The following is a 288,358-nucleotide window of genomic DNA, read 5'->3' on the forward strand; positions in this document are numbered from 1 at the left end:
TTGAAACAGTTCTCTTTTAGTGTGAGGTGGTCTGTACTTGTTAGGGTGGGAAAAATGAGTCTCAGGGACTTTAAACATTTTTTTTCTGTTATCTGTTATACATTTTATGTGCAGGAAGAATGGTACCTTCATATGGAAACTTCTTGTCATTCGGCTTCATCATTTCAAAATGTGAGGAAATCTAAAACATGGAGCTTCCGCGGTGGCAAGGATTGGGGGTGTCTGTCTGAGTTCCCGGGTTCCTGACCATTCCTCCAGCTGTATCTCCGGCCACCTGTCACAGTCTGTTACTGGCACAGACAAGGCCTGCTTGTTCCAAGGACATGACTACTGGGCCACTTCCGTCTGAGAAGGCCTAGTGGGGCGTCCAAATGCAGAAACCTGATTGCTTTCCGGGGACAGCAATAAACCAGGTGCAGACAACCCTGCAAATGTAAAGCCCCACTGTGTACAAAGCAGAAACTCACGTGCCACGGCGGCCACGAAAAGGCCCTGACCTTCGACCCGGCCTCCATCCAGGTTCTCCTACTCCCTCCTGGGTGCCCTGCCCCGCTCCTCGGCGCGGGGTCTGAGCCTGCGCGGGCTCGCGGAGGCGGGCGGCCTTCTCCGCATGCGCAGTCTCTGCCGGCCTGTTCCTTCAGCGGGGGCTCTGCCGAGTGCGCGCTCACGCACACGCAACGTCTCGTCTGCGCGCTCACGGGGCCTCTCGCGGCACGCGCCTCCGCCCCGCCCGGCCCCGCCCCGCCTCCTCCCCCCTCCCGCGCGCCGGCTCGCCGCACGCCGCCGCCGCCGCCGACGCCGCCGCCGCTGCCGCCGCCGCCGGTGCTCTGTAGTATGGCATCGAGGAGAATGGAGACCAAACCTGTGATAACCTGTCTCAAAACCCTCCTCATCATCTACTCCTTCGTCTTCTGGGTGAGTGGCCACGCCTGACCGGCGGCTGGGCCGCCGTCCATCGGTCAGTGTAGTGATGCTCCGGGAAGGGAAGGGGGAGGAAAAAACCCAAAGCAAAAATCAAATCTCGGTCCCCTCCTTCAGGAGACAGGCGCAGGGCTGGGGCTGCAGGATGGCGGGGTGCAGGCTTGGGGCTGCTCAGACCCTGGACCCCGCCCGGTGCAGGGTGTAAGGGGCTGCGTGGTGGCGGTGACTGCAGGTTGCCGACCTTTCCAAAATATTTTAATGCATTGACTTATTTTTTTAACTCTCGGGTTAGGGTCAGCCTCTGGGGAAAGTTGCGGGTTTATTCGTCTGTTTTCCACTCTGGACACCCCTCCCCACCCTCCCTTAGCAGCCCATTCGCGGTGTCTCTTGGAACTAACCTGTGGCCGGCTGGGAGGAGGCGCGAGAGCGCAGGGTTTAATCCCAGATTCCCAGTTATTCCCGACCCCGCGGGGCTGCGAGAGGCAGGCGCTGGGAGCCCTGAGCTGCCTGGCTGGGCAAGGGCGACCAAAGGCCTCCAAACGCAGTGATGGGGGGCGGGCGCCGTTGCCGCGCGGAGACGCACAGAGGGGAGAGGGTCTTACGTAACCCAGGGGCATCTTTGCGCTTTCTCGGCGACCCAGGAGATGGGTCTTAGGACCCTTTTCCCACGCCCTTGCACCCTTACACTTATCTTTCTGTCATTGCGTAAACCCAATCCGCAGAGCCCTGGGGAAGGACCCCAGCCACTTGGTGACAGCAATAGCGCCTCAACTCTGCTCCCCATCTAACTGGTGCTGCTACCGGTCCTTGAAGCTCAATGCAGAAGGATGACGTCAGCCCCTCAGCCGAAGCCTTGGGGGGCTGCGTGGTGCACTTCGCCCAGCTATGCGCGCTTTTGCGCGCGGGAGGAGGAGGAGCGGGGCGGGCGGTGGGGTGCGGGGGGTGCTCCAGGCTTGTGCCTTACCTCATCCTGTTTGGCAATTCGTGGAATCAGTGCAGGGCTGACACTGCAGTGATTCATTTGAAGTAGGTGGTACCTAAAGATCATTCCCCATTATTTCTCTTTCCATGTCGACGACTCCCTTCTCCCCAAGTTCTCCTTTCCTACACCAAGCCACAGCCACACTGAAGGAGAATGAATGTCTGTCACCCCCCCCACACACACACAAATAATCTGGGTCATTTCAGCTTTCAAGGCAGTCATTTTGAAACCTGAGGCTCTGCAGAAAAAGCCAATCCGGCCTTTGGTTGTTTTTCTTTGCCAATTAGCCCTAATTGGCCCTAATTTTGGTTTGAAACTGGGGCACAGTGCTTTATGAGGTACCCAGACTCGGCTTGATGGTGAAACAGGCTGTTTGTAATGACCAGGGCAGGAACTGAGATTTATTTAGGATTAAAAAAAAAAAATCCCTAATGCGCCCCCCGCCCCCGCGGACATTCCTTGTCACTGGCATTGGTGATTCTTCAGGTCGGGAAATTGTGGACTCTGGAGACCAGGCATACCAAGAACTCTGCAGTGAGATAAGATAGAATAACAGGTATATCACACAAGGCAACCACAGAAATGGACTTTATTTGGACTGAAAACAGCACAGGTTGAAAAATTTCAGCAGTGGAATTGTGAGCTCTGCACAGATCCTATATTATGTTCTTCTTGGAAAAAGCAATAACGCATGCTGGTTGCTGAAACTTCCCAGTAGCCATTCCTCGGAACTGGCTTAGCTATTTTTGTTTGTTTCATTAAATCTCTTTGTGTTTGGCCCTTTAGTATTTACTTGACTTCCTATTTGTTACTGGAGTAAATCATATGGGTGATTATTTTTAGCTTCCTGAAAAATCTTTCAGCATCACTGCAGGCTGGTAAAGAAGGGAGTCTTCTAGACGAAGCCTTTTCATATGAGCTCTTTAACTCTTCTTGGCTTACCTTCCCCCCACCTCATGAATCTAATTACTTAATGCACCCTGATACATCTTAAGCACAGAATTTTATGTCCTCTGAAGTTCCTTGATGCCTGCATTTTAATTTTTTCCTACTTCCAAGATTTCCATAGTCTTAAAGTGTTTACCTAAAGCATTTTCAGTAGTTTAAATAGCCTTCAATAATCATTTCATACTTCACAACCAAAGAATGAGATCTCTCCAGATGCAAGGGTATTTTAAGCAAGACATTTTCATTAATAAACCATGATCCAAATGCTGTGTTCTCCATTGTACCTTAAATGCTGTTTTTCTTTTTAAACAGCTTTATTGAGAAGTAATTCACGTAACGTATAATTCACCCTTTTTAAAGTGTACAATTCAGTGGGTTTAGTATATTCACAGATTTGTGCAACCATCACCCCAAATTTAGAACATTTTTATTACCTGAAAAAGAAACCCCATACCCTTTAGCTGTCATTCCCCTTGTCCTCCCAATATGCCCCACCACTCCAAGCAATCACTAATCTTTCTTCTTTTAAAAAAATTTATTTATTTATTTATTTATTTTTGGCTGAGTTGGGTCTTTGTTGCTGCATGTGGGCTTTCTCCAGTTGCGGCGAGCGGGGGCTACTCTTCGTTGTGGTGTGCGGGCTTCTCATTGTGGTGGCTTCTCTTGTTGCGGAGCACCGGCTCTAGGCGTGCGGGCTTAAGTAGTTGTGGCTCGCGGGCTCTAGAGCGCAGGCTCAGTAGTTGTGGCGCACGGGCTTGGTTGCTCCGTGGCATATGGGATCTTCCCGGACCAGGGCTCGAACCTGTGTCCCATACATTGGCAGGCGGATTCTTAACCACTGCGCCACCAGGGAAGCCCTAATCTACTTTCTGTATCTATAGATTTCCCTTTTTTGGACATTTCATGTAAATGAAATCATATAGTATGTGGTCTTTTGTGAATGGCTACTTTTGCTTAGCATAATGTTCTCAAAATTCATCCATGTTTATTCCTTTTTATGGCCAAATAATACTCCACTGTATGCCTGTATTACATTTTGTTCATTCATTTGTCCAGTGCTAGACATTTGGGTTGTTTCTGTCTTTTGGCTATTATGAGTAACAGTGCTACAAACATTTATGTACAAGTTTTTGTGTGAACATGTCTTCATTCCTCTTGAGTATACACCTAGGCGTGGAATTGCTGGGTCATATGGTAACTCTGTGATGAATCATTTGAAGAACTGCCAGACTGTTTTCCAAAGTGACTGTACCATTTTACATTCCTGCCAGCAGTGTATGAGTATGTTGATTTCTCCACATCCTTGCCAACGTTTGTTATTATCTGACTTTTAAAATTCTAGCCATCCTAATGGGTATCTCATTGTGGTTTGGATTTGAATTTCCTTGATGAGTAATGATGTCGAGCATCTTTGTATGTGCTTATTGGTCATTTGTATATCTTCCCTGAAGAAATGTCTCTTCATATCCTTTGCCCAATTTTTATTTTGGTTTTTTTTTTAAATTATTGAGTTGTATATGTCCTTTATGTATTCTTGACTCAAGTCTCTTATCAGGTATATCATTTGCAAATATTTTCTCCTATTCTGTGTGTTGTTTATTCACTTTCTTGGTGGTGTCCTTTGAAATACAAACGTTTTTTATTTTGATAAAGTCCAATCTACCTATTTTTCTTTTGTTGCTTGTGCTTTTGGTGTCATATTTAAGAATCCTTCGTCAAATGCAAAACTATGAAGAAAACACTGTCTATAAGAGTGACAACAATTCAGTAAATGCAGCTGATAAATTTATCTTTCTCTGGCACCTCGAACTGTCTGGCCCATAGTAGGTACTCAAATATTTGTCAGAACTTCTGGAGTTATGTTAGGTAATTAACAAAGAGGATGATCTTGGTGTTCTTTTAAGTGGAAGATGGAGGAAAGATTAGGCAGAATTTTTTTCCTTCCTGTTCTCGGTGAATCATTTTAATGGGACTGCTTCTCTTCCCTTACCTCAGTTTAGATTTAGGGCTAGAAGACATTTGAGCTTAAAATGGTGGTAGACCAGTAGCATCAAGAGATTGATGTACCTGCAGTTATGAAAGAGAGATCTTTGTTTTATCTGGCCTCCTCTTCTATCTATAATCACTCTCCCTCTCTGAGATGTTACTCTAAAGCAGTGGTTCTCAACAGGGGACAGTTTTGCCTCCCCCACCAATAGTTGGCAATGTCTGGAGACATTTTTTAGTTACTGCTGGGAGTGGGGTGCTATTGGCATCTAGCTGGTAGAGGCCACAGGTGCGGCTAAGCATACTACAAGGTACGGGACAGCCCCTCACAAGAAAGTTTTATGGCTCAAAATGTCAACAGTGCCTACAACCTCTGCACTAGTGAACTTTACATAGTATACTAGTAAGTCCTACGTAGAAAAAGAGAGTCTTATGCAAAACTCCCAATATATACTGTTGTTTGGAACCACCATACCCAAGCATTCTCAACACAATCGCAAGTAAGAAGAAAAACATTCTCCATGGTGTACCATAATTCTTTACTTGAAGACAAAGGTAGGTAGTTCTTTATATAATAGTGTTGAAATGGATGGGACGATCTGTCCTCAGGTTAGATAGCGTCACCTGAATGTTAGGTAAATGGCTCCTTTATTCTCTTTGATTTGTATGTTTCATTTTCAGGTTTATAGAAGAGGAGGAAAAAAACACACCTAGGAGTAAGTTATCCTGTGCTTTAAGACTAGCAAACAGTGCCTGGCACATAACAGGTTTACTCCGGAAGTATTTACTTAATGAATGAATGAATAAATGAAATTTTATTGACTACTCTTGGGCTCATGTATTTATTTCAACTCATCTCAATTGGGAGGCTTTTTAAAATGATATTTCCGGTATACCTGTGGTAGTTTCAATGTGTTTCTGACAGTGATGTGTGGAAAGGTGGAGTAGAGGACTGTATAAGACTTACTTATCCTAATGATAGTTCAATTATTATATTTTTATGATCAGCTAGTTTGCCGGACATTTTAGTTACCTAAAATTTTAATTGGAATTGAATTTGCTATGTTTGAATTAAAAGGATATCTATCTTACCCTAATACAAAAATATCTCTCCATGACAAATACAGTTTTTTCAACAACAAACAGGAAAACTATCAATATGATGCTTACAAGGTAAATTCCATTTTTTAAAAAAAATTTGTTGGAGTATAGTTGATTTACAATGTTGTGTTAGTTTCAGGTGTACAGCAAAGTGAATCAGTTATACGTATACATATATTCACTCTTTTTTAGATTTTATTCCCATATAGGCCATTATAGAGTATTGAGTAGAGTTCCCTGTGCTATACAGTAGATAAGGTAAATTCTGTTTTGATTTAGAAATTTTTTAATGTATTTTAAACACTCATCTGTGTTCTGAGCTTAGATTTAAATCCACTACAGCTACATCCACTAAATAATACTGTGAAGAGAAATATCCTTGCTTCATTCCAGTGTATATTGGATTTGGTTTCTTTGATTATCCAGGGAGGCAGTTAGCTTTATCAATAGTGCTATCAAATTCTCTTATAGTGAAATATTAGTGATTTTTTTAAAATTTGGGAAGCATCACTAATCTTTTTTGGGGGAAGATTGAAAGAAATAATAGTCAAAATGTTTCTTCTCTTTTGTCATCCAGAAAGTTTAGGTACTTGGGTTAAATACAGGGGAAAAAGTCTTAAAGAACAACCCCTAATGTTTTACACTGTTTGAATTTGGGCACATACTAAAGTTTATACTTATTCCTTTGCATATCAGTGAAATTCAACAAACATTCATTGAATGTCTTATATGCCAGGTATTTCAGTAGAATGTTTACCAACTTTTACTAGCTGCTGCTTTTAGCATGTTACCTTCATTTCTAAGTAATGTAGTTAATCTACTACTACTGGACTTTTCAGTATTAGATGTTATATATTGTCTTCCTACTATGGAAGATCAAGATCTAGCTCTCCTACCACCTTCTCCCTCACTCCCATCTTTCCTAAATTGGGTAGACCCTAATATATCTTTTATCAGTTTATCATTATCATATATCATCTTGGTTAGAGCAGTAGTCAGTGATCACATTAATGCAATTAGGTAAGCCTATTCACAGCTGAACCATGTAGTGTGTCTATTATGATTGCTTGCACATCTTTTTTCCCTTCAGTTAAAAATTGCCTTGTTTTATCCTTCGCTTGTTAATTTTCTTCATTCATCACTAAATTATCCCCGTATTCTCCCCAAGAACTGCATATCTTCACTTAGTGTATTGAAACACTTTGTGTATCCTATCAGTTTCCTATTCTTAGAGACATTTGTCCCAGAGCATTCTGACCTTCAATCTGGGCTAGTGTTCTCCGGGCCTTTGAAACAGCTGGCATCATTATAATCTCCCTTTACCATCATCCTGGGGAATCCTGTCTCCTTTTATGTTGTATCCTTGGTTTTCTAGATGTCCAGTCTTCCTCTTTCTTGGTGGAGCAAATCTTCTAGTAACTTTCTGGAGAAGAGTGCATGGGAGGTTAATTTTTTGAGACCTTGCAGGTGTGCAGATCTTACTGTGCTCTTGCATTTAATTTGATAGTTTGGCTGAGTATAGAATTCTAGTTTGTAAATCATTTACCCTCAGAACTTTGCTGCCACTTCCTCTTTTCCCCAGGTCTCTTGCTCTTGTTACTGTTGAGAAATCAAATGTTATTTTGATTCTTCTTAAATTCTGCTGTTCTTTGAAAGCTTCTGGAATCTCTGTCTTGTTCCTAGTGCTCTGAAATTTCACAATACTACCCCTTGGCGTATGTTTATTTTTATCTCTTTCCTCTGCACCCTTTCAATCTGCAAACTCATGTCCTTCCGTTTGGGGAAATTTTCTTGAATTGTTTTTTTGTTTTGTTTTATTTTAAATTTCCCTTCATTTTCTCTGTTCTCTGTTTCGATGCTGGACCTCTTAGATCCTCTGTCTCCCCTTCTGTTTTCTAATTCTCTTTGTCTTTTTGTTCTACTTTCTGGGAGATCTCTCCCAGCTTACCTTGCCTGTTATTGCATTTTTCATTTGTTTTATATGTTGATATCTAGGAGCTCTCTGTTGAGGCCTAAGCATTTCTTTTTCTAGCATCCTGCTGTGTCATAAATGTAATATTTAAAAATCCTTCTGACAATATTAATGATTTTTTTTAAAAGTTTGCTTCTTTTTGCTGTTTCCTCCAAGCTTCTCTGTTATCTGGCATACTACAGACTTACCTCAAATTTCTGGTACCCATTTGCTCTTTGTTGTTTAAGAGTGGAGCACTAAAAATGCTGATTGGAAGCTCTTACTGGGAGTTGTTGATTATAAGTTGGGTGATTTGGCTGGGCAGTTGAGTTTTGGAACCAAGGTCAATCTCTTTAGGTCTTTTCCTTTGGTCTAATCAGATTTCCTATAGAAGAATCTTCCAATCTTCTCTCTGGATGAAGAAGGTTAGGGATATGGATGTCCCCACATGCAGTATAAATGCACCTTTGTTTAAGCTCCTGTTTCAAGTGTAGAATCCAATGTTCACCATGCTTTGGTTCCCCAGTTCACTTCACTCTCCCTGGAAAATAAATCTCTGAACCCATGCTGGAATGGGGGAGAAGGCAGAGACTGGAAGTTGGAGGAGATCTAAGTGCTCTTCAAAAAGCTTTTCCCAGATTCTCCTTATTTTAGCCCCCTTTCATCCCTACTTCCAAGAGTGCATGGAGCTGCCTTCTGGGGGTGCTTGTGTGCAAATATTTTATTCTTGACTTTTCTCACAGCTGCCATAGGATTTGGCTTTTTCTGAGCTCCCAAAATGTCATTGCAGTTGTCTCCTCGTCCATTCTCATTGTTATTGTGGGTTAAAAAAATCCTTTTAGTGTCATTTCAGTGGAGTTTTGGGAGATAGCCAAGGTAAATGGATGTGTTCAATCCATCATCTCTAACTGGAAGTCCTTTATATCTGTATCTCTACATTGCATGGTACTAATTAAATACGTAGTTGATTGTGAGTGATTGAATAGAGTGTCTGAGATGGCAACAGTTGGGCTATTCTAATAGATATTGGTGTCTACTTTTCAGTTTTTAAAAAGCTTTTGGATGTCAAGGGGAATGTTCTAGGTTGGAACAGGCTTATGAAAGCACATCCTCTTTAAGGTCATCTGGTCACCAGGGACTGGAGTTGGACAAATGGGAATGAAGCTCTGAAGGTTGCTGCTATTTTCTCTGCTCATCGAATTTCTTCCCACCAGGTGGAGGCCCATGTGTCTTCTGACCTAATTCAGATCTTGGTGGATTAATTTAATGTGGAAGCAGCAGAGTTCAAAGTGTGGTGGGGAGTGGGGTGCTTGATGTTAGACGAGTCATCGCTCTGCTATTTTTCTGTTACTACAATGATAACCCTTTGTGTTTATTACAAGACTTGTACATTGTAATTTGAAAAGTTTTTTTTCCCTTATTTAAGCAACTTCATCCATGCAACATGCAGTTAGGATATGGGTACTACCTTTTACAGCATTTGCAGAACATTAAGTCTTTTCCACTTAGTAGTTGCTTAGAAACTAGCTGACTTTTTATCCAGATAGATTGAAATACTTTTCTCAATTTGAATTATAGCTAAAGTTCTTGATTTGACCCTACCGTGAAAAGTATTGAAATACTTTTCTAAATTTTAATTATAGCTGAAGTTCTTGATTTGACCCTATCGTGAACTACATTACTTATGATTCGTTGACTGTTCAGCATTATGTCCGGTTTTAAGTAAGCACTTCAGAAGGTGCTTTGAATTGAAAGTCATCTGTGACTGTGTTTCTCTGTTTAAACATGTTAAACCTTTGACATAGGTGACTAATGCACCACTAAACCAGTTTGAAGTGCACTTTAGAAATATATTCTTATGTCTTTTTCTCCTTTGGACCCATTACAGCAGCTTCCAGTTTGGGTTATCTCTTCATGACAGGCAGATCGTTGGATTACTGCTCTTAAATTTCCTTTTTTGGCTGTTATCCCACTTGCCTTGACTGAATGCTTTTCATTCTTGGCTGAACATTTTTGTCCCCTTTTATATAGAGCCCCAATATTCGTCAAGAAGAGGACATAGAGGGGGAAAGATAGGAGAGGGCTTTTCTTGTTTTCCCTTTGGTTATTTGATCACTTGAACATGTAAGCATGTGAAATAGTTCGGTGATAGAATTAAGGGTCACAGTTCTACTGTGGAAGATTTTCTTTGTGCTTTCTGTAAGGTATGACAGGCTTTTTCATCATCATCTGTTTTAGGAGAAATTGCAGTTGCCTTGTACTGAAAGATGGGCTGGGTCAGGTGCAGGTACTAGGTGAGCAATCTAGATCTGTGGTTCTCAACCCTGTTTACTCATCAGGATTGCCTAAGGAGCCCTAAAATACTGTAAGCTTAGACCTCACCCTAAGAGATTCTGATTCAATTGGCCTGGAGGAGGATGCCAGCTTTCATAATTTTAAAATGATCTTCCAGGTGATTCAGCTGTGCAAGTAGGATTGGGAACCATTGATTCAGAGAGAACTCTGTATAATAGCAGGCCTGGTTCATCTTGAGTCTCTTGGATCTGGAGATAGCTAGGGCATATCTAGCTATTGAATATCTAGCATGGGCCTGATTTGGTCTGCTTTGCCCAGAAGTCTTAGGCTAGGTCTCCAGTCTCTCTTAGTAAACCAAAATGGCCTTGTCACTCTTAGGAGACCTTGCTAGTCATTCCTAACTAGAGGAGTGCTCATCAGAATCACTAAGGGGCTTTTAAAATCACAGCTGTTTGGTCCTATCTGATGAAGTTTCCATTTTAATTGATTTGGAGAGGGGCCTAGGTATGTATTTTTTAAAAAACCATTCCCAAGGTGATTCTGATTCCTGGGATGTTACTCTGGTCTGTGATGCAGTTTGTCATAAATGAATTTGTACCGTATGAATGCTTTCCTGTGATGATCTGTAGTACCATAAAGCTAGTTTGAGGAGAAGCAAGATGTAGCCAATCTAGTATTTTTCTCACCCACTGAACTGGTCTCTGGCAAGTGTCTGCAACTGAACTCTTGGAGTTTGGAGTAGTTTCCGTTCCTTAGGGGGAATGTATTTGTTTACAGTTGCACTGAGAAGTTAGGAAGAGACTTGGTTTTCCCTCTTTCAAAATATTAGACTGTCATCCAATATGTAAAACAAAAACCTGAATTCATTTCTTACTAAAGTAAGAGAGAGCAGTACTAGTCAAGCACAGTTTATGAGTGAAACAGCTTGCTGGTCTTTTTGGGAAGTGTGGTGGTGTTTGATGGTTGCTTTGGGTACAGAAGCAGAGTGGTTGACCTTGGCCTTAGGACCATGGCTATTTGGGTGAGACTGTTGTTGATGGCCTCTAAGAAGCATAGTCACTGCAATGCATCTGCTGCTGATTGGTTGCTCTTGAACTGTGTGAGGCTGTCACTGTAATTAGCTTCTAGAAGTATGTTCCCTGAAAGAGGTTGAGTTTTTATTGATAATTAGACTAAGGTGAATTGCCACTGATCAAATAGGTTTAGCAGTGGGTGCTGGTAGTTACTAGTTACCATGCCTACTGAATAATCAATCTTCTTCCCCCCAGGAGTATAGAGACTTTTATTCTTGCCTCAAATTACCAATTCTCATTTCTCAGTGAAATGAGTTTGTCTCTGCACCTCAATTCCCATTCTCCAAACATCATCATGGAGATGTATAGAATTCTTGGGTGAGTTCATTGATCTAATCATTCCACAAACAATCATTAGGAGTTTATGATTTCTAGGGAGTATACTAGGACTTCTCTAGGGTAGACCCCTTTGGGTTGAAAAGGAACCCAAATCTTGATAATGAAGCTGGGTGGTAAATGTTCCTAAACATCCCTTCCACATCCACATCTCTATTTGTGTTCAATTTCTATTTCTGATGAAGCTTTTCAGGATTTTTCACCTCTTCCAATTTCTGTTTCATACTAAACTGTATCACTCTCTTGCTATTCTTTTAGCTATTGCCTTCTATTGCAGGGGATTTGAGGTTAGTCCTATGTGAAGTCTTGGCTTAGACACTTGCTGTGTGACCTTAGGCAATTCACATGCTCTCTCTGAGCCTCGGTTTCCTCTTCAGAATTGAAGATATCTGCCTCAGTCAAGTGGTGAAGGTTAAATGACATTCAAGTGCTTTGTAAAGTGTAACAGGTATGTTTTTGGCAACATTATTTCTTATGGTGTAGAGTATTTCTTTTTTCTTAATTTCTTGCACATGGGAGGTACTATGTCAATATTTGTTAAATGAATAAATTGATCAGAACACCCCCTACCCTGGAAATTAGGGATGATTAACTTTTCAGGCTTTATAGTTTGCTACCAAAGAGAGCTGGTATTCCAGGAGGGTTTGAATGGAAACCAAAAACATAATGAGTTTAGGTCACTGAGTTTAGCCCTGTCATTGGGATAAGGGTATTCCTATTTAGGGTAAATAAATATAAACCTGCCATTTAAAATGTATACAATAAATAAGCTACAAGGATATATTGTACAACACAGGGAATATAGCCAATATTTTATAATAACTATAAACGGAGTATGACCTTTAAAAATTGTGAATCACTATGCTGTACAGCTGTAACATATAACATTAACTCTAACTAAATAAAAAATCAAATGAGAAATTGATGGCTTATTCTTTTTTAAAATAAACTTTTAATTTTAGAACAGAAAAATTGTGGAGATAGTACATAGAGTTCCCATATACCACACAACCAGTTTTTCCTGTTACTAACATCCTACTTTAGTATGGTACATTAGTATGTTACAGTTAATGAACCAAGATTGATACATTATTAACTCAAGTCCATACTTAATTCAGAATTTTTGAGTTTTTACCTAATATCTCATTAAGGCTACCACATTACATTTAGTAGTCATGTCTCCTTAGACTTCATTGGACTGTGACAGTTTCTCAGACTTTCCTTTTTTTGATGACTTTGACAGTTTTGAAGAGTACAGGTCACGTACTTTGTACAATGTCCCTCAATTGGGATTTGCCTGATGTTTTTCTCATGATTACACTAGAGTTATGTGTTTTGGGGAGGAAGATCTAAGAGGTTAAGTGCCATTTTCATCACATCATATGAAGAGTACATACTGTCAATATGACTAATCACTGTTGATACTGACCTGGATTACCTGGCTGAGATACTTTGTCAGATTTCTCACTATAAAGTTACTCTTTTTCCCCCTTTCCATACTCTACCATTTGGAAGAAAGTCACTGTGCCTAGCTCACACTTAAGGAGTGGGGAGTTTTGCTCTACCTCATTGAGGGTGGAGTATCTACCATTATTTCTTTTGTTAGCAGAGATGATTTCCATTCAACACTTGTTAAAACCAACTGTAGGGGTTTACCTGGTGGCGCAGTGGTTAAGAATCCACCTGCCAATGCAGGGGACACGGGTTCGAGCCCTGGTCCGGGAAGATCCCACGTGCTATGGAGCAACTAAGCCCGTGCGCCACAACTACTGAGACTGTGCTCTAGAGCCCGCGAGTCACAACTACTGAAGCCCATGCACCTAGAGCCTGTGCTCTGCAACAAGAGAAACCACCGCAATGAGAAGCCTGCGCACTGCAACAAAGAGTAGCCCCCGCTCACCACAACTAGAGAAAGCCCCTGCGCAGCAACGAAGACCCAACGCAGCCAAAAATAAATAAATAAATAAATAAATAAATTTATTTTTAAAAACCTGTAAATATTTGTTCAAATAGTAAAATACTAAAAATATTTGATTCAGTTGGGAACTAGACAGAGATTCTTGGTTACCAATATTATTTATGATTTTGGCTTATCTACAAATATAAAAAGACAAAGAATAACTCAATGTTGGAAAAAGTAGAGATAAAATTATCTCTTCACAGATGCAATTGTTGTATCCTGAGAAACCTAATAGAGTCTAGTTTAAAGATAAACTAATATGAGAATTTGGTAAAGTGGTTAGATACAAGATAAAAATACAAAAATTAATTGCTTTTCATTATTTTAGCATAAGCCTTAGAAAAGGAGAGGGAGGAAAAAATTTCAGTCTCAGTAGCAACAGAAATCATAACCATTTCAGAATAGTTAACAAGAACATGAAGGAAACAAATCTTATTGAGGGTCATAAGATCTGAAGAGATTAAAGGACATTGTGTTCTTGAGTGGGGAGATTTAATATAATAAAAGTCAATTTAAAAAATGTGCTTCAGAAATGAAGACCCTACACAGCCAAAAATAAATAAATAAATAAATTTTTTAAAAAATTTAAAAAAATGTGCTTAATGTAATTCCAAATAAACTCCCAACGGGATTTTTTGAGGGGGGTGGCACTTGATAAAATAATAATGTTTATATAGAAGAATAAATGCCTGAGAAGGCAAGAGATATATGAGAAATATGGGGCAGGGGGAAAGAAGTATGTGCCTTACCAGTGTTATCAGAATATACTATTGTATATAAGATGGCCACCATGATCCCCATTTCTGGTATCATGTTCTTGTGTAATCTCCCTCACTCGGGTTCAGGCAGGACCTGTGACTTGTTTCTAACTAATAGAATACAACAAAGATGCTTCGATGTGTGTGAATACATGTACATGATTATATTAGGTAAGATTGTAATGTCTGTCTTCCTGAGAGACTCTGTCCCTGGCTGGCTTTGAAGAAGCCAGCTTCTATGTTGTGATCTACCCTATTGAGAGGACCACATGGCAAGGAACTGAGGGCAGTCTCCCACTGACAGTCAGAAACTGAGGCCCTCAGTTTGGCAGCCTGCAAGCAACAAAATGATGCCAACAATCAAGTGATCTTGGAAGCAGATCCTTCCCCATTTAGGCCTCAGATGAGACTGCAACCACCTGACACCTTGATTGAAGCTTTAGGAGATCCTGAAACAGAAGACAGAGTTAAGTTGTACCCAGACTCCTGACCCCACAGAAACTGTGAGATAATAATTGTGTGCTGTTTTAAGTCTCAGCATTTATGGTAATATTGTTATGTAGCAATGTATAACTACTACAATGATAAAGTCACTAATTGATTCAATATGATGTTGACTTATAAAGAGATAAATAGGTCAGTGGAATAATAGAGAATCCAGAAATAAATTCTAGTATATATGATCTAATATATGAAAAGGGACATTCATTTTAGAGAAAGCTAGGTTTAAATGATTCTGGTACTACTGCATGTATGGAAAAAATAAAATTGGAGCCCTTACTTGAATTTTATTAAAACTTCTAGTTGGTTTAAATGCTTAGATGTAAACACAAAACAAAATTCTATAAAAGTATAGTGATCATATGAACAATACAGGAATGAGAGAAACTTCTTTATCCAAGCTGGAGACTCAGAAGCAATTAAATTAAAAAATCAATATATTTGCCTATAAAATTTTTAAAAATTATATGGCATAACTACAATAAAGTCAATTAAACAGTTATGGTGAGATTCAGAGCCAGTACCAGATTGTTAACTAATATACTGCTTTCTTCATTAAGAAAATCTTGTTACAAAAAAAAATCTATTTACATTCTGATGGAAGCTCCTTCTCATTTTAGACTGATAATGGTTTGCTGACCAGCACTGGCCTACTGACCACGCTTAGTGTATTACTGCTGTGGGTAAGGAGTCAGCAAACTGTTTTTGCAAAGGGCCAGATAGTGAATATTTTAGGCTTGTGGGCCATATGGTCTCTGTTGCATCTACTCAACTCTGCCATTGTCCTGTGAAAGCAACATAGACAAATGTAAATGAATAAGCAAGGCTATATTAAAATAAAACTTTATTTACAAAAAAGAGGTGGCCAGCCAGATTTGACCCTTGGGCTGTAGTTTTTGCTCTAGGGGATACCAATATAAGGAAGGTATAATACTTAGCCTCAAAAACTAAAGTTTAGAAGACATCTAGATGGCCAACAGGCACATGAAAAGGTGCTCAACATCTCTAATTATTAGAGGAATGCAAATCAAAACTACGTTGAGGTATCACCTCGCACCAGTCAGAATGGTCATCATCAAAAAATCTACAAGTAATAAATACTGGAGAAGGTGTGGTGAAAAGGGGACCCTCCTGCACTGTTGGTGGGAATGTAAATTGGTGCAGCCACTGTGGAGAACAGCATGGAAGTTCCTTAACTAAAATAGAGCTACCATATGATCCAGCAATCCCACTCCTGGGCATATATCCAGAAAAGATGAAAACTTCAATTCGAAAAGATACATGCACCCCAACGTTCGTAACAGCACTATTTACAATAGCCAAGACATGGAAGCAACCCTAAGTTTCCATCTACAGATGAATGGATAAAGAAGATGTGGTGTGTGTGTTTATATATATATATATACATACACGCACAATGGAATATTACTCAGCCATAAAAAAGAATGAAATAATGCCATTTGCAGCAACATGGATGACCTAGAGATTATCATACTAAATGAAGTAAGTTAGACAGAGAAAGACAAATAGCATGATATCACTTATGTGTGGAATCTAAAAAAAGTGATACAAATGAACTTATTTACAAAACAGAAACACACTCATAGACCTAGAAAACAAACATATGGTTACCAAAGGGGAAAGAGGAGGAGGGATAAATTAGAAGCTTGGGATTAAAAAAAAATTAAAATTTAAAGTTTTACATGGGCTTATGGGAGACGGAATGAAGGAAGCCTTACCATTTTTAGCTTGAAAGAGTTGGTCATGCACTATCCAATAAGGCAGCCACTTGAGCACTTCAAATATGGATTATACAAATTGAGATGTGTTCTAAGTGTAAAATGCATATCAGATTTTGAAGATTTAATATGCAAAAATGTAAAGTATCTCAATTTTTATGCTGATTACATTACTACATGAAATAGTAGATTTTTGACATGAAGAGTTCAATAAAACATTATTAAAATGAATTTCACCTGTTTCTTTCCAATTTGAATATGGCTACTAGGAAATTTAGATATGTAGCTTGTCAATATATCTCTATTGGACAGCACTGAACTAGAAGTGCTAGATGTTTAAATTAAGTGCTATGGGACCAAGGGAGAGAACTCATCTAGCTGGGGAGTTTGGAAAGGTCATGCAGACAGAATTGACCTTGGAGAATGACAGGAATTTGGCAGGTGGTGCCCTGGGAGGATAATGAAGTCTATCAGATGGAGGAAGTGGCATAAACAGGTTTGGAGACAACAGAATGGTTTCTGTGTTGGGACAGGAGTGAGTTTAGCTGTAATAAGGGACAAAGCACGTGATGAGTCTAGGTAAGTAGGTATAGGCCTTATTGTGGGTTGTGTGCATGGGTTAGGGTTTGGACCTATTTTGGCTGGAAGTGGGGGAGGGGGGAATAACTAGGCCATAGCTTTGAGCAGGGAGTGGTAACCTTGAAAGCTGTTTATAGGTCTAATCTAGGAAGAATAAGTTGATTGGGTTGGAATAAGAAAGGCAATAAACGGTGAAACCAGGTTAACTAGGAAAGACCAAAGGTCTAATATAAGGTGACAATGGGAATGGAGAATAGAAGACAGTGGAAAGCCACTTTATATTGTGGCAAGGGTATTTGTGAATGAGTGAGAACCCCAGTGTCGTGTGCTTGACGAACCTGGATAATGGTGGAAATGCAGACCTTAGAAGTTGGTTTGAGACTAATATGATGTGTTTAGTTTGAGACACCAGTATATTTAAAAGACAGGCCAGCTCTCAGAAGCTTGCTCACTTTAGTCTTTTGCTGGCAAAAGTGGCCCTGGGCAGTTCTTTACTTTTGGTTGTCTCTGTACTTCCTGACCCTTCCCGCCAGCCACCATGGTCACAGTTAATTGATCAGGGGAAAGGATCTGACCCTTGGATATTTGCTTGTTGGCTGGTCAGTGGCACTTGATGATCAGGCTTGTAAGATCTGAATGGAGCAGTTCTTTTTTAGGCATTTGAACTTGAGATACAAGAGAGAGAGCTGGCGTAGGGACAGGAGAAAGAATACAGGGAGAAATCTCAGGGAAAGGGGAAAGCTAAGTCAAGGGGAGTGGTGGAGAAGTGAGTGGGACCAGTGAACTCCTGGCCACTAGACTATGTAGGTTCCTGGACAGATCTACAGTGGCCCATGCTTTCCCCTTCTGGCCTGGAAGAGTGGCTTTTCTTGGTTCTGGTGAGGCATGGTCAAGTGGCCATGATTCCTTTCCTCCTTATTCCGTCCTTTTTCCTAACAGTAAAGCTCCATGGCTAACCAAGAAGGGTGATTAGGTGGATGTTCGAAGTGGTAAGAAAGGTAGGTTTGGAATTAAAAGAGGAGGTTGGTGTGGAGATGCAAAGTTGAGAAAAGCCCAATTTGTTCATGCAAGAGGCATGAGATTGTAAACAGTATTCTTTCCAGCTGCCCAGGAAGCCCAGCGTTCTAAATGCAGTTGATGCTAAATTGCTTGCTGATAATAGGTGTGATAGGTGTAGCAAAGCATTCAGCCAGCAGCACTAATGGAAGCCTGAGTTTCCAGTAAGACTTGTTTATAGGATGACGGTTCTGCTATAGGGTAGGAGCAAGTTATTCAAGCAAGTTACTTATTAATCTCCTTAACAGCAGCTGCTCTGTTTGTGAAGTAAGATTGGCAGTTGTTTTAGTTTATATCCTTCAGGGTTGTTTTAAGGACAAACAAGTAACAGCTTTGTATGTTGTAGTTTTCATTAGATAGTCCTGGTCTACAGAGGTGGTAGCTAGCCTGACAAGTTTTATAAACAGCTTAGAACAGGCAGCTCTGAGTGGTGACCCAGTGAGGGCTTTGGGGGAGCTTCGATTTGGTCTCAGTGCCACTTTGTTGGCAACTCGGATCAAAGTCTTTTAAGCTAAGATGTCAGGAGTGAACTCTGTGTATATAGCATGCAGATTATTTTGAGATAAAAATACAGGAAAAGAGAGGTGCATAAATGAGTATTCAAATAAAAAGGCTGTTCAAATAAGCTGTCTACAAAACAATATGTATATGTGGTATACCATTTTTGTAAGTTAAAAAATGCACGTAACAAATCCTAGAGAGTGACCCACATCAGAATGTTAATAGTTATGGTTGGGTGATAGGATAATTCATGGGTTACATTTTTATTTTTGTTTGTCTTTATTTTCCAAGGTTTTTCTTCTCTCCTTACACATAGCCATGAATTACTTTGTAATTAAGAAAACAGCGAATGCTGTTTTAAAAACAATTTTTTTCTAGGCATTTTATAATACTTAGTTTTCTTTTGTTTCTCAAAGATGGAGTGCCTGTTTTTACCACCTCGTCTCATTTATAATATAGCAGTTCTTTAGCCCAGTCTGTTTTAGCTATTAGATTAAATTAATGCAGAGCAAAAACATATTTAACTTGATTTTTAAGCCTTGTCTCCTCAAAATAAAGGGAAATGCATGTTTCTATTGAATACTCAAAAAGAAATTTTTGAGATGTGTTTCAAATATAATACTAAGACAGGGAGTAATGTGATAATTATCTGTGTATCTACCACCCAGCTTTATTAGATCTTGGCATTATGCCTTATTTGCTTTGGATTTGGATATTTGGATTTTAAAGAAATGTAAAAAAATTACAGTTGATTCTCCTACATCTTCTGTCTGTCATGAATTCAGAGTTTATCACTTGAGCCTATTTTTATACATTTACTAATATGTACATATCCACAATTATTATAAAGTATTGCCTTCAGATTTTTAAACTTTGTGTTAATGAATCATGCCATGCATATTGTTTTGAAACTTGCATTTTTGGCTCAACATTGCTTGACATGTTTCCATGTTGGTGGATATGGATCGAGTTCAGGGGTTAACAAACTATGGCCTGTGGGCCAAATCTAGCCAGCCACCTCTTTTTGTAAATAAACTTTATGTATTTTCTTTTTTTTTTTTTTTTTTTTTTTTAAATTTTATAGCTACTTTATTTATTTATTTATTTATTTTTGGCTGTGTTGGGTCTTCGGTTCGTGCGAGGGCTTTCTCTAGTTGCGGCAAGTGGGGGCCACTCTTCATCGCGGTGCGGGGACCGCTCTTCATCGCGGTGCGCGGGCCTTTCACTATCGCGGCCCCTCCCGTTGCGGGGCACAGGCTCCAGACGCGCAGGCTCAGTAGTTGTGGCTCACGGGCCCAGGTGCTCCGTGGCATGTGGGATCTTCCCAGACCAGGGCTCGAACCCGTGTCCCCTGCATTAGCAGGCAGATTCTCAACCACTGCGCCACCAGGGAAGCCCTATGTATTTTCGATGGCCACTTTCACACCAAACAGCAGAGTTGAGTAGCTGTGACAGAGACTGTATGGCCTGGAAAGCCTAAAATATTTACCATCTGGCTCTTTATAGAAAAAGTTTGCTGACCTCTGATCTAGTCCGTTCTTTGTATGGATATATCATTATTTATCCATTTTCCTGCCCGTGGACACTTATTTCCTGATTACTTGTAAGAAATGATATTTTGGTGAACATTGGTATATATATCTCCTTACCAGAATTGAGAGGGTTTCTAGTGCAGCATATGGATCATGAAACAACTAAGCATTTAATACATTTTGGTGTGTTTTTCATACTTAGCAAAAAAAAAAAAAAAAATCTAAGGCAGACTTGGGCCCCGTTAGCTGATAGGTGTGTTATTTAGTAGTTTGAGATAGAGAAGATATTTTTATTCTTGATTTAAATAGTTTTTCTCAAAGTGAATTTTTATTGCTGGAAGAGAGAAAAGCGCTGAGTGGTCCACATGGAGCAAAGCAAGAGTTACCTATGGTCCTTCCAGCCATCACAGTAGAGTTGACCCGCTCCCATTTCACCCTCCCACCACCTCTCTTCCCCTCTGGTTTTCACTCATATGTGGAGTGTAAAAAAATAAAACAAAATAAACAAACCAAACCAAACAAAATAAACTGTTTTTAAAAGTGGTTGTAAGTTGGTGAGAAGAGGCAGCTGAGATCCAGAGTTTAGCCCAAGGTCATGTTTAAGTGAGGCTTCAGTTTGGACCTCCCCACCTGCACTGGCCTGATGTTCAATGTCCAGGAGCACAGTTCTAGGTGGTAGACCTTGGTAGATGGCTTAGAGAGTACTTTCTGAGACTCCGCAGTGCCGTGAAGCAGAGTCCTCATTGGTTCCAGCCTTGGCTCCTATAAGCTGGTCAAGGCTTCATACACAAAGGTTTTCCAGAAAGGTCAAAGTTTACAACTTCAGTGGGAGTAATTACCCCACATGGCACTTTTGTAGAAAACAGAAACCAGGGCCATCTTTTCACATTTTTTCCTGTCCTCCCACCTTAGAACTCCAGTTTCCCAAGGAAGAGTTATACTGCTTCACAGACAGTGGATGCTCAAGACTGTCTAGGGGATCCTAATGTCAGGCTCAGGGTTGGTCCTGAACGCCTGGGCAGCTGCCAATTCACTTCCAAAGGTTTGAATCTGTAAATGTCTTTTCTCCTTTTCAGTTTGTGGCTCGTGTGGGCAAGACATAAGAAATCCTGAGAGTCTTTCCACTCTCATTTAAAAAAATCATATGCCTGAAAGTCTCCAAATTACTGGCTCAAACTGCATGCGTATTATTTCTCCTGAAGCTGTTAAATATGGTAAGGACATGAACTTGTCTCTTACGGCTATAAGCTCCCAACCACTTTGAACAAGATAGAAGCCAAGGCACTAAAAACTGTTGGAGACAAATGGGACCTAATGAATCTTAAAAGCTTTTGCACAGCAAAGGATACCATAAACAAGACGAAAAGACAACCCTCAGAATGGGAGAAAATATTTGCAAGTGAAGCAACTGACAAAGGATTCATCTCCAAAATATACAAGCAGCTCATGCAGCTCAATATCAAAAAAACAAACAACCCAATCCAAAAATGGGCAGAAGACCTAAATAGACATTTCTCCAAAGAAGATATACAGATTGCCAACAAATACATGAAAAGATGCTCAACATCACTAATCATTAGAGAAATGTAAATCAAAACTACAATGAGGTATCACCTCACACCAGTCAGAATGGCCATCATGAAAAAATCTACAAACAATAAATGCTGGAGAGGGTGTGGAGAAAATGGAACCCTCCTGCACTGTTGGTGGGAATGTAAATGGATACAGCCACTATGGAGAACAGTATGGACATTCCTTAAAAAACTAAAAATAGAACTACCATACAATCCAGAAATCCCACTACTGGGCATATACTCTGAGAAAACCATAATTCAAAAAGAGTCATGTACCAAAATGTTCATTGCAGCTCTATTTACAATAGCCAGGACATGGAAGCAATCTAAGTGTCCATCGACAGATGAATGGATAAAGAAGATGTGGCACATATATACAATGGAATATTACTCAGCCATAAAAAAGAAACGAAATTGAGTTACTTGTAGTGAGGTGGATGGACCTAGAATCTGTCATACAGAGTGAAGTAAGTCAGAAAGAGAAAAACAAATACCGTATGCTAACACATATATATGGAATCTAAAAAATAAATGGTTCTGATGAACCTAAGGGCAGGACAGGAATAAAGACACAGACATAGAGGATGGGCTTGAGGACACGGGGAGGGGGAAGGGTAAGCTGGAACGAAGTAAGAGAGTAGCATTGACATATATACATAACCAGATGTAAAATAGCTAGCTAGTGGGCAGCAGCCGCATGGCACAGGGAGATCAGCTTGGTGCTTTGCGACCACCTAGAGGGGTGGGATAAGGAGGGTGGGAGGGAGACGCAAGAGGGAGGGGATATGGGGATATACGTATGCTTATAGCTGATTCACTTTGTTATACAGCAGAAACTAACACAACACTGTAAAGCAATTATACTCCAATAAAGATGTTAAAAAAAAAACTGTTGGAGATGCAGTTTTTTCTTTGCTTTAAAGAAACAAAGCTGAAAGCAGCAGGAATCATCAAGCATTTTCCTATGGAGCTGACACTAGCTTAAATACAGTTATCTAATCCACAAGTGGACACACAGATAAAGCTCACTGGCACAATTGCCAAGTAAAAGTTTGTCAGCTAGAGTGATCTTGCTTCCTCCCTGAACTTGCTTTCAGACAATAATCTGACCAGTCATTTATATTCCCTATGGATGGCAAAAGGAATTCTTGTCTATATCAGGGTAATTAGCTGTCTTAGCACTGATGAAAAGAATATTTTTTATAGATTTTTTTTTCATTTTTATTTTTATTTATTTATTTATTTATTTATTTTTGGCTGCGTTGGGTCTTCTTTGCTGCACGCGGGCTTTCTCTAGTTGCGGTGCGCAGGCTTCTCATTGCGGTGGCTTCTCTTGTTGCAGAGCGTGGGCTCTAGGCACGCGGGCTTCAGTAATTGTGGCACGTGGGCTCAGTAGTTGTGGCTCGCGGTTCTAGAGCTCAGGCTCAGTAGTTGTGGCGCATGGGCCTAGTAGCTCTGCGGCATGTGGGATCTTTCCGGACCAGGTATCGAATCCGTGTCCCCTGCATTGGTAGGTGGATTTTTAACCACTGCACCACCAGGGAAGTCCCTGATGAAAAGAATTTAAGACATTGGAGTGCATTGGAAAAGGTCTAGTTTTAAAACTGAAGTCCCTTCCAGGCTGCTAAAATCACATCCAATAGATGGGCCTCCTTTTCTTCTTGTACGATCAACCATACACAAACAATAATGATAATAATCCATCATACATTACAAATACAAAAATCATTAACATAAATTATTCCTTAAACTATATTAGTTAATGCCCATGTGTCCTACTTCTACCATCATCCAAACTGGGATACTGTTCTCTTGTCCCAGATCAATCAGGTGGCAGAAGGAAGTGATTTGAACCTTGGGGCCTGTTGACTTGGGGCATAGCTTCAAGGGACCTGTCTTAAATCTAGTGTTCCTGTGTATCCATGGCAACATTTTGTAACCCTGCTCTGGGGCCTCTGACTTCCCTCCACATCAGGTCCCTATAATTGTAAAGTTTAGTAAAGATTTTAGAGAATTTTTTTTTAATCTATTTGTAGATGAGGCCATTGGTCAGAGAGACAGAAAAAGCTCCATTCAGGTTGAGTCCAAGTTGAGCAGAATGTGCAAAGTTATGTTGTCTTTTGTATGTGAGCCCCCAGCACCCCCACCCCAGCAATTAATTAATGGAGTTAGTCTTTTTTTCCCCTTTCATTCCTGCTGCCCCCCACATCTCCTTTCCTCATATATGGATTTGTTATATCCAGTTTCCTAAGTTATAAATGCTGGATTTTTGCTTGGCCTCACCTTCACTCTTATCCCATCAATCACCACGCTCTGTTGATTCTAATTCTCAGATAGCTTACATGTCACTTTCCTTTTCTCCATCTCACTGCCACTGTCTTTTCTCTCACCTCTCTCACCATTACAGCATTTTCCTAACTTTTTCCTACCTCCTCATTTCATCTCATCTATTCCGTTGAAGCAATTGTTCTGAAACAAAGCAATCTGATAAAAACTGGTAGTTCTTTCATGTTACCTACAAAGCTGAGTTAGATTTGTGTGTCTGTGTGCTGATAGTACTCGTATGGTAATCATTTACCTGCTTACCTGTTAGCCTGCCCTACTTATTCGTTGCATTTGCTCAAGGAATTTTCTAGGAATACGAGTGCCTGTTCTATGTCAGTTTCTGGGATTCAACAGTGAAGAGAATGAACAAGATGCTCTGTTAGGAAGGGGGGAAAGTAAACAGTAAAAAAGAAAACAAATATGACACTTTCAGTGATAAGTTCTCTGAAGGACAGAGTTCCTGGGACAGTGGCATAGGGGCTTACCTGGTACAGTGATCGCAGAAAGCCTCCCTGAGCAGGTGACATTTGAGCTGAGACCCGAAGAAAAAGGAGAACCCAGAATTTTGAATTTGAATGGTGCAGAATTCAGTGTGCTATTTGCTGTTTGCTGACTATTGTTAATCTGATCATTCCAGTTATCTGTGCTGAAGTAGGTAACTTAGAAGCCAATGGAGAGCAGCACCAGATTTGCCTTCCTAATTATTCTTTTAGCATGAAAAGACACAAACCTGATTTTTTGTTTTGATTTATTTTTTAAGGGAGGTATATAAACTGTGGAGTAGAAATGGAAAAGGACTGTCTTGGTTAATTTACATAGGGGTGATTAAGAGATGGCCATGATATAAAGCACTCTGGTGTTAAATATAATTGTGATTGGAATGAGCAAATGAAATTAGGGTGGGCCATTCCGCCATTTCCTGAAACTTGCCTGATCCTTTCTTTCTCTCTCATTTTCCTCACATCTAACCTTGAAAATTTCTCCACTCATTTCCTTTAACCAAACTGATGTGGCTTCATGGCTTATTCACACATATAATCACTCTCTTTACTTTTATGATTATATCACCACTGATTAAAAAAATACAGTACCCTGCTTTGTAATGACAATAAAAAAATTTTTTGCCATGAAATATAATTGTCAACCAAAAAATTTCCGTGGCTGATAAATATCAGTTGTAGAATCAGCCAACATCTAGACTTGGGTACACAATCCACCTTGTATGTTTGCCTTCTGAAAATGCCTATGAAACATCAATTCAGAGACTTGTGGTTATTCTAAACCCATTGTCAACTGGACCTCTTTTTGCACATTGATTTTTTTTGACACCACCAGCTCTAGATTTAATCTGTTGTGTGACATCAATCAAATAGGTTTGAAATTATGAACCCAAGCACTCCTACCAGAAAAGCCCCAATGAGCATGACTTTATCTCATCACTTCCAACTAGCCTGTGGTCTTTGTTGTTGTATCTTTATATCTATGCCAGCGGTCCCCAACCTTTTTGGCACCGGGGACCAGTTTCATGGAAGACAATTTTTCCACGGACGGTGGCAGGGTGTGGGGGGGGATAGTTCAGGCGTTAATGTGAGCGATAGGGGGGATGGTTCAGGAGGTAATGTGAGCGATAGGGGGGATGGTTCAGGCGGTAATGTGAGCGATGGGGCGCAGCAGATGAAGCTTCGCTTGCTCACCCACCACTCACCTCCTGCTGTGCGGCCCGGGGTTGGGGGGGCTGGGGGGTGGGGGGGACCCCTGATCTATGCAATTGTAATCATCTTAAACACACTGAGTTCCACTTTTTCCAGTTAATGTTATTCAGATGTGGACTTGCATATGTCAAAATTGTTGTGTGTATTGCTTTGTGTTTGAAAAATAAAGCCTTTACATTGTGAGAGAAACATAAAGGACTATGAAAGTACTTATGTACAGTTTAGAGTCATTAAAAAGCAGATACTTATTGTAGTTAACCGCCCAGGTTAAGAAATAGAACATTGTCAGTATCCCCAGAAGCCTCTTCAGAGGGCTTCCTCTGTCCCCCTCACCTCTGTAGGGAAACTCTATACAGGCGTATTTACCACCACCTTGCTTTTCTTTCTTTCTTCCTTCCTCCCTCCCTCCCTTCCTTCTTCTCTCTCTCTCTCTCTCTCTGTGCCAGGTCTTAGTTGCGGCATGCAGGATCTTAGTTGCTGCGTGCGGGCTCTTAGTTGTGGCATGAGGGATCTAGTTCACTGAGCAGGGATTGAACCCAGGCCCCCTGCATTGGGAGTGCAGAGTCTTAACCACTGGACCACCAGGGAAATCCCCCCTTGCTTTTCTTAATAGCTTTACCATCTGTCTTCTCTTTCTTTTGTTTTTGCCTGTCTTTAAACATTATGTAAATTGAATAATACTCTATGTATTCTGTGACTTCTTTCACTTAATGTTGTATGAGATCCACCCATGTTGCTGCTTTGGGGTTACGTTTGTTCTTTTTCATTGCTGTATAGTATTTCACTGTGTGACTATACCATATATACCACTGTATGACATTTGGGTGGTCCCCACTTTGCTTTTATGAATAATGCTGCTATGAATACTCTGTTTCCTGTTGAACATTTGTGAAGATGTAGGTGCATCTTTAGCTTAAAAGATACCGCTAACTTTAAAAAAAAATTGAAGTAATGTTGGTTTATAATATTTTATATGTTTTATGTGTATAAATTTGTATTTCAACTTTGGTATATACTACAGTGTACTCACCACTAAAAGCTTAGCTTCCAGCCATCACAGTAGAGTTGACCCACTCCCATTTCACCCTCCCACCACCCCTCTTCCTCTCTGGTTTTCACTTACATGTGGAGTGTAAAAAAATAAAATAAACCAAACCAAACCAAACAAAATAAACTGTTTTTAAAAGTGGTTGTAAGTTGGTGAGAATTCTAAATATTTCGCATCTTCTCTAGCACTTGATCTTATTAAACTTCTCAATATTTTTCCAATCTGCTGGATATTTAATAATATCATGGTGCTTTTATTTGTGTTCCCTTGGTTAATAATGAGGAAGTGTATAGTTTAATATGTTTGTTGCACATTCTTATATCAATTCTGGGGCCGTATTTCATTTCCCCATAAAAAGGCATCTTATTTTTTTCCGTAACTCCTGTGATCTGAAAGATTTTTTGACTAACAAATTATACTTTTAAGAATGTTTTTATAAATGTAATTGCTCGCATTTATATACAATATATTTGTATATAGTATTTGCATACAAATAATAATTTGTATACAATACAAAAATATGTCGTGGTTAACCAGGTCATTTATTCATCTGACTGTGCTTGTTTCTTTGTTTTTCTGAACCTTGCAGCTTAGCAGCATTACCTGGAGCCTTGACCTAGGCACTTTTTTTAAAAAGTTCTGAAAATGCCCAGTGAGCCCTCTTTACTACCTTCAGGTCCCCTCAGTGCTTTGGAGAACAGGCATTGGACTAGAAACTCAGGTTTCTTTCAACCATCATCTGTGTGTCTGATAAAGCATTATGTCTATTTCTTTGCCTTAGTTTGCAGCATTGGGAGTTGTGCAATAACTGATATCAGCAATGCTTTGTATATTTGTGATCTAACTTCTTTTGGGGGTTATTTCCTTGGAATATATTTCCAAATGTGGAATTATTAAACAGTTTATTTCTTTTAAGCTGTTATCTCATGTGTTAGGAGGTGAACAGATCAAACTAGCTATTTACTCACAGTCTGTCTCACATATGGCCATTTAATATGCATATTGTTAGTTTAATTTGTAGGCAGAGGAGGTATCAGTTTTTCTTTTAATGTGACTAAGTGTTGAATTTAAGGACTTGAGTTTTAAAACGTCAACTTATTAAAAGTCTGGGGCTTATTTGCATTCTGTCCTCAAAGTGTATAATCAGTTCTTTTAATTCCTTCATGTTCCACTAGAACAAATGACCAATTTATGAAGTTATTGAGAGAGTTGGTCTATGGTGATGATTTATGGCTATGAAACCTAACACGTAAGTTTAACGACAACTCCTGGAAAAATGTACTTGAGATGTTTCTAGATTTACTTGAGTTCATTAGCTGTGGAGGAAGACATTGATTGTATTGATTTCCTGTATTTGAAAGTGTCCTGTATAACTCCTAAATCATCAACATTCTCCATTTTTTTTCTTTCTCTGGGATTGTTACTTTTCACCACTGGCTTTAGCTGAATTTACATAATAGATCTTGTTATAAGGACCTAATGCAGAGGTTCTCAACCAGGGGGTGGTTTTGCTCCCAGGGGACATTTGGCAATGTCTGGAAATGTTTTCGGTTGTCACAATCAAAGGGGGAAGATGCAACTGGCATGCAGTGGGTGGAGGCCAGTAATGCTGTTAAACATCCTACAAAATGCCCAGGATTACTCCCCCATAACAAAGAAGCATCTAGCCCAAAATGTCAGTAGTGGTGAGGCTGAGAAATCCTGCTGTAGTATAAATAAGTTTTTTTCTTTCCCTCTGTTTCTTCCCCAGTCACTGTCATTTCCATGTTTTAGGAGTGAATTATCAGTTCACATTCATGTTCCATGGAGCTCTAATATGATTGATATTGTGATATTGTTGGAAAGATTATATATATATATATATATATATATATATATATATATATATATATATGCAATAAAATTCGCCAATTTTAAGTGTAAGACTTGGTGAATTTTGACTAATGTGTACAGTTGTACAGTTGTGACTAATGTGTATAGTTGCAACCACCACTATAATCATGTTTAATATGTTTAAATTTTAATTCTGTAGCTTCAAATATACACTTATCAAATGATATTATGCTCCAGGGCAGAAGGAGACAAAGTAATTCAAGTACTAATGGGTAGCTTGTGACTGATAGGTAGAATGTATATGGTAATTCATGAAGGATAATGCCTGTGGGCTGAGTTCTGAATTTCACTCTATTTAAGATGAATCTAGTGGACGCTTTATTTTTACTGGTGGCAGGGTGGGGGTGGGGGCGGGTCACTTTTAGACCTCTGAAAGACTGGCTTAGAGGATAGTTGCTGCATCGTAAAACAGAAAACCTGTGTTAGCCTCTATCATAAAGTACCGAGTTTTATTGTCTACATATTTCTGGATTCCCTTTGCACTTTCTAGGGCATTTCTTTTGGGTTATGCAGGTTAAAATAAAACTGGGTATTTGAAAGCAGACACAGAAAATCTACTTCTCTCCTAGAGGATAATTTCCAGGATGTTGGTTACTTTGGTGGTTGAATTCAACCTCGGTAAGTAGTAGCAGTTTTCTGGGGTCAAGTGAATGGAAAACCCTTGCTTATTTTGCTGAACCACATCCTTAGAGGGGGAGCTTTGCCTTGACCACTAATTGCTGTAATTGGAATTTGGGAAATGATTTGAGATGCGACTTGGAGTGATAAGTGAGTGTGAGAGCTTGGCTGGTGTTTTCTCTTTCCCCCTTTAGTTCCCTTTCTAGTAAAGGTGCTATTCATATTCCAGGTTTCATGGGGAGTTTATCAATGTGTCTCAAAAGAGAAACACGGAAAAGTGAGGTGGAAAGGCGGTATGAGCAGTTACTCTTGATTTATGTTCATATTTTTGTGCTATAATGAGAATGTAACAATTCTTGTATAATAACAAAAAATGAGGTAAGGATTGGAGCATTGCAACATTTAACTATATTTAACTATATTTTAATACTATAGGCTATGGCTCAGAATAACCATAGGAATCTTGCTGGTTTTATGTGTGGGTTTGTTTTAGGCAAACTATCAACAGTACTGAAATGATACTCTGTGAAAAGGAAAAAAAAAATGTACCCACAAATTTAAAATGCTGTGTTTGCTGGTTTTCCTTTCTTGGTCTTATGCGCCAATCAAGAATTGCTGGAGAAAGAAGTCATGTTGAATGATTCTGCCAATTCCACCATGTAATCTTGGGATCATTTGTGTCATCTCTTATGGTAACCTTAGTATTTCAGAACACTCAGGATGAAAACAGTCTTCCAACTTGAGAAAATCAGGACTCTTTGGGAACAACATTTCAAATGCTAAGAAAAGAAGATTTTTCTGTGGGGACGTTTGTCCTCAGTCCCTTCTTCCTTGGCCTCTTAGCCCAAGGTGCCATTTTACCCACTGGCAATTGAGTTCCAAGAGTGAGTGTCTTGTCCAAAAGAAGTGATATTTTGGAATGACCTTATCTTTGTTTGAAAGAAGGCATTAATAGAATGGTCCCAGATTATTCTTTTTTTTTTCCTTTTTAAAATAAATTTATTTATTTATTTGTTTTATTTTTGGCTGCGTTGAGTCTTCGTTGCTGCGCGCGGGCTTTCTTTTAGTTGCGGCGAGCGGGGGCTACTCTTCATTGTGGTGCATGGGCTTCTCATTGCGGTGGCTTCTGTTGCTGCGGAGCACGGGCTCTAGGCGCGCAGGCTTCAGTAGTTGTGGCTCGTGGGCTTAGTTATTCTGCGGCATTTGGGATCTTCCCGGACCAGGGATCAAACCTGTGTCCCCTGCATTGGCAGGCGGATTCTTAATCACTGCGCCACCAGGGAAGTCCCCCAGATTATTCTTGATAATGGACTAGAGTATGGACAAAAATCTCGAGCATTTGAATTCCCCATTTGCCCCCTACTTTTCTTCACTGCTTTTTTACTCTTCTCTACCCGCCAACTTTTATTGTCCCTCTTGACAGGGAGAGTGTTTTGTCAATGGATTTGTGGTTATTTAACCCCCAGGCTGATGCCAGCTTAGCATTAGAAGGATGGATTGGATTTTCTGAGTTCAGAAGTTTCGTTTGGTGATGCTCAGGCCTTTAGTGGGTTAGCCATATGATTGGCAATGAGCCACTAAGAGATCACAATTTGGTGAAAGTACTTAAAGAGCAGTGCAAAACTTTCAAAATCTGGAGGCGTGAGACAGATTTGGAGTCATGCTGTTCCAAACAGATTTGTGTCCTGATATTTTTCGTTCAATCAGAATTTTCCCATGTTTTAAAAAATCCTTTAAAAATAGCATTAAATGGCCATGAATTTTTCCTGAGGTTAAAAATAGCATTAAATGGCCATGAATGAATCCTGAGGTTCATTTATTCAGCAGTTCCCTGCTGTTGCATTTATAGGTTGTTTCTAATTTTTCACTAATAGAAGATTGTGATTAGTAGCTTTGCATTTACATCCTTTGCTTTACATTTCATTACTTGCTTAAGCTAATTTACTTATGGTAGAATTAAGTATGAATGTTTTTAAATATTGAAAACTTTTGCTAGAAGAGCTTTCAGAAAGGATGTTTGCCAAGATCCCCCTGCTAATTGTATAAGAAAATGTCAATTACAGCACACTCCTGCCATTGACAGAGATTTTTTAAAATTTGGAATTCATAGATTTAAAAAATGGTAAATTATATATAGATTTAATTGTAAGGTGACACTTTAAAGATCTATTTGTATTTCACGAATTGTCTGTTCTTTTATCTGGCCTTTTTTCTGTTAGTGGTGTTTTATTGTTTTATAAGAGTGTTCATAGACTAAAGCTATCCATCCATTTTGTTATTGTTGCAGATTACCTAATTTGTCATTCCTTTCTAATTTATGAGGTAGGAGCCATATAAATTATGAATTTGATAAAATAAAAAGTAAATTCATCTATAGCTATAATGCTATAGAGTATGTTGGCATAAATGCCCATTTACTTCTCTGTTCCCCGACTGGTCGTAGTCCTAAGGCATTATGGCTGAGAACTTCTGGTCTGGTCTGGATTCTCCTTTTCTCCAGCACTTTCATGACCCCCTCGCCCATTTTTTCCTAATTGTCTCACACCTCCTGAGCTGGGTTAAAATGTTACTTTATTGTATTAAGGTCATCACTGTTAATTGCATAAAGTTGTTAGTCTTTGCTACTTGAGTCATTGATCAAAGTTTCCTAATAAATACTGTCTTTTAATTTCAAAGGAAATTTCTCCTTAGTTTTACAATGTCATGGGCATTGGGAATGGTTCATGTCTGTTAGCCTGGCCATGAATGTCTGACATACTCATTGCTCTTAAAGGAGTTTATATACCAGTGGTGGGTGGCATGAAATAAACATGGAAATAAAAAGTAGGATTTTGTTTGCTTGATTGTTTTTAACAGTTTTATTGAGATATAATTGACATATAGTAAACTGAACATATTTAAAGAGTACAATTTAAATTTTGGCATATGCATAAAAAGGAACGAAATTGGGTCATTTGTAGTGACGTGGATGGACCTAGAGACTGTCATACAGAGTGAAGTAAGACAGAAAAAGGAAAACAAATATCCTATATTAACACGTATACGCGGAATCTAGAAAAATGGTACAGATGAACCTGTTTGCAAAGCAGAAGTAGAGACACAGACGTAGAGAACAGACGTATGAACACCAAGGGGGGATGGGGGGTGGGATGAATTGGGAGATGGGGATTGACATATATACACCAATATGTATAAAATAGGTAACTAATGAGAACCTGCTATATAGCACCGGGAACTCTACTCAGTGCTCTGTGGTGACCTAAATGGGAAGGAAATCCAAAAGAGAGGGGATATATGTATACATATAGCTGATTCACTTGGCTGTACACTAGAAACTAACAGCATTGTGAAACAACTATACCCCAATTAAAAAAATATAAAAATAAATAAATTTTGGCATATGTATATACCTGGGAAACTATAACTGCAATGAAGAAAGTGAGCATATTTATCATGCCACTTCCCATTCCCCATTCCCAGGCAACTACTGATCTGTTTTCCATTACTATAATTTGCATTTTCCAGAATTTTATATTCTTGGAACATACAGTATGTACTTTTTTGTCTGGCTTTTTTCACTCAGCACAATTATTTTGAGATTTATCTATATTGTAATGTGCATTTATTTCCTTTCATTTTTAATTTCATTTCATTTCATATTTCATTTCAAATTTATTCATTTTTATTCCTGAGTAGTTTTTCGTTAAAAGGTTGTATCTCAGTTTGTTTACTCATTTGTTTGTTGATGGACAGATATTTGTGTTTTTTCCAATTTTTGGCAGTTAGCAGTAAAGCTGTTATGTATATTTATGTACAAGTGTTTCTGTGGACATATGCTTTCATTTCTCTTGGGTAAATACCTAGGAGTGGAATGGCTGTATCATATGGTAGGTATCTGTTTAACTTTTCTAGAAACTGCCAAACTGGTCTCCAAATTGGTTGTAGTGTTTTACATTCACACCTATAGTTCCAGTTTCTCCATATCCTCACCAACACTTGGCACGGTAAGTTTTAAAATTTGTGTATATTTTAATAGATGTGTAGTGGTATCTCATTGCAGTTTTAATTTGTATTTCCCTAGTGATTAATAATGTTGAGCATTTTTTCATGTGCTTATTTGCATCTACATATATTCTTTGGTGAAGTGTCTATTCAAATATTTTTCCCATTATTTTTTGAAGGGTTATTTTCTTAAAATTGAATATTACGAGCTCTTTATATTTTTTGGATACAAGTCCTTTATTAGACAATGTGAATTACAAATATTTTCTCCCAGTCTGTGGCTCATTTTTCATTCTCTTAACAGTGTCTTTGAAAGAGCTTAAGTTTTTGATCTTGATGAAGTCCTATTTATCAGTTTATTCCTCTAAGGATCATGTGTTTGGTTTCATATCTAAGAAATCTTTGCCTAACCCAAGGTCACAAAAGTTTTCTCCTGTGTTTTCTTCCAGATGATTTATACTTTCATGTTCTATATTCAGGTCTATAATCAATTTTGATTTGATTTTTTTGTATAATACAAAGTGTGGATCCAAGTTCATTTATATATATTTTTGCATATGGATATCCAACTGTTCCAACATCATTTATTGAAAAGACTCTTTTTTCTACTAAACTGACTTTGCACCCTTGTTGAAAATCAGTTCTCTATATATGTATGGGTCTATGTCTATACTCTCTATTGTGATCCATCTGTTGGTCTATACTTACTCCAGCTGAAGCTTTATAATAATTCTTGAAATCAAGCAGTATTAGTCCTCCTAGTTGTTCTTCCTTTTATTCCATTTTCTGTAAGTGATTGTACAGAATTGGTATTAATTCCTCCTTAAATATTTGATAGATTTCACCAGTGAGGCCATCTGGGCCTGGAGTTTTCTTTATGGGAAGGTTTTAAACTATAAATTCAATTTCTTTAAAAGATATAAATCTATTCAGGTTATGTAATTTTTCTTGAGTGAGCTGTGATGGTTTGAATCTTTCAAGGAATTAGTCCATTTCATCTCGGTTATCAGATTTATTAGCATAAAGCTTTTAATAATATTCCCTGATTATGCTTTCAATATTTGTAGAATATGTAGTGATGTTTCCTTTTCCAGTCTTTATGTTGTAATTTGTATCTACTCTCTCTTTTTCCAGATCAGTCTGCTAGAGGTTTATCAACTTTATTGATCTTCTCAAAGGGCAAGATTTTTGTTTTATAGATTTTTCTCTGTTGCTTTTTAAATTTGTCTTATTTTATTGATTTTGGCTCTGATCTTATTTCTTGTCTTCTACTGGCTTTGGGTTCAATTTTTTCCCAGTTTCTTAAGGTAGAAGATGAAGTCATGGATTTGAGATCTTTCTTCCTTTCTAATATGGGCATTGAATGCTATAACTTTTCCCCTAAATACTGTTTTAGCTGCATTCCCAAATTTTTAATATGTTGTCTTTTCATCTTCATTCAGTTCAAAATTCTTTCTAACTTCTCTTTTGATTTTTTTCTTTAACCCATGGGTGATTTAGAAGTGTGTTATTTTGTTTCCAAATAGTTGGAATTTTTCCAGAGATCTTTCTCTTATTGATTTCTAAATTAATTTCTTTGTGGGAAGAACATACTTGATATGACTTGAATCCATTTTAAATTTATTGAGAGTTGTTTAATAGCCCAGAATGTGGTCTTGGCAAATGTTCCATGTGTGCTAGAAAATATGTATTTTTCTCTTGTGTGGAATGTTCTATGTATGTCAACATTGATAATGGTCAAATTTATCCTTAACTAGTTTTCTCAGTACTTGTTCTATCAATTGAAATATTCTTTTTGAAATCTCAATTCTGGATTTGTCTAATTCTTCTTGAAGGTCTATCAGTTTTGCTTCATGTATTTTGACGCTCTGTTCTTAAGTGTCCTCGTGATAAATTGAGCCCTTTTTCATTATGAGATGGACATTTTCTATCCCTAGTAATAGTCTTTGCTCTGAAATGTACTTTGTCTGATATTAATATAGCTACTCCAGTTCTCTCTTGACTAGTGTTTGTATGATATATATATTTCTATTCTTTTACTATTAACCTATTTGTGCCTTTATATGTAAAGTGTGTATCTTGTATTCAGCATATAGTTGGGTCTTGCTTTTTTATCCAAATGGACAATCTCTCCCTTTTTATTGGGGTGTTTAGACTACTTACATTTAGTATGATTATTCATATGATTAGGCTTAAATCTATTATATTGCAGGGTTTCCTATTTGTCCCACCTCTTCTTTATTCCCCCATTTTGCCTTACTTTTGATTATTTCTTATGATTCTGTCTTATCTCATCTGTTGGCTTATTAGCTATAATTCTTTGTTTTGTGATTTTATTGGCTGCTTTAGGGCTCATAGTATACATCTTTAACTTATCATGGTATACCTTCAAGTGATAGTTTACCACCTCACTTATATTATAAGAACTTTGCAATAGTATACAGTACTTCCATTTCTCCATTTCTAGCCTTTCTTCTATTATTTTATACATTTTATTTTATGTATGTTTTAAACACCACACTACATTATTTTTGTTTAAACAATTATGTTTTAAAGAAATTTAAATAAGAAGAGAAATCTTATATTTACCCAAGTGTTTATTTCTGTTACGTTTCATTCCTTAATGTAGGTAGATCCATATTTCCCTCTGGTATAATTTTCTTTCTTCCTGAAGTACTTATTCCAACATTTTTCATGGTACAGATTTGCTGGTGATGAATTCTTTCAGCTTTTGTATGTCTGAAAAATTACTTATTTAACCTTTGTTTTTGAAAGGTATCTTCACTGGTATAGAATTCTATGTTGATAGCTTTAAAATTTCTGTATTTTAAAGATGTTGCTCATCTGTTGTCCTGCTTGTATTATTTCTAATAAGAAATATGTCATTCTTATCTTTGTTCCTTTATATGTAATATTTCTGGTTTCTCTGGCAGTTTTTAAGATTTTTTTCTTTATTGTTAGTTTTGAGCAATTTGATTTGGTGTACTTTTCTTCATGTTTTGCTTGGGGTTTGTTGAGCTTCTTGAATATGCAGGCTGATTGTTTGCACAACACTTGGGAAAATTCTGGCCAATATTTCTGTAAATCTTTTTTCTGTCCCCACCCTTTCTTGTTTCCTTTTATTGCAGAATGGTATTTAGAAGTTAGGGCCTGGGCCCTAGGTGTACTCCTATGGTACTGGAATGTTATTGCTTCTCGGCCCTGCCAGGGGTTAGGACATATATGTAAATATACTAACCATGCAAACACATGTGTCTGTGTCTGTCTCCTTTCGTTCTTTTGTCTGTCTGTTCTATCTATCTATCTGTCTATTATCAAATCATGAGCTCATACTCATACCTCTGATTCTAATCCATGGTTCATTCTAGCCTTCTTTCTCTGATGATGAGAAACCTGGCTCTCATTATGTATAATATATGTAAATATATTTACTGACTTCCTTAATCCTAGTATACACAAAAGTAGTTTGAGAATTTCTAACCCAAATGCTTATGGGAAACACATTTACTAGCTAGAGTATAATTCTAGGTACCGTTCTTTTTTGTCTTAATTTACAGTTTCAAGTGAAGATACTCTTTTCCAGTTACTAAGGCTAATTATTTTTTTCCTCATCCTCTTCAGTGTGGTTACATTATTCACTTGTGATACAATTGGGTTCTATTGTTAGTGTTTGTATTCCATTTTGCTCTCTTCCCCTAAAACACACACATCCTTGTTGATTTTAATTATCTATTTATATTTTTGGTATGTTAAACATTACCATGGTTCTCAGAATCGGGGCTACACAAAAGGGTGAACTCACAAGTGTTAGTCCATCCTCATCCCTACCATCCCCTCCCATTGCCCCCTTTTCCATCCCTTCCCATCCACCCCATTAGATAACCAACTTCTTTAATTTCTGGTTTACCTTACTGCATTTCTTTTGCACAAATGAGAAGCTACATGAGTGTTTTCTTATATCCCTTTTTCTTACATGAAGGGTAGCATATCATAGATACATTTTTTTTGCATTTTGCCTTTTCGCTTAATAGTTTATCCTGCAAACCATTCCATATCAGTTCATAGAGATCTCCCTGGTTCTTTTCTGTGGTAGCATAGTACTCTGCTGCATGGCTGTATCATAGTTTATTTAACTACTCACCTGTATATTGATATTTAGGTTGTTTCCAATATGTTGTAATTGCAGCAATTTTGCAATGAGTAATCCTGTGCATAATTATCTTTGTATTGGAGATGTCTCCGTAGTGTAGATTCCTAGAAGTGGGATTCATGGGACAAATAGACCTTTTTGTCCCTCTGTTTGCTTGAAGAATTTCTGGTTAATATCAGAAAATAGTAGCCTTTCTTTGCATTTCCTTCCTACCATGGTTTTTTTTTTAATGTATTTTTTTTTTGTTTTTTTGTTTTTGTTTTTTAAACAGAAACCCCCAGGTATTTCGGAGGGAATTTATTTATTTATATTTTTTGGCTGTGTTGGGTCTTCGTTTCTGTGCGAGGGCTTTCTCTAGTTGCGGCAAACGGGGGCCACTCTTCATCGCGGTGCGCGGGCCTCTCGCTATCGCGGCCTCTCTTGTTGCGGAGCACAGGCTCCAGACGCGCAGGCTCAGTAGTTGTGGCTCACGGGCCCAGTTGCTCCGCGGCATGTGGGATCTTCCCAGACCAGGGCTCGAACCCGTGTCGCCTGCATTGGCAGGCAGATTCTCAACCACTGCACCACCAGGGAAGCCCCCTACCATGGTTTTGAGTGAAGCAGACATAAATTTGTATGGGAATATATATGAGGACTTTTTCTAATGTGTCTGGTATTTCAAATACACTCCTCGTAATATCTAATCTTCATCCCTTGCGCATTAGATTCCTATAGTCATTCCCCCCTTTCTTTAAGTATCAACTTTCATAGAACTCTCTTATGTATGTTCTGAGCTGAGAGCTTGAGCTGAGATTTGCTCATTGAAGTATAATTATCTGCATTTTGTCTTTGTCTTGTCAAGTTTAAAAATACAGCAAAACCGGTGTCACATTAGTGATACATAGTCAATTGAAGACAGTAATTTTTTCTTCTTAGCTGCAACTGTTGCCACGTGTGCCGAAAGAAACTTGTTTAAAGAAAAAAGACGACTGGATAGTTTTCAAGTGGCATGGAAAATCAGACTTGCTTAATGGTGGAGAATCCTATGCTTGGTCTCAAATGGAACTTTAAAATTTTAACTTGTTAAACACAAACTATCAAGCTGGAATCAGTAGCCTGGAAGGATCAGTCTTGAGCCTCCCAAAGGCATTTCTTACTCTCTGCCTTCCACAAATGTCTGCCCCTCTGAAGCACCAGTGAACGCACTCTTCTTTTTATCTGCTTTGTTGTTATTTTTGCAGCTCTGCAAACCTTTGTGGGAGACGAATGTTCCTCTGAATTCTATCTTGGAAGCCAAATTTCCACTGGGGCTTTTGCATCAAACTGCTCTGCTCACAGGCTCTTTGGTGCCAGATTTCCTTCCACGATGACAGGTCACCGGATATGCACTTCTACTGCCCTTTATTTCACAAAGTCATCTTTGATTGATAGTGTGTATCTGGGGGTAAGAGCTCAAAGGCAAGGAGAAGCAAGTGCCTTTATCTGCAGATAACAGCTTCCTAATAATCCTAGCCCTTATCTGCATGTTAAAATGGTCAAGTGGTGCTTTGCCCACTTATGTCAGCTGCCAGCAGATGAAGCATTCTGTACCTTTCAGATGATTGTTCCTTTACTTTCTTAATGCTGCTGATGGTCCATTGGAAGAAGAGAAAAATACTCTCAAATCTGAGGTCTTATTTGGAAAGCAATATTGAGATCGTAACATAACTCTGTTTTAATTTCTCTACAACACTGATAGACTTAGGTAGGAAATTGAATGGCATTGTTTAGACCATTTTACATGTGGAACTGCTGATATTCTGAAAGCTTAGTTACTTTTTAGTATCTAATACATAATCTTAAACTGAAGTGCTTGTTTCTTTTTTTTAATCTAAGTAATAGTCGCCTATTGGAGGTAGGTCCATGTTGGGGCTGATGAATTTGAATAGAAAGGAATTTTGCTGCTCAAAGTATGTGCAGCCTTGGCATAGTCTGGGAGTTGTTAGAAATGAAGAATTCAGACCTCCTGAATCAAAATTTACATTATCCACAAGAGTCCCAGGGGATTCATAAGCACAGTAAAGTTCAAGAAGCACTAACGTAGAAGACGAACAATTTGTTGAGGAATCAGGACATCTAGAACTTATTCCTGGTTCTTCTCATTTTTCTTTTTCTGAAACAAGAACATCTTTCTTAATTCTCCAAAGCTTTGATTTTTCTCACATTTGAAAACTGCTTTATAACTGGGGTTTTCCAGGCTCACAGGAGATGAACAAAGGGGTCCTTTTGATATGACGTCTAAAGAGACACTTTTGAACTCACTGGGGGAAAGCACATAACTAAAGATTTGGCATTGTTACTGACTCCTTCTGCCTGCCTACTAAAGTACCTGTTGATGCCTTAAGGCAGAGAATGATCTCTTGGAGATACAGTCAACCCTCATTTTTCATGGATTCTGTATTTTCGAATCTTTGCTAAAATCCATTTGTAACCCCAAACTCAATACTCGCAGTGCTTTTACAGTCATTCACAGACATGCAGAGTTGCAAAAAGTTTGAGTCACCTGACACACATATTCCCATTGGAGGCTGAAGGAACCAAAGCTCTGCCTTGTTTCAGCTAGTATAGTATAAACAAATGTCCTGTCCGCAGTCTACTGAGTGCCACTTTGTTCTCATTTTTGTGCTTTTTGTTGGTGACTTTACTGTTTAAAAATGGCCCCCAAGTGTAGTGCTGAAGTGCTGACTAGAGTTGCCAAAGTGTAAGAAGGCTGTGATGTGCCTTACAGAGAAAATATGTGTGTTAGATAAACTTCCTTCAGGCATGAGCTGTAGTGATTTTGGCCATGAGTTAATGTTAGTGTACCAACAGTATATATTAAATAAGTGTCTTTGAACAGAAACACACATAAAACGAGGTTATGTGTTGATTGGTTATTAAAATTGTTGTGACCCAAAGTTCTCAGGAACCGAACTCTGTATTTCCACTAGGAGCAGTAGGTCAGTATTTGTTAAATTCAGTGTTTGTGGAGACTTAACAGAACATAACTGCTGAAAATAACGAGCATCAACTGTATGTTGAAAAATCAGGCTAGGCTTCCAACTGGGCATCATTTTCTCTTTTATGGATGGTGGCAAGACTTACGTGTTATAAGAAATTTTCAGTTGTGTTCTGTGAGCATAACTTCAAATAAAGATACCTGGTAATTTACAAAAACCCACTTCACCGATATTTGGAGGCTTTCTTGGGACTGAAGCAATATGATAAGGAGGTTTTTGTCTTCCTGTGAGTGTGGTTGCATTCTTTTAGGCATGGCATGTGAAACAGTTGTACTACAGTTGCTTTTGGACCACCAGTTTGTATGTTAAGCTCATTTTCTTTTGTGTCTGTGTTTTTGTTTTTCTTTTCAAAATCTGTGTCTTCCCTTCCTGCATCCATGATCTATGTGGCTGCCTCAGTCCAGATCCACATCATTTATTGCCTGGATCCTAGACTAATTTCCAAATACGTTTACCTACAGCCCAGTCTCCAATGCAGCCTACTTTCTGCTGTAGTAAGTCTGATCCTATCCCTCCTCTGTGTGAAATGTGTCAGTGGCTCCCAGTTACCTTGGGATAAGGCTCAAGATTCTCTGAGATTTGACCTCTGACTTCCTTGCCACTGTGCTTAAAGGTCCCTGATCACGTGATACTCTCCCACCTCTGTGCCTTTGCGTGATCTGTCCCTCTACTTCCCTTTCCTCTTCATCTACCAGGAAGTCGCTTCTGGGTCTAAGATGCTGAAAAGTACTTCTTGTATTGGGATTGTAGAATTAAAAGAAAATTTCCTCCCTCTGTTAGAGCCTTGATGGAAAGGAATGTTCAGCTTGGTGTCACTCTTCCTTTTATAGGAGTATCTGGCCATGAGGTCCCTCGAAGTATTGAATAAATGAGAATTTAGGAGTGAGTCTGATCTGATTGGTATCATAATAGACTAGTTTTGTATCAACAGCCCTGATCTGAACCAGTTCTCATATCACTAATCTTCAAGGAAACCCAGTGTAGAATAAATACACCATGAGCATTCAATCCTGGAAAATACAAAAAAAAAAAAAAAGAAAAAGAAAAAGAAATGAGGGTGAAGAGATTAGCTATGAAGCACAATTAAAACAGTAGCAACTTGTTTTATATGGTCAGTTGTTTTAAAACATCTGAGGTTTAGTGTAGCATTTGTTCAAGGAGTAAAGAACATAGAGTAAATTAATGCAACAGAGCATTGATACTCTAGATTTTAATTCCTCCTTTCCCTGATTCACACAATGAGTAACATACAGCAGTCAAAATGAATGAACTACTGCAATATAGAACACTATGGATGAATCTTATAAATATAATAAATGAAAGTAAGTCCCTGAAGATTACATGATCGAAATATATCAATGTTCATCATGAGATTGCAGATAGTGGTTACCTTGGGAGGAGGGAGGCGCGGGGAGGGGACAGGGATGGCCACATAGAAAGATATGTTATTGTCCATGTTCTAGTTTCCGTGTTAAGTAGTGGGTTTGTGTGCGTGTGTGTGTGCGCATGTGCGTGTGTGTGTGCGCGCGTGCATGTTAATAAACACAAATAAACAAGAAGGCCATGATGAGTGGTCAGGAAGCGAGGATTTTGATTAATGACTTATCCAATTCTCTTTACCTGAGCTCTACGCTGAAAAAAAATCCCTGTTTGGAAATGTTAGGGGAGCCTCCACCTTTTTACCCTCTCTTGAAGGTGAATCAAGCACATATATAAGAATTTTAAGTATTCCATATGGGGAAGAAGGTGAATAAAATGACCAAATATAAAATGGAATATTAATCGTGAATTCAAAGACAATAAGCATTATGAAAATGAGTAAGTAATGGGAACAAGGCACAAATAGCCTGTCTCATTTGAGTCAATCAAGTACTGGAGATGTGGAGATGAATTGCAATCAGCTTTAATGGTGTCCCTCATTTTGTGGTGCTCGTTATTAGCTTGTCCTACATTTTCTTGGAAGCAGGAAGCAAGCAAAGGGCACTGTTCAAAGAAAAGCAACTGCGTGAGGCTTGTATGAAAAACATGCATCGTATCTTTTCCATGTTGCATACCACAGAAAAAGAGCTTTGTCTTCCAATTTTCTGAGAAATGCCCTTCATTTGAAAATGATTTGGTTTTACATTTCTGCCATCAGCACTCGCTCTCATGCTCCATTTCTCATCAATCCTACATTCCCTTTTCTGCTAGAATCCTTGAACTCTCTTTCTAGTAGCAGTTGGTGCAAGACAATGTGCATTTATTTTGGTGGCAGCCTTCTCTAGTTTTCATGCCAGAATGTCTGCCTTCACAACGAGCGCGTTTTAAGGCACTTTAGATTTCAGCTGATTCCCAGTATCAGATGCGAACAGGCAAATTTCTCTCTGAATTCTTTCTCTCTTTAGGCAAGAGCTTTCATTACCCTCTTGGCAGGGTCCAGAGAGAGGAACTGAGCATTGCTTGGATTCCAAAATCATTTTAAAAACTATATCATGAATGTCTTCCTGTCTCCTTGGTGACATGTGACCATTTTCCTCCTGGAAGAGCTATTCCATGTATTTTTAGTAACAGCAGGAGAGGATAGATATTTGGGTGAGCTGTGTACCCAGCTGGGAAGCCTAAGCGGACAAAGGGTCTTAAGTTTCCCTTGATCTTGTTTTTCTCCCCAACCCCCTACCTTCTCTTTTTGTAAAGCACAGAAATGGAAGGCCCACTTGTGAAAAGCACCTCACTTAAGGCTTACTGGCTGCCCTTCTCTTCTTTGGCCCTTTGTTCTGTTTCTTCCCTCTTGTAAGGGAAGCTCTTAAGGTCTGCCAGCTGTTTGTCACTTCCAGAGATATTATGCTCTTTCTGTCATGTCTGTCCAGCCCGGCTAAGAGTGGAATCTTACTTTTTGCCGACCTATAAATAGGAAGCTCAAGAAAGTATAATTTAGCGATGTTTTTGTGTTTTCCAAGCCGCATTTCTCTTGTCTTTGCAGCCAGCAAGTGTCATAGACTTATTGCCTGATTGAATTTGGCTAATTTCTAACTAAAAAGGATGTTCTTTTTTTCTAATTAGCCGGAAAGCTGCTCTGTGTTCTTTCTAATAACAATAGGTATTATCTCCATATTCTCTCCCATCCTCCAGGAGGCCAGCCCTCCAGGAAACTTTTTCATATCTTAGCCGTAGAGTTCCCAGTAATAACGCACCTGCACTCTTTACACCTCGATCTACATAACATTTGCCAGAGTCGCACTAACCACTGCAAATCACATCGCCAAGCCCAGAGGCATTGTGGGAGGAGGGGACCCTACACAAGGGAGGTGTGACTTGTTGGGGGTATGAATGTAATCGTCCCCCACAGTAGAGTTTTGAAAGCATTTTGAGCCGAATGCTTTCAGTGAAATGAAAGCAGATCTTCTGGTTGTTGGGATGAAGGATGAGAGCTGAGGAGAGAGGAAAACCAAGTTTCTTGAGTGGGTGGTGTGATGAACATGCTTTCTGAATGAGAAATGATAGGAGGGTCTGGCAAAGGGATTTATATGAAAAGTAGCTGAAATATAAAACCTAATCACTTTTGCTTATTCTTGAGAAATAAGGCACCAAAAGCAATGAATAAATGTAAAGACTAGTAGACTGTCTACATAAAAATGAAGAACTCTTATATGGCAAACGCTGTGAATAAATAAGGAAAATACAGCTGGGAAAATTATAGACAGTAGACAAAGGGGTAATATTCCTAAAAATGAACAAGAAAGACAGATCTGTCCATAGAAAAATCACCAAAGTCATGAAGAGGATGTTTACAAAAGAAGAAATATAAATATACATATGGCTGGCAATAAATGTTTAAGAAAACATTCGTGTTAACCAGTAATCAAAGAAAGGCAAACAAATACAAGGTTCTGACAAACAAATATCAATTCCTGATATATTTTCATAGCACTTATATAAAGGAGGGGTAAGGGAATAGAGAGGTGGATGGGGGAGTGGCAGGCAATTTTGGGAAGGCCTCTCTGAGGTGGTCCCATTGGAGCAGAGGACTGAATGAAGTGAGGGCCCAGGCCATGTGTTCTAGAAGCATTTCAGGCTGAGGTAAGAGCATGGTAAGGTCCTGAGTTGGGACCAAGCAATGGGAAAGCCGGCTGCACTACCTGAGCTGGGGAGTAGTTGAGAATACAATGATATATGTATCTAATGATGCAATCAGACACAGTGTGATAAGTAAAAAAGCAGGTTGTCATAGCCCACAGAATGGGAGAAATTTTTGCAAATCATATATCTGAAAAGGGACTTGTATCAAGTATATATGAATAATTCTTACAAGTTAATAACAAAAAAGGCAAATAATACAATTTAAAAATGGGCAAGGCTCCAAAGCAGATATCCAAAAGGCCAATAAGTACATGAAAAGGGCTTGAGATCACTAATCATTAGGAAAATGCAAATCAAAATTACACTAAGATACCACTTCACACCCACTAGAATGTCTATAATAAAAAACCAGAAATACGAAGTGTTGGCAAGTATGTAGAAAAATTGGAACCCTCATACATTGCTGGTGGGAATGTAAAATGGTGCAGTCGCTTTGGGAAACAGTCTGGCAGTTCCTTAAACACTAAACATAGAGTTACCATGTGATCAGGCAATTGCACTCATATACATATATCCAGGAGAAAGGAAAACGTACTTCCACACAAAAACTTGTACACAGGAGTTCATAGCAGCATTATTCATAATAGCCAAATAGTGGAAACAACCTGAATGTCCATCAACTGATGAACGGATAAATAAAATATTACACACACACACACACACACACACACACACACACACACACACGGGAATATTATTTGGCAGTTAAAAGGAATCCAGTACCGATTCAAGCTACAACATGGACAAACCTTGAAAACATTATTCTAAGTGAAAAAAAAGCCAGTAATCAAAGACCATGCATTGTATTATTCTATAAAATGTCCAGAATAGGCAAATCTATAAAGACAGAAAGTAGATTCGTATTTGCTTAGAGTTGAGGGGGAACTTGGGGACTTGGGAGCAACAGCTAACGGGTATGGGGTTTTGAAAATGTTACTTAAAAATATCAGTATCTTATTATGTGTTTAAACTTTTTAAAAAGGAAATATAGGAATGTTTTAGAAAAATCAGTAATAAATGGAGAATGTAATTACAAAGAAGCAGCACCTAGCCCAACTGGGGAGGAGAAGGGGTAGCAGGAAAATGGGCAAGATAAAGCATCACTTGACTTTGCTCTTGGTACCTACAAGAGCCAGAGCTACAACCTTCTTCAAGGTATTAATTCAAAGTTTTCAAGTGTAGTAACTGATGTGTTAAAGTGAGGTCTTTGGGCCCTGGGATTCTGAATCAGAAGTTCATAATATTGGCAGTCTGCGACCTGGAAGTGATGAATGCAACAAAAGATACCTGCCCCCAACCTTTGTGCCACACCAGAAGCTACTCTGTGACTCCACACTCAGGGGAGCCACTGTCACTAGAGAAGCTCCCTTTGTGAAGATGCACCTAAATTGGAGCTTGAAACTTTTTTTTTTGCTTCGTGGAAGCATTTTTAAATGATTAGGTTTTTTATAGTATCAGTTTTATTGTAAATCTATTGTACTTAGACATCTAAGACCATTTATAACATTGTTTGTATGAGGAAATGTGTCCAGGTTTCAAATGACTTAGAAATGATCTTTCGGGAACCCAGCTTTTTTCTTGAGATAGAACCGCCTACCGTTCAGAACTCCTCTCTGAGTCTTGGTGTGGATACGGAGTAGGACAGCCTGAGAAAATAAGATAAGGTGCTGCAGTTCTTCTCATAGACTTATGCATAGTCAAATTCCTATTCTACTGTTTGCTGCTCCGATGTTCTGGGAGCTAATGTAGAAGTCGGCTCTTTAGCTTGTTAAATGTGATTTGCATGCAGTCGACATCCCCGAACTCCTGTGTATGATGAATTTCATTAATGCAGTGATTTGTAAAAAGGGTTTGAATTAAACGCTTCTTCATGCTCCAGAGACTGCATTGGGCTGCTCTGTCTTGGTTGCCGCAGTTTCTCCAAGTATAGTGATGGAAAAAGGAAAAGATCGCTAGGAGTGAAAGATAATCCAGAGACCTGTGGGTACAATATTTGTAGATCTTGAAACGGGAAAATAATGTAGCTTTATTTGGATGTCTCACTTAGAAGAACTGGCTTTTTTTCCCCCTCTAGTTTTGCGAAGAGAAACAATTATACCCTCACTGTGCTTCGGTTTCTTACTCTGTAATAATAGTTTTCCCCTAGGTTAGCCTTAAGCACATGGAGAGCTTGTAAACGTGCAGATACCCGGACTCCCACCCCAAAGCTTCTGGTTCAGAAGGTCGAAGGTCCATAGTGGGGCCCGAGAATTTGTACCCAAGCAATGCTGCTGAGCTATCACGCTTTCAGTAACATTTACCTGTAAAATTGAGAAGGCCACATTCAACTCTACAATTCTGTAAGTTCATGTTCCGACAGATGAGGCATGAACACTGATCATTGAACTGCTCAACAATCTTTAGGGTTCGCTTGCTGAACCTGCAGAAACCAAACCATGACCATGCTTAGTGTCTACAGACAGACTGGTTTCCGGTCTAATTTTAGCCTTGAGAGAAAAAGAGAAAGAGGAGAAGGCAAATCTGACTTGGAATTAAGATTACCATGTGAGTCTTGAATGGCTTCAAAGCTCTATCTTTTTGCTTCCCAGGCATCCCCAAATTCTGGCATTACCTGAATCTTCCCTGACTTAGCCTCCTGGTCCCTGGTGAGGAAGGATCCCAGCCTGTAGGAAAATGTGGGAGAATTGGAGAAATAAAGCAAAGGGGAAGAAGATGAAGAGGGCAGAGAGTTGTAAGAAATAAGTCAAAGTGGGGGGGGGGAACAAATTGGGAGACTGGGATTGACATATACACACTACTATGTATATAAAATAGGTAACTAATAAGAACCTACTGTATAGCACAGGGAACTCTACTCAATACTCTGTAATGGCCTATATGGGAAAAGAATCTAAAAAAGAGTGGATACGTGTGTATCCACTGAATCACTGAATTTGTACAGCAAACTGAATCACTTTGCTGTACACCTGAAACTAACACAACACTGTAAATCAACTAGACTCCAATAAAAATGAAAAAAAAAAAGAAATATGTCAAAGTAAGTTGAGGACACTAAGCTTTTAGTTCCTTTAAACATATGTTTCTTATAGGCAATTCACACCCCCAGGAGAGTTCTTGAGATGCCATTTAAAGAGAACAAAGTGAGGGTAACTGAATTGTTAGCATTTATCACAGTTAGGGTCTTGAGAGCCTAACGTTCCAGAAAAACTTGACTGCTGAGCACCCCAACAGCAGAATCCAGTGTGAGGGCCCAGGCCATGTGTTCTAGAAGCATTTCAGGCTGAGGTAAGAGCATGGTAAGGTCCTGAGTTGAGACCAAGCAATGGGAAAGCCGGCTGCACTACTTGAGCCAGGGAGTAGTAGAGAATACAATGATATATATATATCTAATGATGCAATCAGACACAGTGTGATAAGTAAAAAAGCAGGTTGTCATAGCCCACAGAATGGGAGAAATTTTTGCAAATCATATATCTGAAAAGGGACTTGTATCAAGTATATAACGTTAGAAGATAGTATTTGGTTTGAAATGTTCAGTCCAGCTGCCTTTCTTTTCTGGCCATTTCGTTGTGGATAAGAGCCATGTGATATTTTCCTTTCCTAGGTATTTTTCCTCAGGTTTGTCATATAGAGCTCTTGTGAAATGGGGAAAAAGTTAAAAAGTGGTCTGCTCTCTTCTCTATTATATGTATTTTATTCAATATCTCTTTATTACATTTTATTTTTATTTTTTCATAATCTATTCATTTATTTAATTGTAAAGCCATACATAATGAAATAATTAGAAATTACTCCCCCAAAGAAAAATTCCCACAATCCCATTAATCAGAGATAACTTCCTTCAACATTTTGGTGTGCAGCCTTTCATACTTTTGTTTTGAATTTGCAGAGAATTTCTTTTTTTTTTTTAATTTTACTGAAGTATAGTTGATTTACAATGTTGTATTAATTTCTGCTGTACAACAAAGGGACTCAGTTTTTATACATATATATATGCTTTTTCATATTCTTTTCCATTATGGTTTATCCCAGGATACTGAATATAGCTCCCTGTGCTATACACTAGGACCTTGTTGTTTATCCATCCTGTATATGCTAGTTTGCACCTGCTAATCCCAAACTCCCAATCCTTCCCTCCCCCACCCACCTTACCCCTTGGCAACCACAAGTCTGTTCTCTATGTCTGTGAGTCTCTTTCTGTTTCATAGATAAGTTCATTTGTGTCATATTTTAGATTCCACATATAAGTGATGTCAGATGATATTTGTCTTTCTCTTTCTGACTTACTTTGCTTAGTATGATAATCTCTAGGTACATCCATGTTTTTTTCCTATGATTTGTTTCTTTATTTTCTACAAAAATGGAGTCCTGCTACTCAAATAATTTAACCACCTCCTTTTGCTAACTTTATTGCAGATATTTTTCCGTTTAGCTCAATACATTTCTGTGCCCCAAGACCCCATTGTATGAGTAAACCATTCTGTAGATAACCAGTGCTCTATGATACTTTTGCACGCTTTTTTGCTACTGAGCAATGTGATAACCTTCCTTGCAAGTGCATTTTTACATGTGTGTCCAGTTAATTCCCAAGGATAAATCCTTAGAAGCTGAATCCTGGGTCAGAGGATATACAGTCTGTCAATGCTTTTGATTTCCAGTGCCAAATTGCCCTGTAGAAATGTTGGCCCTGTTTACACACACTCTCAGCAGTGTCTGGTTAATAATCTGCATGTTTCAAAATGAGTTTTTATTATTTTTAAGAAGCTACTTCATGGCATTAGAGAATTTAAGTATTGGTTCTTGAATGAAAGCATTAGCGAATGTGTTTGAAGTGTTGCTGGTGAATATTATTTGGAGCTTTCTCTTCACACAACCTTTCTGCAGCATTTTTGCGCTGCCTTGATGAACCAGTTTTATTATTAGTGGAAGACAGTGGGCGAGACTCAAATGTTTACCATCGGGCTTCCTCTGTATTTAGGAGCTGCATGTATGAAAATATCTTTCCTCAAATACTATTTTGTATTTATTTGTGTAGTTGAAAAGCTCGTGCAGCCCAGTATCTGTTCACACATACATTTCAAGACTGTATTCAGTCTTGATCTCCTGTTTTAAATATCTTTTAGAAGTAATGGATTTCTGTGCATGGTGCTTGGCATACAGCTTTTAAAAAAATTAAAGTTAGCGGAATTCAGGGACCTCTGTTTCCTACAACAGTGCAGAGGACCCTTTGAAAAAATACTCCGTTATCTTCTGAGTGAGGCAGGGACGTATTCCTTTTGAAAAAAAAAACTTGGAATTCTAAAGCCTTTCTTGCCAATTCCTGCAAACACAGCGCTCAGATTTCACACCAGTTTATTAACAAAGACATGGATGTCTGAAATGATGAAGAGAAGGGTGGACACAGCAAGAAAGAATGTTGCCATGTTATGTTAAAGTTCCCTCTTGGACCTCAAAAATGCCCCTTTTGCCAGAGCTGGATAAAGTTCCATTATAAAAGTAAGAGGTAGTGCAGAAAACTTGAGGAATTTTTGTCCCCTAAATGTGCAATTGGCATCCCGAGGAAAGTTTTATCTGATTCCAAATTATTTCAGTTAACAGACAGTTTCTTTTTTAGTTTCTCTTGGGGCCTTTTTTTTTTTAATTTTAAAATTTTATTTTATTTATTTTTTTATACAGCAGGTTCTTATTAGTTATCCATTTTATACATATTAGTGTATATATGTCAATCCCAATCTCCCAATTCATCATACCACCACCCCTACCCCGCCACTTTCCCCCCTTGGTGTCCATACGTTTGTTCTCTAAATCTGTGTCTCTGTTTCTGTCCTGCAAACCGGTTCATCTGTACCATTTTTCTAGGTTCCACATATGTGCATTAATATACGACATTTGTTTTTCTCTTTCTGACTTACTTCACTCTCTTGGGGCCTTGACAGAAACTGGCTGGGTGTTTTATTTAACCAACATTTCTAAGGCATGTTCTGTGTCACAACTAGCATTGTAAGCATTCTGTAAACATCAACTAATTTAATACCCACCATCATGTGAGGTCCGGGTACTAATATCAGCCCATTTCACAAATGAGGAAACTGAGGCACAGGGCAGTTATATAAATTGCCCAAGAATACTCAGCCAGTAAGTGACACAGCCAGTAGTCAAACCCAGGTAGCCTGACGCCTGGTCCCTTAGCTGTGCTGCCTGGCAGGTAAAAGCATCCACAGTTTGTTACAGCAGTGATGGGTCTTAGGAAATGTTAGCTTCTATTTTTGACAGGAAGAAATTGGTCACCATTATATTCTCTAATAGACCCGTAGTTCTCACCCTTGGCTGCACATTACAATCACCTGCGGAGCTTTTCAAACTCAAGGAGCCCAGGCCACACCCCTGACCCGGTAAATCAGTGGGACCCAGGCCCAGTAGTTTTAAAGCTCCAGGTGATTCCAATGTGCAGCCAAGGTTGGGAAGCTCGGGTCTAGGAGAAGATACATTACTGATGGCCATGACTTTATCTGAAACAGCTGATGAAAAGGAGCACTGCGGCCACATCTCGATTCACTCTGGAGGTGAGCTTATTCACAAAGGAGCAATCTTGTTTCAAGCGGAGGCAGTTTGAGCGTGGGAAAGAATGATTCCTTCTGAAGATTCTGGTTCTGACAATCTTTGAGACAAGTCGGAGGTGTGAATCCATTTGTGGTCGTATAATTTAGCCAGCTGTTTCACTTTATTACCTGGGCGAGTGGAATCGATGCCCTCACTTGAATCAGAGCCTGGTTGGTTTTGATCTTCTCCATCTGTACCTCCAGGTGATTCTCACAAGAAGGAACAAAATCAGTGGCAGTCGGGAAGGAAGGCCGTGTCTCAGACAGATGGCTGAACAGCGAGAGGCTTGGGCTGCGGCCTCTTTTGTCCTCTGTGAAAGCTGGAGTACTCTGTTTCTTTCTTTGACTGGACAGAGAAGGGAAGGTGAGAATTTGGAAAGAGTTTTTCTGCTGGAGTAGCATTGTGAAATTGAATAGCCAAATGCCTTTCTAGGATAATGACGTCTAGTCATGGCGGGGTGAGCAGGGCATCTGTAGCATTTAAGGAAATCTACGAAACCTGGGTCAGTAGTTAATGGTAAACCTCCCTGCCGTTTCATCTGAATCATGCTGGGAAAGTGAACCTGTTGGTTGGGGCATTTATTTTGGAATTGGCAGCCTGTTCAAACAAGACTGAAACATGTCGGGGAAACGGGGAGCACAGTCGCTTCTGTTAGACACTTGAGTTTGTCTCAGAAGCCCGTCGGGCGTGCGGGGATCCCACTGGTAGAGGAGCACTAGGGCATTTCTCATTATGGCTGTACATGAAAGCTAATTACAGAGGGTCCTGTTTCTGTTTGTTTCTGTTGGCAGAGTGTCTTCTAGAATTGCATTTCTGTGACTGCTGTCTCGGGGCACATGAAAGGGATGGTGATGACTGGGATAGACTCTGTCTACCGCTGTTTAGGGGGACAGCAGAGACAAATGGTACAGATTCAGTGGGATTTGTAATATAATCTATGACCCAAATCATTTTTTAAATGGCAAGATGTATCCTAAATACAGAAGAAGGTTTAGTAGCTGGAATAGAGCATAGAGAATAATAACCACCCACATGCCCACCCCCCAGTTTAAGAAATGGGACAATAGCAGCTCCGTAGAGATCTCTCCCCTCCGCCCTCCCCCAGCTGCCTGGTACTCCTTCCCTCTAGAGACGACCACCGCCCTGCCTTGTGTCGCTCGTTTTCCTACTTTTTGTTTGGTTTTGAAAACCAAGCAGCAAGCACAAAGCGGGCTGACGGCAGCCCTGCTCTGCCACCTACATCAGCAGAGGACTCATTTCACTCCCCGGCAGCATTCTGCTTTGACCTATTCCTGCGCACTGGGGACAGGCCCCCGTGAGCTAAAAAGAAGGAAATGCAGAGGTGCCTGTGCCCCACCACCACCTCCAACTTTCCTGCTGGGCACCTACTACGTGGCTGTACACCACAGCACCATCAGAGATCCTGAGGGGGAGGACCCCCATTTCTCCTTGGATCCACTCATGGCCTTGCCCATCAGCTTCCCCAGAATAACTTCATGGAACCTAAAGCCAGACTTCTGGAGATGTGGCTCAACTTACCTTCCCTTGGGACCTTCATTGACTAGAAGTGCTGTCTTCCTTTTCGTTACACAGCTAGGTTTGTGCTTGCTGCTTGGTTTTCAAAACCAAACAATACAGTGTATAGGGACACATACATACATGAGGATACTAAAAAGTAGGAAAACAAGCAATACAAGGCAGGGTGGTGGTTATCTCTAGAGGGAAGGAGTACCAGGCAGCTGGGGGAGGGCGGAGGGGAGAGGTCTCTACAGAGCCGTCAGCCCGTGGTCAGGAAGAGGAACACAGGAAGGACCTGGGCCCTGCTGACCCGGTCACTCTGTCCTCAGGTTTAATGGCAGCAAATGTCTAGTGATGACAGCCCTCAGTGTGCCCCTCTCCGGAGTCACCTTGCTCCCGTCTGGACTGGTTGCCCTCTTCTTTCGGTGCCCAGCTATCATCCTGGGCTCATCCTTCACTCTCATCCCCAGTTCCCTTGACCTCTCCTGGGTTAGAGCTGCTTTTCCTTCCCTCTTGTCTTCCTCTTATTTTGGTGATGCACATCCTCCAGTAACTTTGTGAGGAAAGGTACGTGGGAAGTAAATGTTTTGGAAGTCTGGCTTGCCTAAAAATGTCTATTCCACCATCACACTTGATTGGCAGTTTGGGAATAGCATTCCAAGTTAGAAATCCAAGTTCTGAAGGGAAATTAACACATTGTTCCTTTGTCTTCTCTTTCTACTGTTGCTGTTACGAAGTGGGAAGCCATTCTGATTCCTGATAGGCTACTCGTGACCTGATTTTTTTCCTCTGGAAGCTTATAATGTCCTTTTGTCCCCAAGGATCTGAAATGTCACACTAATGGGCCAAGGCATGGGTTTCTTTTCATCCGCTGTGCTAGATGGTCTGCGACATACTATGTGCCATTTCATTCCGACACCTCAGTTCCTTCAGTTTTGGAAATTTTTCTTGAATTTTTTTTTTTAATCGAAGTATAGTTGATTTACAAGGCTGTGTTGAATATTCTTTTTGTTCTCCATTTTTCTCTTCTCATCCTGCAGGTAGCATCCAGGAGCTGGACTCTCTGTAGCTGTTATTTGATTTTTCATTTTCTCCTATTTTCAATTCTTTTATGTTCGAATTTTTGGAAGATATCGTCTAACACTTCTATTTTTAAATTTCTCATAATATTTTTAAATTCTGAGAAGGTTTTGACTTCTTAATTATCTGCGTTTTGTTGTTTATCATCTTTTTATTTCATGGACACACGATCTTATCTCTCCAAGGATATCATTGATATACATTTGCTGATGTTTGCTGCAAGCTCAGTAGTCTCTGTTGCCTCCAGCTTGCTCTGTTCTGTTTGCTTGTTTTGATCTCTGTCATCTTTGTAGAGGCTTTTCACAGGTGTCTGGTAATCCTTGGTTGCTTGGTACCAGAAAGCTGTTGTGGAGTTCTGATCATGTGGGTGGACCTTGTCAAATTTGTTTCCCCATAGGGTGATCCAGGGGTAATTGATGGAAAACCCCAATGTTGGTATCTTTAGGTCTTTCCCCTTGGGTTACATAGATGTCCTAGAGAAGCTTTCCAGTCTCCCACTGGGAGGGGTCGATCTGGAGTTCAGCCTGGCAGCTCCTGGGGGAAGAGACCTGGGGTGGGGGCTGTCTCTGTATTCAGGGTTCAGTGTGCCATCTGTCTGGTCACTTAACGCCCCTGTTTTCACCAGAGTACCCATGGCCCAGTGATGCCTCCCAGGCCAGATGCCCTGTATTTTATCCTCTTCAGGAAATAAACATCTCTGGATGTTTGCCTGGGTGGCGAAGGGGCAGTCATTCAGTGGAATGGAACAAGAAGCTAGAAGTAACAGCTTCTAAAACAGCTTTTTTTCCAGCCTTTTGCACTTTTGCTATCCTCTGTATCCCCAGTTCCAAAGGAGCCTGGCGCCCATTTTCAGCTTTTCTCCCTGATGGCTTGAGATCATTTTCTCCCCTCGCCTCCTGAATTGGTTACCCCTCATCTCTGCTTTTCAGATTCCAAAACTTTGTTGCTGTTTACCCCCTCTTTTCTCCTAGGCTTGTATTTTAAAAAACCAGTTCCTTTATTTGGTCTTAATGGGGTTACAAGAGAGTGAAATTAGATGCGTGTGTTTACCAACTTAACCTAGAGGCTGGAACTTCTTGTCTTTTTTTTACATCACTGGATCTAGTACACATCTTACTATTTGAAGCCAAATGCCAAATCCATTAACAAGGTTTCTGAGCATTCATCCAACACCTTTGTGCCAGGTGCTGTCCAGCCCTTGGCATGTGTAGACATGCAAGTAGGAATGGATGTCATCCTTAGTTTACAAAAGACAAAATTGACGCTCAGCTTCAGCTGTGCACCCAAGATCACTGCTAAAAAGTGGCAGTGTTGGGATCTGAATCCAGTCCAAGATCTGCGTTTTGAAACCCTGTGAAAGTTTTTAACAAGCCCAGTGCTTTCCTTATCCCAGGAGCTGATTTGAACGGATGCCTGTGAATTCTATGAGGATCTCTGAGTTAATTGGACTTTGAAGGAGCGAAAGAGTATGACATGTATGGGGTTGAGTAAGCTTGCCTGGGCTTTTGAAAAGTGAATGGGGTACCCACAAAGCGTGAGAAGCACCTGCCTTCCACAGCTGCAGCGCCCCGCGCCTCCCGGCTAGCTTGGTGTGTGACTGAAGGTCATTCGTCGGCACTGTTGTGCCGTCTGTCTGTAGAACAAAGCACGCATGGTTTTCTGGCCCACCCAGTAGAATGTGTGTCCTACTGGTGAGACTGTGCTGTGATGAAGGGCTTATTTGCTGTCTGGCCACAAAGCTGGGTAACTCATTGCCCATTCACTGTCCTGAGCACCAGCGTCTCATTTCCCTATTGACAGTTTTGCTTCTGCTCTGCAACAGTTTGAAGGCATTGATTTGCAAAAGAAATGCAGCCAGAAATGGGAGCTTTAGAGTCTTTACAGATTTAATCATTTATTACGGTTTTTTGCAAACCTTTTTGCAACCAAAATTTTCAGACCAAATTATGTGTCCCCAAAAAGTGTACTTCAGAGCTAAAATGTTGCCTTAGCTTTAAGGAGAGACTAGATAGGTTTGAATATTAAGAGTATTAGAAATATTGGTAAACACTGAGACCTTTTTTTCCAAATGTTGAGAATGTTATCATTCTTATAACAGGTTTCAGCTTCCGTGAGCTTTCTAAACATGGCTGCTTGCTTGTTAAGAATAAGATTCTGTTTGTATTCTTTCCCATGACTATAGCTAGTCCTTTGCCTAGAAGAATGTAATATAAAACACTTACAAATAGTTGGAAATAGGTTTTCGAAAAAATACAAAGTACTATTAACCTGCCTCTGCCTATGAACCCTTGAAATTAGCTGGGGTTCCATTTGAATACAGCGTTTCAAGCCAAATTATTTTTAGTCTCTGTGGAGAGAACCCTTTTCATTTAAAGGGATTAAAAGAGTGCTGGACCAATTTCAGCTGCTTTAAAATGCACATTTGGGGCCTTTTTATGTTCCCGAAAGTTCTAAAGAAAAGAACATTTAGGGCACTCTGTAAACTGCTTCACAGTATTGGCTTTCAAATTTAAGTAGATCTTTACCTAGGAGAGAAATGATAGATAACATAGGCCTTGAGTATTTTCTTTGGGAGTAATAAAGTGTTTTACCTTTATATTTTAATTTATTTTTAAACATTTTTCATCATGAGGATATCATCTCCTCTGTTCTTATTACCCAAAGGAAAATATCTGGGTGTCTCATATGAGAAAAATCTGCTATACCAAAGCCAAATTTTGAATCAGAAGAGAAATTTAGAAGACCTTGTCAACACAGACCTACAATCCTGAGGTCACTATCCCTTTAGACCTTGCATGAGGGGACTTATACTGGAGAAAGCCTGGACTTTGGAATTGGATGTAGGTTTCAGTTCTGCCCACACCTTGCATTCTGGGAAATGTCATCTGACCTCTCTGGGCTTGTTTCTGCAACAATAAAATAATTCGCAACTTGCATGGTTATTGTATGGTTTAGAGAGAATGCACGTGGGGGGTCTACTTATAGCAGCTGGTGTGTAATTCTGGGCTCTAATTATAATAGCAGTAATTGACAGCGTTTACTGCCTATTAGCCTCTGTTCTAAGGGCTTTATGTGTAACTCATTGAAGCCTCATGAGACCCTTTTACGGTAGGTACTATATTAATATCCCCATTTTACAGATGAGAAAACCAAGGCACAGAGAGTTTAGTGTGCTCTGGGTTATACAGCTAGTAAGTGGTAGAGCCAGACTTTAAACCCAGTCAGTCTGACTCCAGAGATTTCATCTTAACCCCTATGTCTTAACTGCTCCACAGTAGTGGCTGATGATGCTGTGTTGGGTTGTGGTCATCCGTAGGGCAGAGTTCCTGCTTTTCGCCTGCACGGCACATAGTGCATGCTGTTCCCAGTAGCAGGTACTCCATAAGTGCTTGCTGAATGAGTATGTGAAGGAATTTCCATAACTTACCAAGATGGGAAGTTTTTGTGGAGGCCCACTCTTCCTCCACAAAATGTGTTTTTCTTCAGAGCCCCCCTAACTCAATTTCCCTGAGCCCCTATGCGCCTCCTTTCACCTTAGAGGGCTGGTGCCAGACCCTGCGTCAGTATTTCTACTGAGCTTTCTGTAGCATGGCTGATCCCCGTAGCTGACCTGGCTCTAATTGCATCAAAGGGACTCTGAAAAGATTCGCTTGGTAAATACAGATCTTTGAAAGCTATTCCCCTAGAGTGGGAGTTGGCACAGCATTTCTATAAAGGGCCAGACAGTAAAGATTTTAGACTTTGCAGACGATAGGGTCTCTGTCACAACTTCCCTATTGTAGCTTGAAAGCAGCCATAGACAATAAATAGATGGATGGGTGCGGCCGTGTTCCAAGAAGACTTTATTTACAGAAAGACGCTGGCTGGCCACGTTTGGCGGGAGAGCTGTCTTTTGTCAGCCCTGCCACACAGCGCTGCTTTTCCCACTTTGCAGTGCTGAAGAATCACCTAGGGCATGCCTTCTTACATAGAGATGCCTGGGTGCTACCCCTGTTAAAGGCTGATGTTCAGAAAAAGTAAAATTATTTCTTTCACGCAGATATAAAAATGAGCACGGGTTAACGATTCTATTTTACTCGGATTAGGGAACCTAGCAGATGCTATAAGCAGTTCAAAGGGAAAAAGTCAAAAAGCATACATTTATATTGAGTGAAGGGGTTGAATTGCATATGGCGGCACAACTAATTTTTTGCCTGCAGAGGGGGAGGGAAGTCAATCAAAACTGGACAAGGCCCACTGTAGTGTCTACCAGTCACCTATAATTTAAAGAGTTGCAGAAGCGCTCAAGGGCAGTGAAAGCTTGGAACCTGATGACCTGGAGGGATGTGCCATGTGTAGACAATGCAGAGCTTTCCTTTGAAACACATATTTCATACACCCCCGAGGGACTGGTCCTGTAGGTCCGATGTTATGCTCAGAAATCTGCATTTGGAACAGATCTCCAAAGCTTTGGTCCAGCGGGAAGGCTTCATACCACACTTTGAGGAACATCATATGGAGGTTAATTGTTTGCCTGCCCGTCTTTTTCCTCCTTTCTGCTCTGCGCTCCTCTCCCCTGATTTAGGGAAATCAACCCCATCTTGTGAGGTTCACCCGTACGTTGGACCAGACAGGTCACAGATAGCTTCTTTGTTGTCGGGTGCAGTGGGGACAGGGGAAGTTTGGATATTGGGCAACACTCGTCCTCATCTTCTCTCTTTACTGTTTGTTTGCTCATGTCAGGGAGAAGGACCAAAAGGATGGAGGGGAGACTTAACCCAAATTAATGATAAAAATAGTTTAGAGGGGGCTTCCCTGGTGGCGCAGTGGTTGAGAATCTGCCTGCCAATGCAGGGGACACGGGTTCGAGCCCTGGTCTGGGAGGATCCCACATGCCGCGGAGCGACTGGGCCCGTGAGCCACAATTACTGAGCCTGCGCGTCTGGAGCCTGTGCTCCGCAACAAGAGAGGCCGCGATAGTGAGAGGCCCGTGCACCGCGATGAAGAGTGGCCCCCACTTGCCACAACTAGAGAAAGCCCTTGCACAGAAACGAAGACCCAACACAGCCAAAAAAATAATAATAATAAATTAAATAAATAAATAAATTTAAAAAAAAATCAGACCAGCTAAGAAAAAAAAAAAAAAGTTTAGAGGAACTAAGGAAACGATGCTTGCAACAGAGGATGCGTGAACCTTGAAAGCTCTTGGTGCAGTTGTAGGAAGGTGGATGGAGACTGGGAGAATTAGGCCAGTGCTGGGAGGGGCTGTAGGGTGGGCACAGACCGGGAAAGCAGGAAGCATGAATTTTGAACAATCAGGAGTACAAAGACTTCAATAAACACAATAGGGAACTCAGAACTCATTAAGTTGGCAATCCATTATACATTTACCTTCCTGCACATCTTTACCCGCTTGCCCCGTCCTGGTCCATCAGATGCTATTCCTCTTTGGACAGAACAGCAAACCTGTCTTGTGCGTTTCCAGAGGACGGGGAAGTTCAGAAAATCCCCAGACTGTCAGCAAGCTGACTTCCTTTTTGCTAAGTTTTCTCTCTGTCTGAAAAAGCAAAGGGATGGATGGGTGGGTGTCCTTGATACAGAGTATCCGGAAATTATCTTCAAGTCAGGGTGGTTGAGATGGAATTTCCCTCTGATTTGCTTTCCAGTGGGAGCAGTCCTTTGTATCTGAGACTGAGGGTGGGAGAGTGAAGAGAGTTCATTCCTCCATAAGTCTTTCATCCAAATAGTTCCAGCTTCTCAGACTGGACCCCTACTCGCAGAGCTACCTTGAAAATGGTACCATTTCATGCTAGCGGGAGAGCCTTCATGTGAATTCCCTAGCTCAGTGAGTTCACCATTTAAAGGGCAGACATGTTTCCATCACCTAATTCTCTGAAAGATGCTATGCAGGGGCTTTCAGGGAAAATGGATGCAGGGACACCAGGGGACACAAGGGAAAATGGCTGTGTGGAAATGGGAGTGGGTGATGGTAGGTGGGAGGTATGCCTGATGGCAGAGACTGTGGACAAGGAATTGGTGATACTGAAAGCTGGATGGCTTTGCTTCCTGGCATCAAAATGCTGGCTTTGAGCACCTTGTGCTCCTTAGACACCTGCATCTTACTGAAGATTCCATCCGTATCTTGTCTTTTCCTTGAGAGTATATCTCAGAACCTGCCTGTTTTGCTGGCAATGTCAAGTTACTCATTCTGAAGTCTTAGGCAGAAATGCTAGTGTCAAGAGCCTAAGTGATAAGAATGCCCCGGCAGTAGGCACTGCTGCCCCTGGGCTATCCCAGGCCTCCTGCTTGAGCAGGAGGCAGAGGTGGCAGCAGCCATGGCAGCTGTTTGGGCCCCACTTTCACTAGAAATGTAGCGCCAGTGCCTGCCCTGCTGGGATCGGGGATGCCCACGTGTGCACCTCAGGCTGCGGCCCAGCCCCTGCTGTGTTCACTCTGCTCAGAGTATTTGGTGCCTCCTGAAAGAACCCAGCAAGTGTGCTGTTCTCTTTTTGCAGGAGGTATTCTTCCTGCCCTCACCTTGTTTATACTCCAGAGGGCACCTGGGATGGGGACGGTGATCAGTGTTAATCAGCTAAGTAAGGCGTGCCCTCAGCCTTGAGTCCCTCTGGGGAAGCTACCCAAAAGGTCTTTGGGTTGTTTCTGAAATGATCCTTTGCTGCTTAATTTTAGAGTTAACCACAGAAGCCTTGAGGGAGCTGATAGCTGTGTGAAAGGCAGGAGCCTGTTTCCAGGCAGGACAGGTTGTCCTTTGAGACTCATAACCCTTAGTTCCTAGTTTGGACTGGAAATCCGAGCAGCTCTGTGACTTCTGCTGTGTTGACATTATCTGTTTTGTATTCATGGATTGCCAGCTCAGCATGCTGAGACTCAACTGCATAGTGTATACAGTTGAAGAATGGAGTTTTAGGATTGTTTGGGGTTCTCCTGCATTATATACGTCATCTTTTTATTGCGGGGTTGTAGATATCAATAGATACAGAGGCTTAAAAAAACCTACAGTGGGGCTTCCCTGGTGGCGCAGTGGTTGAGAATCTGCCTGCCAATGCAGGGGACACGGGTTCGAGCCCTGGTCTGGGAAGATCCCACATGCCGCGGAGCGACTGGGCCCGTGAGCCACAATTACTGAGCCTGCGCGTCTGGAGCCTGTGCTCGGAAACGGGAGAGGCCGCGATAATGAGAGGCCCTCGCAACGCGATGAAGAGTGGCCCCCGCTTGCCGCAACTAGAGAAAGCCCTCGCACAGAGACGAAGATCCAACACAGCCATAAATAAATAAATAAGAGATACAGGTGCCCTGGAGAAGACTCCAATGTATACAGTAAACCAAAGATATAATAACTTATCATAATAAAAAAAAAACCTACAGTGGGAGATGTAACGAAAAAGAAAAATAACTAGAGCAGTGAGCTACCCAAACCCAAAATGAAGCTAGTCAGATTCTCCTAATTTAAAGATAGTATATCTTCCCATCCTTTTCTCTAAGACAGTGGTATCTTCTGTGTGAGGGAAATGAGTGTGATGTATTTATTGTTATGCAGACCCATTTGGAGGTTTCTGAGGGACGTGGTAAGGGTAGGCGAACTTGTCTGCCTGCGTGCAAGGCAGAGGCTGTGTTTTAGGACAGAAATGATGAGACGTGGAGGAGAAGCAAGTAGGGGAGCCGTGAGAGGGGTAGGCTCACTTCTGCAAGAACACAATTCTGACATTCTCCTTGCCTTTCAGTTGCAGCTGTAACCCATCAGTGATGACAGGCCCCCTGGAAAATCCCCTTTCTGGGTTTCATTACCCTGACCACCACCAAGTAAAGAATTCCCCTCCTTATGGAAGCAGATGGGACGGCAGACCTAACTCCTGTCTCGTTGTCAAGCAAGGCCCTGCCTTGGTCTTTGCCTCCTTTCCTGGGTGACAGGCCCTGAATCTGAGACACAGGAGAACCCTTGGCATTTGAAAGCCCCTCTCTTAGAGTCCTTGGTTTGGAAATCGCTTGCCTTTTCTGTTTGCGATCGACAGCCAGATTTTTAAAAACTCTGTGTCCCAGTTGAAGCAAGGACATTGTCACCATGGACCTACAGTGTCTGTCTAGAGGAAAGTTATGAAAGCAGTCAGAAGCCTCCCTGCCCAGCTCTGGCAGCGGCCTGGCCTGTGGGGACTTGGCCGTGAGGTGCAGACAGCTCCTCTTGCTCTTCACTGTCACCCTTCCAGGGGACAACCCCAGCTCGGAAATCCACAATCTCTCAGGGCAGTGAAGAGACCTACCATCAGGCAGAGCACTGGACATAGGGCAGGTGTGGGCTGAGTATGTCTTGGCATGCCATTCGGTAAGGAATAAAGAGTGTGGGAAAACTTGTGACTGGCCTCTGCCCCTTGGTGTCCTGAAATTGCTGACTCATGGAGGGGGACAAGACCTAGGTTTTTATTGCTCTATTCCTGACATTTAGCAGGATGCCTGGCACCCAGAAGCCCAGTCGATGTGTACTTAGAGCCTGCCATTATGAGGGATGCTTTCCCTTCTGGATAGATTGGGACAGCCTGTTGGATCCGGGAGGCATGATATGGACAACTAAGGGTGTTGGACTCTGTGGCAGTTAAGTACCAAAAAGTTACTGTCTATATTCCAAGAAACAGACAGGTCTGACGTGAGAAGGGTTAAGATAGGAGGACTGGATATCAGCAAGGATAGCGTCAGTTGAGAAAGATATTTAGACATTTTAATTTACCCTTAGGACAGACTACTTTGCTGGTTTTAAAGCAAGTTCAGCCCATCATATAGAATTTTATTTTTTTATTTCCAAGACAGTAATATTTTTAACCTTCATTTGACACAGTAGGTTTAAAAGTCCTGGACTGATGTACCTGGTTATTCTGTCATTAGTAGTCTTTTTAACTTTTAGGAAATAATCCTGGTAAACCACACCAGAGCCTCTGAATAAGATATTGTCTGCCATTGTAGCTATAGGAGAAGAGTTGGTGGAACCTAGCTTTTCACGGTGGTTTTTTTTTTTGCTTGTTTGTTTGTTTTAATTAATTAATTAATTTATTTATGGCTGTGTTGGGTCTTCGTTTCTGTGCAAGGGCTTTCTCTAGTTGTGGCAAGCGGGGGTCACTCTTCATCGCTGTGCGCGGGCCTCTCACTATCGTGGCCTCTCTTGTTGCGGAGCACAGGCTCCAGACGCACAGGCTCAGTAGTTGTGGCTCACGGGCCTAGTTGCTCTGTGGCATGTGGGATCTTCCCAGACCAGGGCTCGAACCCGTGTCCCCTGCATTGGCAGGCAGATTCTCAACCACTGCGCCACCAGGGAAGCCCCCACGGTGTTTTTTTGAATGACATTTCTTAAATGAGCAACACAACAAAACCCCAGCCAGCCAAAGGACAAAGGGTAAAGTAATAAGGTCTAAACTATAAGAAGAGTGGGAGATCAGAGGAATTTTCATCAAGATATTTTAAACAGTCCCCTGAACACACAACTGGTGGCTGGCTTCAGGAAAGGGAACTGGGAGGTTAGGGTTTCTGGGTGGAAGGCAGATTCTCTTCACCATCTAATTCCTTTGTGTCTTTTAAATTTTGTATTACATTCATTTATGGCCTTTCAGAAATTAATTAGTTAAAAACGAAACCACAGCTTCCTGATGAGACAGAGGGAATAATTGTTTTGTCACTCATCTCTCAGGCACGTAGCATCCAAACTCTGATGGTGATTGTTTTGACCCATCCTGCTTGGTTTTGCTGATGTAATTACTTTTCCAACGAGGCTTATTTCACAAACAAATGCAGATGCAGAATATTACTGCAGGGTATGCTGTATAGATAAGTAACTTCTGCATTTACAATCAACCACTTGGCTTTTTATAGCCAATAGTCCATAAACATCTCATTTATAAAGCCAAAAAGAACCGATTTAATGTAGTACTCTGCTTCTGGATCCCTGAAGCAAGTCCAAAAATTTTCAGGCTGCCAGGCCTTGGCCAGACCACAGTATATTGATTATCGGTCTTGAAATTAGTTCTTTAAAAGAATTTGAAATTTTTCATGCTTAGTTCTAGGATCTAAGCTTTCTTTGATTTGCCTGGGATTGAAAGGCTCCAAGTAACTGAATTTCCTTGGCACTAAATAAAAAGCTGTAACTTCGGTTAAGACTCTGACTGGTACGTGATATCTTGCATTAGATCAGGATTAAGTTCTACTTGGAAATACAGAGGAATTGATTAATCATGTTGGCAATTCACCTTCAGTAGAGTGTAATGGAAGATGGTGGTGAGGCAAAGAAAAATATGCCCGTTTCTTACGCCTGTGTTTAATTTTGGTTTCAATAACTCATTTAGTTCAGACTTGGTTCTTTTCTTTCTTTCCCTTGTGATGAGCATCCACAAACCAGTATGTAGGTATTAGTTGTGCACTTATTTCTCTGTGTTTGGGAGAGCCTTGCCAACTGAGGATTAGAAGAAGCTGGTTTTTTCCTCATTTACATAACAAGCAATATGGTGTCAGAGACAGAATCAAAGATCTGAGGTCAGAAGAGCCAAATTCTCATCTAGCTTTTCTACAACCTTAGATGGCTGGCTTTGAACAGGTCTCAGTTGAGCTGAAATTTGTTTGTTCGTTTTAATTTCAATCTGCACATTTGGGGACAACCCCTCCTCATGTCACAGGGAGGTTGTAGAGTTCTATGGAGAGCCCGTGTGAGGCAATGCTTTTGTAAACACTGAAGTGTGATCGTGGTCAGTTTTGTTTTGTTTTTTTGATTTTATTCTTTTTAATTAATTTTCAATTGCAGTATGGTACAATACAAGTTTCAGGTGTCCAACACAGTGTTTCACAATTTCTAAAGGTTATATTCCATTTATCATCATTATAAAATATTGGCTAAATTCCCTGTGTTGTACAAGATCGTGGTCAGTTTTATTTATTCCCCTTCGTAAGCGTGACTCGCAGACCCTATGATTTCTGAGAAGCTTGGCTTTCGTTGGAATGACGAGATAAGCTACTGAAGCTAAGGCCCTGTGGTAAGATCAAAGGGCTTCCTGGAGCTCAGCTTCCCTTCCTCCAATTAAGCAAGAAGAGGATTGAACTTGAATCGCTGAGAATTTTAAAGCTCACCATACATTCTAAGAATTTCTCTTGACTTGGCTTCCAAAGCACCCCATTCCCTTGGTTTTCCTGATAACTCACTGGTTTGCTCTGCTTCCTTTACTAGGTCTTCTCCTCAATCTCTTAATATAGGCAGGCCCCAGGTCTCAGTCTGTGCCTCTTTCCTCCAAAGTAGCTCCCTCGGTGACCTCATTCCATCTCACGACTTTTTAAATACCAACTAAATCCTGAAAGCTCCCAGACTTTCTCCTGAAATCCAAACTCATATCCCACTGCCTTCTCTACTTTGATATCTCCAACTCAACGTGTCCCCAATCTGAATTGATCCTCTCCTTTCAAATAAAAAAAATCCCACCAAGAACCAGTTCTACCTGAAGCTGTACCCTTCCTTAAGCTCCCACTTCTTTCTCTCCCAAATTATGTTCTAGGTATTTCTCCAGGCTCTTCCCCCTCCTCAGCAAGTGCCCGTGGTAGGGTCCCATGAAGGAGAAATAAGTATCCCAGTGTTAGAACTGAAACACATTGTCATCGACTTATTTGAAGGGTGAGGCCACAGGTCCACGGTCTCCCAGCCAGGTGTCATGGATTCTTGTTTTCTTGGCAAACAGCTGTGTGAACTTTTGGGTGGTACTTTTCAGAGCCATCCCGGTGGAATCATTTATAAAGTCGGAATAGCCCAGGCTGGCTCCAGGCAAGAGGTGCAACCAAATAATATATTAGCCATACTTTTCCATTCAGCATTTCCATTTTCTACCCAGTCAGCCACAATCCTCTGCCCTCAAGAGTGCTGTTATTTAAAACTGTGAATCATAAAGCTGTATCAAGCCTACCAGCTAGAGGAAATGTTGCTGCCGGATTGTTTCTGACCACGCACATCTCTTGAGACCCTTAAAACCAGATTCATGATGAAAGGTGCTTTGGAAAGGCAAATTACTGTATTTATTTTCAGGCTATTAAATTATTTATGTATGCTAGCAGTGGAGGAACTTCTCTGCTTTTCGACTAATAAATATTGACTGCTCTTCGTAGGGTCTTAATAGGGCTGAGTCAGCTCACAGGCCCTTAGAAATAGGTTTCAGTATTAATGGCCTCTAAACTAAGAAACATCACCTAGAAATATTTTCTAGAACCTAAAAGATTAAGGCGGGAAGAAACAAATGATCAAGGCAGAATCTGGCCTGATTATAAGTAGTATATTTAATCTTTCTGTAGCTTGCTCACTGGAATTAAAAAGCAAAAAATATATAATATTGAGCATCCGGTCATCGAAGGTGGTGGTTCTCAACCTTGGCTGCACACTGGCGTCACCTGGGTGCTTAAGGAACCCTGCTGCCTAGGTTCCACCCCACAGAGAGTCTAATTTACTTGGTTTTGGGTGGGGCCCAGGCGTCAGGAATTTTGAAAGCTCCCCCATGTGATTCTAATGTGCAACCAAGGGTTGAGAATTCTCATAACAGGGACTTGAAAATACTTCGCGGGCTTCTGTCCTAATTTTTTGTTTTCTGGAAGAGACCAGAACCTCCTTGGAATTTTCCATATCTTTTGCTTATTTGTGGGAGATATGAAAATGAAAACCAGTTCCCCTTCGCCTTTAAACATTATACTGTTGTAGAATCTGGAGCACTAGGTTACATGTACATAGCCAGTTCCCAGGGAATGGAGCAGATACATTTCACGCCCTCTTCAGTGTAGGAGATTCTTATTAGCGTCTCCCTTAAAGTGTGTAAGCCCCGAGACCAGCTCAACATTGCCTAGCCAGTAAGTTGCAGGACTGACATTTGAACCCGGATCTCAGATCATCTCCCATTCTTTTCCCATCTGCTGGCTACAAGGGAGGACCGTCTTTGGATGGCTACCTGGCAAATACCCACAGTATAATTCTCCATGAACAAGAAAAATAATGTTAAAGGGAGATTTGGGGGAGTGGGTTAACTGAGCAGCTAGGCCTACATGAAGATAACTGCTGTGCGTTAATGACTCAGTGGAGGGTGAAAGGCTGAAGATGAAGTGGAGAGGGGGAAAGAATGGAGTAGAGATCCTGGGACGTGGGATCCAGAGCACAGGTGGAAGTGTTAGTCTTGAACAGGTGGAAGGACACATCTTTGATTGGGAGGGAGGAAGGAGCAGTGTGGATACAGGTACCTTTGGAGGTCTGGCAGGAAGTTAAGGTGAGCTTTTTTTCCGATGGCTTCCATTTTCTTTGTGATGTATTAAGAAATAAGTCATCTGTGGGAACTTCATGAGGCAGGGTAGGTGGTTTGCGGGGATAATGTTTGAAAAAGCCCTTGTGGAGAGTGGGAAAGAGATGCCAGGGAGATAATAGCACTCAGTGTCAAGAATTCATGAAGGATGGGAATCATGTGAATTTGTCACTGCAAAGACTATGTTTCTTCTTCGTTGCGATTTTTTTTTTCAGTGCTCAGCATTGTGCCTGAGACATGGCAGGTTTTGAATAAATGGTTGACTTATCGCAGAATAAATATAGTAACATTAAGGAAGTGAGAGCTGGAAAAATGGAAAGGTATGGGCACAGAGTGGGATTTTTTTCTTTTTGACCGAGCCATGCGGTTTGCGGGATCATAGTTCCCCCAACCAGGGATTGAACCTGGGCCCTGGCAGTGAAGGCGCCGAGTCCTAACCACTGGACCGCCAGGGAATTCCGCACAGAGTGGGATTTTAATTTACTATTCTGGAGGTAGAGTGTTAGGTGCTGACAGATTTTGGGTTGTGGCCCCGGGAGTAGATGGCAGCAGTGGAATGGAGAATAAAACTGTCAACCACCTGTCAGTCTTTAAAAACATAAATGGATTGGTACTTTAGTAGGAAGAAGTAGAGTGTGGTATATGCTATAGCCAGATGGTCTGAGCATCAGGGGAGAAGGGATAGCTGTTTATGAGTGGAAGGACAATGACCCGGAAGTGGCATTGGGTCATAAGAAAAATTCTAGCATGCTTCGTGGCCATGAGTGTGTTGGGCATAGGAGAAAAGGCCACAGAAGACATGGTATCCTCAGAGGAGAGCTGGGTTCTGCAGAGGGCCAGGAGTTGAAAGGGACATTCCAAGGAGAGGAGCTTATTCCTCAACAAAGGAACTGAGTTTCAATGGGAAGACTTTGGAGGGAGTTTGCAGTGTGTTTGAGTTATCTCTGCCATACTAATGCTGCTTAACAATCAACCACAAAACCTCAGGGGGCATACAACAGTAAGTATTTATTGCACATGTTTCTAGACTCAGATGGGTATCACCTCGGTGGCTCTAATGATCTTGGTTGGGTTTATGTCTGGGGGTTAGCTAGCTGTCAGCTGATCTGGGCTGGGGTAACTTGGCTCTGTTCCGTGTATCTCTCATCTTCCTGGGACCAGTAGATTAGCCTGGGCATAGCCTTATTATAGTGATAACAGTGGCTAAGAACGCAGGCAAGCACAGTTGCTCAGGTGCTTTCCAAGTCTCTGCTTGGGTCATATTTGCTAACATCCTATTGGTCCAAGCAAGTCACATAGCTAAGCTCAGAATAAGTCATAAAAGTGTATGGCAAGGGGTATGGATGTAAGGAGGGATTAAAAACTGGAGCCATTTTTGTAATCTGCCACACTTTGGGAAAATGGATAAGGAGAGGGATTGAAGAGGCTATGACTGGAAGGGTGTACATCTAGGGGTGAGCAAGGATGACTTGTAGGTAAAGCAGGTATGGTGTATGGCTGGTAGAAGCATTAGTTCCAGTAGACCTCTGATGGATTGGGGGTGGGCAATGTGAGCCCTCTCAGGAAAAGTATGATCCACTTAACCCTCTTGGCCTTAGTTTCCCCATCTATAAATGTGGATGTTAACATTTTTCAGATTGTTAAAATCACAATGAGGTAATACAGTTGAAGACATCTTGTGAATGATGAACTTATGACATGGGGATAGGGACACGTAGATCAGCTGACAGCCAGATAACCCCCTGCATGTGAGTAAACCCAGCCAAGATCATCAGAGCCGTATGGAGGAATGTCAGGGCCATATTATCATGTAAAGTCTGTACAGACATAGCAAACCCCTACCAGTGCTTCAGTAACTCCAACTGCAGGTCTCCTGGGGAAAAAAAAGTATTCTTCCTTTGTCATTAGGAGACTATCAAACTGAGTCGCTTTTGCCCCTGGTGGATGGCATGGATGACAGACCCTGAATCAGGAATAATGCATGGCTCCTGTAGAGGGCAGTGTCCTCTACCCGGGCCCTGCTAAGTCCTCTGGTGGCCGCACTAGGACTTCATAGCTCTTGGAGAGAACCTGCTCAGAGCCCTCCGGACTGGAATCTGGGAAACAAACTTGCTTGACTCCAAGAGTGGCTTCCTCTGACCTCCCCTTGGCTAAAGGTTAACTTCCCTACTGATTAGGGGAGGCTTCTCAGATGCAGGGGTCTAGACCCTGTTGCCTCCTGGGCTGTGTCCAGAAAGAGGGGTCCATTGGCATTAATCCCAAGTACTCTTCCCATGCCCTGCCTCAATGCCCACCATGGGGCAAGGGGGCCTGTATTGGTAAATGGACTCTCAAGAGTGACCTGCGGGTCCCAAGCCAGGTATGCAAATGACTCCTGGAGTGATCCTGATGACATCTATGAGGACCCATTTGTGACTATGAGCATGTCTTCAGAGGGATCGCACCAAACATGGCCTTTTCATCCTGGGGGCACTTGCAGCGGAAATTCTGTTTTGTTTGTTTGTTTCTAATTTGCAGTCCTCTTTTACTGAACAAGGGAACAGCCCTTATCTGTATGTGGTGTGGCCAGGTGCATAATGCCTGTCTGTGGAGGCTTCCAGATGGATGTCACGAATCTTAAGTTGCACAGTAAAAATCTCTGCATGCAAGGTTTCATAATCGGTCTTATTCCTCTTTGCTTCATCTGAAGTCAGTATTAGAGCTGAATGTCAAAGCTTCTTGTTTTATATTCCGCTGTCAGCTAACTGTTCTCATTGTTTTTAACACCTCTGCTCTCTTGACCACTCCTTGGTGAATTTGGAAAGCTGGGCTCTTCTAAGCACTTACATTTATCCATTTATTGACTTGATTCTCATTTCACATGTAATGAATATTTGTTTTTTGTTTTGTTTCTGTATTTGATGGCATCATCATCAAAAGTAACTCCTTCACTGGGGTATATTTAGGTTCGTTTTCTAAAACTGGCACATGGGATATGTCTAAAAACTGAGATCGGTATTGAGAAATTACTGCTCATTTATTTTAGGAATCATTGATGGAGCCTTGGATTGGCCCAGCGTTGACAACGTGGATTCCTACCATGAGGTTTTAAATCTTGACCGGAGGCCAACTTGTTTACAAATTTACTCGAACACAGATATATTACAGAAACTTGGCACACAGTTGCAGAAGCTCAAAAATTATAACCAGCTTGTTCTCTGCCCACTTAAGGAAAATGCCTCTGCCGCCGAGCACTGGTGCCTGGTGCAGGATTTATCAGAATCCGGGCGAGGACTGTCATTTTAGTGCTGTGAAGGGTTGCGAACAATGATCACAGCTCTGGTGAGACACTGAAGCCTTGTCCCTGGCTCCTCTGGTTGGGGCTTTTATAGCTCAAAATAGGGAGTCAGTCCTCTTGTCTCCTGCCACCATCCTCTGCTGAGATTGATAACTCTGACCTAGCTTGACTTGGACCCAGGGTGGTTTCTTCTTCCTAAATTCTGTACCCCATTGCTTGCCCCTGCCTGCTTTTCTAGACCACCTGCCTAAGTGGCTTTCTTGGGAGGCAGGGCTTGCAGCAGGGAGAGGGGAGTTATAATAGTCATAAAGAGAGAGATCCAGAGCACCTGATGCATGTTGCCTAATAAAAATGAGAACCTCTGACCTAAGGAAATTAGTGGAATGCAGGATGTTTTGCATTTTTATGGCTATTTTTAATGGCCATTACGTTTTAGGAATTAGATAATCTTTGGCTTGGGCTAAGTAGCATAAATATAGACAAGAACTATCCCATGTATTTCAAATGCTTTTTCTCCTTTAATATTCTTGTCTTATTAAAGTTTACAACAGTTTTGTTCAATAGAAATATAATGTGAAAATAGATAACCATCAAGGGCCTACTGTAGAGCCCAGGGAACTATACTCAATATTTTCTAATAACCTATAAGGGAAAAGGATCTGGAAAAGATATAGATAGATAGATAGATATAGATATATCTGAATCACTGTGCTGTATACCTGAAACTAACACAACATTGTAAATCAACTATACTTCAATTTTGAAGAAGTCAAAAAAAAAAAAAAGAAATATAATGTGAGCCTCATATGTAATTTAAAATTTTCTGGTGCCCACATTGAAAAGTAAAAAGAAAGAGGTAAAATGCATGAAATAGTTTTCATTCTTATTTTGCAGGCTAAGTCTTTGAAACCCAGTGTGTAGCTTACACTTACGGCACATCTCAGTTTGCACTAGCTACGTTTCAAGTGCCCAGTGGCCACTGTGGCTGGTGGCTCCTATAATGGATAGCACAGACCTGACAGCATTACGAGGGTGGTGTGATGTGGTGTGGAGAACTTTTCGCCACAGTTCTCACATTTTGTTGTTGTTGTTAGCTGCATCATTTTGATTACATTTGGGGCGATACATTTGCAGTGTCTAAATTGCATCCATAATCATCACACTGTTCACTTGATTATCCTTCAGCACCTTGTTGCTTTTTGAATAGGCCTGGGGGAGACCTTGTGGAGAACCACTGCTGTTTCTGAAAGAGCCTGGGGATTGGCAAAGCTAAGCAGAAATAATTCAGCCTGACTGTGATGCAAGACCGAGTTCATGTGGTCGCATATACATGATTAAAGACTCAAGGCTACAGTCACTCCTCTTAGGAAACTGGATGGGAGGTGTGATACTCAGCGTGAAAATATCTAAGAGCATTAGAGCTTGTTGCAGCTTAATGCCGCTCTGACCTGAGGGCCTGCAATGCCCTGAAGCTAGCACTACATGTGCAGGTGGGACTTTCAGAAATCTGGCCCTTCTCATGGTCATTTTTTCCCCAGACTTGTTTCATCCTTTGGTCTCTGCTCAATTTAGTATTTGTTGTTCTACAATGATAGAGTGCCTTTATAGCTGGAAACCAGGCCATTCTCATCTAAATGGCATTGGCGGGGGGAGGAATAAATTAGGAGTTTGGGATTAACATATACACACTACTACGTATAAAATAAACAATAAAGACCTGCTGGATAGCACAGGGAACTATAAACAAAAAATAAATGGCATGGGCTGTTTTTTTTGCACAGGAAGTGGGGGACAGAGGGACTCAAGAATTGGCCGAATCATATAGTTATGGCCAAATGAGTCTGGCTTCCAGCTTTTACAATATTGTACTGTGGTAGGTTTAGGATTCTTGTGGTGGTGCTTGAGGAGAATGAGGCATTTTCAAAATTTGGAATGTTACAAAGGAGAAAAGAACAAAACATGATCATTTTAATTTAGTTATTTTATGCTTAGTTACAATCCAAAGTGTCCAAGTCAATTTAGAAAATGGTTGTCCTTCATGTAGTTTAAGAAGTGTTGCCATGCGTTGTTACATTTATGATCTTGACTTATTGCCAAGCGTGTACTTGTTTCTATGAGAAAATAGTTAACGGATATACCTCTGTGGTCTATAGCTGTCTTTATATTAATGATTTTTGAAAATCAATAAGCCTTGGGTTTAAAGGGTGGTAAATGCACAGGCCTCCCCTAACAAATATTATTATAAATGGGTTTAGATCTTTTTATTTTTTTAGTTTATGTTTCCATTTCCCACAGTAGGACTGAATTTGCTCCCATTTAGACTCAGAGTTGGGCCCAATGATGACGATTATGCCACAGTGGTATGCCCAGGTAAAGACTGTTTCTGGATATAGCAATATCCTTAATATAACATGATTTAAAATCCAAACATGTCTACAAATGGTGGCCCAATATATGTAGGGCAGTTTTTGTGCATAGCTCAACTATTCTGATTTAATGATTATCTTATGTTTATCATATACCTTTAGACCATTTAGGGGGCCAACATTTCTTCCTTTATTGATTCATTCATCCCCTTTATTTTTTCTTCTACTTTTACAGCTTTCTTTCTGGTGTGGTCTAGGATAGATTCAGATGATCTCTTTTTATTCCCGAGTCATCTGGAGAAGACCCCTACAGTACAGCACCACAGTGGTGCAGAAATGCCCCATCTGTGACAAGTGAGCACTGCTCCTTCCACATATGCACAGTCCAAGAGCAGGAGAACCAAGAACTGGATACATCTTTTTTTTTTAAATTAATTTATTTATTTATGGCTGTGTTGGGTCTTCGTTTCTGTGCGAGGGCTTTCTCTAGTTGCGGCAAGCAGGGGCCACTCTTCATCGCGGTGCGCGGGCCTCTCACTATCGCGGCCTCTCTTGTTGCAGAGCACAGGCTCCAGACGCGCAGGCTCAGTAGTTGTGGCTCACGGGCCCAGTTGCTCCGCGGCATGTGGAATCCTCCCAGACCAGGGCTCGAACCCGTGTCCCCTGCATTGGCAGGGAGATTCTCAACCACTGCGCCACCAGGGAAGCCCTGGATACATCTTTAATACTAGCCTTTTAGCCTGTGCTGCTGCCCATTTACACATTTCTTTGGGGCAAAGTAAGACGGGTAGATTTCCCCCCACCCTTTTTTTTTTTTTGCTTCTGAATTTTAAGATTTTTTTCCATTTAAATCAGACAATAAGTGATCAGTTTGCTAGAATTCTTCATTATTCATAAGTGTAAGAACTTTTTGAACATGAACTGCTTTAAATTTTCTTATTTTGTTTAGTCTACCGACCTTGAAAGTAAATATCTTCCATCTGAATCTTTAAACATTATTTATGAGTTTATTTTTTATTCTGGTCTCCTAATGGTGGTGGTGTCAGTGCATTTTATGGCAGGAAGTTTGGGGACAACTTAAAGGAGAACTGGTGAGGATCGGCAGGGATGTGTCTTTAAATTGCCTCAGTCATTTTGGGAATTTCAGTTCCCCACCTATTTGCATAGAGACCGTTTGAATAAGCATTGTCTCACTCTTTGTATTGAAGTTTCTCCAGAATCCCAAGTTTGAAATGGAGAAATTGCTATGGTTTCAAGACATCTCCTCTATTGCTCCCCTAACTTGGGAGATGTGGATTGAAGAAAGAACAGTTACTTCTTGGCTGTATGATCTACTATACCTTAGTGTAAAGTTGAATGTACTTACCTAAACTCTCAGCTTTCAATGGTGTTGTGACATTACTTCTCCAGGACAACGCTTTCAACAAGTGTTAAGCTTCCATAGGCTTTTTCAGCTCTGGTAAATCTTTGCTATACCTTAAGCAATGATATCTGTAGGTCTTATGACTGTAGAGAAGACACATCATTTAGAGAAGATTCTCTAGTGAATTGGTTCTAAAATTACACCTGCCTTAATTGGAGTAAACTGCTTGCCTTCTAACTGTGCTAATGCTGTTAAGGTTTCAACAGTCTGGCATTGTGAAGTCACCCCAGACAACTGATCTTCATTTTGCACCTGTAGCAATGATGATGCTAATTGGTAAAATTCCACTGCACAGAGTTGTAGGATTCCAGGTTAGTATTTCTTTGGTCGGTTTGTGTAAAACTCTCCTTTTGCACCCAACTGCTCCCAAATCAGTGGCTATTAACCCTTTTTAGACCATTTTATTTCTGAGCAACCCTGTTATAAGATAATCTAAAGAGTAGAATCATTAAAATATTAAGTTTGAGATGGGGGCAAAGAAAATTGTGTTAACAAGCAGAGCCAAAGTTAATTTCAGCTACTAATTCTGTTGAGCTACTGTAGTTTCAAGAGTTCACTTCCATTTGCCCGCTGGCAGCCAGAAGGAAGGTTTGAAATGGTTGGCTTTCTGGCATTTAACTAATCTTGGAAAAGGTTGAAGTCTAGTTTGATTTCATGACTTAATGCCATAATATTCATTGACTGTCATTTGTCAGCATTACAGTGTCAGGAAGGTATCTCCTCCAAGTGTGACACGTGAATATCTACAAAATGGTTCTTATCAGAGAGGGAACACTTTAAAGACTTGAATATTGAGTGATGATTTCATTATTGTTATCACTAGTAATAAGAAAAAAATTTGCTCTACTATTCAAGAATATAAACCAGATCATTAACTGATAAAGAGGAAGAAAGATAATCTGTAGGAGGGCAAACCTTAGGGGGATATGCAGCCGCATAGGGAAAGAAGACTAGAGGTCATTGGGTCTAGATTTTCTTTTAACTGCAGAAGTCTCTTCCGCTGTTTCCTGGATCAAAGAACATCCAACTTCCAGAGATGGGGCACATACAACCCCACCAAACAGCCTAAGGCAATGTGGTATAGGTTTATAGATTTTTTTTTTAAGGAATTCCTTTATTTTTATTATTTATTTATTTTTCGCTGTGTTGGGTCTTCGTTTCTGTGCGAGGGCTCTCCCTAGTTGCGGCAAGCGGGGGCCGCTCTTCATCGCGGTGCGCGGGCCTCTCTCTATCGCGGCCCCTGTTGTTGCGGAGCACAGGCTCCAGACGCGCAGAGCTCAGTAGTTGTGGCTCACGGATCCAGTTGCTCCGCGGCACGTGGGATCCTCCCAGAGCAGGGCTCGAACCCACGTCCCCTGCATTGGCAAGCTGACGCTCAACCACTGCGCCACCAGGGAAGCCTGGTATAGGTTTATGTACAAAGACATTTTCTTTTTTTTTTAAATTTTATTGAAGTATACAGTTGATTTACAGTGTTGTGTTAATTTCTGCTGTGTGGCAAAGTGATTCAGTTATACACATATATATTCTTTTTTAAATTTTTTAACGTTTTTAAAATTAATTTTATTTATTTATTTATTTATTGGGCTGCGTTGGGTTTTCATTGTGCGCGGGCTTTCTCTAGTTGCGGTGGTGAGCGGGGGCTACTCTTTGTTGCGGTGTGCAGGCTTCTCATTGCGGTGGCTTCTCTTGTTGCAGAGCACAGGCTCCAGGCATGCGGGCTTCCAGTAGTTATGGCATGTGGGCTCAGTAGTTGTGGCACACGGGCTCAGTAGTTGTGGCTCACAGGCTCTAGAGCGCAGGCTCAGTAGTTGTGGCACACGGGCTTAGTTGCTCCACGGCATGTGGGATCTTCCCGGACCAGGGCTCGAACCCATGTCCCCTGCATTGGCAGGCGGATTCTTAACCACTGTGCCACCAGGGAAGTCCTATATATTCTTTTTCATATTCTTTTCCATTATGGATTATCATAGGATATTGAATATAGTTCCCTGTGCTATACAGTAGGACCTTGTTGTTTATCCATCCTATATATAATAGCTTGCATCTGCTAATCCCAAACTCCCAATCCTTCCTCCTCCGTCTCCTTGGCAACCACAAGTCTGTTCTCTGTATCTGTGAGTCTGTTTCTGTTTCATAGATATGTTCATTTGTGTCGTATTTTAGATTCTACATATAAGTGATATCATATGGTATTTGTCTTTCTCTTTCTGACTTCTCTTAGTATAATAATCTCTAGGTCCATCCATGTTGTTGCAAATGGCATCATTTCATTCTTTTTTATGGCTGAGTAATATTCCATTGTATATATGTACCACATCTTCTATATCCATTCCTCTGTCGATGGACATTTAGGTTGTTTCCATGTCTTGGCTATTGTAAATAGCTCTGCTATGAACATAGGGGTGCATGTATCTTTTCGAATTAGAGTTTTGCAAAGACTTTTTTTAAATATGCCTTCTTGAAACATTTATTGTTTTGGTCTTGGTTTTGCTTTAGGGAGCAAAGCAGAGTAAGTCCACTTGTACTGGCAGGTGATAAACCTTAAATTTAAAAAATAGATCCTTAATGCTTTCCTGATGCTAAAGCCAACTCAGTTTAAACTGTTTGTCAGGGAGAAGATTTACTTTAGTTTTTCTAAGAAGCCAGTCATCCTCATTTATTCAACCATCAGATCGTTATTGAGTATATACTTTGTAGGCCTTACTACAAAGTTAGGTAATGCCTGAATTTGGCCTTAAGGGCAGTATGCAATAATAGAAGCTATGTATGCAAATGATAGTTACAAAGTGGACCAGCACTACTTATAGATGGTAATAAATAAATTTAAATTTTAAAGGTACTTCTAATTTTTTTCAGCAAAATAATTGTTACATCAGAAAACTTTTTTTGTTAACTGGTTAGTATAGAATTTACAGTGTTGGCTGCGGTAGAGATATAGCTACTTCTCCAGGTAAATCTAGCTGGTCAATTTCATCATGAGAAATTTCTTCAACATATGCATTCACGAAGAAAGTACTTTCTCTGACTTTTAAAAAAAATTTTCTCTTTTTATCCATTTGTTATGGAATTTGAAATTTTAATATTTTGTTCATGTCAATGTGAACTAATTATTGGGTCATATAGGTAATTGAGCATTTCTTATTTATGGGTTAGTGCCATTTGGTTTCTTAGTTTTTATTTTCCTTTTACATTTCCAGATCCTTTCTCAATTTGGATAAAGTAGACCATAGAAAGCCTAATATTTGTAATACCTATAGATTGTATTGCTGTTTTGTTTTTAAAATGCTTATCATTTTAATGATCTTTTATACTGGGTTTTTAGATGATATCCACCACTTTGCTAATTTACTTTTCTTTAAAATTTTGTTACCTAACTCCTGCCCTCAAATTTTATTTTATTTGAGATGACTTCTAGATGCCTATGTCAGAACTAGTTCATTCATATTAGGAAAAGATTGATGTCAGAGAGCACTATTATCCTAGTTCATGGTGGTTAATACTTGAAAGTATGCAAATCAAAATGTTTAGAAGCAGTCATTCTCACTTTTAAATAAAATTGATTTGCATATTAAATATGTATGCAGATGTTCTTAATGCAAAGAAGTAACTGGCAGAAAGGTCCTTGAATTGAGTAGCTGATAGCAAAGGCTACTGGGGTATCCAAAGATTTGGGAGAGAGGAAAAGGCAAATTGGCACACACTCTTAGCAGCTAAAAGCTCAGCGAGACCTGTGTAAGCCTTTAGAAAATAAACGCCATCAAGCACTCCTCTGTCATTCCACCACTCATGTCCATATGTGAATAATTGTAGGATTTGGTAAAAGGTTTGTCCATATCATTTTAAAGATGATTTAAAACAGAACCAGTGTTTCTGGGACTTAGTGTTTGCCTTGTTCCGATGTTTGGGCTGTGACTCTTCTAGTCTGTGTTTTACCTGGCAAGTTTCCATGCAGTGAATCTGATCTAGCCCCTGGCTCTATCCCATCTCTCTCTCAGATTGGCTGTGTTATAGAAGTGGGCAGGGGAGAGTCGCCATGGTAGCGGCATTCCTGATTCCTCCGTCTACTTAGGGACTTTATTCTCAGCATCCAGACTTTTTTCCTTCTTGCCCCCTTTCCTTCATGAGAGGACTCACATATATTGACACAGCTCTTTGCAGCATCCAGAGGGTCCTCGTAAAACTTCTTTCCAGGCTCTTGGTGCCTTGTGAGATAGGCCAGGGACATGACAAAATGGAGACTCAGAGATGTAAGAACTAGCACTTGAACCTCAGCTGCCTGATACTGCTAAACTTCGGCTGCCTGTTTGCACAGGCTGATAAGAAGCCATGGTCAGGAGGGGTCTGGGAAGTTAGCCCTTCCGCCATGAACAAATGTGAGGACACTTATCTAGGACAAAGGCCACAAGAGAAGCAGGATGTGGCCCAACAGGCAGGGCTATAGCCCTGGTTCTGACTCCACCGTGAACTTCCAGGCAGTGAACCCTGCCTGGTCCTGGAACTTTGGTATCTGCTGACTAGATTCCATGCAGACTCTATTACTGCCCTCTCAGATTCTCCTTGTTTGATAGCAGCCTTCCACAGACGTCTATTTGGGGTACTTCTATGATTTATGACTTCCCACCGTAAAAATAAATGACAGAATCTTTACCCTGAACTCTGAAGCCTGGAATAGAAAAGAGCTAATTAATCGAGTCAATGAAATCACTTTTAAGTTAATTTTAAAGGAAACGTGCCCCAAGACCTAGTTTGAATTTTGTACTTTACCTTGGGTGGGGTTTTCTAGCAGAGGCTGAGATGCCTTTGAAGGAAGAAAACTGTTATGGAATGTCTCTTCTGTTACATTTTGGCAAAACTTTTGGGGGCAGAGGCAATGTCATAAAAGGATCTTGCTTCTGAACTATTTCCATTTCCTGAGGAAGATGGTGTAGGTCTCTGGTTAAATCACTTATGAAATAGACACTATTTCCCATCCTTTGTTGACGAGGATTCATGATATTTCACTTTTAGAAATGTCCTTGCCAGAAAGAGAAGAAAAATAAAGCAAGCTTTGGAAAAATCGAAAAAAGTGATGCTGATACTTAATGTTTGTTGAACACTTACTATATGCTCCACCCTGTGTTACCTCATTTAGTCCTTAGTAAAACCTTGCGTTGTACTGCCTTTTTAGGTAGTAATATTGTCTTCAGTGAACAGATAAGGAAACTGAGGGAGAGAGTAAGTAACTTGCCCAAAGTCCCACAGCAGTAAATTGCAGAGTGAGACTCTAACCCATTTTCCAAAACACTGTTAACACAACCTGTGTGATCCCTTCCAGGTGAGTGGGGCTGTGGGTCTGTGTGGCTACCCCACTACAAACTCCAGACGGGGGCCATGTAGGCCTTAGATGGTGACTAGTACCCCACAAAGTGCACTGCAAGCTTCCTATTTCTGGCAAAGGATTCAGTTACTCATTTCCAGACAAAACTTTTAAAATTCCTTACTGGCAGCCCCACTAATTTATTTATATCTACTTGCTAACTAGGGAGGTTCTTTTGCAAAACTTACATGGGTTGTACTCCAGCCTCAGACCACATTTGAGCCAAATAGTGCAAAAACCCCTCTTGCTGTTGATGCTTAGAATAGCTAAGAATATCTGCCCTCTCCACTCTTGAATAAGTCAAACCACTTAGCCGTAAGACAGAAGCTCTTTTATTATTTTCTTTTCCCCTTGCTCAAATCGTTTCATAACCATTACTCTGACTTGGAGTGAATAACTATTATTCACCCTTTCCTCGTAGAGAAACGTTGAAAATTGCAGATTACGCTCTGTTCCAAAGAGTTGTCGCTGTTCACAATCAAATGTCTTAACACTCAGGATCAGTGAGGCCACGAAGCAAATCTCCAAGGTAATTTTTGGATGAGAATTAACACAAAGAGTAGAACATCATGGAAAAGTTGGAACTCTAGCCCCAAGGCCATTGTGTCGAGCAGAAGTGAAAGATGACACCAGCAGTAGGCTGTGCTCCTTGTGACTAACAGCATGAGGGCCAGGCAGGGATTTTTTCCCCCGTGCCTTCTCTCGTAAGACTACTGTCTTATTGAAGAAACATCACAGGGCAAATTGCCAAGCTGTCACAAAGCATGTGGCTGTAAGAAATTACCCCTTCAGAATTCAGGTTCATTGTTGCATCCTGACTTTCCAAGAGGTTTTTCCTTAGCTGGCCACACTGGAAGTTCCTGTGTCCTGGTTAGGATCTCAGCTTGCTGCTGCTTTTGGTATCTGGCAAATTGGCCTTTGGGTATTCTAACGGGCAGAATTCCTTCCTGTCAAATTCCAAAAGTGCTTATAAGTCTATTATACTTCAACTAAAAAAAAAAAAATCCAAAAGTGCAGTTTTTAATTCCTATGACCTATGAGTTCCCATGAAAACTGTTCTTCTGATGTTGCTTTAACCTTGTACACTATGGCACATATTTGCTTCCTCTAAGACTTCCCCAGTTGGCTTCCGTTTTACATGCTCAAGGCCATGTCTGTATCTAAGAGATATGTAACCTTGCGTCTTTGGTCCTAGACTTAGAAATGTCATGGCAGTCGTTGCTTTGGTTCCCTACCGGCTCCTTAGGGTGGCCCAGTTCAGTAGAGCTTGTTTTCCTTCCCGCACTGCTTAGTTATGGTTGGGGAGGCTGAACTCAGTTTTTCCTTCCCGGTTGACTCTTGAAACACAGCCATCTTTCCCCGCAGGAGAGCAAGCCCCTGCTGATAGGAAATCTCTCTGTGTGCACACGGCAGTTTGCCAGCATGGATGGCTGCCAATGGTTTGCTCTAGTTGCAAGGAGTTGATTTTCCATGGACGGCGGTGCTGGGCTGCACAGGTGGCCCGCGGCACGGTAGGCTCTTCGCTGATAGAAGCGTCTTTGTGGAGAAGTGCCTCTGGTGTGCTTGGGATTCCCACAGACATTTGTGACAGTTGAATGATAAAAAAAAAAAAGTTTTCACGTTGCTGTGATTTGGGGCTTATTAAGAGGCAGAGGACGTGTCAAGATTAGGGTCTGCTGCAGGCCCCTCAAGAGGTAATGGGTTGCCCCAGCCCCAGGTGGGCCAGCTGGCTGTTACATCAGACCTGGAGCCCCTCAGGAAACCCCCTCGCTCTCTATTGGCCTGTTGAAGGAAAGTATTAAGGATTCCCCCTATGTGACCCGACTTGGTAGGACATGGCGTGGGGCCCTGGCTAATAACTGTGAGCGTGAAGAAAGGCCAGCTGCCTGGAACTGCACCTTCGGGAGATGGACCTCCCTCCCCCCTAACTCCCCAATTCTGGCAAAATGCTGCAGTCTCTGATCTTCTGTTTTTTTAATTGAAATCGTATTGACTTATCTCCTTAACTCTATGTGGCACTTTCTCCAAAAACACAGGGCAGGAGGCCCTCTAGGGTACAATCTGAGTGCTACCTATAAAAAGGTTTTTCAGTAGGGTAGAAAACACTAGAATGCATGCTCGGAGTGAGGGTAAGTACTGTTTCAAGAAACCCTCATTTAAATTGTGTATACGAGGCTTCAGTATAAATCTTATTTCTTACGTAGATTGATGGTGGTCAAGTCTGAAACCCTTGACTTTGAGGCTAGTCTCAAATTGTGTCCCACTCCCATCAACATGCTTTTCCAATTGGCCCAGCTTCTGCCCTGCAAAGCCTCAGTGGTGCGAAACCATCCTTAATTATATGGACCTGGGGCACTGCTAGGTCTTAAATCATCAAAGACATTAAATTATGGCCACACTGCACTCTCTGAGGCAAAGGATATACTCATGGACTTAAGATATTTGTTTTTTATGAGTTAAAACAAATCGCTTTTCTATTAATTCTCAGTTAATAAGAAAACTCACTGAGCCCCAGCACGACGCTGTAAGCACTTTGGTTAACTGGCGCTTCTCCCTTGAATCCAGGAGGAAGGTAAAGCGGACAGCAGGCAGGGACCTTTTCTGGGCAAAGAGTAGGCTTTGGTGCCTTTGGTTTTCATGCTGTAATAGGTGGGCCTGACTAGTGGATGTGGAGAATGCATTTAGCTATCTGTACAATACCCTTGGCCTCTGACCCACAGCATGGGTAAGGAATTGTTCTAGCAAGCTCCTCCGAGCCACGCCTAGAAAGTATCCTCTAAGATGTATTTATTTAGTCCTTAGAAGGAGAATGAAATGAGAACAGTGGCAGCCTCAGTTGATTGGGCGTTGATTGTTAGGCATGGGCCTAAGTTATTTAGTTTACATCATCTTATCTGATCCGCTTAACAATCCTCCCAGGTGGCTATCATCATCGCCATATGAGGAAAAAGAAAACTGGGTCTTATGGAAATTAAGTAACTTATCCAAGCTTGCACGTCTGAGTGGCAGAGAAGGGATACCTGTGAGACCAGCACTCACATGCCATGAGGGCAGGGGGGTGGCCTCTTTACACTGATTGTATAGTCCCTCCTGCCTGGAATGTTCTCTCCTGCCCATCCCCAGCCATCAGAATGTATTACATTTGGCAGGGCCCTAGTCTGAATGTTAAGTGTCGTGAAATGATTTCCTGTTCTCTGTACCCACATGGCACGTGGTTGTCCCTCTTGTGGCATGTCACATTCTGCTGTGTATTGGCTTATAGTTGTCAGATACGAGTATTACCCGCTCTTAGGGTGCAGTTCTCAGTGGATGGTTCTATTGCTTCTTCTTTGGTTTCAGTAAGGAAGTACCCACTGTCTTCATCAGTGGGGTCTGCTTTGGCAGTTTCAAGTTCAGGCTCAACCTTTCCTTCTTCTGTGCACAATGATTCTTGTTCTTGAGGGATGAGAATATTTCCCTTCACAGGAATCACTATGAAGTAATTTTACATGACAGTCATTGATTTTCTGATTGTGACTGTATTTGTCAGAGCGATTCTTTTCGGAACTTCAGCCGTAATGGGATAGGCTTTTTGAAAATATATACACAAGCAAAAATGGACAGCTTTTATTCTACAACAGATCTGTTCCATTTTTTGCTGTTACACACCTTCATGAGTTTTGAAAGGGGATGGGGAGGAAGCCAGGAAAAATAGAAGTAGGTTTAAAATATGCCAGTATCTTCAAAAGCTGGAGAAAATCAAAATTTCCATTAACAGATGAATGGATGAACAAATTGTGGTATATCCATACAATGGAATTCTATTCAGCAATAAATAATAACAAACTAAAATAAAATATGGTAGTATCAAAATTGGATTTTCTTTGCATTTTGAAAGTCTGGAGGTAATTGAAACTCGGTTTACGAGGATTGGATGTCTAGAGAGCTTTCCTTGTAGGGGAAGGAAAACTATCATTTCTTGAGCCCCTGCTCTGTGCTGGGCTCCACATTCAACGTGTTTCTGCTCCCCCTGGCTTCCTCCCAGCCCCCTTTGAAAACTCATAAGTAACATAACAGCAGAATATGGGAACAAATGGGCAATTCCCAAGATTGCATCTTATCACTGTCTTTTTTTTTTAGAGATGGAAGCAGGCCCAGTGGGGTGGTGCTCAAGGATACAACAGTCCTGGTCTGATAAAGCCGGAATTGACCCCAGGCCCAGCTTACCCCAAAGCTTTTTGTCCACAGCATTTACTGTTCAAGGAGAAGCCCTGGAATTTTCGCTGTGCCATGAGAGACTCTTTCAGTGAGTGTCTCCTGAACAAGTTCTCCCCACCCCCTTGCCAAGGCCGACTTGATCAAATCACTTACACTTTGAGATGAATTGCTATTTTATTGCCTGTTAAGGGTATTTTTTTTTCTCTCTTAATGCCAAAATTTAACTATGAAATATGCGTTTTAAAGTGACATTTCAGGGACTCTGACATTTATATGGGAAGGAAAGATTAGAGCAAGATCCCACCTCATGCTTCTCAAATAGGAGACATTTGCCCAGGAGTCGAGGCTGACTCTGCTTTGGAGGTTAAGTCACAACAGCGAGCAATACATTTCTTGAGCGCTTTCTAGGTTTTAGGCAGGGTCCTAAGCACGTGAGCTGTATTTCACATAATCCTGACTGTCCCTCCATGAGGGAAGTCTGTGATCCCCATTTGACACATGAGAGAAGGGGGGCTTTGCCCAAGGCCACACATTAGGGAATCACGGGAGCTGGGCTTTATGTCTGGTCAGATGCAAGGCAAAGCCCGTGCTCAGTCTTCATGTTCCAGGATTTGTGTGTCAATTCTCGGCCTTGGAGACTAGTGCACAAGCTCCCAGGGAGAGGGCCCAGATTTGTTGGCAGCACAATTGCTGCTCAGAGTGCAGCCCCCCTCTGTGAGCACTTTCTCTGCCTGCAGTTCTGAAGACAGGCTTCGAACTTTCTCAGGTGAAGGTTTGTTCCTTCCAGACGTTTGTTTGGAGTTGAAGAACAAAGAAAATTGGAAGAACCTAGTGAGGCAAGTGCCCTTGTGAAGGCCTGTACTTCATTCTTAACTTGCTTTATCCAGGTTCTGGCTTATTTTTACCTTCAGGGTGACATTGACAGAGTTAACTATGAGGAAAGGAGTCCAGAAACCCTCTCTGAAGGAGGCAGCAGCCCTCTGGCCAGCTCATCCCAACAGCAGAGCTCTCTCTGTGATGCCATCTCCTTGGTGAACTTTTCCATTTTGTTTCAGAGCGTTTCCCCATGGGGCAGATATTATCTCCATTTTATAGACCCAAAATGGCAGAGATAGGATGTGAAAGGAGAGGTTAAAAAGGGAAGGGAAAAGAAAAGAAGAAATGCCTTTCCCCTGGATCATCTCCTGTAGACTTTGGGAAAGTCCTCTTACCATTTTATCTTGGGATTTGTGAGGTCCATCTCCATGAGCTGCCACCTCATGCTGCTACTGCCCCTTAATTTTCATTACAAAGTATAAGATACTGATTTCCACTGGGTATGAAGAGTCCTCCTCCTATTACGGTAGAGATTTGTCCTATTTTGTTTCCTGAAAGCCATTAGCAGTTTCTTTTGTTCTCTCTCTGGCATGCTCTGGTGTGTGCATTTGTTTTGCAAGAGTGAATTTGTAACTTGTCTTCAACCGTGTCTGCAGTGATGCCTGGGGATTAAAGGGGACACATCTCAAGGTTATATAGGGCCATTAAATTGGGCAGCTGTGGCAAGGACAGCTCAAGCCTAGACTTAGGATTCATGGCAACTGATTAAAGAAGTCGGCAGAATGATGTTGAGTAAGAGCAAGTGGACAATCCCATCATGGGGGGAAAAGCCACCCAATCTCTCTGTGAATATTTATAGGACAATTAAGCTTTGCTCATCACTGTGCTGAGTACTGTGGTGGACTCAGAAAAAGCTGGGAGGTTGTCTGTATTTTCTAGCTATCATCTATTTGGAGAGCTAAGACCTAAAACACAAAACAGATGAAGAAAGAAGGATCATCTCACTGTAAGTGCAACCAGAGTGGTCTTTGTGATCTAGGGTGTTGGCTTCAGTGCATCAAACATTGAGAGTATAAAAGGTTCAATAAGATACCACCTCTAAGCTAAGGAAGCCTTCCTCTACTGAGAAGGTGTACATGTAAATGATTAAATTGTAGTGTAATCATGTAATAGAAACAGATACAAGAGTAGGCAGCTGGAGGGAAGCCATGAAAGCTTAGACTGGAACGATGCTGCTTGGGCTCAAGTCTTGACTCTGCCACTTACTGATCAGGTGATCTTGGGAAGCGTATTTAACCTCGCTGTACCTCCATTTCCTCATCTGTAACATGAGTAGTAGTAATAGTATCTACCTCATGGGAGGTGGGATTGTTATCAGGATTAACCAGGCTGATACACACACACGCGCGCGCATGCACACACACACAAATAAGAGTTCCTGGTACGTGGCAATGCTATGTGAGTGATGCTGAAGAGCAGTACAGAAGGGGAAGAGAACCTCTTCTAGAAAAGGGTAGAGTGCAGGTCGGGGAAAGTTGTACGATGGGGTCCTTACCACAGGGTCTTTAGAATGTCCAGGGGATGTCTAGACAGAAAATGAGCAAAGACGCAAAATGGCATGATGGATTGTAGGGAGCTGCAGTTGGTTGGGTATTTTTTGAAAGGTCAGATTTAAATGTAGGGGATTTAAATCCTAGGAGAAAACATGACCCAAGTTGGGCTTCAAAGGATGGGTAGAATATTGGTAGGTGGGAAGGAGTGCTTTTCAGGTTGGAGAGAATGTACGAGCAAAGGTATAGAGTTGAGGCTGTTTGCTCAAACAGTTACAAAAGAACATGCAAAAAAGATCACGAGGGGGGGGCATTTTCAGCAATGTGGTTGATTGCTACGACTCAGGAGAAAGGACTTCAAACTAAAATGTGGGGTTGAGATTTAGCCCATACTAAACTAGAGTTGCCCCGGTTTTACTAAGGAAAGCAAAATTGTCAGGATGGAAGCCGTGTGTGAGAGGGAAGAACTTGGTGACAAGGGGACAAAGCGTAGGTTAAGGAGGGAAAATTGGGAATTTAAACCAGCTTTGCTTTTGTGGTAATGAATGAAAGATTAGAAGTAAGGGCAGAAAGGCTGGTATCTTTGCTGTAAGAGACCAATGAGGTAACTCGCCAGAGTTCATAGCACCCCAGGAATGCTCTGTGCTTCTCTCACTCCAGTGGTATGAGTTTTGCTCTCAGTGTAGGATGTATGGCTCCTGTGAGTGTGATAAAATTAGTGGAGCCCCAGCCCACCCCCTTCTTCCGAAACTGTGCTGACCTCAGTAAACTATGCGCAGGAGAGAGATTTTGATTCAGTAGGGTGATGTATAGGTTAAAATTATTCTGAGTCACCTGTTTGGGGGATCATTTTGCTGAGAAGTGCTAACGCTTCTGACCTTGAGTTTAAGAAACAGCGGCACTGTTATTCTGGTGGTGTTCGTGATGTATAATCTCTTTTTGCAACCTTCTGTGACTGCTCGACAGTGATTGGGAATGGGGAAAAGTCACACTAACATCAAAAGAAATCTTCATACAGTATGCCGTAGCTTGGTTTTTCAGTAATTTGACAAGTGGTCTTTTTACTTATGTCTTTTGCAATTTCTTAATGATTTTTGAGTTTCAGAGTAAATTAATTATTATCACTAGAAACAGTCCTGATAAATCTACCCAGTTTTCTCCAGAAACTCTTTTACACCTCCCCAGCCCCCGTAAAAGAAATTGTTTAGAGGCCATTAAAGGGGTCACTTTGAAGGTGTCTGTATGGATGAATGAATGACTTGGATTCTAGTCCTGGCTCTGTCTTTAACTAGCTGTGTGATCTTGGGCAAATATTTTGCTTCTCTGGGCCTCATTCTTCTCGTCTGTAAAATTGTGGGAGTTGCAGTAGGTGATGATGTTGATGAAGATAATGGCTAACATCGATTGAATACTTCTGATGCACCAGGTAGTATGCCAAGTACTTTACACATCTTAACTCACTTAATCCTCCCATCAGCCCTGCCAAGGAGGTACTATCATCCCTGACCCCACAGGTAACTTGCCACTCACTTGGGTAACTTGCAAAAGATCTCTCAGATGGTAAGTGGTGTAGACACGATTATTCTAACCCAGGAAGACTGCCCCTGAGCCTGTTCTCGTGGCCACTGCTTCCTCCTGCCTCTCACTCTTTCCCTGCTGACAGTAGGTGACTTCTTTTTTTAAAAAATATTTATTTATTTATTTATTTATTTGGCCGCTTCGTGTCTTAGCTGCGGTACGCGGGATCTTCGTTGTGGCATGCGGGATCTTTAGTTGCGGCATGTGAGATCTTTAGTTGTGGCACGTGGGATCTTTAGTTGCGGCATGTGGGATCTGGTTCCCCGACCAGGGCTCGAAACTGGGCCCCCTGCATTGGGGAGCGTGGAGTCTTACCCACTGGGCCACCAGGGAAGACCCAGTAGGTGACTTCTAATGTGGTACCCAGTGGGGGTTTAGGAAACGTCACGACCTCAGTGCTGTGTAGTGAAATCACCCCACTCATCTGCACTCATCCTCTGACAATCCCAGGTTGAACCCACTCAGGCAGCTCATTGCTCCTGTGATGTGTGGAATCTCCTGAGGTGGCTGGGGGTGAGGAGGCGACAACCTTGGAGCCCTTGCTGGTTCCCAGGAGCTTTTAGTCCTGCTGCCCTAGAAGCCCGCTGCCGCCTGGCTGGGCCTCACCCCCTTGACCAGGGTCCCCACAGAGGAATCCCAAGGCAGAGCTGCAGGTGAAGGAGCTGCCAGGCTTCATGCCTCTTCCAAGAGTGCAGGTTAGAACAACTTGTTAGCACAGATTTGAAAATGAATGAAAACAGGCCTTTTGCACAGAAATGGCTATGCAAAAAGTAAGGAGATGGGTATTCTCCAGCTGCAAAACCATATGGTTTATTTTTCCTAAAAGCCAGAGCAGACTTCTGGATTCATAACTGTCTAGATGCTTAACAGAATGAAAGAATCTTCCAAGAGGCAATTCAGAACGTAAAAGGATTCTAGGCAGTACAGGTTCTCGGTAGCATTCATGGCTGTGGAAATATTTGGAAGAGCTTAATAATATCAATATTAATAATAGAATAACAATGGGATAACCATGATTTTTGTCTAACATTTCCTGCTTATCAGGCCTGAATGGCTGCTGAGTACATTAGACATATTATCTATTTCAACCACTCATCAACCTTACAAAATAGTAGAGTAGAGCCATTGTACATGTGAAGAACTTGGAAGCATAGGGTTGTATTTTTTGGTGTCTGCCCAGTTTTTGTTCAAGTTAGAGTACTATGTGTCAATCACCTGGCAGAGAGTTACTGGCCTGACAAATTCCAGACTTTTATTGGTCAAACAGACTTGAAACTATGGTCTTTTTAAAAAACTTTGTTTATTTTATTTTATTTTAACTTTTTATTTTATACTGTAGTATAGTTGACTAACAATGTTGTATTAGTCTCAGGTGTACAGTAAAATGATTCAGTTATACATATACATGTATCCTTTTTCAAATTCTTTTCTCATTTAGGTTGTTACATAACATTGAGCAGAGTTCCCTGTGCTGTGGAGTAGGTCCTTGCTGGTTATCTATTTTAAATATAGCAGTGTGTACATGTCAATCCCAAACTCCCTAACTATCCCTTCCCCCCATCCTTCCCCCACCCTGTAGCCATAAGTTCATTTTCTAAGTCTGTGAGTCTGTTTCTGTTTTGTAAATAAGTTCATTTGATCATTTATTTTAGATTCCACATATAAGCGATATCATACGATATTTCTCTTTGTCTGTGTGACTTCACTCAGTATGACAATCTCTAGGTCCATCCATGCTGATGCACATGGCAGTATTTCCTTCTTTTTTATGGCTGAGTAATATTCCAGTGTGTACATGTACCACATGTTGGCAGAACACTCTCTGACATAAATCGCAGCAATATCTTTTACGATCGCCTCCCAGAGCAATGGAAATAAAACCAAAAATAAACAAATGGGACATAATTAAACTCAAAAGCTTTTGCACAGCAAAGGATACCATAAACAAAACAAAAAGACAACCCACAGAATGGGAAAAAGTATTTGCAAATGATGTGACCGACAAGGGATTAGTCTCCAAAATTTACAAACAGCTCATGCGGCTTAAAACTATGATCTTTAATCTAGCCATAGATGGTGCATTTCGAATGAGGCCTGTAAGGGTATTAAAACTTTGGGAAAAGTCTTCTGGCAAAAAATATAGGTACAGAACCGCAGAGCTTTTGCTATAATATCATTTGTATTGCATGTTCACTAAACAAAGGAAAAGCTGCAGGACTTGCGGCCAGTGGGATGTGGCTCTGGATTTCACTAGTAAATTGTTTGGCCGTTCGGCTCATACAAATGAACACATAGAGCTGTGGGATTTTGTGAAGATGGCATTTGTTTTTACTCTTTCCCCGAGGTGGCAGCGGATTAGAGTGGAAGGTTTGGGAGGGATAGGTGTGTGTAAAATGGGAGTCCTCAATGGGAGATGTCCAAAACCGGATGAGAGAGACGGGTGGAGCTGGGGAAAAGGAGTTCACACTTACCATTGCTTGGAAGAGTTTTTGAAATTCCAGATCGTCTTAAAGGAGGGCATGAGCTTTTCTGTGCCTGCCAAAAGGAGTACAAGTTTAAAAGGTAAGAAGCTCCAGTGGCTTCACAGTTCGAGCACATAATGATGTGATTTATATGCTGTAATTATATACATTTCTGTGGAGTGAAATGTCCCTAAATTTAAAAAATTGCATGAAAGTGATTTGGGGTGTTACTTGATTTTTAAAATTCCACCTTTCAGAGAGAGAGCAGGCACGCACACTCATTGCTTTCATGTTTACATCTGGGATATCTGTATCTTCTGGTTGCTAGAGATGGGTACCCACGGGAGAGCAGGTTGTCGCAGCTCAGAGTCCGTCACTGAGGTCACTGACATTCCCCTGCGCTCCAGTTAGAAAGAACAGCACTGATGTGTATCTTAAAAATAACTCAGCCTGAGAGCCATCTGACCTTCGGAGAGAATTAAGCGTGCTCCAGGGGAGAAGATAGGCATCGAAGTTTGGAAAGGGCTGTCCTGACTAGAGATTTTCTTCTAATGACACTCGGTTGGAAATGCAAACATTTGAAAAATTATCCTCACTGCTGTTCTAACATAAGAGTTTCAACAGGTTGGTTTTGCTAGCTAGGGTCCTTTGATTATGCTGTGTAAATTATTCCCCCACTTGGATGAAAGGGATAGAACACATGCAGTTAATACACAAACCATCATAGTAAATTTGTCCTGAGTTTTACTGAAGTACATTTCTGTGATACAGAATTTTGTGTCACAGGATTCTGTTTTTAACACTATTAAATCCCAGAAGGTACCAAATCTGAGAAAACAAGCATTCCTTCAATGGCTGCTGTAAGTAGGGCACCATACTGGGGGCTAGTGGAAATGTAAAACACAGTGGCTCAGTTCCTGACCTCCACTGCTTTCATGCTATTAAGATGACAAGACGTTGGGATTGACATATACACACTACTATATATAAAATAGATAACCAACAGGGACCTACTGTGTAGCACAGGGAACTCTACTCGATATTTTGTAATGACCTACAAGGGAAAAGAATCTGAAAAGAAATATATATATATATATATATATATATATATATATATATATTTATACACACATACACACACATACATACATATAACTGAATCACTGTACTGTACACCTGAAACTAACATGATATTGTAAATCAACTATACTTCAATATGAAAAAAGGAAAAAAAAGAAAAAAATTATGAGGAATGACAAAAGAAAAATGACAAGGTAGACACATAAAGTTTCAAGGCAGATCGAAACCAGAGTCTGTGAAGTGACATAACTGTAGCAGTGTTCATTGAATAGGTTTTCTTTTAACCCTTTGATTTGGGGTCTTTATTCTCAGGGTTTGATTACTGAAGAGCCCTAGACACTGGATGTCAGGCTCAGATGGAGTCCTGAGGTTTGTGGCGGATTGTCAACCCTGATTCCTGTACATTTGGATGATGTTGTTAATAAACTCACTTTTCAGGGGCACTTAAAGTTTGGAGAAGCAGGTCGGGCACAGGTCGGATACACAAAATAAAATGAATTAAACTAAGTATCAGGCAAGCTAGTTTATCAAAGTTCCTAATGTGGTATAATCCAAAGGGCTCGGCCTGTGAGCCAGGGCATTGGCTTTTAGTTCTGTCTTGGTCACTTACAGGACATGGGCCTTCGGTTAACACTTAATATTCTCTGAACCTGCTTCTTCATCTTGCAAACGGGCATGTGGATTGTGTGGACTTCATGGGGTTATTGTGAGTATTAAATGGAATTTTCTGAATGAAAATACTTTATAAACTATAAAGCACATTACAGATGTGAGATGATATTTTAATGTTACTTGTTACATAAAATCCAAGAGCCATTTTCTTCCTCCTGCTGTCTCTAATGATTATATAATAACATTTCTTCACTCATTCTTCTTTTGCTTGTGTTTTCCGGTTCTCTCTCAAAACACACTTCAATCCAGATAAAGATCATCTCCATCACCCCCTTGTGCCCCCTCCTGTCAGCCTGTCTTCCATTATCCCCTCCATGGATAATCACTCTTATGATTACTATCACTGTAGGTTATTTTAGGCTCCTGCAATTTAAATGACTGAAGAATCAACAGATGCCAATATTATGTTATCCCCATGGTGTAACGAGGGCCCCTGGTGCAATCCCAGACCTGTTTGCCTTTTTTTTTTTTAAACTATATCATCCCCTCCTTCTTAGCCCCCTGGAGCAGTGGAAACCAACCCTTCCAGAACAGCCTGCATCACGGGCAGAACCCAGGGGCTCCCTGAGTCCTTGCCCTGACCCTCCCAGGACACTCAGGCAGCAGCTACAGAGGGCACGAGACCCCTGTCCCTGTGGGCTCTTGTGGCCTGCACCCCCCTCACCCCCCAAATGGCCACAAGGGCCGGAATAAACAAGTGCCAAACTACCAAAAAAAAAAAAAAGAGAGAGACTATATCATTAAATTTTTTTACTGTATCATTAAATTTTTTAAAATTAATACCCTCTAGCATTTTGGAAGGTGTTTGTTTCATATGTACGTGGTCCTCAGGCTCTTGCCCCTCCCCAAATGGTTAACAGATTGTGACACAGTGGGACACCTCTTCCTATACTGTATTGTCCATAATTTACCCATTTCTCTCCCAAGCCCTCATCCTCGTGTCGGTGGCATGCCTCCTGCAGTAGTAGAAGCCACTGTCCGCTGAGCTGGCAAGTCAGAAGAGGGCTGGTGTTTAACCCGATGTGGCCAAAGGCACAGTGTGGAGCGTGTACATTTATTTGAGGTCGCTTGGCACAGGGCCTCAGATGTGTTCAAGGGCCTGAGCCGCATTTTGGGGGAGGAGCTGAGGGAAGGATCTGACCTCCTGGGAGTTGCCAGTGCCTCACCCTGCCCCCCAGGCACCCCAGTTAGGGGGCCAGGAATTCCGCTCCTGTAAGCTGGGTCTGGCTGCCCGCCTGGGGTTTCCCCAGGGCCTCTTCTGGACAAAGGCTTGTGCTGGTGATGGCGCTCTCTCAAGAGGCAGTGACTTGGTCTTCCCCCAGAATGTTCTGGTGCTACACAGACTGTAGAGCGTTTAAGGTGAGGCTGAGCAGGTAGCCCGCTTCACAGCCCCTCTCCTTTGTTCCAGGAGGAAAGGGAGGGCCAAGCCGATCAGCGCGTTGCCCTGCTTACAGCTTTTTCTGAGCTGTTCTCCTAGATCTTGCAGATAAGATGAGGCATAGGGACATGGTGCTTCCCCCATCACAGCCGATTGTATCAGAGAGGTCACCTGACCTGACATGGGCCCCTCAGATCCTCTCCTCCGTGAACTTGAAATCAGCATCCAAGGCTGTCCGTCCGTCTCTGTTGGGTGTTTGAATTGGCAGGTGCTCTCATGGGGGGCGCTTTTGTCACTGTGTAGAGAGATCCAGACTGCGGCAAGTGTGCAAGGGAGGCACATCCCAGAGCCCTTGCTTCCAGGGGAGGGAAAGGGTGCCCCCCCGGCACCTGTCCCTGGAGCTGCCAGCTGCTTGTGCTGCCCCCTGCAAGGTGCCCATGACCCTCAGGAAACCCCCCTTTTGCTCCAGGTGGCTGATATGGCTTTTCCCTGCAGCCACGCAGTCCAGGGTCGCAATACTTTCTGGTTGAACAACCCAAGACCAAATGAGTTGGAAGAGGAGTTTAGCAAAAATAACGATAGCCGTTGATTTCAGAGATCAGAATGTACCCGTGGTGCCTGCTGGGTCCACCCTGGCAGCAAGTCAGTCACTCACAGTGTGTGCCAGGACTTCGATGGCTCTTGCCGTTGAGTGCAAGCATATGAGAAGGTCTGGTGGCTTCCCCTGTGCCCAGGAAAGCATGTTCTTGGTCATTAGCTTGTGGAGTACAGGGGGGCTCAGCTCTTCTGGCCCCTTCACGCTCCTTGCAGTCACTTTCTGCCAATGCTGTCGTCAGTGGGGAAGAATTTCTGCTTTTCGCTGGGAAGACTATTTTTAAACATAAGTAGATGGCGACTGTCAGGGAAGGAGGGGACTTACATTAGTGGCCCCTGAGTTGGAGGTGCCTGGTGACCAAGTTGTACTTTTCTGAACTTCTAATTTGCCAGAGCCCACAGCAGTCGTATTTGTTTCTAAGCACACCATGGAAGCAGTGCAACAGCCTTTAATGCAGGTGCCACACCTGATTGCTGGTGTGTCTCCAGTCTGTCAAGCTCCCCCACCCATGTCGCCCATCCCAGGCCCTCTCAGCAACCTCAGGGGCCAAGGTCGGGTGCCTGTTGATGTGTCCTCCATGAGGCACATGCTATCAAAGCACTCTCTCTGATCGTGTTTAGTCATCAGAAGCAAGCGCTAGATGCCACGGGATTCATATAGCTAATAACAGAGTCCCACAAGGGACTCATCTGTGGTGGACTAGAAACGGGGCTCCCTCAAGAGCCAGTGACTTGGTCTGCCAGCAGAGTATTCCGGTGCTGCACTGTCCACAGTGTTTACAGTGAGGCTGACCAGCTCGCCTGCTCACAGCCCCTCCCCTTCAGCGGGAGGGGGTCCCCGGGGATGCAGTAAGGCGTTCACAAGGCTTAGGGCGCAAGGCAAAATGCCATTCATAGGACATAGGTGGCAAATCCTAAGCACGTTAAGGAAATGATTACTGTCTTGGAGCGTCAGGGAAGGCCTCTTGGTGGAAAGGGCAATTTAGTTGTGTTTGAAGGGCACGTAGGACCTGGCTGGACAGCAATGGGGCAGGAGGGCCGAGCAGATAGAAGCAGCGTGCACCATGCAGGGGCGAGCTCAGCTGTGACAGCTGTGTCACCCCGGGGGTAAAAAGTGGAGCTGTATTTGTCCCCATAGCTAAGTCCTAATCGCACAGCTCTTCTGAGGAGCTATGTACTTGTTTCAGAACAGATTTCCGGTGCAATATACCGTTACTAATAGCGCCTTATTAGACACTTTCTTTTTTTAGTTTCAGTGTATGTCAGGTTTTCGAAAGAATCTTTGTCTCTATGTGAAGAATATGAAGGTTGCCTCTGTAGCTTTTGTACATTTATCTTTTTTAGAGTTTTTTTCTTAAGATTCATTTTTTTAAAGCATTTTTAAAAATTTTTATTTATTTATTTATTTTGGCTGCATTGGGTCTTTGTTGTTGCACGCGGGCTTTCTCTAGTTGCGGCGAGCGGGGGCTACTCTTCGTTGCGGTGCGTGGGCTTCTCATTGCAGTGGCTTCTCTTATTGCAGAGCATCGGCTCTAGGCGCGTGGGCTTCAGTAGTTGTGGCATGCGGGCTCAGTAGTTGTGGCTCGCGGGCTCTAGAGCGCAGGCTCAGTAGTTGTGGTGCACGGGCTTAGTTGCTCTGCAGCATGTGGGATCTTCCCGGACCAGGGCTCCAACCCATGTCACCTGCATTGGCAGGTGGATTCTTAACCACTGCACCACCAGGGAAGCCCTGTACATTTATCTTTAACCAGGTTCACTGATGCTGAAAGCCAGCCAGCCTTTCTGAGTCTAGCTGAGAAATGGTGGAGAGTGTACGCATTTGCCTGGGGAAAATGGAGGGATTAGAATAACAGAGCAAACGTTCCTTCAAGTGCCATTTCCTCCTTTTAAAGAACACAGCTCATTTTAGTTGTGACGTCATTTCACTGAGCAAGTATTTCTCTTGCTCTTCGTGTGACAAAATTATGTGACCTAGCATTTCCTTTTGGAGATCAAAGGAAATGTTGCTTGGAGTCTGGGAAAATGGTTGCCCTGGTTCCTGCATTGCTGAAGGTCCCATTCATTCATGTATGAAAATCCAGGGAGATAACTGGCCAGGAAAAGCACGAGGCTTCCAGGGTATTAGTCAGGCTCAGAATGACTTTTCAGGCAATTCTGCCTTTCCTGCTGGCTTCCCATCCGTAGGACTTCTGTCTCATGCTTGCCTCTAGAGACCCTGTGGGAATGCCCAGAAAGCTGTTTACCTTCTGTTGTCACACGTTCATTTTGGGCAATGCCTACTATTAGAAAGTTCTTCCTTGTATTGAGACAACAATCTGTTTCCCTATAACTTTCCCCATCACTGGCTTAAATATAGACCTTTGGGGACTGGCCTAGAAACACAGGCACCATGCCTAACACTGTTTCCAAAAGAAAATGCATTCTGAGTTCCACACCAGTGGTGTATCAGTAATCTTCTGGAGTGCAACCCCATTCATCCACTGGAGCGTGCCCAGTAGGGGACACGGGGGATGGGGGGAGGGCCAGGGACTGGGTAGTATTGGACAAAGAGGACCCCAGCTCCGAGAGCTGCCCCACTTTGCTCACACTGCCACAGGAAGCAGAGATCATGATGGTGGGGAAACGGCCTTGGGGTAGGACAGAGATGAATTTATCTCTGGGCTGTACCATTTATTAGCTTTGTGGCTTTGAGCACGTTGCTGAACCTTTCAAAGCCTCAGTTTTCAAAGCCTGTTTTTCATCTGCAAAACAGATGAAGAATAAATGTGACAAAGCATATAGAGAGCCCAGTACTGCTCAGCAAATGCCGTTTATCACAGGCCCGTACACACACAGTTAACTGTGTTTCCGGACTGTGCCATTAGTTTGCGAAGGACTGATTACATCCCCCTTCTGGGCTCTGGGGCGGGCAGATACGATGCCACTGCCTCAGCTGGTGACTCAGCCCATTGCTTTGGGTCAGACCTACTTTGAAAGTCAGGTGACTCCACAGCTTCCGAGTGGGTTCTCCTCATATATATCAGCCATGGCCTCTCATTCCTCTTCTCAGGGCCAAACCCAGAGTTCCTTAGCTGCCTAAACTTTCCCCATAACATGCTACAGTTTTCTGTTTGCATGTCAGGCTTTACTGATTCTTCAGATTGGTCCTCTTGTAGACTTGTGTCGGACGTTTGTGATAGTTAACACTTCTGGCCCATCCCAATATATACATCAGAATATTTATTCTCATTCCTGGTTCTTAAAGTATCAAGCTGTTGCTTGGAGCAGAACATGTGTCCATTTCTATAGATGTTCATGCTGGAAACGGGAGAAATAATGGGTAGCATTTTTAGATAAATAAATTAGAGACCATGCCTGCAGATTTTAGTTTTTAATTGTGGCAGCCAGCTTCTCAGGGTTGAGAATCCAGCTGGCATCCATGCCAGAAACCAAGGCGGTGGTTGAGGGCTAGGGCTTTGAGTACCTATTCTGCCGCTTAGTGGTGATGACCTCAGGCAAGTTTCATAGGCTGATTAGGAGGATTGAGCTAGACAAAACATTAAAGCACTTAGCATCGTGCCTAGCACATAGTAAGCGCCCCCTGCCCCCGCCCCCTGCCGTAGTACATTTTTTAAAAGAGAGAAAAATCTTGCTGGTATAAGCACTGCTCATTCTCTCAACTCCTAACCATCAATTATAGACCTCATGGAGTTACAGGATGTTAGAGCTTCGACTTACGTTTCCATTAGTGGTGATGGATTAGATGGAACTATTCCATCCTTTCGCATTTAGTCCCCCTTGTGGTCAAAAGCAGACACTTTATGAAGCAATGTGCTGGATAAGAAGCGAATTGGCCAAAGACTAGGTTTTTATCTCAACGCAACTGCCTGGGCCTTGTAAGAGTCAAGTCCACCATTTGGCTTCCTTAGTGCAGCGCTGGTGCTGATGGAGCTCATGGCCTCTGAAGCTCACCCTTGCTCACCTGCCTGTCATCTGGTACTCAATCACTTAACAGCTATTTACTGAGCACCTACTATGTGTGGGCATTTGTCTTGGCTCTGGGGCTACATCAGTAAAACAGGCCAAATTCTCCACCTCACAGAGCTTACATTCATTTTTGGGAGACTGACTAAGAGAGTAAATTAAGGGACTTCCCTGGAGGTCCAACAGTTAAGACTCCATGCTTCCACTGCAGGGGGACATGGGTTTGATCCCTGGTCAGGGAACTAAGATCCCGCATGCCACGTGTTGCAGCCAAAAAAAAAAAAAAAAAAGAAAGTAAATTAAATAGTGTTCGAAGGTGATAAGTGCAGTGGAGAAAAATAAAGCAGGGAAGGGAGGGAGTAAGGAATGCTGGAGGGGCAGGGCTCAAGTTTTAAAGAGGGTCGTCAGGGAAGGGCCCATGGAGGAGCAGAGACTTGAAGAAATGAGAGATCTTTGAAGTCCGGGCAGAGGAAAGAGCAAGTGCAAAGTCCCTGAGGCAGAAACCAGGCCAAGAGTGGTTGGGGGGCTGCAAAGAGGCCTGTGAAGCTGGAGCCTGGTAAGCACGAGGGGAGCCAGTGGAGGGCCCATCGGAAGAACTAGCAAGGGATGCAGGTCAAGTAGGGCCTTGCAGGCCAGCGCAAGAACATTGGCTTTGGTCTGAAAGAGGGAATGTGTGGAAGAGTTTTGAGCAAAGGAGTACTATTATTGGACATATGTTTGACCAGATCGTCCTGACTGCTGGGTTGAGAAGAGAGCGTGAGGTCAAAGGTGGAGGCAGAGAGAGATGACAGAGATGGCAGCTTAGCCTGAGTAATAGTGGTAGACATGGCAAAGTGTCTTCTTTGTGCTTTTCTGAAATGACTATTTTGTTTTTGTTTATTTGGCCAAGAACATGTGTTACCTAAAGTTAATTTTTTTTCCCCACAATACCCTGCCAATATTAGACTTCTGAAGTTTCCCTGTGTGTCTTATTTGGTGGCAGTATCACATATGTGTGCAGTGTAGATATTTGAATGTTGAAAGTTAATTAAATCACTAATAGAAGTGGGGTTTTCCCCCCCATGAATCGTCTCAGGAGAAAGTTAGGACCACTGAAAGGACAACACCATCTCACTGTTCATGTAAGAATCTTGTTATTGAATACCGCATGCATGTTTCTTCCACAGATTATTTTTTTACTCATTTAATAATAGGTCCTCTGGCATGATGTCTTATCAGCTCCAATTTCACCTGCAAAGAGGCATGAGTTCCTCCAAACACCCCACCCCCTCACCCCCCATCAACACGTAGCCAGACAGAGCACCGGCTTTCAGGGATTTCTTCACCGTCTGAGTTCCAGCTTCTGTTTCCTTTACACATGTATGTATAAGGTATATGTATATATGTAGGTGTTTTGAAGATGATGATCTCATATAGAAATTATGGAAAGAACATTTTCCCTTTTGAAAATAATGGAACTCCCAGAAAGCTAAATCTGTTCAACAACATAATCCTGAGAGAGACATGTGCTGCTCTGTCAGATTGGCATTCCAGGTCATGTTTATGGAGTCATTGTTAGGACTAGTTTATCCAGGTTCATTCCCATCCAGTAACTCCCAAGGCCACGGCCACTGTAAGGGAGCTGACTTTAAAGAAGCAATCACCACTCAGGTCCACTGTGCGTCTACTGAGCTCCCACTGTGCGCTCACCCTAGGCACAATGACTGGCTTTCACATTAAAAATTGGGGCTCATAGTCAGACAAGCGCTGATTCTACTTAAACGGGTGTCAGGACAGAATGTCTGAATGACATGTTGCCTGGGAAAATCAGGCACAGGATGTGGGTGAGGCTTTGGTGGAGACAAAGGAAGTAAAGGACCTTATTTCCTCCCACAAGACCCTTCAAATCTTGATGGACACACAATTAACAATACAGGGCAAGATTAACGCGTGGTCAGCACAAACTGTCTGTCAACATGCATCAGTAATAGAGTTGTAGCTGTTGTTTATAAGCTTACCCTGACTTGAACTTCTCTTAAAATATCTTTTCTTATTAGCGTGGAATTTGATCCATCTTTTCAGAGCGCTGATCCGGTCTTAGGTCATCTGAGGAATGGAAGTAAGGGAAGTGGCTTCTGCCCACAGCTCTTCCTTCAGTTGGTCGGCCCCTGTTAAGGAGGCTAAGGCTTGGGGCTTCTGCCACTCATCCGCCTTTGTGTGTATGAACTGGTCCAGTGGATTTTAAATATGAGTGAGATCAACTTGGGGGTTCCACGGAGGAGGGAATCCCCCAAACACTGAGCTTCTCTCACTTTAGCCACTACAGCCGATCCTCATTTCTAAGTACATAAATCTCCTTGTAAGTGGCTTTGCTGGCCCCAGTTCCTAATAGGCGTTCACCTTTATGCCGTCTATTTAAATATCTGGGTCATCAGTGAAACCAGAGGTGTGAACTACATCCAGACAGTCTTAACCTCTGGTTTGCTCACTTCTTCCTTTTACACGCTCCTGGAGACCGGAAGTCAGAGTAAGACGCTTTCTACCAGTGTAAGTCAAAACCTAAGTCCTGTTTCAAACATTTTCAAGGAGAACTCAACAATACTTACAAATGAAAAGCAATGCCAAGAGGCTCAGGAAAAGCTGCCCTTAAAATTTCTCCCTGTTATAATAGAATGTTTCTCAATGTGCTAATAAACATGGAGGGATTTTATTTTTTTTAAATTCTGGGGCCTTTCTTTAGGGATTTGTTTAAGAGGGAGGAGACCTAAAGTCCAGAATCTTTTAGAATAATATCCAGGAAATGTGAAACTCATTCAGGGCTGCCCATTCTTTCTCATTTCCTAGTGGGATAGTCAGGGGCCCTAATAACATGTTTGGAAATTTCCTGTGATCCTTTGTTGAATAATGGAATTAAGTATAAGGTGGAACTGCTTAGGCTGCATTTGAAGGGGTTGAGTTTTTCAAGTAGTAAAAGGCTATATTTTGATAAAGTGGTCTTTATTATGATTTTAGTACCTGCACAGCCCTGATTTTCTGTGATAGGCCTATTTCAGATGTCTCTACCGTGTTCAGACCCAGTTTTTAATTCAGAAAGTACTGTCACCATATTGATCCATTTCCATCACTTCCTGGGCCTCTAGGACATTAGAGATGATTTGGTCTCCAGCCAGCCACCTGCACGAGCCACTCCCCAGCTCGACTCCCCCAGGCTGAGCACAAAGCCCAGCCAGCACTGGCCCCTGGTAAAAGCTATTGACCAGTGTGGTCTGCACCCTAGCTAACAGTTGGGCTTGATCTTGGCCCCTCTGAGGACCTCTGGGCAACTCAAAGAAACATGTAAAACTTTAGCTGGGAAGGACTCCTGTAGACATCACTGGGGTCAGTCCAGTCATTGCACAGATGAAGAACTAAGGCAACATGACTGGTTCAAGATGGTGGAGGCATATTTAAGACATCTGGGAGAAGGAAGCATTGTTTGCTGGACTGACAACATTCCTGCAGCCATTTCGTGTGAAATGATCAGCTGCTTCACTACGCAAGTGAAGAAGAACCTTTGATGAGTCCACAGCCAGAGCTGGAATTCCTGACTTTTGATGTTGCTGTTCCAATCCCTTTTCATATTTCACAAGCATCTCTGATCTGTAAGACAATCTGCACTTCAGACCCTGGCCATATGGTCACTGATAAAATCCAAATAGAACCTAGCATTTGTGACACATCACTCCAGGCTCATCACCTAGCTCCTGGAACTTGAATTCTGTGAATTGGCTATAGGATGAAATGATATTTAAACACAAAATCTCAGCAGGCTTTACTGGGTACATAAATAAAGAGTGCCATGTCTGCTCATGGGCGCACCTGGGGTCAGGGAACTGTGCTGGTGTTTTGTTTCCCTTTGTTTTCTCTTTAGAGGAGAAAAAAGTATCTTTCTTCCATGTCTTCTACTTCTTCTATTGGCTGCTACCTTCACAGCTGTGTCCACTCTGTTCTGTGTCTCCTCACTGTTCCCGTTTTCCAGCATCGTCCTCCCGCATTGTAATGACCACCTGCCTCAAGCTCTAGCCCTCATCCTTCCCACTGTTCTCTGCTTCCGCTTCCTGAGACATGGTCCACCCTTGCTGTCACTTCTGGCCTCAGCCCTCGCCTGCAGCTCAGACTTGCTCCCGAACTCCAGTCCCACATCCACAACTGCCTTCTGAACCTGTTACCTCTGTGGCTTTTTCTCGCCTCAAACACAACAGAAAACAGAACCTGGACCAGATGGTCTTTGGGTTTCCTGTTGGTTCTCAAACTCAGTTTTAAGAAGTCAGCATTTAAGAGCATCTCAATACTCTCTTCCTCTTCTCAACTTCCCTAAATCTTTTTAACGATACCACTAACCTCCCCGCCATGGAATGTGTGTCCTCTTCTGCACATATACACATGCACCCACGCACGTATAGACATAAAAATGACAGAGCAAAAGGGTTGAATTGGCTAACATACTTGCCTAGAAAGAAACAGCGCAAAGCATATGTCTTACTGCTCTTAAGATGACAGTGTCATCTTCATATAAAAAGTAAAGCTTGTTGATATGCCAGTGAGCTTATGTATTTTTAGATGTCTGGGTACAAGTACAATGCATGACCCCCTTTCTCTTTCCCGGCAACCACTTGTCACCTTGGAAAGTTGGCAGAACAGTGGTCTCGAGTCCAGAAATGAGCTGACTTTCCTATTCCCACTGCTGACACCACTTCCTGGTGCTTATTTGCCCAGTGGCACATCTATAAATATATTTCAGAGGGAATAAGCCTGTCAAGTTTGAAATTCAGATTTGTTCTATCAGAATGTCGTTGCTGGAGGAAGCACTGGAAATCAGGTTTTTCCACCTCCTGATCTTACTGAAGGGGGAACTGAAGCCCAGAAAGGTTAGGTGATCTGCCCAAAGTCACACAGCTTATTAATAACAAAACTACAACTGAAACGCTGGTATTCTAGCCCCCAGCCCAGCGCTCTTCCATTCACCTGCCTTTTAAATATGCTGAATCCCTTTCTGCTACTCATCTGGAGTGAGTTCTCAAGCCCACTGAAAAACCCCAATAAATCCTGGTTCTTAGTCTATTTTAAAACATTAAGCATTTACACAAACAATTCATAATAAAATCTTAAGTTGTAAATATGACAGATTCACACTGTTACTTCTTCAAGTTTAAAGAGAAGACCATGAGATTATGGAAGCTGCTGATTTCTCTGCCTTCTGGTTGCTTTATCCATCTCTCTAAAATCAGGTCAGAACACTGCAAAGACTGGCTCTCCCCTGCCGTCGCCTCAGCACAGACACTCATGTAAGAATGAGCTGAAAGCATAGTCTGTCGGCTGCTTTTCCTCTTAAAATCTAACTTCCAAGGGCCTGTATTTTAATTATTGATGATGTGTATAGAGTTTCTGTGTCGGGCATTTTTTCCTGAGTTATAGAATCATCTGGAATGGGGGAAGAACATTTCTCAATATCTCAGTGTAGTTGCTGAGAGTGAATTAACCTGTAAACCTCTAGGATAATTGAATTGTAGCTTTCACCTAAAATGGCTGTCTAGCTGAGATTTCTGCCTACAGTTTTTTCTGCATGTTCCTTTCAGCTGGTTTTAGATCCTGTGTTTTCTATCCCATATAGCTTCTTAGGGAAGAGTGCATCTTCTAGATAGCTTGTGCTTCTATAATTCAATTTTCTGTTATCTTTTTTTCCCTTAGTTTCATAATACATGGCTCATGAGCCCCACTTTCTACATGAACGTCTGCACATTATCCTAATGATGCCACAGATTTCTATTTAGTATATTATGTAGTTAAAGAAAAAAAATATATGTGGGCTTTACTCTGTCAGACCCAAACCTGGCACAACCTTTCATGGGCACAAGAGGAGCGGCTACAGTTTAATCAGAAGGTCTGTGGTCTGAGTGCAGAAAGGGGAGTGGGCTCAAGAAAATGCCTCTGGGGAATGGATAAAGAAGATGTGGTACATATATACAATGGAATATTACTGAGCTATAAAAAGGAATGAAATAATGCCACTTGCAGCAACATGGATGGACCTAGAGATTGTCATACTGAGTGAAGTCAGAGAGAGAAAGACAAATATCATATGATATCACTTATGTGTGGAATCTTAAAAAAGGCTACAGAGTCAGTGGTTTATCCTACAATCAGATAAGCTGCTGTTTATTAACAAATTTTCAAGTCTTTAGACTAAGAGATTGGTTCAAGATGGAGTAGAAGGACGTGGTCTCACTCCCTCTTGCGAGAGCACCGGAATCACAACTAACTGCTGAACAGTCATTGAAAGGAAGACACTGGAACTCACCAAAAAAGATACCCCATATCCAAAGACAAAGGAGAAGCCACAATGAGATGGTAGGAGGGGCGCAATCACAATAAAATCAAATCCCATAACCGCTGGGTGGGTGACTCACAAACTGGAGAACAGTAATACCACAGAAGTCCACCCACTGGAGTGAAGGTTCTGAGCCCCCCATCAGGCTTCCCAATCTGGGGGTCTGGCAATGGGAGGAGGAATTCCCAGAGAATCAGACTTTGAAGGCTAGCGGGATTTGATGCAGGACTTCGACAGGACTGGGGGAAACAGAGACTCCACTCTTGGAGGGCACACACAAATTAGTGTGCACATCAGGACCCAGGGGGAGGGAGCAGTGACCCCATAGGAGACTGAACCAGACCTACCTGCTAGTGGTGGAGGGTTTCCTGCAGGGGGGGGGGGGTGGATGTGGCTCACTGTGGGGACAAGGACACTGGCAGCAGAAGTTCTGGGAAGTACTCCTTGGTGTGAGCCCTCCCAGAGTCTGCCATTAGCCCCACCAAAGGGCCTGTAGGCTCCAGTGCTGGGTCTCCTCAGGCCAAACAACCAACAGGGAGGGAACTCAGTGCCACCCATCAGCAGACAAGCAGATTAAAGTTTTACTGAGCTCTGCCCACCAGAGCAAAAGTCAGCTCTACCCACCACCAGTCCCTTCCATCAGGGAGCTTGCACAAGCCTCTTAGATAGCCTCATCTACCAGAGGGCAGACAGCAGAAGCAAGAAGAACTACAAGCCTGCAGCCTGTGGAATGAAAACCACATTCACAGAAAGACAGACAAAATGAAAAGGCAGAGGACTATGTACCAGATGAAGGAACAAGATAAAACCCCAGAAAAACAACTAAATGAAACGGAGATAGGCAACCTTCCAGAAAAAGAATTCAGAATAATGATAGTGAAGATGATCCAGGACCTTGGAAAAAGAATGGAGACAAAGATCGAGAAGATGCAAGAAATGTTTAACAAAGACCTAGAAGAATTAAAGAACAAACAAACAGAGATGAACAATACAATAACTGAAATGAAAAATACACTAGAAGGAATCAATAGCAGAATAACTGAGGCAGAAGAATGGGTAAGTGACCTGGAAGACAGAATGGTGGCATTCACTGCCATGGAACAGAATAAAGAAAAAAGAATGAAAAGAAATGAAGACAGCCTAAGGGACCTCTGGGACAACATTAAACGCACCAGCATTCACATTATAGGGGTCCCAGAAGGAGAAGAGAGAGAGAAAGGACCCGAGAAAATATTTGAAGAGATTATAGTCAAAAACTTCCCTAACATGGGAAAGGAAATAGCCACCCAAGTCCAGGAAGTGCAGACAGTCCCAGTCAGGATAAACCCAAGGAGAATCATGCCGAGACACATAGTAATCAAATTGACAAAAATTAAAGATAAATTATTAAAAGCAACAAGGGAAAAATGACAAATAACATTCAAGGGAACTCCCATAAGGTTAACAGCTGATCTTTCAGCAGAAACTCTACAAGCCAGAAGAGAGTAGCACGATATATTTAAAGTGATGAAAGGGAAGAACCTACAACCAAGATTACTCTACCCGGCAAAGATCTCATTTAGATTCAACAGAGAAATCAAGCAAGCAAAACAGGCAAGCAAAAGCTAAGAGAACTCAGCACCACCAAACCAGCTCTACAACAAATGCTAAAGGAACTTCTCTAAGTGGGAAACACAAGAGAAGAAAAGGACCTACAAAAAAAACCCCAAAACAATTAAGAAAATGGTAATAGGAACATACATATCAATAATTACCTTAAAGGTGAATGGATTAAATGCTCCAACCAAAACACAGGCTCTCTGAATGGATACAAAAGCAAGACCCATATATATGCTGTCTACAAGAGACCCACTTCAGACCTAGGGACACATACAGACTGAAAGTGAGGGGATGGAAAAAGATATTCCATGCAAATGGAAATCAAAAGAAAGCTGGAGGAGCAATACTCATATCAGATAAAATAGACTTTGAAATAAAGAAAGTTACAAGAGACAAGGAAGGACACTACATAATGATCAAGGGATCAATCCAAGAAGAAGATATAACAACTGTAAATATTTATGCACCCAACATAGGAGCACCTCAGTACATAAGGCAGATGCTAACAGCTATAAAAGAGGAAATCAACAGTAACACAATAATAGTGGGGGACTTTAACACCTCACTTACACCAATGGACAGATCATCCAGACAGAAAATTAATAAGGAAACATAAGCTTTAAATGACACAATAGACCAGATAGATTTAATTGATATTTATAGGACATTGCATCTGAAAACAGCAGATTACACTTCCGTCTCAAGTGCACACAGAACATTCTCCAGGATAGATCACATTTTGGGTCACAAATCAAGCCTCAGTAAATTTAAGAAAATTGAAATCATATCAAGCATCTTTTCTGACCACCACGCTATGAGATTAGAAGTAAATTACAGGGAAAAAACCCCGTAAAAAGCACAAACACATGGAGGCCAAACAATACGTTACTAAATAACCAAGAGATCATTGAATAAATCAAAGAGGAAATCAAAAAATACCTAGAGACAAGTGACAATGAAAACATGACGATCCAAAACCTATGGGATGCAGCAAAAGCAGTTTTAAGAGGGAAGTTTATAGCAATAAAATCCTACCACAAGAAATAAGAAAAATCTCAAATAAACAATCTAACCTTACACGTAAAGAAACTAGAGAAAGAAGAACAAACAAAACCCAAAGTTAGTAGAAGGAAAGAAATAGTAAAGATCAGAGCAGAAATAAATGAAATAGAAACAAAGAAAACAGTAGCAAAGATCAATAAAACTAAAATCTGGTTCTTTGAGTAGATAAACAAAATGGATAAACCTTTATCTAGACTTATCAAGAAAAAGAAGAAGAGGACTCAAATCAAAAAATTAGAAATGAAAAAGGAGAAGTTACAATGGACACCACAGAAATACAAAGCATCCTTAAGAGACTACTACAAGCAACTCTATGCCAATAAAGTGGACAACCTGGAAGAAACGGACAAATTCTTAGAAAGGTATAACCTTCCAAGACTGACCCAGGAAGAAGTAGAAAATATGAACAGACCAATCACAAGTAATGAAATTGAAACTGTGATTAAAAATCTTCCAACAAACAAAAGTCCAGGACCAGAGGGCTTCACAGGTGAATTCTATCAAGCATTTAGAGAAGAGCTAACACCCATCCTTCTCAAACTCTTCCAAAAAATTGCAGAGGAAGGAACACTCCCAAACTCATTCTATGAGGCCACCATCACCCTGGTACCAAAACCAGACAAAGATACTACAAAAAAAGAAAATTACCAGTATCACTGATGAATATAGATGCAAAAATCCTCAACAAAATACTAGCAAGCAGAATCCAACAACTCATTAAAAGGTCATACACCATGATCAAGTGGGATTTATCCCAGGGATGCAAGGATTCTTCAATATACGCAAATCAATCAATGTGATACACCATATTAACAAATTGAAGAATAAAAACCATATGATCATCTCCGTAGATGCAGAAAAAGCTTTTGACAAAATTCAACACCTATGTATGATAAAAACTCTACAGAAAGTGAGCATAGAGGGAACCTACCTCAACATAATAAAGGCCATATACGACAAACCCACAGCAAACATCATTCTCAGTGGTGCAAAACTGAAAGCATTTCCTCTAAGATCAGGCACAAGACAAGGATGTCCACTCTCACCACTATTATTCAACATAGTTTTGAAAGTCCTAGCCATGGCAATCAGAGAAGAAAAAGAAATAAATGGAATACAAATTGGAACAGAAGAAGTGAAACTATCACTGCTTGCAGGTGACATACTATATATAGATAATCCTAAAGATGCCACCAGAAAACTACTAGAGCTAATCAATGAATTTGGTAAAGTTGCAGGATACAAAATTAATACACAGAAATCTCTTGTATTCTTATACACTAACAACGAAAGATCAGAAAGAGAAATTAAGGAAACCATCCCATTCACCATTGCAACAAAAAGAATAAAATACCTAGTAATAAACCTACCTAAGGAGGTAAAAACCTGTACTCAGAAAACTATAAGACACTGATGAAAGAAATCAAAGATGACACAAACAGATGGAGAGATACACCATGTTCTTGGATTGGAAGAATCAATACTATGAAAATGACTATACTCCCCAAAGCAATCTACAGATTCAATGCAATCCCTATCAAATTACCAATGGCATTGTTTACAGAACTAGAGCAAAAAATCTTAAAATTTGTATGGAGACACAAAAGACCCCGAATAGACAAAGCCATCTTGAGGGAGAAAAACGGAGCTGGAGGAATCAGGCTCCCTAACTTCAAACTATATTACAAAGCTACAGTAATCACAAAAACAGAAATATAGATCAATGGACCAGGACAGAAAGCCCAGAAATAAACCCACGCACCTATGGTCAACTAATCTATGACAAAGGAGGCAAGGATACACAATGGAGAAAAGACAGTCTCTTCGATAAGTGGTGCTGGGAAAACTGGACAGCTACATGTAAAAGAATGAAATTAGAACACTCCCTAACACCATACACAAAAATAAACTCAAAATGGATTAAAGACCTAAATGTAACACTGGACACTATAAAACTCTTAGAGGAAAACATAGGAAGAACACTCTATGACATAAATCACAGCAAGATCCTTTTTGACCCAGCTCCTAGAGAAATGGATATAAAAACAAAAATAAACAAATGGGACCTAATGAAACTTAAAAACTTTTGCACAGCAAAGGAAACCAGAAACAAGATGAAAAGACAACCCTCAGAATGGGAGAAAATATTTGCAAATGAAGCAACTGACAAAGGATTAATCTCCAAAATTTACAAGCAGCTCATGCAGCTCAATATCAAAAAATCAAACAACCCAATCCAAAAATGGGCAGAAGACCTAAATAGACATTTCTCCAAAGAAGATATACAGATTGCCAACAAACACATGAAAGGATGCTCAACATCACTAATCATTAGAGAAATGCAAATCAAAACTACAATGAGGTATCACCTCACACTGGTCAGAATGGTCATCATCAAAAAATCTACAAACAGTAAATGCTGGAGAGGGTGTGGAGAAAAGGGAACCCTCTTGCACTGTTGGTGGGAATTTAAAGTGATACAGCCACTATGGAGAACAGTATGGAGGTTCCTTAAAAAACTAAAAATAGAATGACCATACGACCCAGCAATCCCACTACTGGGCATATGCCCTGAGAAAACCATAATTCAAAAAGAGTCATGGACCACAATGTTCATTGCAGCACTATTTACAATAGCCAGGACATGGGAGCAACCTACCTGTCCATCGACAGACGAATGGATAAAGGAGATATGGCACATATATACAATGGAATATTACTCAGCCATTAAAAAGGAACAAAATTGGGTCATTTGTTGAGTCTGTCATACAGAGTGAAGTAAGTCAGAATGAGAAAAACAAATATCGTATATTAACGCATATATGTGGAATCTAGAAAAATGGTACAGATGAACCGGTTTGCAGGGCAGAAATAGAGACACAGGTGTAGAGAACAAATGTATGGACACCAAGGGGGGAAAGCGGTGGGGGGGGGGTGGTGGTGGTGGGATGAATTGGGTGATTGGGATTGACATGTATACACTGATGTGTATAAAACTGATGACTAATAAGAACCTGCTGTATAAAAAATAATAAAATTAGATTTTAGGAAAAGGCTACAAATGAACTTATCTATAAAAGAAATAGAGTTACAGGTGTAGCAAACAAACTTATGGTTATGGGGGCAGGGTAAGGGGTAGGGGAGTTATATAAATTGGGCGATGGGGATTGACACATACACACTAGTATATAGAAAATAGATATCTAATAAGGTCCTACTGTATGGCACAGGGAACTCATACTCTGTAATGGCCTATATGGGAACAGAATCTTAAAAAAGAGTGGCTATATGTATATGTATAAGTGATTCACTTTGCTGTACACCTGAAACTAACACAACATTGTAAATCAACTATACCTCAATAAAAATTTTATAAATAAATAAACAAACAAAGGAACAAGAAAACGCCTCTGGGCGTGTGAGAAGGACGAAAGTGTTATATCCCTCGCTCCTCTCCGAGGATCAGGAAGCTGTAAGGACAGGAGGGAGACTTCCCAGCATTTGTGGTGCTGACCTGGCAGGGGCAAGGGGACTTATTTCTCTTTGCTACCTGCTCCTCCTGTATCTACTTCAGGATGAACATCAACCTCAGTAAGTCTCTTCCAGAGCGTTTCAGACACATCTTGGTACAATGGCAACCCCACCTATAGTTTTCTTTCAGTGTAATTTTCAAGTAATGTGAACAATCACACCAAACCTTTTCTAGCTCTGATTCTAGTTTTTTCAGCCTCCTCACCAAGCCTAAATTAGTAGTAGCCAGAGGTACTCTGCTTTCCATATATTTCGAGCTGTGTTGCAAGAAAATGTCAAGCCACCATGAGATGCTGGGAGTTAAAAGAGACCAAGAGACTTAGCCTGGCTGCTGCTGGTGGGCGCCAGGCCTGCCCTCCTGGCTTGTGGTTGAGGCGGGAGCCTGTAAGGTGGCAGGGCCTTCACCAGGCCACTTGCGTGGTTTATCTACGGGCTCTGATCTGTCCCCTCCTTGGCCACACTGTTGGCTGCTTGCTAATTGGTTCTTCTGAGAAGGAAGCAAAACTTCCATGAGAAAGCCAAAATCGGTGACACACTGCTTGATTTCGGAATTTGAGGTCTCTGAAGATCTGAGACGCAAAATTGCTTTGGCGAGCTCTGAACCCACTCATTCATCGCACCCCAGAGCAGGAGAGGTCAAGAGAATCTGTCCTTTACTTTGCACTCCGTGGGTGCTCATCAAGGCACATGTAGGGGTGAGTGTTGCTGTGTGTGTTAACAGGAACCAAGAAAAAAAATCCTGCAGACCACAATGACTTTTGTCTTTGGCTTGTCTTTGTATGTTTCTTATCCTTGGTAAGAAGCATTATTATAGTAGGAAAAATGTGAATAAGTACTTGTTTATTGTGTTTTGTGGCTCTTTAGCCCTTTGCTTGTAGTTTTTTTCCTCCAACTGCCTGGCAATTTCTTCCAAGACTCACCCCAAGTCCACCACCAGTACCACCACGAAATATGGCTTTCCTCACTTCAGGGTGCACTGTGGCCCAACCTTTTCCTCCCTTGTCTGTTTATTTTCTTCTTCTTTCTCCTTAGCACTGTTATTTTCCCCAGATTATGATGCCGGCTCAGATGGGCATTCTACCATTTCCTCAGAGATGTCCAGAGGGTATAGCAGGTGGATGGCTAACATGAAACTTCTCCCCCTTTAACTCTATAATCAGGTGCTGGTTCATTCATGCAGCAGACATGTACTGGGCATTGACTGTACACAAAGCCCAGAGCTCCTGCTTTTGAGGGGCTCGCGGTCCTGGACGTGCATGGGAGGGGGATGGGGCGCAGCATGATGATGGCATATTTCCAAGTAAGTTCTGTTTAAGGAGGCTGGGAGGAGGGCGTCCAGGGTACCCTAAGAGTTTAGGATGTAGACAGGTAGTGATAGGAAGGGTAAGGGTTCTAGGTCAGAGGATCACCACGAGCAAAGGTTGAGAAGCAGTAAAGTACAGGAAGCACACAGAGGACGACTCCGTTTTCCTGGAAGTACATAGAGTTGACAAAGACTAGTGAGGAAGATGAGGCTAAGGAGGTGGGTCTGGGCTGTGCAGAAGGACTTGCCTCTGTGGAGTTCAGGCTTCCAAACACAGAGCTGGCCCATCGGGAATGTTTGAGTAGAAGAAGAGCAACATTGGAGAAGGACTTTCCTCTCTGGCTGGTTTTTAGATTCCTGGCACACAGGTGCTGGAAGGGGCTGGTCTATCCCAGTCTCTACCTCATTCAGAGGAGGAGTTCCTTAGAGGATGTCTGAGTTGCTCAAGGTCAAAACATTGGGTGGCTTTTTTCCCAAGCAATATGGTGCCCACAGTGTTGTGTTTGTTTGCACCCACTGGCAATCTTTAAGAGGCACCCTTGGAGGTCTGCAAAAATAGTCTTTTTGCAAAAAAAAAAAAAAAAAAAGAATATTTGTGTAATTTACATTATATGAACATTCTAACAAGTTGACATCATAGGCTTTGTACTTTCCATGAGGAGAGGTTTTATACACAAAGCGATGACTGCATTTGCAGAAATTATTTTTTGAAAGAAAAGGAATAAAAATGTTAATATTGTTTGCCTTAAAAGCAGGATTTGTGTTAACTTTGACATACTGCATATAATCTTTGTTAGGGTAGTAAGTGAACTCCATGAAATTACTGGTGACAGAAATATAATATCGGACTCTTATACTTGGTGAGTAATAGACACTTTCATTAAAGCCATTGTGTTCCAATAATGACTGACAATAGTAGAGTATAGAATGCAGCTACTCAGTGTATGTCTGAAAGGTTACTGAATCTTTGGGGGCAATCATATGAAATTGCAGGTGTCTGGATGAGACATATTCAGCCTAAACAATGAGTAGTTTAACTAAATTTTTTGGTTTTGTTCAGTACACTTACATTGTAATATTTACAGCTTTAGGCAGTTAATGCCAGAGAGGGAAGTAGGGGAGAAAGATTCTCTTTGGTTTCATGTTAAGTTACCTCTCAGTATTTACCTGATGGAGAAGTTTTGTAAGTATTTGGCATGTGAAAGACCCTGTTTTATAAAATAGAGGTCTAAGACCCAGAGGAATGAAATGTATTTGTCAATGAATATTAAGCATTTACTCTGTGCCTGGCACTGTGCTAAGCGTTGAGTAATAAAAGATAGCTCAAGCGCTGTCCTTTCTACCTAATGTTCACTGCATTCTTACCCCTAATGAGTAGAGAGTTGACTCTTAAATTTTGATTTTAGTGGAGGAAAAGCATTTTGTTTCCATTTGGAGGAGTATGGCAGAGGTGTTCAAGGAAGGTACTTTCTTTAGCAACCACCAGGTGTCAGTACAGGACTTGGAGCTCTTGGCAACAAATGCATTCTTGGTTTTCCTAACTCACTAAGGCCATGCCCATTTTGACTTTTCAAAGGCGGTAGACCTCCACTGGGCCACTTTCTCCCAAGTATTAGTGTCAAACACTTTCTCCTCAAGACTGCATCACATTCCTTCACCTTTGCCTTGTAAAAGTAGCACAAGTTCCTCGACCTTTTTCTACTTTAAAGCTTTTAATTCTGTCTTTCACGGTGATGGTTCTACAAAGTAGGGAGGCTATCGGGATGGGGGTAGGGGAGTCTCACGAAGCTCTTGTTGCTTCCACTGATCCCATCCCCCAAACCGATGGAGCCCACTCTCGGCTGATATGGGGAAAGGTGGAGGGTCTGTTCTTTTTCCTGCACAGAGAAACAATCTGATGGTGGAGCTTGATGGCTCCAAACTGCAGAAGGAAGTGTACAGAGAGAAGCTCCTAGGCATCTCCATTGGCCCAGCCATTTGCTTCCTCGTGTAGTGGTATGTGTTCATGTACGGACATTAAGGAAGTGCGTTTGTTGACTGACAGAGGAAACCTTGGAGAGGCGGGTATTGATTTGTGTCATACAGGTTTTCACCAGTTTCTCATCTTGCCTCCTTACTTTTTTTTTACATATATATAAATAAATAAATCATTTTCTTACATTCTCTTCCATTATTGGTTATTACAAGATAATTGAATATAGTTCCCTGTGTTATACAGTAGGTCCTTGTTGTTTATCTTGTATATAGTGGTGTGTATCTGTTAATCCCAAACTCCTAATTTATCCCCCATTTTCCCCTTTGGTATCATAAGTTTGCTTTCTATATCTGTCAGTCTGTTTCTGTTTTGTAAATAAGTTCATTTGTATCATTTTTAGATTCCACATGTAAGTGATATCATATGATATTTGTTTTTCTCTGTCTGACGTACTTCACTCAGTATGATCATCTCTAGGTCCATCCATGTTGCTGCAAATGGCATTACTTCGTTCTTTTTTATTTGCCTCCTCACTCGAATGGGCAGGCTGCACAGGGAGCTGAGGCATTTGGTATGGGGCATCGGGGGATAGGGTGGGAGAAACTGGGGAAGGGCTTCCTTGGACATCCAAGCCTTTTTCGAGCCTCATAAGATGTCAGAAGTGGTGGCAGCTGGAGGGATGTCAGTTCGAATGAGCTGCTCAGCTATTGGTAAACTTAGGGAGAGACGGGCTGGGGAGCTAGAGACACAAAGTCAGCCACTGGCTTCAGCAGCTGAGGCTCCTGGGGTGTGTGGCCTGCGGGGGATGGAAAGTCAGGCATGGCGTGCAGCCCCAAGTCTGTGCCCTGAAGTAAGGGCCCGAGTGATGCAAGGCTCTGTGGTTCAGACACACTGTGGGGATTTCCTTTGGGCCGATCAGCGCGACTTGACAAATTGTAGTACAGCTAATTCCGGGCACTATTCAGATTCTTCTGTTATTTTATAGGGAATAAAATATTGTAAATAAGGCAGCACATCAATAGGGATTCAAAAATAGTTTCAATATTTTGCTTTTGTAGAGATTTTCGTCATGATAGTCAAAGAAGATCACCTTGTTCTTGAAAACATCATGTAGGATATCCTTAAAATATTCCATATACACACATGCCATTGAAGAGGGTGGCTGACGTTCTTACAGGAGTCATGCCCAGCTCTGCGTTGAGCAGCAGCTCCCAGACCAGATCCGGGAAGGCTCTCAGACCTGTATTAGGATGTACTTACTTACTTACTTACTTACTTACTTATTTATTTATGGCTGTGTTGGGTCTTCATTGCGGTGCACGGGCTTCTCATTGCGGTGGCTTCTCTTGTTGCGGAGCACGGGCTCTAGGTGCGTGGGCTCTAGTTGTGGCACACGGGCTCAGTAGTTATGGCTCGCGGGCTCTAGAGCACAGGCTCAGTAGTTGTGACGCACGGGCTTAGTTGCCCCGCGGCATGTGGGATCTTCCCGGACCAGGGATCAAACCCGTGTCCCCTGCATTGGTAGGAGGATTCTTAACCACTGCGCCACCAGGCAAGTCCCTAGGATGTACTTTTTAAGCAGCTTTTTTTTTTTAAAGTTATTTAGTGTTGGCTTGACTTACAGTTGATATGGTACCTGCATATGGGATTGTGTAAGGGACAGATCTAGTTGTCCAAAATCAAAGTGTCTTTACTGTGTGGTGGCTTTAGTTCATGGACTCTGGCCTCTCCCACTGCTTCAGGGAATCCTACAGCAAGTGCCTGCTTGCTCCCGGAAACTGGAGTCTTCAGATTCCGGCCACATTGCTCTGTGTTGATTCTCACCTCTCTCAGCAGCAGTCTCACACTTCTCACTCCTGCTTCTTTTCAGATCACTGGGGTGATCCTGCTGGCCGTTGGAGTCTGGGGCAAACTCACTCTGGGCACCTATATTTCCCTTATTGCCGAGAACTCCACAAATGCTCCCTATGTGCTCATCGGAACTGGCACCACTATTGTCGTGTTTGGCCTGTTTGGATGCTTTGCCACATGCCGTGGTAGCCCATGGATGCTGAAACTGGTGAGTAGGTCACAATATAATACTGCTTTCTGATTCTGTTTTGTAAAAATAGAAATCACATGAAAGCAAAGTGGCCCTTCTTGAAGCCACAGACGAGTCCTTAATAGTCATTGACTCTAATTTTAGTCCAGGCTTTTACCTAACCCACCCTTTAATCCCCTAGAGGGAGAAACAACCCCAGATACAGCCTGACACAAAAAGAATCCCGTCCTGGTCCCTCAAGGTAGATGATGACAAAGCAGTGGCCAGCGGTTCTAATAAGCCATTTATAGCCTCGTGGCAAGATGCCCTGTTCCAGTTTTGAATTCTGTCTTAGAAATCTCTTCAAGCATGTGATGTGCAGCCTTGGTGGGTGAGGCAGCACCCCGAACATAAGCAGCCTTTCACGTCCAAGTTCCCAGTGGAGAAATACTTTTCTGCGTCCTTGAGCTGGGCTGTGCTGGGATGCACGGGCACGCTCTCCTCTACGCCTGCACAGCCTGGCTCCGTGCAGTGGGAGTTGAGCTAAGCCAGAGCTTCCCCGCTCAACAGAGGGTTGCTGTGGGGCCAAGGACCAGTGCTGGGTACCTTTACTCTAATAGGACAGACACAGCAGTGATGTTTCCCAAAGGGTTAGGATAGGCTGTTGAAAGGCTGCTGCTGCAAGTCTTAACTTTCTGGTAGACCAGTTGCCTAATTCTCTAGTCTCTTGCCCATGCTTTTCATTAATAAGAGTTTATGTGGAAGGCTTTCACAGATAAAAGGCAGCAAGGGCCTCTCCTCAAAAGAAAATTTTGTTTAAAAGGATTTCTTTCAGACGTCTTGTTCTCTGAAAGGGGAGAGTGGAGATTCCCTCGGTGCTGGGTGGCCCATCCTTTCTTGTTTAGCCCTAGATTGTAGTAACCCATAATACTATCTAGTGACAGATATGGGTGTGAGGGTGATTCACTCCAAAGGAAGCACCTTCCAAATGGGCGCTGGTCAGTCTCTTTGTTGGCAACCTGATGGAGGTCGTGCTTGATTTGGCCATTTTCTGTCCTGAAGACCATACGGGAAGCTGATACCCTGGCCACAGCTAATCCTTCCAGGTTGGTGGAAAAGCCGTAGTGAGACCATATGGAGGCACTTCTGCTGCTGTCACCTCCACTAGCACTGTGAGTCTACCTTCTAGTACTTCTTATAGGTGCTAGTGTTTCCTTGGTTCTAGTGTTGTAGTTTTCAACTTTGATCTGTGCCTGAGTCACCTGGGCAGCTTTTTAAAAACACCTCTGCCAGAGGCCAACCCCCAGCCAATGGAACCAGAAGCAATGGCGGTCAGGATCTGGCTTCACATTTTCTGAAAGCTCTCCAGGGGTGCTATTGCACAGCCAGTGCTGAGACCCTCTTCTTCAGTACAGTGAGTAACAAGGGAAGAATTAACTCCAGAGGCATGGAAAACAAAGACTACTAAAAACCCATCTGTCCAAACAAGAAGGGAGGAGTCCTGGAGACCTGATTGACCCTGATGCTCACTGGCTTAAGTCTTGAGGGGCAAGGATGTAACCTCTTTGGGCCTTTGTCCCCATTTATGAAAGAACAGTATTGGACTAACCCACCAAGGTTTCTTCCAGCCCAAAGACTATGACTGAAGCAGGCAGAAGTGGGCATGCAACAATGGAACAGTCATCTCTGGCTTCTTCTGAAGGTTTCATACCATGCTGCCATTTTCTCCTGACACTTGTGAGCTTACTAGCAAGTGACCCTTTTGTCGAGTAGAGAAGTTTGGGGGGCTTGGTGTTGGTTTTGGTCTTCTAAAAGCTATCATTTAGTTCCTTTTACCCGCTCGATGTTGTCCTGTGTGCATACTCCATTTTATTTATTCCTCACCACCGCCATGAAATTCAGGTTGTGTTTTCATGTTATGTGATAAAGACTTGGAGGTGAAATACCTTGTCCAAGTTCACACAACTAATGTGCAGAGAGCTGGGATGGGAAACCAGATAGGTTTCTTTCTAAAGCCAGGGCTATTTCTACTACAGTATTTTCATTTGGAGAAAACTCGAACCCTGCCACCTGGATTTAATACAGGCTCTCCCCAGCAGGCCTTCTGGAGGAGCAGCAGCTCTCCTCTGGAAGCTTCCAGAAGCAGAGAGCCTCCCAGGGACGTGAAACTGCTGATCTAGCTGAACAGAGCAGAAGTCACTTGATTAGCTGCCCATCTAAAATCTTACAGTCCTCATTTAACCTCATTAATTGCAAAACAATTGAAAATAACTCTTTTCACTTTATGGAGGCCCAGAACCGTGGCCTCTTTCCTAAGAGCTACACCACAGAGTCAAAAGTTCTTTCTCCCACCTGCCTGCTGATGGTTACTTTCTCACAGGACTTTCTGGTGGAGTCTAGGCCTGGGGTGAGAGTCTCCCTGGAGTAAATTGTGCTTCTAATTGCATTTTGTACCAAGTTGAGAGAAAGAAGTCGTGTACATGGAGCCTTCTATTCATAACTGTGTGTTTGATACTTTAGTGTCTGTGCTTTCAGTGTGCGGAGAGACTTTTATTAATATTTTGAACGAAACCAGCATTTTAAGGCAGTATTTCCTCCTTTGAATATATGTGCCCCTGGCTGAGAAAAATAATTTATGATCCAATGCACACATATATACTTTACAAGACATATGTGCACTTTACAAGTAAGCAGTACGGCCACGTGCAGTGTACTCAAATTCCAGGGCATCACCAAGGGCCATTCCCGACATTCGGGAGCGTTGTATTTCATTTTGAGATGAGAAGAAGCAGATTCTAAGACATATGCCTCGTAGGAGAGGAATCAATTCTCTTTCCTTTTATCTGCTTTTCAGTCACAAAAATGGAAACGCTTAATGTCTCAGAAGTACCATATAATATCCCTGAACTTAGGTACTTGCATGCACGTGCACACACGCACACACACACACACACACACAATCGACTTGGAAAGTACAGGAAGCATGAAATATGTAAGAAGCACTGGGGGTTTTAGATGCTTGCGAACATTGTTCGTCAGCAGTGGAGCTGATTTGCTTTTCAAAAGGCTATCAACTCCACAGAACAAGAGAGGTAAGCGACCCACTGCTGCGGGTGCCGCATTCAGGCCCTAGTGAGGAAGGGTGTCACGTCAGCCTGTGCACATCTGGGCCGCTCTGTCAGAATGCAAGGGATACAACTCCAAAGGAAGGGGATTTGAAGCCACTTCATAGGAGATGTGCTTAAGGAAACAGGAGGGGTTGCCCGAACTGAGAGAAGCAGCCGGGTCCCTCCATGGCTGTATTCACACAGACGAAGGGCCGTGGCATGGAAGAGAGGTCAGTCTGGTTCTGGCGTCTCCTGAAAGCAGATCCAACACCAGTAAGTGGAATTTACAAGTAGGCAGACTGTGGCCAAGCGGAAGAAGCCTTTCTAGCAATCGGAACAGTTTAAAACCCGAATGAGCTGCAAGGGATGGGCGGGTGGAGGGGGTGGTCTCAGCTGGCAGATGCCAGGTGACCCTGGTGAGGAAAGTGGTCTAAAGGACTCACAGACAGGGTGGAACTGTGTCCTGTGCCCTCCAGAGTACTTTCTACCTCGAGGAGCCTAACATTAAGAATAGTGGATACTTAGCTGTAAAAAGCCCTTCCAGATTTCTCCTGGTTGAGCTGAGCTGACAGGCATGATGCCGGTCCCTGGATGCGCTGTCCTCAGCCCGTGTGCCCCCAGATGCTTACGCATGTTAAACAGACACATGCTTCTATGGAGGCTCGTATAGGAACATCTGGAGAAGAGGATTTTTCCACTTTTCCTTCTAGGGAATATGACGACTTGTCTAATCCCCCTGACAAGAAGGGACCTAGCCCAAAGAAGCACTCTTCTTCCCCCCGCCATATCTGACTGTGCCCTTGTCCACTTGCTTTGCAGTATGCCATGTTTCTGTCTCTGGTGTTCCTGGCTGAACTCGTGGCTGGCATTTCCGGGTTTGTGTTTCGTCACGAGGTGAGTATACACCAAGTGGAGAACTCAGTTCAAGGGTCTTTGGGAGGAGGATTTTTTTTTTTAAACATCTTTATTGGAGTATACGTCTTGGAATGTGTAAAGGATGCAGAGAAGCTAGCTGGCATCTCCAGTGGTATTTGCTAGTTTCCAAATGCCATGGACTATGAGCTGAAATGCCCAGAAAATTCTACAGGCAGGAATTTCGCCAAACCTGAAACCTTAGTTGTTGACCCTCACTCTATTTCTTTATATAGCTGTTGCATGAAAGGATTCTCTGCCTTGTTGGGGGTTTTTTTAAATTAATTTATTTATTTTTGGCTGCATTGGGTCTTCGTTGCCGCGCACGGGCTTTCTCTAGTTGCGGCGAGCGGGTGCTACTCTTCATTGCGGTGCGCGGGCTTCTCATTGTGGTGGCTTCTCTTGTTGCGGAGCATGGGCTCTAGGCGTGCGGGCCTCAGTAGTTGTGGCACGTGGGCTCAGTAGTTGTGGTTCACGGGCTTTAGAGTGCAGGCTCAGTAGTTGCGGCTCATGGGCTTAGTGGCTTTGCGGCATGTGGGATCTTCCCGGACCAGGGATTGAACCCGTGTCCCCTGCATTGGTAGGCAGATTCTCAACCACTGCACCACCACGGAAGTCCTTCCTCCTTGTTTTAAAAAAGTGACCTTCCATATAGATTAACTACTTTAAAAGTAGCCACTTCAGCAAGGCACAAGTGTATATCCGTATATCAAGATTTCACAGAGGCCAGAGGCAAGCCAAACAAGTCGTTGGCCAAAGGCAAAGTGCTACATTTCCCCTAAGCAGCCTGTGCTCTCCTGTCTCCTCCCCAGAGCCCCTGCGGGGCGCCCCCTGCCGCCTGGGGGTAAAATCCACACCCCAGTGGTGAGGAGCCCTGTGGCTTCGCTTGGTGGTGTGGGAAAAGGAGAGAAGACAGTCGTGATCAAACACTCCTACAAAGCTGCGCTTTGTTTTTTATTTACATGTAAAATTTGAGATTTCTACAGCTGGGGAAAATTATTTTGAATCCGGTTTTGCGATCAAAACTGCTAGCTTCAAGGACACTCCCAGCTGTCCTTTGTCACATGTGGCCATCCTTCCATGTCCTGTCACTGAGGCTGCTCTATTTGGACAACGTATAGATGCTAATGCAGGGACAAGCTGCTCTCATGCTGTCTGTAGCTGCCGTGGTATCACTTTTCAGATGTGTATACTGATGATAGGTCAGAAAGTGTATACGCTACAGTACAGTTCTGGTTTAACTCCCCACTCCCCAAATTCATTATTGTTCCCTGTAAATAACAGTAAAGATAGAAGCAGCTACACATGTGTTAGAATGGAAAGAAATAGCAAGATGGAGGTGGGAAAGTCAGTGAGGTCGAGTGTGATAACTGTGGCTCTTGAAGTCTGGCATCACCTGTTTCCAGGCCCTGCCTTTGTGCTTGGCCAAGTCAAGTTCCCAGTGAGCCTGCCTTAGGCGCTTTCTGCCCCCTCTTCCCCTTTACCAGATGTGGCCTCTCAGATGCCAAGACGGACTTCTAGAACCATTTCATGTGGGCACTGCATCCAGAGTTAGATCCCCCATTCTTATTCTCAGCTGAGGTAACACCTGATGAAGTCACGGCCTAGAGGTGCCCCCGATGCATGTGTGAACCCCAGGCCCAGCCTGGCTCGCTCCAGCCTGAGCCCTTGCCTACTTCCTTCCCATGTGCTGCTGGGACCGGGCTCCACGTACGGGTTTTCTCTTCATGGTTCCTGATACCTAGGACCTGAACATCCTCACCTGCCTAACCTCTTTTCACTGAAAAACCACTTAGGGAAGTGGTGGCTGGGGGTTGCAGTGCCACTCTTCGGCCACCAGTAGCGGTCTTGAGTTTGGCTAAAGAGTCAAACACACATGATGAGAATAGGTCACAACCTAGCAGCATTGACTGAGAAGGATACAGTAAAGGAAACATAGCTTGCAGGCAGGGCAGCTGTGGGCTTGTTTCTTCAGTGGGAGTCCTCAAAGTGGTCCAGGCTCTAGTCTGTGTAGACCTGCCCACGCCTAAGAGACGATGCACGTGCAATGAAACGAGAGGACACAGATGGGTGTGGCAACCACCTTGGCTTAGAAGCTCCATGTAAATTGTGTCTCTTTATCTCTTGTAACTGTCCGATGGGCATAGCGTCCAGTATCTCAGCAAGGAACGCGTCTAGTTAGAAGAGTCACCATATTTAGCGCTAAGCTTCCCACCAGGTAATTACTGTCATTTGCTGAAGTCCAGGCCAGAGTCATTTCACCAATCAGGGGGCACTTTTTACCATAAGCGGGGTTGCCTGGTAACACACCTGATGCTCCACCTTCAGCAGGTTTCCAGGGAAACAGAACTTGAAAGATAACCCAAGGTCAAATGTGTTCACAGAGAAGGAGAAAGGGTTTTGTTAACCATTTATTAACAAGTAAAGTCCATGTCCTTTAGCCTCTTTTCTTCATCTCAATAAAGACAGGTAAGTGAAAGCTGGTTTTGCCCCACTCCTGTATGGTAGACTAGGGATCTGATTCTGGTCAAAACATCGGTCTTCCTGCCCACCCCACACACAATGGCCTGTCCTTTGGCATTCTTCTGAGTAAGGGCAGAAAAAGTTATAGAAAGAAAGGCAGTAACCAATTCCAAGAAAATAACTAGAAAACCATCACAGCCCTTTCCGAATCTGACTAGCCACCTCAGTGGCTCATTTAACTAGGCAGGGTTCCTCTGGATTGGGGATAAGGGAACATTTTTTTAAACTCCTGAGCTAACAAACCCCTTGGCCAATCTTCTGAGCTCTTTTGTCTCAGAAAACAGGGCATGCCCTCCCTGGCCTACATTTATTCGGAGACTTTCAGAAGAGGCTATTTTGGGGTGGAAGTTGGTACGAATCTGTGTCCATCTGGGCTGCAGTGGACCAGAACCACATCGCTCCTTGTCTTCCCTAGATCAAGGACACCTTCCTGAGGACTTACACTGACGCCATGCAGAATTACAATGGCAACGACGAGAGGAGCCGGGCGGTGGATCACGTGCAGCGCAGCGTAAGTGCCAGGAAGGAGATGGGGCTGGCAATGGCCTGCGAGGTCGGGACTTGGACTTGTGGGCTGCCAGTGACGCTAGACTGGCAGTGTTTGCTCTTGATCCCCACTCTCTGCCTCTTGGCCCAGTTCCCTTTCCAACAGTGGACATCCAGTACTTTTTCAGGGTCCAGGGATCCAGGTGATTAGTGGCAAGAAGGACCACTCCCTCCGGTTTGCTTTTCATCTGTAAGGATGTGAGCATCCCAAGGAGAGCTAGTTTGCCCTTAAAACCTGAAGCCTTGGAACAGTGAGTGTAGCACAGCCTGACTTCGAGTTGGCTCCCTAAGACCAGCCTTCTGGAAAGGGTGTCTTGAGGCTGGGCGGAGAGCTCAGGTGAGCTGTGTTCACCGGCTTGGGCGGTGCAGTGGGGTTGGAGAGCCCATCTCAGAGCAACTGAGGATCCTGCAGGCGTGTGAATGGCCTAGGCTGCCTGGTGCTTCGCAGAGGATATGAGGAAAGTAGTTGTTTCCTGCCTGGAGGTGCTCTGGAAGCCTGACTGCCTGTCAGGATCATCTGGAAAGGTTTTCGGTTGAGGGGTATCTTTTATTGTTGTGTTGTTTCATTTTTACTTCAGAAGCAGTATTTTTATTTTTTATTTTTTTATTTTTATGTTTTTGGTAATTTATTTTGGTAGAATCTCAAAGTTACCCAGAAAAACTGCAGGCATAGTACAAGGAGCTGTACCCCTTTTACCCTGATTCACCAGTTAATGATATATTTTGCCCCATCTGCTTCAGTATCCTCTATGTCGGCAGTTGGCACATCTTTGCTGTAAAGGGTCAAGTAGTAACTATTTGAGGCTTTGAAGGCCATGCAGTCTCTGTCACAACTACTCAACTCTGCCTTTGTAGCACAAAATCTGCCCTAGACAACAGGTAACAGAGAGGCACAGCTGTGTCCCAGTAAAACTTGATTTACAAAACCAGGTAGCTGGTGGGCTGTAGCTTACCAACACCAACTCTCTCTCTTCCTCCATGTGCATCTTTTTTTTCCCCCTAAACCATTTATGTACGTATTAGTACAGATCTTGGGGAGAGCTTTCTAAAACCATTTTGGCCTCAGCTCCCCATCGACAGTCCTGATTCAGTAGATCTCTACGTCTGTCTCTTTAGCAGCACCTAATCACGCAGGTGATTTTGATGCTTAGCCAGGCCAGAGAGCAGCTGCTTGGCTTTGGGAGGTGGAAACCAATGCGATATGGCGTCTAGGACTCGCTTCGTTCTCTGAGATCACGTGGGTATGCCAGTGAGTAGAATTGTTAGTGGAGCTTCAGCTCATCTTGACTCACCAAAGCTGTGCCTGTCGACTTAGGGCCTGGGCCCATGTTTTTCTTTTAAAAGCTGCAAGGTGCTGAGTGCAGAGACCACAGTGCCTTTGATCTGCCACACTTAATTCTTTTCCTTTCCCCGTTAACAGCTGAGCTGCTGTGGGGTGCAGAACTACACCAACTGGAGCACCAGCCCCTACTTTCTGGAGCACGGCATCCCCCCGAGTTGCTGCATGAACGACACCGATTGTAATCCCCAGGATCTGCACAACCTGACCGTGGCCGCCACTAAAGTGAACCAGAAGGTACTCGCTCCCTCTTGGCCCTGATGGGACTCAGTGGTGAATGTTTGGGGAGGGCTTTTTTGTCTCTGTGAAATTATGACAAATAGGTTAGAAATGGTAGTCTTGGAGAGAGTCAGGAATCTTCCTTTGTGGTTCTTTCTGGCCAGGGAGAGGCACTTGGGCTGCCCACTTTTGAAGGAGAAAGCCGTGCCTCAGCGAGACTCTACGAGGCATAGTTAGGAAGGGTTAGCAAGTGGTTCCTGTTGACCCTGACGCTGATGTCAGGGAATGTGGCCTTTCTTCCTTCTGGGTGTCTGTCTTCTGCTTAATATGCCTTTGAAACATGAAATCATTCCCAGCTGGGTGCCAGTCCTCAGCGGAAAGAGGGAGTCGAGTTGACAGACAGCATCTGCTTCTGCGAGGAGGGTGGCCTTGATTTTAGGGACTTCACTGCATTGGGAAAAGAAATCAACAACTTCAACTCACTCTCAACATCCTGACTCCCAAAGAAATTAGAGAAAAAAAAAAAACGGGCCAGGAGAAATTTGAAAGTTAGTACATAGTAGAAATGAGGGAAATGAAACTTAGGTAGAGAAAAGGAAAATCAATTCTGTATTCCACTCTGCAGAGAATCTGATGAAGACATGATACAGCTGTGTGTGAGGGCTATCTATTCTTAAACATTTAGGGAAATGCCAGATAGAAACTATGTCTTGCTGAAACAAAAGGGAGAAAAAAACCCTACTGTTGAGTTTACCTGTGGTTATGCTGCCATCACGTAAATTTTCTTTTCTTACTAAGGTAAAGTTCTAGTTTTCTTTTCTTTTTTTTCTGGCCACGCTGCACGGCATGTGGGATCTTAGTTCCCTGACCAGGGATCGAACCCGTGGCCCCTGCAGTGGCAGCTTGGAGTCTTAACCACTGGACTTCCCTGGAGTCTTAACCAGGGAAATCCCAAAGTTCTAGTTTTCTAAGGTCTTCAAAATTCTATGGGATCTGGGCCAACTACTGAATAATTCACAGAAGATAGCCATCCTTTCAAGACAAGAATGTTAAGAGATGGTTTCTATATTTTACCCATGTAATGTTGGTATTTGTAGCAGAACTGCTGCAAGGCATTGTTGCCATATTCTGGAAGCTCATTTTGTCATTCTGGGTTTATTACTTGGCTGTTGGTGCGGTGAGATAAGATGTTCAGTACAGACAGCTTCTTGTGTGAGCTAAGAGAACATCTGTTCCGACTGGAATTTTTTATGAACCCAAAGTTTGAGGCCTCCTTCGCCTCTCATCAGCAAGGTGACTTCTGGTTTCTTCACGGACACCTCCACTGAGCATCCGTATATGTCATTATGCTGCCATTTTATGAAGTGCTGAGCAGACCTGGCGCTCAGTGGATGCTCCGGTGTATAGAAGGCAAGACGTGCTTTACGGAGTGAGATATTGGCACAGCAGAGCCTCAGGAGGCCCTTTGTAGAGGCAGCAATCACCAACCTTGATAAAAGCCTTCTTTCTAAAAGAAAATTTCACCCAAACTACTTCTTTTGTGAAAGTTGAGGGCTTCGAAGTCAGGACCACAGGGTCTGGAGTCAGACTGCAGTTTAAATTCTGGCTCAGCCACTTGCTGGTTGTGTGATCTTGATCAAGTTACTAAACCTTTCTCAGCCTTGTTCTTCTCATCTGTAAAATGGAGAGAATAACAGTTCTTGCCCCTTAGGATTGACAGGAGAATGGAATGAGATAAAGTATCTAAAGCAGAGCGCATGGCAGAGAGTAAGGACAAGATGAACGTTAACTGTAATGTTAAATGGTAGCTGTGGTGTAAATGTCACGACAATAACGGTGATGTTTGTCTTCCACCCTACCACACTGTGCCTTTTATTAGAAATGATGCAGCAGGTCCTTGTAGGGAGGGTCTTTTGTTTGTATTCAAAAGCAGGCTTAGAGGCAGATCCTATAGTGATTTCCAGAAAGATAGGGGAGCATTTTTTCACTTCACTGATAACCTACAAATTGGCCTCACTTTACATTTTCCTGGGTACCTCAAATACCTGGAAGAGATACTTCTCTCCCACTTCCCTTTTACCCTCCAGCCTGGCTCCCTCTGTGGAGAGAAAGTGAATGAAAACTGAAATTTGCCTAGGAAGTTTCATTAGATATTCGCATTTAATACCCACCTGAACTTCACAGACAAATTATTTTCCAGGCCTGAGTCTGTGACACCTCATCTATAAAAGGTAAGCAAGGCGGATGGGGTGGAGATGTGTAGTGATAGTAGATGCTCATAAAGATTAGCCTCCCCAAACTGACTCCCTCCCCCAGGAAGATTAACTCCCACCATGTCCTAGTTCTGTGGAATCCTGTTATATAAAATACATGTACTCTAAATCCCCATAGATCTTTTAGTGTCTTGAACCCTGTGCCCCGATAGCACAGAAAGGTGGCTCTTGGCTCTTACCTGGCAGCCTGAGAAACCTACCTTGTACAAATCACTGGTAGAGAGCAGGAAGGAGGTGAGAGCGGTTAAGCAGGATATTTATCGTTTTGTTTTGAGGACAGCTTTGATTTTGGTTTTGCTAAGCACGATGATCAAATGTCCACAGGTTCAGTTAGCTAATAGCATTGACTGACCCCTACCCCCTAGGAATTCCTCGCCTTTTTTTTAAAGAGCCAGGGCAAGAGGAAGAGAGTTATTCTGGTTGGCAGCTCCAGAGGTACCTCCTCCCAGTACCTGCCTGGAAGCAGCCATGCTACTCCTGCTACTGAAAAGCCTGCCACTTGCAGGTGTTTCCCATCAGAGGCCCTGTTGATTTAGACTTGCTGAGAGGGTGAGCGAATTACCTGTTCTGTTTCTGGGTGTTTCCTAGGACATTTAGCAGGTCTCTGTAGGTTGATCTCACACCTGACAATCAGGCTTTCCTTTTAGGAAATTAAAAGAGATCGTTGTGGGTAGATAAGAGAATTTTCGGGGAGAATTTGAGGTGGAAGGCAAACGTGCACTGGGGTTGTAGAATCAAAGCAGTTCGGGCAGTCTGCAGAGCTAGGCCGAGACCTGGAAAATGGGCTTGTGGGTCCATAGAGTGAATAACAGAGAAAAAGCTGGAGAAGGAAAGCATTTATTGCAACCTGGGTCTTGTATCGTTTAAACAACAATGAAGAAGCTAAATCACTTTCATCTTCTCACCTTAAGTAACTCTCTTACTGCTATAATTTATTAATTTGCTCTCTGTTTAGAGTGAAAAAGAGTGGAGGAACTTTTCTTAGCGAAGAGTGCTTCTCAAACTTTAATGGGCACGTGAAACATCTGGAGACATTGTTAACATTCGTTAAAACTCATTAAAAATGGATAACCCCGGGACCTGGCAGATTCTGATTCAGTAGGTCTGGAGTGAGGTCTCAGATTCTGCGTTTCTAACAAAATCCCCGGTAATGCTGCTGCTGCTGCTGCTGTTAGCAAAACCCCACTGCGGGGAGCAAGGTTTAGAGAGAACGATTTTGCCACAGTTGTATCAATGCCAGGCCCTTACTTCATTTTTCTGTTTTCTCTTACTGGTTGGAGTGGGCTTTTCAAAAAAAATGTGACTGACTCTGATCTCTACTCCATTGTAGGAGATTTCATACTTTAGAAAAACATATTCACCTTATGTGTAGAATTAAAGTTCACGGCAAAAACAAAAAAATAGAAAAAAAAACCCTATTCCCCCCCCCAAAAAAAACAAAAACACCTATCTCAAACTATTTTGCAGAGTAAGAAAATAGCCCACCTCACTTCTCTCTGGTTTTTATTACTGGGTTTGTGTTTCCATATTTTGAGCTGATGTAACACTGGCGGTGGTCTGAACTTCATTCCCTGGCCTGAGCATTGCTGTGGGGAGGAGATACAGCAATGAACGATGACCAGCACAGAAAAACTCTATCTTAGCTGCTGCCATTTGGGAAAGTGCTAGAATATCCACCTCTCTTCTGGCTTTGACTTCTTCCTAACCCGAACTGACTTTCTTTCCACTACCTTTTGGAAAATAGTGTGATATATAGTTTCACTAGTAGAAATGAAATCAGTGAGCAAGCTTCTCCTATAAAGAGAGAATCAAATTGCAAAACTTCCCATGAGCAATAATGCATTTCCTTTCCCACCCCTGCCCCGGCCTTCAAATTTGCATCAGGTAACTAAGGAGCATAGTTTGTCCATTGCATTGAAAACATGTGTCAAAGCACTGCTGCTAAATTAATGCATCTTTGTCTTTGCAAACAGACTGTGAATGCATAAAATATCATTTATTAGAAGATACAGCATTGGCAGAATTTTCACAAGCTCTATGAGAAATGTTAAATCATTAAACTTTGAATTTAAAAATGGGAGACATGTTTTCGGTTGTTCTTGTTCTTCAGATGTTATTACAATTTAGTGGGCCTTTCTTGATAAACAATAATCCTCTTTACCCTGTTTATGAAATTGTCTTGATTTTTCACAGACTTCATACATTCAAGTTGAGGCCCTTTTTCAGAAAACTGGAGAAAGACCATGTCTTCCAAAGCTGAATACGTCACTTCAGAAGTCTAGGTTGATTTGGCCCAGTTCCAAACTATAGAAATACACTCACACACTGACACACATATATGTTCGCTAATTCCTGCTGTTTGAGCTGTCAGGCGTTTTAACAGGAAGAGTCAGCTTTTGCCTTTGCGTTATGAGTGATGCACAAAATTTGGTGTCCTACCTGGACTGGGTTGATAAAATGTAATCCAGGATAACAACAAAACTATTTTAGCAACATTGTCGAACTCCAACCAGACCATTTCTTTTAAAGAAATTAAACTTTATCAATATTAAACTAACATTGAAATTGGTAAAATTGGTGTTGGTTTTAATCACAACATGTGGAGATTTCACAGGATGTTAAAGGGAAACTCACTTCATTTCACGAATGAGGTTATTGACATCATAATAGAGAGAGGGGAAGTGACTTCTTCAAGGTCCCATAGTAAATCTGTGGAAAATATGACTCTAGAACATGGGTTTTTCCCTACTAAAAAAAAAACTTAATGATCTCCGTAGGAAGAACCCTAAAATGCCATAAAGTTGGCAGGTATTCAAACACCTCCTTCTAACCAGAGGATTTCACTTTATTTATCTAAGATTCTGTCATTTGTTGTCAAAATGCTAGTAACTATGTTTATGATTCTGAGTTTTCCTGATCAAGGATGCAGAATGCCTTTTCACGTGTTTAAGTCTGCTTCTGTATCCCTACAGCATTCGCCTCATGGATCTTACATACTTCTTGCTCAATTTCATCATACAACAGAAACGTTTGTGGATGAAAGTGTATATCTGGGATTTGCTTTAAAATAATCCAGCCAGGGGATGAGTGTTGAAGAAATTTAAATGAAACAAAATTGGCCATATGTTCACTGTGATTTTAGAGGAAGGGTCACTTGGGGGTTCTGTACCGTTTGTATGTTTGAGATTTTTCATTCTGTTTGCGGAATGAAGGTTGGGGTGTATGTGGGAGTGTCGCGAGGTAACCCAGCCGGTCTGGTCTGGGTGAAACATGTCTCTGAGACCGTGTCTCTGTGTTTTCAGGGTTGTTATGATCTGGTGACCAGTTTCATGGAGACCAACATGGGAATCATCGCTGGAGTGGCTTTTGGGATCGCATTCTCCCAGGTAATCTTGCGGTCCGACCTAGCCTTTCCTCTGTCTCCTGCTCTCCTTTCCTTCCCTGGTCTCCAGATTCTCTGGCGGCCTCCCCGTGCCTGGGGAAAGGCTGATGGATGGGGTCAGAACTCCTTGCTCATTAGTCCTCAGGTCATCTGTTTATTGATTTTCCTTTTTCAACTTAAATGAAGTTTTGCCATCAAGGGAATATTGGTTAACAGTTCAACTAATGACTAGCTCCAGAAAAACAACTCCCTTCTTCTGTAGGTCAAATGGAGGTTAGCTGAACAAAGTGCTGCCTTAATTGGAGCCTAAACAACTCCAAACATCAAATGGCTGATTTGGATTCAGGGAGGGGGGTAGGGCTCTTTTCCTGGTTGACCTGTCCCTTTTTGGTTCTTAGTTCCTGGGGATTGTGCATGAGATCGCTCCCCTTTAAAGAAAGACTAAATGTAGCACATTTCATCCCGTCATCATTATTTGATCTCAAGGTTTGATTATTGTTTCTTAAGAGGAAACTGAATTTGTGTATATGAAATGTTATATGCCTTTGTCTCCACCCAGCCTCTAAAAAAGAATGGGAGAAGCCGTTATGCAAACTAAGCAAGCCACACATACTCAAGGATGGAACATGATTAAGCTAAATTTAAAATTTTGCCCACCTGCACCAGGCAGTGTGTTGTCCCACAGGCTTCTGATCTCCCGGCCAGTTGCTATAATATCGCTGTGGGTGGAAGGATTGGCATATATACCTAACAACCAAAAAAAAACTTGATTTATCTTTAACACAGAATTTTTTTCAGACCAACAGATTTTTCCAACAAAGCCCAATTAGTGTTACCTCAGTAATGTTGCCATGGCTCTGGTTTTACCTGCCTGAATTCTACATCAGCTCTCCCAGACTGTAATTACCCCTCCCTCCACGGCCCCTATACCGCTTTCCTTCTTGCTGAGCAATGCAGATGCACTTTAATCTTATTTAAGTTTGTTCCTGAAACATCTTTATTGAAATACGGCATATAAAGAGAAGTGCACACCTTGTAAGTATACAGCTTAATAAGTTATCACAAAATGAGCTTACCTGTGTACTGACCATCACTTAGATCAAGGCATAGCATGTTAGCCTGGTAGTTTTTGCACATGGAGGGCTTGGCCTCAGATTAAGTCTAAAAAGCTTTTCTTCCCAAGCAGTTACCAAACCGTGTGTGACATTTCCTCTCACAAGGGCATGTGGGCCCAGCCAGCATGAGTGTGTATTTCTTGTGGCAGTTTTAAAAATCTTTTACCACGTTTTGTTTTTTTGCGGCTCGGGAAGGGCTTAAACCCTCAACACGCCAACACACGCAAACCAGATTGGTGCCACAGACAGTACTGATTAACTCGGTCTCGAGAGACGCATCAAAAGAAGTTGCAGCCCTGAACTTTCTTCTGGTTGCTATCCTGTTTCAGTAATAACACTTCAGTGACATATCAGTAATGGCCAGCGGACATTTTAGAGGATTCCGGACCGCGTGTCCGATGCAGCGTGCAGGAGGCATCTGGCAGGTGCACATATGGTTTACTTTACACATGTATGTGCAGTGTTGGGTTAACCACCTACAGGACAGGCTTGTGCTTGCGTTTGAGGAGGACCGTCCCCTTGGAGGAAGGAATATGGCTGCAGTCGGTCCTAATGGCTACCCTAGACCCATGAAGGGACACGAAGCCGGTACTCTCCCTGGGGAAAAGAGAGCCTCAGAGAGCCAGGACTCTCGTGGATGAAACACCTTTTTTTTTTTTAAATTAATTAATTGATTTTATTTATTTATTTATGGCTGTGTTGGGTCTTCGTTTCTGTGCGAGGGCTTTCTCTAGTTGTGGCAAACAGGGGCCACTCTTCATCGCGGTGCACGGGCCTCTCACTATCGCGGCCTTTCTTGTTGCGGAGCACAGGCTCCAGACACGCAGGCTCAGTAGTTGTGGCTCACGGGCCCAGCTGCTCCGTGGCACGTGGGATCTTCCCAGACCAGGGCTCGAACCTGTGTCCCCTGCATTAGCAGGCAGATTCTCAACCACTGCGCCACCAGGGAAGCCCTGAAACATCTTTTCATCCAAGAATCTTTCCATGTGGCCACGAGGGGTTGGGAAGACAGTCCTACTTTCATGAGTGAGGTGAACCAGGTCATAAAGAATCTGATTAATATCTCTCGCACTTCTCACATCCCCGTGGAGGGATTTAGGTGTAGACCAGTGGTTATCTGGCCCGATGAGCATTCATCTCTGTGTGCTACGTGGAAGAAACCCCTGACGTGGGGCTCGCCAAGTTTGCTCTGTGGCCCTCTGGGGCAACGAGAAAGGGGCTTTGGCCCCAAGGAAGCCCCAGACAGACTCTCTTCAAAGAGTTTAGGTTTCTTCAAGGTACTACAGAGTTGTTGGGATAAGAAAACAAAACCCAAAGCCCAGGAGCATCGCAGAGGCAGTACCATTCACCCGCGTGGCCGGTCAACCACAGTGGGGCAGAGACTTGAGATCTGCTGTGCTCAGCTTGGGGCAGGGAAAGGAATGGCCACGGCCAGCTGTTATTAGCCAGACGCACTAGGAACTGCAGCTTTTAATGGTGCCAGCAGCCTCAGGGTACCTGGAAGCTGAAGCTGGCTTCCAGTTGTCAGTAGATCCAGGGCCTCTCTGGGACCATGGTGGCCACTTACCAGATGCCCGTTCAAGAACCAGCCTTACTCACCTGCCACCAAAGCTTTAGCCACAGGTGTTCAAAAATTCTAGAACATTCCAGAAGTGTTATAGTAAAACTTAGCAGATGTTGGCTGATACCGATAAATCAGTCACAGTGGCCTATGTGGTAGCCTTCCTATAATGAAGCAAGCTCTACTGAGTAGAGGCCAAAGTGGGTAGGAAAGAACAGAGCACCCTGCCCCCACTTCTCACCTGCCCTCCACCTTCTCCTTGCCCTTTTCCTCACCTGCTCTCATGACGTCCATGCTACCCTCTGTTGGAACAAACCGGCCTTGCACATCTGTTGTCTTAGAAATTAAAGGTGGTATAAAGTACAAGGAAAACTAAGCTGAGTCTAGCCTTTTAATAGACTGTGCGAGAACTTTGTCCTGTTACCTAATTTAGCTAACTTAAAGCTCTTGAGTGCTGTTTTTGGATAGCAGGGTTTTGGCAGGTGTTTAATATTTCTCTCCACAAAGTCCCAGTGCCTTTGCCCTCTCAAGGAAAAGGCCATTTGTCTGGACTTGATGGGCAGGTCCTGCTGCCCTATGAATTTATAGCAGGTGGTTGAGTGTGTTTTTATAGGGTACCTCCTCCCTGCATCTTTGGCAGCTACTCTTTTATCCGAGGGGTCTTGGGAACACACAGAGAAATGTCCTCACCTCCCTCGTCCCTAACATGACCTGGAAGCCAAGCGTCCGAGTCTGGACACTTGTATTGCTCAGTTTGTGACACTGCTTCCCGCCTTGGTTGGCCTTCTGCTATGGGTCTCTGTATTTAGCACTTCTGTATCCAACATAAATAGCTTCGCTAGACTTGGAGACTGTTAGGCTGGATTAATCCCCCAAAGCACAGAATGTTACAGTCCTGAGTAAGGACGGTGGAGCTGTTTTCCAGAAGGGAGAGTTGAGTGGTTTGCTTGAGGTTGGACGGCTACTGTAGATCCAGGATTACAATTCTGATGATCTCATCTGGTCTGCTGTATTCAACATTTAGGCCAGAGATAACCCTTGCTCTTGCCTCACGTAGCACCTAAATGGAACTCAGTTTCTGCCTTTATAATGAAAGGATTTGAGTCTGTGGAATTGCAAAGACAAAGGTACTCATCAAAAAATACAGATCCTGGCTTCCCTGGTGGCACAGTGGTTAAGAATCCGCCTACCAATGCAGGGGGACATGGGTTCAAGCCCTAGTCTGGGAAGATCCCACATGCCGCGGAGCAACTAAGCTCGTGCGCCACAACTACTGAAGCCCAGGCCCCCCCTAGAGCCCGTGCTCCGCAACAAGAGAAGCCACTGCAATGAGAAGCCCACGCACCGCAATGAAGAGTAGCCCCCACTCGCCACAGCTAGAGAAAGCCCTCGCACAGCAACAAAGACCCAACGCAGCCAAAAATAAATAAATAAATAAAAAAATACAGATCCTCTTCCTACCCATCCATCCCCTGACCCTCACCCCTGCAGGGCCTCCTCCAGGGCCCACGGGCGACTGAGATGATTCCTTACGGACCAAGGATTCTTTTCTGGGACTTGTTTACCTTTTCTGTATAGAGGGCAGGGACAAAGCTGTCAATAGCCTTGATGAGACATGGCCGAATAAGGCTAACGGAACTTTTTACTTATTCCCCTAGTATTTTCAGGCCCTGAAACGGTCCCTAAAAGCATTTATAGTTTTATTTCAAACCAGATAACTTGGCACTTTCCCAGTTAGGTCATCAGCACAAAATCTCCACAGGCATTATAAGGATCAAAATTTTCGACCTATTGCTTGCCACTTTAAGAAAGTTGCCTTTTACAGCTTTGTTTGCTGGCCTCTCTCTGCCCCTCAGGAATCAGGGACCCGGCCACGTTTACCTCCCATGGTGATCGCAGGGGAAGACAGCCTTGCCCTGTCGCCTTTGCTGACCTGGACCCCACCCCTCTCTCAGCCCCTCTCCCACCTTTTGGAGTCCATCCTGTTCCTGGTAATTAGCAGAGCCCCAGCGACGTGATCCCTGTTACTGGAGCTCTCTTTGTGGGGATGCTTCGAGAAGGTTAGAGTAGACCTTTTATAAGTCTCTCCTTCCCTCTCTGGCTTCTCAGTTCTCGAAGGGCCTCCCGGAGGTTTTCATGACCCAAAAGAAAGCAGAATATATAGTACGGACAAGGCCAAGAGTGGTAAAAATAAAATGTTACTTCCAACAATTAGATGAAGGCTAATTACAAAGTCTTAGACGACCAAATATAAATAATCTGATCTCAGACTCCCTAGGCTGTACGGCATTTGACACTTCGCCAGCCACAGGGAGAGGGAGAGGTGGCTCTGGGGTCTCTGTCCTGAGGGCTGTTTAGCATAAGAGGCAAGCTCTCCTTTTCCTGTCTTCCTCCGGGGTTTAAAGCAGAAGTTTGTTCCGGTGCCCACATACTCCAGCCTTAAGACACATCAGCAGTGTGCTTCTGAGGGGCAGCCTGGAATCCCACAGAGCATACCTCTGTCCTTTGAGGCGCTATTTACATATATTTAACCTAAAACAAAAAAGGGTTTTATCTAAATAAAGATGGATCTTTCTATGTACAGATTAATTGGGTCTAGTGACAAGCGAGCGTTTGGTCCTGACTCTGAGGAAGAGGCTATGTCTTTACCTTTAACAGGCTTTCAGTTATGTACCTGGAAATAATCTGGTAGTAAATGGTATTAAGTATAGGATGTTTCCCCCCCTCCCCGCTTTCCCTTAACTTGGTGCTTAGGGAAATGAGAGATCAAAGTTTTCTCTCAAATATGATGAAACACTGTAGCAAATTTGACGTCAGTAATCCTGCGAACAGTTCAAAACACCCACCATATCCCAAATCCTAGTTTTTCTTGCACTAGAATTAACTAAAATAAAAGCCAATATATGTAAACTGCTGTTTTCACAAAGCTTGTATGTGCCTCAGCTCAGGACTTTTTTTCGGAACAATTTCTGAGTAGATGTTAACATTATTGATTGGGGGATTTTTGCAGAAACTAGCGCCTGTGGCCGGCGATTTGTTCTGTAAGTGAATATTGAAACACCCGCGTTTGAGTAAATATCAACAACTTTTTTTGCACTTAATGTATTTATTTGAAACTTTGTTCATGTCTTACTAAAGCATTCTAATATTTCGTTAGAGCACGGTAGGCTGTATAGCAGGCACCTCTGTGCAGGGAAACAGAACATCTATTACAAATATACTGTGTTTCACTGTGCTTTCCCCTGGAAGAGCAGACTCTATACTTTCTGGCGGCATTTTTTATTTTAGTCCTGTGGGTATTATTTCCTCTAGAAGATGTTCATTTTACCTGATGGTCGACAAGGTGGGTCTTTGCAGGGGGCTCTTTCAGAAACGCCACAAGAAGGACCAGGTGCGGTACTACCACTACATTCACCAGAATGGTCAGTTACCCATTCTGTAGCTACTGCTAACAAAAATTGCTTGTAAGACATTTTATTCTGTATACTAAGGCTACGATAAATTTTAAACGCATTGAATACACCGCAATTAATCAAATAGAAACCCACTTTCTTATACCATTTTCGAGTTTTCCAGAGGATACTGAAGTTTGCCAGATATTGATCAGATCGATCAACTCCCTTCATATATTTGTTATACTCTAATATACAAGTGGGCTGAGTTATCTGATGGCCAGTCCTCCTGTCTTCCTTTCCTGTAGATGCTGTGGAGGCGTCATGAATAGTGTCGCCACGCGGACTAACCTCTTGTCTTTCCATATAAGAAGAATCACTTCTCCCTTCTGGAAGAATGTCATTTCTCCCCTCTGTAGATTTTTAGCTTTCTCCTTTAATTGGTTTGGTAGACCACGACTCTCTCTTATAGTCCCACAAACTCTGGTTTTATTTTTCAACAATATTTCAGATGTGGACACACTGTTGTAATAGTTGTCTTGGTAAATATGGTGCCATGAACCAAGATAAGGTTGTAGGACCGATAATACTGTTTCTTGCAGTTTCTTCCCTTCACCCGTGTAAATCTCAAGGTTGCATATATATCCAGTTTCACTTTCGCTAACCATCCTGACCAAAATTCCATATCTTGTAAGTTTTCTGGGATTATAGGTTTTGAATCTGAGTCGTCCTCTCCACTTTATCATTGCCTCCTCAAGTGATAGCTCTTGTTTAGGTATATAGATCAATTGAAATTTTGGTAGAAAATAATCCAAAAGAGGTTTAACTTTTGAAATTCTGTCCGTGGGAACTGGAGCTTCTGAGTTACTGTTAAAGTGAAGAAATGTCATTATTTGTTTGAAGCTTCTTGTCATAATCTTTGGAAAGGTAGGTGTTTCAAGTAAGGGATCAGTCGACCAATATTCTTTCCAGTGTGACTTTCTTATTTGTCCCATCAAAATTATTAATCCAAGAAACTTCATGTCACTATTGGTTACATCAGTCCATTTTAAAGCCTTATACTTTTTATACGATTTTTCATTCTGTTGGTGATACAGGTTCGTTTGAGAAGCGACCAACTCGAAAAAGTCATTACCAAAAATTAATTCTGTTATTTCACTAACACTTTGTGCGTTATTAGTCAATAGTTACACCTGACACTCCTATAAAGTCTAATTTTCATGAAATGTTGTCTTCAATCCACTCTTCTGTAGAAGCAAAGGAGCATTCTCCAGCACCATGAGTTTCATTTTCACTTTCTGTATCAGAATCAATCACTAAGGTTTTCTGTCTTTTTGTTGGTCTAATATTCACATCATCTGAATCAGAACTATATTCTGAAGAACTGTCATCTTCTGAGACACTAGTATATATATCACTTGGACAATCAGAGAAAGTATCTGCATAAAATTCACCAAAAACAACTTCTTCACTCAAAATTTCATGATGCGTCATTTTTAAAAATTTTACGGTAATAAATTGCATTCATACTATACATAAGGTTGGAACAAAAACCTAACCGATCAAAATGTGAGTGATAACGACAATCATAAGTTGTATAATGAACCCTTGATCAATTTTAAGCTCTAACAACTTCACACAGTGATGTTAAAAAATAATTTTAAAAAAATCTGTCTTCTCCCATGGACAAACAGAAGGTATATTCTTGCCCTAGAAATACAAAACGTAGTTAGTTTGAAAGCAAATAGCTTTTATTTTTACTTATATTTTTTAAAGTTATTATTTCTGTGAGAAAGTCTGTCTGGTGCTTAAGGATGATGCTGTTTCTGTTTGAGGAAAAAAAGGTGGAGGGACATGCTGTATTCCCTTGCAAGCAGACATCTCAGATGCAAGAAATATTGAAGCGTACTGCAGAATTTTCTGGCTGTGTGGCTCGTGAATTGCCATGGGGGCCAGGAGCATTGCAAACTGTGAAATGGAATGCTGGCTACTGTTAAGTGCTAAAACACACATGAGGTCAACGAGAAAAACCTAAAGCGCTAAGCTTTACAAAGAAAGGAGGGTCTAGGAACTTGAGATCAAATAAAGAGATGCCCACTGACAGTCCTCTCCCTGAAGTCTGCAATGTAAGGCAGGAAGGAACCCTTGGTGGCGTGAGGCAGAGGAGTTATTCTGGAGAGGAAAGGGGTCTAGGCCCCACAGTGGGAGCGGGGGCTGGAAAAGGGGCTATCCTTGGCTAGAAGAGGGTGGAGCCTTAAACTCTGTGTGGGTTACCTGTATGGTTTGGGGGAGATTCTTTAACCTCTCCTGAACCCATTTTCTTCTGTGGACAGTTGGGATGGTAATACTGCCCAGGCATGTAGTAAGGATTAAATAACTCGATACTCCTGATTGTGTTATGTGCCTCTAATACTTGGGTTTTGGCTGGCATCTGAATTTTGAGCGTATCAAGTGTGATCTGGTGTATGTTGGTCCTAAAAAATGGTAGTTCTAATGAAAAGAGACAAGCTATAAGGTTCAAAGTCCTTGCACTCACGGAGGGGATTTTAGTTTCTCATTTGGCACAATATTCTGGAGGTTACAGCCATGGTTCCTCTGACCACTTGGTGGTACGTGCACGATAGTACGTATTTTGTGGCACAAAATGATGGTGGCCAGAGCCTTGGTAGGAGATAGGGTAAGTCCAATAGGGTGATTTTTCTTACCTGACAGAAGTTATAGTTTGCAGATTTCACAGCACGATTTCCATTTGAAAAAGGAAGATAAGACGCTGGTATTTCACCAAGAAAGGGAGGCAGGTTGGAACCTGCAGGATTGAGCGGAGAGCTAGAACAGAGTTGAGGTGTTGCCTTGACCAACGGTGGGACCCAACGTGTCACCTATAAGATAAGGGTGACCAGATGGACCGGATGAGTGGTTCTCTCACCTGGAAGGCTTGTTAAGACACCAGTTGCTGGACCCCATCCCCAAGAGTGTCTGATTCAGCAGGTTTGGGGTGGGGCCTGAGAATGTGTTTCTAACAAGGTCCCAGATGATGCTGATTCTGCTGGTCTTGGGGCCACATTTGACACTGTACTAGATTATCTCTAAAGGTCATTGCCACCTCTGAAGCAATAAAACATGGCCAATTGCTTAAGGAGAAGTGCCCCACATGGCCAAGAGAAGCTGCAGCCCTCTACACTCTAGTGCACAATCAGGGTCCCATCCAAAGAGTGCTGATTCTCCAGCAGGAATGGGAATTTTGGTTTCCTATGAGCAGATCCTTAAGCATCTGCGCTTAAGGATGTCTTGCTAGTGTTACAACAGCTTTTTATCAGATCCACCTGTGTTACAGGTTAAGTCAAGGCACAAAGTGGGCAGAAGACTGAGGTCTTCTGAGGAGGCATAGGTACCCAGACATTGGTTGTGCTGGGGCCCCTGAAAAACCAACGGGTAGACCTTGGGTGTAGGTGGGCCCATTTGGGCCTAAAATATCTACATGGTTTAGAGACAAAGAGAAATTAAAGCCCCCCTCCGCCCCACTTCTCACAAGCCATGACTTACTTCTCTGGCAAACTCACCCAGTCAAGGATTAGCGTCCCATTGTCCCAAGGAAAGAACTATTATCCTGTCAGCCGGGTATAGCTGGGGTATCATCCTGTGTTGAGATAGCTTCCCAATGCATGCGCTTATGGTTTTGAATTCTGGCATTTTGTTACTATCTTGCTAATTCTGGGGTACTTAATTTTTTTCATTACTCTCAGAACACATGAACACATTTTAATACTACTTACATGTCAAAAGTTGTTTTTAATGGCCAGAGGGAGCTAGAGTTGGAACCTTATGGTCAGTTGGAGAACCTCCAGCTGACCTCCACCAGCATTTAGACTCCCTAAGTCTTAGATCCCACTACCGAAATCAGGTTTGATCGTTTTCCCTAGCGCCCTTTCCCCATTCACATACAAAAGCCCTCAGTTGTTAAAAATTACATCGGAGGGGGGTATGTTAGAAATGTGTTAGCTCAGTGACTTCAGAGCCTCGTTCTCTTTTTCCTTCTGCCAACAGCTGATTGGCATGCTGCTGGCCTGCTGTCTGTCCCGGTTCATCACGGCCAACCAGTATGAGATGGTGTAAGAAGGTGAGTGATGGGGGGGGAGGTTAAATCTAGGATTCTCCCTTTGGGGCACATACTCCCCTTCAAAGGGATAAGAGTGCTGCCTGGCCACTTCACTCTGATCTCAGTGGCACTTGGCCACATGCCGAAGCCTCATTTCTGTGGTGCTGGGGAGGAGATCTGATCACTGCTGTGGAAAACGTCGAAACGCTCTCTTCAGCTTGTTACCTTATTTTAAGGCCTTATTAATGGTGAGTCACTCATATGTTTTAATTTCTCTTAGTCTTTCAAGAATGATGGAAGAAGAGACCTGTTTTCGAAAGGAACTGCAGCAATCTTTGAAAGACTTCCAAAGAATGTTAGAGCACAGTACATAATACACCTGTCCTAACCCCCTCACCCCGTGCAACCGACACTCCCACACAGTCTCTGCTCCACCTTTGAGCCTGCATCATGCGTAGCATTCCATCTTGTGAAGCCCTGTTGTGCCAGAGTGTAGCCAGGTTCCCTGCATCTAGTCCTAGGGGACCCCGCATGTAGTGTGGGAGGCTCCTGTTAGCCCTTGATCATGATTGATAAATGCCGCACCCCCCCTAGATGTAGATAAGCAGATAGCTATCTGTTCTTTTGGCTTAATCTCCTTTGGTTGGGTTTTCCCTTTTACTAAGGCTCTTTCCTACCTTCTTCAGGCTGCCTAGGACATGTAAAGAGATACATTGGTAATTGTCCATGAGGAGAAAAAGGCACGTGTCATGCACGAAGGAAGTTGTCAAGCTTTGGGTGGCATCCTTGCTCCTTACTGTTACATGCCTGGGAACTTATAGACAGTTTAGTGCACCTGTATAATCCTGTTACAAAGCTGTATTGTTGCTTCCTGTGAAGGAAATAATATTACTTCTGTTTTTCCCCAATTAACTGCTATTGTTATTTTACTTCTTTCTATATTTTTTCTTTGCATTGACATTACAGACATCGAGGACCTCATCAAATCAATTTAAAAATGAGTGTGAAGGGGGAACAAGTCAAAATATTTTTAAAAGATCCTAAAAAACAATTCCTCTGTCTCGCATGCCAACAAGAATGCATTGATATTGTGAACATTTGTGATACATGTGTTAATAAATAGTCATTACAAATTGCTGTGTTCTGGTTTTGTTCTTTGGTTAAGTTTTTAAACACATTTCTACTATATTCCATCTTGTTCCACAGGGGATTGGAGGTGGACCACCTTACACAATGACACATCCCCCCATACAAGCTCCCACTCCACTGAAATAGCATGGGGCAGTGTAAAAATTGAAGGGTTAGATTTTTTTTAATGGACATTCCAGGAACTTGAATCACTTATCATAAACAGGATGTACTGTTGGCTGCAAAAATAGACCCTTCATATTTCAGGCTAGAGGAAGATTTCAGAGTTTTTTTTTTTAAGTCTGGATGTCATTTTAAAAAAAGGAAATGAGCGTGTATTCTTCCTTTTATTGTTCCTAACGAGCATGTATTCTACTCTTCCTTCCTTCTTCTCTGGATTGAATAAACTCTGTCTAGAGAAGAGATGACATCATACCATTCAGTTGTCCCAATGCCCTGGCTTTGTATAAAGTATGAAATCCTTACGCTTGATTTAAAGAGCATTTTAGCAATAGGTGCAGTATATATTATCTGCAATCTATTTTTTCCTTCTTAATGAACCATCCTTAAAAACTAGTAAAAGCATTTATTGATCTGTTCCCAAATAAGTGGATCTAAAAAGCCTCCCTCTTCTCTGTAATTAGGATGGAGATGGTGTTTTAACTATATGCATTTATTAGCCTGAACTCTGCATGAGGTAAACCCTAAAAGGCTTATGAAGGCTAGTGACCCACACCTTCAGATACTGCCTCGTCAAAAGGTCAGCATTTTTAGAGAGTTAAGTAGATCTCTTCTATGGAAACATATGTAGCCCAAAACTTTTCAAAGTTTCATTTAAATTTCTATTATATAATAAAATGAGGCTTTTCTGTAAAGTCCTACATAGAGCCCCACCCATGGTTCACCTTTTTGCAAACTATGCATTCACTAGTATACTGATACTAATATTGTTATACTTTGGTAAACAAGAAATCTATACACTTTCTAAATTGAATTCAGATCTCACCATTATATAATTTCAATGTGAAACATTTTGACTAAGGTTGATTTGACTTTAAAACTTTAAAATATTGACATTTCAACCTTGCTCAGAAATGAGGTATATTTAGCTTTAGACAGTACTGCTGAACATTATTCCAAAGTCGTATACTAATTCATACTCCCACCACAGTGTAGAAAAGTTCTAGCTGTTCCACATCCTCACCAACACTTGTTATTCTCAGACTTACGTTTTAGCCATTCGGTGTGCATGGTGGTATCTCAATTTGCCTTCACATTACGATTAGTGATACCGAACACTCAGTTTGTCATTGACCACCTTGATATCCTCCTCCTCTGTTTTTTTGGCCACACCACGAGGAATGTGGGATCTTAGTTCCCCGACGCCATGGATTGAACCTGTGCCCCCTGCAGTGGAAGCATGGAGTCTTAACTATTAGACTGCCAGGGAAGTCCCTATAGCCTCTTTTATGAGGTGTTCAAGTCTTGTGTGTTTTTAAAAATTCAGTTATCTTAATTGATTTGTAGGAATTCTTTATGTATTCATGATAAAAATCCTTACTTGGATGTATTTATTACAAATATTTTCTCTCAGCCTGTCATTTGACTTTTCACATACAGTCAATTCTTTTTTTTCCAGCTTTACCAAGAAATATTTAATATTGTGTAGGCTTGAGGTGTACAAGGTGATGACTTGATCCACTGATACATTGCAAAATGATTACCATAGTAGGATTAGTTAACACCTCATCACCTCACTCAATTACCATTTCTTTTGTGTGGTGAGAACATTTAAGATCTACTCTCTTAGCAACTTTCAAGTATATAATACAGTATTGTTAACTATAGTCATCATGCTGAACTATAGTTCTGATCCCCAGAACTTGTGCATCTTATAACTGGATGTTGGTAACCCTTTGATATCTCCCCATTTCCCCCACCTCCCAGCAACTGGTAACCACCATTCTACTCTGTTTCTCTGAGTTTGGTTTTTTTATATTCTAAATATATGTGGGATCATACAGTATATCTTTCTCTGACTTATTTTACATAGCTTAGTGCACTCAGGTCTATCCATGTTGTTACAAATGGCAGGATTTCTTTTTTTCTCATGGCTGAATAATATTCTATTGTATATATGGACCACATCTTCTATAATCATTCATCTGTTGATGGACACTTAGGTTGCTTCCATACCTTAGCAATTAAGTAATGCTGCTATGAACATTGGGGTGCATGTATCTTTTTGAATTAGTGTTTATGTTTCCTTCAGATATACACCCAGGAGTGGGATTGCTGGATCATATGGTAACTCTATTTTTAGTTTTTTGAGGAGCCTTCATACTGTTTTCCATAGTGGCTGCACCAATTTACATTCCCACCAACAGTGCACAAGGGTTCCCTCTTCTCCACATCCTTGTGTGTGTTCTCTCTTGTTTCTTTGATAATAGCTGTTCTAACAGGTGTGAGGTGATAACTCATTGTGGTTTTGATATGCATTTCCCTAATAATTAGTGATGGTGAGCACTCTCTCAAGTACCTGTTAGCCATTTGTACATCTTTGGAAAAATGCCTATTCAGATCCTCTGCCCATTTTTTAATTGGATTTTATTTGCTATAGAGTTGTAGGAGTTCCTTATATATCAATATTTTGGATATTAACGCCTTATATGTAGTTTGCAAATATTTTCTCCCACTCTGTAGGTTGCCTTCTCATTTTGGTGACTGTATCTCTTGCTGTGCAGAAGCTTTTTATTTTAATGTAGTCCCACTTGTTTATTTTTGCTTTTTTGTGTGCTTTTGGTTTCATATCCAAAAATTCATTGCTAAGACCAATGTAAAGGATCTTTTCCTTTATGTTTTTTCTGGACTCTATTTTTTAAATTCCCGTATGTTACATTATCTGTGGTTCCCAAGTTGCTTTAACAGAACAAGTGGAGCTGAGTTAGCTGAAGGTGTGTGTGAAGTTCTGCTTCGTTGCTCAAGAAGTAGGCTACTCTGAGCTTTTGGTTACAGGACAAGCATGCCTGCTCATAATAACGAGCAAGAAATCTAAGCCAGTACCTTGAGAGGGTAGGTATTCTTTTCATTTAATAGATGAAGGTACTAAGACTTCTAAGAGTTGTGATCTTCCAAACCCAGTGTCCACGACAGCTGAAATGCCAGAATGTGCTTACATTGCAAAGCTAGAATTTCTACTCCATATATGAGTACCATTTCACACAAATTAATCATGGAAATACCCATTGCTTGTCTACCAGTGCACACATGATCAACGGGTAAACGTAGAGTAGCCAATCCACTTGGAGATAATTACAAGGGATTCTATAGCTACCCACTTCCTTTAACATAATAGCATTTCATTTCAAAAGATTATATAAATAGTAAAACTTCAAGCTGCCTTAAATTTTTTTTTACACTTTATGTATTTTAAATCTCAATAGAACTTTTGAAATAAAAGGTGAAAAGAAAACGTATCATGAGAACTTCTAGTTCCCAAATTAAATTCCTGTGAAATATTCCAAACTCATTTTTCACCAGTTACTACTTGGTGAAAGTAGTTTTCTAGACTACTCTGCCTTGGTATCAGGAAGTGCCTCATCTACTTTCATACTGGACATACCCATCCTAGTCCCTGAAGTTTAAATTGCTAATAAGCAAGAAGTAGGGTGACATTAAGAAGTAGGGTAAATTAGAGAAATGCAAATCAAAACTACAATGAGGTATCACCTCACACCAGTCAGAATGGCCATCATCAAAATATCTACAAACAATAAATGCTGGAGAGAGTGTGGAGAAAAGGAAACCCTCCTACACTGTTGGTGGGAATGTAAATTGGTACAGCCACTCCGGAGAACAGTATGGAGGTTCCTTATACTAAAAATAGAACTACCATATGACCCAGCAATCCTACTCCTGGGCATATATCCAGAGAAAACCATACTTCAAAAAGGTACATGCACCCCAACGTTCATTGCAGCAGTACTTACAATAGCTAAGACATGGAAGCAACCTAAATGTCCTTCAGTGGATGAATGGATAAAGAAGATGTGGTACATATATACAATGGAATATTACTCAGCCATAAAAAAGAATGAAATAATGCCATTTGCAACAACATGGATGGACCTAGAGATTGTCATACTGAGTGAAGTAAGTCAGACAAATATCATATGATATCGCTTATATGTGGAATCTAAAAAAAATGGTACAAATGAACTTATTTACAAAACAGAAATAGAGATGTAGAAAACGAACTTATGGTTACCAAAGGGGAAGGGGAGAGGAGGGATAAATTGGGAGATTGGGATTGACATATACACACTACAATATATAAAATGGATAATAAGGACCTACTGTATAGCACAGGGAACTCTTCTCAATACTCTGTGATGACCTATATGGGAAAAGAATCTAAAAGAGTGGATATATGTGTATGTATAACTGATTCACTTTGCTGTACAGCAGAAACTAACAACATTGTAAATCAACTATAGTCCAATAAAAATTAATTTTAAAAAAAGTAGGGTAAATTAAGTGCCAGTCAACAATAACGGTGTCTCAGAAAGGCCTGATAAATGCTAATATTACCACTGCACTAACAGGGACATATTTAGTGAGAAGAGCCATGTGGAAGCATTGCCAGGATGGGAGTCCAGAGACTAAGTCTCAGCTTAGGCCTCAGAATTTCCTAGGAGACTTGTGTAAGCCTCTAAAATGCTTAACAATTCTTTTTCCTCATCTACAAAATGATAAGAATGGATAGATGTTTCTAAAGACTCTCAAAATCACTTTGCTATCTTATAGCTCAATGATTGGTCAGTTCAATGACCACCCTAGTACTTTGAGGTTTCGTTGGAACTAAGACAGTTCAGAGTCAAGTCAGACCTCACCAACCAGAGGGCAATCCCACCAACATCCACACAGCGTCTATGGGATGCCACACATACACACCATTGTCAGCAAAATTTATAGAAGATCACATTTCTAAGTGAACGTCATCTCTTAGATTTAAATATTTTTACCTTTTTACATGAGTTACTGCCTGAGGAAGAAATTCATGCAATTTTGAAAGCATGAACCAAAATGCAGACTACACGAATTATAAATTTGTAGAATTAGGAATAACGGAAACGATAAATAAAATACAACAAAGTAATATTGAAACACGTCCTCTACCAGGGAAGGATTAACAGGGAAGAAATTATTTAATACGTACAGAAAATGAACTATCAATTTTAGCAAAATTGGAGTACAATGGGCCAGATTTACCCTCCTGCCTCAAATAACCAAACACCAGGCAAAATATATGAAACAACAGTTTTGAAGACACTGAAATCAGACACAGAAGAATAGTAATCCCTAAGAGACAGGAAACAAAGAAGGTGAGCACTGTGGTCCCCTCAGCTTACCGACTTGAGAGCGTTTCCAGGTTGTGATATAGGGAGAGGAAACATCCTGAGGCAGAATCCCTGAGTTGAGCAGACAAACCTCAGTGTCCAGGGAGACCAAAGCAGCTAGAGTTTACAGGACAGAGTACTGGAGAGGAGAGCTGCACAGAGAACTCCAGAGATCACAGAGGAACTCCCTTAAATATTCAGTAGAATAGGGATTGGTGCACGTATGTGGGAAAACTACCAGAGACTGGTGGAAGAGACATCCTAAATGTTATAGCGAAACAGTACTTGGGGCTCATACAGGTACAGGGATAGTGCCTATACACATCAGCAAGTCTAGAAAAACTCACAATTTCACAGGGCATTGGGCAGAGTACTCAAAAGGGTCTGAGACATAGTTCAGTTACTTCAAAACCATTTAATAACCTTAAGTCTTTTTTTAAGATTTGTTGGGGGGATCAGAGCCTTGTTTATCCTAAGGCTAATTATTCCCCACTACTGAGGCAAGTACTGGATATTTTTGTATTCCTATAAGTATACAATTGCCCAAGTTTGTTGAAAACTATAAACTGACAGATCCAAGAAGCTTAACAAACCCCAAGTACAAAAAACATGAAGAAAACTACTTTAAGGAACATATCATAAGCAAATTGTATAAAATCAGTGATAGAAAGAAAAAATTTTAATTCACCAGAGGAAAAAGAGGTGATGCACAGAAAACAAAGATAAAGATGACTTCTGTTTGGAAAGAAAAATGTAAAGTAAGAAGACAGCTGCAAATGACCAAATGTTTATGTCCCTCCAAAATTCTTATGTTGAAATCCTACCCCCAAGGTGATGGTATTAGGAGGTGATTAGGTCATAAGGGTGAAGCCCTCAGGAATGGGATTGTGCCCTTATAAAAGAAGCCTCAGAGAGCTCCCTAGCCCTTTCAACCATGTGAGGTTGCAGTGAAAACATGGCTGTCCATGAAGCAGAAAGTGGGCCAGATACTCACCAGACAATGAATCAGCTGGTACCTTTATCCTGGACGTCCCAGCCTCCAGAACTGTGAGAAATAAGTGTTTGTATTTAAGCCACATAGTGTATGATATTTTTGTTATAGCAGCTGGAGCAGACTAAGCCAACAATGGAACAGCATCTTTAAAGTACTGAAAGGAAAAAAAAACACAAACAAATAACCTAGAATTCTTTACTCAGCAAAAATATCTTTCAAGGCACAGGGAAATAAAGACATTTTCAGATATAAAAAAATCTGAAAGAATTCACCACCAGTAGACCCACACTGTAAGAAATATTAAGGGAGGTCCTTTAGGCAAAAGAAAAATGATACTAGATGGAAATATGTATCTATTCAAAATAATAAAGAGCACCAGAAATGATAACTACCTGTGTAAATATAAGACTTTTTCTGGGACTTCATCGATGGTCCAGTGGTTAAGACTCCACGCTTCCACTTCAGGGGGCACGGGTTCAATCCCTGGTCAGGGAAGTTCCACATGCTGTGTGGTGTGGCCAAAAAGAACCAAACAGAATATAGACTATTTAAATATAAACAATAGAGAGAATGCTAGATATCAAAACTTATATGATATGACCCAGTTGTAGTCAAATAAAAATTAATATCATTACAAAACATTGTAAATCAACTATACTTCAATAAAAAATAAATGAAATAAATATCATTAAATGTAAAAAAAGACTTTTTCTGTTATTTAATAAATTTAAAAGGTAATTGTTTAAACAAAAATAATAGCAATGTAGCATGGGTTATATAATATATGTAAAACAAAATGTATAACAATAGCAAAAAGATTAGGAGGGGAAATATGGAAGAACACTATTGTAAGGCTCCTTCAATATATGTGAAGTGGCATAATATCACTTGAAGCTTAGACTGTGATTAGTTAAAGATATACATTGTAAATCCAAAAGCAACCAATAAAATTTTAAAGGTTATAACTAGTAAGTCATTAGGTGGGATAAAATAGGATTTTAAAAGTATTTGATTTAAAAGGAAGTAGAAAAAAGGAAAAAAAGAACAAATCGCAGATATGACAAAAATAAAACATGTAGCAAGATGAAATTTTTAAACCTAACTATATCAATAATCATGTTAAATGTTAATGGTCTAAATGCCCCAATTAAAAGGTAGAGATTTTCAGACTGTATTAAAAAACCAAGACCCAACTATATGGTGCCTAGAAGAACACACTTTAACTATAAAGGCACAAATAAAAGTAAAAGGATGGAAAAAGATATACTATGCTAACACTAATTGACAGAAAGCTGGAGTGACTATATCACTATTAAGCAAATTAGATTGCAGAGTAAAGAATATTTCCAGTGTTAAGGAATGTAATTTCATAATAAGGGATCATCAGGAAGAATAACAATCTTGAAAGTTTATGCACCTAATAAATCATGCAAACATGACAGAACTACAAAGAGAAATAAACAAATCTAATCTACGATTAATAGTTGGAGATTTCAATGTCCCTCTAGCAACAATCGATTTTTTAAAGAGAAAAAAAAATCAGCAAGGATATAGTAGACTTGAAGAACAAAATCAACCAACTTTACCAAGACAGAACATATGGGCCATAAAATAAGTCTCAATAAGTTTAAAAAGATTCAAACCTATACAAAGTATACTCTGACCATAGTGGAATTTAAGTAGGGATCAATAACAGAAAGACCTATGGAAATTCCTCAAATATTTCAAAACTAAACATACTTCTAAATAACCTGTGGTTCAAAGAAGAAATAAAAAAGAAGATTATAAAGTACCTTGAATTTAATGAAAATAGATTTATCATATTAAAATTTATGAGATATTGCAAAAGCAATACTTAGGAGTACATTTAAAGCACTAAATGCCTATATTAAAAAATAATCAAATTTCAATGTTATCTTAAATGTAAATGGACTAAATGCTCCAACCAAAAGAAACAGACAGGCTGAATGGATACAAAACAGGACCTGTATACTTGCTGCCTACAAGAGATTCACTTCAGATCTAGACACATACACACTGAAAGTGAAAGGATGGAAAAAGGTATTCCATGCAAATGGAAATCAAAAGAAAGCTGTAGTGGCAATACTCATATCAGACAAAATTGACTTTAAAATAGACTGTTACAAGAGACAAAGAAGAACACTACATAGTGATCAAAGGATCAATCCAATAAGATATAACAATTGTAAATATATATGCACCCAATGTAGGAGCACCTCAATATATAATGCAAATGTTGACAGACAGAAAAGGAGAAATTGACAGTAACACAATAATAATGGGGGATTTTAACCCACGACTTACATCAATGGACAGATCATCTACACAGAAAATCAATAAGGAACACAGGCTTCAAATGACACCTTAGACTAGATGGACTTAATTGATATTTATAGAGCATTCCATCCAAAGGCAGCAGAATACACATTCAAGTGCACATGGAACGTTCTCCAGGATAGATCACGTGCTGGGTCACAAAGCAAGGTTCAGTACATTTAAGAAAACTGAAATCATATCAAGCATCTTTTCCAACCACAATGCTATGAGGCTAGAAATCAACTACAAGAAAAAAACTCCAAAAAACACCAACACATGGAGGCTAAACAATATGCTACTAAACAACTAATGGATCACTGAAGAAACCAAAAAATACCTAGAGACAAATAAAAAAGAAAGCACAATGATCCAAAACTTATGGGACGCAGCAAAGCTGTTCTAAGAGGGAAGTTTATAGAAATACAAGCTTACCTCAGGAAACAAGAAAAATCTCAAATAAACAACCTAAGCTTATGCCTAAAGCAACTAGAGAAAGAAAAACAAACAAAACCCAAAGTTAGTAGAAGGAAAGAAATCATAAAGATCAGAGCAGAAATAAATGAAACAGAGATTTAAAAAAATAGAAAAGATTGATGAAACTAAAAGCTGGTTCTTTGAAAAGATAAACAAAATTGATAAGCCTTTAGCCAGACTCATCAAGAAAAAAATGGAGAGGGCCCAAATTGATAAAATCAGAAATGAAAAAGGAGAAGTTACCACCAACACCACAGAAATACAAAGGATCATAAGATTACTACTAACAACTATATACCAATAAAATGGACAACCTGGAAGAAATGGACAAATTCTTAGAAAGGTACACTCTCCCAAGACTGAACCAGGAAGAAATTGAAAATATGAACAGACCAATTACCAGTACTGAAATTGAAAATTTGATTAAAAAACTCCCAACAAACAAAAGTCCAGGACCAGATGGCTTCACAGGGAAATTCTACCAAACATTTAGAGAAGAGTTAACACCTATCCTTCTGAAACTATTCCAAAACATTGCAGAGGAAGGAACACTCCCAAACTCATTTTATGAGGACACCATCACCGTGATACCAAAACCAGACAAAGATACCACAAATCAAGAAAACTACAGGCCAATATCACTGATGAACAGAGATGCAAAATTCCTCAACAAAAGACTAGCAAACTGAATCCAGTAATACGTTAAAAGGATCATTCACCGTGATCAAGTGGGATTTATCCCAGGGATGCAAGGATTTTTCAATATCTGGAAGTCAATCAGTGTGATACATCACATCAACAAATTGAAGAATAAAAACCATATGATCATCTCAATAGATGCAGAAAAAGCTTTTGACAAAATTCAACACCCATTTATGATTCAAACACTCCAGAAAGTGGGCATAGAGGGAACATACCTCAACATTATAAAGGCCATATGTGGCAAACCTACAGCCAACATCATACTCAATGGTGAAAAGCCGAAAGCATTTCCTCTAAGATCAAGAACTAGACAAGGATGTCCACTCTCGCCACTTTTATTCAACATAGTTTTGGAAGTCCTAGCCACGGCAATCAGAGAAGAAATAAAAGGAATCCAAATTGGAAAAGAAGTAAAACTGTCACTGTTTGCAGATGACATGATACTGTACATAGAAAATCCTAAAGATGCTACCAGAAAACTACAAGAGCTCATCAATGAATTCAGTAAAGTTACAAGATACAAAATTAATACACAGAAGTCTGTTGCATTTCTATACACTAACAATGAAATATCAGAAAGAGAAATTTAAAGCAACAATCCCATTTACCATAGCATCAAGAAGAATAAAATACCTAGGAATAAGCCTACCTAAGGAGGCAAAAGACCTGTGCTCTGAAAACTATAAGATGCTGATGAAAGAAACTGAAGATGACACAAACAGATGGAAAGATGTACCATGTTCTTGGATTGGAAGAAATAATATTGTCAAAATTACTACACTAACCAAGACCGCAACGAAGATCCCATATGCCACAACTAAGACCCGGCGCAGCCAAAATAAATAAAATAACAAACAAATAAATAAATAAATATTAAACAAACAAAACAAAACAGAAACAGACTCACAAACTTAGAGAACTAACTTATGGTTACCAGGGGGGAGAGGGAAGGTGGGAGGGGCAAGACAGGGGTAGGGGATTAAGAGGTACAAACTACTATGTATAAAATAAATAAGCTACAAGGATATATTGTACAACACAGGGAATATATCCAATATTTTATAATAACTATAAATGAAGTATAACCTTTAAAACTCTGCATCACTACGTTGTATACTTGAACCTTATATAATGTTGTACAACAGCTATGCCTCAATAAAGTATATACTATATGTATCCATATTATATATATATATACACACACAAACACACGTGTGCACAAGCTACAGTAGTCAAAATAGTGTGGAAATGACATAAAAAAATAGACACATAGACCAATGGAACAGAATAGAGAGCCAAGAAATAAACTCACACACTTATGGTCAACTAATATTTGACAAAGGTGCCAAGTATGTACAATGGGGAAAGGATAGTCTCTTCAATAAATGGTGTTGAGCAAACTGGATATCCACATGCAAAAGAATGAAATTGGACTCTTATAGTTTACTCAAAAGTCAAATTTTAAAAATGGGTTAAAGACTTACATGTAAGACCTGAAACAGTAAAACTCCTAGAAGAAAACACAGGGAAAAAAGCTTCCTGACATTGGCTTTGGCAATAATTTCTTGGATATGATACCAATAGCACAGGCAACAAAAGCAAAAATAGACAAGTGAGATTACATCAAAACAATCAACAAAATGAAAAGGCAATCTATGAAATGGGAGAAAATGTCTGCAAACCATAAATCTGATAAAGGGTTAATATCCAAAATATATAAGGAACACCTACAACTCAATAGCAAAAAAAAACAAATAATGTGATTTAAAAATTGACAGAGGAACTGAATAGACATTTTTCCAATGAAGACATACTCAGAGCCAACAGGTATATGAGAAGGTGCTCAATATCACTGATCACCAGAGAAATGCAAATCAAAACTACAATGAGATATCATCTCATAGCTGTTAGGATGGCTATTATTTTTTAAAAAGTAATTTTTGCCAGGGGTGTGGAGAAAAATGAATCGTTGCACACTATTGGTAGCAATGCAGCCACTATGGAAAAAAGTACAAACGTTCCTAAAAAATTAAAAAATAGAACTACCATGACCCAGCAGTCCTACTTCTAGGTATAGCAAAAAGAATTGAAATCAGGATCTGAGAGAGATATCTGCACTCCCATGTTCATTGCAGCTTTACTCACAGTAGCCAATTCATGGAAACAACCTAAATGTCTACCATTGGATGACTGGATTTAAAAGCGTAGTATACACAAACAGTGTAATATTATTTAGCCTTAAAATAGAAGGAAATCCTGCCATTTGCAACAACATGGGTGAACCTGGAGGACACTATGTTAAGTGACATAAGCCAGACACAGAAGGACGAAGGCTACATGCTACTGCTGACATTATGAATTTAAAATAGTCAAACATAGAAGCAGAACAGAATGGTGGTTGCCAGGATCTGGGGGCAGGGCGGGGGGAAGGAAACAGGGAGGGATTAGTCAAAGGATTAAAAGTTTCAGTTATAAGAGATGAACAACTCCTAGAATAACAGCATAGAGCCTACAGTTGACAATACTGCATTGCCTACTTAAAAATTTGCTAAGGGTAGATCTTACATTAAATGTTCTTATCACAAAAATTAAGTAAGTAAGTAGGTAAACAAGTCAGTAAGTATCAATAAATAAATATAGGGCAGGAGGGAAAAAATATCTTCCCACAAAGAAAACTCCAGGTCTGGATGACTTTACTGGTGAATTTTACCAAACTTTTAAGAAAGAGATAATACCAGTTCTACACAAAGTATTCCAGAAAACTGAGAAAAAAAAGGTGAGGGAGGCATAATTCCCAAATCATTCTGCCAGGAGAGCATTACTCTTATACCAAAACCTAAAAAAGATATTAAAGAAAACTGCAGACCAATATCCCAATGAACATGTATAGAAAAATTCTAAACAAAATTGTAGCAAATTGAATCCCACAATATATAAAAACAATAATATGTTTTAATTTGTAGGGTTTATCCCAGGAATTAGCACTTCTCTTCTACCTCGTACTGAAAGTTCTAGCCAGAACAATCACACCAGAAAAAGAAATAAAATGCGTCTACAACATGGCTGAATCTGATGATCGTTAACGCTAAGTGAAACAAAACAGTCAGAAATGATCATATATTGTATGATTCTCTTTATATGAATATAAATAGGCATATTTATAGAGACACAAATTAGACGAGTGGTTGCCTGTGGGTGGACGGGCGGGGGCGTGGATGTTGGGGAGAAATGGAGAGCGTTAAAGGATACAGGGTTTCTTTTTGAGGTGAAGAAAATGTTCTACAATTGATTGTGGCAATGGTTGCACAACTCTGAATATGCTAAAATCACTGAATTGTACACTTTAAATAGGCAAATTTTATGGTAAGTGCGTTATATCTCGATAAAGCTGTTATAAAAATATATATGTCAATTATTATTTTTTTAAAGGTATATTTCGTGTCACTTAGTTCTTCTGGGTCTTCCCCTAAGTATGGCTGATTGAAAAAGTAAATAAAATCCTTGTGCAGGTTAGCAAGAATTCTTTCGCCATTGCCTGTGTCACATTTTTTAAGTCAAGTTTCTTCAGGTTGTAACATTATACAAAGATTGTTTGAATTCCTTGAATTTTTAGGTCACTTGCTTGCCAAATAGTCATTTCTATTTGACAGAATAGTCATTTCTGTATATGTTAATATTTTAAAAATCTGTTTCCATAAGCAATTGTGTGCTTTACCTGGCTATGAGATTGCAAGCTCAAGTCACTGAAGGGAGTATCCTCGTTTTGAAACTTTTCATTGAAGTGTAAGAGGCGAACAGAAAGTGCTCGTATCACAAACGTGTTTTTGATGATTTTTCACGAAGTAAACACACTCATTTCACTAGCACCAAGATCAAGAATATAGAACATTCCCAGCTTCCCGGAAACTCACTCATGTTCAGAAGGAACACTTTTTATTAACTGTGGTAGAAAACCACATAAACACGAAAATTATCTTAACTATTAAGTGCACATTTCAGTAGTACTAAGTATATTCACATTGTAGTGCAACCAATCTGCAGAAATTTTTATCTTGCAAATTTGAAACGCTATACCCATTAAACATCTCTGCATTTTTTTCTTCCCCCACCATTCTACTTTCTGTTTCTATAAATTTGATTATTTTTGATACTTTGTAAGTGGAATCATACAGTATTTGTCTTTTTGTGACTGGCTTACTTCACTTAGCATCATGCCCTCAAGGTTCATCCATGTTGTAGCATGTGACGGGATTTCCTTCCTTTTTAAGGATGAACAGTATTCTACTGTATGGATAGACCACATTTTGTTTATCCATTCATCCAGTGATGGACATTTGGGTTGTGTCCACCTCCTGGCTATCGTGAATAATGCTGCAATGAACGTGGGAGTGCAGATAGGAGAATGTCTTTTAGTACTAAAAGTATCTAACGTTGATTGATGACAGTCATGTCAGGAACGTTCTAAAGGCTTTATCCCATTTAATCTTCACAGTGATAATATGAATTAGGAAGCATTCTCATTATCCCCATTTTACAGATTAATAAACTGAGCAACAAGGAGGTTAAGCAACTTTCCCAAGGTCACACCAGTGGAGTTGGGACTCTCAATGAATCAGTCTGGCACCAGTACCGCACACTTAACCACCATGTTATATTGCCTCTTCTTTATTGTCTGTAATGATGCTATAAAGTATCTCCTATGGAGTTTTGCTCATATGTGTGCTCATAAAATGTTCAGGTCTCCCAACTACACGCCCCTTTAATTAAAAAGATGAGCATTCCCTCTTGGGGCCCCAAATTTCTTTCAATTTGGTTCATTTACAAACTGCAATATCATAAAGCATATTTATTAAGCACTCGACCTTCTAAAGCTTCTTTTCTTGTTCTGGGCAAGCATTTCAGATATGGTGTATGTTGAAAAGAAATAATCAAAATTAGCTTCATGTACTCAATTCTATTAAAAGTTATTAGGAATTAATACAGAATTAAGGGGTAGGGGAGTAATTAGCCCTCTTGCCCTGAAAATTAATAGGTCCTTTTCATTATACTCCTAAGGGGTATTTTACCCAATAACATTCCATTTCAGACTAATGTAAAATGAAAACTACGTTGTTTGAGAATTCTGGCTACAAAGCAATTACAAACCACAAATCTCACAAAGATTAACGGGGAAGGAAGATCAAGCAGAACAACAAGACGGGAATAAAGACACAGACCTACTAGAGAATGGACTTGAGGATATGGGGAGGGGGAGGGGTAAGATGTGACAGGGTGAGAGAGTGGCATAGACATATATACACTACCAAATGTAAAATAGATAGCTAGTGGGAAGCAGCCGCATAGCACAGGGAGATCAGCTCGGTGCTTTGTGACCACCTAGAGGGGTGGGATAGGGAGGGTGGGAGGGAGGGAGATGCAAGAGGGAAGAGATATGGGAACATATGTATATGTATAACTGATTCACTTTGTTATAAGGCAGAAACTAACAACAAAAAAAAAGGAACAACAAACTATTAATAATACTAGACAGGATGAAGGTAATCAAATCAATGTGTCAATCATTCTACCAGAATCAAGACACAGTATTTTTTGAGGGCATGGCCAGGCTTATGTAAATTAAGAGTTGATATTGTTTTTTATAGGTTAAACTAGGCTTTCAGGAGTGGGTGATTTCTGGATAGTTACAAAAGAAAAGAAATATGCTCCATAAATCCTAATTTTAAAAATGTAAGAGCCTATACACAAAGATACTCTCTTCTTCATTTCTAGGCAAAATTGTCTTCCTGCACAAGGGGCCCAAAACCGCTCAAGGTTAAGAGTGTCAACAACTCCAAATGAACCACTAGGGGGCAGAAGCAGACAGAAGCTGACCAACAGGTTCCCCTCAGACCCCATTCACACTTGGAGTGACTTGAAAGACTGCTGATAATTGCCTCCTATATATAAGTCGAATTTGAAAATTCATCATATTTTCTTACTAAGAACCAGAAACCAAGATAAAATTGCCTAATTCTCTCTTTTCTGTTCTGATGCTTGAGTTACCATTTGGTTAGAAATACTGACCCAGGAGCCGTGAGAGCAGCCACGTGAATAAAAGGCACTACTGTTTTGGTTTCTGTTCCTCTCCAACTCCAGTTTTACAGTCCGTTTTATCCTGACAGCCACTTGGTTTATTCTGGCTTATGCGTGTGGTTACCCCTCAATACTTGGCAACTTGTGCTCTCATCCCAGAAGCAACATCCAGACAAATCTGATTATATAAGCAGCCCATTACCACACACGTTTAACGTATACCATAGTCATTTCATAACAGGCATAGAGTTCATGCCTCCCACTCCCACTCTGTCACAATGTGTTGAAATTTAGCCAGGAAAAGTTGCAAAGGAACAAATAAACAAGTACCCAATATATGTAGTAAAACATGGCATTGATGCCAATTCTGAAAACTTTACCCCACGTAAACCCACAGAAATACGTTTTATAAGGCAGTAGAAGCTGGATTACAAAGCATCCTAAACAACTGCATCCATATATCACTGTAATTGTCTATACGCTGAGGAGAAGTAAACACTGTTGCTTTTCCATTCGGCAAACTGGGCCCTTAATATGTGTTAGACTAAAGATGCATAAAATATGAACCCTGTCCTCAGAGAGCTCACAGTCGAGTTGGAAGACAGATACAGAAAAGGAAAGATAGCATAAATACAATATTGCATTCTACGTGAAATCCCAGTGATTTGGATGGGGTATTGCTTAGCTAGGAGTGGGGAATGGAAATGCGAGGGATCTGATATAAACGCTTCGCTTCCTGGGGAAGGACACCCGGAGTCCAGTGCTAAAGGATGAATAGAGCTGGCCAGGTCAAGAGGAAGTGGAAGAGTGTTGGAGCCAAGGCAGGCGTTCGGAGCAAGAGATGAGGTAAGAATAGGATGGGTGTGGTGGTCCGTGGGAGGGCAGGTACCATCATCAGTTCTGTGTTCACTGGGAGCTGGGGACAGAGCAGGAGGAGTACCCAGGAACAGAGCTCTCCGGGCCCTTATACAACAGGTTGAGAGCTGGGGGTTTCACCGTGTAGGCAACAAAACCCTGGGGAATTGTTTTGAACGGGGAAAACTGATCGTTCTGGAAGAAATTGAGAAGCACGAGGTTAAGGTCAGAGAGACTAGTGAAGAGGAGGCTACAATTATCCAGAGATGATGCCAACCCTAGGTAAGGCGCTGAGAGTTGGGGTGGAAAGGGGTTACATTGGGGGGTTCAAATGGACAGGTTTTGGCATTTGAGGAGGAATCAAGGATACTCTTGGATTTCTAGCCTGGATGACTAGGAGGGCAGTGGGACCACCAGCGGAAATGGGAAACACAGGAACAGGGTTAGGGGACAGCAAGGGGTCTAGTTTTAGATAGGCTGAGTTTGAGGTGCCTCAGGGCTGTCCACGTGCAGATGTCTGACAGACACGTGACTATCAGCCAGGTGAGTCTGAGTTGAGCTGCAGAGGTTGGTTAGGCCTCTCGTCACTGGTGGCAGAAGAGACGGGGTGGATGAGATTTTGCCATGGGATGAGTAGAGCAGAAAGGCAAGGACTGAATGGTCAGAGAACCCCAAGGGTGAAGGGACAGGCGGAGGACATGGGTCACCAGGCCGGGGTAGAGAAGGAACGGCCAGAAGCAAGCATCTTGTGGAAGAAAGTGCTGACAAGGACCTCAGATTACAGGTTAGGAGCACCCAAGGTCCTACCCATAATATTCAGTTAGGAATTATCTGAATGCTCAGCAGTGTGATAGTGGCCCCCTCCTGTGTGGGACCTAAGAAATCTACCACAGGACTCTTGACCTCAAGAGCCTTATAATCTAGTTGGGAAAACAAAACTCACTTCATAAAAGAGGTTAAATGAAAGCCTAAGGAAGAGCCAAACAGCTGGGGAGGGGCAAGGTCCAGAGGACCCTGTGGGAGTGAGGGAACCAAGGCTTCCACGAGAAGCAGGACTTGGCTGACCTTGGGGGCCAGACGGGCCATAGGTGGAGATTCTCCTAAGAAAGAGAACTTGACAACAGAGGCCAAGAAGAGCACAATGTAATGTCTACTGTGGATGGAGAAGCCACTTCACATCTGAGAACAGAGACAGGCGCTACTGGAAATGTAGCTCAAAGCTGGGACTGAAAGGGCCTGAATGCCCACCTGGGCAGTGCAGATTGTGCTTAAGGGGAAATGGAAAGTTCAGTGCAGGAAAAGGATTGCCTTCGTTAACAACAGCTACGAAGTATGTATTCTCCACAGAGGGAGTAAGAAGAAATCTTTCTGACCTTCAGAGACGAATGAAAGCAGTGTTTAAGAAATTAATACAATGCTGGTGTCTCTCTTATTTTCTACTTTTGAAATAATCTCACAAATCAAATTTTTATTTTCAGAAAGTATAATTCCTGTGCTATTTTTAGTTGTCAAGTTTCCTGGTTACTGTTATTTTCTGCCTAACTCTCAAACTTGAGGGAAAAAAAATAATAAAATTGTACTTCAGTGAGCTTTAGCCTGTGAGAGTCTATAAACTTCATACTTTTATAGTAGTTTCTCCTCCTTCAGAGAGCCTCAGAGAAATCCATGCCCAGAATCTTCAGAAATCACTAAATATGGGTACTTTAGTCAAGTGAATGATAAACTGTGATATCAATGTGGTGCTGTATAGCAAAAGAACTTTCTAAAATATGATTGTATTTCACCCTTATTTAAAATCCTTAAGTTTTACAATTCAATAAAAGAAAGGCTAACAAGTTAATGGAAAAGTGGGTGAGGGGCATGAAAAGGCAGTTCAAAGAAAACAATTGCAAATAGCCATAAGCACATGAAAAATGCTTCTCATTCACTCATACTTCACTAACATTTAAAGACATGCATATAAAAACAGATGAATCACCGCTTTCACATCTGAAAGTATCTGCTATCCTCCTCCATAGGTGAGGGTGTAGGGACTCTTGTCCGATGTTAATGGCAGAGTGTAAAATGGGTGCGTCTTCTGGGAAGGACAATTTGACATTGACTTTCACATTGTAAATCTGTACACTCCTTGACCCAGCAATTCTACTCCCAAATGTCTCTCACTGATATTCTTGCTCAAGGGTTTCAAGATGTGTGTAAAAGAATCTCCACTGCAGCATTTCTGTTGAGTTTTTTTTCCTTTTCTTTTTAAAGAATAAAACCTCGGTCATCTAGTAAGAGGGGGGGTGGTTAGAGAGACTGTGGTATCTGCAGACACTGTTGTGGCCTTGGCCGTCGTCTACACCCTTTCAGACCCACTACATCCTCCCTCATAGACTCCCATTTGTTCCTGAAAGCCTGGCCACTAAGTGAAAAGCTGTTTCATGAAAGAACACCTACATGAATCTTACTGCGTAAATTGTGTCGGGCTCTAATCCAACTTCAAATACCCCAAAACGTTGCGCAGATAGAATGAGAAATGACTTGAACTATGCAAACAAGTTTGTGTAAGTAATACGCATCAGTTTGCGAGTGTGCACATAATCGTTTTGTTGTTCTTACCCCCAGTGGATGGTGGGTGGTGGAGTGGACGCAAGGGAGCTGTTCCTTTTAAGAATTCTGCTTTCTGCGCCATCTTCTTCACTTTTCTGTGGCTCACAGTTACCTTGCCCTGAGACTGTTCTGAAAAATAAAGTCATAGCACAGAAAAACATTGTGGAGGGGAGGTGAAGGCTACAACGCAGGGTGTTTTGATCCCGTGGAAGCAGCACACCTGAACTCTAGGCTGAAGATGTGTGGGAGGTGCCACTGCTTCACCCCTCTTGCTGGGTCTCCATATACAAAACCAGACGCTTTGGGATTCCAACACAGTGCAGTTTAAATTAGTTCTATTCGATAATCTCTGACTAGAAACCATTGTTATGCGAGCAAATTGGGAAGTGTCTCTTTGTCTGAAACCATAATGTCCAAATTCTCATGATAGTGCATTTATTTAGGATGTTTTGGGGAGGAAAAGTCATTATACCAATTGGAAGAAGGCACTGTCCCCCAAAATGGTGCGACTTTAACAGCACTTAGAGAAAAGATTAGTAATTAAGTGAAGAAGAAGAAAAAGCAAGTTGCAGGACAACATAGTACAATCTCCTTTTAAAAAGGACTTATATCCATAATACATGTTTCTGGAGAGAAAACTCTGAAAATATGTACAAGCAACTGTAGCAGTGGTCTTTTTGGAGGAGAGGAGTAGGGACACGAAAGACTTAGGTGCACTATTTTTAGTATGTGAAAGTATGAATTTTTTTTTTTTTACAGTAAAAAACAAGCAAAATAAAGAATCCTTCAGTGATTTCCCACAGACTGGAGAAAGGAGTAAGAGTTAGGGTTCAGGCACTGAACGCAGAGGACCCTGCAGGATCTATCTGGCCACACAGGTGTCACGCGTGCCCCTGTGTGCCTCATTAGAGCCCCACCAAACCACTTGCCGCTCCCAGAATGCACTATGCAGCCCTGAATTCCTGTGCTAGTTGTTTCCTCTCTCTCAGGAATGCCCTTTCCAAACTCATCTGTCAGAAACTCCCTCTTTTCCTTCAAGTTCTAGTTCAAATGCACCTTCCTATTGGATGTCTTTCCTGACCGCCCCAAACCCCAATCCTTCCCCAGGCAGGTATGTGCTCAGAAGTGCTTTCCCTGGGATGAATGCTTGTGATTCAGCTGATGTGCTATGAAGGGCTCCTCCCAGGTCTGCCAGCTGCTTGGGTCACCATTTTCCAATTGGAGGAAGGAATGGCTTAAAGCAGGGTATGGGATGCATGTGACAACCGCGCCAATGTGGGTGCAGTGTTCACTCACATACGTCAAGGCATCTCTCCCAGCTTTCACTCAGAGCCAGACAACTGCTACCTGAACCCTTTCCCTTAAGGCTGTTAGACCTGAAGCCAGGGGCTTATGTCTTATTGGCTTAGCCCATCCTAGGGCCAGGGAAGATTGGGCTCTGACTACCATGGGTTCACATATTTTATTTTACTTGGTGAGATAAGTTCATTCTTCAGAGCAAGCTTCCATTGGGTTATGTTGGCCAATGCAAACTTAACCTTGGATTCACAAGAAAACTCCATCAAAACATTCCGCCTCATTTTTAACAAGGAGAGAAAAATAATCTATAGAAAGAAGTTCCTATGATGTATGCAGAACTCTGCTTCATCCTTCATGTCCTCACACCCAAGGTTAAACGATAACAAAACTATAAGAAACACTCACTACAAAATAAGCAAGAGTAGCCAGTGGAATTCTGAAAGAGAAAGACAATACAGGGACACTGACCCTACCAGACATTAAAATATACTGGGATGTCTTAGCAATTGAGAAAGTGCTTGAATAAAGAATGAGACCAATGGAAGAGAAATAGGAAGTCCAGAAATTAAACGAGGTACATGACGTTAGCATATGATAAAGATGTCATCTCTAGTTGGTAGACTCATAAGGACTTTATACTACTGGGTTGTGAGCTGAAAAAAAAAATACAAAGTTGTTTCTATACCTCAAACTGTTCAAGTGTACAAAGGAACAAGTTCCAAGTGAATTGGAGATTTAAATGTAAAAAAGAAACAAGAAATCCATAAAGGCATGCCAAGAAACATGGGTAAACAAACAAAGAATATACAGACAGTTAACACACACCAAAAAAACCCCAACATAAATGGCCCCTAAAACAGGTAAAAATATACCCAACCTCAGTCATCGTTAGAGAAATGCAAATTAAAATTACACCGAGGTATTTTTTTTCACCTCTCAGATTGGCAGAAGTCTGAATGCTCGACAACACATCCTACTGGTAAGGTTGTGGGGCAGCAGGCATGCTCACACATTACATGTGGAAATGCAAATGTCATAGCCCATATCGAGGGCAAATTGACACTATCACAATTACAAACGCATGTTTACCTTTTGAACCTATTGCACAGATGCACTTGCCCATGTAAGAAATGACATATGTTCATGATTATTCATTGCAGCACTGTTTGTAATTGCAAAAGATTGGACACAACCCAATTGCCCATTAATAGGGTATTGGTTAAATAAACTTTGCCACATCCATACAATGGAATACTATGCAGTTGTTCAAATCAAATGAAAGTATTATTCTCTATGTACCAATATGGAAAAAAATCTCTAGGTTATAGTGTGAAAAAAGAGGCAGGACAACATATATAGTATGCTTCCTTTTGTATAAGAAATGAAGACTATAAGAATAATTACTCATATTTGCTTGTGATTGCATAAGGAGGCACTGGGACACAATTAAGTAGGATGACTGATTGCCTAAAAGGGACAGGAGAGAAAGGAGTGGATGGAGACAGCAGAAGGGACATGGTTTAATATATGTCTTTCCATATTACTTTAACTTTTGACTACTGTGAATACATTTCCTTTTCAAAAAATAGAAATAACATTTAAAAACATACTCTGGGGCTTCCCTGGTGGCACAGTGGTTGAGAATCCGCCTGCCAATGCAGGGGACACAGGTTCGAGCCCTGGTCCGGGAAGATCCCACATGCCACGGAGCAACTAAGCCCATGAGCCACAACTACTGAGCCTGCAGTCTAGAGCCCGTGAGCCACAACTACTGAAGCCTGCGTGCCTAGAGCCCGTGCTCCACAACAAGAGAAGCCACTGCAATGAGAAGCCCACGCACTGCAACGAAGAGTAGCCCCCACTCGCCGCAACTAGAGAAAGCCCGTGTATAGCAACAAAGACCCAATGCAGCCAAAAATAAATAAATTAAAAAAAAATACTCTGCAGAAAACTTTTGCCAAAGTCAGAGCTAAATAACACAAGGGTGGAGTAGATTTATTCTAAACCATAAGCTCCAAGTTAAATGTGTTTTATTGTATTATTAACTTTGCCTCCTTATTAGAATCTACTGTGATCCTTTGCTTGGTGTGATGGCTCTGTCATATGTAAAACTAGGATGTCAATATTGGCTGGATAAGTCTGGAGAATACTATAATACATTCTTAGGTCCACAGATTAGAAAAAGCTATCCATAAAAAGTATAACATATATTTCCATCAATTATCCATTGAGAATCCATATGGTAGAGGATAGTTGAGTACTCTGTGGGTAAATAAAAATGTGATTCTTGGCTTCAAGAAAGTGACATTTGATGGCCAAGAAGCGATTAAACATTTCCAGGTGTGAACTTACAACCAAGATTTCCTCACTAAGATTAAGCCATTAAACATCATGATTGCTGGGGAAACATACCTTGAAATCTTGTTCAGGCTATGTGGCCTTGAGGCTGATTTTATCCTCCACTGTACCAACCCAGGTTTCTCAATGGCTTTCTGGATCAGAGAAGTATCATAATTCAAGCTTTCCTTTTCACGTCTCTATTAACATCTTTTTCTTCATCTTAAGCATTGGGGCTTTGCTCCGTCCTCACTCTGTCTTTTTGCCAGCATGTCTCTCTCTCTCTCTCCCCATCTCTTTGACACTGTTCAGTCACCTAGAAACATGTGCAGTGGCATTCATAGGCAATGACTGGCATCAGATTTCCCTCATTATTCTGCCATAGAGTCAGCATTGAAATCAATGGGAAACCAAGTGCAATCACATAAAATTGATTGCCATTTGGATCCTATTGATTATCCTGCCAAATCTATGACAAGAAGAATAGCTTTGCTGGATGGCAAGAAGGCAGTGAGTACACATGCTTCAGCTGCCATTTGAGGTTGTGGCTGAAATAGCATCTGCCCGTTGATCTAGATCAGAAAGTAAGAAAGAGATGCCCTTACAGAAAAGCAGGCCAGCAGAGGGAAAACATTTATTCTTGTCCACTAATGATGACTTCTTAAACTTACCTTCAAGGACAGTCATTCAACAATGCTCCGTTTTTTAACCTCAAAATTTGAGGACTGAGGGCCTCTGGGACCATCTTGGACGGAGTTACTATAGATAACCCTCTTACTACAAACACATAGAGGCACTGGATAGAATAAATTAACAATAACGTGTAACTATATAGCTTAGTTCAAAATAAAGGAAAGCAAATCCTTACGAGTACAAAACTAAAAGGGAATCAAAAGCAAGGCTCCATGGGTTTGGGGTGGGGATAGGGTGCAGCATCAGATCCAGCTATAGGTCCTCGTGGCCAAGTATTGGGATTTAATGGTCATATAGGGACAGAAGATAAGGCCTTGGGTCAATGCAAGACAATGAGTTGGCATGTATTTGTTTTGTAAAACCAGATTTCCAAAAGAGCTGTCCCCTCATTGAAGGTAGATTAGAAGAACTCTGGCTCAAGGATTTAACAAGGAGGTGGTCTCCACCCACAACCTTAGATGGATTTAAAGTTTCTAAGAATATAAAGCCACAGGTTTATGCTACAAGAAGATGTGTAGTATGAATTTTTAATACCTATATGATATGAGAATCCCTAAGCTGAGAAATCAATATAAAAACTGGTTCCAGGGCTTCCCTGGTGGTGCAGTGGTTGAGAGTCTGCCTGCCAATGCAGGGGACACGGGTTCGAGCCCTGGTCCGGGAAGATCCCACATGCCGCGGAGCGACTAGGCCCGTGAACCACAATTACTGAGCCTGTGCGTCTGGAGCCTGTGCCCCGCAACAAGAGAGGCCGCGGTAGTGAGAGGCCTGTGCACCACGATGAAGAGTGGCCCCCGCTTGCTCCAACTAGAGAAAGCCCTCGCACAGAAACGAAGACCCAACACAGCCATAAATAAATAAATGAATAAATTTTAAAAAAACACAAAAACTGGTTCCAGACCAATAAAATCTGAGCCACCAGGCTGAGAGAAATGGAAACACCCTGTAGGGATCCTTCTACAATCCAAGACCCACAGGACTTCAGAAGTGTGGTGGTTTTAAAAATATTGGCCAAAATATTCTTGATATTCCACTGCTATTTCACTTAATTCCAGGCAGGTTTGTGACTGCTTTGACCAGAGTACAGCTGAAGTGATGCTACATGATTTCTAAGGCTAGACTTTAAGAGGTCTTGAACCTATCACCTTGTTTGCTGAATCATTCATGCTGGAGCCCTAAACCTCCATGTAAAGAAGTATCACCACTCTGAGGCTGCCATGCTGGAGAGTTCACATGTAGTTGTTTCCACCTACATGTAGTTGTTTCCACCTACATGTAGTTGTTTCCACCTACATGTAGTTGTTTCCACCTACATGTAGTTGTTTCCACCTACACATCAGCTGAGCTGTTGGCTGATAGCCAGAATCAACTGCCAGCCCTGTATGTGAGCCATCTTGGATGTGTAACCCAGTAAAGCCTTCAGATGATTCTAGGCCCAGCTGGCATCTGACTGCAAAAAACATGAAAGAACTCAAGAACTACCCAGTCAAGCCCTTCCTGAATTTCTGACCCACAAAATCGTGAGCAACATAAAATAGTCATTTTAAACCAATACGCTTTGGAGTAATTTGTTTGTAGCAACAGATAACCAGAAAAGGGGGGAAGAAAATCTCTGGGGAAGAGATGCTCACCAACACAAATTATGAACATGAGAAGAAAGGATCCTCAATGAGGGAGAAGTCCAAGGACAATATGCAGGAAGATACCAAGAACTGGAGACAATGTAATAATCTGAAAGAGACTATGTGAGGTATGTTAAACATGATTAAAGACAAGATCAGGCACTATCAGGGTGGTAAAGAATCGATATATGTATAACTGAATCACTTCGCTGTGCACCTCAAACTAACACAACATTGTAAATCAACTATACTCCAATATAAAATAAAATTTTTTTTAAATGATTAAAGAAATTTCACACATACTCTTGTTAGTGATATTGTGGAGAATCAGGCACTTTCACGATTGTTGGTGGGGCACAAAATGGTCTAACTGCTATGAAGAACGATTGGGTTATATCTATCAAAATTACAAGTATAGTCACCCTTTCACCCAGCAACCCCACTCTGTGACTCTATCCCATAAATAGAGTCGAGTGCTTGTAAAATGATACATTCACTACAGTATTATCTTGAAGAGTAAAAAACTGGAAACAACCCAAGTGTAGGGTACTGGTTAAACTAACCATGATATACCCACACAATGGAATGCTATGTAATGGCAAAAAGGAATGAGGTCATGTTTTTATGTGCAAAAAGTAAAACAGGCCACTGTTAATATAGTATATGGTGCTGCCTCATGGTAAACAAAGGAGAAAAAAAATCAGAATATCTATTCAAAAATCCTTATATTTGTATAAAGAAACATTGGGAGAATACATAGGAAACTATTAAATGAAGTTACTTATTGAGGGAGGAATGTGTTGTTTTGAACCCTAAGCTATACAAATAAAATGAGACTATGAGACATTTTAAAATAGGAGTTAAAGAAAAAGACATGAGGACTTCCCTGGTGGCGCAGTGGTTAAGAATCCGCCTGCCAATGCAGGGGACACAGGTTCGATCCCTGGGTGCGGAAGATCCCACATGCCGCAGAGCAACTAAGCCCATGCACCACAACTACTGAAGCCCATGCACCACAACTACTGAAGCCCATGCGCCTAGAGCCCGTGCTCCGCAATAAGAGAAGCCACCGCAGTGAGAAGCCCACACTCCACAAAAAGAGTAGCCCCTACTCACCACAACTAGAGAAAGCCCACGTGCAACAACAAAGGCCCAACGCGGCCAAAAATGAATAAATAAAAACAAAACCATTAAAAAAAAAAGACATGAAAAAAGTATTTAAAGAAGGAAAATGAAAAATAGAGTTATTAGAATTAAAATCCAACGTCTATGTTAGACACAGCTGAAAACCTGTGAAAATTAGTTATAATTCAGCAAAGGGAAATGAAGAGGTGGAAAATATAGCCAAAAATCTAAGAAATATGGAGGCAAGAATGAGCAACATATATCTAATAAGAGTTCCAGAAGGAAAGATTAGAGAGAATGGGGTAGAGAGAGTATGGGGTAGAGATCGACACAGTGAAACTGCAAAATACCAAAAAATTGTAAAGTAATCAGGGAAAAGACCAAAGAACAAAAATTAGACTGGGACTTAACAACAATAATGTCAGAAGATAATTGAATACTATCTTCAATTGTTAACCTCAATTCTATTCTCAGCTAGATTGTTTTGACTCGATCTCGAAGGAACTCAAAGACATTTTTAGAAAAACAAAGAATGAGAGAGTTGACATGCATAGAACTTTGCTGGAAAAACTCTAAAGGATATACTTCAATAAGAAGGAAACTGAATCCAGAATGAAGAAGTGGGATGTGAGAGGCAATGTGAGTTGTCACTGCTCAACACGGAGTTCAAAATCTAAATAAATATTAACTATAAAAACAGTGACAATGAAAATGAGTGATGGGAGGTTAAAAACAAGGAGCGACTAAACATTAGACAACAAAAACATGGAAGATGGGAGGATGAGGCTTGGAGTTTGTGTTCCCAGGTCTTCTCTTGTTCAGGTGGAGGGTAAAGATAGTAACTTTTTAGGTCAAGTATGTATGTTAAGCAATTAAGGCTTCCCACTAAAAGAACAGAAATGGAATGATAACTTCCAAGTGAGAAAATGAAAAAAGAGAAAAAATAATTAAAAAAATAGAAACCGTGAGAAGGTATGGTACAAAGAAAATGCAAAAGAAGAAGATATATTAGTAATCACAAAAATATGGAGGAATTCAACTCACCTATAGTTTCTCACCTCAGATTTTTTAATCCAGAAAAATTCCTTAAATATGATGACAGAAAGGAGGCAAAGAACAGAGAGAAATCAGACAAAGCAATATGTATGTCAAATGGGATAATCTTCAAGTCAAAAAGGCATTATTTGAGATTAAGTAACTCATTACATTTACATAGTAATGAAAGGAAAAATATAACAGGAATATAAAACAGTCATGAATTGGAATGCATCCAACAGATCTTCCAAATATACAAAGCCAAAAAAACAAAAACAATACTGCATAGAGAATTTTTAAACTATTCAATTAGTGAGGAATTTTAACACATCTCATTGAGAGAGATACAGATCAAGAAGAGGAAAACTTAAGTGTATAGAAGAGCCAAACAACACAATTAACAAGCTTGAGCTAATGGAATGTGTAGAACTGAATCCAACAACTTGTGAATAGATACTTTTCTCAAACACCGGAGAATGCTTACAAAAATTGACTATGTACTTTATTATAAAAATGTCTCTAAAATTTCAAATAGTATCTCACTACCAGGCAAAAATTTTCATAGAGAAATCATTACACTACCTTACATCATCTACCGTTTGACTTATTTAGTGTTTGCTCACACATGCATGTGTATGCACACCAAATGCACATATCTTCGGAGAACAGATGGAGAGTGAAAGTTTTCTAAAAAGAAATAAAGGTTTTTTTTCCTGTTTGCTCGAGATACCGTCTCATATGATTCACCACCCATGTGCTGCTATTTTCATTGTGTTTTTGAGCTGTTCATCAGAAGGGTGGTGTTGGCAACATTTGTTCTACATTATCTATGAATGAAATTTGTGAGCTCTCAGCTGGACCTCAACTGAAAGTTTTGGTAGCAAGGATGAAATGGAGGACAGCAGACAAAAATATGAGTTCTTAAAAATATTTTTTCTTTCTTGTCAACATATTTAAACAGTCTCTTTAGCTCTGTAGTCTGAGAAGAAAATAGCTGGAATAGAGAAACTCATTGCTTTATTAAACACTCCCCTGATCTTAGTCCTGTTAACCTGACAGCCTAAGAGAAACTGTACTGGCAGAATGATGACAAACAAATAACGAATTGAGTCTGACCTCTTTCTCTATCGAAGGATGAGTTGCCATATTGATATGGTAGAAAGATATTTTTGTTCCTTTTTACATCAAACTCAGTACAAAATTCTATAGTTCTGAAGCCTATAATTACTGTCTTGCATGTATGACAAGTTTAAGAATTAGGACTGTCTTTTTAAAGTTTCAGATTTGCAATTTCCAAACAATATTCTAATGGTACATGACTGGGGCTTGGGATGAAAGATCTCGTCTATGTGACAGGAAGCTAAAGACCTATTCTCTAAATCTGTCCCATAACTGTAGAAACTTTGGGGGCACTGACAATTTTAGAACATCAATGCAAAGCTTATAGTATTAATTGATACATAACGTTGAGACTCGTAAACCTATTATATTGGGCTGAGTTGAGAGTATATGAAGAATGCAGACCTGTAATTGTACACAAAATACACATAAAGACATGAGGCAGATTGGGTGATGCTCATTAATTTCTCCAAGGCCACCTAACTGGTGAGTGACATCTCAGCATTTGACTCTACGTGTCCCTTCTTCCAAGGCTTATGTTCTTCCCACCACACGATTTTGCCATATGCTCCACAAGCTGTATATTTTGAGCTAAGAGTTTAATTCACTTGAAGGTACATTTTGTATCAGTACCAGAATCCTTATTTACCTTGCAAAAGAATGGGCCAATATGGTTGTATCGTTTAAGTCTCAGAAGCAGCTCCATTCTCCTACATTTGGAAGTATGTATGACCAATTTAATCAAATTTCATGTAGCAAACCAAACTTAACATAAACAAATCTTATTTTTTAGTTTGCAGCAATTGAGCTCTATAACTTCGTTTACTTATTTGTTCTCTTTTTAAACAAGCATTTATTAGATGTCTGTTGTGTGCCCAGTATCACATTCAATGTTAGAGAAGATAAAAGTTATATCTTCAGTTGCCTTTTCTCATGGAAATGCTTATAATTCACCTGGAGAAAAGCAATATACAAATAGACACTTAAAAAACAAAACAACTGGGCTTCCCTGGTGGTGCAGTGGTTAAGAATCCGCCTGCCAATGCAGGAGACACTGGTTCGAGCCCTGGTCCGGGAAGATCCCACATGCTGTGGAGCAACTAAGCCCGTGCGCCACAAGTACTGAGCCTGCGAGACACAACTACTGAGCCTGTGTGCCACAACTACTGAAGCCCGCACGCCCTAGACCCCGTGCTCCGCAACAAGAGAAGCCACTGCAATGAGAAGCCTGCGCACCGCAACGAAGAGTAGCCCCCGCTCACCACAACTAGAGAAAGCCAGTGTGCAGCAACCAAGACCCAATGCAGCCAAAAAAAAAAAAAAAGACTAGACTGGTTCTACAATCATATATAGACAAATGAAATGGTGTGTTAAGGACTTTAGAATTCAAAGAAAGGGCAATGTCACTATAAAATGGTATTGAGGGGGTAAGGCTTAACTGATAAGTAGGATCATTAAGACTTGAAGAAGAGTGTGATTTAGTTCAGCTTGGAGGGCAGCTTGGCTTTAGAAAATAGGAGGAGGGCTTCGCTGGTGGCGCAGTGGTTGAGAATCTGCCTGCCAATGCAGGGGACATGGGTTCGAGCCCTGGTCTGGGAAGATCCCACATGCCGCGGAGCAATTAGGTCCGTGAGCCACAACTACTGAGCCTGCACGTCTGGAGCCTGTGCTCCACAACAAGAGAGGCCGCGATAGTGAGAGGTCCGCGCACTGCGATGAAGAGTGGCCCCCGCTTGCCACAACTAGAGAAAGCCCTTGCACAGAAACGAAGACCCAACACAGCCAAAAATAAATAAATAAAAATTAAAAAAAAAAAAAAAGAAAATAGGAGGAACCAAAGTCAGAGTGTGGACCCGAGCCCTCTCTGACCTCCTGAACTAACACAGGTTTCCCTCGTTTGGTCCCTGCCTGAGCATCCATCACATTTCCTGAGAACTTACCAGGCTGCCTGCCTAGTTTCTAATAAGCAGGGACTCTGTCTTCTCATCTAAGCATCTCTGGCACATGGTACATTTCACATTTATCTAGTGAATGAATGAATGGCAGGTGAATTTTGGTTGAAGAAGGACTTCGTTGTGATATCATATATTATGATTTTACATACTTTTGACAGGTACCTATTCCGCAATCCTATTCTGCCAAAATACTGTTGCATATACTGAGTGAAAATTATATATTACTGCCTCATTTTGTGATATAAATGACTTTTTAAAAACAATGGTGTGTCCTCCTGGGCATATATCTGGAGAAAACCATAATTCAAAAAGATATACGCACCCCAATGTTCATTGCAGCACTACTTACAATAGCCAAGACATGGAAGCAACCTAAATGTCCACTGACAGATGAATGGATAAAGAAGGTGTGGTGTATATATATATATGCACACACACATATATATACATACACACACACACACTAGAATATTACTCAGCCATTAAAAAGAATGAAACAATGCCATTTGCAGCAACATGGATAGACCTAGAGATTATCATACTAAGTGAAATAAGCCAGACAGAGAAAGACAAACATCATATGATATTGCTTATATGTGGAATCTAAAAGAAAAGACAAATGAATTTATTTCCAAAACAGAAAGAGACTCAGACACAGAAAACAAACTTACAGTTACCAGGGGGGAAAGGGGGATGGGGAGAGTGATAAATTAGGAGGCTGGGATTAACATATACACACTACTATGATAACCAATAAGGACCCACTGTATAGCACAGGGAACTATACTCAATATTATATAATAACCTATAAGGGAAAAGAATCTGAAAGAATATATATATATATACACATACATAACTGAATCACTGTGCTGTACACCTGAAACTTACATGATACTGTAAATCAACTATACGTTAATAAAAAAATTAAAACACTGGTCTGTCTTTTTCTAGGTATTGATTGGGTACCTCTCAGATGCTTTCCTTATCCCAGGGTTTACTACTTTGCCAGATTTAGAGAATGTAATGGACATATTTATGTTCTCAGCTAACAAGACTTGTAAATAGAAGTTTTTATGAAGGTTTTTACTTTTTAAACCAAATTTAAAAATTGTAATGTTCAGTACTTAAATGAGAGCACATGTGCCCTGCCAATTATATTTATACTACTTCTTTTCCTATTGTATACTTCAGCCTCTTAGATAATATATGCCTGGATAAAGATGGTTATAGAAAGCAGTCTTTGGAAATTTGGTGTTGGACTTATCTAATGGTTAATGATTCTGTAATAAATACACCAAACCTAAACATTCTTATAATAGCTTCTAGTTGGGGGCAAGATCATGATGGCAATGTAGTTTTTTTAATCTCTCCAAATCGCCTCAAAACAACTAGGATAGCAAAATAAACAGTCCACAGGCACCATCTTCAACCAAAGCAAGTGACTGTACACCCATGAACTCCAGAACACAGGTGAGTGGATCCAAACCCTGACATCAGCAGGACCCCTATGGGTTTAATAGCTGTGGGAGGTTAATAGAGGGGGGATAATGTGGTGTTCTGACCATCTTAGGAGACCCAGGACACAGAAATTGCCAGATACTTCCAAAAGAAGTATTCCATTTTGAGTGGAATGTTCAGTAGGCAAGTCTGAGAACAACCTGACAGACACCTTCATAGTTTCCATTTGCAAGTAAGTCTAGAAAGGACCACGAGAACTCACTAAGGGGCTGTCATGGGGTACTAAGTTGAATTAAGCCCGTAACAACTTCACAAATACACAATAACATCTGCCATCCCGAAGAACTGAGAGCCTCCCAGAAAAAGAGTCTTGTCGGGAGTGGAATCTGAATTGAGCAAGCCAGAAACGCTGGTGGGAGACAGAAGCTTCACACTGGCCAAGAGAGTTCCACACTGAGTAGGTAACTACAGAGAGGCTGTGTTTTTTAACACTCCCCAGCAGGACCAGTTACGTAATTCGCAGAGCACAGTGTCAAGTGAAAATCCAGAGCTCCTTGTTCACAAATGATTAAAAATTTCAAGACGGTAACAGGAGAGCATGAAACCCAGAGCAGGACCCTGTGTGGCTATATGGGCCACATGCCCATGAAGCCAGCCCTGCTTCTGAGCCAAAGCAGAAAGGGAACCCCTGAACAGGGAAGCCAGGAAAGAAGCTCTGGTTTGCTCTCTCCCTATTCAGGATCCTTCTAGAAGCACAGGAAAACCCACATCATTTAAACATGAGCAATAGAAACAGAGGGCGATCAAGCCCTTTACAGTGATATTATAAGGAAAAAGAGGAATGAATCAACACACCAACAGATAATGAAGGCGCAGCAGAAAATTATAGCACAAAACCTATTATGCAATCATACAAAATAAGGTTAAAAGAAACTATGAAAATTATAAAGCTATGAAAAAGTGTTTCCGAACGCAAGTTCTTGTACCGGACGCGCAGCGAGGCCCATCAAACCAAAACGTCGGAGTTTGGAACAGAGGGAGATTGACTGCAGGGCGGAGCAAGGAGGCTGAGTGTCTAGTACTCAAAAAACCTCGAACTTCGCGAAGGGTTTCAGCAAAGCATTTTTAAAGGCCAGGTGAGGGAGGGGCGTCCCAAGGTACGTGATCAGCCCGTGCACAACTCTCTGATTGGTCGATGGTGATCACTTAGGCGCCAGAAGGTGCGGGGGCCACGGGCTCAGGATCATCAACTAGTTAATTCCTTCCATTTGGTGGTGGTTTTAGCATCTGACAAACTCAGGGAATATGCATCAGGTACTATTATCCAGGTACTTCAGTGAGGAGCTAAAGCAGAGGATATGGGGGATGGGTTTGTCCCGGGAAGGCCCCGTAGGGTCCTGCTCGGTTACAATTCCCCCCTTTTCTTTGGTACCTCTCAATCTTGAAAACAGGTGTTGGACAAGAAAGGGAATAATGTTTTGGATAGAGGTTCATCATAAACTCGGCAGAGGAACTCGGTTTCAATCTCCAATCCCGTTTCATCCTTCCCCAAATCTTTCAGGGAATGGGGTGACAACAGCTGGCTACTTCCTGCTCAAATGGGGCATAGTCCTGCCTCAATTTGGGTAATGGGTGTAACCGAGCAGGACCCTATGGGGCCTTCCTGGGGCAGACCCCTCCCCCATATCCTCTGCTTTAGCTCCTCTCTGAAGTACCTGGATAATAGTATCTGATGCATATTCCCTGAGTTTGTCAGATGCTAAAACCACCACCAAATGGAAGAAATTAACTGCTTGATGATCTGAGCAGTGGCACCCAGACCTTCTGGCGCGTAAGGAATGATCACCATCAACTAATCAGAGAACTGAGAATGAGCTGATCACATACCCTGGGACACCCCTCCTCACCCGGCCTTTAAAAATGTTTTGCTGAAACCCTTCGGGGAGTTCGGGAGTTTAGAGCACCAGCCATCCGTCCTCCTAGTATTGGCACCTTTACAATAAAAGCTGCATTTTCCTTCACCATAACCCGGTGTGAACAGATTGGCTTCACTGCACGCGGGTGAGCAGACCCAAGTTTGGTTCGGTAACATGGACACAGAATTGGAAATATTCCCGAGTTTCAAGTCCCGATCCAAGTCTCGTATGATCTCAGTCACTTAGTCCACCCTTTTGGTGCCAGCCGACCCAATTAGAAGTAATTGGAGGAGTGACCACTGGAACTTTAACAGACAAGTATTGGGCTGCATCCCGCAGGCCTACAAGGCCTGTACTTGCTGTTTTAAGCCCTAAGAAAGAGCCTGGGGTCAGCAACAGAGACATCAAGGTCTAGTGGATGGGGGAGCTTACACATCTGAAGCAAGGTCCTGGAGCAACACCCCACCATGTACGGCAGGTGGCGGGCAGGACATGGTGGCAGGCTTTGCTCCTAGGGGGAAGAGGAGATTACCAGTTAGAGGGGAATTGACATCAGGTGGACTCATCAGTTACCAGGGAAACCAGTAGAGGGGCACGCCCCTCACTGCCCCTTTGATAAGAACAATCACCAGCTGGGGCCTGGGGCGAGTAGGTAGGAAGGTGAGTTCTGTGAGTAGGGTGTAGGTGAAGCAGGCACTGGTCGAGCAGGGGAGGTACAGAGAGCAAGAGAACAGCCATCTTGAGTGGCCTGACCATATACCAAGAGAGATGTCATTTCCTGAGGAATTCAGAGAATAAGTCTGAAAACCAGTCTGGACCTGCCAGTTTGGGGGAGACTTGTAGGCAGGTAGCCAGTTGTCTCCTATTATCTAAGCCGATTTTCACTTCTGACGTGGTATTAACATATACATAACAGGAGCTATTGGCCACTACATGTCTCCTTTTTTCTGCTAACATCTGATCTAAAGCCATTTTATTGTCTAAAAATCTAATAGTTACAAGAGGAGACCTTGAGGTTATAAGGTTGCAGCTGCCATCTGCCAGCAGACACTGCTTTGAGAACGGCTGGTGGCGTCCTGAGTGTGACACAGCTCAGAAAATTCGAGTTCTCAACAATACAGGAACATGTCTGAAATCACGTCCACAATGGCAACCTAGTTTTACCTTGGATGTCTGAACCACAGCTACTCCATTTTGATATTCAAAAGCATTCCCCTCCCCAAGGCCAAAGCAGATGTACAATGCATGTTCAAAAGGTCATAAAACAGGCTGCTTTGGTCAGTAAAGGATAAGTTAAACCAGGTATAAGCCAGAATGACTTCCCCATACCTCCAAAATGTGGAGATTTTCCCATCATTTCCCCTTTTGATTGCAAATCCCTGAAGGGTTTCAGCAAAACATTTTTAAAGGCAAGGTGCTCATGATCATCAAGTAGTTAATTTCTTCCATTTGGTGGTGGTTTTAGCATCTGAAAAACTCAGGGAATATGCATCAGATACTATTATCTGGGTACTTCAGAGAGGAGCTACAGCAGAGGGTATGGGGGAGGGGTCTGTCCCGGGAAGGCCCCGTAAGGTCCTGCTCATTTACAAAAGCAGCGATTGGATCGGAAACAGGCAAATCTCTGAAATGCTATGGCTAACTAACATGAGGGTCTGAAAAAAGCTTTCAGGACTTAGGAGCGAATTAGCAAATAAAGAAAAAAACCATTTCGGAAACAAAGACTCAGTAACACAAGAGTGAATAGACTCCATGTTGAAGTACAGTAAGAGAAATAGGGGATAGGAAAAGAAAATGAAACAAACAGAAATAAAATCCTTCTGTGAAAAGCAAATTTCATAATCTCTAACCACTTGAATCCTACTTGACAAAAACACTAAGTTTTTCTCCTTTATTTGTTGAAGTTTGATTAATCTTACCCAAAGAGGTTATAGTTAATTAATTTTTTAAAAATCCAGTTTCAAGGAGATATTCTGGCAACCAATTTTGCATCTGTATTCTTCACAATTCATTTGATAATTTGAAACATTAACAAAAACATTCTTAATCTGCTTTTCAAAGGGAACATCTGTGTGTTATTGTTTGTGACAGTAGCTTTGTTATAGCAAGTGAAACATCTGGAGAGACTTGATTACTTGTTGACAGAAACTCCAATGCAAAACACAGGTGAACAGCAATGTATTCTCCCTGGGCTCGAATAAATAAGCCCAGCCAATGGGGTTGGCCTAAGCTAATAAATTGGAACAGAGCAGTACTTGGGCTCCTTATTTCTGAGCCATTCCTTGTAGTGGGTCTAGATCTGTGGCCAATTTTGGTTCTTACCCAACTTAAAAGAACTAGAATTAAGAACTTTTAGCTTGTGACTTTTACTCTGGATGTTAGGAGTGGCCTGTTCAGTCTCCTTAGGTTAACTCCCTGCTAGAAACATAGAAAATCCAAGTCTCAACAATCCAGATTGTTTGAACCCATGTTGATGGAATTTTTCAGTCTTTCTAATACTGATTTTCAGTTCACTTGGTTATTAGAATCAGTTGGGTAGTATTCTTATTTGCCAATGAACAGCTCAGGGCTTCAGAGATAAATAGATGAACAAGTGGTTTCTAAGACCCCAACAGGTAATTTATTGACCATCCTAACTTTATTACAGCTTAATTAGGTAAATAATGTAATGCAGGTGAAGGTGCCTAACAGCGTGCTAAGCCTGTGCTAAGCACTCAATGAAAGATGAATCTAAGTGTAGAAGGCACTGCTGATTATAAGCACAAAGGCCATCGCCTCCACCTTTCTTGATGGCAGAGAACCTCCCAACCCAGAGACTGAAAATGCCAGCTTCTCACTTTCCAGCCTCCTTTGTAGCTAAGGCACAGACATGTGACTCAATTCTGGCCAATGATAAGTGAGGAAGGGGGACTTCTGGGGAGGACTTCCTCCCTAATAAGAAATACTTCATGAGTAGAAACATCTCTTTTCTTCAGTTGGACATTGTTGTGTTTGCACTCAATGCTTGGGACCGTGACAGCCACTTTGCAACCCTGAGGGGATGAGCCTAGGTGCCTAGCTAATACCCCAAGGAAGGCAGAGCAGAAGATGGAGGGAGTCAGGGTCCTTGGTGCCATTGTGGAGCCACTGAACTGACCCTGATCCCAACCACCTCTGGATTTTTTTTTTTTGGTATATTAAATAAGAAGGATCCTTGGGACTTCCCTGGTGGTGCAGTGGTTAAGAATCCGCCTGCCAATGCAGGCGACACGGGTTCGAGCCCTGGCCCGGGAGGATCCCACATGCCGCGGAGCAGCTAAGCCTGTGAGCCACAACTACTGAGCCCGCGTGCTGCAACTAATGAAGCCCACGCACCTAGAACCCGTGCTCGGCAACAAGAGAAGCCACCGCAATGAGAAGCCCGTGCACCGCATCGAAGCGTAGCCCCCACCTGCCGCAACTAGAGAAAGCCCGTGCGCAGCAACGAAGATGCAAAGCAGCCAAAAATAAATAAATATAAATAAATTTATAAAAAAAAAAAAAAAAAAAAAAGAAGGATCCTTGTGTTGAAGCAATTTTAGTTGCAGCCAAAAGCATAACTAATACACTGAAGGAGCTCTCTCCTTTTCAAATACCCCAATAGAACCTAAACCCAGTTTTCCTTTAATGTGCCGGACAAAATGTGCATAAGTTGCCACTGAGGGGAACAGGTCCTTCCCAAACCCCCATCCGTTTCCACATTCAGTACTGTGTGTCCTCAAGTCTTCTTCATCCACAAAATGGAGATGGTTCCTGTTTCTCAACTCATTAAGTGTTTATGATGACTGGTAACCTAATTGATTTGTGGTCCCCAAATTAAAGGCACTAGAAAAGATTTTTTTTTAAATGGTAGTTTGCCATATGAGCTCTGCCCACGCTGTGCTGTAATTTATGGATGTGCTAACAGGCGAAAGGACAAAGTGACCTGTAATTCACTGACAGAGCCCTGAGAGGCTGCATAATGTCCTTTCCTCCCCATCATCACATGAGTAATAACCATCAAACACACTGGTGGGTACTGAGGGACTCCCTTGTTTCTGAGCTTGTATCCTGCATTGGATCCAAGCCCCATGCCCAACAGCCTGTGGTGATGACATCCCGAAGAAATCAGCACAGTGCCTCACAGAATCCAGCCCAGACTGAAAAGTAATCAACAATTACAGGGTACCAAATTAATATTTAACGAAGATGTAAATGATTAGAGTCAATACTGAATTGCTTGGTGAAATCTATTCCAGCAAGAGAAAGCAGCAGTGGTCTGTAGAGGCGGGGAACTGTCTTGCCTACGAGCCATTGTTCTTTGTAACTTCTCTCCAGCTCTAGCCGAGGCCTTGGCTCAGATTCCCCCAACAGCTGACAGTTGCAGCTAGAGTGAAATCAATCTTATAATCCTTCTAGCCATTGTATTCCTAATTTCCCTCTTTGTCCGCCCTTTCTGTTCAGACCGTGCACTCTGAAACAAACTCCACATAGGGTTTCTGACATTAGACTTGCCTATTGCCAACACTCTGTCTGTCCCTCTGTCAGCTGGGTGTCTGCACCATTGAGAGGGGCGTGATGAGTCCAAGGCAATTCCTCACCTCTGCGGAGTGGGGAGAGTGGCCGAGCTCACTGTGTCAGAAGAACCTGCCAATTCCTCAGTCAGAGCTGCAGGGTGGGTCTGAAGGTGCTGGTCCATGAAACTGCACGGGAGAAAGGGGGAGCGAATCTTCCCCAGAAGCAGGGGAGAGTGAATCCCGGGCTGCAGGGTGTGATGGAGAATAACAGCTGGTTGTGCAGGACACTGAGCCCCTGAGAGGCCAAAAGATGCCCGGGGCTGCATCTGTTGCTCACTTTACTCTTGGGCTCCCACCCAGAAGAGGCAGTAACAGTGCTAGGGGCTGGAAGCAGAGAGAATTTCCCAGGAAAATAGTTCCCCAGCCAAGATCCCCTGCTCTCGAACTAGCTAGGGATTGAAAGACGAGGAAGCAAGCCCAAAGGCTTCTCTTCTGTTTTCCCAGGTTGGTCTAGGAAAGAGCGGCTTCTTTGCCCACCAGGGGTAGAGGAAACAGCACCTTTGCTGTGCACCAGCCCTCCCGCAGTCTGTAGAGACTGCTTCACCACGCTGCGGGCTGAACTCCATCCCCAGAGCAGCCAGAACATGACGTAAGCAGTATGGAGCCCTCAGCGAAGCCGTCCGAGCCCCAGAGAGGTGGGCTCAGCCCTCTATGATCACGATCGTGTCCACAGCCCTTAGACCTCCCCTAGCCCTGCTGTAGCCTCAGGGAGACCCTGCAAAGGGGAAGCCCCAGGACAGCTGCTGCTGTTGGGGAATACACACTCTGGCTCACGCACCCTCCCTCCGTACCCGAGAATGCTCACTGCGGACTGGAATGGTGAGAAGGGCTGCTCTGTCACTCTGTCATCACCTTACAGAGCTATTGCTGTGCTATCTGGTAGCGCAGCGGGTGGCCTTCTGTCTTAACCTATTTTATTCATGAAGACTGATTCCAGGACCTACAAGACTCTCCGTCCCACACTAATTTCTTTCTCTCTCTAAACAGACTTGTGAAGGCTCAACTGAGCCTACATGTCATAGAAGATGAAATGTTTTCCCCTGCAATGCTAGAAACCACCCTAGGTATTTCAAACAGAGGGGGGGTTAATACCAGCAGCTGGTTACATGGGTCAGAGAAGAGTGAGAAGCCAAAGAGGGGTCCATAAGGCAACACAGAGATCAGCCACAGCAGAAAGGTGCTAGTACCCTTAGGACGGGGGGCACATGGGAAGAGCTGGTGTCATCAGAGACCAGAAGCTAGGGTCATATGTCAGGAACTAGAGACATGCTGAAGGCTGCCAGGAAAGAGGGGCTACCACGTGGGGGCTTGTATTTGTCTACTGGTGTGTAATAAATGATCCCCAAACTTAGCAGCTGTAAACAATAAATTTATTACCTTACAGTTGCTGCAGGTCAGGAGCCATCAGCTGAGCTGGGTCGTTCCGGTTCAGGTCTCTCACAAGGCTATGATCAAGGTGTCAGCTGTGGCTGCAGTTAGCTCAAGGCTCAACTGGGAAGGATCTGTTCCCCATATGGATGTTGACAGGCCTCAGGTCTTCACTGGCTGTTGGTTGAAGACATCAGTTCTTAGTCACGTGGGCCTCTCCCTAGGGCTGATCACAAGAATGGTGGCTTTCTGCCTATAAAGCAAGGGCTCTGAGAGAGAGAGCATGTGAAAAAGGGAGAGCAAGATGGAAGTCACCGTCTTCTTGTGACCCAATCTTGGAAGTGACTTCCCAACACTTTAGCCATATTCTATTTGTTAGAACAGAGTCATTAGGTACAGGCCACACTCAAGAAGAAGGGATCACAGAGGGCATGAATAGCAAGAAGCAAGATCTTAGAGGCTGCCTGCCACAGGACTGTAGCCACCCACAGAGGCAGAGGCAGCTCTTGGTTTGGGGGCCTAAAGCTTATGCAATCTGGGGAGCCCTTTGAAGACAAAGCATGTAAAATTACAAATATAAAAATCACAGTCAGGTCCAGTAACTGGTGAAAGTATAAACAAAATGGGGACTAGCCATGCAACGGAATACTATTTGGCAATGAAAAGGAATGAAGTATTGATTCATGCTACACCATGGATGAATCTCAAAAACATGCTGCTCGGTGAAGGAAACCAGCCACAAAAGACCACATACTATTTGATTCCATTTACATGAAAATGTCCAGAAGAGGCAAATCCATAGAGACAAGAAGCACATTAGTGGTTACCAGGGCCTGAGCTTGGGAGCCAGGATTGACTGAAAAGACACAAGGGAAATTTGGGGTGATGGAAATTTTATAAAACTGGATTGTGGTGATGGTTGTACAACTCAATAAATTTACTAAAAACCATCGAACCATACACTTACAATGGGTGATTTTCATGGTTTGTAAATGATATTTCAATAAAGCTGTTAAAAAAATTATACACACAGGGCATTGGAAGGGACCTGTGCAAGTGAGAGGCCCTGGAGCTGAGGCTTCATTAACTTTTCAGAAAATTTGTCTCCGTGGAAAAGATAGAGCTATTGCAGAGACACTGCCTGAGGTGGTGAGGAGAGAAGGCAATCACCAGGCTTCTCCTCTCCTTTCTCCGTCCAGTCTTCTGCCTGGGCCTCCAATTGCCCTAACCTGTCCGGAAGCCAGGGAAATGGAGTGCTTTGTGATACAGAGTGGAGATACGAAGGGCTGGGAGGAGATCTGAGAACAAAGAGGCAAATGACAGGCTCATGGGCCCCATCCTGCAGGGCTACCTCCACACCCTAATGCCAAGGCGACTTGGACCAGCTCTACCTTTTGGCGTTGAGAGATGTCTTGAGAGGAAATCCATAGAAGGCCCATGTTTCCAAATGAAGACCTAAGCTATGGATTATTTATCATCAAACAGTATAGAACACTGGATTGGTTGGTTCACTTGCGCTGAAGGTTCAGAATCATTTATTCATGCATATATATGTATGGGAGGATGGATAGCAGGCTTTGGGTGGGAGGGAGGAAGGGAACAAGGAGATAACTCATGGAAGAAAAATACTGGATGTGTTAAATATTCAATATCGGATGTATTGTCCTGGCAGCTTTCCTCATTTAACTCTTGCAGGCAAGGAGTACTGAGGGCAGGGCCGCAGGAGCAGTCAGCCCCAGGTGCAGGCAAAAAGTGGATGCATTGTTTGTGGAGAACTTAAAAACTATAATAAAACCTACTAAAAGTTGGTATCTTTTATTATCAACATGTCCAAATAATTCTAAACGATGTCAGTGATAATACTCCTCCCCTCAAACTCCAAATGTCATATTGGTTTAAGTTCTAAAATTGCCAAGGTTACAGCTGAGTTTTAAATAATATATATGTTAGCTTCAAATGAGCACATTTTCATTACTTACCCTGTAGGAAACACTGTTTTCTGCACGGGAAGGTGATGCAAAGAACCTCAGGTATACAGTAGGCCACACACACAGTGGACTCAGCTACACACGTTCGATCCTAGAGTAAGTTCGTGTTGGTTCAGAATCATTTGGGCTCACCTTGGCTGAAGTTTGCGTCTCCAGTCCTGGCGGTACTACAGATTCCTGCATTCAAGTGGTAGATTCGGAAACACAGCGATGGCACGGTGACCGTGAAAACGAAGAAACAGAACTTGAGATGCTTTGATCTGTCATTCTAGGTGCAGTGACTTTGAACCATGAGGTGCTCACTCTGTTGGACATGTTTTTTCATGTGGTTCCCCCTCCTTCAAAAATATATTAACATATGATAACCTATATGAGAAAAGAATCTGAAAAAGAATGAATATATGTATATGTATAACTGAATCACTTTGCTGAACACCTGAAACTAACACAATGTTGTAGATCAACTACACTATAATAAAATTTAAAAATATACATTAACATAAATAAAACTATTAATCCAATTTCTTTTTCCTTTTTGGCACTATTTTTATTTTATTTTATATTTATTTTTATTTTATTTGTATATTTATTCGTTTATTTTAAGTATTTATTTTTTATTTGTATTTGATTTTCTATTTCTACTAGAAGGAAAGTTCAAAAAAAGAAAGATTTTCACTCTCTGTGTTTCTTAGTTGGCCGTTATAATCATTTGTTTTATTTCATAATTATTACTGAAAAAGATTTTGTCATATAGAGGAAGGGGAGCTTTACAAATAATCTGCTCTGGGTGTCAAATATTGATAGATATGCTACTGCATGTAACCAAAAAGTATCATCTCCACAAATAAGGAAACTGAGGCTCAAAGAGGTGAAGAAATTTGCTGAAATTCACAAAAGTAGCAAGTCAGACACCAAGGATTCAAACAATATTGTACGGTCAGCAGAAAACATGTATCCTTTACATTTATGAACTCATTTGATACTAATCACAACCAGTATCATTGTCCCCACTTGACAGATGAGGGTCAAATGACTTCCCCAAAGCTCCATAGCTAGTAAATGGCAGAACAAGGATTTGAACCCTGGTAGCACCGCATGGAAGCAATCTGAGTAAACCTTTACTCTGGGCTTCCTCGTCAACTGAGGTTCACTTCCAAAGCCATGCTCAGTTCCCATGGCTGCCACAGCTGAGTGACTTAGACCCGCTTCCGTTTGCGCTGTCCTCTCCACCATCCACTGCCACCAAGAAGGAAATCTGGCAGACGCATGTGGGTGATTTCTAAGGACACAACTGCAATCTGGTCTGAAGTTAGCTCAGCCTGGTTGTTTACCTGGTTTACTTTGAGAAGGGAAGGATGAGAAAGAAGACTGACTTTTTGGAGGTCGGAATCCTTGGGGGTTCTAACATATATTTACCCCCCGCAGACTCACTCTTTTTTTTTTTAACATCTTTATTGGAGTATAACTGCTTTACAATGGTGTGTTAGTTTCTGCTTTATAACAAAGTGAATCAGTTATACACATACATATGTTCCCATATCTCTTCCCTCTTGCGTCTCCCTCCCTCCCACCCTCCCTATCCCACCCCTCTAGGTGGTCACAAAGCACCGAGCTGATCTCCCTGTGCTATGCGGCTGCTTCCCACTAGCTATCTATTTTACGTTTGGTAGTGTATATATGTCCATGCCACTCTCTCACTTTGTCACAGCTTACCCTTCTCCACTTCTTGGCGAGCTTTCATAAAGGCTGAAGAAAACTGCATGGTGCTTCCATCACAGGTAATACTGACCTGCAACACTAGATGGCAAAATGGTGCTATGTTACTGTGTTGTTATCGGAAAAAGCCTGCTGTAAAAGTCTTCCCCCCAAATCCAAATCTGCTGAACTGTCCTTTTTTTAAAAAATGTTTTAAAAAATGTTTATTTTTGGAAAATAAAGTTCTATGTGGAGTTAATATCTTAACTTTTAAAAATCATTGTTTAGAAATGCCCTATTTTGGATGGTCTCAGTCTCCTAGGCTCTATCAAGTAGGTAAATATATGTCTCTTTGCCTAATGGCCAGCTGGTCAAAAGCTACCTCCTAATTGATCAGATAAAAACGGGAGGATAACAGAAGATAATGGAGATAGTATGAAATGTACTTTCAAAAGCTGCATGTTAACAGAAATGTGACATAAATGTGACAAATGTATACGGCACAGATGTCATCTGTCATGGCCTCTTTTGTTTAAATAAACATAGAAGCCAATAACAAATTGGACACACTGCTCGTGCTCATTTCATTCATTCAAGAATAAGCACCTCTTATGTACGAGGCAGTTGTAGGCAGCACAGAATACAAAGAGAATTCTATTCTGGCCTTTAAGAAATCTGTGTTCTAGAGGGGGACAAAAGACAAATGTGCCGCTACTGTCAACCATCAGCCCCTGAATCATTCTTTCTCCGGAGCCTCACAGTTAAAACTGCTGGTCCCCCCTTCCTCCCCCACCCCCTGCAAGCCTTGGGACCACCCAGGGTCCTGACCCGGGCAGGCAGCACATCAGTGTATCAAGAGCGGCCCCATCCAGGGGCTCAGGGCTGAGTTTGTATTGCTCTCTGATTTGCCTGCGCAAATCAAATTTAGCAGAGTCCCTGCCTTATCAGAAGTGCAGAATAACTATTAGCAGGAGGGAGGGACGCATCATGGTGTACAGACATTGAGGAGAATTGATCCAGGAAGTTTTCTAGAACACTGCCATGAGTAATGAAGAGGAGGTGGAATTACAGGCCCAGAATATTATCCACGCCGAGGCAGAGAACTCTGTCCGGGTCAGGCGAGCCTGCAGGGTTGCTTTGTGACCACCTAGAGGGGTGGGATAGGGAGGGAGGGAGGGAGACGCAAGAGGGAGGAGATATGGGGATATGTGTATATGTATAGCTGACTCACTTTGTTATAAAGCAGAAACACACACACCTCTGTAAAGCAATTATACTCCAATAAAGGTGTTAAAAAATAAAAAGTGTGGTCTGGTCAGCAGCCTTAGCATCCCTAGGAAATTGTTAGAAATGTAAATAAATTCTCAGGCTCCACCCCAGATCTACTGACTGAGAAACTTTGGGGCTGAGGCCTAGCTATCTGTGTGTTAACAAGTCCCCCATGTGATTCTAATGCACGCTTAAGGTCCAGAACCACAGGGTTAGAGTATGGCCCCTGCCAGGGAGGGTTGATAGACAAGGGAAGCTACACAGGGCTTAGACCTTGAAGGGCTTTGTGCTAAGGAGATTGGTTTTCTTCTGTTTGTTTTATCTTGTAGGCAGTATGGGAGCCACTGAGGGTTTCTAAGGAAGGAAGTGGTCAGAACGAATCTGTGCTTCCAATCCATCACTCTCAGGACGGTGTGGAGGAGGACGTGGAAGGAGGGGAGGCAACCCCTCTTCGGAGCACCTCTAGCTTCTCTTCTGCCTTCACCACAAAGCTCCCCCCCGAGCCCCGCCCCAGCTCTCTTTGCTTGTTCTGTAGCCTTGTCTCCTGGTGATCTCACCCACTTTCCTGGCGTCAGCCGCCCCCTTGGCAGGAGACTACCAAACCTACCTCTTTAGACTGTATCTTGCACCAGGCGGACCGGCTTGACTTCCTGGATGTCCAGCTGCCATCTCACACTCAGTACAGCTGAATCTGAACTCACCATCCACAAACTACAGCTTCCTCTCCTGCCTTCTCGACTTCTGTTAATGGCAAGACCGTCTATACTGCCATTTAGGCAACAGCTGCCCTGGGGGTCATCCCCGAAGCTTTTTCAACCCCAGACTTACTTAATCACAGCCTATTCAGTGTTCCAGGAGCCCTCGGCACATACTTTTATTCCAACACATTGACGTGAGTGTCGGGGTCTGAGGGTGAGCATCTTAAGGGAAAAACAAGCTCATTTGCATATGTATCAAGCTGGCACGCAGCAGAGAAGCTGGATAGGGTGGACCTAGGATTTTTACTGAACAAAGGAGTGAATTCCACCCCTTAAAGCTGAGGGTGGAGACAGACCAGAGAACGGCAGAGAGATGCGAGTAATGCCAGTTGGTATGGGGAGTGCAAATCCATAGAGGGTCCCTGGTAAGCCCTGGAAGCATGTGCAGCTGCGGGGTATGAGGGAAAGATCGGTTATGAGGAAGTGGGATGAAGTTATAAGAAATTACAGAGGGAGTGGGTATGGAAGCAGAGGCAGCAGGTATAGATGAAGCTTTCTAGAAGTCTAGGGAAGAAAGAAAGGGAGATGGGCTAGCGTTTCATAGGAGAAGGAAGGGAAAGGGAAGGGTGTTTGGGGGGTCTTGTTTTAAAAGGTAGGGGAAAACTTTGAATATGCAATTCAAGAAAAAGCAAAAAAAAAAAAATCGGTGTAATAGGAAAGACTTAAGACGTCAGAGAGGGTTGAGGGAGTGCTCAAAAATCACAAAGACCGGGGTAGGTGACATCATGGACACAGAGGAAGGGGCTGGTCTAGGAGCGGAGGATTCATCTCCATGGTGTCAGCAGGTGGGCTGAATTGACGCTTTCGGAGCATGTCATCTCTGAGGTTGGTGAGGAGAAGGTGGAAAAAGATCCAGAGATGTTGAAGTGGCGAGAAAGAAAAGTCAGCAAGCTCACAGAGATGTCTGTGATGTTGAGGAGAGGAAAATGGAGGCAGGAAGAGGTTGGTGGTCTTTGGGAGAATGGAAAATGTTTGGAACATGCAGAATTTGATTGGCAGCCAGCAAGAGGCCCCAAACACAAGCTTCCCAGCTTCGTCCACACTGGGCCCACTGCCTATATTGCCTCAGCTTCTCCCCTGCCTGTTGGAAGCCTTCTCCTCTTCAAGCTCCAGGACCAAAGCCACTGTCTCTCTGAAATCTTTCTTGGGCGCCCGTCCCAGGCACAGCTGTTCTCATTAATAATAACGTTTATGTAGTGCTTTACAGCTTAAAAGCAATCACGCATACCTTTTCTTACATACGTTATCTTAATTAACTACTCTCTCCTCTGTAGTTATATAGCACTCTGTTCGTTACAGGAATGTAACACTTTATCAGTTCATATGCCCCAAAAACTAGATGTTCATTCTATCTACTAGACTGTGAGTTTATTAAAAGGCAGCGTTGCACCTGACTCACCTTTGTAACCCTGTCTAACATAGCACCTGGCCCCAATTAGCAGCACAAAGGCATAGGTTGAACTAAATGAATGAATCTCTGTTGAAAGTATATGCTTAAAACAATCCTATTGATCTTTCAAGACCCAGTTCGATGGCAATTTATTCTCATGCCCCATTAGTAGTATCTTCTTCAGATTAAATAAACATAATTCCTTCTTTTTTCCTCAGAAAATGTATTTTCATTCTTTAGGTTTCAAAGTGATTTTGTTCAGAGGTCTTGAAATTATTCTTAAACATTTAGTGTTATGGAGTCAGAAAAGGCCTCAGTGAGTTCTGAACCATCAATGCTTCTCTACTCCCGGTTTGGCACAGGTTTGGGATTGGCTTTGGATAGCTTTTCCTTCTGGTTACTAAAAGATATTAACAGGTACAATGAGGTTCTTTCCCCTAACTTCAATTAGCATTACTCTTCATTGTTAAGTAGTAAGGGCTTTTGTCTTGAAAGGCAGAGCAGAAGACCACCTTTTTCTTGAGAACAACCAGCGTCAATTCTAAATATGCTATGTGGTTTGGTTTTAAATACATCCCAGTGATTTTGGTCCTTAGGCAACTGAGAACCTTCTGCTTAACCTATGGCATCCAAGCGGGAAATAAAACAGAATGACCTCCTGAAAGTCTAAAAATACGAGGGCAGGTTGCCCCAGTCCAAACTTCACCTACAGTTCCCTAGAGTTTGTGGGATTCCTAGCAGGAAGAAGGTGGTGAAAGCCATATTTTAACACCGTGAGTACCACTCCACTGATGGCTACCATGTTCTGGAACACATTCCTAGCTCCCTTTCTGACCGTTGAGATCTGCTGGGAGACAGGGATTGTGGTGAAAGGATGTAGTGTTTCCCAAACTGGGCTACACATAAGGATCACTTATATGTGTTAAAAGTATGGATTTCCTGCGACTGACTTCCCTGAGATACTGATTCAGTTGATCTGAGGTTGAGCCAGAGAACATATATTTTTTTAAAAAATTGTCTAAGGTTGGATTCTCTCAGAATCAGACCTTGAGAAAAATGTGAGAGCAAGGAGTTTATCTGAGAGGTAATTCCGGAGGTAATGATAGGGAAGTGAGGAAGGGGAGAAGTCCAATAAGACGTGTTATTGAGCAGGTTACCACTGTGGGAAATCACATCTTAGAAATATTCCACCCAAGGTAGGTATAAGCTGGGGTATTAGTCAATTTCCATCGTTGATTACCTGGCCCTGCCAGCCTGACTGACAGGTGAACCAAGGGGGCTCTGGCCCCCTTGCCCAAAGGCAAAGGCAAAGAGTTGCAGATGTGATCAGTTGGAGGCCAGCTGATTGGCTTGCACAGGGATGGTGAATGTCCAGGGGATACAGGTAGGCCCTAACAGTGTCAGCTGCAACAAGCATCCTGGTGTTTTGGATATAGCCAAGGCTCACAAGAGACCAGATTTGGGAAATCTCACTAGGATTTTATGTAAAATCTCAATAGTTTTTATTTACCATTTTTTCCCCCATGATCTTGCTGACCACACTCCATCCTTTGACAACAACCACCAACAAAGATGACAACTCCAACCTTTTACATTGAAATGGATTTCAACCCACTCTGAAATTTTAACGAAAAACACTTATTACCAAACAACTCAGGTGAACAATGCACAACAGACAAGAAATGGCTTGGATTAGAAGGAAAGATGAAAGCACAGTGTCTCATCTACTACTGAAGAGGAAGGAGAGAAGGGTCCTAGCCCACATCAAGGTGTCTCAATTGTCTCAGCAGCTATGAAGCCAAGGACATTGACATTTTCTATGCATCAGGACTGCCTGGGATGCCTTCCAGCTGCAGCATTGGGACTTTAATAAACGAGCCATATTATGTTTATACTTTACTGTTTAAGTAATGCTATTTCACTCTGTGTAAAGCCACTTAAAACACCAGTGGAAACACATGCATGGACCATGAAACAACTTTAAATGGATAATCAATTTTTATCACATATTGAGGGTTAGGCTGGTATATCTGAGTGAATTATGAAAGTCTGTATGTGCTCTGGCTAGGAGCGTTTGCATACCAAATCTTCTACTTTGTTACAGAACCAATCTATTGTAAGCATGTTGGGAGTTTTGAAAATCTAACACTGAAAAACTTCCATTCTGAAAGAATTTTTCCGAACTTTAAAAACATGGATGTATTTTATTTGGGCTTAGCTGTGAAAGATTGTACTAGAACATCTTAATTCCCTTGTACAATGATTCTCCCCTAAAATAGGGGGAATAGGATCAACATGTAAGACACCAAGAAAGTATGGCCAGCATGAAGATGAACTTACTGATGAAAGTCTAGAATGTACAATGTACCCTAAAACTTATGGGATATGGTTTTGGAACAAACATGAAGAATTTGTTTTTGCAGTGACATGTAAACACGTGGAACTCATTATATCTGCAGAGCTGGGCAAGATGAGAAGGTAAATGTGGTCAAGGAGAATTTGGATCAATTCATGGATAACAGAACCTTAACAGTTCACTAAGGGGAAATTAGGGAAGTTCAAGTTACATCCTTAGCCTCCGAGATTGATGTCATGGATGCAAACTGCCACATTCTTACAAAGGAGTGGTATCACCTTCAGATAGAGAACACAAGATTGGTGGACCACTGATCTCACATGTTATGACATTTCTTATGTTAACTAGAGGATGTTGAAAATGTCATAAAATCTGAGCACCCTGAACCACCAAGAAGCTATCAGCTCTTTGATCTCCCAAGTTCCTTGAAGCACTTGTTGTTCCTTTTCCGGTTCCTAAAGAGACCGGAGTAGAGAAGGTGCGCCCGGTCATGATTACCCTTCCCACACACCTGACACAATACACACCAACTGTGAACTTCCTAAAGCACTTTGAAAATTGATACTCTCCTCTATTTGTAAATGAGGATGCAGAATTGGGAAGGGCAATAGGCCAATCTTAATTCTTTAAAAAATGATCCACACCTCGGCCAAACATTAGTTCATTCATTTAGCATGTCTGACCATGTTTTAAGCACTAAAATAGAATCAGGATCAGTACTCCTGCCAACATAGCCTAATCACCAGTTGGTTTCACTTTTTAAAAAAATTTTATTGAAGTATAGTTGACTTACAATGTTGTGTTAATTTCTACTGCACAGCAAAGTGACTCAGTTATACATAAATATATTCTTTTTCATATTCTTTTCCATTATGGATTATCACAGGATATTGAATATAGTTTCCTGTGCTATACAGTAGGACCTTGTTGTTTATCCATCCTGTATATAATAGTTTGCATTTGCTAATCCCAAACTCCCAATCCTTCCCTCCCCCACCCCACCCCCTTGGCTGGTTTCACTTTTAAATCCCGTGTTACATGAAGTTTGACTATGTGACAAGTCAAGTGAGACTATTTATTTCAACCAAGTCCCCATTTGATATTTGACCATGTGACATGTTCACACACTCAAGGGACAACCACAGGGACTACACATGTTCCTCAGATCTGAACTGTCACCCAAGGACAGGTTTACATCAAACACTCTGACGCTGGAAGATATAATTTTGTGCATGTGATAATTTTAACTTGTATTAATTGACTGTATTAAAGCATGGAATATTTTTTTAACCATAGTCTGACCTGTGTGCTGAGATGAATAAACATGTGTCTTAATGTAAAACATTCTTACACCAGAAAGAACATTCTGGTTTTGTTTTAGGTCATTGTTCACACAGCTATTTTCTAACTTATATTATTTTTCAAAATGTTCATAACCCTCTGAGGATTTATTTCTATTACCTCTGCCCCCTTTAGGATTTGCAGGTCAAAAAGGAGGAGGAGGAAGAGGATGGGGAGGAGGAGAGGGAGGAAGAGGGTGAAATTTAAAGAGATGGAATTTATTATCAAAGAAGAAACGATTTGTGAATAACAAATGTGCATTCAATCAACGAATGACATAGGTCAAACCTCCGTCAATTTTGAGTGATAAATACATAAGTTCATTAAAAAAGTAAATGATGGTAGCATTCATTTAATCAACATTAAATTCATCAAAATAACTTAAAGATTTGGGTTTAAGAGAAAAATAACTAAAAAATTCCCATTTTAAAAAAGTTATCAGATGCTGGACTTTGTGATACACAATAATGATTCTGGTTAAATCAAGGAATATTTTGAGTACAAAAATAATGCATGAAAAATATTTTAAAAATTAAAATTGAAATGACTCCTTCCTGCTTAGTAAATGTCATAGAAAAGGAGCAAAATTACATTTTCATTTACTTTCAGTAAAGTCTGAAACATCTAGCTTTTGTGTAAAATTGGCATAAAAATATAAGAAAAACACAATTGAAGAAAATATGAAAATGATTGCTGTAACTAAAGCCAAGAAATTATAGCATTCTAAAGTTTTTTTTTTAATATTCCTGCATCAATTCCTTGAACTTGGTATAATCTACTAAGATAACTCGATGGTAAATAATACCAAAAAAAATTAATTAATTCCCTTGTTTAAAAGCAGTTGTAAGTACCTGCATGTCTTGCGTATTAAGCACTTTATGGGAATAGCTGAAGGAGGGTTACAAGAGAAGTTTCAAATCATTTCTAAGTTGTAACTAAATTGGGAAGTAATACACATAAAACAATCAGAAAATTATAAAATAATACATTAATAAGGAAGCATAAAATAATATAGCATAATCTGTCTAGACAAATGCAGAAAGAACATAGATGGAAATGTCTGATTTCAGGTTAGAAAAAGAATTCACAAACCCTAGTAATTAGTTAAATAAAAAAAGATGTATTGTATACACATACACTCTAAATATACACACATACACACGCACATACATATAATTAGACATTCCTGTTGCTTCCAGATTACACTGATAATCAGGTATTTTTCTAGCTAACACTGTATCCACTGCAGTTTCTATTTTTGAGTTCTCTAGTTGGTGTTTGATAGTAATTCAGCAGTATTCAACAAATCGTAAATTAAGAAGAAATAACAGATAATCTTGCTAATGGGGAAATTCCTGTATACCCCTGAAATGAACTTCAGCTCTGCCAAATTCTTGTAAAATTCCCCACGTATTTGTTTCCGATTATTCCATATTAGGCAAAAATGTGCAATATTGCTATGTTTTACCCTAATATTCTTCTTCCTACATCTCTAAATCCTAACACATCTATAACATTCATTTGATGAATAATAACATTTTGGTGCACTAGGTAATACATATGTTTTTTATTTGCCACAAAGAACTGTATTTCCTCAACTGATTTATGTACCACCTGGACAAAATTATTTTTATTACGGTTTATTTCATTTTCTCCAGCATCCACAACTGAAAAACACTTGTAAACAGTCAATGACAATGGTAAAGAGGAAAGAAAGAAAGAGAGAGAGAGAGAAAGAATGAACAACCATGAAATTCAAAATCAAAACTCCACATTTCTCCAGAGAACCCCAATGAAAAATGCAGCTGCAATACTTTTTGTTTGTTTGTTTGTTTTTGTTTATAACATTATTTTATTTTTAACATCTTTATTGGAGTATAATTGCTTTACAATGGTGTGTTAGTTTCTGCTGTATAACAAAGTGAATCAGCTATACGTATACATATATCCCCATATCCCCTCCCTCTGGCGTCTCCCTCCCACCCTCCCTATCCCACCCCTCTAGGTGGTCACAAAGCACCGCAGCTGCAATACTTTTTTTTTTTTTTTTTTAATATTTATTTATTTATTTATTTATTTATGGCTGTGTTGGGTCTTCGTTTCTGTGCTAGGGCTTTCTCTAGTTGTGGCAAGTGGGGGCCACTCTTCATCGCGGTGCGCAGGCCTCTCACTGTCGCGGCCTCTCTTGTTGCGGAGCACAGGCTCCAGACGCGCAGGCTCAGTAATTGTGACTCACGGGCCCAGTTGCTCCGCGGCATGTGGGATCCTCCCAGACCAGGGCTCGAACCCGTGTCCCCTGCATTAGCAGGCAGATTCTCAACCACTGCGCCACCAGGGAAGCCCCTGCAATACTTTTAAACTAACAAATTCAAGATAAAATCAAACAGCCACCCATTTCTTTTTCTGTGTTTCCTTATGGACAACTAGATAAAATTCACTGGCAGTTCCAAATTTTTCCAAAACAGAAATAATTATTTGGCTTATAGTTTGCATAAGGGACTTGTAAAGAAATTATACAAACCACAAAAAATTATCATGACATAATAACAAAGAAAGTTAATGATATTTTTTTAATCGCATGACTTCATTTCCTGGATTACATTTCATCTAGGACCTGAGAAAAAGTGCAGGGAGTATTCTACCACTTCTAAATTAAAAGTACTCCTTCACAGATTATTGTGTCGTGTATCATTTCAATGACTTCTATTGAATTTCCTTAATTTTTTAACCAACAAAACTGCAAAATGTTAAAGACAAGCAATTCAGAGAATGTTTGGGAAACATACCAGTGTTTGAGGCCGTTTGCCTAATGAATATAACATGGACTCATTTCACTCCTCCTTTCCTGGAATAGCTTTGAATTTCAAACATTTGTTAGCCATTAACTACATTTTGCCTCTAATACTTCATATGTGCATTTTGGAGTCCACATGCAAAACTAACTTATTTGTGATCCTATAACTCTAGTAATGGCCCTGCCCAGAACCACTAAGGTCGACCCTCCCTCCCACCCAAATCTGAACAATTGGTTCTGACTGGAACTAAACAGATTAACAGGGTTTATCATCCAAAGATACTTTCTGTGCCTTTCAAAGTCACCCAAGGAAAGTCCTCCAGAATCTTCTCTAAATGGTTCATTGTTTTGTTTTTTCCTGTATAGCTTTAAGTTCTACCGAAGTCAACATTTGTATTACTACAAGCCCACCTTCAAAATCTGGTGACACTCAAGTTATTTTTGCATGATTCTCTGAAGCAACCAAAATAGAGATGCTGATTTGCTAGTGAACAGGTTCTCAAATATAGGCCATAACACATACACATAAACATACATACTCATAATGTAGGTATTTCTTGGCTCAGAAATGCCTAACTTATGAATTTCCTACACATACAAACAGCTAACCAGGGATGGCATCAACTGCTTTGTTAGCAGCCTTAAGAGTCTCCTCTGTTGCCCACTTTCATTCTCTCCTCAGACTGATCCACAGACTTTGGGGAGAGGAGGAAGGGGTGAGGTATGCTGAATTCCACCAAAGTGATTACACACGCCCACCCCAGTACACATGCTTATACACGTGCTCACAAAGTCGTGGCTCTATGTGTGATCTCTCTAAATGTTCACTCACGTGCAGACAGGGTGTCTTGATATATGCATTAGGAATTACCCAGTGGCTTCTCAAGCCTTCCAGATATGTTCCACAAAACTGATTCGGGTCCCTTACCCCAGGGCCAACAGCACAGAATGACCTGTGTAACCTAGCTGGGGGCTGCAGGCCAGTTCCCAGAGTGGTGCAACCCAACTCTCATAAACTCTACTGTAGGGCTTGAGTTATTCTTCAGGGTGCCCATAACAAACAATGACCCCTTTTCCTTAGACAAGCTTCTGCAAAGGTATTTTAGGTTCCAAGCAGCTAAACGGATAATCATTCTCATTCATCTATTGAAGAATGAATTTAATCTACGCTTATTGAGCACCTACTGTCCTCAAAACTGTTTTGCTTATGAACAAAGAGGACACAGACACACAGACACAGACACAGACACACACACACACACACACACACACCCTAACAAGCCAAGAAGAATATAGTAGTTGCTGTAAGAGAGGCTCAAATGGAAATGAGAATTCAGAGGCAGAAGATACTACTTTGACTAAGGAGTTCAGGGATGCTTTCCTAAAGGAAGTCTTGGTTTGGCTATGCCTTGAAAGATGGGTGTGAATTCAATGGGTGGGATGGGGTTGGGAAAAGAGGTGCATTTAGGCATAGAGGTGGAAAAAGTACAAAGTCACTGAAGAGCATAATATGGTCAGAACATGGGCTTCCCTAGTGGCGCAGTGGTTGAGAATCCGCCTGCCAATGCAGGGGACACGGGTTCAAGCCCTGGTCCACGAAGATCCCACATGCCGCGGAGCAACTAAGCCCGTGCGCCACAACTACTGAGCCTGCACTCTAGAGCCCGCGAGCCACAACTACTGAGCCCACGTGGCACAACTACTGAAGCCCGCGTGCCTATAGCCCGTGCTCCGCAACAAGAGAAGCCACCGCTCGCCACAACTAGAGAAAAGCCCACGCGCAGCAACGAAGACCCAACGCAGCCAAAAATAAATAAATAAATAAATAAATTTATTTAAAAAAAAATATGGTCAGAACATGAATTACATGATGAGGAAAAGAGGGGACCAGACAAGGCCAGGATCTGGGAGCAGATATGAGGAGCTCTAATTAATAAGATGAGGAATTGGGTGGGCAATGGAGATACACAGCAGGATTTTCATAATTTGTCTTTAAACTCTTTTTGTAATTGTGAAATACAACAAATTCAGAGAAGTGTATAAATCATAAGTATAGCTAAGGGAATTATTATAAGGCAAACACCTATCAAACCAGCACCCGGGAAGCAGAATGTTACCAGTGCCTCAGAGGCCTCTCCTCATGTGTCCTCCTAGTCACTCTATCACCCCCTCAAGGGTAACCACTAACCTGACTGTTATGATAATGACACCATTGCTTTTTAAAGTAATTTTACTACCTAGGCATGCACTCCTTAAACATAGTTTAATTTTGCTTGTTTTGTGAACTTTATATAAATGCTATAATTTCATATATATTCTTCTGTGTGTCTGGCTTCTTACATTGTGTTGTATTTGTGAGACTCATCCACGTTGCTGTGGTAGCTGTAGTTCATTCATTTTCATTGCTCTAGAGTATGCCTGTGTGTGAATATATCCCATTTATCCATCCTATTGTTGATGGCTATCTGGATTGTTTCTAGTTGGGGGCCATCATGAATAGTGCTGCTAGGAACCTTCTTGTACCTGTGTCTTGATGCACATACCATCTCCTAATGTTGGCAGCATGACAACAACACCTAAAGAAGGAGTGGACTACACAGAGACTAGTGACAAGGAAACTCCTTTAAAGATCAAGAAACTAGTTAGGAAACTCCTAACTAGTCTTGAGGATCTGACTCAGGATGTTGCCTCACTTGTCAAAAACTCACTAGGCAGAAGGTCTTTGGTTTCTAATATTCAAACCAAAGTAGGAATATTTTCCTTTCACTTTTTGGATTGCGGGAGCAAGAAATTGGATTTATCATAATCCTTGGTCCACAATGGACTCTATTACTGGTCCATTCCCGGTCTACTTCAATTAGTTTTTTTTACTGTTTATTTGGTTAGTTTGAAAAATGTAATGATCACCTGCAAATCCACAGCCCCAAACGAAAGCCAGGACCTTGGTAATAAATACAGCTCACTCTACGTTTTCCCCCATCGTTCCATCCTCCAGCCTTTCCCTACCTGGAGTAGAGGTATTTTTGAACATTACGTAAAACTCTCAAAAACGACTATTGACCCCAAGTAAGTATCCACTTGTGCTAGGTAAGTAGAAAAGAATATTGATTTCATTCTCTTTATGTCCTGCTATTTCCAGGGAGGTAGATAAATGATAAAACAATAAGTTGTGTGAATCATGTGAATACATTCTCCCAGGACAAAGCAATTGCCAGGGCTCCACAGTTTTTTTCATAGGTAACTACTCACTCCTTTTAGAAAGATTTCTAGTGGAAATATAGCTCATGGCGCAATAGACTTAAAGACAACCCAGATCTGAGAAACCTATTCCTTGATGATAAAACTGAACAGTGCCATGAAATTTAAATTCCTTGCTATAAAAAAAATTATGATTATACAATATTGACTTTCCTTGATAATAAAATGCAGTTGGATGATTAAAACTCATTTTAATGGCAAAACATTCCTTTTTATATGTTTTGCCACCAAATTGCTTGGTTTTCAGTTTAACTATGAATATACAACTTTGGTGGACTGAGTATTGCCAGGACAGAGTAAAGGAATCTGAACATCACGGTTTTGAGAAAAGAACGGTAAGTCCAATATTACAAAGTTACAGTAGATGGTGCTAGACGGGTGCAAAAGATCCAACAACCATTTGGGCCACCTTCAAGATTTCTCCTGAGCTTAGCAGTTTAGAAAATGTGCAATTTAGATTTATCAATTCAGGAGAGGCACTCAGATAAAACAGCTGAATTAGTGAGATCAATGAATGCAGAACCCTATAATTAGACAAATGTTAAGGTTTTTTTGGAAATTAACAATGAAGACAACTTTAAAGCTAAGGTCAAATTGTCTGTCTTTCTGGGGTATTGGTGCCAATGTTAAATTGCTAAAAGAATGATTTTCTATTCATTTAAAATAATGTCAGCTATCAAGTTAATTTTTAAGCTACTCTGCTCTTGGTATTAGTTATTTATTACTTATAAAGTATTTGTACACTATGTAGGTTGGCTTGGAGATTTTAACGTCCTGTGTAATGTATACAAAGTGATTTACAAAGCATGACCTAGTATAAATTTTTCTGTAGATGTAAATGATTATTTTTATTATTACTTACTTAAAAGTGTTTTTTTAAAAAATATTTGTGTTCATTACTTTTTTACAGCCACTTTGGGCTGAGTATTCTTCCTCTGATTCTTTTAACTTTTTAGGTGAAACGGCTGAGACATAGGATAATGAAGTGAATAACTTCGAACATGTCTATTTTCCTCTTGCAGCCACAGTACAAAATGACTCTCAAATCGATGAGCCGGAGATCAGGCAAGCACCAGCCCTTAATGAGGGTGATCTAGGGTTAAGAAGAGAGGCTCCAAAACATCTCACTGGGCGCATCTCTGTAACAGATGCTTCCTTCCCATGATCCGCTGAGCGCTCAGTGGATACACTGGTCCTTGCCTTCCCTGGAGAAAGCAGCGACACAACAGCGCTAACCATATTCAGGATGTGACTTATCTCAGAATCTGTCGGTGACTGAGGGGAAATGTCGGATGGAGCGTAACTCAGCCCTTGTCTCTCCCCAGAGCCACGTTCAGTCTAGGTTCATTTATCGGACAGGGCGTGGAGGAAATTCCTTTTCTGAAAGGTAACCCACATTTTCTAGCATTCAATCGTATGTCCAGTCCAAAATACTCTCTTAGATGCATACTTGCAAATCCTTGGAACTCCGAAGGCGTTTTCAGAGGCTGGGAGGTCCTAATTTTCAGTGAACTCTCTATTTATGAATCATTATGGCCTATTGATTGAATGTGTGAGATACAGTTCTAATACATCCGTCTGCCTTATCTAAACAGAATAGAAAATGTCCTCTGGGCAGGGATACTATCTATAGTGATAGGGTGTTGCTAGTGTTTTGCTTTTTATAGAACTTAGAACCTAAATGGTTACATAAATATAATATTAGTATTAGTATTAAATAATGATAGTAATATGAATATTTCTTTCATTTATTTTCCAAAATGTGTTTAGTGTTTATTGTCTCTGGAAGAACGTGCCTCGTCCTGGCTGTGGTCAGTAGTGGCAGAAGTCACGGTGGCTTTGGCTTCCTCAGCCACACTGACAGTATATCCAGAGTCTAATATGCGATAGGCCTGTCCAGGAAGAAGGAGGAGAAAAATCCATATTTTTAAATGTCATAAAAGCGATTCGTGCAGTCGCCCAGCAGCCGACTTTCAGATGTTAATAATTAGGCTGCGGGCCAGGCCCACGGCTCAGCGGCTAATGCCCTGTGCGTGCCGCCCTCGGGAGACCCCAATCTGACGCTCCCCAGAAGCTCTCCGATCTTTCAGGGGAGCAGGAGCGCCGTGGAGGTGACACTGGGCGCCTTCAGAGGAGCGACTGGCCTGATGTATCACCGCTCACCAGCCCTCACCGGAGACCTGTTTAGAGCGAGATTACGGTCTCCGCAGAACCTCTCATTTCTCCTGATCACGGGGTGACGGAGCCCTTTACAACTTGCGCTCCAGTTAGGCAGGGAGGGATTTAAATGCAAGGCTGGAAGGGCCCCTCGTAAACCTCAGCCAGATCAGCCCCGCTTCACATGAAGTTTCTGCTTCCTCTGCCTTCGAGCCGGCCGGATCAACGTTTACGGACAAATGTAAACTTGAAACGTGGAATGGAATACGAGTCGCCCATATTTCATCTGATCACAAATTTAACAGACAACTGGGGAAGCCTCTGAAATTCTGGCAGGAAGATGGTTCTTTCTCAGAATTGAGGTATCTTTACTACCCATCTCTACGGAGCCCCTACTACCGCTAATGGGAGAACAACCCCTATAAGGTCAACACAAATGTTCCTGTAATAGTGTTCATTAACAGCGCTGCTCAGTGACTGTTTAAAATCGCTCCTGCTACCATCTCTCCCATGGATGAAATCATTTGTTTCATTTTTAACCATTGCTGGTAATTCTAGGATTTCCAAATCTTCCCCTATGCTCCTTATCTTGAAGACATGATCTAACATTATTATTTTTATTATTTGAAACTTAAAATTTCTGGGGATGGTCTCTCAGTGGTTTTTGAAAGTTAATCCATCACAATGATTAATGAGATAATATTCCTTTCTTGAGATTGCTATCAGTATTACCATCAAAGGGCCCACCAACTTCCCAAATTCAGAACTGCATCTCTTTGTTTCCCTCTTCCCCTTTGCTTCCCACATACAATTTACTATGAAGCCCAGCTGTTTATTTTTTTCCTCCACAATATCTCTAATTTCTATTTGTTAATTCACTAAATATGTATTAAGTGACAGGAACAATGCTACAAATGGGGGTTCTGTGCTCGAGCTAGGCCTGAGATCTACTTATTTTCATGGTCATTATCCTGGACCAAGTCTGTGCTGGATTAAAGATGGCCACACATTCCTTGACAGTTCTCCCATTGAGAGGTTTTATACTAATGAGATTGTGAGCCTTTTAAGGTATAGACTTTATGTTCTATACATGGACTAAATAGGTGACACACCACAACTAACATTTAACCCACCAGAAATATTCATGTCAATTAGAACTTGACAGAATCCCATCAGTGTTGATATAATCTTTGTCTTCCAAAAAGTCTGAAAAGACTTTTATCTCTAGAATCAGAAACTCTATACAGCATTGTCTTAATTTTGATAAAATTCCCTTGAAAGAGCTCATTATAACTCTGTCTTATGATGCTTAATAAAATTTGTGGGTTCTTTTCTTAAAACAGAAAAGAAGTAAATCAAATATTTCCAAGGATTTTCTAATGGATTCCAAGAGATTAGATCTGTATACCTTTTAAAGAGGCCTCATAAATGGTTTGAATGTGCCAGATCAATTTCACTGGGAAATGATAATCCATGTCCTTAAATTTAAGCGTTGATTTTCAGTTATCAGTAAACCATCTGAACTCTACAAGTGCTTGGCAGTCATTCTGGATAGAACCTAACTAACTTAATTTGAAATTTAGTGTAGTTGGCCAAAAACTATTAAGAGAAAGGTTGATGTGTTAAAGTGTGGCAATTTTAAAACTACATAAATATGCTATACAAACAAAAATAACAACCTTCAGTTTTCCGAGAATCCTTATTTCTTCAGGAATTGCTTTGGGCCCTCACCTACCACCCAGTGGAGTAAAACAAAGCAAGTAAAAGGATGAGTGACATTCATTTGTTTTTCAAAGCCATAAGCAATGTTGGCCCTAGTTATTATGTGTGCTTTATTTTTACAGACATTTAATAAAGACAAACAATTCAACGAGTATGTATTGAGCACTTAACCATGTAAAAGCTCTGTGCTGGAATTGTTTTTTCCATAATCTACTGGGAAGGGGGTTGGGGGGGGGAGAAATGTACATAAATAACCAGAAAACACTGCATGACATAAACTGTAAAAGTGAAATATAAAAATATAAGCACAATGCTTTGGAAGGACAATGGTGAAGTGATTAATTTCACTTGGGGGAAGGTGTGAATGGGGAGGAATCAGTGAAGGAGTCCTGGAGAGATGGCTTTCCTTCTAGAGATTGAGGAAAAATTCCAACCAATGTGGAGGGAAGAGTTGGAGAGTGAGGAACAGGAGGGAAGGGTAATTTCAGTTGAGGGCACTGCATGAACAATGCACAGTGCAGTACTTTTGGGGAATGCAGAAGGCAGGTTCCACTGTAGCTGCCACACAGGGCACAAGGTGCATAGGGGGAGAAACAAGTTTGGGAAGGTAGATTGTGATGGACCTTAGAAGGACTCCTAGGGTATTTGGCTTTTGCAGGCAATGGAAAACCATAGAGGTTTCTGAGCAGGGAGTGACATGACCACCAAATATATTTTTATTAAATTTGTTGTCAGTAAAAGGATTTGAAATAACCCAAATGTTCACTACAGAGACTGGTTGGAAAAAGAATAGTCCATCCCCACAATGGGATATTAAGCCACCATAAAAAGGAATGAGGACAATTTCTATACATAATACATCTCCAGAATTTGTCATTAAGGAATAAAGATACCAAGCAGTGTATTTACCATGCTATCTTATATTTTAAAAAGGGAGAAAATACTACTAAACACATGTACAGATACACATTTTGACTGTACTTGCCAAAAAAGAAAACACTGGAAAGACAAATGAGAAATTAATAAAAATACCTATAGAGGAGAGGAAGGAAGCAGGGTGGAAGAGACAATAATTGAAGTGAAACTTTTTGAACACAGCTTGTCAAATTATTTTGACTTTGGAAATAGAGATATATTTTAGATAATTAAAAACAATTTAAAAAGGAAACAAATTGGTGGCAAATATAGCCGAGAGACTGGAAACAAGAATGCTGCTTAAGAGGTTATTGCAAGAATTCAGCCCATATATGATAAGGGCAGCAGGAGGTGGAGAAGAGGCGCAGACACTGGTGGTGGCAAAGTCATCACCTTTGAGTGCTGCTTTCCCATGTCTACTGGAGGTGTCTGTCTGATTGAAGACAATTCACGCAATTTTAGAGTTTACCCTCAGGGGTACAATAGAGAGCAATGGGAGAGCCACCATAGTTGAATGAAGGAAGTAGTTTGGGAAGTGAAACTTGTATTTTATGAAATATTGATTAATCCTTACTTGCTCAGCCCTCACTAGCCAGGAGGGTGGACAGATGCGGGTGTGGGTAAAATGGCTGTGGTGACAAAAATACCTTTGGCGCTGAGCCCCCTGAACTTCATAGGGTTCCTAAAACCTCAATGTCCTTTCGCTTCTCCTAGAATGATTCAGAGTCACTCAATTAGGTAGCAATGAAAGTTACCCCCTCACCTTAGCTGCTCAATTTTTCCCACTGCCATCACAGGGGCTGTCACTGGTTATGTTGGGGCTTTGCTTTGTCCATCCAGAGCACCCATCACGAGCTGATCCTGCCACCAGCACTGACTCTGCGTGTCCCCTTGTCACTGCCCACATTGATGCCACTGCTCCCAAGCCTATTCAGTCGACCCCAGTGAGGTGGCCTCGTTCTGAGTTCTCCAGCCTCTCTCAGTGCACAAGTTTCCTGAGGCTGGGGAAGGGAACACCTGAGCAGCAGCTACCAGAACTGGGCTCACAGCAACCAACTGATTTGACTGTCTGGAGAGACAAAGGGCCTGCTGTACTCTGAGGGATTGGGGGACCCACTGCCTACTTTTTTTTTTTTTTTAATATTTTGGCCGTGCTGCGCGTTATGCAAGATCCTAGTTCCCTGACCAGGGATCGAACCTGCGCCCCCTGCATTGGAAGCGTAGAGTCTTAACCACTGGACTGCCAGGGAAGTCTGCCACTGTCTTCTTTACACTGAGGAATTTTAATCCTAGGGCCCAAATGTTAGTTAATTCCAGTTGTGATCATTTCAGTGAAGGCCACTCTGAAGAACTGTCAAAAGCAAGTGTATTTGCCTTAAACTGGGTGGTGGGTAATATTTTTGTTCATTGCATCATGATCCTTTATACTTTACATATAGGTTATAATTATTCCTTTCTATCTAGTCAATATTCAATCAATGTTTAAAAGACTGTTCTATTGACACCTCAGGAGAATTTTGAGATATTCTTTACCAGGGTTCAGATCCCAGCTCCAATACTTACCAGCTGTGTGACTTTGAGCAAGTTACTTAACCTCTCTAAGGCTTGGTTTCCTTCTCTGTGAAATGGGAACATCCTAGTACCTCACAGATGGTTGCAAGGATTAAAGGAGAAAATACACGTAAAGTGCTTAGCCAAGTAGTACTGGATGCATAGTAAATGCTTATTAATATTCACTAGAACTTAAAATGTAATGATGATGGGAAATGATAGCACAGGAACATGCTTATAATAAAATGTGGAGTAGAAGAAGTCCAAATGACTCTAATTACCTTAAAATTATATGTATATATATATATATATATATATATATATATATATGTATACACACACACACACACACATACACATGTCACACGTATATATAACATAAAAATAATATCTGGATGTTATGCATAGAAATAATGCTGGAATAGGGACTTCCCTAGTGGCCCAATGGGTAAGATTCTGCTCTCCCAGGGCAGGGGGCCCGGGTTCAATCCCTGGTCAGGGAACTAGATCCCGCATGCATGCCGCATCTAAGAGTTCGCATGCCGCAACTAGGAGGTCCACATGCTGCAACTAAGACCTGGCGCAGCCAAAATAAATAAATAAATAAATATTTAAAAAAAGAAGAAATACTGGAATAAAATATGACAAAATGTTATCAGTGATATCTTTTAGGAGGCATGATTACAGGTGATTTTCTTTTCTTTTTTATACTTCTCTGTATTTTCCAATTCTCTACCACTGAATGCAGTTACTTTAATAATTTGAAAAAGAACAATAAATGTTATCTTAAAAGGATAAAAGAAGGTGAGAATGACTGGGGCATCCTAGATTTGGGGAACCAGAAGTGAGATGACACTGGAGAGCTAAGTAGAAGGCAGGCCACGTAGAGCCTTGTAAGCTACCTCGGGGCTTTGAGACTCGTTATCTTTGAATGGCAATGGAAGGCCAGTCAAAGGTTTTAACCATGGATTAGGGTTCATACTAGATTCAGGGTTTCCAACAAAAGATGGTGAAGTAAAGGTATATTTGTTACACTCTTTTGTTCCAAGCCCACAGATTTTTTTTTTAATAAATTTTATTTTATTTATTTATTTTTGGCTGTGTTGGGTCTTCGTTTCTGTGCGAGGGCTTTCTCTAGTTGCGGCAAGCAGGGGCCACTCTTCATCGCGGTGCGCGGGCCTCTCACTACCGCGGCCTCTCTCGTTGTGGAGCACAGGCTCCAGACGCGCAGGCTCAGTAGTTGTGGCTCACGGGCCTAGTTGCTCCTCGGCATGTGGGATCTTCCCAGACCAGGGCCCAAACCCGTGTCCCCTGCATTGGCAGGCAGATTCTCAACCACTGCGCCACCAGGGAAGCCCCAAGCCCACAGATTTGAATGAAGGAAAACAAAGGAAAATTCCATCCATACTGAAACTAAGACATGGCTACTATGCCCCAAACAGCAAAGGATATTTGCCAAGCAAAGTGAACCCTGGGCGAAGTTATGGGCCAATGTGGGGCGGGGAGTAGGGGGGTGCAGAGAGCTAACAAATAACTCTCCAGATCTCAAGCAGGGTGTAAATATCTCTGCACATAAGTGAGAGGGTTTTGAGGCATCTACAGGCAATGGGTTCCTTGAGAATGGGCTGGGGAAGGGGGGCGGTGTGAGTGGGCCATGGTGGAAGAGAGACCATCGCTGTATAGACTTATTTCCACCCTGAAAAACTATAGGGAAAGCAAAGGTGAAGACAAGACACCGTGGATATGCCATTTTTGTCTTCCCCAGCCCAGATAAATGTTCTCTAGAAAGTAAGGGAACTGGTAGCCAGAGTCGGATAGCAAAGAGAAGTCAAACCAAGCCAAACCAGACAAAAAACATAAGTCCATGAAAGAAAAAATTCCAATGAGCTGAAAAGTTAAACTAACCACTCTCCCCAGGAAACAATACCTTCCCCTTCCCCCAGGGAAGAGATACAGATTCGGATACAGTTTTCTAAGCCATCATACCTGACTTAAAGCTTCAGGCTACCGCAGCATACTTCCTTTCATCTTCCTCACAGTGTTCCTTTTGTTTGTTTGTTTGCAGCAAAATTTACCTACAATAAAAGGCACAAATCTTAAGTTTACAATTCAATGAGTTCCGGCAAATGTATACACCTCGGTAATTACCATCCTGATCAAGAATAAAATAGAACATTTCCATCACCCAAGAAAGCTCTTTTGTGGCCCCTTGCAGTCAAACTCTAACTCCCCTTCTCCCCTCCCGCCAACACAATCACTGTTCTGATTTCTGTCACCGTTGATTAGTTTTGCCTATTCTTGAACTTCCTATCAACGTAATCATAGAGTACGTACTCCTTTGTATTTGGCTCCTTTTGCTCAACATAATGTCCTTAAGATTCATCCACGTTGTTCCATGTATAAGCAATTCATTCACTTTCATTGCTGACTAGTATTCCATTGTGCGACTAGAGCACATTTATTTATCCAGTCATCTGTTAACAGACATTTGTATGATTTCCAGTTTTTGGTTATTATGAATAAAAGGGCTGTAAACATTCTTGTACAAATCTTTTTGTGGACATAAGTTTTTATTTCTTTGAATGAACTGGAGTAGAATTAATGGTCATAGTACAGGTGTGTGTTTCACATTACAAGAAACGGACACTTTTCCAAAGTGGTTGTACTATTTTATACTCCAGCTGCAATGCTGGATTTCAGTTACTCCACATCTTCACCAAAATTTAGTGTTATCAGACTTGTAAATTTGAGCCATTTTAGTGGGTGTGAAGAAGTATCACATTGTGGTTTTAATCTGCATTTCTCTGATGACTGGTAATGTTGAATACCTTTTCATATGTTTATTGGCCTTCATATATTTTCTTTTGCAAAGTGTCTTTTCAAAAGTATTTTATGCATTTTAAAATTGGGCTGCTTCTTATTTTATTACTGAAGGCATTCTTTATGAATTCTGGATACAAACCCCTTGTGAGACATATGCATTATGAATATTTTCATCTAGACCATAGCTTGCCTTTTCATTTTCTTAACTGACTTTGGATGAGCAGAAGTTTTTACTTTTGATGCAGCCCAATTTACAATTTTTAATGATTAGTTTCTTTTGTGTCCTGATTAGGAAATCTTTGCCTTCTTAAATTCATAAAGATAGTTTCCTACATTTAATTCTAGAAGTTTATAATTTTAGCTTGTCTGCTTAGGTCTATGGTTCATCTAGAAGTAATTTTCGTGTATGAGGTAAGTTTTTCTTTTAATGTATGGATGGTTTGTTGTTCTAGCAAAACTTTTTGAAAAGACTTTCCTTTTTCCTATTGTCTTGGCTTCTATATCATAAATAAATTGACTGTGTGTCTATATCTATTTATGTATTATATTTTGTTTCATTAATCTATTTGTCTTTATGCCTTGATTTCTGTCTTGATTTGACAGCTTTATAATAATCCTTGAAATTGAATAGTGTGAGTCCTACAACTTTTTTTTTTTTTTTACTGTTTTTAATTTATTTATTTATGGCTGTGTTGGGTCTTCGTTTCTGTGCAAGGGCTTTCTCTAGTTGCGGCAAGCGGGGGCTACTCTTCATTGCGGTACGCGGGCCTTTCACTGTCGCGGCCTCTCTTGTTGCGGGGCACAGGCTCCAGACGCGCAGGCTCAGTAGTTGTGGCTCACGGGCCCAGTTGCTCCACGGCATGTGGGATCTTCCCAGACCAGGGCCCAAACCCATGTCCCCTGCATTGGCAGGCAGATTCTCAACCACTGCGCCACCAGGGAAGCCCCGGGACTGAATTTTTAATGATACTTAATTTAAATTTCATTTAATTTTAACTAATCTTATATTAATTAATTTTGGCTAGTGGTTACCAAATGTTTAGTATCACTCTATACTCTCATATGAACTTTTAGGGGGATAAAAAGGGAGACTTTCAGACAATCAAGTCAGTGAGAGACTTGTTTTAACAGTTATCAGAATATACTGAAAAGTCACTTTTATCCAATCAATATGATACTGACATAAGAAGAGATAAAGTAATCAGTATAAAAGGATAGAGAATCAAGAATTATAGCCCGTGTATATGAGAAATTAATAAATGACCAAGTCATAGTTCAAACCACTTTTTTTGAAAAGTATGAATTTGTTCAAATAAGTGGTATATTACAACTGGATATCCATATGGAAAAAATTAAAATGGACTCCATCTTCCATGATATAAAAAATAAATTTCAGAAGAGTTAAAGATGTAAATATAAAATTAAGCAACTAGAATCTTCAGAGAAAATTAGGCGACTACATGTACAATATAGGGTCAGAGGAAACATTTTTAACCAAGATTAAAAACACAGAAACTATAAAGAAAAAGATAGATGTATTTGGCTTTACATATAAAAAAATGTATCTAATTTGCAAGGACACTTGTTGCTGGTAGGGGCTGATTGCATCACTCTATATGGGACAGAAAGCTAGGGGAGGGGGGCGGGCTACAGAATCAGGCTCTCCACTGAGGGACTACTAGATTCTATGACCATTTCTCTCTTTTGGAATGGGAATGTCTATCCAATGCCCAACCCATTATTGTATTTTGGGAAGCAGATAACTTATTTTCTAGTTTCCCAGGTCCACAGATGTAGAGGAAGTTAGACCCAAGGTGGATCATATCCAAATCCTCACCTATACCTGATTTAGATCATTTACCAGATGAGATTTTGAACTTTTTGAGATGTTAAACTTTTTGAGTTGATGATATTTATATGAGATTTTGGATTCAGAGTCAATGCTGAAATGAGTCAAGACTTTGGGGGGTGTATTTTGCACATGAGATTGATGTGATTTTTTGGGGGGAGGATGCAGGCAGAGGGCAGACTGTACTGGGTTGAATAGTGTCCCTAAAAAATTCATCTCCACCCAGAACCTCAGAATGTGACTTTATTGAGAAATATGGTCTTTGCAGATGTAATTTGTTAGGTTAATATGCGATCATAACGGAGTATAGCGGGCCCTAAATCCAATGACTAGTGTCTTTATAAGAAGGCCATGTGAAGACACACAGGGAAGAAGGCCAGGTGATGATGGAGGCAGAGACTGAAGTCATGTGTCTACACGCTGAGGAAAGCCACCAGAAGCTAGGAGAGAGGCAGGAGACGGGTTCTCCCTCAGAGCCTCCAAAAAACAAACGGCCTTGGGTTTCCCTGGTGGCACAGTGGTTAAGAATCCGCCTGCCAATGCAGGGGACACGGGTTCGAGCCCTGGTCCAGGAAGATCCCACATGTCGCGGAGCAACTAAGCCCGTGTGCCACAACTACCGAGCATGTGCTATAGAGCCCACGTGCCACAACTACTGAAGCCCACGTGCTACAACTACTGAAGCCCACGTCCCTAGAGCCCGTGCTCCACAACAAGAGAAGCCACCGCAGTGAGAAGCCCATGCACCACAACGAAGAGTAGCCCCCGCTCGCTTCAACTAGAGAAAGTCCGCACGCAGCAACGAAGACCCAACGCAGCAAAAAATAAATAAATAAATTTATAAAAAGCAAAAAACAGCCTTGTTAACACCTTGGTTTCAGATGTTTAGAATTGTGAGACAATAAATTTCTGTTGCTTGAAAGCATCAAGATTGTGGTGCTTTGTTACAGCAGCCCTAGGAAAGGAATACAATGCTCTAGCTGAGCCTCTCCTTCAGTGCTAGTTAACCCAAGTGGGCTTTCTTCTATTAAATAACAGTTGCTGGGGCTTCGTCACATGTCCTTTGCCTGTGACTTCTCATTTATCTCTCTCCTTTTTCAATTTTGTAGAGGTATAATTGAAATGCCCTATTTCATTTCTCTTTTGCATGCACTGAGAATTTGGGGGAAGCTCCGGGCAGTGTCAAGAGATGATCCACCTCCCCCGCTCAGCCTCCTAATGATTACAGTGGCTTAGTGAGCACAGCAGTGTTTCTAAAACCCTTTAATTCAATAAGTATTTAAACAGTAAAAACAGCCTCAAACAAAACTTTTGCATGACAAAGGATACCATAAACAAAGTGAATAAACAAAGAGCTGGAAAGATATTGTATCGCATAAGACAATCAAAGGCATACTTTCTGTAATATACAAAGAGCTCTTATAAATTGACAAGAAAATGAAAAACAACTCAATAGAAAACCGAGGAAAGGGTATAAACAGACTAGTAACAGAAGTGCAAATTTAAATGGCAAAATCATATGAAAAGACGCTCAAATTCATAAGCAGTTAGAGAAATGAAAAATGAAGAAGCAATAGCCACTTTATATACAACAAAGTGGCAAAGATTAATAAAGAACAACGCCACCACTTCTTAGCAGTAATTTAGGGAAGAATGACATAAATTGTTGATTAAACTGAAGCATTGCAGCCTTATTTAAAAAGTAACCTGGAAATTCCTATTAAAATTAACAATACAAATATCTTTTGACCCAGGAGAGATTTTTTTTTCTGTACTGTTCAAAATGAATGACAAAAAAGAAACAAGAAACAAATTGAGTACCCATCAGGTGAAAAACAGTTAAATAATTAGAGTAGATTTACAAGATGGAATAATATGCAGCATTTAAAAATTGAATCAGAGAGGGAATTCCCTAGAGGTCCAGTGGTTAGGACTCCTCATTTCCACTGCAGGGAAACAGGTTTGATCCCTGGTCTGGGAACAAAGATCCCGCAAGCCATGTGTGTGGCGTGCCCCCCCTCCCCCAAAAAATCTGAATCAGAGATAAATAAGATGACTTAGAGGTATTTCCATGAGGTGTCACTGAGAAAAGGAAGATGCAAACAAATTACATAGTATGAACCTATGTTTTTAAACACTCACCAGATGAAGGCATGTATGTTTGTTTATCATATTTGTTTGTAAGATAGATTGCATTATGGCTGCAAGTTTGTGCTCCTCTCTGTACTCATGCCTTTGCCATGTAACTTCACAGTTTCTTCCATCAAGAGACAAAATAGATTTCCCTGGCCATTGATTATAACATGAGCCAATGAGATGTTAGCTGATGTGACACAAGCAGACTCTTGAAAAAGTGCTTGGGTGATTGGACTTGCCTGCCTATATTTCTCCTATCTCCATGGGAAGGATATTCCTGGGTTAGCTCACTGATCCCAGGAGGAGGATGAGGGATCCTTGAATCAGAGCAACTCTAGCAAAGATAAAAGTTATTCCAGACAAACCCAATCTAGAGCAGAGCCCCTAGCTGATCCTGAGATGTATGAGCAAACCCAACCAAGAGTGACCAAACCCCTATCTCATTATTTATGAACTATAATATTATGTAACTACCATATTAAATTACTGAGTTTTGGGTAGTTCATTATGCAGAATAACTAACCAATACTGTGTGTGTGTGCATGTGTATGCGTTTATCTGTGTATATACATTCTGTCTGCATAGGATTAAATGTCTGTAGATAAAATAAAAGTATCCGTGGGACTTCCCTCGGGGCGCAGTGGTTAAGAATCCGCCTGCCAATGCAGGGGACACGGGTTCGAGCCCTGGTCCGGGAAGATCCCACATGCTGCGGAGCAACTAAGCCTGTGAGCCACAACTACTGAAGCCCAAGCGCCTAGAGAAGCATTCCACAACAAGAGAAGCCCCTGTTCACCGCAACTAGAGAAAGCCCGCGTGCAGCAACGAAGACTCAGCACAGCCAAAAATAAATTTAAAAAATAATAATAATAAAATAAAATAAAATAAAAGTATTCACAATAGGCTAACCAGGATTATGGATTATTAGTATCATGTAGTTTGATGTGGGAAGAGAGGGAGAAGAATCAAGCAAAAAGTAAAATATAAAGAAATAAATACATAAATAAAAGGATTGCTCTAAAACAAAAATACATGTATATTATCCCATGTATCTACATACACACACACACACATGCAGTGGGTTAGATAGTGCCCCTCACCAAAGACATGCCCACTCCGTATCTCAGAATATGGCCTTATTTGGAATAAAGGTCTTTGCAGATGTAATTAAGGTAAGGATCTGTAGATGATATCATCCTGGATTATGGTGGACCCTAAATCCAAAGACTGGTGTCCATATAAGAGACAACAAAAGACAATATACAGAAACAGAGAGGAAGGCCATGTGAAGACAGAAGCAGAGATCAGAGTAATGCATATACAAGCCAAGGATTGCCAGCAGCTTGTAGACACCACGAGAGAAGCCTGGAACAGATTCTCCCTCAGAGCATACAGAAGGAAGCGATCTTGCTGACACCTTGATTTTGGACTTCTGGCCTCTAGGACAGTGAAAGAATAAATTTCTGTTTTAAAACACCAAGTTTGTGGTACTTTGTTGTGGCAGCCAGAGGAAACTAATACATATTCTATCTATGGTGTTCATCAGTCAAGATGGTGTTCAGCTTGCAAATACCATAAAACTGACCACACCCACTTTCTTATAGATTCATGCTTTATTATAGGTATATATGGTTATCTTCCTTATGGTGACAAATGGATGCTGCATCTGAGGCACCAAGCTGCTTTTCCAATGGTAGGAAGGGAGGAAGGGCAAATAGAAAAAGGTGAAAGGCAGATGCCAGTGTGGTCTGTCCTCTTTTAAAAAGTTTTTCCTGAGAGCCACTGAGAAATTTCATCTTTCACGTCATTGGCCAGACCTGACCTCTCCTAGCTGCAAGGGGGCATAAAATGCAATCATATCCTAGAGATATTTTGAAGATTGAGCCAGTGTGATTTATTGATGAGTTCAATGTGAAGTTAGGAGAGATGTAAAGAAGTAAAAAATACACAACTGGAAAAATGAAACTGCTCTCAATTAAGAAGAAATGTACAATTGTAAATAAGTTACATGTTTAACTACAATGAAGTATCACCTCACACTGGTCAGAATGGCCATCATCAAAAAATCTACAGACAATAAATGCTGGAGAGGGTGTGGAGAAAAGGGAACCCTCCTACACTGTTGGTGGGAATGTAAATTGATACAGCTACTATGGAGAACAGTATGGAGGTTCCTTAAGAAACTAAAAATAGAACTACCATATGATCTAAGCAATCCCACTCCTAGGCATATACCCAGAGAAAACCATAATTCGAAAAGATATATGCACCCCAATGTTCATTGCAGCACTATTTACAATAGCCAGGACATGGAAGCAACCTAAATGTCCATCAACAGAGGAATGGATAAAGAAGATGTGGTACATATATACAATGGAATATTACTCAGCCATAAAAAAGGACAAAATAATGCCATTTGCAGCAACATAGATGGGCCTAGAGATTGTCATACTGAGTGAAGTAAGCCAGACAGAGAAAGACAAATATCATATGATATCACTTATATGTGGAATCTAAAAAGAGGGTACAAATGAACTTATTTACAAAACAGAAGTAGAGTCACAGATGTAGAAAACAAACTTATGGTTACCAGGGGGTTAAGGGGGGAGAGATAAATTGGGACACTGGGATTAACACATACACACTACTATATATACAATAGATAACTAATAAGGACCTACTGTATAGCACAGTGAACTCTACTCAACACTGTAATGGCCTATATGGGAAAAGAACCTTAAAAAAGAGGGGGTGTCTGTATATGTATATGTATAACTGAATCACTTTGCTGTACACCTGAAACTCACACAACATTGTAAATCAACTATACGCCAGTAAAAAGTTAAAAAAAATAAGTTATATGTTTTTGACAAGGAAAAGGAAAGGGGCTCAAGGAAGAGATAGTAAGGGATGATAAGATGCTGAGTAAGAAATATAAAATGTACTGACAGGATTCAGGAAATATGGATAATAACAAAACAATTATAGAAATAACAACTACATTTGTAATGTAAACTATGGACTTTGGGTGATAATGATGGGTCAATGTAGGTTCATTGATTGTAACAAATGTACCACTCTGGTGGGGGATGCTGAGAGTGGAGGAGTCTGTGGGTGTGTATCTATTTCGGGGACTTCCCTGGTGGTCCAGTGGCTAAGACTCTGTGCTCCCCATGCAGGGGGCCTGGGTTTGATCCCTGGTCAGGGAACTAGATCCTACATGCATGCCGCAACTAAGAATTCACACACCGCAACTGAAGATCCCACACACCACAACGAAGATCCTGCGTGCCGCAACTAAGACCTGGTGCAGCCAAAGAAATAAATAAATAAGTAAAATTAAAAATAAATAAATAAATAAAAATTAAAAAGTCTATTTTTTAAAAACCAAGTATACAGAAAAATATAGATGTTAATAAACAACCCAGGTACCCCCAACCCAATTTTATCAGATATTGACCGATTTACCATGATTTTTAAAAATGCTTCTTTAAATGAAGTATTTCAGATTGCTGGAAATAAACCACCACATTTGAAAGGCAAAAAGTAGAATAGGTATTAGTGCTATCAGAAGAAAGTAATATGGAGACAGCCTTGAAAAAATTGTCCAATATGAATTGGAAAAGGGGAAATAAATGAAACTAAATAGGAAAAAAGTGACAGCTATGAAAGGGAGACAAAAGAATACCGATAAGCTCCAGAAGAAAAGGGTAGAAAACCTAGAGGAGAAAAAATATTCAATGATAAAATTAAAGGAAACTTGCTTGAAATTAAGGAAGACACGAATCTGTGGATTGAGTGTATACTAAATTCAAGGGAAAAAGTGATTTAGAATAGTAAATAGACATATACAAGTAATGTTACTGAACCTCAATGAATACATAGAATCTTATGGGCATCCATAAGAAAAGCTAGAATAAATCAGGGAGACTTCAGACTTCTCCACAGCAACACTCAGCCATGGAAGATAGTAGGGTATATTCAGAGTTCTGGGGCAGGGAGTGTGATCCAATAATGTTATAGTCAGTCTAACTGTTGTCCAGATTTAAAAAAAAAAGAAATATATTTTAAAACCTACAAAAACTCACAGAATATTGCACCCACAAGCTCTTCTTGGGAAAAAAAAAATCACCTGGTGACAAAATTAAGCCAACCAAGAGATGAATTGAAATTAAAAAACCAAGGAATGGGGAAGCTGGTAAAATCTAATTACCATAGAAACAGCTTGATATACAGAGATTTAAATTAAAACAATGGGCAAAACATCAGGCAAATGGAACGAAAGTGAAAAATTAGTCAGCAAAATTAATATCCTGTAAGGTTAAATTTTTAAAAACACATTAAAATGGCAAAGAGAATCAATTTTTAATGATAAAAGGTACAATTCAAATAATGAACTAACACTTATTTGTGCAACAATATATATTCAACATGCATACATTAAAAGCCTGAAGGAACTACAGTGAGAAATCGATAACATGTCCAAAAATTGGAGACTTTGACTTACTCTGCAGTAACACAGACCAAGTATACCAACTCCCCACCTCCCACCATCATCAAAATCTAAGTAAGGTTTTATTGAGGATTTAAATAACATAAGATAATTGATTGAATAGATATATATTAAACTTTATACCCTGAAAACAGGTAATATTTCCTTTTTTTCATGTATCCATAGAACTATAAGAAAGACTTTGTCTTTAGTTCTAAGATTTCATCAACAATAAGATACACCAATGATTCAAGAATAGCAGTAGAGGGCTTCCCTGGTGGCACAGTGGTTAAGAATGTGCCTGCCAACGCAGGGGACATGGGTTCGAGCCCTGGTCCTGGAAGATCCCACACACTGCGGAGCAACTAAGCCCATGCACCACAACTACTGAGCCTGCGCTCTAGAGCCCGCGAGCCACAACTACTGAGCCTGCGTGCCACAACTACTGAAGCCTGCGTGCCTAGAGCCCGCACTCCACAACAAGAGAAGCCACCGCAATGAGAAGCCCCGCACAATGCGACAAAGCGTAGTCCCCGCTCGCCGCAACTACAGAAAGCCCACGCGCAGCAACGAAGACCCAACACAGCCAAAAAAAAAAAAAATAGCTGTAGGGAAAAAACCTTAACAATTGTCAATTTTCTTTTAGTAGACATTTTGAGGTATGTTACAATTTTAGAGTGATTTAAACAAAACATGTTCATCAAATTTAAGATGTCATCAGATTGTAAAATCTAACATTATTTTATGTTCCACTAAGAAAGTAAAAACGCTGCCAATTATGTAACTGCAAGATACCATTAATTGTTGATAAGATGTCCCATTTCATAAACATTAAAATGTCTTAGAATCAATAAAAAGGGCAGTAAAATTAAAGTTTATATTAGAATTGAAGGAATAAGGCATAACCAAAGAAAACTTTAATAAATCCCCAGAGTAGAAATCATGCAGATTATATTTGTTGACCCCAAATAATGAAACTTAACTTAATAACAAGCATAGAAACTAAAATAACTTATATTGTATAGAAATTTTAAAAATCTCAAGTAACTTTTGGGCCAAAGAAGATATCAAAGCCACAAATAGAGTCTATCTAAAGAAGAATAATTAAAAGAACTAAAGCAGTAATCAAAGAAAAATCCATACCCTTAAGCAGTTTCATTATTAAATAGGAAACATGAAAACAAATGAATTAAATAGTCAACTTAATAAGTTTTAAAAAACTGGCAAAACAACAAAGGAAAGCAGAAAGAAGAAACTCATAAGGTAAAAAATATAGTAAAACCAAATGTAAAATAGATAGCTAGTGGGAAGCAGCCGCATAGCACAGGGAGATCAGCTCGGTGCTTTGTGACCACCTAGAGGGGTGGGATAGGGAGGGTGGGAGCGAGATGCAAGAGGGAGGGGATATGGGGATATATGTATACATATAGCTGATTCACTTTGTTATACAGCAGAAACTAACACAACATTGTAAAGCAATTATACTCCAATAAAGATGTTAAAAAAAAAGATGTGGCACATATATACAATGGACTATTACTCAGCCATAAAAAGAAATGAAATTGAGTTATTTGTAGTGAGGTGGATGGACCTAGAGTCTGTCATACAGAGTGAAGTAAGTCAGAAAGAGGAAAACAAATACCGTATGCTAACATATATATATGGAATCTAAAGAAAAATGGTTGTAAAGAACCTAGGAGCAGGACAGGAATAGAGACGCAGACGTAGAGAATGGACTTGAGGACTCGGGGAGCGGGAAGGGTAAGCTGGGATGAAGTGAGAGAGTGGCATGGACATATGTACACTACCAAATGTAAAATAGATAGCTAGTGGGAAGCAGCCGCATAGCACAGGGAGATCAGCTCGGTGCTTTGTGTCCACCTAGAGGGGTGGGATAGGGAGGGTGGGAGGGAGACGCAAGAGGGAGGGGATATGGGGATATAAGTATACGTGTAGCTGATTCACTTTGTTATAAAGCAGAAACTAACACACCATTTTAAAGCAATTATACTCCAATAAAGATGTTAAAATATATATATATAGTAAATTAGAAAAAATGACAGAATTCATAAATCAATTCAAAAGCAGTTGTTTCTTCAGAAAGGGGACAAAAAGTTAAATGGCCTAAATGAGAAAAAAGGATGACTATGAGAATGAATACAAAAATCTACGAATGAGATTAGGTTTATTATCATAGAAACAGAGGATCTTGAAAGAACTAGAAGAAAATACTTGACACAACTCTGTGGATAAAATGGATAATTTTCCAGGCAGATAAAAAGTATTAAAAATGACTTAAGGAAAGATTAAAAAAACCCAAATGGACTCATAACCAAAGTTGTTGTGTCAGTAAGGCCCATCCGAGAAAACAGAAACTGCCCTAGGTATTTTAACAGAGAGGTTTTAATGTTGGAATTTAATTACACAGGTGGTGGAGGGCTGAAAGAACAAAAAAGCAAAATTGAGGCAGTGCAGAGATAATAGCTGTAAGAAGCAGCTGCCACTCATAAGGTTGGGGGAACAAGAAAGGAGAGGTTGGCATTATTCAAACCTAAGAGGTCAGACAAGAGGCTCCAAGAAGTTGCTGCTCAGACCTTTGTAGAGGGGTCCTGCCAGCTGCTGCTGGCGTCCCAGTGCTCAGAAGAGCAGCTCCACAGGGCTGGGATATGGAGCAGCTGAGAGAGATTTGTCTTAGGTAGGGTGATTAGAGAAGACCCTTGAGTCTAGATCTGAAAGACAAGAATGAGCCAGCCAAACACAAAGCAAGGGAGCTGAAGGTGACAGATCTGAGATACGTTTAGGATTTTGTGACTAATTGGATGTGAAGGATGAAGAAGAGAAAGATGTCCAGGGTGACTTCCAAGTTTCTGGCATATGTAACTAACTGGCTGGATAATGGTGCCATTTCACGAGAAATGTGATACTTAAGGGAAGCAGGCTTGGCAGCGGTGAAAGTATGGTTTTGGACATGTTGAGTTTGAGGTGCCTGGGAGGCATGACTGTGGAGAAATGGGGTGAATATATGGGTCAGAGGCTAAGAAGAGGGGTCTTGGCTAGAGACACATATTTTTTTAAATTTATTTATTTTATTTATTTATTTCTGGCTGAGTTGGGTCTTCATTGCTGCATGCGGGCTTTCTCTAGTTGTGGCGAGCCGGGGCTACCCTTCGTCGTGGTGCGTGGGCCTCTCACTGCGGTGGCCTCTCTCTTTGAGGAGCATGGGCTCTTGAGCGCAGGCTCAGTAGCTGTGGCGCACAGGCTCAGTTGCTCCGCGGCATGTGGGATCCTCCCGGACCAGGGCTCAAACCCGTGTCCCCTGCACTGGCAGGCGGATTCTTAACCACTGTGCCACCAGGGAAGCCCCGAGACACATATTTTTGAGTCAACCACATATGGATAACATTTGACACCATGGCACTGCCCAGGGTAAAAGAACAAGGGGAGAAGAGAACAGGGTCTAATAGGGAGTCCTTATGAACTCCAACATTTAAAGACTGGGTAGAGGAGGATAAACTAGCAATGGAGACTGATCAAGAGAGAAAGGAGGAAAACATAGAAGCTGAGGAAAGAGCACAGTCCAATGAGGATGTGGTCGGCAGTGTCAAGTGCTGACAACATCAAGTAGCAGAACTGAAACCTTGATTTGCACCATGGACAGTCACTAGTAGCACCAACAAAAGCAACTTCTGTGGAGTGATGGCTCTGGAAGCCAGAGTGGAGTGGGCTGAGGACTGAAAAGGAGGTGACAGAGATGCTTAGGCAACTCTGGGGAAGGTAGCCCGTGAAGGGAACAAGAGGGATGGTGTGCTGGTGAGGGGGTCAGGGATAGTTACTGTTGGTGGTGGGTTTTTTATAATCAAAACCTTTTTGATCCATTGCACTCTTATGAAAACTAGAATTTGGGGCAGCACTTAAAAAATACTATGATTCAACGCTGATATCTGACCACCTATGCGGTGTCTCTGCTTGATGTATAATATGTATCTTGAAATTAACATGTTTAAAATTGGATTCTTGATCCTCTCATTCAAACATGCTCTGCCAGGACTCTTTCCCATTTCAGTGTTAGCTCTTTTTGGTTGCTTGGATCAAAAACTTGTCTTCCTTGATTATCTTTTTTTCTGACACCTAAATGCAATCCATCAACAGATTTTACTGGCTCAACTTTTTAAATATACCTAGAACACAACCACTTCTCACCACTGCCATCTTTGTTTAAGCCACTTTCATCTCTCTCCTGGATGATTTCAGGGGTCTTCTAACTGCCCATCTAGTTTCCACCCTTGCTCCTCTGGAGACTATTCTCAACCCAGAGAATAATACAGGGTTCTTTTCATATGTAAAACAAAGCATGTCATGCTTTTGCTCAAAACACTCCAATGACACCTCTTCCTCCAGTAAGAGCTAAAGTCTTTAAAACAGCTTACAAATCCCTCTGTGATCTGATCCCATTGCCTTTCGGATCTCTTCACTATCTCTATCTGCTACTGCCACACTGGCCTCTTTGTCATTCCTTGAATATTTCAAGCGTGCCTCTGCCTCAAGGCCTTTGCACTGGCTGTTTCCTGTTTGCCCTGCTTTCCCCCCAGCTATCTGCATGGCTAACCTCCTCTCCTCCTTTCACTTACGATTTCTCTTTAAATTATTTGTTCTTCAAATACTACCTTTCTTGGCTAAGTAAGTTTGAGAGATCTAAACCATGAATGTGGTAAATGTTCACGTTATGTATGATGAGGGATTTGTGAACTGTTTTAAGAATGTGTGCTGAGGGCTTCCCTGGTGGCGCAGTGGGTGAGAATCCGCTTGCCAATGCAGGGGACACGGGTTTGAGCCCTGGCCCGGGAAGATCCCACATGCCACAGAGCAACTAAGCCCATGCGCCACAACTACTGAAGCCTGTGCGCCTTGAGCCCCTGCTCTGCAACAAGAGAAGCCACGACAATGAGAAGTCCGCGCACTGCAACAAAGAGTAGCCCCCACTCGCCACAACTAGAGAAAGCGCACACACAGCAACGAAGACCTAATGTAGCCAAAAATAAAAACAAATAAATAAATAACTTTCTTAAAAAAAAAGAAAAAAAGGAATGTGTGCTGAGAGAAAGCATAGTGACAGAACGGACAAGAAAGGAAGGAAGGAAGGAAGGAAAGAAAAGAAAAGAAAGAAGGAAAGAAAAAGAAAGAAAGAGGGGGGAGGGAGGGGGAGGGAGGGGGAGGGAGGGGGAGGGAGGGAAGGGGAGGGGAGGGAGGGAGGGGGAGGGGAGGGGAGGGGAGGGGGAAGGGAAGGGGAGGGGGAGGGGAGGGGAGGGGGAAGGGAGGGGGGAGGAAGGAGAAAAGAAAAAAAAAAGACATCATGTATCCCAAAAACTTGCAAGCGGAAGAGGTCCAAGGCCCCAAACAGTTCTTCACACTACAAAAGATAGATGAGCTACAAGAAAATACAGGTATTTATTGTCATTCACAATTCTCATATACAGCCTCATGATATAGACTAATACAATATACAGTGAAAATATATCATAGCCAGGTGACATATTAACAGCCTACCATATGCTTGATATTCTGTAAGGTACATACTTCATCTTTAATGCTTCCATTAACTCTGCAAGGTGAGGAAACTGAGGCTTACAGAGGGTATGTGTCTTCTCTGAGCCCACAGGCTAGGAAGTGGCAGAGGAGTGATTTACACCTGGGGGTTGTGGGGTGGGAGATGGGGATGGGTCTGACTCCAGAAGCTTTGCTCTTTCCACTACACTATGTGATCTGACACCTCCACCCTCTCAAGTAGATAGAATGTTTGTTAGAGAAAACCTATTTCTACCTAATTTTGGTATTATAACACAAATTTACTTGGATGTTTCTATGGCCTTAATAAGAATGCTGTCATAATTTTGGAATTAATCACTTACTTCGCAATGTGTGGTGGGTTTAATTTTTTCTGTGGTTAACTTATTGATATTATACCATCATATACAGTATCTTGTAGGTGAACTTGACCTCCTTGCACACCTCATTGTTTGGAATGGATCATAGAAGGATTCCAAAATAGTTCGAGACTTGGGAGTACATCATACTCCTATTAAGCATTCCTCCCATTTCAATTTCTGGCCCTGTGGTGAACAGAGAGAGAGGAGCGGGGTAGGAGCAGGGAGGGAGGGGAGGGGAGGGAGAGTGGTGGGCGGAGGGGAAAGGGGAGGGGGAGGGGGAGGAGCGGGGGCAAGGGGAGGGGAGAGGAGACTGTTTCTGTCTGGAAGATAGGTTAAGAGTTGTGTTCTAGAAGGAAGGCAAATTAATACCTTATGCTTGAATAAATAAAAAATAGAATTTTGAGTAAACATGACATTAGATAGTAATAACCCAAGCACTCTATTTTCCAGCTTTGGAGGAATTACACAAATGGTACAAAGAAATGCAAAGTACTTGAACCAATTGGTTGAATGTACAGAGGTCTGGTCCCTAGAATAGGTCAAGAGTGACATTTATAAAAGCAGCTGAAATGGTCATTCTTAGCGGCATCAGTTTGCTTCAATCTGGAGCTAACAAAGCTGAACATGGTGTCTGAAACTAAATGAAAAAACAGGCGGGAATGAACAAACCCTAAACCCACATTAGAATTTCTTTTTTTTTTTTTTTTTTTTTTAAACTTTTTTTCTTTTTTTTTTTTTTTTTTTAAATTTTATAGCTACTTTATTTATTTATTTCTTTACTTTTGGCTGTGTTGGGTCTTCGGTTCGCGCGAGGGCCCTCCCCGGCTACGGCAAGCGGGGGCCACTCCCCATCGCGGTGCAGGGACCGCTCTTCATCGCGGTGCGCGGGCCTCTCACCACCGCGGCCCCCCCCGCCGCGGGGCACAGGCTCCAGACGCACAGGCTCAGCAGCTGTGGCTCACGGGCCCAGCCGCTCCGCGGCACGTGGGATCCTCCCAGACCAGGGCCCGAACCCGCGCCCCCCGCACCAGCAGGCAGACTCCCAACCACTGCGCCACCAGGGAAGCCCCTAGAATTTCTTAATTTAATACTTCATAGATTCCTAGGAATCTTCAATTTGTAATATTCTGGATTCTGAATCCAAAGCCCAATGATTTAGATAATCTGCTAGTGAAGGAGACTAAATGAGAGAGAGAAGTTTTCATACACAGCAACGTTGTTCATTTTTTCTCTTATAGACTTTTTGTTAAGTAAATCAAGGTTGTTCTTTCTAAAACCCCAAATCTAATTACTATGTGAATCACCTCAGCATTTCCACTTATAGTTTTTTTAAAATAAATTTTATTTATTTATTTATTTTTGGCTGCGTTGTGTCTTCATTGCTGTGTGTGGGTGTTCTCTAGTTGTGGTGCGTGGGCCTCTCATTGCGGTGGCTTCTCTTGTTGCGGAGCACGGGCTCTAGGTGCACAGGCTTCAGTAGCCATGGCACACGAGCTCAGTAGTTGTGGCACGTGGGCTCAGTAGTTGTGGCTCACAGGCTCTAGAGCGCAGGCTCAGTAGTTGCGGGGCACAGGCTTAGTTGCTCTGCGGCATGTGGGATCTTCCCCAACCAGGGATGGAACCTGTGTCCCCTGCATTGGCAGGCGGATTCTTAACCACTGTGCCACCAGGGAAGTCCCTCATCTATAGTTTAAATCAGGATTGCAATGATATTTGAGCCCCTCCAATAGAAACCAAGTAAGTCGTTTCTAAAGATACTGTGTAGCCCCAAATAAACATTTTTGATAAATATTGCTGACTGAACTCTGTGCCACAAACAAACACTTTCTACTTCCAGCCAAGCAATCACCCACTTGGCACAAAATGAAATTACACGAGATGTTCTGTGTCTTAAAGATGGAAAACGTTTCCCTGTCTAATATTCTTCCAGGAACAAAACGACAATTATAACCATGATAATTATGACAAAGTCGCTTATTAATGGTGTACACATGAATTTGTTTCCAAATTTCTACTAATTGTAAAACAAAGAGAAATATCGTATGATATCGCCTATATGCAGAGTCTAAAAAGAAATGATACAAATGAATGTATTTATAAGACAGAAACGGACTCACAGACTTAGAGAATGATCTTATGGTTACGGGGCGTGAGGGGGAAGGGTGGAGGGAAGGGATAGTTAGGGAGTTTGGGATTGACATGTACACACTGCTATATTTAAAAGGGACCTACTGTATTTTACAGGGAACTCTGCTCAATGTTATGTGGCAGCCTGGATGGGAGGGGAGTTTGGGGGAGAATGGATACATGTATATGTATGGCTGAGTCGCTTTGCTGTGCGCTTGAAACTATCATAACATTGTTAATCGGCTATACTCCAATATAAAATAAAAAGTCAAAAAAATAATAAAGAGGCTTTTTAAAAATAAGATTGGGACAAAATGCTGACCACAACATATTCAGACATGCCAGAACCTGAAAGCTTAAGGTTGGAGGCCAGCAGACTCACTACTGCCATGTTTCCAGGTTTTAGCATCTTCCGATCTTCTCCCAACTAAATCTTCATGAGGGTGTTTCCTATAATGACGATTACATTGAGATTAAATACCACCCCCTACAATTTTAACTTGGAATATTATGATGCGATTTCTGCATTTTTGTATCATGTGACAGTGGCTCCTCCATGGCAGATGACAAAAATGCCCTTCTTCCCGATTCCGTAAGAGAAAAACTGGCCATTAACTTGGGACTCTAGCAAGGCATTTAGCAAGGCCTCTCATAATATTCTGTGGTCAAGAAGAAAAATATAGGCTAGATGATTATACAATTAACATGATTCATAGCTGGCTGAAACAACATACGCCAAAAGGTGCTAATTAATTAATTAATTAAAGATGCTAATCAATGGGCTGATATCAAGCTGAAGAAGCTTTCCAAATGTTCCAAAGTACTTTGCCCTTTGCCCAGCCAGTGCTGCCTGTAAATTATCAATAACTTGGATGAACATGTAGGATAGTTATCAAATGTATGGGTAAGACCCAAACACATTAGAGCACCAAATTAGGACCTAAAATATTGAAACAGGCTGAAGTAATGGGCTAAATCTAATGAGATAAAGTTTAAGTAAGATAATTAAAAGTTCTGTACTTTGGTCCAAAAAGATCTGCCCTGCTCAAGAATGGGATACAGAGAACTGGACAACTACATGTAAAAGAATGAAATTAGAACATTCTCTAACACCATATACAAAAACTCAAAAGGGGTTAAAGACCTAAAAGTAAGACCGGATACTACAAAACTCCTAGAGGAAAACTTAGGCAGAATACTCTTTGACATAAATTGCAGCAATATCTTTTTGGATCCGTCTCCTAGAGTAATGGAAATAAAAACAAAAATAAACAAATGGGACCTAATTAAACTTAAAAGCTTTTGCACAGCAAAGGAAATGATAAACAAAGCGAAAAGACAACCTATAGGATGGGAGATAATATTTGCAAACGATGTGACCGACAAGGGATTAATTTCCAAAATATACAAACAACTCATATAGCTCAATATCAAAAAAGCCAACAACCCAATCAAAAAATGGGCAGAAGATCTAAACAGACATTTCTCCAAAGAAGACATACAGATGGCTAACAGGCACATGAAAAAATGCTCAACATCGCTAATTATTAGAGAAATGCAAATCAAAACTACAATGAGGTATCAGCTCACACTGGTCAGAATGGCCATCATCAAAAAGTCTACAAATAATAAATGCTGGAGAGGATGTGGAAAACAGAAACCCTCCTACACTGTTGGTGGGAATGTAAACTGGTACAGCCACTATGGAGAACAGTATGGAGGTTCCTTAAAAAACTAAAAATAGAGCTACCATATGATCCAGCAATCCCACTCCTGGGCATATAAGCAGAGGAAACCATAATTTGAAAAGATACATGCACCCCAATCTTCATTGCAGCACTACTGACAATAGCCAAGACATGGGAGCAACCTAAACATCCGTTGGCAGATGAATGGTAAAGACGATGTGGTATATATATACGATGGAATATTACTCAGCCATTAAAAAAGAATGAAATAATGCCATTTGCAGCAACATGGATGGACCCAGAGATTATCATACTAAGTGAAGTTAGCCAGAGGAAGACAAATATCTTATATCGCTTATATGTGGAATCTAAAAAACAAATGATACAAATGAACAAAACAGAAATAGACCCACAGACATAGAAAACAAATTTATGGTTACCAAAGGGGAAAGGGGGGAGGAGGGATAAATTAGAGATTTGGAGTTAACAGATACACACTACTATATATAAAACAGATAACCAACAAGGACCTACTGTATAGCACAGGGAACTCTACTCAATATTTTGTAATAACCTATAAGGGAAAAGAACCTGAAAAGGAACATATATACATGTATAACTGAATCACTTTGCCATACACCTGAAACTGACACATTGTAAATCAACTATACTGCAATTAAAAAAAAAAAAAAAGAACAGGATACATAGAATTTTGTTAACCAGCTGCATATGGATGTAGCAGTTAAAAGAAGTCCATTTAAATAGTAGGCAGCATTGTAAGAAATAGATATTTGTTGGGTAGTAGAAGGAACATTGGTTCTGGCATCAGCAAACTAGGTCAAATCCCAGTTCTGCTACTTTGGCTACTTAAACTCTGTGATCCTTACTTCCTTCTCAGGGTTGTTGTGAAGTTAAAATGTGTTAACATGTCTAAGTTCCAAGCACTTGTGTGCAATCAATATGATCTAGAAAAGTTACCATTTACAGTAAAATAGGTGGCCACGCCACTCCATTCTGTCCTAGAAAAGATGGTGCTTGAATGAATTCCAGATGCCACACTTACAAGCAAAGTGGAGCTACTTCCAGAGACGGTGAGCAGGATGGATGAGCAACCTCAGACAGACCACGAAAAACTGCTGCAGGAACTTGGAATAGCTGGCTTGAAAAAGAGTGGATTGGAGACCCTATCTATTGATATCTGACGGTGGGCTGCATGGCCTCCCAGAGGGCTCCAAGATGGGAGAACTAACCTAGAAGATGGAAATTACAAGAATGTGGGCCAGGGTGACCACTTGGTGGGGATGTTGTGAGCAATTTCAGCACAAGTGGATGGCTGGACTAGATGGCCTTTAACAAGCCAGTCTGATTGTCATATTTCTACGACACTTAGCATGAAGTGGTTCCTTCTAATTTCTACCTCAAAGTAATCCAGAGTCTCCACTATCTTGAGTTGGGCTGGTTTCTAGCTTTTCAAGGATACCACCCTCCCACCAGCTCTAGGCCAAATCTCTTATTTCTCCAATGTGCCTTCTTTGACCAGTTTATTGTTGTTCTGTATTTTGTTTATGAATTTCTGGTTACTTTAAATGCCATCTTTCCCGGAACTATCCGAAGGACACAGAAGGGGTCAGTTGTGAACGCTTTTTGGGAGACGGACCAGCAAAACGTGATGTTATGGTTGCTGAAGTAAGAAGGGAAATGTGGGAATTAAGAATCTGAACTGAGCTCCGGAGTTGGAGCTGTGGACCAAGAAGTGGGGTGGGTGCCAGACTCCAGACAAAGCTTTTACTGAGAATTTAGCGTATTGGGGAGGAAGCAGAGACCAGAGGCCTGGAGCCTGCTGGCCTGCAAAAAGTACTCAAAAGTTGTTTGCTCACCAGACGACTTCTGTTTTCCAGAGGCAAAATGAGGCCTGGGCAGGTTGCTCAGCATCTCCAGCCTGTTCCGGATTGCAACTGGGAAAGCGCCTAGGGCAACCGCAGAGGCTCTTCGCCTCCGGCCGGGCCAGACTCGCCCGCTCCCCTCCCAGGTGACCCCAAGGAACCATTTTAATTTTTTTTTCCAGGCGCAAGTGGAGGGGAAAATTGGCGGCGCTCCGGTTGCCGGGGACGCCGCCGCCACTTCGGCTCGGCTGGGGTGAAAGAGGACGCTGGGGGGAGGGGGCCGTGGCTCCTGACTGGCTGGGGCACGAAGGCTTATTTGCATAATACTCCTTGACGGCACCTGATTGGCTGAAGCCGGAGGGGCGGTGGTGGGGTGATTCCAAGGGCCGGGAGCTCTGGCTCCGGACCTTTCCGTTCAGGAGTTACCCGGGTGGGCGTGAGTTGTTCTTCTGGCCCTGCGGGAGCCGAGAAGGCCCGGTTTGGGAAGTTTTGCAAGCAGGTGCATGAGCCATCTTTCTCTTATAGTGTTTAAGAAATGTGAAAGAACAGGAGTCAAGAAACTGGGGGATGGAGAGTGACCTCGACACCAGAAGAAGGAAGGAAACAGACCGGGGAGGAGTGGAGGCCAAAAAGAAGGCATTAGGGGCTTTCTCCCAAGCTGGGCGTTTTTTGCTGGGATCCCTTTGCTAGATCACTTGAATTTCCGTTTTCTGCGAGTCATTATCACACTTTGCTGAAACTGGGAAGAAAAGAGGCAGGATCCCGGCATTTAGTAACTCAGATTTGAATACTAAGTTTTCATCAGAGGTATACGGACTTAAAATATCCAGAGGGTCTGTCATGGGAGACAAAATACGTTTTAATTTATAGAGAATCAGTTGTTGGAAACTGGATGTGTGTGTGGTTTTTTTTCGAGATTACTTCTTGCAATGCTTTTTGTATGTCATTGCACATAAGGGCTTAAAATCAAGCTGGACTATTTTGTACTTGCCGGTTGCCTAAGCAATGGGGGAAAGGGTCTGTGGATCATCATAGACCATTTCCACATTTTAAGGTTTCTGACTCTTCACATAAACACCTTTAGACTATGGTAAGATCCTACATAAAGTACAATTTCATCTTTGTAAAGTACTTTGTATTTACATAATAATTTGTACATCTATTATCTTATTCACCCCAAATCTGGCACAGCTCATGGGAGAAGCTCCATTTTATTGATAAGGAAACTGGGGCCGGAAGAGTTTGCAAGTCTCCACGTGTGTAAAGAGGGGGGTGAGATTATTTTAATACTTGAAATTTATATAATGCTTTTTTGCTCTATATTTTCCTTTCCATTGATTCTCCCAAAGCCCCTGATAGGTTGAGCAGGTAACATGATTCCAGTTTTTCTAGATAAGAAAACAAGGGCTATGATCTGGCAGAGCTAATAAGCCCTGGGAAGGGGGCTCCCCAGGCTGAGCTCTGTCTCCAGAAGTCACTGACTCCTGTCCAGCCCTTGTCGCACCAAGTCACAGTTTCATTCAAAAGACAATTAGAAAGATGGTTTGCTGTGGGAAAAAATTAAATATATATTATTAAGGTGAAAGAAACAGGGAAAAAAATAAACCTCTTATTATTTGCTTCTCCCTTTTGGCACTTTTTGTCCTGTGAAAAAACAGTGTACTAAAAGCACCCCTGAACGGTTTTAGAGAAAAGAGATTCAAAATTAGAAACTTGAGTCTTCTTGAATTATCTGTAGGACTGTTGGAGAAGACTGGTGTATGAAGGACAGACATGGCATGGGGATTGAGATGGTGAAACAAAAATGAAAACAGGCTGTGGTTTGGAGTCTCAAAGTGAAATTGAAGGTGCAAGGCACTTAAAAGTTAAATCCAGCGATTTGGTAGCTAGTTTAGGCCCTATTAAATGACCTTGCGTTTTAAGAACTATTTTTGGAAAGGTACATTTCAAACTCCCCTCCTAAAAAAATATTGGACACCTCCCCCCTTTTCTGTTAAATGATGAAAGACACCCAACACCGGACCTACCTACTGTCACTCTCTCCTGGCCCTTTGGCAGCCAAAAGGCCACACGGCCTGGGGCCTGGGATCTCTGAGTAGCGGGACTTAGACAAAAGTCAGGAATTTGGCTGCTTCACCGCACTGTCACATCTGATCTCTTGGAAAAATGTGCAGATCCGATGGTGGGTCGCTCTTCATCCCTGGCAAAGGCTGTTACAGGAAATATTGGGAAAGACCTCGCCAGCAGGGAGGCAAAAGCCTCCGAGGTCCCCCTCCCCCAGCAGCTGGCCAAGGCCAGGGCCACGGCGGGAGCACCACGCGTCCACGTGCACCCGGCATGCCCAGTCACCCTTCTTACGTAAGAGTCTCGGGATGGAGTTGCTGCTGCTGCGGGTCCCTCTTCCCCGACGGCTATTAATAAACCGGATCGGTAGTTTCCGGGCCACTGCCAGCATAGATGCGGGGTTGGGGGCCTCACTTTACAACCTGGGCGCCTGCACTTCGGTCATCCCACCCTGGGAGCGTGAGCAAGGCGCACCCATCCCCCCGCACTCCAGCCCGCCCTCTTGCCAGACCGGACGCCGGCACCTTCTTTACCCGCACTGTGCCTGGCCCTCCCCCCAAGCTGGCCTGCTCTGCACTCGGCGATGGCTGGGTGCGGCTGTTCTGTCCCTCCTCTGCCCTGCCCTGCCCTGCCACTGCGCCCTCCCTCCGCCCGGGTATCAGGCGAGAGGCGGGGCTGGCCCGGCGCGCCCCGCCCCCGCTGTAGAAAGGGTCTGGAGTGTTACTCGCGGTCATCCCCAGCTCGGGCCTTTTATCTCCGCGCTACCGGGGAGGCGGGAGGAGGAGACACGGGGGGGTGGCCTTGAGCGCCGGCGACACCTTTCCGGGGCTCTATAAATTGAGCACCTGGGATGGGTAGGGGGCCGACGCCACCACCACCGCCCGCAGTCACAGTTCGGCCACTGACCGCAGCAGCGTCCGCCGGCAGCAGCAGCCGCCAGCAGCGGGAACACTGAGCTACACAGCAGCAGGGGATCTCGAGGCGCCGGAGGAAGTGCGTGCCCCCGCCCCACCTCTGCCCCGTCAGCGTGGGTGCTTGGACTCAGGCTTTGCGGAGGGAGACTGGAGTGGGGAGCACCCCTTCCTTTTCTCCGCGGCCCTGGGCGGGGGGCGAGGAGGTGGGACCGTCCGGCTACTGGGAGTCACCCGGGAGCCGTCCCAGACAAGCTAACCAGGGAGGGAGGTGCGCGCGGGTGGGGGCGCCGGGCACCCTAGCCGCGTGAATAATCTGCTCTTTCGTCCCCGTCTCCCAACCAGGCCAGGGCTCGACCCAGAGACCACGCGCCGATATCGCGAGCTTCCGGACGCCAGAGCCAGGAGAAGTCGTGCTTCCCGCAGGGCCGGGCTGCGATCTAGACGAGAGTTGGAGAGGGCGGAGGAGGAGCCGGGAATCCCGCCGCACCGGCTGCAGCCAGGACCCCGGCGCGGGCCTCAGAGAGCGCGTGAAAGGCGTACAGTACCTCGCCCCGGCCGGCCATCCCGTGCCCCTGCGTCCTTGTGCTTCGGCGCCCGCGCGGCCACCATGATGCAGATTTGCGACACCTACAACCAGAAGCACTCGCTCTTTAACGCCATGAATCGCTTCATCGGCGCCGTGAACAACATGGACCAGACGGTGATGGTGCCCAGCCTGCTGCGCGACGTGCCACTGGCCGAGCCCGGGCTGGACAACGGCGTCGGCGTGGAGGTTGGCGGCAGTGGCGGCTGCCTGGAGGAGCGCACGCCCCCGGCCCCCGGCCCGGGCAGCGGCAACGGCAGCTTTTTCGCGCCCTCCCGGGACATGTACAGCCACTACGTGCTGCTCAAGTCCATCCGCAACGACATCGAGTGGGGGGTCCTGCAGCAGCCGCCGGCGGCGGCGGGGAGCGAGGAGGGGAGCGCCTGGAAGTCCAAGGACATCCTGGTGGACCTGAGCCACCTGGAGGGCGCGGACGCCGGCGAGGAGGACCTGGAACAGCAGTTCCACTACCACCTGCGCGGGCTGCACACTGTGCTCTCCAAACTCACGCGCAAAGCCAACATCCTCACTAATAGATACAAGCAGGAGATCGGCTTCAGCAATTGGGGGCACTGAGGCGGGTTCCCCGCGGCTGCCCAGCACCCTTCCCGGCCCCATCTCTCACCCTCTCTTTCCTCAAAGCTATTTTCTTTCTGGCTCTAGGGCGCGATGGGCAGACTGCAAAGTTGGGGGGCTGCGTACGTGCAGGGGACGCGGCAGGGCTGCATGGAGGAGGGGGCTTCTTTGGGGAGAGGAGAGGAAAGCGGTGGCAAAAGAGGTGGGGTAGTGCTCAAGGACTTCCCTCTCTCCCGCGGGGGTGGGGAGGGGGAATGAGGGGGCTGTGTTCTACTTTGGTGGGAATAGGACTGAGTTGACGCCCTGCATTCAGTCTGTGCTTTTCCTGGAGTTTCTTTTCTGTTCTTTCCGGAGGAGAAGGGCCGAGAAAGGGCCATTCCAGGGCGCGGCGCTGGGTTGCCACATTTGGGAGCGCCGCCCGGAGCTGGGCGCTGGGGAAGGCGGGGCGGGCGCACAGCCTCCCGCCGCCCTGCCGTTGGGCTGGTGGAGGCCGCAGCGCTGCTAGGGTTGCATCAGTTTTCCTGTTTGCACTATTTCTTTTTGTAACCGTGGCCCCGTCTTAAGTATTTCCAATCTCCTCCTTGCTCTGAAACTTCGGCGATTCCATTGTGATAAGCGCACACACAGCACTGTCTGTCGGTAACCGGTACTACTTTATTAATGATTTCCTGTTACACTGTAGAGTTGTCCTGTGGTACCCCTATCCCATCCCTTTCACGCCACCCCCCCAAAGTGTGTAAGCTGGCAGTGTGCCAGCTCGTACGAAGCTTGCCACTCAGTGAAAGTAATAACGTTATTATGAGAAAGTGGACTTACCCGAAATGGAACCAACTGACATTCTATCCGTGTTGTACATAGAATGATGAAGGGTTCCACTGTTGTTATATGTCTTAAATTTATTTAAAACTTTTTTAATCCAGATGTAGACTATATTCTAAAAAATAAAAAAAAGCAAATGTGTTAACGAAATTTGACAAAAGTTTGTTGCTTTCTAATCCACCAATGGATGGCTTAGTAGTTAAATAAAATACAGTTAATTGATTTTTTTCTTTTTTTTTAGCAAAAGCCAATTTTATTTTTCTCTGGTATTTCAAAGTAGTAGATAATCATCTCCGTAAGTGTTCAGTTTTGTTTGGGAAGAAGCTACCAAGCTTTTTATTTCTAATAATTCAGTACCAAGGTAAGCACATACATCTCAACAGAAAGTTCATAAATATTCAAAGAATTTGGGAAGGTACATATATTACAGTTTTCAACCAACTTGACTAGCTTATTGGAGTGCTTAGTTAACATTTTGCATCTTTTAAGAGGCTCAAGCACGACCTATGCATTTTGAGGCCTTAGAAACTTATTTTAAAGACAGAAATTTCACTTGGCTACTGAGAAGTAAAGAGTCGGAAGAAAAACACCAGCTAATACTAGTGCACACATCTTGCAGGTCTTTATTTACAAGTCTTTTGTGTTAATCTTAGGAGAGACTTAAATGTGTTATAACATGTGCTGTGGTCTCTGACTAGTTCCCAGTGAAGTGCTAAGCTTTGTTAAGCAGTGTCCAGCCATGTTTCCAGTTTTCCAGGGAGCCAGCCTGCCGCTGTGGACAGCATATCTGAGCGTGACTGCAGTAGGGCCCTTTGGAACACTTCCTTAGATGCCATTATGATGCTTTGCTGGGACGGTGGGACAGGTGAAACACAATGCTCTGTATTTTCTCTATTTCATGATTCGTTTAGGGGGGATAAGTGTTGGATCGACTTCAGTTTTCGATCTTGAGGTCCTGAGACATTATCTAAGCTCATAGAGCTTGAATTGAAAATACATATAACTTTGCAGTTTAAAAAAAAAAAAAGGCAAAAAGTTTTTTTTGTGCTGTGGGCAGCTCAAGCCTATTATCAGCTTTTAGCAGCAGTGAAAAAATGGGGAAGTGTTAAGGCTGGTGCCTGTGCTCCCAGAGAAAGTTAATAGTTAATATATAAAGATAAGCTAGGCAGCACCAGAGGTAAGGTGTATGGCCTCTTGCCCTGTATCCCCTTGAAAATCCCAAAGTGCAAGCAAAAAATACAAAGAAAGGAAACTACAGAAGCCACATGGTAGAAACACCAAGACTTGGAGCCAGAAAGTTGTGTGTTCAAGTCCTCTTGTTATTACATATTAACTGTGAGAATTTAACTCTCCAAGCTTGTTGCCACGTTTGAAATTAGGCATAATAATAGCTACAAGGCTTACTTCGTGGAGATGCAGTGAGAGTGAAAGGAGATGGTGTATAGAATGTCTGATGCTTAGAAGTTTCTTCAGGCACTACTGAAGGGCACTACAGGTTCTCTCCAGCTCTCTGAACGTGGCTTGTATCTTTATCTCCCTCCTTGCCTTTCTCCGGGAATATATGAAGTTTAGGACAATATGTTCACTTTAAAAGCATAGTTTCAATTACATACATGAAACCACAGGTAAACTATTTCCTTCCTCAAAGTCTCAGGGAAGAAGCTGAATTAAAATCAAATAGTCATAGTTTGGGCAAGTGATAGAATTTTATGACATGTTAACACGATGTTTTCAGAACATTCTTGTATATAGAATACAGAAAGGTAGATGTTGATAGCAAAACTAAACTGTAAATAAAGCTATTTATTTTTTGAAAATATTCATGTGAGAGTATTTTTATATGTAAATAGTGATTCTGACCTAGGAGTAGTGATGATCACTGTTAAAAGAGGATTGGATTTTTTCATGAACCAGTAGCGTTTCCCAGGCCCAGTAAGTGTTATTCCACTGATATAACTATTTTATTCAAGTTCAGTTTATGCAACAATGCAAAGTCAGATCCCTGACCAGATTTACCTGTTAAAACTTCTCAAGCCATTTAAAACTTGGCTTAACTTCTGAGGTAAAGTGATAAGTGACTTCATATTTTTAGGTCTTTCCTGAGGAAGCTCAAAGTACTTCATAGATTTTAAAAGTTGCAAAATTGTGTGGCCCCTCCTTCAAAGAGCTCTCGGGGGATCATGGTTGTCTGCTAGTGCCCATCTCCATGGCAATTTGGGACTAAAGGGAAGGCAGGGATAGATGAGCTGGGCAAAAAGGAACAGCTTTGATCGGAGTTGATTACCCTCCAGATATTTACATTTGATAAGAATCTTCTACCTCAAAACCTCTCAGGAAAGACTTTGAGAAGGCCTGCGTTTGCCTCTAAAAACAGCTTTCTGCTTTGCTCACATGGGGCTTTTCGTGTTTTACATTTACACAGTGTTCCTTAGTGGTCTAGCCTGATTTACTCTTGCTCTGAACCTGAACCCATTGTTAGCATGTCACAGCTGCTGGGATTATCCTTCTTTGGACCAACTTGAAAACTAGTCTACTGTTAACAGTTTTTTAAAAAAATTAAAGTTATTGTCATTTGCATATGCCTCCTCACTTTTAACTGCTGAACAAAAATCATTTGGCAGATAGTGGCTCCTCTTCTCCACCCGCCCCCGCCCCCGCCTCCGCCCCCGCCCCCCGCTCCCCGCTCCCCGCCCCCCGCTCCCCGCTCCCCGCCCCCCGCTCCCCAATCCCCGCTCACGCCCCCGCCCTTCCGCTCCCCGCACTCCTGTGGTTCTCAGATGTTTGCAAATTGGATACAGTTCTGGTGGACTGAGGGCTCAAAGTTCGTATACCTTTTTTCTTTTTCAAAGGTAATTATCTTTTTTTTTTTAATTAATTTATTTTTGGCTGTGTTGGGTCCTCGTTTCTGTGCGAGGGCTTTCTCTAGTTGCGGTAAGCGGGGGCCACGCTTCATCGCGGTGCGCGGGCCTCTCACCACCGCGGCCTCTCTCGTTGCGGAGCACAGGCTCCAGACGCGCAGGCTCAGTAGTTGTGGCTCACGGGCCCAGTTGCTCCGCGGCATGTGGGATCTTCCCAGACCAGGGCTCGAACCCGTGTCCCCTGCATTGGCAGGCAGATTCTCAACCACTGCGCCACCAGGGACGCCCAAAGGTAATTATCTTTTTATGGGGCATCTAGTACAGTTATACCAATCATTACATCCTTGTGTGATTTATTTTGAAGAGTTTTGAACAAAATAATGACAGAAAGAATATTTTCTTTAAAATTCTAGAGGTAATTTTTACCCCCAACAGATAAAAAATTCTGAATCAGAAGCTTATGAAAAATTTAAACATGTGGACTATTGGACTGGTCTCAAAAATTAATATTATTAATCGTTTTAAAATTTCAAACTTTATGTAGTTTCTGATCAAGGCTAAGTTGCTTTAATTAGCAAGATAATTTAAGCTTAAAATTATTTTTTAAACTTTTTTTTCTTTCAAGGCCATGTTTCATTTTTTTTTTAATAACTCAAGAAAATTTAAAGGTTGTTCTTGAGTTACTCTAAATATTAGGCCTCCAGTTAGTCCATCTGAAACTATGTAGAACTTTCTGATAAGTGGTGGAGATAATGATAGTCTATGACCAATATAACTATTTCGGTATCTGGAAGTCAGTACTGTCCTTTGCCTCATGCGGCCAGGGCTTCTTCCCTGGGATCCCCACTTTAGAGGGTCTCCACACTGACTCTTTGTAAGGCCTTGCAATTCCCCATGGGCAAGGAATCTTCAGAGCCAAGGGAATGCCCAGAGCTTGTGCCCTTCCTTCTAGACCACGCTTGGGTTCCTGGCTCCCCAGAGTTCCCTGTCCAGATGGCCCCGAGCCCATTCCAGGGATTTCATAGGCATTTGCCCTGAGTTTATCCTCCCGATAGCGGACAGGCTTGGTTGGTGGACAAGACTTGGCCATGCAAACTGGGCTGTCCAAGGATGGAACTTGGGTGGAAAGATAAGGGGGTAGAATGTAGGCTGGAGGTTCCCGCTTGTTCTCTTGTCTTGGCCTCCCTGGGTTTCAGGGTGAACAAACGTTTTGAAAGCCTGCAGAAAGGAAATAAGAGGTGAAAGCAGCTCAAGCTTTAAGGCCTCTTCCAGTATTGACAAACGAGGATTCCATGGTGTTTCTCACTATTTCCCACATCCCTCATGAGTCTCCTTGCTCCATTGAAAGAATGTTATTTAATTAATGAAATGCTGGTTAAGGAAAAGGAAAACCACATCTGTATACAGGCCTTTTCCAGCTGCTTGCTATTCAGTGCTGGAAAGGTGGTGATTATGGTAAAGACCTAAATGGATACATCTTCCATAAAACCATGAAGATTTCGCCTCCTCAAATGTTCTTTCATCTTGTTTTTATTATTATTATTATTATTATTGAGTTAGCTGTTTTCTTTTTGGCGTCAAAAGTCTTGGTCAGGTTAAAGCAGAAAACTAATAGTTGTGCATCTGTCTAAACAAAGCCTGCTAAAACCACAACTATCTCATCGGCCCTTCCTGTTTTGGCGTTCTCTATTTTTAAGAGGAAAATTTTTGTATCTTCCCATTCTTTTTCTTATATTTTATTACTTCTTTGTCTATTGTTTCAGAACGCTTTGCCTAGCAGTTTTAAAAATATATCTGCTGGTGTGTCCAACTTCAATAATCCCAAACTGGTAAGAATTTTTTTTTTTAATTTTTATTTATTTATTTATTTATTTATGGCTGTGTTGGGTCTTCGTTTCTGTGAGAGGGCTTTCTCTAGTTGCGGCAAGCGGGGGCCACTCTTCATCGCAGTGCGCAGGCCTCTCACTATCGCGGCCTCTCTCGTTGCGGAGCACAGGCTCCAGACGCGCAGGCTCAGTAATTGTGGCTCACGGGCCTAGTTGCTCCGCGGCATGTGGGATCCTCCCAGACCAGGGCTCGAACCCGTGTCCCCTGCATTAGCAGGCAGATTCTCAACCACTGCGCCACCAGGGAAGCCCTGGTAAGAATTTTGACTGGAGAAAGTTCTTATCATTTAGTTAAGAACAGAGTTATAGAAGGTCACTTTCTGACTTTGAACTGTCTAGAGAAAGTGCCTTCAAACCCAGTAGACAAGGAGACTGGGAAAACACTAGCAAAACATAGAGCCCAGCTCTTTATTTTAGTGAGGAAATAAACAATGTTGGAAGTGGGGCGTTTTCTCAAATCTATTTTACTTTTCAATCCCAAGCTTACTAGTGTTGATATGTGCACTTTTATCAACAAGCATTCAGTTAACAGGATGAAAATGAACATGATTCATTTGATGTTTTCAAAGGTAGAAACTAACTTTGTAGGTTTTTTTTCTCCTTTTGAATACCACACTGCTGAGGTAAAGAAGGTTGTAGCTTGTGGGTGAGCTCAATAGGACCAATTAAAACCTGACTACTCTTCCGCCATGTTGAAATACCTGACAGGACTTGCTGTGTCCTTGGATAATGGCATTTTTTTCTACTTAGCATACATCTAACTGAGGAGATTTCCTGTTTGGTAGTCAAGGAAAGATGAAAACGAAAGTACCACATTGTTAATTCTGACAGAGGTATTTAAGTTTTTCTAGTTGTTCACAATGTGATGTTAATTTGAAGCCCTGTTTTGGTTTTCTTTTTAATGAAACATATACATTGTGAAAAAACATGCATATGTTCCCTAGCAGCCAAACTATGTGTAGAATGCAAGGAGTGTAGGTAGTGTACATTGGTCATTCAAAACAAGGTGTAGTATTTTGTGGCATCTGATTGACATTGCAGCTTGTAACTCATGGATGCTTTGGGGGTATAATTTAGTTTCTGTTGTGGTAAATACTTGTTGACAGTGCTTTCATAGCTTAAACGTTTGAGGGGAAAGTGCCAGAAACTTAGATGTTTAACCCAGCTATTGGGGCCTAGGAGGAATCTCAGAAACCAGCAGCCCTTTCCCTTTAGTGGGTTGGGGAGCAGAGGAAAAGGCCTGATACCTGCAGCCAGTTTGGCCCCAAGTGGAAAAGCCAAGCCACGCCTGTCTTTCCAAATTTACCAGATGTCACTCCACCATTCCTGGGTCAATGTGATAAGGGAAGTGATGGAGAAGTGCAAGGTATCTCTCAGGACCCTCCCACCCATTGGAAACCTGAGGAGTGGGGAGGTAATCCTTTCTCTTCTGATAGTAGCTTGTGGTATCTTTTCCTCTCCCTAGACAGGCAGCAAATGTTAGGTTGAAGCATATGAAATTGCCATTTTTGTCAGTCCAAAGTGGTTGAATGATCCCTGATTCCAGCAATTAGATGTCCCTCTGTGGACATGCTATAGTCTTCTTACATCACCTCATGAAACTGTTGTTTGCCAACTCAGGGTTGACCTGATTTTGAGATAGAAGGAGTGAGGGACAAAAAAAAGACCAAGGTGGGCAACTATATAAGGGAGACACATACAATGGAAGAAAGAGGAGACTTAAAATGAAGAGAAGAAATGGGAAAGTGGCAGAGAAGTTGTGGCCAATTGTATTTTCTAAAAGAGATTGCAAAGTTATTTCTGGCCCTAAATGCTCTTCCATCAGGAGGTAGAATCTCTGTCTCCTCACCTTGAATTTAGGTGGGGCTTTGTTGCTGCCTTGACAAAATCAATGTGACCATCACTTCCAAGGCCAGACCATAAAGGGTGATACATCTTCCTCTTGTATGAGATACATGGCTGTCTCTTAAGAGATACTCATCCTTGGAACCCAGCTGCAATGCTATGAGGAAGCCCAGGCCACATGTAGAGGTCACATGTAGGTGTTCCTGCTGACAGCCTCACTGAGGTCCCAGCCACCAGCCAGCATCAAACTGCCAAACACGTGAGCAAGCCTTCAATTGATTCTAGCCCCCAGCCTTGGAGCTACTCTAGCTGATGCCAAGTGGAGCAGAGACAAGCTGTCCCCATCGAGCACTGCCCAAATTTTAGACTTGTGTGCAAAATATTTTCATTCTTTTAAGCCACTAAGTGGTTTGTTACACAGCAATAGATAATTGGAACAGAGACCTTTTTCCAAATTTCAGGAGATTGTAGAAATAAGTGAAAACAATTGAAAGTAGAATGTAATCTATGAAACAGGGTCTATTTTATCGCCTGTACCTGAGTAACAGCTTAAAATAAATCCGGAACCTTTGGAAACATTCATCTGATGGCTGATGTAGAGAATAGAAGGATTAGAAGTGATGGATGATGAGAGAGATGTTATAAGTAACATTTTACAGTTCTGTTAAAGCTCGACATGGTAGGTGGACTAATGGTCCCCCAAAGATGTCTGTGTCCTAATCCTTGGAACCCGTGAATATATCGCCTACGTGGCAAGGGGTGATTAAGGTTGGCTGCAGCTGGAATTAAGGTTGCTAATCACCTGACCTTCAGATGGAGAAATTATCCTTGATTACCCAGATGGGTCCAATGTAATCACAAGAGTCTTTCAAAATGGAAGTAGAAGGCAGAAGAGACAGAGTCAGAGTGACGCAGCATGACAAGGATTTGATTTGCCCTCGATGGCTTTGAAGATGGAGAAAAGCACCGTGAGCCAAAAGAGGTAGGCAGACTCTAGAAGCTGGAAAAGGCAGGGCAACAGATTCTCCCTAAAGTTTCCGGAAGGAATACAGCCCTGCCAACACCTTGATTTTAGCCCAGCGAGACCCATCCGTAGACTTCTGACTTCCAGAACTGTAAGAGAATAAGTTTGCATTGTTGTAAGTCACCAAGTGTGTTGGAATTTGTTACGGAAGCAATAGGACACTAAAACACTCTGCCTCTAGCCTGTGGCACTTAATCCATTCATTGCTTTTGGGCTGGCTAAAATAGAGAATTTCAAACACAGCCACTTGTTGAAAACAGGACTGAATGGTACTTTTAGTCTTCTTTTGTGAAAGAGACTTTATTTTTCTTTTAAGCTCTAATCTTGTTGACAGTAGCCCTGCATAAACAGAGACTACTTATGGGGCTGCCACTGTAGCACTGAAAGGGCTTGATTCAAATATAACGGCATTATTTATTACATATTTTGTCGTTAAGATCTTAGATCCACTCTCTCTTAATTTTTTTTTTAATTCTCACTTCTTTCCCTTCTGAAGTTAGTTTTGGATCTTTATGTGTAGCATTTATTTCTGCAGCCCCCATCTCATTATTTTTTTCTTTTTTATTGACATATTACATGCAATAAAATGTATAGATCTTAAGTGTATAGTTTGTTAAGTTTTGGCAAATGCATACACCCATGTAACTGACACCTCGATAAAGGTACAGACCATTCTCATCACCCTAAGAAATTTCCTTATATTCCTTTCTGATCACGTCCCCCCGACCCCCCCAGGCAACCACTATTCTGATTTCTATCCCCATATATTAGTTTTGCCTGTTATTGATCTTCATATAAATTGAATCATACAGTATGTACTCTAGGGTCTGGCTTTTTTCACCGAACATATTTTTGAGGTTCACCCATACTTTTGCCTAAGTTAGTAGTTCATTCCTTTTTATTGTTGAGCAGTATTCCATTTTATAAATTTTCACAATTTATTTGTTTTCCTGTTGCTGGACATTTAGGTTGTTCCCATTTTTTAACTTATTTCTTTTAGCTTTTATGAATAAATCTATAAATAACATTCTAGTTCAAGTCTTTTTTTTTTTGGATAAATACATAAGGGTGGAATTGCTAGTTCATAAGATGGGTATATATTTAACTTTATAAGAAACTGCCAAAGAGTTTTCCACAGTGGTTATACCATATACCCTCTCACCAGTAATATATGAGAGATACAATTATGCAGCCCCTTCTGATTAGCGATGTCTTCACCACTGGGACCTGGTACTCCTAGCTCTCATTGAACAGTGATCAGTTAGTGCTGGAATGGAGCATAAAAGCTTTTCAATGGAGAAACATATTAGATGTTGTCTTGGTGAACATGAGAGACGTTAAGAGAGGTGGTTGTGGTGAGGTGAGGTAGAAGGCAAGGTGGTACCCAGTGGTGAAAGAAAACCAGGATTTAGAGTCAAAGAATCTCTATTTAGCCCCAGTTCTGCCAGTTGATTGGGTGTGTCCTGGGGAAGTTAACTGTTTGGATTTTCAGTTTTCTCTTTTGCAAAATGGAGATACTAGCTCACAGGCTTCATAGTAATAGCAGTGAACTACCATTCAGTGCACACTTATGGTGTATACTTCCTTCTTATTATGAAGGAAGTCATTATTACTGTGAGTGATGCAAACTTCCTGCGTTATCTCATTTTCTACTCACAAGGACTCTATGCAGTACGTATTAATATTATTCTCATTTTACAGATGAGTAAATTGTGTCAAAGACTGCTTGTTGTTTCCCAATATCTGTCCTCTCCTTATTCCTCCAGCTTTAGCTGGGAACTGGGTCGCCCCAAATAAAAGCTATAATTCTCAGCTTCCCTTACAGCTAGGAGTGACCACGTGACAAGGCTGTAGCCAACGAGCTGAAAGCAGGAGTTTCACATCTGACTTCCAAAAGGTGTCTTTAGAGGATAGAAGTGTACCTTTGTTCCTTTCTCCTTCTTGTTGAATGGAAAGACATGGGATGGCTGGAGCTCCAGCAGCCATCTTAGCTAATAAGGTAGCAGCAACATGTTCAGAACAACAAAACAACAGGAGAGAAGGAACCTGGGTTTCTGATTTTCATGGATAGCCTACCTCTGAACTTTGCTTTCAAAAGCCAGAAATAAACTGCTATCTTGTTTAAGCCACTGCCATGTCTGTTGCTCATGGCCAGATCTAATCCTAATACTGAAAGAAGGGCTTAAAGAAGTTGCTATAAGGAAAACTGAACCTTCAAGATATTACAAAGATTAAATTATAATTTGTAAAATCTTGAAGTAAGTGTTTGCTAGTTGTTAATTAAATATGAGGGCCAGGGAAAGGAGAAAAAGGAAACCCTTGGGGAAGGAGCTCCTTCTCTCACCTGATTTGTTCATTTAGGCTTCCTAAGACAGTACAGCCAAGTTCTGGATTATTCTGACTATTTAATCTGTGAGTATTCCAGGCCTCTTTTTCTTTCTTCTCTTTTTTCTTCCTTTATTTATTTCACTGCTTATTAGTATATACACTGATGAGAATTTACCCTAGAAAAGCTTTAGAATCTTGTTAATAACTCTCACAAAGAGCATAAACTCAACCTTAAAGCAACCATTCCAGAATTGGGGCTGACAGGGAGTGAGAAGATGGCTAAAGCAACTGGAATGGTTCCCAGCCCCACCCCTCCCCAGTGCGATGCTGGAAGGCAGAATAAACAGGAAGTGGGGTGCGAGGGGAGGGGTGGCTGGGAGAGGAGCTCCAAAACGCTCTGCACCTGCTCAACACAAACTCAGAAGGAACAGTGTTCTAAGACAAAAGGCCCAATCTCTTCCTTCCTCCCTCCCTCTTTCCTTCCTTCGGTGTTAAGGTGTACTGGAATCAAATGCAAGAGCTCAGATGTGGTCCCAGGAATTTCCAGTCTAGCAGGGAAAACCAAACGTAGACAAACAATCTAGCAACACCGTGAAAGACATGATGGAGTCATGCAGGGCTCTGGGAACATGCAGGAGGCAGCCTGCATGGAAGCAATGCTTCATTCAGTAAATATTTGTTGGGAGACTACTTACTATGCGCCAGACGTTGGGCTGTGTGCTGGTGATGATGGTGAGCGTCATGCAGTCCCTGCCTTAAATGCGTACAGTCCAGAGGAGGATACAGAAGAGTAAACAGGCAATTATTATGCAGCCTAATAAGCGCTATTATAGGTGGGTGCGGGATGCTATGCAAGCTCAGAGGAGAGACCCTAAACCAGGTCTGGGGATCGAGGACGAGTCTTGTCTACGCTGGGATCTGATGGAACAGCATGGATTAGCCAGGTGAAAATGGGGCTGGCGTGGATTATCTGGGACTATGTCTGAGAACCTTGGAGCGAGGATGGGTAGAGGGTGAGCGATGAGGGTGACACATAAACAGAAGCAACGTTATGAAGAGACTTTTCAAAACATGCTAAGGATCTGCCTCCTGGTATGATACACTGAGAAGGACACATCACTTCTGTGCTCATCCTGCCCCACAGGCACAACCTAAATCTAACCATGAGGAAACATCAGACAAATCCAAACTGAGGGGCGTTCTACAAAATAGCTGCTTTATACTCTTCGAAAGTGTCCACGTCATAAAAGGCAAAGACTGAGGAACTGTTCCAGAATAAAAGAGCCCAAAGAGACAGGAAAACTGAATGCCACGTGTGATCCTCGATTAGCTCCTGGACCAGTAGTGTCAACAACATCTATATCTATATCTGTATCTCTTTTGCTATAAAGGGCACCGTTTGTTCAACTGGAAAAAATCTAAAGTCTGTATATTACATAATTGTATTGTAACAAGGTAAATTTTCTGGTTATAATAATTGTGTTGCAGTTATATAAGTGATTGTTCTCATTCCTAGGAAACTATACACTGAAGTATTTAGGCGTAAAAGAGTGTTATGTTTACAATGCATTCTCAAATGATATATATATATATATATTACTACTATAGCTCTCTATATATATAGAGAGAGTAGTAAAATGGTATATCTGGGTGAGGGGTATATGGAAAGCTTTTGTACTATTCTTCCAACTTTTCTGTGAGTCAGAAATTATTTTAAAACAAAAAGTTAAAGAAAAATACACTTAGCACTTTGGGCTATATCCAAGGACAGCAAAAACGGTGGCCATCGGAGGGATTGGTGCTTTCAAGTGCAGTGCAGTGAATGGTGCAATCTGCAGTGGACTCATCGCCAGTTCAGAGGCTCTTGTGAAAATGCAGATGAGCGATGATGGTGGCCTTGAATAAAGCGATGGCAATGGATGAGAGAAGTGGATGGATAAATGGAATATCTAGGAAGTAGAAATCAGAGGGCATGATGGGATGTTACGGAGGGAGAGGGAGGAATCAGGGTGACCTCTGGGACTCTTCCTGGAGTCACTGAGTAGGTCTTCATTGAGTTTGTGAGCTAAGCACCAGAAGCAAAGGAGCAGATTTTAGGGGGAGGATGATTTTAGTTACCTTACCAGTGAGCCAGCTCTAGCTACAACCTTCTTCATGAGGTTGATGGCAACTCCACCCTTCCAGTTGCTGAGGCCCAAAACTCTGGAGATACTCTTGACTTTTCTCTTTCTCTCATATCAGGAAATCTTGTTGGCTCTGTCTTCATAAAATACCAGATATCTAACCACTTCTCACCACCTGTACTGATACTGTGCTGGTTCAAGCCACCATGATATCCCATCTGGATCATTTCATAGCTTCTTAACAGGTTTCTCTGCCTCTACACATTTTTATGTACAATAACCAGATGGATATTGTTGAAACAGAGGTCCTATCATGTTACTTCTGTGATCCAAACTCTGCAATAACTCCTAGCATCTCTCCGTGTAATAGGCAGTGTCCTTCCAAGGGCCTTTAAGACTACATGGAGTGGCTCCCAGTACCGCTCTGATCTCATCTTCCACTCTCCCCCTTGTTCACTCTGTTCCAGCCACACCAGCCACTTCGATTCTCCTTAAACTTGCAAGATGCACTCCAGCCTTGGGGCCCTTGCTCTTACTGTCCTCTCTTCTGGAACAGTCTTTCCTCAGATATCAGTATAGCAGAAAACTCTGAAATTACAAGGACTTAGAATCGTTTCTCTCTGCATAAAGGGAATATAAAGGCAAGGTGTCCAGGGATGCTACTGTGACCCCATGGTGCGCCATCAGGCTCCAGGCTCAGAAATTTATGCTCCCATAGCTTCAGCCATCGTTCCTTAAGGATACTCCATGGCACAAGGGATGGCTGGAGCCCCGGATATCATGTTCATATTTTATACTGTCAGCAGGAGGGTAGGCAGAAAGAAGCTCTCAACCAAGTCGGTTCCATTATAAGCAGCAACCCTAGCCCTTCCACAAATAATTCTGTGTAGAGTTCTTTGGTTACATCTTACTCACAACTTGCAATTTGAAAGCCTTTGGAAGGACTATGGCTTTTACATTGAGAGACCATACTTAGTTGCTAAGAATGCTGAAAAATACAGTTGTTTATTTCAGGTGGCAACGTGCCCAGCTAAAAATTAAGACTCCTGTTCCTAAGGAGAAAGGGGAGAATGGATATTGGCATAGGTAGCTAGCAGGCTCTGCCGCAGATATCTTGTTTCTAATGTTGATGACTTCACCGCTACCTTATCCTCTGCCAGCACAGCCACAGGGCCTGATGCCATGTTGCCCATCTTCATTGTGGGTGGGCAGTGGGGAGCCTGGGTTTCGAGCCACACTGGTGAGGTAGTAAGAAGGACAGACAGGCTGAGAGAGAGGGTGTGGAAGCCCTGGACATGTAGGAAGGGAGAGGGGAAATACACGCAGGAATCAGAGTTCTGGTCTTTGATGAATCTAAGGCTAAATTGAGGTTTGAGTCTTACTATTGATGTTTATCCTTGTGTCTCTTTCCGCTGTAATCATTCACACTCAGGGTGGTCTGTGTGGGATCTGGCATAAGACATAGGTGTTCTGCTGGGCCTGCGTATGAAATGTGTCTGTGTTCAGAGTTTCTCATATTTCCCATTCTTTTTGCATTTTCATTTCAGTCTAGGATATTGGTAATGCTTTTTAGCCACATGTGCTATTATCTAGTGCAACTTGTAAGAAGAGACCCAAGTGTGAGTGAAGCTTTGCTACAAAGAGATAGAAAGGACTTAATGTTACCACAAATTGTAATAATATATTTTCTGAGGTGTAAACTTCTTTGTAAAAGGAATGTGTAGATAAATTTATCTCTTTTAATAAACTAGCAGAACTGAGGGGTTGTGGGAGTTAAAAAAAATAAACACCAAGAGATCATTTCCTAGAATTTGACATGTTCACAAATACCTTTTAAAATCAAGGCAGGCAAAGTATACATCTTAGACTAGAATATCCCATAGAAAAAAGTCTTTAGGGATAACAAATATTCTCCAACCATTGGGTATCTCTGCGGGAGTGATAAGAGGAATTTTAGTTTCATTATCTCCTTTTTTTTTTTTAATTTTTAAAATTTTATTTATTTATTTATTTACGGCTGTGTTGGGTCTTCGTTTCTGCGTGAGGGCTTTCTCTAGTTGCGGCGAACGGGGGCCACTCTTCATCGCGGTGCACGGGCCTCTCACTATCGCGGCCTCTCTCGTTGCGGAGCACAGGCTCCAGACGCGCAGGCTCAGTAATTGTGGCTCACGGGCCCAGTTGCTCCGCGGAATGTGGGATCTTCCCAGACCAGGGCTCGAACCCGTGTCCCCTGCATTGGCAGGCAGATTCTCAACCACTGCGCCACCAGGGAAGCCCTATTATCTCCTTTTAAAATGATCAATTTGTATCATTTTTTAAAAATATGCACAAAAACCTCACCCTGAAACCCAAGGCAGGACAAATAGCCAAGCGGTCCCTGGATTGGCTCTCTTCAAAAACCCAGGGCACAATAATCAGACCATAGCCAACACAAATGATTTGTTCTAAAATGTCCAACTCGTATCAAGATTGACCAATCTTCTCTGGGGGAAGATTGGGGAAAGAATAGGGATCTTTTAGGTGTGGAGCACTGGGAAATGGAGATGGTTCCAAACTTTTATGCCAACAGTGATATGGACTTTTGGCAAAACATTTCAATGTATGTTGCATAGATAGCAAAAGAGGAGGGTGTAAGATGGGGGCTTGGATATTGAACCGTGGAGAAATGGAGACAAAGAAGATGAGCTAGCATGACTGGCATGGAAGGCAGTTCTGCTGATAGCAAGGAGACCACGAGGAAGCCCGGCAGAGCTGGGCAGGACACTCCTGCTGCTGAGGAAAGAGGGGGAGTCCCTCAGCGAGAGGGGGCGTCCACATGCAAGGTTAGAGCCAAGTCTATGAGAAGAGAGGACAGGAGTCTATCTCAACATGTTTCCTCTGGAAGATGCCTCTCAGAGAGGTAGAAATAAACATCTTGCTATCTAGGATCCAACACATTCCCACCTCAGCAAGCTAATTCCTTCCCCAAAGATGTATTTGTAAATCTGTAGAAACAGCCTAATTCTCTAATATGATGCCTGGTAGGAGTTCTAGCCTTGTCTCCGTAAAGGTCAATTTCTTACTAGCAATTCGTCTCTCGTGGAAACACACTATTATCCAAAGTGAGTTACAGAGATCTGATGATCATTGCAAGGTAAAAATAATTGTCTACATTTGTTCATTTAAACATTTTGTCCAAAGAAACCATTTCTTCTTTCAGCTGAGAAAACAATCTAATCTAAAAGAGTAAGTTCTTATTGTGGTAGAAATTCCCTTTTCGAGGTGAGCCTATGACTCTATGCATTCATGGACACGATGGCCTGACACTTCATGGCATCATGATCAGCGCTGTTATATCAGAAAGAAGCCCTGTGGGTAAATTTTACTTCCGGGCTCAGGTGATAATGTTACCTTTATGGCAATGGCAGGGCAAATTTTTTTTTTGGTCATTTTAACAATATAATTATCTCTACTCATTCTGAACATCATGGTTTTCAGACTGCAGTTCATTCACGTAGGCTTGCAGCCATTATATCTGGATTTTCTTTAACTTAAAAGGATAGTGTCTTTTGTTTGTAAACCATGCAAATTAAAATGCAGAAAGATAAGCCACTGTGATATTCGAATCTGATATTTTAATCACTTAAGTCAAAGAAGTCAAGGTTCCATTTTCATGGCGAATGTAATTTGCAGATGACCTTACTGTATATTTGTACTTGTCCCTCAGGTGAATTAGGGGTCTTAAAAAAAATCTTCACACCAGGAGAGTTACTATGGTTCATACTATTAGGCTAACATCAGAACTGTCCACTCTAATAGGTTTTTCCCTAGTTGAAAAGCAGATGATTTTATGACCTTGAGATGATCACCTGAATAAGGGATGTACCTCACTGAGGGCTATTGTGTGGGAAAGGAGGTGTCAAATACTGAAAAGTCAGATCTAAAAAGAGTAATGTGATGCACTTAACCTTACAACAAGGAGACATAAATCTACCCAAAAATAAAGGTGTAAAAGGTAATGCTAAATTTTCATCAGATTGTAACTGAAAAAAATTGATGAAGACACTTTAGTATTCTAAGTCTTGTAAAGAGGATAGTAACTCCACACAAGAAAAGAATTTAACAAATGCTTCTAATCTAAGGTCCCCCACCCCCCATCTCCAGGATTATTTTGAAGGGAGTTAAAACCCTCGGATGAAAAGGTTGCTTATACAAATACATGTAGTCTATTATTTATGTGTGTATTGAAAATCAGACAATGGAATTCATAAAAGGTTAGAGCTGAAATGAACCTTAGGGATCATCTAGTATATTTTCCATTGTCTGCGACAGAGGCAAGACTAGAATTTAGGTCTCTCAACTTCTAGATCTTTGTTCCTTTCATTACACTGTGTTCTCTATTGTCCCTATTCAAACTATTTAATTTTTTGAGAAAAGTAAAAATTTTACCAAGGCGCTTTTAAAATTCTGTCTTTGGGTATGAATTTCTAAAATTTGGGGGCTATCACTTACTAGTTTCTAAGGGGAAGGATCACTTGATAGTGTATATTATAGACAATTTTTAAGCCTAAGAAATAGCTTTCTCTACCTCAAACATGGGTTAGGAATGCTTATTAGCAAAACAAGTCTTTACTTTTAACCTTGAAAAGATTTCCTTTTTCTTTATTCTGCAAACTTTTTCTTCCTTAATGATCACGTTGAGCCCTTATTTAAATCAAAGATTAAATCCCCCAACTCACTGTAGGAAAATAAATGTTCAAAGTTTTGGTAGTACAACTTTAAGGAAAATCTAAAGTCCTTTCTTTGTCGTTGTCTCATTCAGATCATAATAAATATTTCATTCCCAATCTAATGGATTTGGCTTGGAGGTACCTTACATAGCCATATTGTGATGTTAGGGTTTGGTTTGTTTTAAAAATTTATAGCAGTTCCAAGCAGAAGTTAGATCTGTTCTCACAACTGCCAATACCGCAGGCCATTTTCTATAAACATCTTCTCAAAAAAAAAAAAAAAATCAAACACACATTACCCAAAGAGCCAGAGACACAGCTGTTTCTGGTTCTGATCTTAAGAGACATCAACTTTTGCTTGGCAAAGTGCAAGTGAGAAGGGAATTGATGAAGTCTGATCACCTATTCCAAGGAATTCTGCCTGGGGATGGAAAAAGTAGAAGAGGATGTCCCTGACATCACTTTCTTATTTAATTCAAAACTTATTTCCTAGCTGAGATGAGAATGTAGAAGTAGTGAGAGAATCCATGTAGTCCAAAATAAGAGAAAGAAAGATTTATTTTGTCTTTCTTATTTTAAAAATATAAGCCCTTTGAGTTAAATGTATACTTACCATATGACCTAGCAATTCCATTCCTAGGTATTCATCCAAAAGAACTAAAAACATCTGTCCACACAAAGACTTCTAAACAGTTTTCCTTTTACTCCTAAAATCTCCAAACTGGAACCAACCCAAATGCCCATTAATAAAGTACAGTATAGCCATACAATGGAGTACTGTTCAATAAAAAGGAACAAACTACTGATACATAAAACAACATGGATGAATCTCAACATTAAGCTGAGTGAAAGAAGCCAGAGACAAAAAGAGAAAGAATTATTCCATCTATATGATGTTCAAGAACAAGCAAAACTACTCAATGGTAGAAAAACAGAATAGCGCTTTCCAGGGACAGGTATTGGGGGATTGACTGCAAAGAAGCACAAGAGATTTTTGGGGTGCTGCCAGGTCTAAATTGGGAACAGTGGTTACATGAGTGTATATCAGGGTTTCTCAACCTTGTTACTACTGACATTTGGGGCTGTATAATTCTTTCTTGAGGAGGGCTGACTTGTGCATTATAGAATATTTAGCAGTGTCCCTGGCCTTCACCCACTAGATGCCTTATCTGAGATGAAACCACCAAAAATGTCTTTGGACATCGTCAAATGTCTTCTGGGTGACAAAATCACCTCTGGTTGAAAACCACTGCTGTGGTTCATCAATCCTTGTCAAACTGTACACTTTAAATGGGTGCACTCATTTTACTGTATATAAAACATACTGCCTAAAATAAATAAAAATAAGCCCCTTGGGAAGAAAGAGTAATTTTGCAATGGAGAAACCTGACAAACACTACCTCAGTCAGGTGATCAAGCTCAACATCAACAGTGATAAGTCATGTTGATAGTATGTAAACTGGATATAATGAGAATGGCAATCTTCCTTCCAAAAACACATAACCCCAGTCTAATCATGACAAAAACACCAGAAAAATTCCAACAGAGGGGAAATCTATAAAATATCTGACCAGTACTCCTCAAAACTGTCAAAAACAAGGAAAGTCTGAGAAACTGTCACAGCCAAGAGGAGCCTAAGTAGACATGACAACTAAATGTAACGTGGGATCCTGGATGGGATCCTGCAACAGAAAAAGGACAGGAGATAAAAGTTAAGGAAATCTGAATAGAGTATGGACTTTAGTTAATAATAATATGTCAATGTTGGTTCATTAATTATGACAAATGTACCACACTAATGTAAGATGTTAATAATAGTGGAAACTGCATGTAGGGTGTGTGGGAACTCTCTGTACTATCTATGCAATTTTTGTATAAACCTAAAACTTTTCTTGAAAAAACTTTTATTAAAAGTAAGCCCTTTTAATCTTTACACTGAGTTTAGAGTGTTCAGAAATCTACATTTATGTTTTTTGTTGTTTATTTTGTTGTTTTTTGTTTTTAATACTGCTTAACCACAAACATGCCAAAGACATTTTATTAAATCATTGCCATCTACCCCTAGACCTTTGAAGTCATAAATGACCTTAAAATCTGCTCAGGACATGTTGGAGCTAAATAAGATTTAATCAAATTGGATAAAAAAATTTTTGAGCACTTACTATATGCCACGCATTGACCTGGTTATTGGAGACATGAAGATGGATACTATCTGGTCCCTGCTCTCCAGGAGCTCAGAGTCTTGAAGAAGGGCACCATTTGGTGTAATGGTGAAATTATTTATTACAGGAACATCAAGGTAGAAAACATTATTTTATAATGGGAGAGCCTTTTCCTTCCCACAACACAGATTGTAGTGATTCTGGCTGAGGGAGGGCCCAAGCCTGGATTAGGTGGTAAAAAGCTATTTTGAAGAAGAGAGAAATACAAATCGATGGGAGGTAGAAATATTTCTTCAACATGCTCCTATCATTCTCATTACTCTTTTAGTGTTGGCCTGTGGGAGCAGTTGACAGAGTTTTGTGAGCCACGATACTTGCTTTCTGTATGATAGAAGAAGAAGAATTGTATTCTGCCAGATAGGCTTCTCTGACTGATTGTGAGCTGACCTCCATGTCTTCTGATGGCTGTGCTTATGCCCAGGTCTCCACATCTGGACAGATCTGTGGAAGGTTCAAGTCAGATGTTGGATAATTCCCTGAAATTTCCTGCATCTCCATTTTCTTATCTGCAAAGAAAAGAAAATTCCAAACCTCATGGGATGGTTGGGGTAGGGTAAATGAAAATTCTTTATAAGTGGTAGGTGCTTCTCAAACGTTGGTGCTTTTTCCTATCCAGATCCCTATTTTGACCTGAGACTTACATGGGCACTTTTATCCTAGGCTCCTTTGCAGTTTTAGAAAATAATTAGCATGAGGGAGATGGTGTATCATGGCCATTAAGAACACAGACTTTGGACTCAGTGAGACCCTGCGTTTAAATCTCAGCTTGGCTATTTACCAGCTGTGTGGATATAATCTGGGTTTCCATTGGAGCCTCTTGTGAGGATTAGATGAATTAATGTACAGCTAAGTGCCAAGTACAGTGCCTGGCGGGCAGCAAGCACCTGATCATGAAAGTTGTTACTTTATCCCATTTTTTCAGTCTACATTCTGCTAGAATGTAGGCTCTACGCAGGCAGGAATTTTCTTTTTGAATTTTATTTTATTTATTTTTTTAATACAGCAGGTTCTTATTAGTTATCTATTTTATACATATTAGTGTATACATGTCAATCCCAATCTCCCAACTCATCCCACCACCCCCACCCCGACCCCCACCGCTTTCCCCCCTTGGTGTCCATACATTTGTTCTCTACATCTGTGTCTCTATTTCTGCCTTGCAAACTGGTTCATCTGTACCATTTTTCTAGATTCCACATATATGCGTTAATATACGATATTTGTTTTTCTCTTTCTGACTTACTTCACTCTGTATGACAGACTCTAGGTCCATCCACCTCACTACAAATAACTCAATTTCGTTTCTTTTTATGGCTGAGTAATATTCCATTGTATATATGTGCCACATCTTCTTTATCCATTCATCTGTCGATGGACACTTTGGTTGCTCCCATGTCCTGGCTACTGTAAATAGAGCTGCAATGAACATTGTGGTACATGACTCTTTTTGAATTATGGTTTTCTCAGGGTATATGCCCAGTAGTGGGATTGCGGGGTCATATGGTAGTTCTATTTTTAGTTTTTTAAGGAACCTTCATACTGTTCTCCATAGTGGCTGTATCAATTTCCATTCCCACCAACAGTGCAAGAGGGTTCCCTTTTCTCCACACCCTCTCCAGCATTCATTGTTTGTAAATTTTTTGATGATGGCCATTCTGACTGGTGTGAGGTGATACCTCATTGTAGTTTTGATTTGCATTTCTCTAATGATTAGTGATGTTGAGCATCCTTTCATGTGTTTGTTGGCAATCTGTATATCTTCTTTGGAGAAATGTCTATTTAGGTCTTCTGCCCATTTTTGGATTGGGTTGTTTGTTTTTTTGTTATTGAGCTGCATGAGCTGCTTGTAAATCTTGGAGATTAATCCTTTGTCAATTGCTTCATTTGCAAATATTTTCTCCCATTCTGAGGGTTGTCTTTTTGTCTTGTTTATGGTTTCCTTTGCTGTGCAAAAGCTTTTGAGTTTCATTAGGTCCCATTTGTTTACTTTTGTTTTTATTTCCATTTCTCTAGGAGGTGGGTCAAAAAGGATCTTGCTGTGATTTATGTCATAGAGTGTTTGCCTATGTTTTCCTCTAAGAGTTTTACAGTGTCTGGCCTTACATTTAGGTCTTTAATCCATTTTGAGTTTATTTTTGTGTATGGTGTTAGGGAGTGTTCTAATTTCATTCTTCTACATGTAGCTGTCCAATTTTCCCAGCACCACTTATTGAAGAGTCTGTCTCTTCTCCGTTGTATATCCTTGCCTCCTTTGTCATAGATTAGTTGACCATAGGTGCGTGGGTTTATCTCTGGGCTTTCTATCTTGTTCCATTGATCTGTGTTTCTGTTTTTGTGCCAGTACCATATTGTCTTGATTACTGTAGCTTTGTAGTATAGTCTGAAGTCAGGGAGCCTGATTCCTCCAGCTCCGTTTTTTTCCCTCAAGATTGCTTTGGCTATTAGGGGTTTTTTGTGTCTCCATACAAATTTTAAGATTTTTTTCTTCTAGTTATGTAAAAAGTGCCATTGGTAATTTGATAGGGATTGCATTGAATCTGTAGATTGCTTTGGGTAGTATAGTCATTTTCATAATATTGATTCTTCTAATCCAAGAACATGGTGTATCTCTCCATCTGTTTGTGTCATCTTTGATTTCTTTCATCAGTGTTTTATAGTTTTCTGAGTACAGGTCTTTTACCTCCTTAGGTAGGTTTATTCCTAGGTATTTTATTCTTTTTGTTGCAATGGTGAATGGGATTGTTTCCTTAATTTCTCTTTCTGATCTTTCATTGTTAGTGTATAGGAATGCAAGAGACTTCTGTGCGTTAATTTTGTATCCTGCTATTTTACCAAATTCATTGATTAGCTCTAGTAGTTTTCTGGTGGCATCTTTAGGATTATCTGTGTATAATATCATGTCATCTGCAAACAGTGACAGTTTTACTTCTTCTTTTCCAATTTGTATTCCTTTTATTTCTTTTTCTTCTCTGATTGCCGTGGCTAGGACTTCCAAAGCTATGTTGAATAATAGTGGCGAGCGTGGACCACCTTGTCTTGTTCCTGATCTTAGAGGAAATGCTTTCAGTTTTTCGCCATTGAGAATGATGTTTGCTGTGGGTTTGTCGTATATGGCCTTTATTATGTTGAAGTAAGTTCCCTCTATGCCCACTTTATGGAGAGTTTTTATCATACATGGGTGGTGAATTTTGTCAAAAGCTTTTTCTGCATCTACGGAGATGATCATCTGGTTTTTATTCTTCAATTTGTTAATATGGTGTATCACATTGATTGATTTGCGTATATTGAAGAATCCTTGCATACCTGGGATAAATCCCACTTGATCATGGTGTATGATCCTTTTAATGTGTTGTTGGATTCTGCTTGCTAGCGTTTTGTTGAGGATTTTTGCATCTATATTCATCAGTGATATTGGTCTGTAATTTTCTTTTTTTGTAGTATCTTTGTCTGGTTTTGGTATCAGGGTGATGGTGGCCTTGTAGAATGAGTTTGGGAGTGTTTCTCCCTCTGCAATTTTTTGGAAGAGTTTTAGAAGGATGGGTGTTAGCTTTTCTCTAAATGATAGAATTCACCTGTGGAGAATTTTTGTTTATGTCATTCACTGATATTCCAAGTATGTGGAACAGTATCTAGCATATGGAAGATACTTATTAAATATTTGTTGAATGAAGGAATCTGTGGGCTTCACTCTAGGCTGTGTCTGCCACACGCAGTAAGGAAGACACTCTGGTGGAGACAGAAAACTCTCTCACTGAAGGATATCTGTGCAAGTTTCTAATATCCCAATAGTCCCATTGTCTCAGGGAGGCAGATAATCCATTCAGACTCTCCAGTTGTGATGGACTGAGGATGCCACAAGCTTTTGACACTCTTTCCACAGAGAGGTGGGGTCCATGTCCCCTCCCCTTGAATCCAGGCAGACTTCATGACTGCTTTGACCAATAGAATATAGCAGAAATAAGGTTGTGCTAGACTCCGTTTTGTGTCTCTTGGAAGCCAGCCACCATGTAAGAAGTGCCACTACCATGAGACCACCATGCTGTGAGTAGTTCAAGCTACATGGAGAGGCCTTGAAGAATGATGCCATGTGGAGAGAATAGGCAACTGGACCACCAGCCTTGGAGAAAGTTTGTAGCAGGGACGTCAGGAACTTCTCACCTAGATTTTCTTAGAAGTTACTTTTCAAAATGAGTGGTTCTCTAAGGGTTCAGAATTAATCAGAGCCAGGGCAGTTGTGTACACCATAGGGAGGAGGATTTTCTTGTGGACTTCCTCACTCCCCATCTGTCCATCTGGCTGAGCTTTCAAAAGCTGATGACTGCCTCGGTATAAAGCGATCAAGGGTGGTGGAAAGGAGTCCTAAGAAGTTCTGTACCATGCTCATGGAGAGACAAGAAAGAATAGACTTTGATAGGACAGGGGCTAATTTCATCAGGTCCACAAACTTTTTGTCAACTGGGGCAAGAGAACCCAATGGGTTTCTGAGCTAGGGGTGTGTTATCACTCCAGAAGTATCTTAAGAGGTGAATTAGCAGTGATCTCTCCCGATTGGTTTACATTACTTGTCCTGTAAGTAGGACACTGGATCATATTATCTCAAAAATACTTTGGTCCAACTCTAAGGTTCCATGAAGAGTCCACCTGGTATAGTTTCTTCTCTAGATAACATAGTACTTCCCCATTTGTATGAGAACCTAGAAGCTCTAATAGCTGCTGTGTTTATTTTTGTTGTCTCGTGTAGATGTTGTTATAGTAATGAAAGTTGATTCTGTTTTTCTCCATCTTCTTTCTCTGTGTACAATTTCATAAGGCAGGTTTATGCCCAACTTGACTATCTCATGAATACGTAGGGAAAAAGTAGTTAATTAGGTTTGCATCAAAATAAGTTCAGTGAAGCTGAGCAGTAAGAGCAATAGAGGTTGAAAGTAATTCCAGTTCATGGACTAGGAACGGGATGAGAAGGGAGATAATTTATAGGCAACTGGCAGCTGGAAGGGTAGTGAATTGATAAGGCCGCAGTCACAGACCTTTAATTGATGGCTCTGCCATCAGTATAGAAACTGTGTGTAAATAAGAACAAATAGTTTGGGCACAGAGCTCAATGTGACTCTGCAATCGAGTCACAGAAAAAGAGATGGCAAAAGAATCAATTTAATCCTCCTACTTTATGTGGCTCAGCCTCCTACTAGTTGAGAATGTTTCCTCTGCCATGGCTTAAAGAATATCTCATTTTTATGACTCAAGTGGAGAAGCTTCTACGACAATGCGATTACAACAGGACCACAGACCTCTACCTAACAATTATCCTTTGCTGGCATGTTCCGGTCAAGTCTCTCAAGCAACCAAGGAGACAACAACCATAAAAATGATCTGTATGCTTCTGTGTGGACTTGGCTTCTGCCATGTGTCCACATTTCTTTAGCTCAGGCTGTATTCAGGGTACAGGTGCCAAAAGCTCTGTATTTTCAGGGGTCTCCCATGTGGCATGTCTGCTGTGACTCAGAAGATTATGATCTGCTTAATCTGACCCCATCCGTAAGGTCACCACATGCATCTGTGTCACGTGATGATTGGAGAGGGTTGAGCACCTTCACAAGCGCCAGGTGTGTGACACCTGCTAGCTTGAAGGGGATGGAGAGGAGGCATCTGGTTGCTTCTTACAACCCATACAGCAAAGCAGGGTTGTATAGAAAATCCACCTTGATCCATCCACAAGATGCATAGCTCATAGATGGAGATACAGAAATGAAAACAAAGAAACCTACGTTACTTTGGGATCCCAGCAAAGTATGCTGGTGCTCCTATGACCAGACTCCAGAGCAAGCAAAGAATCTTTACTGCTGTATAAGCCCATGCTTATCTGTGGGACAGGGATGCCTCTCACAACTTTGCTTTTTTCTTAATAACATTTCTGTTTTTCTCTTTATAAAAGTAATTTATTAATAACAGCATGAAATAGGAAATATACCTAAATTATAAAGTAGAAAATAACTTAGAACATTAGAACATCCCCTCGGAAATAACCGCTGTTAATAATATTTGGTGCATTTCATGAAAACGTTTTTCCAGTGTGTGTGTATTACAAAATTAAGATGAAATAGGTATGCTTTTCTAGCCTGTCTTCACTCAACATTAAATTTTTACCCTCTCAGTAAAATTTAATTTGAATGCATAACATTTTATAGTATGGAAGTGCTGTGTGAGAAAATGCTATGGAGTCAAACACATCCCAACTCTGATCCTGATTCCTTCAGGTTCCAGTTCTGTAAATGCACAATTGACCTCAGTTTCACCTTTTATAAAATGGGTATAATATTAGCTACTTCATATGATTTCTGTAAGGATTAACTGAGATACCTGCAAAACCCTTACATAGTCTCTGTAGATAATAAATGTGAAATATACATTAGCTAGTACAGAATCATTGCTCAGTTGCTGGAAGTGGAACCTGTTCCCAATATTTTTGCTGTTTGTAATGTCAGATGTTTGCCTACATCCAAAATTATTTCCTCAGGATAAATTCCTAGCAGTGGAGTAAAGGGCATAAACATTTTAAAGGCTTGATCTGAATGCCTTTCTAGACCAGTTGTATCTATTTGTACCCACACTAGTGTTGTGTAACACTGGTCATCTGGTTCCACCCTTAAGATCACTGTGTACCATCTTTTGTAGCTGTGCTAATGAATAGGCAAATAATGATACTTCATTTAAATATGAATTTTGTTGGTTACCTAGTGACATTGAATATTTTTTTGTACATCTTCCTTTTTTTGAGAATTGTCTTGCCCATCAATCAACACATATTATCATACCTCTTTCGTGCCAGACATTGCTAGATATATCGTGGGAACATATTTGTATCAAGACAGACCCGAACCAAGCTTTGATCACACACCATTTATTGAAGGTGCTCTTCATGTCAAGCACTGGGCTGAATGCTTAACTTGACCATAATGTGAAACACTTTGAGTTTCCTGGTTAATGATTAGCTTCCTTTGGCTAATTCACACTCTGTTTTGCCGCTTCCTTATTTTGGCCACATTCTTCAGAGTTGAGGATGCTATGTTTATAATTCGGACTAAGTAACTGCTGTGGTATGAATTTAAATTTCATACATATACATGAAACAGAGGTGGGTGGGTGGACTCACTACAAAAAGTGTAGAGATGTATAGTGATGAATTAATCACATTTGGGTGACGAGAAGGGTCTGAAGAATATATAAACCATGTAAACCAAACTAAACAATTTTAGCATGTGTAAAGTTTGTGCACTCAATCCAAATTAAAGTGGTGTTCTTTGAATCCTCAGGTTGAAAAGCCTGTCCTACATTTGGCAACTCAAGTGGAGGCATCAGTGGTACCACCCACCCATCTGCACAGCCATTGTCTAGTTATATCCTAGATTAAAAGGTCAACTTGGGTTTGACAACTGTACCATGAAGCTTTCTTGCCTACGTAGGTTAATTAGAACAGTCCAATGGCAGGTACCGGTGAAAAAGTTTCTCCTTCCAATGGTGGGTACAGGAGCCCCCAACATCTTACAATACTTTCAGCAAGTCATCATTCACAGGGATGTTTACATCCCCTTCTGGCATACCGGCACTTCCAATTTAGCAGGGTAGTATTTACTGCCCACTGCAAAGATATCACACAGGAGAGAGGAAAGGCTAGCCCATGGTCATTCTACTAACTCATTTTTTTTTAAGGGACTTAAAATTTTTTATTTATTTATTTTTGGCTGCGTTGGGTCTTCGTTGCTGCACGCGGGCTTTCTCTAGTTGCGGCGAGCGGGGGCTCCTCTTCGTTGCGGTGCGCGGGCTTCTCGTTGCAGTGGCTTCTCTTGTTGCAGAGCACAGGCTGTAGGCGCGTGGGCTTCAGTAGTTGTGGCACGTGGACTCAATATTTGTGGCGCACGGGCTTAGTTGCTCTGCGGCATGTGGGATCTTCCCGGACCAGGGCTCAAACCCGTGTCCCCTGCATTGGCAGGCGGATTCTTAACCACTGTGCCACCAGGGAAGTCCCCAACTCATGTTTTCATTCCAATTCACAGCATTCAAAGAATTTTCACATATATTAGCACAATGATTCTGGGAGGTGTTGAAAGCTGGCTTCCCGAACATCACCAACACATGATAAGACAAAGCTGAGTTTCTTGCTTTGATACTGTCTCAGAGGGACGAAGGTAAGGTTAGAGTTTATTGCGAATTGGAAGTTTGGTTTAAGGCAAGTCTTTCAATGTAGGGAGGCTTGACTACGATTGGGTGAGAATCACCATATGTCCTGGATTGGTGAAAACAGCAAGATGATGCTTTTGAGATGAGGGATTCAATGAATACTAGAGTACAAATTATCTATGGATGCTTTCTATCGAAGAGTTAATGGTTCTCTTGGCAAGATCCCATAATAAAAAATCAAACCATCCTGGAAAAGTAAAGTAATACTAATGAAGACAATGGAATAGCGAAGTCATGTTAGTGTAGCTGGTAAGGTGTGGTTTGGGTTCTCAGTGTCCAGGCTGAGTGTGGCGTAGACAGTTTTGGTTCTCAGAGGAAAAGTGGTCATATATCCATTTTACAGATGAGAAAACTGAGACTCAGGGGGATTAAGTGGCTTTCCAAGGTCATGCATCTAATTAGTTCTGGAGAGAGAACTAGCCCTTGAATTTTTTTTTTGTTTTTTTTTTTACCTTGTCCACTGTGAACTTTCCCTCTTACGCTGTTCATCTTGCCCTTTGTCTCAAAGTCTCTTTGGGCATTGATGAGCTGCTAGAGCAAAAGGAAGTTTCAATTGATCTTAAGGTTTAAGCCACACAGTCTTACTTGAATAAATGATAAAATACTTTGCTGAGAATGAGTTTGTCCAGTGGCTCTGGACAAACCCAAACACAGAGTTTCAAAGTTATGTTTCAGAGATAATTCATGGATGAAGAATAGGAAATTGCGTCCTTACTTTGAAGTATGATGTGACATAGCAATCGTTAATACAGCACTGGCTGCTCTGTCAATAGCATGCAGGGGACATAAATCCTTTACTGGTTTTGCTCTAATTTTTTTCATAGGGATGTCTTTTTTAAAAAAAGATTTATTTATTATTTATTTTATTTATTTTTGGCTGCGTCAGGTCTTAGTTGCAGCACACAGGATCTTCGTTGATGCATGTGGGATCTTTTGTTGCGGCACGCGGGCTCTTCGTCACAGCGCACAGGCTTCTCTTTAGTTGTGGTGCGCGGGCTTCTCTGTAGTTGTGGCGCGCAGATTCCAGAGCATGTAGGCTCTGTAGTTTGTGGCACGCAGCCTCTCTAGTTGAGGCACGCAAGCTCAATAGTTGTGGCGTATGGGCTTAGTTGCTCCGTGGCATGTGGGATCTTAGTTCCCTGACCAGGGATCGAACCCACGTCCCCTGAATTGTAAGGCAGATTCTTTACCACTGGACCACCAGGGAAGTCCCCATAGGGATGTCCTTAAGTGGGAGCCAAGGAGGAAGGGAGAGACAGGGAAAAATTGAGACAGTTGGTCTTATTCTCTCTATCTGTCTCTATCTCTTTCTCATATTTGTGGTATGTACATCTGGATTTTCTTTATTTTATTTTCACCACCCTGGCTTCTCTGTCCTCCTAATCCCCCATGTTTCACTGCAGCATTATTATTATTATTATTTTTTGCAGCATTATTTTATTTATTTATTTTTAAATTTTATGTATGTATGTATTTATTTATTTATTTATGGCTGTGTTGGGTCTTCATTTCTGTGCGAGGGCTTTCTCTAGTTGTGGTGAGCGGGGGCCACTCTTCATCGCAGTGCACAGGCCTCTCACTATCGTGGCCTCTCTTGTTGCGGAGCACAGGCTCCAGACGCGCAGGCTCAGTAATTGTAGCTCAAGGGCCTAGTTGCTCCGCGGCATGTGGGATCTTCCCAGTCCAGGGCTCGAACCCGTATCCCCTGCATTGGCAGGCAGATTCTCAACCACTGCGCCACCAGGGAAGCCCTGCAGCATTATTTATAATGGCCAAGATATGGACTCAACCTAAGTGTCTCTTGAATGTACGGGTACATTTACTTTTCCATAGTGGCTGCACCAATTTACATTCTCACCAATAGTGCACGAGGGTTCCCTTTTCTCCACATCCTTGCCAACACTGTTATTTCTTTCATTTTTGAAAATAGCCATTCAAACAGGTACGAGGTGGTATCTCGTATTTCTGATTTGCAGTTCCCTGATGTTGAACATCTTTTCATGTACTTGTTTGGCCATCTGTAGGTCTTCTTTTTAAAGTAAGCTTCTGAGGCTTCCCTGGTGGCGCAGTGGTTAAGAATCTGCCTGCCAATGCAGGGGACATGGGTTTGAGCCCTGGTCCAGGAAGATCCCACATGCCGCGGAGCAACTAAGCCTGTGGGCCACAGCTACTGAGCCTGCGCTCTGGAGCCCGTGAGCCACAACTACTGAGCCCACGTGCTACAACTACTGAAGCCCGCACGCCTAGAGCCTGTGCTCCCCAACAAGAGAAGCCCCTTCAATGAGAAGCCTGTACACCGCAACGAAGAGTAGCCCCCGCTCGCCGCAACTAGAGAAAGCCTGCGCAGCAACAAAGACCCAACGCAGCCAAAAATAAAAAAATAAATAAATTTATAAAAAATAAAATAAAATAAGCTTTTGTGTGGCAAGTGTACATAAGAAAATATTGCTACTAGTTATAAAATTTCTTTCTTCCAGGCTTGATGCAAACAGATTAGGGATATAATCTGTCACATATACACATGAAAGCTTGAATGTTTAGAGGCAATGACTACAATGAGCGTTTTGTTAAACCTATCTCTCTGGTATTGCATTTATATATAATTAAAATGTTAACTATTTTCATTTCCTTTTTAAAAATAGAGTCCCAAGACTGACAGAATAATGGAATGGCCGGTGGAATAGCATGATTTAAACCACTATTTGGTAGTCATGTTGCCTTTGTGGTCAACATAGAAAAGTAAAGGCCAAATATTCTTCGGTTGGGGAGTTTCAAGGTAACTTGAATGTTAAAAAATATTACATCTCTGTCAACCTAGAATGAGGTTTTCGGTTGTGGGTTCCAGACCCCTGAACTTGGCCTTTTCTTTTTTCACTTTTATCAGCTATTTGAATGAAGAGCCCAAAGCCACATGAAGCAGATTTAGAAGTGAACCAAAGCTAGGAGAAATAGGCTGGGAATGTTAGGTAACATGTTAGATGATGAAATGAAGATTGGAAGATAATTGTCATAGACTGGAATTAGGAAACAAAAACAATGAGATTAAGACTAACAGAGATAAATGCAAATTTCTCATGAAGTGTTCATAATTTAATTACATGGGTATATGATGGAGGAGATTCTTATGAAAATAACCAGGGGGATTTAATTGGCCCCAAGTTTAATATAAGCCAGTAAGTCTAGAAAACTGTCCCAAAGTTATAATTCCTTTGGCTATATAAGTTACTGAAGGAGGAATATTCTGTTTTCCCTCCTCCCTTCAATCTACCTCTGGGGAGGAGGAGTATTGTTTTGGAATCATCAGATTCTGGGACATGATTATGCCATGTTTGCCAGTGGGCACAGTCAATGTGTGTTAACAGGTCAGCCCTAGGGTGTGGCTGGCTTGCTAGGCTCCCTGGAACACTGCTGAAGTGGGAGGGGTCAGGGGCCACCCCCGGCCATGGGAGACTTTCTTCCTCTCTCTTCGTTCTCTGCCATCCATATGGCAGAAGTGATAAGCTTACTCAGGGCTATCATCTTGAATCATAGCCAACCAACTAACTCACTTTTCTTTTTACTTTACATAGGGCTGGAGCATGGTAAGATCCCAAACTTGGAGGCAGGTGAAACATTAGCAGGGCTCACTCACAATCTGCTTTGGGCTGAAGGCATGTAGGCTAAGTAACATAGGAAAGGTTATGCACCAAATGAACACATGTTCCACATGACCCAGCCTAAACATCAGAGTGTCTTTTGGGGGAGCAGGGTTGGGGGGTCTAAGACCATAAAGTGATAAGGATTTATTTAATTTTTCCTTTTCTGTTATTTTTGTGTGTGTGTTTGTGTCTTTTTCATGAACCTTTCAAGGGAGGATGGCAGTGTCTAGAGCAAGCCATACATATATTTTTTTAATTTTTAAAAAATTTTTAATTTTTAATTTATTTATTTTTGGTTGCATTGGGTCTTTGTTGCTGTGTGCAGGCTTTCTCTAGTTGTGGCGAGCAGGGGCTATTCTTTGTTGCAGAGCACGGGCTCTAGGCACGCAGGCTTCAGTAGTTGTGGCATGCGGGCTCTAGAGTGCAGGCTCAGTAGTTGTGGTGCACGGGCTTAGTTGTTCCACTGCATGTGGGATCTTCCCTGACCAGGGCTAGAACCCGTGTCCCCTGCAGCAGGCGGATTCTTAACCACTGCACCACCAGGGAAGCCCCCCATATTCTTCAATACTTTGACCGTAATAGCACTCAAGAGCACAGCACTCTAATCCCTCCACCGTCTCTAAGAGCTGAATTAAGAGGACAGTATAACAGATAATGTCCCCCTATACTCCAGACATATGTTATTGACTCTCTACGGCAAATCCCTATTTGAGTGTTCTATAGGTAAGTCAAACATTTATTTTCAAAATTTATCTCTTTGAATCCTCTTACCCTGATTCCCCACCACTACCACTAATTTGCAAATGCACTTCTGCTGCTATTTGAATATTACCCGTTTCATTGAAGACATCAACACCCACCTTATTCCTTGGCTCCTTGACCCTCCATATTTAGTTGGTTACCAAATCCTGTCATTAAAAAAAAAAAAAGTCTGTTGAACATGTTTACTTCTGTCCTCACCTCGTTTGCCTTCACTATCTGTCACCTGGATTAAGGCATGAGCTATGTGTTCATTCGTGCCGTAATGCTTGACACATAGTTTGTGGCTGATTACGGAAAATATAGCTTTTGTGTTTATCTTCAGAATTTAAAGGAACATGATATTCTAGAGATAAAACGTTCAGTTTTGGTTGCTTCAGATGTTAGGGAGGCAAATTTTCATTAATATAAGATAGAACTGAAAATAAAGTGACTCCAGCTGTGGACTAAACTATTTCATAAAGCTTTGAGCTCTTCACTGTTGGGACTATTGAAGGAGGAGCTGAGTAGACATCAGAGAGGGTTCTGGTATAATGCCAGACAATATGACTTCTAGGGTTCCTTTTGGCTTTAAGATTTGAGGATTTCTATATTAATTTTACACATTTGTGTAAAATCCAAAGTATTAAGAGCATTTGTTCTGATTGGTAGAATTAGAGACAAGTATAATTTTCTTCTTACTGCTTTTCTGTATTTTTTAAGCTTTCCAAAATAGAAATGTATTACTTTCATAATCAGAAAAAATTTTATGAGTAAGCACAAAAACTGTTTACTTTTTAAAAGAATGTTTGATCTCCTTCAAATATGAATATAACCTTTTGTTACAGGTATCAAAGAAACATTTTTGTTGGTGTATATGCCAACTGTTAATTTGCTCTACGTTTGGCTGCGTATAACAGGAAATAAATTAACAGGGGCTTAAACAAGCTAGAAATCCCGTTCTCTTTTATGTAAAAGCAGTTTATATGTAGACAACCAGAGGTGGTATGATGGCGTCACTGTGGCAGTCACCAACACTTTCTTATCTTGTTCAGCTGCATGTGGCTTCAATTCCCAAGGTCACCTCATGCTTCAAAAAGGCCACTGAATATCAGCATTACATATGTGTTTCGAACAGCAGGAAAGAGGAAGGAGAAGGCGGGTTGGTCTCCTTTATTTTAAAGATCTTCCCAGAAATACCAGACAACACTTCTATATAAATTTCATTGGTGAGAACTTAGCCATAAGGCCATACCTAACTGCAAGGAATTCTGGGGAAGGAAATCAGAGCTTTGTTTCTAATGAAGAAGAAAATGGATATTGGGAAGCTAATAGGTGTCTCTGTCACACCTAATGACTAAGGATAAGCATAATACAGAGAAGCTAGCTGCTGGCCTACGCCATCTCAGACTGGGAAACATCCTCCTGATTCTTAAAAGTTCCAGGGGAGAGGCCACAGACTCCCCCATTTTTATGCCCATTTGTGAAACTATTACTTAGTATTTTAGGGTAAAAACTCATGAATTAAAGTAAGAATATTTTTTCTTAGTTTAAGAAAATGCTACCCACTAAAAATTGCATCAATTGAGTGAACAACAACACAGATATGGGTGAGAATGGATAATCTATTAGAACACATACTGCCTTTTTTTTTTTTTTTGAGAAGGGAAGTCTTTCCTAGCATTGCATTCTATTTTATGCAGTACATTTGCTAAGAGAATTCAAAAGAAGAGATCAGGCCCATTGTCCTTCATTCCAGCAGTATTGAAGGCCCAATTTCGTCTTTTGAGGCTCTTAAGGAGCCTACTACATAAAAAGGAATAGGACTGCTTGCTATTCAACCATAGCTGGAATAGCAATACCGATCATTATACTGTTATCTATTTGAAAAATGTGGATTTTACTTGGAGATGGTTTTTATGGAAGCCTGCAAGAAATCGTTTTCTGTCTACCTGGCGAAAGCAATTTGAAATGGAAAATTTGAGCTCAGAGATCAGTTGAAATTTGACCTTCTCTCTATCGTCATGGATTTTAGTATGATGGTGTCTGCAGGGGTGGAGGTGAGGGGTGTCCATCAGCTTCCAAGCCTGTGCTGCGTTCGTCTCTTGCTGCACAATAGGGCAATCTAAGAGAAACCTTCTCCGGCTTTATTAAAATGGGGGAGGGGGGCCGCTGGGGTTGATGCACTTAAAATGCGCTTTGAAGCATCATGGAAATTTTGCAAAAGACTTTTATGTAGCAACAATTCTATTGATAAAGTCAATGAGAGTTTTGTCTGTGCAAGAACTGCAGGATGGGACCCCAAGTCACATGCTTTCAAAATTATTCTCCCTTTGTTGGATATCACAAAGGATATTTTCCCATGAAAACAAGATCTTTTGTTTCTTATGAATTCATTCTAATTGTGAAGCTGGCTGATAGGGTTACTTCGTGTTCTCGAACTGGCAGGTGGCCTGAGGGAGCTGGTGAAATGGGCTCAATCATCTATTAAGGCTTTTCCTGGTCTTAATGTCATTCACTTCTTATCTAAAACCATAGTCCTTGATGTTTATTTCCAAAGGCGATAACAGTGAGGTCACGGATAACGATTTGTTCCTGTTTAGCTTTTAAAGGCAGCGGACAAGATATCTCTGCCTTCCTGGTTTCCCTACCTTTTTGCAAATGTGTCTGGCTGACAAAGAAAAATGCAGAGACAAGAAAGACAGGTAGTGGAAGCTGATACAAGTTAGAGCATCAATTTTCAAAGGAACTTATTAAATTGCATGGGCTAGGTTCTGTGCAAAAAATAAAACAGATACAGTCCCCTCATCCTGAGGACTCACACTTGATCCAGCCAGTGTGCTGTGTGAAAACAGTTAACAGCGATTTGGCAAACATTTATGTAACCGATATGTAGAAGATCTGTGCTAACTACCGATGATTCAAGACAGGTAAGGCCTAGGTGGGACCCTCAACGAAGTCCGGCAGAAAATGCTCTGCAACGACTCGGTGGCACTATGGCAGAGAGATGAATTTCAAAGTGCTATAAAACTCAGGTGAAAGAAAATTCAGCTTATACACTGGAAAGACTGCAGTCAAAAGTTCACAATATATTAAGCTGATGTAGGAAATATATATTTAAAAATTTCCTATGTAACCTATTGTGGAAAGCCTTGGTCAAGCCTTTTTCTGCACTGAGTTCTTTAGTAAGCCCAGTGCCACAGTAAGAAAAGAGAGGGTGCAGGGTGTGTGCTGTGTTACGAGGGTTGTGGGGTGTGGGTGTCTCTAAAGAGTAACAGTAATCTGTAGACTGTGCCTGTGTATGTGCACACACAACTGTGTGACCATCGGACTATCTATCAGCATCTATGTGGAGCAAAGGGAGGTGGGAGGAGGGAGGAGGGAGGCTCACCCACTCACTTCATATCTTTGATCTTGAGGATGTCTGCTGTACCTTTTGTTGGCTGATTCCTCATCCAGCATGAGTTATCATTTTCCTCAATCTTGGAATGTGCACTGGCCTTTGATGTCCAGAATAGCTCATCTATGGTGGCTTTTAGGGCATAGAGTGGGATAAGGTATGGTTGGGGGCAGAGAGGACTTGGAAATATCCTACATGGACAATACATGGTGTCACTTTTGGATCAAGAAAAGAACACTCTGCAGTGGGTGGGATGTGAGTTGCTTTCTTGGTTGGAGAAGAATAGATTTTCCCCCTTTTTGGTGGAGGCAAGGAAGGAAACCCTGGTTAGCAGGGATGAGCGGGGGAAGGAAGTGTTCTTGGCCCAAGCATGGGGGTCAGGTGGAGTGTAGGATTAAAGGCAGCAGGAGCACTGGATAGTCATCGAGTCTGGTTTGACTGCAAGTTCAAGAACAGGGATGCACTACTGAGAGGGAAGCCGAGAGTGCCAAGCTGAGACCTGATACAGTGATATCATAACCATGGTCTTGAATCAGAAACAGGGACATGTGGTCTGATGAGAGACTGTATCCAAAGAGGAATATAAAAGAGACAGGTGGGGTAGACAGGGCATGTGATTTTATTGTATTTTTTTTGTTTCTAAAAAATTATTTATTTATTTATTTATTTTTGGCTGCGTTGGGTTTTCGTTGCTGCGCGCGGGCTTTCTCTAGTTGCGGTGAGTGATGGCTACTCTTCGTTGCGGTGCGCAGGCTTCTCACTGAGGTGGTTTCTCTTGCTGCGGAGCACGGGCTCTAGGCACGCGGGCTCGGTAGTTGTGGCGCACGGGCTTAGTTGCTCTGCGGCATATGGGATCTTCCCGTACCAGGGCTTGAACCCGTGTCCCCTGCATTGGCAGGCAGATTCTTAACCACTGCGCCACCAGGGAAGTCCAGGGCATGTGGTTTTAGTAACGGTGGTGATGAAATACCCAGAGAGCGATTGTATTAAAAATAGGGCTTCTAGTGAAGTCTGGATTGCAGAGAGAGAAAACCATTGTTTTATATTTATTAAGCAGCGTCTACATGAGATGTTCAAGGTCTTTGGATTGCATTAGCTGCTTATTATACTGCTTTATCAGCCTTCAGAGGCCCTGGCCACACACTAACCTATAAAAGCCAAATTCAGGGATTGGTATGGGGAAGAGAAGCTTTTCTTTTCACGTGTTTTTTTTTTAACATCTTTATTGGAGTATAATTGCTTTACAATGGTGTGTTAGTTTCTGCTTTATAACAAAGTGAATCAGTTATACATATACATATGTTCCCATATCTCTTCCCTCTTGCATCTCCCTCCCTCCTACCCTCCCTATCCCACCCCTCTAGGTGGTCACAAAGCATGGAGCTGATCTCCCTGTGCTATGCGGTTGCTTCCCACTAGCTATCTATTTTACGTGTCACGTGCTGTTTTGAAGAGGGTGTTAATGAACTCAAATGGTTCTCACCCACAGCTCTGCAGTATAAAGGGACTTCCACCTGAAGGGAAGCCCCGAGGAGGATCTTGAAGGATTTTCCTTCCCTATTCCAATTCCCTCCCTTTTCCTGGCCCTAATTCTAAACATCTTTAAGAAAAGCACTTAGAAAATGTAAAATAAAAGCAGCCGGGAGAAAGACCTGCCTTTTTTTTTTTTTCTTTATTACAGAATTCTTTATTATTGAAAATTTAATCCAGCCTAAATTTTTAACATTCTGAGAAGGGTTAAATACACTTTTTTTTTCCTTTTTAAATTTTTTTTATTTATTATTTTTTTAAACATCTTTATTGAAGTATAATTGCCTTACAATGGTGTGTTAGCTTCTGCTTTATAACAAAGTGAATCAGTTATACACATACAATATGTTCCCATATCTCTTCCCTCTTGCATCTCCCTCCCTCCCACCCTCCCCATCCCACCCCTCTAGGTGGTCACAAAGCACCGAGCTGATCTCCCTGTGCTATGTGGCTGCTTCCCACTAGCTATCTATTTTACATTTGGTAGTGTATATATGTCCATGACACTCTCTTACCCTGTCACATCTCACCCCACCCCCTCCCCATATCCTCAAGTCCATTCTCTAGTAGGTCTGTGTCTTTATTCCCGTCTTGCCACTAGGTTCTTCATGGCTTTTTTTTTTCCCTTAGATTCCGTATATATGTGTTAGCATACTGTATTTGTTTTTCTCTTTCTGACTTACTTCACTCTGTATGACAGACTCTGGCCTGCCTTGAATGTTCTTCGTGGAAGCTGCAGGGGCTAAGTGGGCCAGGCCTTGCGGAAAGAGCTCTTGCTTGCTCAAGTGGCTGAGGATTTCACCCCAGACCATTTCTTTGAAAATCTCCTTGCCACACCGTAATGTGTCTTCTTTCTTTTAGGTGACATGTGGCTGCACCTGACCCTTATTTTGTAACTTGCCAGAGGCAGAAGCTGGCAGATGCATCTTCCTAATTTCAGCTGTTTGAATTAGTGTCACCGTAAGTGGACTAATATGGCTTTAAAAAGACCCCCAGAATTCCACAGACTTAAGGCCAAAAAGCTTCAGTGGGCCAAATCTACCACAATTCCTTGTGATAAGCCTACTGAGAGCTAGGCAGGACCCTCTATTGCCTAGATGCCAAAGAAACAAAGGACAGCAGACCTCTCATAAACATGCATCCAAGTAGTGGCTGTTACAGAATAGGTCCTCAATATTTGACTGACTGGATACACTCTCATCAAAAGCCTTTTTAGAGACTTCCGATCTCTTAAACCACTTGGTCGCTATGGCACTACAGAAGATAATACAATAAGGGTTTCACTAGTTTGTTTGTAGACCACCACTGAAGGGGGCCTCTAGCTTCTGCTGTCAGTGCTGTGCTGGAGACTGCTTGTATCAGCTCACAAGAGCCATTTGTGAAATTTTGGAAAGTATCTTGAAATTGGCAATGTTGGCAGTATTTATGCCACAAAAATTAGCGAATGCTACAAATCAGGGCTTTTTTTTTTTTCCTTTCGGGGACCTGGTTGTTAAACATTTACCAGCATACTACTGTCTTGACTCCATTCCTGGAAACTACTAAACTAATTAAAAGGCTACAGAGCAGCATGGATAAATCTCATAGGCATGATTCTGCGTGAGAGAAGCCAGACACAGAAGATTACATGCTATATGATTCCATTTATATGACGTTCTAGAACAGGCAAACTCATCTATGGTGAAAAATATCAGGTTGGCGTTATCTCTGGGGGCAGGGGAGGTAACTGGACTGTGAAGGGGCATGAAGAATTTTCTGGGGTGATGCAGATATTCTCATTTTAATGTGGGTATGGGTTACACAGGCATATGCATTTGTCAAACACTCATCGAATTGTACACTTAATATCTGTGCAGTTGGTTTTATGAAAATTTTACCTCGAGATAAAAAAAAACTGCAAACAAATATTGAACCCTACTTAATAGGTTTTCTTTGTACAATTGTAAGGGTTAGCAATTTTGAAGTTATTTGTGCATTTTAAGTTTGAGCAAATGAGTAAATATGTTAAGAATAATGGGAGTCAGGTTTCCCACTATTAGAGGAAAAAAGGTCCCCAGGTAGGAATCCCAGGATAGAATGCAAACTGTGATAAAAAGAATTTAACTGTATTACAAATGGATGAAGGAACCTCACTGAAGGGGATGGGCAAGGAGGCGCTGACATAAGTAACTGAGGGAATGATTGGATTCTCTAAGATGAAAGGCAAAAGGGACTGCACAGAAGCACTGTACCCATGGGGGCCCAGATGAACGATTCTAACCCTGGTACGCATATATACTGGAACTGAACAATTTAGTAAATGGGTGGTGGATGGTCGGAGCCAGGTCTCTCACTGTTGCAGTGGGAATCTACAAGTCAGCAAGGGGAGGAGTCTAGAATGATCCATGTGGTAACAGATTACAGCTGGAGACATAGGTATGAACTCTTATTTAGCTTATATCAATACAGATTACCTATAGAAATATTTATAGACATGTGTATATACACAAGTTATTATACACATATCTTTCTTTGCTCTGCCAGCTGAAAGGGGCTAGAAGCAATGACACCCCAGTAGCAAAAACACATCTAGTATCAAGATTGTAGTTTCTAATACAGTACTCTAATAAAAGAAAATGGGGCAAATTAATTCTAGGGCTGGGGCAGGAAGTATACCAAATGAGCCTGGAGCATCTTTTAGTGCCAAAAAGTAGGGAAATGCTAAAAAAAAGAAAAAAATCCGTTGATATGAGTATGTCAAAAGGATATAGGAGCCAACTGAAAGAGTTCCCAATGGCCAAAGCTGCAAAAATTTGAGCAACAAAATAAAGTAGTATTGGATTAGTAACAAAAGTGTAAAATAAATATCTATGCGTCCATAATGATATAAATAAGTCATTGAGTAAATAAATAAATGCAGGAGAATAGACAAATCTCCAGTGCAGAAGAATTCCAAATAATTTATGTAGATGCTCCACCCTCAAGGATGTGGTACATAACTCCCCTCACCTTAAGTGTGGGCTGCAGGTAGTAACGTCCTTTCAAAGAGTGCAATGATGGAAAGGGGAAAAAAGAGTAAGTTTACAGTGGATAAACCCGACAAACACTATCTCCACCAGGTGGTCACAAGGTCAAGATCAACAGTGATAAATCCCATTGACGGTATGTACCCTGGATATGATGTGATGATAATTGCACTTTACCTCTGTGGTCTTTCTCCCCATAACTCTAGTCTAGTCATAAGAAAAACAGACAAATCCCACTTGAGGGGCATTCTACAAAATACATGACCAATACTCCTCAAAATCTTCAAGGTCAATATAAACAAGGAAAGCCTGAGACATTGTCACAGTCAAGAGGAGCTTAAGGACGTATGATGACTACATGGAATGTGGTATCCTGGATGGGATCCTGGAACAGAAAAGGGATATTAGGTAAAAACCAACAAAATGTGAATAAAGTGTGGATGCTTGTTAATAATAGCGCATCAGTATTGGTTCATTAATTGTAACCACACAAATGTATCACACTAATGCAAGATATTAACAATAGGGGAAACTGTGTGTGAGATATATGGGAATTCTGTGTACTATCTGTAACTCAATGGCTATAGTTTTTCTGTAAATCTAAAATAGTTCTAGGGACTTCCCTGGTGGTCCAGTGGCTAAGACTCCACGCTCCCAATGCAGGGGGCCTGGGTTCAATCCCTGGTCAGGGAACTAGATCTAGATCCCACATGCCACAACTAAGAGTTTGCATGCTGCAACCAAAGATTCCACATGCCACAACTAAAGATCCTGCATGCTGAAACGAAGATCCTGTGTGCCGCAACGAAGATCCCGCGTGCCGCAACTAAGACCCAGTACAACCAAATAAATAAATATTAAAAAGTAAAATAAAAAAGTTCTAAAAAATAAAGTATTAAAAAAGAAACAAAAGCCCTCAGATACAGATCGCTAGCAGTCAGCAGCTTGGGTGTATAGAGGAGAGTGTGGCGGAGGTGTGTGCAAGGGGCTGACAGTATCTGTGTCACCTGATGTCTGCAGATAGGAACAGCCATGACTGTCTTAATGTGCCCTTCTGGGGGATTTTGAAAGTTCTCCTCTGTCCCAATGGTCTTTTCTTGGAGAATTTGTGCAGCACACCTTTTAACCTGCCAGCAGAAAGTGGGCTCTGATTAAGGCCTGCACAGTAGCCTCAGGACCGAGGAGAGTCCGAGCAGACCCCCAAGACAGCCTGAGGCGGAGACTGGGGCACCTGCCCTGTGCAGAGCTCTGCTGAACCAGCGGGCAGAGCAATCTGCCTGTGTGTATGGGAAACATACCGATGCTGCCTGCCTCTCTGGGCTGTTTGCTTGGGGCTTCATACAGATCTACTTTGGATGAACCAAGAGGTTCTGCTTTGAGGGTTTCATTGTATTCTCCCCATGTGATGTGATCTGGCGATTTCAGCTGAGAAATTCCCAAACTACAGAACAGAAGGAAGCATCTCAGCTCTGCAGACTCTTATCAGGCTGTTGCTGCTGTTTATGGAATTTGAATATCTAAACAAGAGCTGAAGGTGCCGATATCTTAGTTTCCGGGAGAATCATGAATAAACAAAAGTCTGTGTTCGCACTCCACAGGTGGCCAAGAGCAGAGACTTCTCTGATCATAACTATTTGACGTGTTTTGACCAAGACTGACTAAATGGTTAAACCAGCTGACCGACCTCAACCTGGTCAGTATGCCTCAAAGCAGCCATGTTTAGCACAAGGTCAACTCCACATTCCAGGGTACCAGCCACATGTAGTCAATAGCTAACACTATTTGAGAGTGGCAAATACTTCCTGGTTTTTCCAATTTCCCTTCTGAATTTAAAAATTGGGAACCTGCTGACCTATTGCCAGAAGGTGAAGTGTTAGATAGCAATTAATATAGGTCAAGGGTTCTATCTCCTTTCCACATTTGTTCTGAGGAGACTACTATTGAGTTATGATTTGGGCTTACATCAGACGAGCATAAAACTAGAATAATTAAGAAGGGAACAAAACATTAACAAAGAACATTCGTACCTTCTCTCTTGCCCAACAAGGATTCCCCTCACCAATGGAAATGGAGAAAGGGGCCTTGGAAGAAACATTTCTGACTTGTCTAGTCCATCATGGTAAGCAGATATCATCAATAAAACTTCATTCCTAACTGACTTTGAGGATCAGGCTTTCGTATATATATAATTAAGCCCAGAAGAGTTGGCAAGGGATGCCTGGCTCTATACCTATTGATCTAAGATTGGGATTTACTGCCGCCTAGGAAGTTCTACCCAATTTCAGCTTCTGCACTGTATCCAGCAGAGGTAACGATAAGTACCACTGTGCCATTGCAGCTGGCCCTTTAGAGAGCAGCAGCACGAATGATGATACAGACAAACACAAATTCCAGAAAAACTTGGATTGGCTTTCCTGTCAACACTACTGAAACGTGAGGTGGGAAACTACTGATAGAAAGCACTGAGTGTGCCTGATAAAGTGTCGTGTAACAATGACTATGTTAGGCAAAGATACGTTTCACTGTCTCTGGAAAAACAGGAATATGTCTTCTTTGAGGAGCAGGCCTTTAGAAAAGATTCTCGTATTTTCCTTGCAAGGGAATCCAAAGCAGAGAGAGAATGGAATGGGAAAAGTTTCAGAGGAAGCTTAGGAAACCATCAGAAAGTGTAAGGTGGTGTTTTGGAAATTCTCTGACTACTATATCTCCCTCACTACTCAAAAGAAATGACTTAATTTAGGCTTTGGGAAAGCAGCTTGGACTATCTTGACCAGTCTTTTGAGTGACTTAAGTACTTGCTTTCTCTGTTGCCTGATGAAGGCACCAATACTGAATTGTCTTCAAGAAAGCTAATGGATTGTGTAAGTAACCATGTCAAAGGTACTTCGAGACATGGTACTAAAACAATCTTTTTATTAAATGTTAATATATGTAAAGGAAATAGTGCCTGGAACATAGTAAGTGCCCGATGAATGGTGGCGATTGTAGTAGATGCTATTGCCATCCTGCCCCATATTGCTTTGGCCCACCTCTGAGTTTGCCTGCAGCTGCCTCTGAGTTCCTATCCAAGTCAGCGGGTTCCCATCTTTAGTGCTGGGCTTCCTTGGTTTATCTGCCCAAGGGCCTCCTCAGGCACCTCAGGAGCTTATTTACTTCTTGGCAAGGCAGCCCAGAAATGCTGGGGCATACAAGGACCCAGGAAAATCCTCAACCAATAAGAAGTGTGACTTGGCACATAAGTACCCCAGCTTCCTGGTCCTTAGGTGGGACAATTCTGAGGCATGTTCTACAAGATTCCTCAGTGTCCCCAGCAGAACTAAGCTCCAATTGCCCATAGCAGAAGCTCATTCATTAAAGCACCCTTTTCTTATCTTCTCTCCCCTTATCTCACTTTCTCCACCCTCTCAATTGTGTTTCCTGGGATGACCTCCCAAGTAAACCGCCTGAACCTAAATCCTTTCTCAGAGTCTACTTTTTTGAGTAACTAGAGCTGAGAAAATATCATTGGCCTTACCCACTGCTGAGCATGGGAAGTGGAGCCATAAAAGATAGTGACACAAAATTCATTACTTGTTGCTACCCGAATATTTACCATGTGAAGCCAAATAGATGCATGCCAAATTTTGGATTTATAGGAAATGACCACAAATTATTGTAGCAGTAAGAAATAGGCTTTTGGGACAGTGGCTATAGCTAGAAGCCAAAGAAAAATGTTCATATATACTAAAATGGAGGAAGAAGGGCTGGCTGCATTGTAACATATAAGCAACTCCTGTGCTCATGGGCCATAAGCTTTGTCACTTCCATCATGTTCCAACATGGACAGCAAAACATATACAGTATGTATTACAGTGGTCTGTGAAACTGCATTTGCTGCACGAAAAAAAAAGTAAACATGGGACTTCCCTGATGGTGCAGTGGTTAAGAATCTGCCTGCCAATGCAGGGGACACGGGTTCGAGCCCTGGTCCAGGAAGATCCCACATGCCGCGGAGCAACTAAGCCCGTGCGCCACAACTACTGAGCCTGAGCTCTAGAGCCCGCAAGCTACAACTACTGAGCCCATGTGGCACAACTACTAAAGCTCACACACCTAGAGCCCGTGCTCCACAACAAGAGAAGCCACTGCAATGAGAAGCCCACGCACAGCCACAAAGAGTAGCCCCCGCTCGCCACAACTAGAGAAAGCCCGTGTGCAACAACGAAGACCCAACACAGCCAAAGATAAATAAATTAAATGAATTTATAAAAAAAAAAGTAAAGAAGCAAAAAAAAAAAGTTGTTCAAGGTTTTTAGTTCAGTATAAATTCATTCCTCTAAAGGAAAATGCCACCCTAAACATTTTTTACTTGCAAAACAATCTTCAAGATATAGAGCAATTTATTTCACATGACATTTACAGAAAATCAACAGAAGTAGCTTTTATAACATGTGAATCCAAAAATCATGTTTCCTTGCTATGGTTATGCATTGAAATCTCTTGAGGTCTCCTCTGGTGCTGCCCGTGGGAGAGGGCCTTTACAGATGATTGTTTCTGTTCACATAAGTATCCTTTTCTCAATGGAAAATTTATATTATTCCCTACTGGGACCCCACTGCTTTCTCCCTTCCCAGGCCCACAAAGACAGTCATTGACAAGGGTTGCTACATTCTGCCTTAATGGTTCCATTGTCTCCAACGTTTCATATGGCTTTTCTTGAAGCAAACAAACAAAATTTTTAAAAAGAAATTTAAAAAGGCAAACTGAAGAAGTGGACTCAATAGTAATGCAATGCAATTTAGTTGGTATAAAAATAATTTAAACATGGAAATTTGGGTGAGTTCAATGAGTGTAATTATAACAGAATCTAGAAAAATTTGGTGACAGCATTAGTGTCCAAACTAAGCACACTGTTATTATAAATGACCTTTCCCCCCTTCTTATTCACCCCCTTCAATACTTGGAGGATGGCTTTCATAATGCCAGCTGAGCTCAGGGCTAGAGTGGGCTCTCACCCGGGCATGCATAACCACGGCATTGACTCTCCAGCATGGGTTATTGCTATTTACCATTTAATGCTGGTCAACAGAAGACAGATGGTAAGCAATTACTTTCTGATGGCTTGTTCAGAAATAATCATTATATTTAAAATTTTAATTTATTACAGATTTTTTTCTAATTAAGCCTAGATCCTTGATCAGAAGGATCTACAGGTTTTGAGCAGTGACACAGTGGTTGCCAAAACAAAGGTAAATTAAAATATAGTACTAAGCCAGATTTCAAATGAAGAAGGTGGTGTTGGAAGGGCAGAGGATGTGCTGTTAATGAAATGTAGGTGAGCACAGGGTTTGCTTGTGATCTGCATAGTTTGTTTACAGTATCTGAAGCATCTGGAAATGGTCAATAAGAAAACGACCCCCTTAGTCAGTCCAGGTTGCTATAACAAAATACCATAAGCTGGGTGGCTTAAACAACAGACATTTATTTCTCACAGTTCTGGAAGCTGGGAAGTCCAAGATCAAGGTGCTATTCTCATCCTGGTGAGGGCCCATTTCTTGGCTTGCAGATGAGTTGTCTTATTGCTATATCATCATATGGTGGAGAAAGGGCTCTGGTTTCTTCCTCTTCTTATAAGGACACTAATCTCATCATGGGGGCCCCACCCTCATGACCTCATCTAAACCTAATTATCTCCCAAAGGCCCCCACCTCCAAATACCATCATATTAGGGAACTAGGGCTTCAACATATGAACTTGGGGGGATGCAAATATTCAGCACCTCCAAAGACAGGTTCTTCAGTATCTAGTAGCCTAAAGAAGGTAAGGGTCTTGCCAAATCCTCTCCCATCAACTAACCTTTCTGGTGCTGTGAGCAGACTTTAACACATAAAGCCACTCTGTGCAAGTGAACCGAGACTGTTCTAGGTTCCTTTGGAAGAGTTTGGGCTCAAGAATACTCTACCCAGTAAGGGTCCTGTTCAGATTTGATGGAGAAATCAAAAGCTTTACAGAAAATCAAAAGCTAAAATAATTCAGCACCACTAAACCAGCTGTACAACAAATGCTAAAGGAACTTCTCTAAGTAGAAAAGAAAATGCCACAACCAGAAAGAAGAAAATTACAAAATGGGAAAGCTCACTGGTAAAGGCAAACATATAGTAGAGGTAGAAAATCATCTACACACAAATATGATACAAGTACAGAATATTTGAAATGCTTTTGAAATTAACAGATCAGCAACTTAAAACAATTTGAGTGTGTGTGTGTGTGTATATATATATATATATATATATATATATATATATATATATATATAGACTGCTATATCAAAACTTCATGGTAACTGCAAACAAAAAATCTGTAATAGGTATACACACAAAAAGGAAAAAGAAATCCAAACACAACACTAAAGATAGTCATCAAATTACAAGAGAAGAGAACAAATGAGGAAAGGAAGAAAAATGACCTACAAAAACAAATCTAAAACAATTCACAAAATGGCAATAAGAACATATATATCGATGATTACTTTATTTCATTTTATTTTGTATTTTTTGGCCATACCACATGGCTTGTGGGATCTTAGTTCCCCGACCAGGGATTGAGCCAGGGCCGATGGCAGTGAAAGCACTGAGTCCTAACCACTGGACTGTCAGGGAATTCAAGATAATTACTTTAAATGTAAATGGAGTAAATGCTCCACCCAAAAGACATAGATTGGCTGAATGGATAGAAAAACAAGACCTGTATATATGTTGTTTACAAGATACCAACTTCAGATCTAGAGACTGAAAGTCTCTGACTTTCAGACTGAAAGTGAAGGGATGGAAAAAGTTATTCCATGCAAATGGAAATCAAAAGAAAGCTGGAGTAGCAATACTCATATCAGACAAAATAGACTTTAAAATAAGGACTGTTATAAGAGACAAAGAAGAACACTACATAATGATCAAGGGATCAATCCAAGAAGAAGATATAACAATTGTAAATATATATGCACCCAACACAGGAGCACCTCAATATATAAGAAAAATGTTAATAGACATAAAAGGAGAAATTGACAGTAACAATAATAGTGGGGGACTTTGACACCCCACTTACTTCAACAGACAGATCATCCAGATAGAAAATCAATAAGGAAACACAGACCTTAAATAAACACAGACCAGATGGACTTAATTGGTATTTACAGAGCATTCCATCCAAAAGCAGAAAAATACACATTCTTTTCAAGTGCACATGGAACATTCTCCAGGATAGAGCAAATGCTGGGCCACAAAGCAAGTGTTGGTAAATTTAAGAAAACTGAAATCATATCAAGCGTCTTTTCTGACCACAATGCTATGAGATTAGAAATCAATTACAGGAAAAAAAAAACTGTAAAAAACCACAAATACGTGGAGACTAAACATTATGTTACTAAACAACCAATGGACCACTGAAGAAATCAAAGAATAAATTAAAAAATACCTAGAGACAAATGAAAATGAAAACATGACAATCCAAAACCTAAGGAATGCAGCAAAAGCAGTTCTAAGAGGGAAGTTTATAGTGATACAAGGTTACCTCAGGAAACAAGAAAAACCTCAGATAACAACCTAACCATATTCCGAAAACAACTAGAGAAAGAAGAACAAACAAAACCCAAAGTTAGTAGAAGGAAAGATATCATAAAAATCAGAGCCGAAATAAATGAAATAGAGACTAAAAAAACCCCCAAAAAACAATGGAAAAGATCATTGAAACTAAAAGCTGATTCTTTAAAAAGCTAAACAAAATTGATAAACCATTAGCCAGAATCATCCAGAAAATAAAGGAGAGGGCACAAATCAATAAAATTAGAAATGAAAAAGGAGAGGTTACAACCGACACAACAGAAGTACAAAGGACCATGAGAGACGACTATAGGAAACTATATGCCAATAAAATGGACAACCTAAAAGAAATGGACAAATTCTTAGAAAGGTACACTCTCCCAAGACTGAACCAGGAAGAAATAGAAAATATGAACAGACCAATTACAAGTACTGAAATTGTATCTGTGATTTAAAAACTCCCCAAAAAACAAAAGTCCAGGACCAGATGGCTTCACAGGCGAATTCTATCAAGCATTTAGAGAAAAGTTAACACCTATCCTTCTGAAACTATTCCAAAAATCTGCAGAGGAAGGAACACTTACAAACTCATTCTATAAGGCCACCATCACCCTGATACCAAAACCAGACAAAGATACCACAAAAAAAGAAAATTGCAGGCCAATATCACTGATGAACATAGATGCAAGAATCCTCAACAAAATACTAGCAAATTGAATCCAATAATACATTAAAAGGATCATACACCATGATCTAGTGGGATTTACCCAGGGATGTAAGGATTTTTCAATATCCACAAGTCAATCAGTGTGATACACGACGTTAACAAATTGAAGAATAAAAACCATATGATCATCTTAATAGATGCAGAAAAAGCTTTTGATAAAATTCAACATCCATTTATGATAAAAAAAACTCTCCAGAAAGTGGGCATAGAGGGAACATACATCCACATAGTAAAGGCCATATATGACAAACCCACAGCTAATATCATACTTCATGGTGAAAAGCTGGAAGCATTTCCTCTAAGATCAGGAGCAAGAGAAGGATGTCCACTCTCACTACTTTTATTCAGCATAGTTTTGGAAGTCCTAGCTACAGCAATCAGAGAAGAAAAACAAATAAAAGGATTCCAAATTGGAAAAGAAGAAGTAAAACTGGCACTGTTTGCAGATGACATGATACTATATATAGAAAATCCTAGAGATGTTACCAGAAAACTACTAGAGCTCATCAATGAATTTGGTAAAGTTGCAGGATACAAAATTAATAAACAGAAATCCATTGCATTTCTATACACTAACAATGAAAGATCAGAAAGAGAAATTAAGGAAAAAAATCTCATTTACCATTGCATCAAAAAGAATAAAATACCTAGGAATAAACCTACCTAAGGAGACAAAGACTTGTACTCCAAAAACTATAAGACACTAATGAAAGCAATCGAAGACAACACAAACAGATGGAAAGATATACCATGTTCTTGGATTGGAAGAATCAATGTTGTCAAAATGACTACACTACCCGTGGCAATCTACAGATTCAATGCAATCCCTATCAAACTACAAATGGCATTTTTCACAGAACTAGAACAAAAAACTTTAAAATTTTATGGAAACACAGAAGAGCCCGAATAGCCAAAGCAATCTTGAGAAAGAAAAATGGAGCTGGAGGAATCAGGCTCCCTGACTTCAGACTATACTACAAAGCTACAGTCATCAAAACAATATGGTACTGGCACAAAAGCAGAAATTAGATCAATGGAACAGGATAGAAAGCCCAGAAATAAATGCATGCATCTATGGTCAATTAATCTATGACAAAGGAGGCAAGACTATACAATGGAGAAAAGACAGTGTCTTCAATAAGTGGTGCCTGGAAAACTGGACAGCTACGTGTAAAAGAATGAAATTAGAACATTCTCTAATACCATCCATAAAAATTAACTCAAAATGGATTAAAGACCTAAATGTAAGACCAGATACTATAAAATTCCTAGAGGAAAACATAGGCAGGACACTCTTTGACATAAATGGTAGCAATATCTTTTTGGATCCTTCTCCTAGATTAATGGAAATAAAAACAAAAATAAACAAAAGAGACCTAATTAAAAGCTTTTGCACAGCAAAGGAATCCATAAACAAAGTGAAGACAACCTACAGAATGGGAGAAAATATTTGCAAACAATGCTACCGACAAGGGATTAATCTCCAAAATATACAAACAGCTCACACAGCTCAATATCAAAAAAACAAACAACCCAATTGAAAAATGGGCAGAAGATCTAAATAGACATTTCTCCAAAGAAGATATACAGATGGCCAAAAGGCACATGAAAAGATGCTCATCATTGCTAATTATTAGAGAAATGCAAATCAAAACTATCATGAAGTATCACCTCACACCAGTCAGAATGGCCATCATCAAAAAGTCTACAAATAATAAATGCTGGAGAGGGTGTGGAGAAAAAGGAACCGTCCTACACTGTTGGTGGGAATGTAAATTGGTACAGACACTGTGGAAAACAGTATGGAGGTTCCTTAAAAAACTGAAAATAGGGCTACCATATGATCCTGCAATCCCACTTCTGGGCATATATCTGGAGAAAAGCATAATTTGAAAAGATACATGCACCCCAATATTCATTGCAGCACTATTTACAATAGCCAAGACATGGAAACAACCTAAACATCCATTGACAGATGAATGGGTAAAGAAGATGTGGTATATACATACAGTGGAATATTACTCAGTCACAAAAAAGAATGAAACATTGCCATTTGCAGCAACATGGATGGACCTAGAGATTATCATACTAAGTGAAGTAAGCCACACAGAGAAAGACAAATATCATATAATATTGCTTATATGTGGAATCTAAAAAAAAGTTACAAATAAACTTATTTCCAAGTCAGAAAGAGACTCATAGACATAGAAAACAAACTTATGGTTACCAAAGGGGAATGGGGATGGCTGGAGGTATAAATTAGGAGGTTGTGATTAACATATACATATTACTGTATATAAAGTACATAACCAACAAGGACCTACTGTATAGCACAGGGAACTATACTCAATATTTTGTAATAACCTATAAGGGAAGAGACTCTGAAAAAGAATATATATGTATAACTGAATCGCTGTTTTGCACCTAAAAGTAACACAACACAACAAATCGACTATACTTCAAAAAAAAAAGCAGTAAAAGAAAAAATTATGGGGAAATTTTCAAACTCAAGTTATAGAAAAAAAAAATGTTCATTAATGACCACAATGGCCTTCTCAGTAGGGTGGGTCTTACTAAACCAGAACCAGCGCTGCTGCTGCTTCTTCTTTTTTTATTGTGGTAAAACTGACATAAAATTCTCTATTTTAAATCAGGGCTTCTTAATCGTTTTTGTGCCATGGATCCCACTGGCAGTGTAGTAGAATCCATGGACCCCTTCTCAGAACCATGTTTTTAAATGCATAAAATAAAATACATAGAATTTCAAAGGAAGCCAATTACTTTGAAATTTTGTTGTCAAATTTTTAAGGATCAAATAGTGAAACAGTAATATATATGTTTCTTAATGAATGCATTAATAGCAAGAGCTAGCAGGCAAGACTAATAACTGGTACAGTTTCAAAGTGGTGGTGAACAAAGATGATGATTTAGCTGTAACAACTATAATCTGACATGAAAATATCTGTGATTTCTCATGGTGGCAACAGACTCAGGTATTGCTAACACTGCTGGGGTTTGCTGCCTAGATTCATAATAGAAGCAAATACTAAATGTTAAAGGTTACTGAAAATAAAGTAACATTTTTCTATCCAAGTTTTTGGACCCTCTGAACTCTTAGCTCCAGCTTAAGAATGCTTACAGGAAATGCAAGCCTCTTTTGTCTGGTTATCTAAGTTTGGAAGCAGATTCTTCTGTTAAGATAGGGAGGCGGAAGCATTTGGAGCCAAGAAGGGCTCAGTCTGGAAAGAATGCACAAGGTGAGGGCAGTGCAGCCATGGTGGTGAGGTGGCCACAGGGCATTCTAAAGTCAGTGATGTGTACTCTAGCTCAGTTGTTTGCAACTTTTGATACCAACTACTTCTCTGTCTCCCCCTGAACTTTTCATTAAAGTCTGATATGTTCTGGAATGCATTATGACAGTGGACTTTTTGTGGCCCTTGAAGAAGGGCCTGATTTACACATTTGAGAATTGAAGGCTACTGGCCACCTGGGCAAAAGTAGGAGCCCCAAGAACCTCAGGCCTCTGTGGAGTCACTAAAGTCCTGGGGACGGCCTTGGACTCCTGCTGCACATAGAACTGGGGGCATGGTTTATCTAGATCCCCAAGGAACAGAGGGCCCCAGACGATATACAGTTATACTTGTTTTCTATAGAATAAGTAGAACTACAGGAGGTGTGAGTCTGACCCATTCGGATCCAGAGCCCTCCCTCTTCAGCTGACCTCTGAAGTCTGGAAGCAGATTTCTGCTTTGGAGCTGAGCTGAGGGGTAGAAACTAGGATTCTAACTTAGTAGCAGCATCTTTCTTGCCCTGACCCTACACACAAGTCACTGCTTGTCCCAGTACTTGAATCACTCCACTGCCATTTGTTTGCTGTCCGCTACTGTCATATAGCAGACATGTCTGGGTACGAGCAAGATGGTAACAACGCAAGTGGCGCACTGCCATGGATTTGAGGGCCTGAGTGAGGGATGTGGTGTAGTGGATAAGAGCTCGCACTTTGGCGTCTGATCTGAATTTGAACTCTGGCTCTGCTACTTACCTGGGTCAAGTTCCTTCACCTCTGCAAGCAACAACCCTCCCTATGTTAAATGAGGAAAGCAGCTACACCTGATTCATGTGGCTTGGTGAGGATTAAACAATGTGTGTAAAGTTTTTAGTGCAGTTTGTGGCACATTAACAATGTAGCTATTATTGTTGTTGTTGTTATTATTATTATATTAACCTTCCCCTCATAAGAGAGGTCAGTCTTAGTATTTTTTAAAATTTTAGTAAACAACTAAGAAAACCCTTACACAAAAGACTTTAAATAGTCACGATAATGCTTTCTCTCTACTCTTCCTCCTATCCATATACACCCCACCATTTCACTTGACTTTTTCCTCTTTACCTTCCTTTGGAATGACACAGGTGAAATGTTTTTCAGAAGGGGGAAAGATTTCTTGAGAACATATACTCACCCTTTGCCCCCCACTTACTATCTCTGTAAACACCCCTCTCCCCCCACATACACACACAGACATATACATACATGCATGTACACACACACATACACACACATGCATGTACACACACATATACACACATGCATGTACACACACATATACACACATGCATGTACACACACACACATATACAAACATACACACACACACTTATTCCTCTCTTCCTGCCGTAGGAGAGTCAAATTCAGGCCTCCTGCCTGGAACTGCAGAACATTACCATCAGGCTGGTCCATTAAATATCATTTGAAAGTCAATTTTATCCCAGAGTGGTAAGTAGTATGCGTGCTTATGTCTTCATCTACCTTAATTAGGAGAAGCAATTTGCTGCACATTTCTTAAAAGAAAGAAAAAAAAAAGCTGATCAAATTTGAGCTCCTGATAGATTGAAATACAGCGTATGTACACATCTAAATTATGGTCTCAAAACAGTCCAGCCTTATGACTCGTGTGTTTTCTAAGTAACTTGCGCAATTGCCCATAATTATGGAAATAGGGGCTGTCTCCTGAAAGCCAGCCCCTCCTCATTTTGTTTCTCAACCCAGAATAGAAAACTCCATTTTGAGATTATCACTCGAGACGTTTCTATCCCATCATATTTTCTGTGATTCTGCGCCATTAACAATCTCAAGACCATTTTCACACATCTTCTTTTGCCAAAATGGTTGGAGTGTCTGAGAAGCTATAGTTCTGTTGAACGTAGGTGTCTGCTTTTCTCATTTGTTTCTTTTAACTAGGCCAGACCAATTTTAACTCACATGGGTGCCTCTGACTTGAATCCTCCTGAAACACTGGTGGGGTGCCGGTGGCACCTGAGCTGGCATTCAGATGGCCTGGGTGTGTCTGGGGCGCTCCAGGGACAAGCCTATCAGAAGTCTTTGTGTTTGAGGAACTAAGGAGCCTCTTAAGAGGGCACAACCCCTAAGAGAAAGATAAGCCAGGGAGGAAGCAGCCAGGCCTAAGAAGACTGACCCTGTAGGAGAGCTCTGGACTTGAGAAGGACGTGTGCTTATGACCACGTGCTTCGTGGTCAATGGCACTCTAAGCTGACCCCTGTGTACCTCTGAACTCAGGTCTGGGTCCTGTTGAGAGATGAGCTATCATTCTCCCCCCATCCCCCTGCCCAGTATTCCATATGTCACACAGCAGCCAGATTTTCAAATCATAAATCAGACCATGGCACTCCTTTGTTTAAAAACCTTCTGTGGCTTTCCCCTCCATGTAGTAGTAAATAAAACTCCCCTTCTGAGAGCCTGCAGAATCCTAAGCAGCTTCTGTTTGCTTCTCCCACCTCATCTTGTACCACTTTCCCCTCTGCCTTGTTTGTTTCAACCACAGGGCCTTCTTTCTCATTCTTAGCTAGGCCCATTCTCACCCTACCGCCTTTATATTTGCTGTTCCCTCTGTCCTAAATACCCTTCCCTGGAGGATTCTTCTCACCCTCCAGGTCTCAATTTAAATATCACCTCCTTTAAATTATCCTTTTCTGAGCCCCGTAAGTGACAGCCCTTCTCGTGCCTCATAACTCTCTCACATCACCCTTTTCGTCTTATTCTTAGCCCTTATCACAAGCTGACATGATCTTGTTTCGTTGCTAAATTATTGTCTTTTTCTTCCTTTTTGAGGACAGGGTCTGTCTAAGTTTAGCTTCCCTTTCAGAAGCAAAGCCTGAGACAAGTGTTAGGTGCATGTACTTTGTGTTCAAAGACAGAGCTCCCCTAAGTATTACAGAAATAAAGAGGTTTAATATAGGAATCAGGGCTTGCCTGAATATGGGAGGACCCAGAAGAGTGAAGGTCAAGAAGACTGAAGCTGGAAGGTCAGGGACACTATCACTGATGATCTCAGCCTGGAGCAAAGCACCAAAATGGTTCTTGAACGTTCTCTGGGAAATTGTCCTGCCTTCTGTAACTTCCCAAGAAAAGCCTCTTCTAACTTCTTCCTTTCCAATCTCACCTAGGTTCCTCTCACTGGCAAATTCTAACCTGTACCCAGGTTAAACTGGGTTGATACCTGTGTGAAATTGTTTGCTATATTCATGACTGGGACCTGAAATGAGGCTGACTGGATAGGAGGTTCCTGACACTGGGATTCTGTCTGTTTTTAATTTCTTGTCCCAGACCCTAGAAGGGTGCCTGGTGCATCATAGGAGCTCAATAAGTGCTTCCTAAGTGACTGGTTCACACAAGGGCTGTAAGTAAAAACTAACAGTTGTGACACTCAACTTGGGAACCCAGTGGCACACAAGCCACATTACTATGGGATCCCTCTAATAGAGGGTACCTCGAAAGTCTGAGAGGCAGTCTCCATCTATTGCTCCAGACAACTGGCTCTACCAGCATGTCAAGGTTCCAGCCTTTAATGGTTGTGCTCAGTGGGAAGTAATAGAAAAATATGGCTCCCAGCGGAATATCTGAGCAAACTTGTTCAGGAGCACATGTGAGACACCTCCAGGGCCTCCTAGAACTACTACAGATAAGGGCAGGGGTGAGTGAAACCTTTGCTATGACATGTGATATAAGTCTGTTAGTACTATTGGCTTGGCTAAAGGAAACCCAAGTAATAATATCTGCAAGAAAACGTGTCATGAACAAAGCATCCAAGGATGGGGCACATCACTTAAAAGTTCAGAAACCCCTAGAATAACCTGGCCACCCATGGGATTCCATTAGCCAGTGAGAAGTTGTACTGGCCAGGAGGAGGGAGGGGGATATGAGTTTGTTTTAACAGTGTCATTCTTGTGTCTGTTGATAGTGTGGCCAGGAAAGTCAGCATGAGTCCACAGGACTAGGGCCGGAAAGAAATCAAGTGGTGGAGAGATGGATTGGAATTTAAATCAAGCAAACCAAAGCACGAGTGGTGTACAGGGCAGTGCATTAACACCCCCCCCATACCTCTGTGTAGTAAGTATGAGCCTGCTGAGATCTGGGGAATAGTTGATGAGCTGGACGAGTGCTGTTCCGTGAATTCCATAATGGAAAGCGATGCTGTCCCCGAAGTTATTCAGATAAGATTTTTATAAACATCTATGTAGTGTATAGGTAGTTTAATTCTCAGCTTTTACTAATACTTGAGTCCTCCTAGGCATCAAGACTGGTCTTCATAACTTTGAATATGCTATGTCTATGTTCAGTCATTCAACGAATATTTATTGAGATCTTACTATGTGCCAAGCAATGGGCTGAGCACTAAGGATGTAGCAGGGAACAAAACAGGGCTAACATCACACATTTATCCAAAAGAAATGAAAGCATATATCCATGCCAAGACTGGTATGCAAATGTTCATCACAGCTTTTTTCATAATAGACAAAAATCACCCAAATGTCCATCAACTGGAGAATGGATCAACAAGCTATGGTATGTCCATGTGATGGAGTACCACTCTGATAAAAAGGAACAAAATATTGATACACACGACCACATGGATGAATCTCAAAAATTATCATGTCAATTGAAAGAAGCCAGCCACAGAAGTCCACACACTGTACGGTTTCATTTATAGCATATCATCCTGGAAAAGACAATATTATAGGGACAGAAAACAGATCCGTAGTTGCCAGTGGGTATAGGGGATTGGCTGCTAAAGGGGCACAGAGTTACTTTTGGGGGTACTGGAAATGTTTTACATCTTGATAGTGGCGGTGGCTATATGATGGAATGCATTTAGCAAACTCATTGAGTTCTACACTTGAGAAGGCTGAATATTACTGTG

At 41.5% G+C, this 288,358-nt stretch overlaps 2 protein-coding genes across 3 annotated transcripts; both read left to right on the plus strand.

Moving 5' to 3' along the window:
- Positions 1–749: 749 nt before the first annotated feature.
- Positions 750–141,307, plus strand: TSPAN7 (tetraspanin 7). The gene is made up of 8 exons (XM_057537924.1): positions 750–915; positions 115,560–115,748; positions 119,636–119,710; positions 122,667–122,762; positions 124,218–124,373; positions 129,931–130,014; positions 140,123–140,195; positions 140,455–141,307. The coding sequence occupies exons 1-7, from the start codon at positions 835–837 to the stop codon at positions 140,189–140,191; spliced, it is 750 nt and encodes a 249-aa protein (XP_057393907.1). The 5' UTR covers positions 750–834; the 3' UTR covers positions 140,192–140,195; positions 140,455–141,307.
- Positions 141,308–230,127: 88,820 nt separating this feature from the next.
- On the plus strand, positions 230,128–232,450 carry MID1IP1 (MID1 interacting protein 1). Of its 2 annotated transcripts, none has more exons than XM_057539106.1 (2): positions 230,128–230,401; positions 230,665–232,450. In XM_057539106.1, exon 2 carries the CDS (start codon positions 230,930–230,932, stop codon positions 231,479–231,481), a length of 552 nt encoding a protein of 183 aa, XP_057395089.1. In that variant the 5' UTR covers positions 230,128–230,401; positions 230,665–230,929; the 3' UTR covers positions 231,482–232,450. The 2 variants fall into 2 exon arrangements, with proteins under 2 accessions (XP_057395089.1, XP_057395090.1); XM_057539107.1 differs by having other exon boundaries at positions 230,397–230,525.
- The last annotated feature ends 55,908 nt before the right edge of the window (positions 232,451–288,358 follow it).

Source organism: Balaenoptera acutorostrata, chromosome X (genome assembly GCF_949987535.1).
Source record: "Balaenoptera acutorostrata chromosome X, mBalAcu1.1, whole genome shotgun sequence".
Classification (NCBI taxonomy): Eukaryota; Metazoa; Chordata; class Mammalia; order Artiodactyla; family Balaenopteridae; genus Balaenoptera; species Balaenoptera acutorostrata.

Bases quoted from the DNA above. Each gene is read 5' to 3' on its own strand.
- TSPAN7 (XM_057537924.1), top strand. From the start codon at position 835: ATGGCATCGAGGAGAATGGAGACCAAACCTGTGATAACCTGTCTCAAA. The intron at 115,749-119,635 runs GTGAGTAGGTCA...CTTGCTTTGCAG, and splicing joins GCCCATGGATGCTGAAACTG to TATGCCATGTTTCTGTCTCT. The intron at 124,374-129,930 runs GTACTCGCTCCC...CTGTGTTTTCAG, and splicing joins CCACTAAAGTGAACCAGAAG to GGTTGTTATGATCTGGTGAC.
- MID1IP1 (XM_057539106.1), top strand. From the start codon at position 230,930: ATGATGCAGATTTGCGACACCTACAACCAGAAGCACTCGCTCTTTAAC.